General features: G+C 47.5%; 2 protein-coding genes across 2 annotated transcripts; both read left to right on the forward strand.

The window, feature by feature from the left end:
* The first annotated feature begins 66,596 nt into the window (after positions 1 to 66,596).
* LOC140428903 (sodium- and chloride-dependent neutral and basic amino acid transporter B(0+)-like) lies at positions 66,597 to 136,977 on the forward strand. The gene is made up of 5 exons (XM_072515551.1): positions 66,597 to 66,746; positions 124,743 to 124,896; positions 125,712 to 125,843; positions 134,793 to 134,960; positions 136,856 to 136,977. The coding sequence occupies exons 1-5, from the start codon at positions 66,597 to 66,599 to the stop codon at positions 136,975 to 136,977; spliced, it is 726 nt and encodes a 241-aa protein (XP_072371652.1).
* Positions 136,978 to 139,083: 2,106 nt separating this feature from the next.
* Positions 139,084 to 228,705, forward strand: LOC140428904 (sodium- and chloride-dependent neutral and basic amino acid transporter B(0+)-like). Its single transcript, XM_072515552.1, has 7 exons — positions 139,084 to 139,141; positions 167,310 to 167,450; positions 175,131 to 175,359; positions 187,552 to 187,677; positions 208,773 to 208,891; positions 224,271 to 224,370; positions 228,584 to 228,705. The coding sequence occupies exons 2-7, from the start codon at positions 167,352 to 167,354 to the stop codon at positions 228,703 to 228,705; spliced, it is 795 nt and encodes a 264-aa protein (XP_072371653.1). The 5' UTR covers positions 139,084 to 139,141; positions 167,310 to 167,351.
* The last annotated feature ends 59,653 nt before the right edge of the window (positions 228,706 to 288,358 follow it).

Consider the following 288,358-nt stretch of genomic DNA (forward strand, 5'->3'; position numbering starts at 1 on the left):
TAACTTTAGGAAGAGCCCACCAGGTCAGGGAAACGAATGGCTTGTCCAATCAAATCTGGCCCGTGGGATTCAAAAGGCTGCTACAGGTCGGTGGCTAGGTGTCTCTACCGGATAGCGATCGTTGGATTCACACTTACAGTTGCCGGTGGCTGGTCTTGCGAAGGTCTCGAGCAGGCGAAGATGAGAGAGAGAGAGATCTGAACTTGGACCTTCACTTTTATAGAGCCCAGGGGCTTTCCGCCTCCCGGGGCAGCCCTTGACCCTGAGTCCCAAGTGATTGGATTCTGTCCCCAATCTCTGGGGTCGATGTGTCCAATGGTGAGGCGATTCCTCGATCGGGGGGTGGTCGCTCACCTGTCTTTGTTTCGGCCACTGCAGGCGCCGACAGGTCTGGCCCGGTATTCAATTGCTAATATGTTGCAATTGTCCCCGGGGATAGCCGATTTAACTGTGGATGTCTGAATAGATTGGCTGCAAACAGTCCTGAATGCAACTGCGAATACCTGGGTTGATGGGCTGTTGATAGCCCTGAGTATCGATCTGGGCTACCTTCCCAGAGCCGAATATGCAAAACTGTCTGCAGCTGCCTGCTTGTGTCTTCTTGGCTGCTTTTCCCAGCAGTCTTTCGGGTTAGCCGTTTTAAACTGGGTTTTGGCCAGATTAATCGGAACGCAGCCATTTTACATGGCTACATTATGCAACTCTTAATGTTGTGACAGCATGTAACTCTACTTTATTGACATTATAGGCAGCTTTTAAGAACATTCCTTTTCGCTATATTTGCTGTATTTGCGTAGTCTGTGAGTTGAATTGAGGATTACTGCTTTATTTAATTTAGGAATTTTGTCAGCAATTAGAGGGACAAGAGCTCCTTGTACTTATTTGGTATGAAGTTGAACAGAAACCCGGAAGTAAAAATTATATGATGCTTTGTCCAAAATTTCCCTTGGTGTTGGGTGGAGGTGTTGGGTTTGGGTGGGGTGCTCTTTCCAGGAGCCGGTGCAGGCTCAGGGGGCCGAATGGCCTCCTTCTGCACTGTAAATTCAATGATAATCTATGATTAATCTAGGACAAACGTTCGGCACAACATCGTGGGCTGAAGGGCCTGTTCTGTGCTGTATTTTCTATGTTCTATGTTCACTGCTCTATTTAATCTTCTTCAGTTTTAAAACTCCCGAACAACTCCCTTGGTGAGCCAATTGTTCAATAAGAACTCATAAGACTGGATTAGTTAATTGTTGCCACTTGCCTTATTTTGGAATCGAGGGCGGCATGGTAGTTTGCACTGCTGCCTCAAAGCAACAGGGATCCAGGATCGATTCTGACATTGGGGGCGTCATTCTCCGACCCCCCAGAGGGTCGGAGAATGGCCGTTGGCCGCCGTAAATCCCGCCCCCGCCGGTTGCCGAAGTCTCCGAAGGGAGAAAAGTCGGCGGGGCGTTAATGTCGCCGCTGCCGTCGGAGAATGTCACGGGTCTGCGCAAGGCAGCCGATTTTCGGCCTGCCGATATTCTCCCTTCCGGATGGGCCGAAGTCCCGTCGACGTGATGACCGTTCACGTCGACGTAAATTAAACCTCCTTTTCATCGGCGTGACCCTGTGCTCCAGGTTCACGCCGACCAGCGTGGAGGTGAGTGACGGCCTGGGGGGTTGGCTCTGGGCAGGCGATGGCGTGGCCGCAGTCTGAATGCGTGAGGAGAGGTGTGTCTCGGGTTGTGTGTGTGTGTGTGCAGCGGGAGGGGGGGGTGGTTAGAGTAGGCTGGGCTCCGGGGAAGTGCCGGGAGGGGAGTCCGTGCCGGGAAGGAGGTTGGGGGGGGGGGTCCGTGCCGGGGAGGGGGATGGGGGGTCCGTGCCGGGGTGGAGGTTGGGGGGGGGGTCCGTGCCGTGGTGGAGGTTGGGGAGGGGTCCGTGCCGGGGTGGAGGTTGGGGGGGGGTCTGTGCCGTGGTGGAGGTTGGGGGGGGGGGTCCGTGCCGGGGTGGAGGTTGGGGGGGGGTCCGTGCCGGGGTGGAGGGTGAGGGGGGTCCGTGCCGGGGTGGAGGTTGGGGGGGGGGTCCGTGCCGGGGTGGAGGTTGGGGGGAGGGTCCGTGCTGGGGAGGGGGATGGGGGGTCCGTGCCGGGGTGGAGGTTGGGGGGGGGGTCCGTGCCGGGGAGGGGGATGGGGGGTCCGTGCCGGGGTGGAGGTTGGGGGGTGTCCGTGCCGGGGTGGAGGTTGGGGCGGGGTCCGTGCCGGGGTGGAGGTTGGGGGGGGGGGTCCGTGCCGGGGTGGAGGTTGGGGGGGGTCCGTGCCGGGGAGGGGGATGGGGGGTCCGTGCCGGGGTGGAGGTTTGGGGGGGGTCCGTGCCGGGGAGGGGGATGCGGGGGCAATGAGTTGGTCCACCTGGCCAGGTGCCAGCCTCCAAAAGTTGGACCCATGCGGTCCATGCCACCTGGCTGGGGGGAGGAGGGGATATGGGCAATGATGACATGTCGTCGTTCCCCTCCCCTCCACCAGGCCGTCATGTTTTCCGATCATCCAGCGATGTTGGCCGCCGTGGCGGCAGCCGCTCATGTCTATGTTGCCCTGGATGAGGAGGTGGAGGAGGAGGAGGAGGAGCGTGCCAGAGAGGCGGCGCAGGCTGCCGCAGAGGGACAGGCGGCAGCCGCCCAGGCTGGAGGGACACCTGACCGACAGGACGAGGAGGGGGAGGAGGACGTCGCGGCCCCACGGCAACGGAGGCACCCGAGGGCGCCCCGTGTGTACTGGCCCCGGCAGTCATACCAGGACCTCACGGACCGGGAATGCAGGAGGAGACTCCGGATGAGGCGGGAAACCGTGGCACACATCTGCCACCTGCTGGCACACCTGTCACCGTGTGGCACTGGCGGGGACACCCTCTCCCCGTGTCCGTCAAGGTTACGGTGGCCCTGAACTTTTATGCAACGGGGTCATTCCAGGGATCTGACCGGCATATCGCAGACATCGGTGCATCCGGGCAGTGACAGATGCCCTATATGCCATGGCGCACCGCTACATCCGCTTCCCCGTGGACCGGGCCAGCCAAGATGCCCGGGCCGTGGGCTTCTCTGCCGTGGCCAGGATCCCATGGTCCAGGGCGCGATCGATGGGATGCACGTCGCCGTGCGGCCACCTGCAGATAACAGGGCCGTGTTCACCAATAGGAAGGGGACCTATTCGATGAACGTACAGGTGGTCTGCGACCACCGCATGATGATCCTGCACGTCTGCGCCCGTTACCCAGGCAGTGTACACGACTCATACATGTTGTCGCGGTCATCCATCCCCGGCATGTACGAGGGACGCCATCCCCGGCTGAGGGGCTGGTTGCTGGGCGACAGGGGCTACCCATTGCGATCGTGGCTGATGACGCCTATACGGAGATGACGCAATGAGGCAGAGAACCGCTACAATGATGCCCATGTAGCGACAAGGGGAGTGATAGAGAGGTGCTTTGGCGTGCTGAAGATGCGTTTCAGGTGCCTGGACCTCTCTGGGGGCGCCCTCCAGTATCGGTCAGATAGGGTCGGCCGCATCATTGTGGTGTGCTGCGTCCTGCACAACATAGCCCAGCAGAGGGGTGATGTGCCGCAGGCAGAGGAGGGCGGAGTGGATGAGCAGCAGGAAGAGGCGCAGTCCTCCCCAGATGAGGGGGATGGGGGCAATGGTCAGGGCAGACGGGGTAGACACAGGCGGGTGGCTGTCTACCGTTACCGGCTGGCCCAGCGGGCACGGGACAGACTGATAGCCGCCCGCTTCACTGACTAGATGGGCGTGGGAATCGGGTAGTATAGCCACAGACCGCACACCATGGCAACAGCCGACCACCCACACCCCCCACCCATCCACCCACCCACACCCCCCACCCATCCACCCACCCAGCACCCTCACCCCCCTCCCCAACCCCACCCACCCCACCCGCATGCACACCACCACCCCCCCCCCATTGCCGATCCACCTGCGGCACAACGGGCCGGGCTCACACAGTTGCGGGTGGACGCGTGTCTATTGCAGGCCATGGAGGATGATGACAACCCGCCCTGCGGTGAGCTCCTGGCGGGTTGGACTATGTCTGACCCATGGCCACAGTACCACCATCCACCCGGACCATCCCTGCATGCGGCTGTGACACTGCAGCGCACGGTCCCGTCCTCTGCCCGGGGGATGTTGATGGCGGCCCAGGGGGAAGGGGGCAGACTCACCTGGGGCTGAGGTAAGACCACCCCTCACACACACACTTGCGCTCAATGTACATGACACCCCCGCACGCTTTGGACAGAGCACAAAGGCAGCTTCTGTAGGTGTAACATTGACTTTAATAACCAAAGGAGTTCATGCACGTGCCCTAGCCCCTAAAACTCATCTGTGCCCTGCACCCGTGCCAACTTACTCAGTGTCTAATTGTTTGGCCTTACGGGCCCTTTGACTACGTCTACGTGGTTCCCCAGACGGTACAGCAGAACTGGAGGTGGACACCTGTGATTCCTGCCCTCTGACGCTGGATCCCTTTGGCGGCCGTTTCCTGGGGCGTCCTGGCCTAGATGGGCCAGGCTGCGGCCCGGGCGACTGGGATGGCGAGCTGCCAGCCTGTCCTGCCCGTTGCCCACCCGATGCACCTGGGACGGAAGGGGGGGAGTCCGAGGTGTCGCGGTGTACCGGGACCTCCCCTACAGGGGGAGCCGGGACCGACCACACCACCTCCTCCTCCCTCGGGGTGCCCGATGGCCCCCAGGCCTCTACATGGGACTGGCCATCCGACGCCCCCCCGACATCTGGCGCTGCCAGTCCTGGAGGCCCGTGCTGGTATCGACAGGGGTCTGCAGGTTTGCAGCCATGGAGCCCAGGGGGTTGGCAAACCCTGTCTGTGACAGTGCGACGCCGGCTCGCACATGGCCACTGGCGCCGATGCCCTCAGCGATGGCCTGCAGAGACTGGGCCATGGCCTGCTGAGACTGGGCCATGGCCTGCTGAGACTGGGCCATGGCCTGCAGAGACTGGGCTATGGTGTTGAGCGCCTCTGCCATCTGGCGCTGGCACTGGCTCATGGCCTCCTGTGAGAGGGCAGCCATTTCCTGGGCCACAGACGCCGCCTGCACGGAAAGCCCCAGGCCTCGCAAACCGTTCCCCATGTCTGACACCGTCGCACCCATTGCCTCCACCGCGGACGCCACCCGTGCGGTGTCAGCTTGGGTGGCACGCATGACCGGCACCACTCCCAGCTCCTGGACGCGGGTGGACTCCTCCACCTGCGACTGCAGCCGCCGCAAGCCACCCGTCACCCTCATCGCTCGTCTCCGGGTCGGTGGTTGCATCGGATCTATGTGTGGGTGTGGTAACTCCAGGAACCCGGGATCCATCTGGGCGGCAGATGTTCGCTTGGGCTGGGCTGCCCTCCAACCGCCCGGCCCCTCTGCTGCTCCTACCTCCACCTGCTGTACCGGGACGGCTGTGTTGTGCGCACCAGTGAGTATACCAGACACCTCATCACTAAAGTGCCCAACCGAGGTGAGTGTTTCTGCGATGGTGGAGGGTGTTGGTGACAGCAGTGGCGTTGTGTCGTGCTCTTCGTCCCACTCTGAGTCCATGGCACTTTGGGGTGGGGGTTCGTCTCCACCCATCCACTCTGAGTCACTGTCCGGTATTTCGTCTTCCTGGGTAGTGCTGTCCCGGGTAGGGGTGTCCTGGGTAGTGCTGTCCCGGGTAGTGGTGTCCCGGGTAGTGGTGTCCCGGGTAGTGGTGTCCTGGGTAGTGGTGTCCTGGGTAGTGGTGTCCTGGGTAGTGGTGTCCTGGCTCGGATGTGACGGGGGCCTGTGGCTGCCCCCCTCGTCGCTGGGTGGTCGCTCCCGCACGTGACGGGGGTGTCGTCTCCCTGTTGCTCCAGGTCTCTCCGTCTCCCGTGGCCTCCGAGGGGCATTCTGCGGGCGTCGGATGCTGGAGGGTGCGGGTCTCTCCGTCTCCCGTGGTGTGCGAGGGGCATCCTGCGGGCGTCGCATGCTGGAGTGTGCGGGTCTCTCCGTCTCCCGTGGCCTCCGAGGGGCATCCTGCGGGCGTCGCATGCTGGAGGGTCCGGGTCTCTCCGTCTCCCGTGGCCTCCGAGGGGCATCCTGCGGGCGGTCTGCATCTGCGGGGATGGGTGCCTGGACGTTTGGTCCTGCGATACACAATGAAGCATGCATGGTTAGACGTGGCAGTGATCAGGTGATATGGGGGAGGGGGATATAGGGGAGGGGGGATATGGGGACGGGCTGTCGGTGGCTCACTTGCTACTACGCCCCCGACCTCTGCATCAGCAACCTCCCGGTCCTCAGGTCCGCCAGCCAGTTCCAGGGCCCTTTCCTCGTGTTCGGTCAGTGGCCTCTCATCAGCGGGGCCACCTCCAGTCCTCACATGCTCCCTATTGTTGTGTGCGCGCTTATCCTGTGGGGGGGGGGGGGTGGCAGGGGTAAAAGGCAACACTGTTAGGCAGGTATATGAATGCATGCCATCGGTTGCGCGTGCATTGCAGAGGTTAAGGTTAGGGCTGGATTCACTTGGGGATATGGGGGAGGGGGGATATGGGGGATATGGGGGAGGGGGGATATGGGGATATGGGGGAGGGGGGATATGGTGGACATGGGGGAGGGGATATGGGGGAGGGGGGATATGGGGGAGGGAGGATATGGGGGCGGGGGGATATGGGGGAGGGGTGATATGGGGGAGGGGGGATATGGGGAGGGGGATATGGGGAGGGGGGATTTGGGGAGGGGGCATATGGGGATATGGGGAGGGGGGATATGGGGAGGGGGGATATGGGGGAGGGGGGATATGGGGGAGGGGGGATATGGGGAGGGGGATATGGGGGAGGTGGGATATGGGGGATATGGGGGAGGGGGGATATGGGGGAGGGGGGATATGGGGGCGGGGGAATATGGGGGAGGGGGGATATGGGGGAGGGGGGATATGGGGAGGGGGATATGGGGAGGGGGGATTTGGGGAGGGGGGATATGGGGGAGGGGGGATATGGGGAGGGGGTATATGGGGAGGTGGGATATGGGGGAGATATGGGGATATGGGGGAGATATGGGGGAGGGGGGATATGGGAGATATGGGGGAGGGGGGATATGGGGGATATGGGGGAGGGGATATGGGGGAGGGGGTATATGAGGGAGGGGGATATGGGGGAGGGGGGATATGGGGTGGGGGGATATGGGGAGGAGGGATATGGGGGAGGGGGGATATGGGGGAGGGGTATTTGGGGGAGGGGGATATGGGGGAGGGGGGATATGGGGTGGGGGGATATGGGGAGGAGGGATATGGGGGAGGGGGGATATGGGGGAGGGGTATATGGGGGAGGGGGGATATGGGGGAGGGGGGATATGGGGGAGGGGGGATATGGGGAGGCTCACCCTGCCTGCTCTGACGAGGTCGTTCACCTTCTTGTGGCACTGGGTGCCTGTCCGTGGTGTCAGGGCGGCAGCGGCGACGGCCTCTGCCACTTCCCTCCACAGACGCCGGCTGTGGCGTGGGGCAACTCTGCGGCCGTGCCTGGGATACAGGGCTTCTCTCCTCTGCTCCACTGCGTCCAGGAGCGCCTCCACATCCCGTGACTCGAACGTCGGGGCTGAGCGGCGGCCAGCCATCCAGTCGGGTGTTCCGGTCGGGTGTTCCGGTCGGGTGGGGGGGAGCAGTGCGGCCTTATGAGCCGTCATGCCGTGCGGCGCGTATGACGCTGCACAGCGTGAACCACTGCGCAAGCGCGGATCCCGTTACGTCGCTGCTAGCCCATTTCGGGCCGGAGACCTCCGACCCATTTTTCCGACGTGACGCAAGTCGGATTTGCGCCGTTTTTTGCGCCGATCGGCGGACTTTCCGCCGATAACGGAGAATTTTGCCCTTGGTGTCTGTGTGGAATTTGCACATTCTCCCACATTCTGCGTGGGTTTCCTCCGGATGCTCCGGTTTCCTCCCACAGTCCAAAGATGTACAGGTTAGGTGGATTGGCTGGACTAAATTGCCCCTTTGTGTCCAAAAGGTTAGTTGGGGTTACAGGGATAGCGGGGGGGGGGGGGGGGGGGGGGGGGGGGGTGCGCGGGCCAAGATAGGGTGCTCTTTCTGAGGGTCGGTACAGACTCGATGGGCCGACTGGCCTCCTTCTGCACTGTAGGAATTCTATAATATTCTTTGGGCAGAGTTTTTTTAGTGGGCTTCCATAACCTAAGGTTAGGTTTGAATGTGGTTCACCCTGGACTATACTTCAGGGACTACAGTCAAGAACTGAGAAAATTTGTTCCCCAAGTATAATTCAGTTGTAGCAATACTCTTTTCATTAGGATGTGCATAGTTTAGATAGATTCATTTTGACAGGTAGTAGTTTATAGTTGATCACGCACCAGAAAAAAAACTGCTCCCATTTTAAAGGGTCACCACGTCATTGCCAATGAGCTCTGGGGAATGTAACATTTTAAACATTCATATTGTTGTGATGCATTTTGTCACGTTAGTAAGAAATTCTGTAACAATGATCTTGCCATCTTCAAAGGCAAGATGCCAAGATGCAATTGAAGAGGATTAATAGCAATTTGCTGCAAAATAAAACAATTAGATAGCCCATATTATCGTTTCAAGAATCAATTTATGATCCACAACTGCCATCTGCTGGGTGAATTTTGTTACAGATTCACTACTGTTGGAGTTGCTTGGGTGCCAGAGTTCATATAGATATATTGCAAGTTGGGTTCTCATTTGGTGAACTCAGTTACCCTACAAAGTGAATCATATACACTGCAAGTGTTTGAAACAACAACTATTAATTGTATATGAATTGTGTTTGATTGAATGCAGGTAGAAAGCATTAATTGGGGTTTCACTTGCATACAGATACTTATTGAAACGGAGTTAGGCTTTGTACGCTTGTAATGTTTAACACAGCAAATAAATGTAAAACTGAGTAAAGGTTGGTTCAATTATTATCTTTCACCAAATGATTATCCGAGTTAGAACAAGATAGCAGAACATAGACTCCGAAAGATGAAGAGCAAAAGCTTTAAATAAAATCAGAAAAAAAGCTGCAATCATAGTCATCAGTCTGAGAAATGATAGAAAGCAAAAGTAAATTGTTGGGATATGATTACCCTCTGTTATTGTCGGAGTCTGAACCATACGACCAGTGGAAGAATGAAGTGGGTATGTATAATATGGGTCACGTCCCTACCAAAGGGGAAACAAGATATGTCCTTGACATTAAAACTTCCTACCAGAAGTAAAATCGGAAATGTGAGCTGGATGCAGTTAGATACTGATGAAGATCTCGGGATCTTCTATTAGAGTTCTTGGATCAAATTTACAAAAAGGATAATCTGTCACCTGTCTTTGAAGCATCGTCAGATTTTGATAGATTTTGAAAAATGGATAGTTATTCAATGGAGGAATATATCATGGACTTTGACAGATTGTTTAAAAGATTGATGGATTTCAGTTTAGAGATTCCTGCATCAGGAATTTAATTTGCTGGATTGTGCTAAGGTGCTGCATGTGGACAGACTCCTGGTTCTGACTGGTGTTCCGTTCTCAGCGAGAGACTCGCTGGCGGATCAGATTGGATTGGATTGGATTTGTTTATTGTCATGTGTACTGAGGTACAGTGAAAAGTATTTTTCTGTGTGCAGCTCAAATAAATTATTTAGTACATGAAAAAAAGTACGTAATAGGGCAACACAAGGTACACAATGTAAATACATATTCACCGGTATCGGGTGATGCATACAGGAGTGAAGTATGAATCAGATCAGTCCATAAGAAGGTTGTTTAGGAGTCTGGTAAGAGCGGGGAAGAAGCTATTTTTGAATCGATTGTGTGTGTTCTCCTGCCCGATGGAAGTAGTTGGAAGAGCTAGTAAGCTGGGTTGGAAGGATCTTTGATTATGCTGCCCACTTTCCAAAGGCAGCGGGGAGGTGTAGATAGAGTCAATGATGGATGGCGGGTTTGTGTGATGGACTGGGCGGTGTTCACGACTCTCTGAAGTGTCTTGCGGTCTTGAGCCGAGCAGTGATGCAGCCAGATAGGATGCTTTCAAATTGCCTTAGTTTCCTGAGGAAGTATAGGTGTTGCTGTGCCTGCTGCCTTGAAATGATTCCTGGGGAAGCTGTCATTTCCTGCAACCTTAGTGGAACAAATGGGATGTTCCACGATGGCGCAAAGGCTTGAAGATTCATGTTTGCCAGATTTTGAAATGGTCCATTTACTGGACTCAGGGATAAATGATCGAGTTATAGACAAGTAAAATGAGAATTGAAAAAACCTTCAGCAGATCTAGCTATTGGCAGCAGAAAACAAAATTGGAACATCAATAATAGGCAAATGTATCCCATGGAGGTCCAAGTAACAGATAATGTATGCTTTAGATTTGATTCAAAGTTTAATTATGATGAACTGCCCAAAGCAGAGGGGCCATGTCCTCAAATGACACATGATACAGAGAATTTGAGGCAGAAGATGAAGATGAATCCAAATGAATTTTCCTGGTGACAAGGAATTTTAGTGCTGTGATGCATGCATTTGCTGTGAACTCATTCCACTGTGCAGTGCTAGATAGTGCTTACACATTGGGAAAGCTGTGGGATAGTGGTATTGTCACTGGACTAATAATCCAGAGTTCCATGGTAATGCTTTGGGGATCCATGTGCGAATCTCACCATAGTAGAATTGAATTCAATAAAAATCGGGTTGAAAAAGTGTAATGATGACCATGAAATCATTGTCGATTATCATAAAAACCCATTTGGTTCGCTAATAGTCTTTACAGATGGAAATCTGCCATCCTTACCTGGTCTGACCTACACGTGACTCCAGATTCATAGCAATGTGGTTGACTCTTGAACAGCTGCAATCCATGTGGTGTAGGTACACCCACAGTGCTGTTAGGGAAGGGGATCGAGCATTTTTGCCTCTTTTTGGATGTCTAAAGTACATTCTGAACAGTTTGATTGCACCCCCTTTTTTTGTTCCTTATTTCAAAGCATATAGCCTCATTTGATGATCCCTCCAACATAGCATCCCTTTTCACCACTGTTAATTTTTCAACATTGCCAACCCACGCCCTCTTATCCCCATATCCTCTGAAAACCCTGTAACTAGGAGAATTAAGTTGCCATTGCTGCCCATATCCAAGCCATGTTTCAGTAATAGCTAAAAATAAAATTGTAATTCCACCTGGCAATCTGTGCTCTCAGCTCATCTATCTTTTTCACTATACTCCTTGCAATTAGATACGTATCATTAATAACAACCAAACTCCTTTTCTTGGCTGTTTTCCAACCTTTGTTTTGCTTTCCAATTGCTAATTTTCTGTCTTCCATTTCCAGCTCTGAGATCTCTGTCCTGAAGCTATGCTCACCTTGCCATCCCCCTGCCTAGCCCAGTTTAAACCTCCTCCAGCGGCACTGCTTTTTAAAATTATTTTACGGACTGTGGGTGTCGCTGGCTAGGCTAACATTTATTGCCCAACCTTACTTGCCCTTGAGAAGGTGGCGGTGAGCTGCCTTCTTCAACTGCTTTAGTCCATGTGGTGTAGGTACACCCACAGTGCTGTTAGGGAGGGAATTCCGGAATCTTGACCCAGTGACATTGAAGGAATGGTGAAATATTTTCAAGTCAAGATGGCGAGTGACTTGGGAACCTCCAGGTGGTACTGCTTCGGTTATCTGCTGCCCTTGTCCTTCTAGACGGTAGCAGTTGTGGGATTGAAAGGTGCTACATAAGGAATCTCGTAGTCCATCTTGGAAATGGCACACACGGCTGTCACTGGTCGTCAGTGGTGGGGGGTTTGAATATTTGTGGAGGGGGTAGCAATCAAGCAGGCTGCTTTATCCTGGGTGGGGTCGAGCTTCTTTTGAGTGTTTTGGAGCTGCACTCATCCAGGAAAATGAAAAGTGTTCTATCACACTCCTGACTTGTGCCTTGCAGAAGCTGGACTGGCTTTGGCCAGTCAGGAGATGAGATTCCCACCGGAGGATTCCTAGCCTGTGATCTGTTGTTGTAGCAACAATATCTAAGTGGCCAGATCTGTTCAGTTTCTGATCAATGGTAACCCCTAGGATGTTGATACTGGGGGATTCAGCAATGGTAATGCCATCCAAAACTACCTTAGTGGTAGGAGGCAGAGGCTGATGGTGGAAGGCTGTTTGTGTGATTGGAGAGTGGTGTCCAGTGGTGTACTATAGGAACCAATGGTAGGTCCCTTATTGTTCATGATATCTCTTAACAATATAGATGAGAATACAGGGGGATGATAAGTAAGCTTGCGGATGACACAAAGATTGGCATGGTGGTTAGTAGTGAGGAAGAAGGTCTTAAGTTGCAGAAAGATATGGACTGGTTGGTCAGATGGACAGATCAGTGGCAAATGGAATTTAACGCTGAAGCTTAGAGGAACAGAGGGATCTTGGGGTGCTGGTCCACAGGGTCTTGAAGGCAGCAGGACAGGTTGATTGATTGATTGATTGATTGTCACATGTACCGAAGTACAGTGAAAAGTATTTTCTGTGGCCAAGGGACAGTTAAGAATAGGGTAGTTAAGAAGGCATACAGGACATTTGCCTTTATTAGTAGTGGCATATATTATAAGAGCAGGGAGGTTATGTTGGAGGTGTTCAATACTTTATTTAGGAAACACCTGCAGTACTGTGTGCAGTCCTGGTTGCCTCACTATAGGAAGGATGTGATTGCACTGGAGAGGGTGCAGAGGAGATTCACCAATATGTTGCCTCAGATGCAGCATTTGAGCTATGAAGAGAGGTTGGATCGGCTCGGGTTATTTTCTTTGGAACAGAAGGCTGAGGGGAGACCTGCTTGTGGTGTATAAAGTTATGAGGGTATGGGCAGGGTGGTTAGGAAGCAAGCTGTTCCTCTTAGCTGAAGGGTCAATAACAAGGGGGCATAATTTTAAGGTGAGGGGCAGGAGGTTTAGAGGGAGTCTGAAGAAAATTCTTTTCATCCAGAGGGTGGTGCGAGTCTGTGATGCACTGTCTGAGGAGGGTAGTAGAGGCGGGTAACCTCACACCCTTTAAAAAGTACGTGGATGAGCACTTGAAATGTCATAACATTCAAGGCTATGGGCCAATTGCCGGAAAGTGAATTACTGTAGATTAAGTGTAGTTTTGTTGGTGCAGACTTGATGGGCCAAATGGCCTCTTCTGTACTGTACAACTCTCTAAGGGGCTGAGTGGTCAATTCCTGTTCCGAGTTCATATGTTTGTAAATTGGCAAATATATCCTTTTTAAACAAAAACCTGTTGGAGTCAAACAAGGAGAGCGCAAAGATGGGAACTGTTTAACCGCTACTCACCTAGACACAACAACTAGTTTTTGAGGTGCTGCTTTTTAATTTCCTTCCTAACTTCTTAAAATGTGCCTGTATGACATCAACCCTTTTTCTATCTATGTTATTGATACTAATTTGGATTATGAAATCTGGCTGTTCACTCTCCTCCTACAGAGTGTTCTACAGCTCTTCGGTGACATCCTTAATCCTGGCACCAAAGAGACAACGCATTATCTGGGAATCATATCTACAATCACAGAAATGCCTCTCCGCTGCTTTCGCTGAGGAATGCCCCTAAATCTTGATCTTTCTTCTTGTAGAGTTCAGTTACCCATATTGCAATGCTCTTAGCTCTGTCTATATGAGAGGAATCCTCTCCCTCACCAGTATTCAAAATTAAGTGCACCAAGGAGTCCCCTGAGCTGCCTGCATTTTCTCTGCTTGTATTTTCTTGTATTTGAGCACATAATCTATTATGCAGTATTTTGCTGCTTTAAAAAATGTTTTTAAATGAAAAATTATGAAAAGTACTCTTATCAAATGAAGCAAACTATCACAAAGACGTCCATGAAAATACTTTCTCCATGGATGCCATAAAACATATTCATTAAAATATTAATTTCCAATTTCGCACATTCCATTTGCACAGAATGTAATCTAATTGGTAAACCACCTGGAATCTGACAACCTCAATCTTGATCAATATTTGAATAGTTAACCATATATTTTTGCTTTGGCTAACCTCGACCAGAACAAGCAACTGAAAACAGTTAATCAGGCTAATAAAAGCAATTAGTCAGAAATGTTAAATCTATTTTAAAAAATGAGAGGCCATCACCACTTCCTCCTGTAGGTTTGCCATTGTCATGTCACTTTAATTATATAGTTGCCATGGATGTAAGTGCATGGAACAAAGACAGAAATATTTTCATTCTACTTTTTGTTGACCTGGCAACCAGATTTATTCTTTGCACAATAATTCTCAGTAAGGAGAAAGGGGTGATTATAGACAAATCACTTGGAGATATGGGTAGAATTTTAAGGAAAGCCCGAGAGTCACCACCTGATGCGGAGCTGCCAACTCTCTGCTCCCACTGCTATTTAACACTCACTTGAGTGCTGGTTCACAGTGAGAGGGGATTCTGAATGTCTTTGGAAGGTAGTCCCACCCGTGACAGCTGTCGGCCAATCTGCTTCAACACAGCCAGCCATAGCGCTACTGTGGCCAGAATGGTACTGCAGCATTGTGCATGGGACTAAGTCCTGGGACCCTGGAGAAGGTAAATCCCGAGGTTGGGAGGGTAGAGGATGCAGGGGGGTGGACGATTAGAGAGGGCGATCAAACTATCAGGCGGTGGTCCAGGGTGGGAGGGGGACCCGGAGCTACATTGTCCCGGGGTGAGGATGCTGCCCAACTTTAAGGGGGCTTTCAGAGTGAGGCACCCCCCCCTTAACATCCAAGATTGGGAAAGGTGGAAATGTCTGTTTCCCACCCTTGCAGCATCCTCTCAGCCGCCAGACTAAAAATTGAGACTAGTCAGGATATGACCCTTGGTGGTCACTTAAGGGCCTTAATAGGTGAGTGGATGGCTTTCCCACCCGAGGCCCTGCCCGGCAAGCATGAAATTGCGTCTATGTGCAAGTTCCTGGGGGGCGGGGGGGAGGAGAAATCCTGTTCTTTCAATGTTACCCTCCACTCTCCCACCACACCTCAGATCCTGCCTTGGGGTGAGTGTAAAATTCTGCCCATAGACTGAATTTTCACTTTGGCTGAAGGAAACAGCCTGGAATTGCCCCCAGGACAGGGAATTATAGTCATACTTTGGGATTTTGGTACGGCAACCCCTTAATTGGCATATAGACTAGTTACCTGACTAAATAAGGCAAGCTCTTGAAATGTGAAGAACAATCATAGGTCGTCCAGCTTGAGAGGACCAGTTGCCTGCAATAAATGGGTAAGTAACTGAGAGGATATGAATGTGAAGTTGCCCTCGCAGAATCATTTTTAAAACAATAATTAAAAAATAAATAAAGCATCATGGACACCACAGTCTTTGGCTGCACCTGTACCCAAGCTGGAAGGCAAGGCCAGTAGGCTTGTGCGGGATGCTGGCACCCTGATGCTGGGTGCCTGCTTCCAGGCAGCCTAACTATTCCTGCTACCACCTCCTACAATTCATTGGGAAACTAAAAGGTCACTTAAATCTTAGTTGGCCTCCACGAGAGCATTTAACAAGGTTGCAACAACAGTACTTTATGCTCCCATCAATCCCTGTGCCTGACCTGAAAACACTGTCCAGGGGTAGGGACCAGTTTTGAGACACCAGCTAAATGTGACTGATAATGGAGGGTATTTGCCAATGACAAATTCAGACACGTGTAAAATCATTGTGGTCAGATCAGCACAGCCAAAAGCTCTTTTAGCTATACCCAATTTTCAATACATTTTTATTGTCCTTGACAGACATTTGCTGCAAGCACAATTGCTAATACATAACCAAAGCAAAAAGAGAGAATTAGATCAGCAATACCACAAGCTATGCCGCTACAGTGCAGTGCCACAACATAACTGGAAAATAAAATAGAGAGGAGTAAAATAGAGAAAGAGTCTTGTGCTCCTTCCCTGTCACAGATATAACCAATGGATACCAATGTGGCTATGCTATTATTCATTCAATGGATCTGGGCTTTGCTGGCTAGGTCAGTATTTCATGCTCATCCCTGACTTGGCCTTGAGAAGGTGGTGCTGAGCTCTCTTCTTGAACTGCTGCAGTCCATGTAGTATTGTTACATCCACAGTGCTGTTAGGGAGGGAATTCCAGGAATTGGACCTAGCGACAGTGAAGGAAAGGGGGTATATTTCCAAGTCACGGTGATGAGTGGCCTGGAGGCAAACTTGCAGGCTGTGGTGTTTCTATATATCTGCTGCCCTTGTCCTTCTAGATGGCAGAGGTTATGGGTTTGTGAGGTGCTGTCTAAGAAGCCTTGGTGAGTTGTTGCAGTGCATCTTGTAAATGGTACAAAACTGATGTGACTGTGTGACCATGATGGATGGAGTGAATGATTGTGGTTGCTAATCAACTTGAGGATAAACAAATAAAAGAGGCAAAACAAAGGGAGCTAGATAGCTAGAGAGAATTTGGAGTTTATTCTGAATGTCCAGATGAACTTCAATGACACCTTTTTTACAAAGGCAGATTTGGATTGAGAAAACACTTGCAGATGGGACTTACAAGATTAAAGCAAAGCTAACTGCTGGGGATTTTGAAAAGTGACTGGGTGATGCAGATGTTCAGGATGGACTCTCCACAACTGGAAAAATAACTTGGAAAATCTTTTAGCTCCTTTTGCCACATACTCATGGGAGAGTTGATTTATCAACATAAAAGTCACATTTCTGCAAGATGATACTTTTCACAAAGCTTTTCTGAAACCACCCAAAGTGGCAGAAAATGTAGTGGAGAAACAATGAAAACCAAACAAAAGCATTTATGGCCAGAATGATGCTTCTAAGGTGGAATATTTTTCAGTGAGATCTGTGCTGCTGAAAATAGTTGTGTTCAACTAAAGCAGATCCTGCAATGATATGTTGGTATCATCAAGGGAAGCTTTCAGGCATATTCTTGATGCACGTTGATGATTTTTCTATGGGGTGGTACTGTGGAAATTGAGAAGTATTATTAATAAAATAAGAGCAGCTTTTAAAATCTGGAGTCAGGCTTGAGGAGCTTTTAAATATATTTGTTTATGTATCAAACTGAATAGATCTGGAATAACCAAATCGACAATCCTATTTGGGGAATGTTACTGCCATCTTTGTTAATCCTCTGAGGTCATCATAGAAAGATTGCAGGATTCTCCAGCCTTCCCAACGGTGGGAGACAGTGCGTCTTTCACCAAAAGCAGGAATTTCTGGTCCCGCTGCTGTCAATTGAAGCCATTCATGCTGCCGGTAAATCCGCAGGAGGTGGTGCGCTGTTGGCTGGACCAGAGAATTCCAGCCGATATCCTATCTAAAGAAGAGACAGAACAATTGTGAAGCTTGCTTATTCATTTGAATTGGTCCAGCACTCAGTCTAGGCCAACGCTATGATGTGTTGGAGTTAAGCACTTGATCGAACACTCTAAAATCGAGAATGTTTTAAGGGCAAATCAAACATTTTTTAAAAACCTTATGAAATGCATACTAAAGTTCCCATACATCAGTGACACAAAGAGGATGAAACATGCTAATCTTCCTGTTGGGAATTCCTTCCTGTTGGGAATTCTAGTGCAACTTATTTCATGGTTTTTCGTATTGGTGAAAATGGGAAATGTTGTCCTTTAACTTGGGAACTTAAGAAAATCAAAAAGTGTTGTTAAAAGTGCTTTAGCTGCTGGGACACTGGCGCTTTTGGAAGCAATGGACATGGAATTCTATTTGCAAAGTATTTTAAGTGAAATTCTATACAAGGCGAGAACTGAAGGTAGCATACCCACAAAATGTTATGTAGATAACTGCTCATTGTGGGATGATAGATGCTGATGAAGAGTGTGGGTGATTAAAAAGGTTACAGATTTACCTTTTTGGCTGGAAAAACTGTTGGAAAGAAAGGAAAGCTCTAAAACTAAATGGATGGATACAAGTCACGAACTGGCTCTTTTACAAAGAGAATAGCTTGTTTAGGGTCCTAGAGGAGAGGTGACTTGCAATATAATGCTTTGTTCAGAATATAGAGGAAATTTGGCATAATTGATACTTGATCAGAAAGGCGGGAATCTGACAATTGTATATTACTTGTATGCCAATGCTGGACATTAACTGAGATTTAACTTGAGCTAATGTAAAGAGACACTTATTGAAACTATGGTGTGGTTGATTTAGGAGGTGTATGCTTGTGATATTTCACTGTAAATAGGAGAAAGAGAATATATACATTTGTGAACCCTTTACATTCTTCTGTATATTAGAATGCTTTATAAGATTACTCACTCTTTGAAGTAAAATAGGGAATACTGAGCAGGATGAATTGTACAACCAACTTTAATGAGAAAAAGGCTAAGGGTGGGATTCTCCCAGCCCGGGGCCGGAGAATCCCCGCAACGGGGCCATGCCGCCCCGACGCCGGCATGCGACTCTCTGTGGAAAGCGGCGCCATTGGCGCCGTCACGTTTGGCGTGCCGCCGGTCGTGGGCCACTGTACATGGCCAGGCCGCCGATTCTCTGGCCCGGATGGGCCGAGAGGCCGCTCCAAAAAGGCAGAGTCCCGCCGGCGCCGTCCACACCTAGTCGCAGCCTGCGGGAACTCTGCGCCCAGGGTCGGGGGCGGCATGTGGTGGGGGGGGGGAGGGCTTCGTCCCCGGGGGGGCCTCTGATGGGGTCTGGCCCGCGATCGGGGCCCACCGATTGGCGGGCCTGCCTCTTGCTCCCCGGGCCTATTTTCCTGCGCGCCGGCCCCTGAACCCCCGCGCCATGTTACGTCGGGGCTGGCGCGTTGAGAGAGGTACCCGCATACGCGGGTTGGTGTTATAGAACATAGAAAATACAGCACAGAACAGGTCCTTCGGCCCACGATGTTGTGCCGAACCCTAGTCCTAGATTAATCATAGATTATCATTGAATTTACAGTGCAGAAGGAGGCCATTCGGCCCCCTGAGTCTGCACCAGCTCTTGGAAAGATCACCCTACCAAAACTCAACACCTCCACCCAACACCAAGGGCAATTCTGGACACTAAGGGCAATTTATCATGGCCAATCCACCTACCCTGCACATCTTTGGACTGTGGGAGGAAACAGGAGCACCCGGAGGAAACCCACGCAGACACGGGGAGGACGTGCAGACTCCGCACAGACAGTGACTCAAGCCGGAATCGAACCTGGGACCCTGGAGCTGTGAAGCAATTGTGCTATCCACAATGCTACCGTGCTGTCCTTAAGAACAAATAAATCTACACTATATCATTTTACCGTAATCCATGTACCTATCCAATAGCTGCTTGAAGGTCCCTAATGTTTCCGACTCAACTACTTCCACAGGCAATGCATTCCATGCCCCCACTACTCTCTGGGTAAAGAACCTACCTCTGATATCCCTCCTATATCTTCCACCTTTCACCTTAAATTTATGTCCCCTTGTAATGGTTTGCTCCACCCGGGGAAAAAGTCCCTGACTGTCTACTCTAACTATTCCCCCGATCATCTTATAAACCTCTATCAAGTCGCCCCTCATCCTTCTCCGTTCTAATGAGAAAAGGCCTAGCACCCTCAACCTTTCCTCGTAAGACCTACTCTCCATTCCAGGCAACATCCTGGTAAATCTCCTTTGCACCTTTTCCAAAGCTTCCACATCCTTCCTAAAATGAGGTGACCAGAACTGTACACAGTACTCCAAATGTGGCCTTACCAAAGTTTTGTACAGCTGCGTCATCACCTCACGGCTCTTAAATTCAATCCCTCTGTTAATGAACGCGAGCACACCATAGGACTTCTTCACAGCTCTATCCACTTGAGTGGCAACTTTCAAAGATGTATGAACATAGACCCCAAGATCTCTCTGCTCCTCCACATTGCCAAGAACTCTACCGTTAACCCTGTATTCCGCATTCATATTTGTCCTTCCAAAATGGACAACCTCACACTTTTCAGGGTTAAACTCCATCTGCCACTTCTCAGCCCAGCTCTGCATCCTATCTATGTCTCTTTGCAGCCGACAACAGCCCTCCTTACTATCCACAACTCCACCAATCTTCGTATCGTCTGCAAATTTACTGACCCACCCTTCAACTCCCTCATCCAAGTCATTAATGAAAATCACAAACAGCAGAGGACCCAGAACTGATCCCTGCGATACGCCACTGGTAACTGGGATCCAGGCTGAATATTTGCCATCCACCACCACTCTCTGACTTCTATCGATTAGCCAGTTCGTTATCCAACTGGCCAGATTTCCCACTATCCCATGCCTCCTTACTTTCTGCATAAGCCTACCATGGGGAACCTTATCAAATGCCTTACTAAAATCCATGTACACTACATCCACTGCTTTACCTTCATCCACATGCTTGGTCACCTCCTCAAAGAATTCAATAAGATTTGTAAGGCAAGACCTACCCCTCACAAATCCGTGCTGACTATCCCTAATCAAGCAGTGTCTTTCCAGATGCTCAGAAATCCTATCCTTCAGTACCTTTTCCATTACTTTGCCTACCACCGAAGTAAGACTAACTGGACTGTAATTCCCAGGGTTATCCCTAGTCCCTTTTTTGAACAGGGGCACGACATTCGCCACTCTCCAATCCCCTGGTACCACCCCTGTTAACAGTGAGGACGAAAAGATCATTGCCAACGGCTCTGCAATTTCATTTCTTGCTTCCCATAGAATCCTTGGATATATCCCGTCAGGCCCGGGGGACTTGTCTATCATCAAGTTTTTCAAAATGCCCAACACATCTTCCTTCCTAACAAGTATTTCCTCGAGCTTACCAGTCTGTTTCACACTTTCCTCTCCAACAATATCGCCCCTCTCATTTGTAAATACAGAAGACAAGTATTCGTTCAAGACCTCTCCTATCTCTTCAGACTCAATACACAATCTCCCGCTACTGTCCTTGATCGGACCTACCCTCGCTCTAGTCATTCTCATATTTCTCACATATGTGTAAAAGGCCTTGGGGTTTTCCTTGATCCTACCCGCCAAAGATTGTTCATGCCCTCTCTTAGCTCTCCTAATCCCTTTCTTCAGTTCCCTCCTGGTATTCTTGTATCCCTCCAATGCCCTGACTGAACCTTGTTTCCTCAGCCTTACATAAGTCTCCTTTTTCCTCTTAACAAGACATTCAACCTCTCTTGTCAACCATGGTTCCCTCACTCGACCATCTCTTCCCTGCCTGACAGGGACATACATATCAAGGACACGTAGTACCTGTTCCTTGAACAAGTTCCACATTTCACTTGTGTCCTTCCCTGACAGCCTATGTTCCCAACTTATGCACTTCAATTCTTGTCTGACAACATCATATTTACCCTTACCCCAATTGTAAACCTTGCCCTGTTGCACGCACCTATCCCTCTCCATTACTAAAGTGAAAGTCACAGAATTATGATCACTATCTCCAAAATGCTCCCCCACTAACAAATCTATCACTTGCCCTGGTTCATTACCAAGTACTAAATCCAATATTGCCCCTACTCTGGTCGGACAATCTGCATACTGTGTTAGAAAAGCTTCCTGGACACACTGCACAAACACCACCCCATCCAAACTATTTGATCTAAAGAGTTTCCACTCAATATTTGGGAAGTTAAAGTCACCCATGACTACTACCCTGTGACTTCTGCACCTTTCCACAATCTGTTTCCCAATCTGTTCCTCCACATCTCTGCTACTATTGGGGGGCCTATAGAAAACTCCTAACAAGGTGACTGCTCCTTTCCTATTTCTGACTTCAACCCATACTACCTCATTAGGGTGATACTCCTTGAACTGCCTTTCTGCAGCTGTTATACTATCTCTAATTAACAATGCCACCCCCCCCACATCTTTTACCACCCTCCCTAATCTTATTGAAACATCTATAACCAGCGACCTCCAACAACCATTTATGCCCCTCTTCTATCTAAGTTTCCGTGATGGCCACCACATCGTAGTCCCAAGTACCGATCCATGCCTTAAGTTCACCCACCTTATTCCTGATGCTTCTTGCGTTGAAGTATACACACTTCAACCCATCTCCGTGCCTGCAAGTACTCTCCTTTGTCAGTGTTCCCTTCCCCACTGCCTCATTACACGCTTTGGCGTCCTGAATATCGGCTACCTTAGTTGCTGGACTACAAATCCGGTTCCCATTCCCCTGCCAAATTAGTTTAAACCCTCCCGAAGAGTACTAGAAAACCTCCCTCCCAGGATATTGGTGCCCCTCTGGTTCAGATGCAACCCATCCTGCTTGTACAGGTCTCACCTTCCCCAGAATGGGCTCCAATTATCCAAATACCTGAAACCCTCCCTCCTACACCATTCCTGCAGCCACGTGTTCAACTGCACTCTCTCCCTATTCCTAGCCTCGCTATCACGTGGCACCGGCAACAAACCAGAGATGACAACTCTGTCTGTCCTGGCTTTTAACTTCCAGCCTAACTCCCTAAACTTGTTTATTACCTCCACACCCCTTTTCCTACCTATGTCGTTGGTACCAATGTGCACCACGACTTCTGGCTGCTCCCCCTCCCCCTTAAGGATCCTGAAGACACGATCCGAGACATCCCTGACCCTGGCACCCGGGAGGCAACATACCTTCCGGGAGTCTCGCTCGCGACCAGAGAATCTCCTATCTGTTCCCCTAATCATTGAATCTCCTACAACTATTGCTTTTCTATTCTCCCCCCCTTCCCTTCTGAGCCCCAGAGCCAGACTCAGTGCCAGAGACCTGGCCGCTAGGGCCTTCCCCCGGTAGGTCAACCCCCCCAACAGCATCCAAAACGGTATACTTGTTTTGAAGGGGAACGGCCACGAGGGATCCCTGCACTGTCTGCCTGTTTGTTTTTTTCCCCCTGACTGTAACCCAGCTATTCTTGTCCTGTACCTTGGGTGTGGTTACCTCCTTGTAACTCTTCTCAATCGCCCCCTCTGCCTCCCGGATGATCCGAAGTTCATCCATCTTCAGCTCCAGTTCCCTAACACGGTCTTTGAGGAGCTGAAGTTGGGTGCACTTCCCGCAGGTATAGTCAGCGGGGACACCGGTGGTATCCCTCACCACCCACATCCTACAGGAGGAGCATGCAACTGGCCTAGCCTCCATCCCCTCTTACCTGACAGAATATAGCTGCCCTGTGGACTAACTAGATCTCCGCCCTCCGACTCTGCTCCCAGTCAGCTACACTTTCTGTAAACTCCTGGCTCTCTTCTCACTCTTTGCGGAAATGTCGGAAACAAAATGAAAGGAGCACCTTACTCCCTCCTCACCTAACTCCCTCGGTCACCAAACTCTTACTATAGCACTCAAAATGCACCAAATTCAGCACTCCCTCGTTCACCAAACTCTTACTATAGCACTCAATATGCACCAAATTCAGCACTCCCTCGGTCACCAAACTCTTACTATAGCACTCAAAATGCACTAAATTCAGCACTCAGTGCAAACAAAGTCTGCACTGTAGGGAATCACTTTTATACTGTGAATCTAGCCTCTGAAAACTGGCCTAATCCAATTAACTAATTAACAAGCTCCAGCTGCAAGTGCCTACAAGTAGAAGCTTATTTAAAGCTGATTGAAAATTCACCTTCTTCTAAACCAAACAGCAACTTTTAAGTTAATTAACTAAGTAAAAGAAAGGCTAAACTTTAGATAAAAATGAAGCCTTATGCTCCCTCGGTCACAAAACTCTTACTATAGCACTCAAAATGCACCAAATTCAGCACCTAGTGCAAACATGTCAGAAAAGTGCTTTGGAACATCCTGGTGTTGGCGCCACTGTGCATGCATGGGTTCCGGGTGCCCAGTTGGTGCCGGGATGGGAGGCTTGAACCGCTCCAGCGCCATGCTGGCCCCTCGGTACTCCCAGCGGCCAGTTCACGACGGCGTGAAACGCGATGGCGTTTCCGACGGCGTGAACACTCTGCCGCTGAATGGGAGAATCCCGCCCTAGATTTATCAGCATTCTTTGAGACGCTGCTTGAAAATGCTTCTTTAAAACTTGCTGAACTAACATGTTTACTTTGCATAGGTCTGTATCGAAATGTAGTTTGAAAAATGAGACATTGATGGAAGAATTTTTGTTGTGTATATAGAATCTGCAATGTATAGGGGCTGGTTTAGCACAGGGCTAAATCGCTGGCTTTTAAAGCAGACCAAGGCAGGCCTGCAGCACGGTTCACTTACCTCCCCGATCAGGCACCAAAATGTGGTGTCTAGGGGCTTTTCACAGTAACTTCATTTGAAGCCTACTTGTGACAATAAGCGATTTTCATTTCATTTCATTTCATTGCGATATCCCAAGGTGCTTCACAGCAGCGTCATAAAACAAAATTTGACATTGAGCCATATAAGATAATATTAGTGCATAAGGCCAAAGGTTTGATCAAGGAAGCAGGTTTTTAAGAGTGCTTTAAAGGAGATGGAGAGGTGAAAAAACCATGGAAGGAATGTCAGAACCCTTACAACCCAGGCAGTTAAGAAGACTGGAGCAATTAAAACTGGTGATCCTCCAGAAGCCAGAATGAAATGAATGCAGGCACGTCAGAGGGTTGTAGAGCTAAAGGGATCAGAGCATAAAAAGGGGAGAGAGAGGTTGGGGGGGGGGAGGAAATGGAAGAATTTGTAAACAAGGATCAGAATTAAAAAAGCCACATTGCTTTCAATGCACCTTTTTTAATTTTAAGCCTTTGAGAACTATACTCTTTGACTTTTGACATGCCATTTCTCCATAAAACAATATAATACTTAAAGAAGCAATATTTTATATAAGAGTGAGAGCGAGCCTCTTTCACAACCTCAGGATGTTCCAAAGCACTTTTCTGACATGTTGTCACCATTCTAACATGGAACAAATTGGCAGCCAATTTGCATGCAGAAAAGTCCCAGAAACAGCAATGAAGTAACTGGTCAGTTAATCGGTTTTAGATGTTGATTGAGGAATAAATAGTGGCCAGGACACAGAAAGCACTCCCCTGCTGTTCTTTGGATTCTTTACATTCGACAAAGAGGTCAGCGAAGCCTTAGTTTAAATATCTCATCCAAAAGACAGTGGCACCAACAATGCAGCACTTCCTCAGAACTGTACTGATGTATTCACCCAGAATAAGTGCTCAAGTCTTGAGAGTGGAACTTGAATCCATCACCTTCTGATTCAGAAACAGAAAGGTTCAACTGAACGACAGTGGAACAGCTTTGATTAAGAAATAGTTAAATTTCTTTCCCAGACCTGGCCTGTTAAAAACAGAAACTATATGATAGAAAAATCAGCACATGTATCTTTTTTAATGCATTATTCATGTTTTATTCGAAAATAGTAATGTCTGGATTTTCCTTTTGGCATTACATTTTGAATGCATGCTAACTGGTGGTACTAGTAGATGCCAAACCCAAAACCATTAACATTTATGAGTGTTCACATTGTAGATAATGGTTGACAGTCAATGTGATAACAGAATAATTAAGGATGTTACCATGTTCTATGGAAACATTAGGGACCTTCAAGCAGCTATTGGATAGGTACATGGATTACGGTAAAATGATATAGTGTAGATTTATTTGTTCTTAAGGTCAGCACGGTAGCATTGTGGATAGCACAATTGCTTCACAGCTCCAGGGTCCCAGGTTCGATTCCGGCTTGGGTCACTGTCTGCGCGGAGTCTGCACATCCTCCCCGTGTCTGCGTGGGTTTCCTCCGAGTGCTCCGGTTTCCTCCCACAGTCCAAAGATGTGCAGGTTAGGTGGATTGGCCATGATAAATTGCCCTTAGTGTCCAAAATTGCCCTTAGTGTTGGGTGGAGGTGTTGACTTTGGGTAGGCTGCTCTTTCGAAGAGCCGGTGCAGACTCAATGGGCCGAATGGCCTCCTTCTGCACTGTAAATTCAATGATAATCTATGATTAATCTAGGACAAAGGTTCGGCACAACATCGTGAGCCGAAGGGCCTGTTCTGTGCTGTATTTTTCTATGTTCTATATCTCCTAATTTTGCATTTTCAATTTTAGTCACCAAATCAACAATATTAACATACTGACCATCTCCAACAGTATTTGCTACTTCACACCGATTACAATCTGAGCCTTGACTTTTGACCCCACATTAGCATAGCTCATGAACTAACTCTAGTTAAGTTAAAGTATCCAGCACTATCTTCTGTCAATCTGAAAGATGAAAAATATCAATATCAATCCTTGACATGAGGAATGATAGTTGTGCACTCTAATGGGCAGATGCACTACAATGGCATGGAAATCAAGAGAAAAAAAAACAATCAAATATAATTTTTTAATTGACACTTTAGGAATATCTATGAATCCAGTGCCTTTATTAATAATAATCTCTTATTGTCACAAGTAGGCTTCAATGAAGTTACTGTGAAAAGCCTTAGCCGCCACATTCCGGCTTCCGCGCTGCTGCCTTGTTCTGCATTACAAGCCAACTGTTTAGCCCACTGTGCTAAACCATACCCTATTATTTGTCGGGATCCAGGAAATCTGTGCAATGCAATCGTTCTGTAAACCATTCTTCAGCACCATGAATTCCATTGCTATAACAGGGGCTACAGGGGAATTTACACCCTCTTCCACATTACAATGGGCAACTGCTCAAGACTTGTAAACTAGCGAAGTTAGGTATTATAGATTGGGTTAGGGTCATTTAGGTACTTTGTTTCTTTTAGCCAAATATTGTCTTACTAAGCTAATTGTATTACGTCTCCATTTTTGGCGATTTCATTTATATTGCTTGCTTCTATTAATGCAGCAAACATTTTTGTTGCTCTCAGTTTTGAATTAGGGGTGGGATTTAGTGGGCCTCTTAGCAGTGGCCGCAAATGGCATTCCACTATGGCTGCAAAATATCATGAGAGGCCGTCTAACATTCCTGAGGCCCGTGCCCTAATGAGTTAACCCTTAACAATGTCAGCTGCACACATTGTCAAAGTAATGGAGAGGGGTGATAACTCATAGTTCAAGGATAAACGCTTGGGATTGAGAGGACTGGTTCTCTGCATAAGTGTCTGGCCCCAGCGCCTGTCATTGAAGATCCATTAGAACCTCAAGGTGGACAAAACCATCCAGTTGACCCTGCCTATGAGGGATGGGTGACCATTGAAACCTCCTGTCAGAACCCCCAATGATGTAAAGATTAAGATAGGGGACAACCAGAGGGGAGGCCAAAGGGAACTCTGAAGGGGTGAGGGCACTGACCAGAGCCGGTCACATAATGCATATGGAAGGGCACCTGAGGTGTGAATGAGTGGTAGCCGCTGGATGGTGTGTAGGACTGGCTGCTTCCAGGATTGGGAGGATAATGGGTGAGGGGAGATACTGATGTTAAGGGGCAGCAACACCAACCTGATTGTCCTTCTCTCTCTCATCCCTTGTGGTTTACTGATCGAGATCCCTATGGAGCCAGTTGAGCTGACAGTTCTGCTAATTACAATGCTGGGGGAGCGCAGACTCCAGCAGCAATGAGCGATGGCACCCAGGTAACACCCAGTGCCAGGAGACCATGGGGTTTCAGAGCAGGCTCAAGGTTCAGAGGCAGCAGCAGCCGAAAAGAGGGCACGAAGGCCAAGAAGGAGAGAGTGTATACAGAGTATACACTGTGTGTCCTTCATGGAGCTGTCAGACAATATGTGCCGCAGGAGACTTCACCTCACAGGGAGACAGTGTGGTCTCTGTGTCACATTCTGTCCAATTTGGGCACCATCAACCTCTGTACGAAAGGTTCGTTCCAGGGCTCCACAAGTGACATGTGTGTACGAGAGGGCTGCAGGATTTGTCACCATAGCTGGTCTGCTCCAGGTGCAGGGGGCAATTGACAACACTCATGTTGTCCTATGAGTCCCATCACACCAAGGAGTCTCTGATGGATGTAGGAATTTCAGATACATTGTATTATAGGTATTTGGTGCAGTAAGGATTATACGCCTGGGGTAGTGTGTGTATGACTGCTACAGTCATGTTTTTAAAAATGTTATTAAAATTCCTGGTTTGAAAGCTTGGGAGCCAGGGGTGCAATTAACCATCACAAAAAGATTGGGCTAATGTAGTTTTATTTGGATTAAGGGGGGGGGGCATTCCCTGTGGAATTAATTATATTTCAGCTTGGTAAGATGATGAGGTTACCGGGTGAAGCTAAGAGCCGGGATTCTCCCTTCTGGGGAATAAGTCACCACGCCGGCGGGAGACGGCGCCAATCACTCCGGCACCAACAGCCCCCAAAAGTGTGGAATTCTCCGCACTATCAGGGGCTAGGTGGACGCCAGAGGGGTTGGCGCCGCACCAGCACATCACGGGATACAGAACCAGCAAGAATGTATCCCCACATACATAACTGGGGATACAGGTTGCCTGAGAAGTCCTTGGCGGGTGTCCTCTGGAGGCCGGGTCCTGGAGGGCCCTGGCCTACTATCTGATGGCACTCATGTTGCTGCATCAAGCTGTTCAGCTGCTGCCCCTGAGGTGTGCCGATATCAGAAATGGAGAATTCGGAAGGACTGGTCACTACAGGCTCTCCTGGGTGAAAGTCTCCAAGAGATGCTCCAGTGGTTCTTCCTCCCTCCGGGTGCTCGTCAGTCCTTGGGTTGCTCCATGGGACGGAGAGGCAGCTGGAATGAGCTCCAGAAGCTTCAACGTCATCTGGCACTGCCAGGCCTGGAGGTTCACCATTGCATGCACCATGGTGTTAAACCCCTCAGCCATGATCCTCAGGGACCGAGCCATGCCTCAGACTTCAGCAGTCATGGACCTGACGTCTTGCCCCAGGCTTTCCACTGTGGTTGCCACGCTTGCAGTTTTGGCCAGGGTGCCACGCATCGCCGGCAACACCAAAAATGACAAAAGGCGATGGTGGATGATGTGGGTGATAGGTGTGGTATTTCATCTGTGTCCTCCCCCAAGATCTCCTCTGAGGTGCTTTTGAGGGTGGACAGTGGGCACAATAGATAGACAATCCAGGCTCTTCATTTAATGTTTCTGCAAGGCAAGTGATATGGTTTTAGTACATGGCCTGGTCAAGGGTTTGGACAACAAAACTTTCACTTGAGAGTGATCATCTGGATGTAGGTGAATAGGCTGCTCACTTTTCTCCCGCAGGTCACTTCACTCTCTGTGCAGGCCCGCCCCTGCTCCTCCCCTGAGAGCTCCATGGCCGTCTCCTTGAATGGAGTCAGGATCCTCAGCTTGGGCATTCCAACACCCATGTTCTCTCTCTCTCCGGTTGTGGACTATCTTCTCCTGCAGAGACACAAAAGGGGATAATGTGAGCTCAACGCCTAGTGGGTCAGTAGTCGATGACAACTGGAATGAGTCAGACATAAACAATAACACTGTGCCTAAGCAGGCTGGTTTAGCTCAGTGGGCTAGACAACTGGTTTGTAATGCTGAACAAGGCCAGCAGTGCGGGTTCAATTTCAGTACCAGCTGATAATTCTGAATTCTCCCTCTCCGTACCCGAACAGGCAGGGAATGTGGCGTGCTAGGGGCTTTCATAGTAACTTCATTGTAGTGTTAATATAAGCCTACTTGTGACAATAAAAGGATTACTTTTATTATACTATTATAAGAAGGGGTTCTGGTGAGGAACGTCAGGGATGTTTGAGGATGATGCTGGGAGGTCGGGTGCTGAAAACCTGTGAGGTGGAGACTTGTGGGTTCCAGGTGACATTCTGAGGTGGAGTGCCAAGAGAAGACACTGACCTTTGCTGATCAAAGTAGATCATTCAGCTTATTCCGACACTGCACTCCCATCCTCTTGATCAGGCTGCTGGCAGTGACCAGTGCTGCCACCGTCTCCCAGGCGGGATTCATGACCGTGCTGCAGCATCTCCTGCCCTTCTCTCCTCTACAACATCCACCATTCTTGTGGGGGCCCCCTCGGTGAATTATAGAGCTGGTGTCTTGGCTGTCATCCTTCTGGCTTGACTGTGAGCGAGTGTTGCGTAGCCGTTTAAATGCAGCGCCTCCTTGATTGATGTGCCCGGATGGCCCCTGGGGTGAGTGAGTCAGACGCTTAGTGCCTCAGACAATACATTTTTCATGTGGATAAAAAATCTTTTTCAAAGTGCCTCAAGATTGCGATTCAGCTCACACCATCAGGGCCGAGGGGTATCCCAGCAATTTTCGTACCAAAAATGACATTGTCCTGGGAAATTCCATCCATTGTGTTTTGCAAGTATTGTGATTGCTACAGATATTATCCTAAACTGGTATAACAATAAAACTTACAATGTTACTTTGGGCCAACCATTAAAAAAATGTGAAAATTAAGGTAGGCAGGGTTAATTATTCTGCGGTGTGATATTTTCTGAAATTATTGGACTGAATCTATGTCTAATTCTGACCATTTAACACCAGAGCATGTTGCTGTACCATAAAATACCACGAGTTAAACATATTAACTTATTCATGGCATAAAAGCTTTCCTTGAAAGCTGAAAAAGGAAATCAACACACAAAATGAATGTTATCTTCAGCAACACAACACAAAGGAGTAGGTTAAATCAAAGTTCAAAAAAGTGACACCACATTTTCATTTTATCATTGAAGGCACATTTTTATGTCTGGAACTAATTAGTCCAAACACCTTGGGACATATTTCTGCATTAGAGTTGTGATATGAATGCAAGGTATGGATGTTATTTATATCTTGACAATTTTCTCTGTTCCTTTCCTCCTAAAAGTATCAACAGCCTTCAACACCATCATTTCTACGAAACTCATCTCCAAGCGCCATGCCCTTGGCCTCGGCTCCTCCCTCTGCGACTGGATCCTGAACTTTCTAACCCACAGACCACAATCAGTAAGGATGGGCAACAACACCTCCTCCATGATCATCCTCAACACCGGTGCCCCACAAGGCTGTGTCCTCAGCCCCCTACTATACTCCTTATACACCGATGACTGTGTGGCCAAATTCCACTCCAACTCGATTTTCAAATTTGCTGATGACACCACCGTAGTGGGTCGGATTTCAAACAATGACGAGACAGAGTACAGGAATGAGATAGAGAATCTGGTGAACTGGTGTGACGACAATAATCTCTCCCTCAACAAAACAAAGGAGATTGTCATCGACTTCAGGAAGCGTAGTGGAGAACATGCCCCTGTCTACATCAATGGAACGAAGTAGAAAGAGTCGAAAGCTTCAAGTTTTTAGGTGTACAGATCACCAACAGCCTGACCTGGTCCCCCCATGCCGACACTATAGTTAAGAAAGCCCACCAACGACTCTACTTTCTCAGAAGACTAAGGAAATTTGGCATATCAGCTATGACCCTCATCAACTTTTACAGATGCACAATTGAAAGCATTCTTTCTGGTTGTATCACAGCCTGGTATGGATCCTGCTCTGCCCAAGACCGCAGGAAACTACAAAAGGTTGTGAATGTAGCCCAGTCCATCACGCAAACCAGCCTCCCATCCATTGACTCTATCTATAATTCCCGCTGCCTCAGAAAGGCAGCCTGCATAATTAAGGACCCCACGCACCCGGACATACTCTCTTCCACCTTCTCCCGTCAGGAAAAAGATACCAAAGTTTGAGGTTATGTACCAACCGACTCAAGAACAGCTTCTTCCCTACTGCCATCAGACTTTTGAATGGACCTACCTCGTATTAAGTTGTTCTTTTCTCTACACCTTGCTATAACTGTAACATTATATTCTGCAGTCTCTCCTTCCTTCCCTATGTACAGTATGCATTGTTTGTACAGCATGCAAGAAACAACACTTTTCACTTTTGTACTAATACATGTGACAATAATAAATCAAATCAAATCAAAAAAGCTCTTGCTGGAGTATCATTCCAAAATTATGAGCAGCCCTCATGTATCTCAGCTACTAGCTGTGTCGATTAATGGTAAGCATTGGGAGGCTGTTTGCCTGTAAGCGACATTAAAACCTAGCTGAATCCTGTCCTCATCTAAGTTCTATATTTTTTTGAAGTTTCTAGCTGAAGTTATTAACTGGCATTTTCCACTTTCACGTTTGGCTCCCTGCATGTGATTTTTCCACCCTGACGAGCACCCATTAATTTTGCTGAAGAGGAAAATCACATGCAGGCAAGAGTACAGCATCAAATCTTTGTATTTGATCAAGAATGGATTCCTTTATTGCCTCTTCTTCTCCTTCTTTGTTCGGGAACATTAAGGCCAATGTTAATAATCCTCATACACTGGAGCAGCACGGTGGCGCAGTGGGTTAGCCCTGTTGCCTCATGCCGCCGAGGTCCCAGGTTAGATCCCGGCTCTGGGTCACTGACCGTGTGGAGTTTGCACATTCTCGTGGGTTTCGCCCCCACAACCCAAAGATGTGCAAGGTAGGTGGATTGAACATGCTAAATTGCTCCTTAATTGGAAAAAAATGAATTGGGTACATTAAATTTATTTTTAAAATTTAAATAACCCTCATACAGAGCTGGGTGAGGTTAGTTTTGTGAAATTAGTTAAATGTGCGAACTTCCTGATTTGTATGACTGAATTCACGGCGGGCGACATAGTTAGCCATTCGGGGAGCCTGGCTATTTTTCAGTTCTGAATCTTACAGCACAGAAGGAGGCCATCTGGCCCATTGAGGCTGTGCTGGCTCTTTGAAAGAACTATGCATTTAGTCCAACTTCCCTGCTCTTTCCCCATCACTCTGTAATTTTCTCCCCTTGAAGAATTAGACAGGAGCTTGCAAGGGTTGATTGGAGTAGCTTCTTTGTGAGCAAAGGGACCTCTGGCAAGTGGGAGGCCTTTAAAAGTGAATTAGCTCGTGTTCAGGGTCTACATGTTCCTATTCAGGTGAAGAGCAAGGCTGGCAGGAGTAGGGAACGCTGGATGACAAAACATACCGAGGTTAATGTAAGCCATCTTGTGACACTAACAAAGACTATTATTATTATTAAAAGCAGCAGGTTAAATTTACATGATAAAATTTAGTAAGCTGACGGCACTGCGAAAAAATCTTTCCTCGGGTACCTTTCAAATTGATGATATAAAGAGTGTGGGGGGTCCCTGATGATGGCTTGAGCTTTCCTGTGCTGTTTAAGGCTGTGTTAACTAGATTCTTGAATGACAAATAGGGTATAAAAGTAAGGAACCAAACAAGGCAGTGGTAAGACCGCACCTGGAGTATTGTGCACAGTTTTGGTCCCTTTATTTGGGGAAAGGTGAAGTGGCATTGGAGGCAGTTCAGAGGAGGTTCACTCGGTTGATTCCAGAGATGAGGGGTTTGTCGTATGAAAAAAGATTGAACAGTTTAGGCCTATGCTCTCTAGAGTTTAGAAGAATGTGGGGAGATCACATTGAGGTATACAAGATGATAAAAGGTATAAATAAAGTAGACGTGGAGCTGATGCTTCCCCTTATGGGGCTTTCTAAACGGGAGATCATAGCCTTAGGATAAGAGGTAGCAAATCTAAAACAAGTTGAGGAGAATTCACTTCTCCCAAGGGTTTGTGAATCTGTGGAATTCGCTACCTCAGAGTGCGTGGATGCTGGGACTGTGAGTAAATTTAAGGAGGAGTTAGACAGATATTTAATTGCTAATGGGTTGAAGGATATGGAGAACGGGCAGGACAGTGGAGTTAAGAATTAGATGAGCCATGATCGAATGGCAGAGCAGATTCAATGAGCCAAATGACCTAATTCTGCTCCTGTATCTTATGAATGTATGAACAAGGAAGTCAATTGAGGATAGACAAGAATGTAGAGGTACGATTAGATCAGCGATCTTATCAAATCGTGGAACAGGCAGGGGGAGGGGTGTGAATGGCCGACTCCTGCTCATAATTCATATATTCGTCTGCATGTACTTCAGATGCAGCTTAAACAGTTTTTAACATTGAACAGTTGGTTGGTGGTGTATCATTTCCTGCGGTGGGTAATATTGATGTGATTGCTATGGCAATTATTGTGCTTTTATTCATGCTTTAAAAATCATTTTAAATAATAATTTTAGCTTTGTAGGTGCCAAAATACATAAATTATTTCCAATGAATAATCATCATAGATGATTAATAATGTAATGGACCATGTGAAATTCAAACTTCACCTGATCCCACCTTTTGTTTTCACATATTAAGATGCAATGTCAAGACGTCCGGTGGCGTTCGTGAGCGGAGCGGTCGCAGCAAAAAGGCTCCCGCAGTTCCACGAAGTCAGGGCTTGTTCAGGGGGCCTCCAGATTTTAAAAAACAAAACATTCTTAGAATTTTTTTAAAAAGTTTTTTAAAGTCTCCCGCGAAATCGGGGAACTGGGCCATCGGGAGAGGAGCGATCCCCCCCCCGCCCCTCCCCAGTAGGAGACTGCAGGGTGCGACGAGCGGCGACCCTGACCGAGCAGCGGGGACAGCAGCGGGGACCGTCCGACCGACCCCCCCCCCCCCCGGGACACCCCGCCCCCGGCAGCAACCACCACGAGGCAGGAACAAAGAGGGACTCCGGACCAGAAGCCTCTCCTCCCCGAACAGGTGCCGGAATAGAACATAGAACATAGAACGATACAGAGCAGTACAGGCCCTTCGGCCCACGATGTTGCACCGAAACAAAAGCCATCTAACCTACACTATGCCATTATCATCCATATGTTTATCCAATAAACTTTTAAATGCCCTCAATGTTGGCGAGTTCACTACTGTAGCAGGTAGGGCATTCCACGGCCTCACTACTCTTTGCGTAAAGAACCTACCTCTGACCTCTGTCTTATATCTATTACCCCTCAGTTTAAAGCTATGTCCCCTCGTGCCAGCCATTTCCATCCGCGGGAGAAGGCTCTCACTGTCCACCCTATCTAACCCCCTGATCATTTTGTATGCCTCTATTAAGTCTCCTCTTAACCTTCTTCTCTCCAACGAAAACAACCTCAAGTCCATCAGCCTTTCCTCATAAGATTTTCCCTCCATACCAGGCAACATCCTGGTAAATCTCCTCTGCACCCGCTCCAAAGCCTCCACGTCCTTCCTATAATGCGGTGACCAGAACTGTACGCAATACTCCAAATGCGGCCGTACCAGTGTTCTGTACAGCTGCAACATGACCTCCTGACTCCGGAACTCAATCCCTCTACCAATAAAGGCCAACACTCCATAGGCCTTCTTCACAACCCTATCAACTGGGTGGCAACTTTCAGGGATCTATGTACATGGACACCTAGATCCCTCTGCTCATCCACACTTCCAAGAACTTTACCATTAGCCAAATATTCCGCATTCCTGTTATTCCTTCCAAAGTGAATCACCTCACACTTCTCTACATTAAACTCCATTTGCCACCTCTCAGCCCAGCTCTGCAGCTTATCTATATCCCTCTGTAACCTGCTACATCCTTCCACTCTATCGACAACACCACCGACTTTAGTATCGTCTGCAAATTTACTCACCCACCCTTCTGCGCCTTCCTCTAGGTCATTGATAAAAATGACAAACAGCAACGGCCCCAGAACAGATCCGTGTGGTACTCCACTTGTAACTGAACTCCATTCTGAACATTTCCCATCAACCACCACCCTCTGTCTTCTTTCAGCTAGCCAATTTCTGATCCAAATCTCTAAATCACCCTCAATCCCCAGCCTCCGTATTTTCTGCAATAGCCTACCGTGGGGAACCTTATCAAACGCTTTGCTGAAATCCATATACACCACATCAACTGCTCTACCCTCGTCTACCTGTTCAGTCACCTTCTCAAAGAACTCAATAAGGTTTGTGAGGCATGACCTACCCTTCACAAAGCCATGCTGACTATCCCTGATCATATTATTCCTATCTAGATGATAAATCTTGTCTCTTATAATCCCCTCAAAGACTTTACCCACTACAGACGTGAGGCTCACCGGTCTATAGTTGCCGGGGTTGTCTCTGCTCCCCTTTTTGAACAAAGGGACCACATTTGCTATCCTCCAGTCCTCTGGCACTATTCCTGTAGCCAATGATGACATAAAAATCAAAGCCAAAGGTCCAGCAATCTCTTCCCTGGCCTCCCAGAGAATCCTAGGATAAATCCCATCAGGATCCGGGGACTTATCTATTTTCAGCCTGTCCAGAATTGCCAACACCTCTTCCCTACGTACCTCAATGCCATCTATTCTATTAGCCTGGGTCTCAGCATTCTCCTCCACAACATTATTTTTTTCCTGAGTGAATACTGACGAAAAATATTCATTTACTATCTCGCCTATTTCTTCAGACTCCACACACAACTTCCCATCCCTGTCCTTGACTGGTCCTACTCTTTCCCTAGTCATTCGCTTATTCCTGACATACCTATAGAAAGCCTTTGGGTTTTCCTTGATCCTACCTGCCAAATACTTCTCATGCCCCCTCCTTGCTCGTCTTAGCTCTCTATTTAGATCCTTCCTCGCTACCTTGTAACTATCCATCGCCCCAACTGAAACTTCACACCTCATCTTCACATAGGCCTCCTTCTTCCTCTTAACAAGAGATTCCACTTCTTTGGTAAACCACGGTTCCCTCGCTCGACGCCTTCCTCCCTGCCTGACCGGTACATACTTATCAAGAACACGCAGTAGCTGATCCTTGAACAAGCTCCACTTATCCAGTGTGCCCAACACTTGCAGCCTACTTCTCCACCTTATCCCCCCCAAGTCACGTCTAATGGCATCATAATTGCCCTTCCCCCAGCTATAACTCTTGCCCTGCGGTGTATACTTATCCCTTTCCATCATTAACGTAAACGTCACCGAATTGTGGTCACTGTCCCCAAAGTGCTCTCCTACCTCCAAATCCAACACCTGGCCTGGTTCATTACCCAAAACCAAATCCAACGTGGCCTCGCCTCTTGTTGGCCTGTCAACATATTGTGTCAGGAAACCCTCCTGCACACACTGTACAAAAAACGACCCATCTAATGTACTCAAACTATATCTTTTCCAGTCAATATTTGGAAAGTTAAAGTCTCCCATAATAACTACCCTGTTACTTTCGCTCTTATCCAGGATCATCCTCGCCATCCTTTCCTCTACATCCCTAGAACTATTTGGAGGCCTATAGAAGACTCCCAACAGGGTGACCTCTCCTTTCATGTTTCTAACCTCAGCCCATACTACCTCGGAAGATGAGTCCCCATCTAGCATCCTCTCCGCCACCGTAATACTGCTCTTGACTAGCAGCGCCACACCTCCCCCTCTTTTGCCTCCTTCTCTGAGCTTATTAAAACACCTAAACCCCGGAACCTGTAACATCCATTCCTGTCCCTGCTCTATCCATGTCTCTGAAATGGCCACAACATCGAAGTCCCAGGTACCAACCCATGCTGCCAGTTCCCCTACCTTATTTCGTATACTCCTGGCATTGAAGTAGACACACTTCAAACCACCTACCTGAACACTGGCCCCCTCCTGCGACGTCAAATCTGTGCTCCTGACCTCTATACTCTCATTCTCCCTTACCCTAAAACTACAATCCAGGTTCCCATGCCCCTGCTGCATTAGTTTAAACCCCCCCAAAGAGCACTAACAAATCTCCCCCCCAGGATATTTGTGCCCCTCAGGTTCAGATGTAGACCATCCTGTCTGTAGAGGTCCCACCTTCCCCAGAAAGAGCCCCAGTTATCCAGAAATCTGAATCCCTCCCGCCTGCACCATCCCTGTAGCCACGTATTTAATTGCTCTCTCTCCCTATTCCTCATCTCACTATCACGTGGCACGGGCAACAACCCAGAGATAACAACTCTGTTTGTTCTAGTTCTGAGCTTCCATCCTAGCTCCCTGAAAGCCTGCCTGACATCCTTGTCCCCTTTCCTACCTATGTCGTTAGTGCCAATGTGGACCATGACTTGGGGCTGCTCCCCCTCCCCCCTAAGGACCCGGAAAACACGATCCGAGACATCACGTACCCTTGCACCTGGGAGGCAACATACCAAACGTGAGTCTCTCACGCTCCCACAAAATCTCCTATCTGTGCCCCTGACTATCGAGTCCCCAATTACTAATGCTCTGCTCCTCTCCCCCCTTCCCTTCTGAGCAACAGGGACAGACTCCGTGCCAGAGGCCCGTACCCCATGGCTTACCCCTGGTAAGTCCCCCCCCCCCCACAAGTATCCAAAGCGGTATACTTGTTTCTCAGGGTGTAGCGCACAAAGACTCACGAGAGACGAATAGAGATGAAGTCGATGAGGCTTTATTAAGCGTGACTTGTTCCCCGCAGTTCAGTAGCAGACTGGCCTGCGGGGGAGAACTCCTGGTTCTTATACTCCGCCTTCAGGGCGGAGCTAGAGGTCAACAGCCAACCATGACCCGGGATCTGTCAGCCAATGACATCATGGCTTCACAGTCCCACATGACCCCTAATGCATACTACCACACAGGGGAACGACCGCAGGGGCTCTCTGCACTGACTGCTTCTTCCCAGTCCCTCTTACAGTTACCCATCTATCTCCAATCTTTGGTGTAACTAATTCCCTGAAGCTGCTATCTATGACCCCCTCTGCCTCCCGAATGATCCGAAGTTCCTCCAACTCCAGCTCCAATTCCCTAACTCGGTCTTGGAGGAGCTGGAGATGGCAGCACTTCCTGCAGGTAAAATCAGCAGGGACACTAACGGCATCCCTCACCTCAAACATCCTGCAGGTGGAACATTGCACTCCCTTCCCTGCCATCCCTCTAACTTTCTACCAAGATCTGGCTAACAACTAAATTAAATTTTAAAAAAAAGTAATAATAATAAAATATGGTACTTACCTCTGTGGCGACTAGGGGCGTTTCACAGTAACTTCATTTGAAGCCTACTGTAAACGATTTTCATTTCATTTCTCTCTCTCTCTCTTAACCTGGGTGAGTGAGGGAAAAGGAAGGAAAAAATAACTTTTGCAAAAACAAAACTCTGGAAAGAAAACTTTTCAACTTTTAAAACTTTTTTTAAAAAATGAATTATTTTTGCACTTTTCTTGTTCTCAAACAAAACACGTTCACCTGAGAAGAATTTTATAAAAGAGGAAAAGTAAAGTGGTAAAGGAGAGAAGGGAGGAGAGGAGAAAGAGGGAAGGGTGGGAGAAAATAAATAAATAAATAAGAGGGGGGAGGGGAAAAAAAGGGGGGAAAAATGCCAGAAGGGAGCCAAAGCAGAGGGAGAAGGGGCACCAAAGGCAGACGGGGCAATGGGCGAGCCCGTTCAGATGAGCCAATTAGCGAGCAAAGCGGCAAAACGGAAGTATCGCCGCATCAAAAAGAGCTGGGCAGACAGGTGCAGTCTCCCCCGGGGCCACGGGGGAGCTGGAACTGGAAGGCAGCCTTTGCCGATGTGCTGAGGGAACATCAGCAGGTAAACAAGGCAGAGGCTAGGGCAGACATAGAGGCCGCAATGCAGGCAGCAATGGCCAAGGCCCTGGCGGAGGTGCAGCAGGCCCTGGGCAGAGCAGAGGAGAAATTGGACGCCCAAGGGAAGAAACTGGAAGCCCAAGAGGGACCATTAAGGAGCTGGAGAAAGCAGCGACTGACGTGAGCGACCGGATCACGGCCCTGGAGAGGGAGGTGGCAAGACTGGGCACAACACACGGGAGCCTGAAGGGCAGAGTGGACGACCGGGAAAACCGCTCGAAAAGCCAAATTGTCAGGATAGTGGGCTTACCAGAGGGGATCGAGGGTGGAAACCCCACGGCATACGTGGCCGAGATGCTGGGTGACTTAGTGGGGAAGAAAACCTTTCCCAGCCCACCAGCAATGGACAGAGCACACCGGCCGCTGCACCGGAAGCCCAAAGCAGGGGAACACCCGAGAGCAGTTATAGCTAAACTGCACCGGTACCAAGATAGGCAAACAATCCTATGCTGGGCCAGGAAAAACAGAACCTGCAAATGGGAAGGACATGCCATTAGAATTTACGAGGACATTGGGGCAGACCTAGCCAGGAGACAGTGTGGTTTGGTATGCTGTACCCAGCGAAACTCTGGGTCACATACCAAGAAAGAGAATACTTCTTTACAGCCCCTGTCGAAGCAAACAAGTTTGTCGAGGAACACGGGCTGGAAAACCACCAGCGAAGGTAGAAATGAGGAGCCCCTGGCAGGGGGCAACAACGCGCCAACGGGGGGGGGCAAAGCCAGGCCCCCCACCCCTGCCATGGCATGCGCACCCTGAACAAAGAACAAACCACTGCCCGAGGGACCGCTTAAGGTGGGAGGCCAGGCCCCAGCACGAGGGAACGAGAGTAGCGGAGAAGGGAGAGCAAGCAAGAGGAGTGCAGGGTAGGATAGGGGAAGAGCGGGCAGAAAACCGCAGAGGCCGGGCAAGGGAGAAGCGAGATAGTAACTCCCGAGAGGGGGGCCACCGTACTAGCAGGAAAGCTAGCGCCGGGGGAATGCAACAAAGCAGGGCCGCAGCGCGCCCCCAACAGGGGGGAAGGCGCCAGGCTGGAGGTGGGGGGGACCATTCAACAGAGACGGGAAAGCAAACTGGGACAGGAACAGGGGAAAGAGGGACAAAGGAGGGGCACAAGGGAGAGGGGGGAAAGGGGAGAGACCGGGTAGGGGGGGACACAGGGAGGGAGAGACCGAGGAGGGGCGACACAGGGAAGGAGGGACAAACAAGGCTAGAAAAGGAATACGGCTACAAAGTGCCACAACCAAGGCCTCGAAACAAGGAATCGCTGCAAGCACCCACCCAGTACAGTCTCTGGGCGAAATGAGACCCCAGAGTTCAGGGGACTACCCGCACGGCGGACGCACAGTGGGCGGCCATGTCGGGTACCCCTGGGACAAAGGGAAACCCTGGAGCAAAGGGACCCGACCGCATGGAGAGAGCAGTGACAGCAGCCATCCTGGACGGCCCCCTAACAAAGGGGAACCCCGGAGGGCAGAGGCGCGTCCACCAGGTAAGAATGGTTAATCCCACAGGAGCGAGGGGGCAGAAGCCCGCCACCAGGATAGTCACCTGGAACATAAGGGGACTCAACGGCCCAGTGAGGAAATCCAGAGTCCTCACCCACCTAGGAAATATGAGGGGCGACATAGTGTTCCTCCAAGAGACACACCTGAGAGAGCAGGACCGACTGCGGGTAAGAAAGGGCTGGGTGGGACAAATCTACCATTCCTGCTATGGAAAAAGGGCAAGGGGGTGGCGATATTGATCGGCAAGAGGATGATGTTTAGGGCGACAAAGACGGTTACGGACCAGGGGGACGGTATGTCATGGTCAGCGGGGCCCTGGATGGAGCACTGGTAGTACTAGTTAATGTGTACGCACCCAACTGGGATGACACGAGCTTCATCAAGAAGACCATGGCAGAAATCCCTGACATAGCAACGCATCGACTAATCATGGGGGGGGGGATTTCAACTGTGTACAGGACCCAAAGACAGACAGATCAAACCCCAAAACCTCAGGCATGGCAAGGGAACTCGGTCACTTTATAGAACAGTTGGGAGCGGTGGACCCCTGGAGGTTCGCCCCCCCGGGGAGAAGGAATTCTCCTTCTTCTCCCCAGGACACAACGTATACACCAGAATTGACTTCTTTGTGGTAAGGAAAACGGTGCTTCCGGGGATAGACAAGGTGGAATACTCCGCAATTGTGATATCAGACCACGCTCCACACTACATGGGCGTGAGGCTGGTGACAGGCAGGGCCCAACGCCCCACATGGAGGTTGGACGTCGTCCTACTAGCGGACAAGGCCTTCAACGAAAGGTTATCACGGGCCATTGCAGAGTACACAGAGAACAACCAGAACGGGGAGGTCTCATCCTCCACGTTCTGGGAAGTACTAAAGGCCGTACTAAGAGGGAAAATCATCGCTTTCAAAGTGCGAAGAGATAGGGAGGAAAGGGTGGCGAGGCAGCAGCTGGTCGACTCCATACTGGAGTAGACCGTAAATATGCCGAGGCCCTGACGGTAGAGCTCCTGGCGGAGAGGAAAGAGCTACAAAGGAACTTTGACCTGCTCTCCACCAGGAAAGCAGTGCACCAACTCCGCCAGGCACGTGGGACCCTATACGAACGCGGAGACAAAGCCAGCCGCCTGTTGGCACACCAGCTGAGAAAGCAGGCAGCCACCAGAGAAATTGCACAAATCAGGGATACCAGAGGCATGCTAGAAACAGAACTAGAAAAGATCAACAAAACTTTCAAGGCCTTCTACCAAGGGCTGTACACCTCAGAGCCCCCAATGGGGGAGTCCTGGATGAAACGGTTCCTTGATGGACTGGACATACCAGTCATGGGGGAGGGCAAAAAACAGGGCTTGGAAGCACCACTAGCACTAGGAGAGATCATGGACAGCATTAGCTCCATGCAGGCGGGGAAGGCGCCGGGACCCGACGGGTTCCCGGTGGACTTCTACAAAATATTTGCGACAGCACTGGCCTCGCACCTGCGGGAGATGTTCACAGACTCGCTAGCGAGGGGCACACTGCCGCCCACGCTGCTAGCACAGGCCTCAATCTCGCTGATACCTAAGAAAGACAAAGATCCAACGGAATGTGGGTCATACAGACCCATCTCACTGCTGAATGCAGACGCCAAAATGCTGGTCAAAATCCTAGCCAAAAGGCTAGAAGACTGTGTACCTGAAGTGGTCGCAGAGGACCAGACGGGCTTTGTCAAAGGTAGACAGCTTACCTCGTACATCAGGCGCCTGCTGAACGTGATAATGACCCCCTCCGGGGAGAGAATACCAGAGGTGATCGTCCCCCCAGATGCAGAAAAGGCCTTTGACAGAGTCGAATGGAAATACCTCATCGAGGTACTGGAGCGGTTTGGGCTTTGAACAGGGTTCACCTCCTGGGTAAGGCTCCTATACAACGCTCCCATGACAAGCGTACGGATCAACAATACCAACTCCCGATACTTCCAGCTGCACAGGGGCACCAGACAAGGATGCCCACTGTCCCGCTGCTGTTCGCTCTAGCGATGGAACCACTAGCAATCGCGCTCAGAGCAGCAAAAAGCTGAAGGGGGATGCAAAGGGGCGGTAGAGAGCACAGTGTCTCACTCTATGCAGATGAGCTGCTCCTCTACATTTCGGATCCACAGAGCAGCATGGACGGAATAATCATGCTCCTGAATGAGTTTGACGCCTTCTCGGGCTACAAATTCACCATGAGCAAAAGCGAGATCTTCCCGGTACACCCACAAGTAGGTGGGGCAGCCCTAACGGGACTGCCGCTTAAACAAGCCCGACTCAAATTCCGCTACCTGGGGATCCAAATAGCCCATGACTGGAAAGGGATCCACAAATGGAACCTCACCAGTCTGACAGAGGAAGTAAAAAAGGACCTACAAAGATGGAACACACTCCCACTCTCCCTCGCGGGGAGAGTCCAGACGATCAAAATGAACGTGCTGCCCAGGCACCTCTTCCTATTCAGATCCATCGCGATTTACATCCCCATGGCCTTTTTCAAAGCACTAGACAAACTAATCATGGCGTTCGTATAGGGGGGGGGGGGGGGGAAGAATGCTAGGATCCCAAAGAAGGTCTTACACAAAACAAAATCCAGAGGGGGGGGCTTGCCGTCCCAAACCTACAACTTTACCACTGGGCGGCAATGGCCGAGCGAATAAGGGGATGGATCAAGGAGCCAGCCGAGTGGGTGTGCGCAGAAGAGGCCTCCTGCATGGGGACCTCCCTCCGGGCCCTCGCCACGGTGGTGCTCCCATCCCCACCCAAAAAACACTCCAGCAGCCCGGTGGTAATAGCCACCTCCAGTCCTGGAACCAACTACGGCAACAATTTGGCCTGACCAGAATGTCGGGTAAAGCTCCCATCTGCAACAACCATAGGTTCACGCCAGCGCTGACTGACACCACCTTCAAAAGGTGGGGACAGGACAGAAGGACACTGACAGTCAGGGATCTATACATGGATGGCAGGATCGCAACACTGGGCGAACTGACAGAGAAATTCCAGCTAGCCAGGGGGAACGAGCAAAGGTACCTGCAACTAAAAAACTTCCTAAAAAAAGGAGACAGGGACACACCCACAACCACGACGACAGACACTACTGGAAGAGTTACTGGACGCAAGCATACTCGATAAAGGAAACTGTAGTGACATGTATGACCGACTGGTAGAAGGGGCCGACACCGTACTGGACGCAACAAGAATGAAGTGGGAGGAGGACCTGGGGATCGAAATAGGGTGGGGACTCTGGAGCGAAGCACTGTTTAGGGTCAACTCCACCTCCACGTGCGCAAGGCTCAGCCTGACGCAACTAAAAGTGGTACATAGAGCCCACTTAACAAGAACCCGTATGAGTAGGTTCTTCCCGGAGGTGGAGGACAGATGTGAGCGGTGCCAAGGAGGCCCAGCCAACCACGGCCACATGTTATGGTCCTGCCCCAGACTTGTGGCGTACTGGACAGCCTTCTTCGAGGCAATGTCCAAGGTGGTGGGGGTGAGGGTGGAGCCATGCCCGAAAGTGGCGGTCTTCGGGGTTTCAGACCAGCCAGATCTATTCCTGGGGAGGAGGGCGGACGCCCTTGCCTTTGTCTCCCTGATCGCCCGCCATAGAATCCTGTTCGACTGGCGGTCAGCAGCACCGCCCAAAACTGGCTGTCCGACCTCTCAAAATCTCTCCAAATGGAGAAAATCAAATTTGCCATCCGAGGGTCAGACGACAGCTTCCACAGAAAGTGGGAGCCATTCACCCAATTGTTCCGGGACCTGTTTGTGGCCAACGAACAAGCAGAAGAATAGCCAGGTAGCCAAGAAACAGGGGAGAGTAGCCAAAGCATGAAAGGGAGAGATAGACCGGGAAAGGCGGGGGGGGGGGGGGTGACAGCTAAATCTAAGAGGAAGGAAAGGCGAGCCACGGTGGGGGTGGGGTGGGGGGGGGGTGGTGGTGGCAGGAGCGGGGAGAGGGGGGGGAGAGGGTAGAGACGGGGAACAATAGAGGAGAGCCAGGGAGGGGGGAGGCAGGGAAACGTTAACAAACTTAACGTCCAAAGGAACAGAGAAAATGGGGAAGACGGGAGGGCCGCAGAAGCGGAGGTGTGCAGAAGCGGAACGAGACGACAATGGCAGCGAACTCTGTCTGGGAGAAGCAAGGGACGACAACACCACGAACAGGTGCGTGGAAATAATTTACACTTATGTGTGTAAATAATTTTGCCAAGTGTACAGAGCTGCTGCTGTTGAGCGGGGGCAAAATACCGTCCGATGGCTTCTCAGGGAAAATTAAAACGTCAGCAGCAGCGACCCATAGGGGAGTGGGGGTGAGTGCTCCATTGGGAGGGTGTGGGAAGACTGAGGCGCGTGGGGTCACGTCTAGTCAATTGCTATTGTATATTCTCTTTTTGCACTATGTTAATGTTCACTCTATTTTGCTGTGTTAGGATTATTACTATTTATAATGAAAAACTTTGCAAAACTTTAATTAAAAAAAATTTTTTTTAAAAAAGATACAATGACAATATTTAATTATTTGGGGTATCAGCCGTCTATGAGAACAATTAATTTTCATACTTTTTATATCCATTGCAGAAAATAAAAAGTAAAAATTGTGTACTATAAGTTATATAACAAAAACAATGAGGATTTGTATGTTTCCTGTGAGGTTGTGAACTAGCCTAAAACAGCGAGAGGCACAGAGATGCTGTGAAACCTGGGATGTCTTAACTTTGATGAGTTGTTATAGGATTTACTCGAAGAGAGAGGGGAAAGAAAACCTCATTAGCATTTGTAATTGCTTTCTCTTATCTCAAATATGTCTGCAAGGAATATTTTCAGAAGACTAGTACTGTTTCACCCTAAGCCTTCCCAGTTAATAAAAAATCTGTCATTTTAACCAATGCATTCAAATAATGCCTTGAAGGTCCAGCTGACAATGATGGATAGTATTGCAACATTTGCTGCCTATTCCAACTACTTTGTGTAAATATTGCATTTTGCAGTTGAATCCTGATAAAACATGTTGCTGCTTTGCCAAGGCATTTCAAGCTTGCCCCACGATTTCTGAAAACTGTAGATAAACACACTCCATTAGTCAATCCGTGCACTCCAGCTCGTTTAATCCTCCATTCGGCGTTTCAATTTAATCAACAGTGGCAGAAGATTTGACAAAAGAACACAAATTTTAGACAATGGTGACTTCTGAAATATGCTGCTGTGTCTGGGTCAAATGTATTACACAGAATTACATACAATTTACGGCACAGAAACAGGCCATTCAACTCAACTGGTATATGATGGTGTTTTTGCTCGGCATGAGCTTCCCTCCACACTACTTTATCTACCCCTGTCAGCATATTATTCTATTCTTCTCTCTGTCGCGTAGTAGCTTCCCCTAAACTCATCCAAGCTATTCACATCATTACCTCCACATGGCAGCGAGTTCCACATTCTAACCATTTCCTAAGGAAAGGAAGTTCTCCTGAATTCCTATTTCGATTGATTGTGACCATTTTATATTTACGAGCCCTACTTCTCCATTCCCCGCAAAATGGCAATGTTCTCTTCACAACTACCCTATTAAACCACTTTATACTTTTAAAGACCTCTATTCGCAGTTGATTGGCTATTACAACTTGTCTGCATTTCCCATACTGGCCATTAAAAATTGAGAAAAGCAAATTACTGTGGATGCTGGAATCTGAAACCAAAGAGAAAATGCTGGAAAATCAGAGTTTTGGCAAAGGGTCATCTGGACTCGAAACGTTGGCTCTTTTCCCTTCCTACTGATGCTGCCAGGCCTGCTGAGATTTTCCAGCATTTTCTCTTTGGATTAAAAATTGATAACAGGGTACTGTAATATTTTCAACACAGTTAAACGATAACTTACTTTCATGTGGAATTCTCCACGGCAAGATATCACTTCAGCATACTGTCCAGAGTGTATAAGAATAACTACTGAAGAGCTGATAAGAAACAGTTCTTTAAGTTGGGTTTTGAAAGATGGACCATGTAGAGTAAATGGTTAAGATTAGAAGCATACGTGTTGTGGATGTATCAATGGCGTCAGATCACATCCCTGAGAAGTAAGAGAGACCTAGAAGGAGAAGAAGCTCCAATTTTGCATAGTGGCCCAAATGTGTAATTATTTACCCAAAATAAATAGCCTGGGATCCGGATTCGATTCCGACTTTCAGTGACTGTGTGGAGTTTGCACTGTCACCCCGTGTGTGCGTGGGTTTCCTCCGGATGCTCCGGTTTCCTCCCACAGTCCAAAGATGTGCAGGTTAGATGGATTGGCCAAGCTAAATTACCCCTGATTGGGTTATGGGTCTAGGTCGGGTGATCTTTTGAAGGGTTATTGCAGATTCGATGGGCCGAATGGTCTCCTTCTGCACTGTAGGGATTCTATGAGCATACTTTGGGAGAATAGATAATCCCTAAAACTTCCCATCTAGACACTGACCACAACATGAACAATGGTGGCAGCAAATAAAAAACAGCAAAACCTCAACTTCTTATGAAGAAGTACTGCCAGCTTTTATCTCTTATTTCAACATCCATCAAAACTTAACAATAGAGGCTAAATTTGATAAAGGACAACAAACACCAGGCAAATGCATGGATTGTACATCAACGGACACTTTGTGCTGGCTGGGAACTGCGATTATGGAATCTTAAAGGTGAGGGGCTGGATTCACCATTTTGGAGGCTAAGTGCCGACGACGGCGTGGGAACTGTGGCATTTTACGATGGCAAATTCGGTGCCGAACCCTCACCGATCCTGCGACCTGTGAGGAGCTAGCAACAGCGCTGAATAAAACTTCCGACTCCCACGATACAGACGGCTGGAGAATAGCCGGGTCCGTGGTCGTGCATGCGCACTGCGACGACATGCAGCGGTCACGCCGTAAAACATAACTCCAGCTGTGCGCGGACTCGACCTGCCAAATAGTGCCCCCCGGCCACCCCTTGGCTACCCCCACCAGTCCCCCCAGCCCTTGCGGAAGCCCCCCCCCCCCCCCGGCCAGCACCACGGCTCCCAGCCAACTGCTGGACACAGTCCGCAGCCGCCATGCCGGGTTCTCGACCACTGAGACCGCACGGCCCCACATGGCTGGGAACCCGGTCATCGGGGGTGGAACATCAGGGGAGGGCCTTCAGGTGACATGCCAACGTCGTTCCAATGGCATGCGCGCGCAACACAATGACAGTATTTCGGAGAGGGCGGAGGATAGAAAACCGGTGTCAAACCGGCACAGCCCCCAATTTTGGCATCGGAAGAGATTCTCCGCCCAATCGGCCATTACAATATTGGCGTTGGGGATCGTCCCTGGGCTGGGAGGTGCGGGGCCCAGCGCCCGTGTGTCCAACATGCCACCCCTCGGATCATGTATACCCATAACAGAGGTGACATCAGCAGCTGCCTGTCCGTCCCATCGAACACCCCCAGGACAGAGCCCTGTCCATGGCAATATGCTGCATCCCACGTGATGTCAATCCCACCCGAGCTGTTTCGCGACAGAATTGGACTCACAATCCAAGTTGAAGCATTATCAAATCTCCTACGGTGATAGGAGGATATAACACTACTTAAAGTGATTGCGAAGCAAACAGAACTCAGGAAACAGAACTGTTTGTCACTCAATAATGCTTGAAAGGTGTGAAAACATGAAGAACATGTTAAACCAGAACCACAACGAAATCAGGAACCTCTACAGGTGCCGATCGATTTCCGATCTAACCGGCCAGTGGCAAGAAACTAGTAATCACCAATTAATGTAAATCTCCACCTCATTAACAGGAAGGTTCCACTATGTAATGGCCTCCCGGAATCTAACCACCTCTCCAGTGAGCGGACATGTAGGCACCCTTTAGGACACTTATTTAAAAACGTGATGTCAACGCAATGGCTGCTGTGTGGATCAGAGCAGATTAATAGCCATCTTGGAAATTGGGCAACCAACCCGTGGGCTCTGGAGCTGCCTCAGAATTCGGGGCGGCTGGGGGTGCACCCAAGGGGGCGCCATGGTCAGCGGGGGGGGGGGGTCGGCTGCCATTGTTGGGGATCGTCCCTGGGCTGGGAGGTGCAGGGCTCAGCGCCCGTGTGTCCAACATGCCACCCCTCGGATTGTGTATACCCATAACAGAGGTGATATCAGCTGCTGCCTGTCCGTCCCATCGAACACCCCCAGGACAGAGCCCTGTCCATGGCAATATGCTGCAGGTCACTTTAAATCCCACTGATCGTGGTGGCCTCTGGCTGCAGAGTTGAAGGCTATTGCTCATAGAGAATTGGCAATATTAGTAATGTGAGCACTCCACAGTTCCTCAGTGCATTCCCGTGGGTCGACATGTCATGTCGCAGACAAGTGTTACTGCCTGACATTCCAATCAGACAGTGAGACATGGATACTCCACATGAATACTGGAGGCATCATCACCACAGAGGCAGCAGCCAACAAACAAACACCCAAGAGCTGGGCCTCAGCACTGAGGACATCCCAGCGACCAGAAAGTGGGTGTGTGGATCAGGGAGGAGACTTGCGTCCGGTCCAAGTCATGTTCCCAGTGGGTGTCTGAGGTCCGGTGCCCAGAGGCCCGTGCGGTGGCCAGGGGTGCATGTGCAGAGCAGGGTCCCCCAGCACAACCGTCTTGATGGATGGCATCCTGAGAGAAGGCGGGAAGTGTAAGGGTGGGGTGGCTTGGGGGATTTGAGGGTCATGTGGTGGAAGACACAGACGATTGTCGGATTCTCACCCTTTCAAATTACTTCCAGATGTCACATTATTGATAATATTGTAGACCCCACAACAGCTCCCTCAAGTCCAGGCAGCCAAACGCTGGATAAGGCAGCAGCAGCAGTGTCGACAGAGGCTTGAGGTGACAGCCCATGTGCAGAGGCCCGCCCCACACCCTGAGGACCCAGTCACCCATCAGCCCATGAAGAGCCCAGAGGGGGAGGCGGCAGTGGCCCAAGGTGGTTAAGGTGACGCTGGTATTCTGAGGAGATGTCGGACAGCATGTGCCGCAAGAGGTTCCGCCTCAACAAGGCGACGATGCGACACTTGCACCATGCCCTTGCGGGCTTGGCATCACGTGAAGGAGGAGGATACCTGCTCTCGGTCGCTGTCAAGGTCACTGCAGCCCTGAACTTCAATGCTTCATATTCATTACAGGGTTAGAGAGGGGACTTGTGTGGTGTACCCAACCAACTGCCCACAAGTGCATCCGTGAAGTCAAGCATACCCTCATTGCCCGGGCAGCTGACTATATAAACTTTGACCTGTACAAGGCCCATCAAGATGCCCGGGAAGCAAGATTCTCTGCCATTGCCGCGTAACCCAGGTCCAGGGAGTCATAGATGGCTTGCATGTCGCCTTTCGTGCACCGTGCTGTTCGGGAGTGCCCTTCATTAGCAGGAAGGGGTTCCACTCCCTGAACGTTCAACTTGTGTTCGACCACCACCTCAAGATCATGCACGTGTGTGCCCGCTTTCCAGGAGGTATGCACGACAGCTACATCCTAGGGCAGTCAGAGATCCTCAGTGTCGTCGAAGAACAACTCAGGATGACCAATTTACTCTGGAGCATAAGGGATACCCACTGAGGTCCTGGCTGATGACGCCAGTGCAGAGACTGGAAACCTATGCGGAGACCCAATCTCACGAGGCCCATGTGGCCACCCGGGCTGTTATTGAGCAGTGCATTGGATTGCTTAAACTGCATTTCCGATGACTGGACCGCTCTGGTGGTGCACTGAAGCACATCCCCCGGCGGGCCGCCTGCTTTTTGGCAATCTGCTGTGCCTTCCACAACCTGGCACAGCAGCGGGTCGACATCCTGGAGGTGGAGGAGGAGGAACAAGCAGCCTCATCAGAGGAGGAGGAAGTGGAGGAGGTAGACCAGGAGGGGCTGGAGGGCGAGCTCGCGAGGATCCAGGGCAGCTGGGGGGGTTGAGGGGGGGGGTAGGCCAGCCTGCAATGCAGAATAACATGACAGAGGCTTCACGTATCTCAGGTGTAATGTGTTTAACGGTGTACAATCGTGACACCAACTGTTCCTAGCTAGCAATGATGCTACCCCTTCCCCCACAGTGCCTTCTCAGTGATCTTGTATCTGCTTAGCCCTCCGTACTTTGCCGTTATGTCTGGGTGCGTCCCCAGAATGCAACCTTCTGCTCACTGCGCCCAGTGGCATTTGATGTCCCTGGCCGGGTCCTCTGGAGGACCTGGGGCCAGAGAGCCCCGGCCAACATGCTACTGGCACATGTCTCTCCAAGCTACCTTGTTCCACTCGCTCACCCCGAGAGGCGCCGTTGTCAGGAGGCGGAGACTCGGGAGAGCTGGTGACCACCATCATCTCCTTGCAGGGAGGCTCCGAGTTGGCCTCTTTCCGGTCGGTGCCCGTAGGGCATTGGAGGTCACCTTGGGATGTAGAGATCGGTGATGTGAGCTTCAGAGGCCCCTGCATCATCTGGCTCTGCCAGCCTTGGTGGCTCCCTATTGTCTGCATATGGTGCCAACGCCCTCAGTGATGCCCCTCTATGACTGGGTCACTCTCTGTAGTGCCTCGCCAATGTCCACCTGCATCTTGGATATGCTCCTCAGAGACAGGGTCATGCTCTGCAGCACCTTGGCAATGCCCACCTGAGACTGAGACATGCTCCACAGTGTTTTGGCAAGGTCCACTTGAGACTGGGACATGGTCCTCAGCAATTGGGACATGGAATCATAGAATTTACAGTGCAGAAGGAGGCCATTCCACCCATCGAGTCTGCACTGACCCTTGGAAAGATCACCCCACTTAAGCCCACACCTCCACCCCATCCCAGCAACTTAGTAACCCCACCCAACCCATTTGGACAGCGAGGGCAATTTATTATGGCCAATCCACCTAACCTGTACATCTTTGGACTGTGGGAGGAAACCGGAGCACCCGGAGGAAACCCATGCAGACACGGGGACAACGTGCAGACTCCACAAAGACAGCGACCCAAGCCGGGAATCCAACCTGGAACTCTGGAGCTGTGAAGCGACAGTGCTAACCACTATGCTACCATGCCACGCACTGCCATTGTGCCGCCCACATGCACTGGAGTACGTCAGCAATGCCCACCTGAGACTGGGACATGCTCTGCAGCACTTCGGCAAGGTCCACCTGTATCAGGAACATGTCCCCCAGTGACTGGTCGAGGCCCTCAGTCATGGCCATCACTGATTGAGCAACACCTTAGACACCACCACTCAAGCTGTCCCAGACTCCCCATGACAGTTGTCGCTCTTGCAGTGTCCTCGGTGTCATGAATTGCTGGCATTATCTCCTGTGCCCGTAGCCTTTAAGACTCCTCCAATCGGTTAAGGGCCACTGACATTCCCTCGAATTTCATGGTCACACTCTAGCACCTGCATTAGCTCGGGGATAACCTGGTCCAGAGGCTCAGCAACTGACTGGGACCCAGCTGGGCCCTGGGATGCAGCAGACCTCCGACTGCTATCCCCTTGTTCCTACCTCCTACCTTATGTGCATCAGCAACATTGCAGTAGTCGCCAGGTTGTGTCCCAGCCACCTGTCCACTACTTTCACCCATCGATGTGTGTTTCTGCACTGGTGGAGGCTGGGGATCATCAGGTGGAGGGTTGGGTTGGCGGGGGTGGCAGGCAGAATCAGTACCAGGGGCCGATGCCAACTCACCCATGTGGCCCAGTGGAGGTTATTTAGCTTCCTGTGGCATCGGGTTGTGTTACTCGTGATACCCTCCACACTGAAGGCCGCTGACGCTGCCTCCCAGGCAGCACTGACTGCCCTGTGGCTGACCCTCAGACCCCCTCGGGTATCCCGTCTGGTGTCCACCGCGTCCAACAGTCTGGCCAGGTCGGCATCTCCGAATTATGGAGCGGCTCTGGGTGATGTCATGGCTACTTGCTGTCTGGGGTTTGTGCTGCGTGATCGGTTTAAGTGCTGTTCCCCCTCGTTAGCAGGGAGCTGTCAGATGCGGTCCAGGCAAATCAGCTGGCGTGACAGTAATTTCCGGCATGAAGCCTGTGGGACATCACTCCTGGCCCTAATTGGCGACAGATACCACTGACGGTCTCGCCGGGTGGCCGTCGGGAAGCACCCAGCAATTCTGGCTCGCTACCACGCTTCGGAACTTCTCTGTTAGATCACAACCAAAGTAACTACCTTTACTGGGGGAGATAAATCATACTGAGAACAAGAATTGGAGTGTTAAACTCAAAGTGAATGGACAGCCCACAGAGCTTAAAACTAGACATAGTAGTAGGGTTTTCTGATTTTTCAGATGAAGTCATAGAATCACAGAATTTACAGTGCATAAGCAGGCCATTCAAACCATCGGGTCTGCACCGGCTCTTGGAAAGAGCAACCTACCCAAGCCCACACCTCCACCCTATCCCTGTAACCCACTAAACCCACCCACCCTTTTTCGACACTAAGGGCAATTTTGAACACTAAGGGCAATTTAGCATGGCCAATCCACCTAACCTGCACATCTTTGGGCTGTGGGAGGAAACCGGAGCACACGGAGGAAACACACGCAGACACGGGGAGAATGTGTAGACTCTGCACAGACAGTGACCCAAGCCGGGAATCGAACCTGGGACCCTGGAGCTGTGCTAATCACTGTGCTACCGTGCCGCCCAGTCAAATGGCTCAAACAAATAATATTGCAACCTTAACTGTTAAATTGCAAAACCCTGTTGGGACAAATTTAAAAGTGACAACGCTGAAACATAAACCCTTGGAAATCCTTGAACTGCTCGATGTCATTAAAAATCAAGAGTGCCACCTGCTGAGCAGAATTGCTTATCTAAAACTGCAATGAATCCATAAAATGGATGAAGCTGCCAATGGGAAATACAGCAGTACATTTCAAAATTAATTCCCAATATCGTTTACAAGGCTCCGACCGAGTGCCATAACACCCTACAAGCTGATGCTAAACCAATTTGCCTCTATACAAGGAGAAAAGTCCTTCACCCACTCTTGGATAGAATAAAGGGGGAAATTGCAAAAGAGCATCAGCAAGGAGTTATTTTATTGACTGCCATTCCATAAAAATGTTGATCAGAAATGGTTACAGTACCAAAGCCAAATAGCTCTCCAAGAATCTGCATGGATTTAACTCAACTTTGGATTTTTTTCTATTGTCATGTGTACCGAGGGACAGTGGTGTTATGGGCGAGGCTTTTTCAGAACCCCAAAATGTATCATGGAATTCAACCCTTTAATGTATTTGTTGCTTTTCCTAGCACACGGCTTTTTCCCCAGGTGTGATATTACAATTATGGACACGTGGGGCGAAATTCTCCATTATCGGCGCAAAGTCCGCCGAACGGCGCAGAAAATGGCGCAAAGCCGACTTGCGTCACGCCGGAAAAATGGTTGAAAAGTCTCCGGCCCGAAATGGGCTAGCAGCGACGTGACGGGATCCGCGCTTGTGCACGTGGTTCACGCCGTGCAGCGTCATACACTCGCCGCACGGCGTGACGGCTCATAAGGACGCGCTGCTCCCCCCCACCCGACCGGAACACCCGACCGGAACACCCGACTGGATGGCTGGCCGCCGTTCAGCCCCGAGGTTCCAGTCACGGGATGTGGAGGCGCTCCTGGACGCAGTGGAGCAGAGGAGGGAGGCCCTGTATCCCGGGCACGGCGGCAGAATTGTCCCACGCCACAGCTGGCATCTGTGGAGGGAGGTGGCAGAGGCCGTCACCGCTGCGGCCCTGAGGTGAACGACCTCGTCAGAGCAGGCAGGGTGAGCCTCCGCCCCCTGCCCGATATCCATATCCCCCCTCCCCATATCACCCCCTCCCCCATATCCCCCCTCCCTCATATCCCCTCCTCCCCCATATCCCCCCTCCCCCATATCCCCCTCCCCATATCACCCCTCGCCCATATCCCCCCTCCCCATATCCCTCCCTCCCCATATCCCCCCTCCCCCATATCCCCCCTCCACCATATCCCACCTCCCCCATATCCTCCCCTCCCCCATATCCCTCCCTCCACCATACCCGCCCTCCCCCATATCCCCCTCCCCATTTCCCCCCTCCCCATACCCCCCTCCCCCATATCCCCCTCCCCTATATCCCCCTCCCCCATATCCCCCCTCCCCCATATCCCCCCTACCCCATATCCCCCCTCTCCCATATCCCCCTCCCCCATACCCCCCTCCCCATCCCCCATATCCCCCCTCCCCATATCCCACCTCCCCCATATCACCCCCTCCCCCATATTCCCCCCCTCCCCCATATACCCCCTCCCCATAACCCCCTCCCCCATATCCTCCTCCCCATATCCCCCTCCCCATATCCCCCGCTCCCCATATCCCCCCTCCCCCATATCCCCCCTCCCCCATATCCCCCCCTCCCCCATATCCCCCCTCCCCCATATCCCCCATATCACCAAGTGAATCCAGCCCTAACCTTAACCTCTGCAATACACGTGCAACCGATGGCGTGCATTCATATACCTGCCTAACACTGTTGCCTTTTACCCCTGCCACCACCCCCACCTCCCCCCCCCCCCCCCCGCCACAGGAGAAGGGAGCACACAACAATAGGGAGCATGTGAGAACTGGAGGAGGCCCCGCTGATGAGAGGCCACTGACCGAACACGAGGAAAGGGCCCTGGAACTGGCTGGCGGACCTGAGGACCGCGAGGTTGCTGATGCAGAGGTCGGGGGCGTACTAGCAAATGAGTCACCGACAGCCCGTCCCCATATCCCGCCCATCCCCATATCCCCCCTCCCCCATGTCCCCCCTCCCCCATACCACCTGATCACTGCCTGCGTGTCTAACCATGCATGCTTCATTGTGTATCGCAGGAGCAAACGTCGAGGCACCCATCCCCGCAGATGCAGACCGCCTGCAGGATGCCCCTCAGAGGCCACGGGAGACGGAGAGACCCGGACCCTCTGGCATGCGAAGCCCGCAGGATGCCCCTCGCACACCACGGGAGACGGAGAGACCCGGACCCTCCGGCATGCGACGCCCGCAGGATGCCCCTCGTACACCACGGGAGACGGAGAGACCCGGACCCTCCGGCATGCGACACCTGCAGGATGCCCCTCGCACACCACAGGAGACGGAGAGACCCGGACCCTCCGACATGCGACGCCCGCAGGATGTCCCTTGGAGACCACGGGAGAAGGAGAGGCCTGGAGCAACAGGGAGTCAACGCCCCCGTCACGTGCGGGTACGACGACGCAGGCGTGTGCCACCCAGCGACGAACGGGGCAGCCACAGGCCCCCGTCACAGCCGAGCCAGGACACCACTACCCAGGACACCACTACCCAGGTCACCACTACCCAGGACACCACTACCCAGGACACCACTACCCAGGACACCCCTACCCGGGACAGCACTACCCAGGACACCCCTACCCGGGACAGCACTACCCAGGAAGACGAAATACCAGACAGTGACTCAGAGTGGATGGGTGGAGACGAACCCCCACCCCAAAGTACCATGGACTCAGAGTGGGACGAAGAGCACGACACAACGCCACTGCTGTCACCAACACCCTCCACCATCGCAGAAACACTCACCTCGGTTGGGCACTTTAGTGATGAGGCGTCTGGTACACTCACTGGTGCGCACAACACAGCCGTCCCAGTACAGCAGGTGGAGGTAGGAGCAGCAGAGGGGCCGGGCGGTCGGAGTGCAGCCCAGCCCAAGCGAACATCAGCCGCCCAGATGGATCCCGGGTTCCTGGAGTTACCACACCCACACATAGATCCAATGCAACCACCAACCCGGAGACGAGCGAAGAGGGTGACGGCCGGCTTGCGGCGGCTGCAGTAGCAGGTGGAGGAGTCCACCCGCGTCCAGGAGCTGGGAGTGGTGCCGGTCATGCGTGCCACCCAGGCCGACACCGCACGGGTGGCGTCCGCGGTGGAGGCAATGGGTGCGACGGTGTCAGACATGGGGAACGGTTTGCGAGGCCTGGGGCTTTCCGTGCAGGCGGAGTCTGTGGCCCAAGACATGGCTGCCCTCTCACAGGAGGCCATGAGCCAGTGCCAGCGCCAGATGACAGAGGCGCTCAACGCCATAGCCCAGTCTCTGCAGGCCATGGCCCAGTCTCAGCAGGCCATGGCCCAGTCTCAGCAGGCCATGGCCCAGTCTCTGCAGGCCATCGCTGAGGGCATCGGCGCCAGTGGCCATGTGCGAGCCGGCGTCGCACTGTCACAGACAGGGTTTGCCAACCCCCTGGACTCCATGGCTGCAAACCTGCAGACCCCTGGCGATACCAGCACGGGCCTCCAGGACTGGCAGCGCCAGATGTTGGGGGGGGGGTCAGATGGCCAGTCCGTTCGCATCCCCCACCCATGTAGAGGCCTGGGGGCCATCGGGCACCCCGAGGGAGGAGGAGGTGGTGTGGTCCGTCCTGGGTCCCCCTGTATAGGAGGTCCCGGAACACCGCGACAGCTCGGACTCCCCCCCTTCCGCCCCAGGTGCATCGGGTGGGCAACGGGCAGGACAGGCTGGCAGCTCGCCATCACAGTCGCCCGGGCCGCAGCCTGGCCCATCTAGGCCAGGACGCCCCAGGAAACGGCCGCCAAAGGGATCCAGTGTCAGAGCGCAGGAATCACAGGAGTCCACCTCCAGGTCTGCTGTACCGTCTGGGGAACCACGTAGACGTAGTCAAAGGGCCCGTAAGGTCAAACAATTAGACACTGAGTAAGTTGGCACGGGTGCAGGGCACAGATGAGTTTTAGGGGCTAGGGCACGTGCATGAACTCCTTTGGTTATTAAAGTCAATGTTACACCGACAGAAGCTGCCTTTATGCTCTGTCCAAAGCGTGCGGGGGTGTCATGTACGTTGAGCGCAAGTGTGTGTGTGAGGGGTGGTCTTACCTCAGCCCCAGGTAAGTCTGCCCCCTTCACCCTGGGCCGCCATCAACATCCCCCCGGGCAGAGGACGGGACCGTGCGCTGCAGTGTCACAGCCGCATGCAGGGATAGTCCGGGTGGATGGTGGTACTGTGGCCATGGGTCAGACATAGTCCAACGATGTGGAGCCAGGAGCTCACCGCAGGGCGGGTTGTCATCATCCTCCATGGCCTGCAATAGACACGCGTCCACCCGCAACTGTGTGAGCCCGGCCGTTGTGCCGCAGGTGGATCGGCAATGGGGGGGGTGGTGTGCATGCGGGTGGGGTGGGTGGGGTTGGGGAGGGGGGTGAGGGTGCTGGGTGGGTGGATGGGTGGGTGGTGTGGGTGGTCGGCTGTTGCCATGGTGTGCGGTCTGTGGCCATACTACCCGATTCCCACGCCCATCTAGTCAGTGAAGCGGGCGGCTATCAGCCTGTCCCGTGCCCGCTGGGCCAGCCGGTAACGGTGGAGAGCCACCCGCCTGTGTCTAGCCCTGACCATTGCCCCCATCCCCCTCATCTGGGGAGGACTGCGCCTCTTTCTGCTGCTCCTCCACTCCGCCCTCCTCTGCCTGCGGCACATCGCCCCTCTGTTGGGCTATGTTGTGCAGGACGCAGCACACCACAATGATGCGGCCGACCCTATCTGACCGATACTGGAGGGCGCCCCCAGAGAGGTCCAGGCACCTGAAACGCATCTTCAGCACGCCAAAGCACCTCTCTATCACTCCCCTTGTCGCTACATGGGCATCATTGTAGCGGTTCTCCGCCTCATTGCGTGGCCTCCGTATAGGCGTCATCAGCCACGATCGCAATGGGTAGCCCCTGTCGCTCAGCAACCAGCCCCTCAGCCGGGGATGGCGTCCCTCGTACATGCCGGGGATGGATGAGCGTGACATCACGTATAAGTCGTGTACACTGCCTGGGTAACGGGCACAGACGTGCAGGATCATCATGTGGTGGTCGCAGACCACCCGTATGTTCATCGAATAGGTCCCCTTCCGATTGGTGAACACGGCCTTGTTATCTGCAGGTGGCCGCACGGCGACGTGCATCCCATCAATCGCGCCCTGGACCATGGGGAACCCGGCCACGGCAGAGAAGCCCACGGCCTGGGCATCTTGGCTGGCCCGGTCCACAGGGAAGCGGATGTAGCGGTGCGCCATGGCATATAGGGCATCTGTCACTGCCCGGATGCACCGATGCACCGATGTCTGCGATATGCCGGACAGGTCCCCACTCCGTGCCTGGGATGACCCCGTTGCATAAAAGTTCAGGGCCACCGTAACCTTGACGGACACGGGGAGAGGGTGTCCCCCGCCAGTGCCACGCGGTGACAGGTGTGCCAGCAGGTGGCAGATGTGTGCCACGGGTTCCCGCCTCATCCGGAGTCTCCTCCTGCATTCCCGGTCTGTGAGGTCCTGGTATGACTGCCGGGTGGGTGCCGGTACACACGGGGCGCCCTCGGGTGCCTCCGTTGCCGTGGGGCCGCGACGTCCTCCTCCCCCTCCTCGTCCTGTCGGTCAGGTGTCCCTCCAGCCTGGGCGGCTGCCTCCTGCCCCTATGCGGCAGCCTGCGCCGCCTCTCTGGCACGCTCCTCCTCCTCATCCAGGGCAACATGGACATTAGCGGCTGCCGCCACGGCGGCCAACATCGCTGGATGATCGGAAAACATGACGGCCTGGTGGGGGGGGGGGGTGGGAACGACGACATGTCATCATTGCCCATATCCCCTCCTTCCCCCCAGCCAGGTGGCATGGACCGCATGGGTCCAACTGTTGGAGGCTCGCACCTGGCCAGGTGGACCAACTCATTTGACCCCCCATCACCCTCCCCGGCACGGACCCCCCCCCCATCCCCCTCCCCGGCACGGACCCCCAATCCCCCTCCCCGGCACGGACTTCCCATCCTCCTCCCCGGCACGGACCCCCCCCCATCCTCCTCCCCGGCACGGACACCCCCCCCATCCTCCTCCCCGGCACGGACCCCCCATCCCCCTCCCCGGCACGGACCTCCCATCCTCCTCCCCGGCACGGACCCCCCCCATCCCCCTCCCCGGCACGGACCTCCCATCCTCCTCCCCGGCACGGACCCCCCCCCCATCCTCCTCCCCAGCACGGACCCCCCACCCCCATCCCCCACCCCGGCACGGACCTCCCATCCTCCTCCCCGGCACGGACCCCCCCCTCATCCTCCTGCCCGGCACGGACCCCCCCCCATCCTCCTCCCCGGCACAGACCCCCCATCCTCCTCCCCGGCACGGACCCCCCTCCCGGCACTCGCCCGGAGCCCAGCCCACTCTAACCACCCCCCCCCCCCCCCCGCCGCACACACACACACACACACACACAACCCGAGACACACCTCTCCCCCACACATTCAGACTGCGGCCACGCCATCGCCTGCCCAGCGGCCAACCCCCCAGGCCGTCACTCACCTCCACGCTGGTCGGCGTGAACCTGGAGCACAGGTTCACGCCGATGAAAAGGAGGTTTGATTTACGTCGACGTGACCGGTCATCACGTCGACGGGACTTCGGCCCATCCGGAAGGGAGAATATCGGCACGCCCAAAATCGGCTGCCTTGCGCACACCCGTGCCATTCTCCGATGTCTGCGGCGCCATTAACGCCCCGCAGACTTTTCTCCCTTCAAACATCCAAAAGGCTTCAAACCTTCAAAACTGTAACACCCCAGGTCACAGTTAATATATATTTTCTGTTTTATGGCAGAGATATATCAGCTTGGTTGACTTCAGCTCCAGCACCCTGCTTTCTTCCTGCAGCTCTTTGGAAACACACAGACACACCCAAGCTGCTTTCTCAAACCTGGCTTTCTCCCTTCAAGCAGATCACAGCAAACCAGAACTTCTCAAGCTGCTGTCTCAAACTGGCTTTCTCCTTTTAAGCAGCTCACAGCAAAAACAGCCAGGCACTTTTAAACTGCTCTCAGCAAAACCAGCCAGGCACTTTTTTTAGCTGCTCTCAGCAAAACTGAAACCAAAAGCAGAAGTGAGCTCAGCTCCCCCCTGTGACATCACTTCAGTAATATGATCATCTCCATTCCTTAAAGGTACATTGCTTAAACATCCATTTCTAAAAGGCACTCTCGCATGACACCTCCCCCCCCAAAAAAAAACCCATCAACTTCAAGATGGTTTAATTTTTCACTTTTGCACCATCCACTGAGAAATGCACACAGTAAATATAAATTTTCATTTAAAGAAAACAACACATTCAAACAGGTATAATAATATAGTCCATTTTTCTTTGTTCTTCTTCCTCCAACCGAAAACCTTCTCAATTGATCACATTCGTGACAAAGCATCGGCTATCACATTTTCTCATCCTGCCACATGTACTATTTTTAAATGAAATGGCTGTAACAATAAACTCCAGCGAAACAGCCTTGCATTTTTAAACTGCTCTCAGCAAAACCAGCCAGGCACATTTTTAGTTGCTCTCAGCAAAACTGAAACCAAAAGCAGAAGTGAGCTCAGCTCCCCCCCCACCCCCCACCCACCCACCCCGGTGACATCACTTCAGTAATATGATCATCTCCATTCCTTAAAGGTACATTGCTTAAACATCCATTTCTTAAAGGCACTCTCGCATGACAGTGGTGAAAAGTATTGTTCTGCATACAGCTCAGACAGAGCATTCCGTACATGAAAATGTAGAGGGCAAATATAAAATACACAATGTAAAAACATTGACACAGGCATCTGGTGCAGCATACAGGACGGTAGTACTATTCAGTAGAAAAGATGAGTGAAGAGATCAGATCAGGCCATAAGAGGGTCGTTTAGGAGCCTGGTAACAGTGTGGAAGAAGCTGTTTTTGAATCTATTCGTGCGTGTTCTCAGACTTTTGTATCTCATGCCCGATGGAAGAAGTTGGAAGAGTGAATACGCTGGGTGGGAGGGGTCTTTGATTATGCTGCCCGCTTTCCCCAGGCAGCGGGCGGTGTAGACAGAGTCAATGGATGGCAGGCGGGTTCGTGTGATGAACTGGGCGGTATTCATGACTTTCTGTAGTTTCTTACTGTGTTGGGCCGAGCAGTTGCCATACCAGGTTGTGATGCAGCCAGGTAGGATGCTTTCTATGGTGCATCTGTAAAAGTTGGTAAGAGTCAATTTCAACATGCTGAATTTCCTTAGTTTCCTAAGAAAGTACAGGCGCTGTTGTGCTTTCTTGGTCGTAGTGTCAATGTGGGTGGACCAGGACTGATTGTTGGTGATGTGCACACCTAGGAATTTGAAGCTGCCAACCATCTCCACCTCGGGTTGCCAGAAACTTGGAGGTATTATATTGTGTTCCCTCATCCAAATCATTGATATATATTGTGAGTAGCTGGTGCCCAAGCACTGATCCCTGTAGTACCCCACTAGTCATGACCTACCACTCTGATAAACCCCATTTATTCCTGCTTCCTTTTTTCCTGTCTGCTAACCAGTTCACAATCTATGCCAATATATTACTCCCAATGCCATGTGCTTTAATTTTGCACACTTACCTCTTATGTGGGACTTTAATCAAAAGCTTTATCATAAGGAGAAACTGCAGCACTTTAATATCCTTGGAGACAAAGACACTAAGCTTACTACTCAGGTCCCAAGGAAAGAGCAAAAAGGCTAACTACAAGTTCTACAGCTACCTAGGTCAAGATTGCTCACACAAACAGAAGGGAATACGGAATGTCCTCGACCTCGAAAGGAGATCAGAACGAGATCAGAGAGATTGGTCAAGGCAACTCAGAGATTAACTCTGGAGGAAGATATAGCGGGATGTAAATACGATAGGGATAAGGACATGAGGGTAGGTGTAGAGTAAAGGGTTAACATCAGAATCACACTTGACTGGGAAAACAGACAATCCCCCAAACCCCCATCTGGACCCTGATCTCACAACAAAACAAGTCAAGGCTATTTTCAGGATCAAATTCACCAAGAGATGTGATTGGTTGCTGCTCTTCAATCCATAGAGCTATTTAAATGTTATGCATGAATGAAGAATATTATGCAGAAGTGAATGAGATTTTATTTTGGATATCAGAATTTTATTTTCAAGTCTGTATAAATTGGATATAGGGAGAATTTCCTCTGAGATTTTACTGCTCGCCCACTGTAACTTAGCCACAAGAAATCCGGGAGAACACAAGAAATCCGGGAGAACATTGGAATAGTTAAGTCTAGAGGTGGACAGATCCTGCGAGAGTCTCAGGGTGACAGCACAGAGGTGGGAAGTGAACCCATTTTGGGAGGTTTAATGGCTAGGCTCGGATAGGTAATGTGAAATGCAGCAAATATATAATTAAATTATTTTTTTAAACATTGTGCTGGCTTTTGGCACCCAACATTCGATTGTGATTGGGTCAGCAAATTAAATCTTTGAACCTCAACCCACATCCAACCTGCCCATTTCAAGGTTTAAGGGATGGACAAGTGGTGGGCAAGCACCTGCTCCCATCCGGCAAGTTAGCAATACAAGTGCTGGAAGCCTCTGATTTAACTTAATTTATAGTTTTAACTGCAGCCCATCAGGTTTTTACAGTACGGCTTGTAGGCCAGGAGGAGCAACAGTACTTTACTCTGGGCCCCAAGGTCTCCCAACCTCAGACACACCATCTAAGTCCAGTCTCCCTGTCGGGATTGGAAAATACCACTAAGATCAGACCTCTAGGATTTGCATACTCTCCCCACCTCCCTCCCATGAAGATTGGACACCCTCCCAGGTTTGTGGATTAACCCAAACCCAACATGCCCATGGATCAGACCTGTTTGGTTCCACCATCTGCACCAGAGTCCTCCCAGTCCTACTGGAAGCCAAGTCTTGTCGATTAAGTTGATTTCCAGGTGGAGCCCCATGGAATTACAACTCCACAGGATATGGGGAAACATGCATTTCTGTGTTTCCCGTCTGAAACACTAACAATGCAACATGTCACTGTTAACATCCAGGCCACCTTGTTTGTTTACTTTTAAAATCCAATACTACTTAACATCCATTACATGATGTAATGTAAAATGTATCACTGTTTTTCAAAGCCTGGTTTTCTGGGTGAATGCAGCAAAAGTAATGATAGAATAATGGTTGCCAGGTCCATACATTATGATGAAGTGATAAGTACAAAGTGGAACTTTACACAGCAGCTCACATTTTTATTGACACTAGCACTGCTTCAGTCCCCAGAGAATGCAGTGAAAATCCATTAGAAAGGTGACAAACTTATATGGATTTCTGCTGCACTGTGCCAGAACTGAGGTGCTGATAATGTCAGTTATAAAAGCAAGGTGCTATTTAATTATTGATGCCCAGTTTTGCAGAATGTTTGCCATTTAAATGTATTTTTTGGCACAACACACATAGTTTCTACTCATCCATTGATCCTGAAATTCTTTAGCTTGCAATCTCAGCATTTACACCTGGATAGCATCTCCAGTGTTGACCCGACAGAAGATTGTGGGGGTCAGTAGGAGATTAGCTCATTTTTGTGGGCTTGGCACCCTGAAGTACTACTAAGCATATCCCTTGGAATGTATTGCCCATATCAGTAAAAACCACTGATACCTGTCTCTCAGAGAGCTACTAGGCTACTCCCTCGACCCAAGCCATCATTCCTGGAACAAAGAAGACGAAACTTACAAAGAAAATGTTCTGATTTGGGGGTAAGAAGGCTTTTTAGCTGTCCTGAACACCTCAAGTAATGCAAACATCTGTCCTTGTTTCTCTTCTACTCAGTTGCTGCTATATATCGAATACCATTGATACACTAAGAGCAGAATTCACCCAGGGCACGTTTAGCGGGATGTTTCTCCAAGGCTATCCATCCGCTATCCAACTGCACTTTGCCATTTTTATGGGCCTTGGGGAGTTTCTCCCTGTCGAGGCCGCACTTAGAGGGATATCCTACTGGCGAGCTCAAGGGGTGCAACCCCTGGCACTGCCACCCAGGGACCCTGGAGCTGCCACGAAGACACTACCCAGTGGCACTGCCAGGGTCCTGGGACACTGCCAGGGTGACAGACTGGCAGTTCCAAGGTGCTCAGGTGCCAGGAAGAGTACGAGGGTGCCACCCTGACTTCTCTCCGACCATCCAGGAGTCTCCAATGGCCTGGGAACCACCCTCCAGGTGCCATTACAACCAATCCATGTTTGAGTGGGTCAGTACTAAACTGGTAACGCCCAGTGAGGGCGCCGTAGATCGGGTGACTGATGCATGGTTCAGTGCCCGGCGCAAAGCCCATTTTTGGTCTCTCTTGCAATGCTCCCAGCACGGTAGCATTGTGGATAGCACAATTGCGTCACAACCCCAGGGTCCCAGGTTCGATTTCGGCTTGGATCACTGTCTGTGCGGAGTCTGCACATCCTCCCCGTGTGTGCGTGGGTTTCCTCCGGGTGCTCCGGTTTCCTCCCACAGTCCAAAGATCTGCAGGTTAGGTGGAATGGCCATGATAAATTGCCCTTAGTGTCCAAAATTGCCCTTAGTGTTGGGTGGGGTTGCTGGGTTGTGGGGATAGGGTGGAGGTGTTGACCTTGGGTGGGGTGCTCTTTCCAAGAGCCGGTGCAGATTCGATGGGCCGAATGGCCTCCTTCTGCACTGTAAATTCTATGATTGAACAACAGGATTGGCACCAGGCGCAACTGGTTGGAAAGATTGCACCCCAGGTCTTACTGAAACTTTAGGAAAGATTTGTCTGTCGCACGCAACTCCCAGGAATATCAGATGTCTCGTTACGGTTCGAAGCTGATGGAATCTGAGAAATTGTAGTCTCTCATAATTACCCAGCTGCATTCAAACCAGCATTTGGCAAGTTAAATCACGTGAAGGATTAAAAAAGATGAACTGAGAGTGTTGGTTAACTAATCCTATCAATGCACCAGTGCAACTGTAACATGTGTCATGTGAATGTCCCTTTAAACTTTCATTTTGTGCTGAAAGCTTTTGGCTCTGTGTTTAGTTTCGCTTTCAGTTGGAGAGCTGCATTCAAAGCAAGCAGATGTGTGTATTGATCTCTCTCTCTCTCTGCAATCTAAAGAATGTCTCCAGATCACTTGTTGATTTCAAAGTAATACCTGTTTCTGTAATGAATGCAAACCTACTGTCTTTGTTAAAAGGGTTTTTTGACTGATGGATATTGTTTGTAAAGTTATTAAGGGTTATCTATAGAGTACTGTATCTTTTGGGGGGTTATCAGGGTTGGTAGTGGATAGACTGTTTACTGCGTGTTTAGAAAATGTTAAATGGATTTATAGAATAAACATTATTTTTGTTTAAAAATACTTTTAGTTCTCTGTTGAATCACACCTGTAAAGTGGGCCCTTGTGCTCCCCATAACCAAAATCTATTCAAAGTTGTGGGTCAGGTGAACTCCATAATATACTTTGGTGTTCTCTGAACCCTGGCCCATAACACATGTTTTGCTCACTCGTGTAAAAAGTAGTTTTTGCTAATATCAGTTCAAAACCTGTCTTTTACCATTTGAATGTATCAATGTATCTCTTTATCCTACTTACACTTCAGTTTGAATTAAAGACTTTCCTTTCTCATACTGTTCGGTACCTTTAAGAATATCTCACAATTTGTGCCTTTCGAGGCTGATTCTCTAACATTTCTTTACTGCCATCAATTCCCCTCTCACTGCTACATATTCTTCACCTTCCCACTCCTCTTTCAATCTTGCAATGCATTGTCCCTCTCTCTCTTACTAACCATTTTCCTAAGCCCTTCACTTACAAACACTTCTCTGACTTTACACTTCTCGCACCAAGCTTGGAGCACATGCTTTCTAGAAGCGATGATAGTGAAGTCCATGGCAGGACTTGCAGGCCCAGCCATGATGTGCTGCCATTGCAGCACAAACTGAAACCACAGACCATCTGAGTGCAGCAGTGGAAGCACAGACTGAGATCAGGAGAGAGATGCCTGTTGAGCAGCTTGGTGCAAGGCAGGCTCAGACTCCTGCCAACATGGCCGCAGGGACCAGTGCTCAAAGGGGCTTGCAGGATCTAACTGCAGTCCAGCAATCTGTGCTCGTGCTGATTACTAGGATTGCTGAGGCACTGCCACAGGTAAGTACCAATGATTAGATGATGTTTCCTGCTGTTCCCTCAGTATGACACCATTCATGTGCCCATCACTGCCACTGCATTTGTCTGTCAGCCAGCCAATCAAGACGAGTATCATCCATGCCAATGTGTTGCTGTTCAAAACTGGACCCTCAAAGCCCAGAGCTGCTCGAAGGTCTGCAGCATCCCACACAAAATCCAGCAGCCTTCCACCAACCATGTTTCAGGCACTAACATATCGTATATGGGGGCACTAGGAGAGGCAAAGTCTCCAGCAGGCCAGGCAGGGAGTGCACAAGGGTGATTAATTGCAGATTGTATGTTGTTTTGGAAGTTGTTACGATCCCAGTTGATGTTGCTACTGGTCTGGAAGATCCCAGAATGGAACCCTGGCTCAAAAGACGCAACTTTACTTGGTAAAAATAAAACATGGAGGAGTAAAGTCACATGGCAACTAATTAGTTTTGAGAACAGGAAAAAAACATTTATTAAATATGAAAAGTTAGATTATTATACAACTCCTTTCTCCCCCCATATTTGAAAATGAAATGAAAATGAACGGAAATGAAATTAAAATTACTTATTGTCACAAGTAGGCTTCAAATGAAGTTACTGTGAAAAGCCCCTAGTCGCCACATTCCGGCGCTTGTTCGGGGAGGCTGATACGGGAATTGAACCATGCTGCTGGCTGCCTTGGTCTGCTTTAAAAGCCAGCTATTTAGCCCTGTGCTAAACCAGCCCCTGGTTTTAACAATTTCACACAGATTTTAAGATTAACACAGATTACAAAGCTACAATGGTCACATAAACTTACAAAGTTCCTTTTGAGCACACAAGATGACAAGTGAGACAAGTTCTTCTCCGAACCCAAATGAATGTCAGTGTATTTCTCCTCAAAATCGTCTCAAATGACTTTTATTAGTGAGCCACCTTCTCTCACTGAACTCTGGCTTCCACATGAGTGATTTCAAATTCCACTTTCAAAAGTTACATTTTCAAATCTTTTAAACTATGCTTTCCCTCCGCTGCTTCCATCAAGGTTTCACTCTCAGGTTTTACACCTCTCCCTTCAAGTTTCCTTTGTCTTTAAGACTTTTACACAAACTCTGAGGACCAGCCACAGATTTCCATAATTATTTCAAATAAGGTTTTCCAAACTGTAGTAAATTCTCACAAACCTTGGCACTGCTACAGATATCTCTCTGGCCTCTTACGATTGTTCAGCATATACCTCTGTAATACAAACTGGAAAGCAAGTCTTGACTTACTCTGCTCCAATTTTATCGTGTTCTGTAATCACTTCTCCAAATTCACAGTGCCACCTGTATCCCTTTTGTATAAATGTGCATTCTTTCAAACAATAAGTGTCGGCTATTAAATAAATATAGCTCCAATACTAACCTAAGCATTGGGGAATATTAACATGAACTCCTTCCTAACAGATTCCCCTCTGAAAGAAAAAATAATCATCTTTATGGTTGACATAAATTACCTTGATACAAATATATATATATTCTTTTCTACAATAAATATACCCTATTTGCCCTTCTTAAAATATATACCATTATATTTTATCCACCTTCACATTCTCTTCCTTGTAGGAATAGACACTCCCCTTTAACAATTTCTCATGACTTATTTGAGCTAGCCCATTTTTTCATCACAGTTGTCAACACACTTGATTGTGTGAAGCTCCCTGTTGTCTAGCACTGTTTTAGGCTCACTATGTCAATCCATAGTCTCTTTTATTTGATGCATTTTGTAGAGTGGATATTCTCCCAAAGGGACCTATTGTCTATGTGACACTCTAGGTACTGTTCCTGGATACCCTGTTCCATTTAAAATTTCAGTCAGGATCCTGGATAATAAAATGCCATCTCTACTGCCTCCACTAGGGCAAGTATCTCCACTACCAATGTACATGTTATCACTCTTTTTATCTTTTTAGTTTCCCATGCTAAAGGGCAACATTTAACTTTCTCCCCCAGGAGAAAATTTATAAATCCTCCCACACTCAAAAAACCATCACAAAGATTAGCATAAGATGTGTCACTATAAACAATCGGTTTCAGTTGTCTAATATCACATAAAGATGGGCATTTCAAAACACCAATTTAAATTTCACCAATGTTTTGTTTGCTCGAACAATTTCTTCAACTTTGGTTGTTCATTTCAGTGCTTAGTTCTAAAACATCAAAACTGGCATCCAGACTGGTTTTGTCCAGCTCACCAATTCAGCTGCCCAATTTAACTTCAGAGTCCCTCTTCTTCTACTTCAGAAGCCGCCATTTCCTTTTTTGAGCCCCTACCCTGAGTAATTTCTATGAGGTTAATATTCTCCAAGTAAAGCTGCCTCACAGCTCCAGTGCCCCAGGTTCAATTCCAGTCCCAGGTGACTGACTGTGTGGAGATTGCACTTTCTCCCTGTGTCTGCGTGGGTTTCCTCCGGGTGCTCCGGTTTCACAGAGATGTGCAGGTTAGGTGGATTGGCCACGCTAAATTGCTCTTTAGTGTCCAAAAGGTTAGGTTGGGTTACTGGGATAGGGTGGAGGCCTGGGCTTGAGTGGGGTGCTCTTTCTAAGGGTCAGTGCAGACTCGATGTGCCGAATAGCCTCCATCTGCACTGCAAATTCTATGATGTAGAGTGACTTGTGAGATACTCTGCCTGATTTCTAACCCAATGTATTTGAATGCACCAGAGGACTGACTTCCAATTCAAGTTTTCTTCAAAACCTTGTGTCACCAGCCTAGCTTTGGCCTTATAGGTTCCATCAGGAAGCACCTTTTCCATGCATATCCATCTATGAGATATAAAACTTGCTTCCCTATCTGGGACCACCTTGTACACCCAATTTTTTTCCAACTTTGCAGTTCTTGTTATTTTACATCTTTTATTAACTTATCCTCTAATTTGTTGGAAACCACCAAGGCATCTAGATCATATGGGCTTCTGTTTCTTATAACATTCCTAGTCTGTATCATATTTCTTGACCTTTTTAAGCTACTCCCTTGTATCTTGCCTTGTGTCGTGCCTTGTGTCTCGTTCCAGACTGAGGCGGCTTGATTTGCCCCTTCCATTATCAGACCTTCTTTCAACAATTCTTGATCTGTTCTAATGGGCATGTTCACTGCCAGATATACTGTCCAAATTGACACTACATTTCTGTGCTCTCCATTTTTGTACTTCATGTTCCCAACCCATGGGCCTAAACTGCTTCCCTTTATCTTATACATTCAACCAGTTTTTATATTTTCTGGTGGCCTTACCTGCTCTGCCAATTATAGTTGCATCCTTCCACTGACTGTCCCCTTCTGGCAAGTATGTCACTTTAGTGCCATTTTTTGGCAGTTGTCCTTTTTGACAAATAGCCTCATCCGGTTCATCAGAATTACTATGTACCTCTTCAGATAACCTGTCAATTTCCACGAACTGATCCTCATAATTCTGTAAGATATGTGTATGAGAAGTACCTGGCTCCTCAGCACTTTCCACTAACCCCTTTTATATCTGCAAACTTGTAATCTGTGCCCACTAATCTTGATGAGTGTAACTGAACAATCTAGTTTCCATGCTGCAAAATGATTATTTTTCCATCTGTACAGGTAACCTTTCCTGGATCGTTCCATTCATCTATTTTTGCATGTTCTCCTCGTATCTGTGTGGATTTCCTCCTGGTGCTCTGGTTTCCTCCCACAGTCTAAAGATGTGCAGATTAGATGGATTGGCCATGCTTATTTACCCTTTGGTGTCCAAAGATGTACAGGTTAGTTGGTGTTATGGGGTTATAGGGATAGATTGTTATGGGGTTATCAGGATCGGGTGTTCTTTTGGAGGGTCGGTGCAGACTTAATGAGCCGAATGGCATCTTTCTGTATTGTAGCGATTCTATGGGTTCTATACTAAAACTTAGTTAATTTACATCTTGGGACTTCCGGGTGCGGCGATGACCAGCTGAGTCGCACGTTTCGGCAGCTCCCTGTGAAACGGACTTTTGGGCTCTTGATAGGAGCCCCAACGGCAAATTTGACGGCTAAAAACACTGTGCGGTAAACCAGAAGGGAATCCCCCCTGGATACGGATGGAAAAAGGAGGAGAGAGTGACCAGATTGCAGTGGATCCTTTAGAACAGCGGCAAGGAAGGCAAGCAAAAACCAAGATGGCGTCGGAAGGTGGCAGTTTAACATGGGGCCCTGAACAACAAGAGTTCTTGAAATGCTGTGTGGAAGAGATCAAAAAGGAAATGAAGAAAGAGCTGTTGGCCCCGATACTACAGGCGATCGAAGGGCTAAAGGAGGAACAAAAGACCCAGGAGCGGGAGCTTCGGGTCGTGAAGGCAAAGGCAGCCGAGAATGAGGACGATATACAGGGACTGGTGGTGAAGACGGAGACGCAGGAGGCACATCAGAAACGATGTGTGGAAAGGTTGGAGGCACTGGAAAACAACGCAAGGAGGAACAACCTGAGGATTCTTGGTCTTCCTGAAGGTGTGGAGGGAGTGGACGTCGGGGCATATGTGAGCACGATGCTGCACTCGTTAATGGGAGCGGAGGCCCCGGCGGGTCCGTTGGAGGTGGAGGGAGCATACCGAGTGATGGCGCGAGGACCGAGAGCAGGAGAAATTCCCAGAGCCATAGTGGTGAGATTCCTCCGTTTTAAGGATAGAGAAATGGTCCTTAGATGGGCGAAGAAAACTCGGAGCAGTAAATGGGAGAACGCGGTGATCCGCGTTTATCAAGACTGGAGTGCGGAGGTGGCGAGAAGGAGGGCGAGCTTGAATCGGGCCAAGGCGGTGCTTCATAAAAAGAAGATAAAATTTGGAATGCTGCAACCGGCAAGACTGTGGGTCACATATCGAGGGAGGCACCACTACTTTGAGACGGCGGATGAAGCGTGGACTTTTATTGTGGAAGAAAAACTGGAATGAGCGGGTTATTAAAAAGAACGTTCGAACAAAGTGGTGGGGCGAATGTGGGGGGCAAAGAGGGGTTTTATGTACTAATCCTGCGATGTGGTAACTTTTCTCTCTCCCACAGGTGGTGATGGGGGGAGGAGGGGAGGTGGAGGAGATGGGGCGTTGGCCATTGGGGGCGGGGTCAAGGGAGAAGCGCGGGCTTGGTTCCCGCGCTATGATAATCATGGCGGGAATAGAGAAGCAGGAAGGAGGGGGCGTCGCACGGTGCGAGCCGAGGTCACGGGGGGAAGCCGAGGTCAGCCAGAGTTTGCTGACTTCTGGGAGCAACATGGGGGGAGTAATTACGCTAGCGGGGGATCTAGCGGAAGGGGTGGGAGGGGGGAATTACTGGGTTGCTGCTGCTGGGGAGAGGGGGGAGCTGGTATGGGAGAGGATGGGCGGGGGGGCACCGCCTGGGGGAGATACAGCTGCGTGGGAACCGGGTGAGGAGCTGGAAAAAGGTGATGGCTAATCGACAAGGGGGGGGGGTAGGAAGCCCCCCAACTCGGCTGATCACGTGGAACGTGAGAGGGCTGAACGGGCCGATAAAGAGGGCACGGGTACTCGCACACCTTAAGAAACTTAAGGCAGATGTGGTTATGTTACAGGAAACGCACCTGAAACTGATAGACCAGGTTAGGCTACGCAAGGTGGGGCAGGTGTTCCATTCGGGGCTAGATGCGAAAAACAGGGGGGTGGCTATATTAGTGGGGAAGCGGGTAATGTTCGAGGCAAAGACTATAGTGGCGGATAACGGGGGCAGATACGTGATGGTGAGTGGCAAACTACAGGGGGAGACGGTGGTTTTGGTAAACGTATATGCCCCGAACTGGGATGATGCCAATTTTATGAGGCGGATGCGAGGACGCATTCCGGACCTAGAGATGGGAAAGCTGATAATGGGGGGAGATTTTAATACGGTGTTGGAACCAGGGCTGGATAGGTCGAAGTCCAGGACTGGAAGGAGGCCGGCAGCAGCCAAGGTACTTAAAGATTTTATGGAGCAGATGGGAGGTGGAGACCCGTGGAGATTTAGCAGACCTAGGAGTAAGGAGTTCTCATTTTTCTCCTATGTCCATAAAGTCTACTTGCGAATAGACTTTTTTGTGCTGGGTAGGGCATTGATCCCGAAGGTGAGGGGAACGGAGTATACGGCTATAGCCATTTCGGATCACGCTCCACACTGGGTGGACTTGGAGATAGGGGAGGAAACAGGAGGGCGCCCACCCTGGAGAATGGACATGGGACTAATGGCAGATGAGGGGGTGTGTCTAAGGGTGAGGGGGTGCATTGAAAAGTACTTGGAACTCAATGATAATGGGGAGGTCCAGGTGGGAGTGGTCTGGGAGGCGTTGAAGGCGGTGGTTAGAGGGGAGCTGATATCAATAAGGGCACATAAAGGGAAGCAGGAGAGTAAGGAACGGGAGCGGTTGCTGCAAGAACTTTTGAGGGTGGACAGACAATATGCGGAAGCACCGGAGGAGGGACTGTACAGGGAAAGGCAAAGGCTACATGTAGAATTTGACTTGCTGACTACAGGCACTGCAGAGGCACAATGGAGGAAGGCACAGGGTGTACAGTACGAATATGGGGAGAAGGCGAGCAGGTTGCTGGCACACCAATTGAGGAAAAGGGGAGCAGCGAGGGAAATAGGGGGAGTGAGGGATGAGGAAGGAGAGATGGAGCGGGGAGCGGAGAGAGTGAATGGAGTGTTCAAGACATTTTATAAAAAATTATATGAAGCTCAACCCCCGGATGGGAGGGAGAGAATGATGGGCTTCTTGGATCGGCTGGAATTTCCCAAGGTGGAAGAGCAGGAAAGGGTGGGACTGGGAGCACAGATCGAGGTAGAAGAAGTGGTGAAAGGAATTAGGAGCATGCAGGCGGGAAAGGCCCCGGGACCGGATGGATTCCCAGTCGAATTCTATAGAAAATATGTGGACTTGCTCGCCCCGGTACTGACGAGGACCTTTAATGAGGCAAAGGAAAGGGGACAACTGCCCCCGACTATGTCTGAAGCAACGATATCGCTTCTCTTAAAGAAGGAAAAGGACCCGCTACAATGCGGGTCCTATAGACCTATTTCCCTCCGAAATGTAGATGCCAAGGTCCTGGCCAAGGTAATGGCAATGAGAATAGAGGAATGTGTCCCGGGGGTGGTCCACGAGGACCAAACTGGGTTTGTGAAGGGGAGACAGCTGAACACGAATATACGGAGGTTGTTAGGGGTAATGATGATGGCCCCACCAGAGGGAGAAACGGAGATAGTAGTGGCGATGGATGCCGAGAAAGCATTTGATAGAGTGGAGTGGGATTATTTGTGGGAGGTGTTGAGGAGATTTGGTTTTGGAGAGGGGTATGTTAGATGGGTGCAGCTGTTGTATAGGGCCCCAGTGGCGAGCGTGGTCACGAATGGACGGGGATCTGCATATTTTCGGCTCCATAGAGGGACAAGGCAGGGATGCCCTCTGTCCCCATTATTGTTTGCACTGGCGATTGAGCCCCTGGCGATAGCGTTGAGGGGTTCCAAGAAGTGGAGGGGAGTACTTAGGGGAGGAGAAGAGCACCGGGTATCTTTGTATGCGGACGATTTGCTACTATACGTGGCGGACCCGGCGGAGGGGATGCCAGAAATAATGCGGATACTTGGGGAGTTTGGGGATTTTTCAGGGTATAAATTGAACATGGGGAAAAGTGAGTTGTTTGTGGTGCATCCAGGGGAGCAGAGTAGAGAAATAGAGGACCTACCGTTGAGGAAGGTAACAAGGGACTTTCGTTACCTGGGGATCCAGATAGCTAAGAATTGGGGCACATTGCATAGGTTAAATTTAACGCGGTTGGTGGAACAGATGGAGGAGGATTTCAAGAGATGGGATATGGTATCCCTGTCAATGGCAGGGAGGGTGCAGGCGGTTAAGATGGTGGTCCTCCCGAGATTCCTCTTTGTGTTTCAGTGCCTGCCGGTGGTGATCACGAAGGCTTTTTTTAAAAGGATTGAAAAGAGCATCATGGGTTTTGTGTGGGCCGGGAAGACCCCGAGAGTGAGGAAGGGATTCTTACAGCGTAGCAGGGATAGGGGGGGGCTGGCACTACCGAGCCGAAGTGAGTATTATTGGGCCGCTAATATTTCAATGGTGAGTAATTGGATGGGAGAGGAGGAGGGAGCAGCGTGGAAGAGATTAGAGAGGGCGTCCTGTAGGGGGACTAGCCTGCAGGCTATGGTGACAGCCCCATTGCCGTTCTCACCGAGGAACTACACCACAAGCCCGGTGGTGGTGGCTACACTGAAGATTTGGGGACAGTGGAGACGGCATAGGGGAAAGACTGGAGCCTTGGGGGGGTCCCCGATAAGAAACAACCATAGGTTTGCCCCGGGGGGAATGGATGGGGGATATGGAATGTGGCAAAGGGCAGGAATAACGCAACTGAAAGATCTGTTTGTGGATGGGAAGTTCGCGAGTCTGGGAGCGCTGACCGAGAAATATGGGTTGCCCCAAGGGAATGCATTCAGGTATATGCAACTGAGGGCTTTTGCGAGGCAACAGGTGAGGGAATTCCCGCAGCTCCCGACACAAGAGGTGCAGGACAGAGTGATCTCAAAGACATGGGTGGGGGATGGTAAGGTGTCAGATATATATAGGGAAATGAGGGACGAAGGGGAGACTATGGTAGATGAACTAAAAGGGAAATGGGAAGAAGAGCTGGGGGAGGAGATCGAGGAGGGGCTGTGGGCAGATGCCCTAAGCAGGGTAAACTCGTCATCCTCGTGTGCCAGGCTAAGCCTGATTCAGTTTAAGGTATTACACAGGGCGCATATGACTGGAGCACGGCTCAGTAAATTTTTTGGGGTGGAGGATAGGTGTGCGAGGTGCTCGAGAAGCCCAGCGAATCATACCCATATGTTTTGGTCATGCCCGGCACTACAGGGGTTTTGGATGGGGGTGACAAAGGTGCTTTCAAAAGTAGTAGGAGTCCGGGTCGAACCAAGCTGGGGGTTGGCTATATTTGGGGTTGCACAAGAGCCGGGAGTGCAGGAGGCGAGAGAGGCCGATGTTTTGGCCTTTGCGTCCCTAGTAGCCCGGCGCAGGATATTGCTAATGTGGAAAGAAGCCAAGCCCCCGGGGGTGGAGACCTGGATAAATGACATGGCGGGGTTTATAAAGCTAGAGCGGATTAAGTTCGTCCTAAGGGGGTCGGCTCAAGGGTTCACCAGGCGGTGGCAACCGTTCGTCGAATACCTCGCAGAAAGATAGACGGAATGGGAAAAAGAAGGCAGCAGCAGCAGCCCAGGATCGGGGAGGGGGGGGGGGGATGAGAGGAACCAGAAGGACTCTCAGGGTTGTTAATATATACTGTATAGTATGTATAGGTCGTTGCTACAGATAATTATATATTGGACTGTTAAATTATATTTTTGGAGAGTGTTACTTGTGACAAGGCAGTTGCCAATTAGGGCTAGTTTTCATTTTTGTTATTTATTATTTATTCATTTTTTGTTTATAAAATAGGTCATTGTTATTTGTGTTGTTATAATATTGTGTAAAGGATGCACAATGTACTGTGTTGGTTGACCAAAAATTTTCAATAAAATATTTAATAAAAAAAAAAATTTACATCTTGGCCTATCTGCCAAACTTTTACGAAGCATTTCTTTTATCACAGCATGATTGATCTCGCACACCCAGTGCTAAATGTGCTTTCTGCAGCTGCACTCATAACTATTATGTTCATGTTCTCAGGCATATTCAAAAATTCATCGTTAGCAAATCCCCCCCCCACCCCCAATATCAGTGAGGAACTTTGGCGGTGGCCCAGTCTGGTTTCTATCCATTTTTCCATTATGTGTTGTTTTCCATGTCGTTTCATATGTGCTTTATTCAGTGATGACTGGCTCAATAGTAAAAGGTATTTCACTGGATACGACATCCGTTCTAATAAAATGATTCCTTCCGGTGATTTTACAAAGTATCACTACTCTTTTCAGCGATTTAAGGGTATTATCATCCCCAAATCTGAAACCTGTGGAACTTCCAAATTCCTTAACCTTGTTCCGATCTTTGTCACTTAAAGAGTCCAGGTAACATTTCAACCAGTCTATTCCATCTACTGTAGATGTACATCCGCTGTCTAATACGGCACAATTGAAGGACTTTGCGACCAGCACATTCATCACTGGACTGAAACTTCTCGTTACCAAGACAATGCCTTCACTGCGTATAATAGTCAGCTGTCTAAACCTAGTTACCAAGTCTACAGAGTGTAAAATGAAAATGTTCTTTTCTTTATCCCACACCTGAAGCTCCATAACTACAAGTTCATTAAAATTTCTCACTCAGAACATATTGACTATGGGTCGTGATGATGTTCTTCTACATGTCTTATATATATTACATCCGTCGCTTATCTGTTTTATAAGTTTGGTATATTCTCCATCTGTTATCCCCGCATTCCTGAGCAAACTTTTTAATCCTTGGGAAGACGGATGGGTAAATTGTCATTGCAGCTTTAACACAATCAACGTTTTGTCTTCTAGACCCCTGCTCTCTGATGTTAACAGCACTTCCTTAATTTTATTACAAGAAAAATTAGGGTTCATTGACGGAATACAATAGTGTCCAGAATGTGTAAATTGTAAGTTCACAGTTTTTCCAAATATGATGGTGTTGTTTTCCATGTCAAGTTTCATATGTGCTTTATTAAGTAATGACTGGCTCAATAGTAAAAGGTATTTCACTGGATACGACGTCTGTTCTAATAAAATGATTCCTTCCGGTGATTTTACAAAGTATCACTACTCTTTTCAGTGATTTAAGGGTATTATCATCCCCAAATCTGAAACCCGTGGAACTTCCAAATTCCTTAACCTTGTTCCGATCTTTGTCACTTAAAGAGTCCAGGTAACATTTCAACCAGTCTATTCCATCTACTGTAGATGTACATCCGCTGTCTAATACGGCACAATTGAAGGACTTTGCGACCAGCACATTCATCACTGGACTGAAACTTCTCGTTACCAAGACAATGCCTTCTCTGGTCAATATCTCCCTCTCATTCTTCAGAGTCTTTCGTCTCATGTTTGGAGCACTCTATTATATTTCTTAGGACAGTTTATTGCATAATGGAATTGCGAATTATACCTAAAACACCGTCTCTGGGGTATATTTTTCTGAAATTTCCCAATCCATTCCTCCTGCCATAATTGCTAAAGTTGTTTCTGTCCCCACTTCTTTTTAGTTTGAAATGTCTTTTTGCATCGATTTTGCAGCCTGTTTCTAGACCACCTCGCCATTTTGTTAACATTGTGTCTTCCAAAGTCTGTCATATCGCCGATCAGCCAATTTGTGTCATGAATGTTGTCAGGAAGGAATGTTTTCCCAGGAACCTTTTTGGAGCATCTGACATTTGTTCTAACAGGGCGTGTCTTTCTGCAAATTTAACTCTCGTCAAAGAAGCCTATCCATATTTCTAACTTTGAACAGTCCAATAATTTAAAAGCCAATACTTACTGAGAAATTTCTAGACAGAATCTTTGCAGCCTAGTATATAGTCGTCTGAATTCCATTATATACTCTTCTAAGGAGGTATCCTCAGACTTTCTAAATCATTAAAAATCTGATCAGGTCTCATAAGCACTTAATAAATCATCCTTTTGGAAAATATTATTCATGAAAGTTTGAACATTCATCTGAGTCGAACTGATCCGAATCCAATGGCAAGAATACTTTGCATCTTGTTTTGCTTCTGTATGGTCGCGAAAGTGCCAAGGCCATTCCTTGTTTTTTCTTGGGCAATGACGTAACCCATGTCCACGTTCTTCCAATGTTCATAGGATTGACACTCATCAAACAATGGTGGGTAATCACACCCCGACACTCTACACTTGGATTAAGCCATTTGTTTTCCAGGTTTACCTAAATCACTCTTCTGGTTACAATTCAGAATACAGTATTTCGTCCAAAAAAATTTCAGTTTGCAATCCTTTTTACTTACTATCAGAAACCATTCTCTACTACCACTGAAAGCTCTGATAGTATCTCTGTAACAAGAACTAGAAAGCAAGTCTTGACTTCTTCAACTCCAATTTTATTGCGCTCTAAAATCACTTCTCTTCCAATTCCACGGTGCACCTGTGTCCCCTTTACATCTATGTGCAATATATCAAACAATGACTGTGGTCTATTATACAATTACAGGTCCAATTCTAAGTTTAGCACGAGGGAACATTAACTCTTTCCTAATAATAATCCAATGCCTTTTTAACTTTCTGTGACTTTACTGAACAGTAATTTGTTCTGGTTCCCAATTTCCTCTGTTCCTTTAACTCCAGGCATCTTGGAAACTTCTCGTCATTTCCCTAGTTTCCTTAACTAGCTTGACTTTGTGTCCAGCATCTGTTTTCTTAACTATTAGTCCATAGAATGGATTTTATTCTAGTTAGGCTGAGAGAGGTGATCCTTTTGTAGCTTTCTAAAACCAATTGCTTCTAGCGGAGCAGTGAGAGCTGCTTTCTCTCTTACTACCTATCTCCAAATGCAATCAAATTAATTAAACTAAAACTTAAAAGCTTTTCTACCTTACAAGGCCCCAGTTTCTAAGCAGCAACTGCTAGTTTATTTACTCTTCATATTGTAGCCCTTTCTAAGCACAACAGAGACAAATTGAACTGAACCAACCCTCAGACATACAAACAGCTTTGTCCAACATGAATCTAAATCTTATTTAGCCATAATTAAACCCACTTAAAGCTAAACCTAATTTTTCATGTTTACCAGTACAAATATAAATCCTGAAAACCACCTTTATTTTCTGAATTATGTATGTTGGGTAAAGTTCAAATTGAACGATTCTTTTTTTATGCTGTCTTTTATTTCAGGGTGCGCACGAACAGCCCATCTGAAGTGATGATGTCCTGGATTCTTCCTCCCCCTTACTGAAGGCCTGGTGACAAGGGCTGTGTGCTCAGGATGGTAAGGAGTGGAGGAAGCAGCAGACCACAGCTAACTGAGAGACATGCTTTGATGCATACTGGACATCTCCTCCCGAGCTGAGAATTCCAATGGTTGACGCCACGATGTTTCTGGTTGCATCTTGGCTCTAATTGCAGCAGTGCTGCTCATGTGTGGTAAGGTGATGGAAGGGAGTCATGAGACATGTGTAGAACAGGTGTCCTTGTCACAAGACAGCCACCCTCTGGCTTTATGTGGAGGCTCAAGGATAGTTGGCGCATGATGGATGAAAACAGATCAGCTGGTCTCACACTAGGTCACACACCAGCTATATGTTCAGGGAGTGGACCCTTTGCAGTTTTGGTTCAGTTCCCCATTGACACCCACAGAGCCACGTGCACGCATTTGATATATTCCTGCACCATTGAGAATCCTGCTACCCTGGTAAAAAAAACATGTCCCTGGCACATGTGTTCCCAGATATCTTCAACCTTTCCCTACTCCGTCCTTAGGTCCCCACCTGCTTCAAGAAGACCACCATCATACCAGTGCCAAAGAAGAACCAGACAATGTGCCTCAATGACTACCATCCGGTGGCTCTGACATCGATCGCTTCAAGAGGCTGGTCATTAGGTACATCAGCTCCATACTCCCAGAATGCCTAGATCCACTACAATTCGCATACCACCGCAACTGGTCCACAGCAGACGCCATCTACCTGGTCCTACATGTATCCCTGGAGCATCTCGACAACAAGGACTCCTACAACAGACCACCATTTATTGATTACAGCTCCACCTTCAACACCATAATCCCAGCCAAGCTCATATCAATGCTCCAGAACCTAGGTCTTGGCTCTTCACTCTGCCACATGATCCTCGACTTTCTGACCCATAGACCATAATCTGTAAGAATAAACAACAACATCTCCTCCACGATCGTCCTCAATATCAGGGCCCCGCAAGGCTGCATACTTAGCACCCTACTGTACTCCCTATACACGCACGACTGTGTGACTAAATCTGGCTCCAACTTCATCTACAAGTTTGCTGACAACACGATTGTAGTGGGTCGGATCGTGAACAACGACAAGTCAGAATATAGGAGGAAGATAAAGAACCTAGTGGAGTGGTGTAACGATAACAACCTCTCCCTCAATGCCAGCAAAACTAAAGAGTGGGTCACTGACTTCAGGAAGCAAATTACACACACCCCTGTCTACATCAACAGCACCGAGGTGGAGATGGTTGACTGCTTCAAATTCCTAGGTGTGCATATCACCAAAACAGTTCTCTAAAAGGACTCTCTCAGCTGAAAGGGAGAGAACCATAGCGCGACCCCAGCTGAAAAGGGGGTCTGCGGCTCGGCAGCCTTAATTACTGGCCAGTGACTCATGCTAGGAGAGCTATCTTAGTTAATAAATTAATGATAGCTGCATGGGAAGAACAAAGGTGCCTTAGAGACTGAAAAACTAAAACATACTGGACAATCAGCAAACTTCGAGATTCGCAAAAGGACTAACACCGGTGTGCGCTCCCAAAATCATTTGTAAATGATTTCCGATTTCCGCGGTTGTTGTTATTGTTATACATATGTTCTAAAGTATTTTGCAGAAGGAACGATGAGCACTAAACTCGCCGCTTCCTTACAGGTCGTCCCGAAGCCTCGGTAAAGATAACCGCAGCGAGAAAGAAGGTGAACTCCTTAAAGAGGACAGATAAGAGAGTCAAAATGAGTAAGAAAATGAAAAGAAACAATCGTAAAGCAACGGAATGAGGTAGGAAAACCTATATGTCCCGCATAGGAATCTAATGAAGCTGACCCCCTTTCGGAAAAAAAAACAGGGGAGTAAAAGTAAATAGAAGATTAAGGTAAAAGCATCACAGATGAGTTCCTGGAGAGAAAGGGAATTCAGATTTTCTGTAGCCGTGAGATAAGGCTAACGGTTAACTGTGATATTTGTGAGCTGTGAGAATCTGTGTGTTTTGTTTAACCAATTAATTTTAGTTAAAGCATGAAGTGCGTTGTATTTTTTATCGTCTGTCTTTGTGAGTCAGAGATTATAACTTAAGTGATTTTTCTCTCATGAACGGAAACATTGGAAATTACGATCAGTTTAAAAGAAAGAAAGTGCCTTTACGAATAAAAGTAATTGAATATGAATAAGTTTTTAGATTACATGAAAAAGCGTAAATGGCATCATGCCAAGTTCTCCGCCCCTTAGATTCTGCAGGAAACATTAACCATTTCAGCAGACAGTTGATCTTTTCTGAATTGACAAAGAAAAAATATTTGTCTCTAAGAATAGCTAATGCCTATAAAATCAATCATTGGAAATTGACTTAAATGTGTGCTATTTATAGCCTCCTCCCAGGAGATGTTTTGCTGCTTTTAAAATGCTCTTATGATGCATCTTGGCCTGATTTAAAAGACGGAATCGCGGTCCCACCTGGTATAAACGGGGACTGGGCTTACAATGATGCTCATTTAAATTAAGGAAATGAGTCCCTTGAACACTGGGTAGCAAATAGGGGGAAGAGAGGCTATCATGCAAGGGGCAAAGGAGCATTTAACCCCCAGGAAGGTGCAGACATTATTGAATTGCATGCTACCAGAGCATGCACAAAGTTACAAATTGATTAATCTCACCTGGCAAACACAGCCATGGACGACAGTGGTTACCTCCTTGGTGAACATGGACCGGGAAGAACTGTTCATGGCCCCCAAAGATCAAAAGCCTAGAATCACAGGGCAATTCTACCAAGGAAAGGGTGGGCACGGTCGTGGTCAGCAGGCCAGCAGGGGGCAGAGAGGTAGGGGTAGAAGCAGAGGACAGTGGCAAGGAAGAGATAGATCCCAGGATCAATGTAGGCGATGTGGGGCAAAGGGACATTGGGCTCGTGATTGTAACTTTAATCTCCAGGAAGGATGCGCCCCACTCGGAGACATGCCCCCTCCCCCACCTCCATTTACGTACACTGACCCGAACCCTAACCAAAACCAATAGGGGTGCCACGGAGAAAAGGTGATACAGGCGGCTATGGTCAGACTGTCCAACTCAGTAAGAGACGAACCCATGACAACGGTTAAAATAGGAGATCATTATGTGGACCTTCTGGTCGATACCGGTGCTACTATGTCGTCTGTGCCCCCTTCTGTGGAATTAACCCCCGGTGAGTCCTTTATTGTCACTGTGGGAGTAGCCGGCATTCCCATGACTGAGCCATTACCACGCCCGACTAACCTGGAAATTGACGATATCCCCTTGGTCGATACTATGATTATTTCAAAAACTACACCTCTCCCTCTGCTTGGCAGGCAGACCCTCTGCAAATTAGGGGCAATAATTCATTGCACTAACAAAGGCATGTTTATGAAACTGCCTCAGATACGCTCTCAGCAGTTGTTGAATGTAATAGCTTTTGACCAAGAGCCAGATCGCTCTGTGTGTGTGTTATATTGCTGGCAGCTGGACTTTAACCCTTACAGCACAATTCTTAAACAACTGCAGGAAGCATTGCAAAAGATTACTGACCCTTGGGCGCAGTTATTAAAACACCTGATAGAGATCAGCCGAGAGAGCATAGTGACCCACTGCACGGCGTGGTATGCTCGTGAAGACGAGCAGTCATACAATTTACAAGCGCAATATCACCTAGGGAAGCAGACAACATTGCATGTCACCCCATTTTTATTTTTCGGTGTTGTGGGATTTGGAATATTAGTACAGTTGCCCTATAGTCAGAGGGACCTTTTTAGGATGGGTTTAACTTCAGAACCCCATTTAACATTGGCCGTAAGACATCCCGCTAAGGCAAAGCAAATAGGAGAAGTGATCAAAGAGGCCAAAGGAAAAAAGTAATACATGGGATTTATATTGAAATGGGTGGACAAAATTGCCTGATAGAATTTTATGGCAAACAGGAGGGCAAAGTGACCTGGAAAGAGGAGCAATGGCCTGCTACATTTGAAAGACAACAACCTCCCCGAGAGAGCCATCATTTACTCCCTTCAATCCTGGCTCAGGTACCGGCAGATCTATGGGCACAGCATAAAAATCATGTTGGAAAGGTACATTCTGCCCCAGTGCACAGGGTACAGTTACAGAAGAACGTTGCCCTGCCATGCTTGAAACAATACCGATTGGCGTCAGACGCAGAGAAAGGAATAGAGGAAGTGATCAGTGCACTATTACAGCAAAGGGTGCTGAAGAGGACACAAAGCCCCTGTAATACCCCTATACTCCCCATTCCAAATGTGGGAAGACCCAACGAGTGGCGATTTGTACAGGATCTCAGAGCCGTCAATAAAATTGTTATCCCTATTGCTCCATTGGTGCCGGACACAAATGTTATTTTGTCTTCTATACCAGCAGCAGACACTTTCTCTGTCATAGATTTATGCTCAGCCTTTTTCTCCATACCATTGCACCTGGAAAGTCAACATCTATTTGCTTTACATATCGGAATTAACAGTATTAAAAGAGACTTGGACGAGTGCCAGTTGTCTGCAGGTTCAACATTCCCTCAATATGATGACAATTTATTGATAGCCTCAGAGGGAGGGCTAGTTTGTCAACAAAATACCCTTTTGTTATTGACACATCTGGCAAAAAGAGGGCATAGGGCCTCAATGGACAAGCTGCAATTCTGTCAGGAGACAGTTCAGTATTTAGGATTTCAGCTTCAGCAAGGGCAGCGGAGGCTTGGGTCTGAAAGAATACAGGCTATAGCAAGGGTTCCAACTCCGCGTACAAAAAGGAGACGCTCAGCTTCCTCGGCATGGTGGGCTATTGCAGGCAGTGGATCCCGGACTTTAGGGAGATGGACGCGGTACTGCGCATGGCTACCCTACAGGATGCCCCTTCAGTTGTTGCCTGGACCCCAGAGAGGGAGCAAGCATTTCGGAATTTGAAGTGGTCTGGTAGTGTGGCGACCAGAATTGAACACTATACTCCAAGTGTGGCCTAACTAAGGTTCTATACAGATGCAACATGACTTGCCAATTCTTATACTCAATGCCCCGGCCAATGAAGGCAAGCATGCCGTATGCTTTCTTGACTATCCTCTCCACCTGTGTTGCCCCTTTTAGTGACCTGTGGACCTGTACTCCTAGATCTCTTTGACTTTCAATACTCTTGAGGGTTCTACCATTCACTGTATATTCCCTACCTGCATTAGACCTTCCAAAATGCATTACCTCACATTTGTCCGGATTAAACTCCATCTGCCATCTCTCCGCCCAAGTCTCCAAACAATCTAAATCCTGCTGTATCCTCTGACAGTCCTCATCGCTATCTGCAATTCCACCAACCTTTGTGTCGTCTGCAAACTTACTAATCAGACCAGTTACATTTTCCTCCAAATCATTTATATATACTACAAACAGCAAAGGTCCCAGCACTGATCCCTGTGGAACACCACTGGTCACAGCCCTCCAATTAGAAAAGCATCCTTCCATTGCTACTCTCTGCCTTCTATGACCTAGCCAGTTCTGTATCCACCTTGCCAGCTCACCCCTGATCCCGTGTGACTTCACCTTTTGTACTAGTCTACCATGAGGGACCTTGTCAAAGGCCTTACTGAAGTCCATATAGACAACATCCACTGCCCTACCTGCATCAATCATCTTAGTGACCGCCTCAAAAAACTCTATCAAGTTTGTGAGACACGACCTCCCCTTCACAAAACCGTGCTGCCGCGTTCTCCAAGGCGGCCTTCAGGACCCGCGACAACGAAGAATCGCCGAGCAGAAACTTATAGCCAAGTTCCGCACACATGAGTGCGGCCTCAACCGGGACCTGGGATTCATGTCACATTACATTCATCCCCCACCATCTGGCCTGCGAAATCCTACCAACTGTCCTGGCTTGATACAATTCACACCTCTTTAACCTGGGGTTACCCCATCTCTGGATCTGTAAAGATTTAATCACCTTTGCCCAATCTCCAGAACTGCCATCAAATACCTCCACTCTACTTGGTCAAACGCCTTCTCGGCGTCCAATGCCACAACTACCTCTCTCCCTCCCCTCTGCCGGTGCCATAACCATATTCAACACCCTCGTAATGTTTGAAAAGAGCTGCCTCCACTTCACAAACGCCGTGTGATCTTCGCCTATCATCTTCGGGAGGGACTCCTCCAACCTACCCGCCAATATCTTTGGCAACATCTTTGCGTCCACATTCAAAAGTGATATGGGCCTGTCGGATCCTTATTTTTCCTGAGCAACAGGAAGATCGATGCCTACCCCAAAGTCTGTGGCACCACACCCTTCCCTCTCGCCTCCTCAAACATCCCCACTGTCAGCGCCACCAACTTATCTTTAAATTTCTTGTAATACTCCACTGGAAACCCATCTAGTCTTGCATCCTTCCCCGACTGCATCCTTCCAATTGCATCTTTTTTCTCCTGCTCCGCTATCGCCCCATCCAATATGTCCCTATCCCCCTCCCCAAACTTCGGGTCTTTCAAACCATCCAGGAATTCCTGCATCTCCTGGTTCTCTCCCCCCCCCCCCCCCCCACCAGGTGGCTTCGACCTATACAATCTCTCGTAAAACTCCTCAAACACCCTTTTAATCTGATCTGGAGCCACCACTAACTTCCCTGCCCTATCCCACACCTGAACAATTTCCCTCACACCTGCCTCCCTCTGAAGTTGGCCTGCCAACATGTGCTCTGCCTTCTCTCTATATTCGTAAACCGCTCCCCTTGCCTGCCTCAATTGGCGCACCGCCTTCCTTGTGGACAGCCGGTCAAAACTCGCATGTAACTCCTTCCTTTTTTCCAACTTCACTGGATCCCCGTCTTCTGCATAACTCCTATCTTCCTCCAACATCTCATCTATTACCCTTTGATGCTCCACCCTCTCATCCTTATCTACCTTTGCCTTAAACGAGATCACCTTCCCCCTCACCATCACCTTTAGAGCTTCCCAAACCACCGCCTGCAAAACCTCCCCCGTACAATTGAACCTCACATATTCCTCTATTACTTTCCCAATCTTATCACAGAACCCTCGGTCCCCCAACAGCCCCACATCTAATCACCACCCTGACTTATGCACTGCCCCCCTCTCCAACACCATATCCACTCAATGCGGCGCATGATCCGATATCGCAGTTGCCGAGAATTCCGACCCCTTAACCCCAGGCAACAGCGCCTTCCCCACCACAAAGAAGTCAATTTGTGAATAAACCTTGTGGACCGAGGGGGAAAATGAATACTCCCACTCCCCTGGGTGCAGAAACCTCCAAGGTCCATTCCTCCCATTTCCACCATTAGTCCAGCCAGTGCCTTCGCCCCCCCCTGACGGGACAAGCGAGCGCGGCCGTGACCTGTCCAATTTCGGCTTGTGCACCAGGTTCCAGTCCTCGCCCACTATCAATTTGTGTGAATCCAAGTCGGGTATGGTCCCACATACCTTCTTCACAAATCCTATATCATCCCAGTTGGGACCATACCCGCTTACCAGCACCACCAGCCTCTCCCTCAATGCCGCTGTCACTATCACATACCTGCCTCCCTGGTCTGCAACCACTTTCTCCATCTGGAACCGTACTCTTTTGCAAACCAGGAGCGCTACCTCTTGAGCACTACCATCAAATCCCAAATGAAACACCTCGCTGACCCAGCCCTTTCTAAGCCTCACCTGGTCCTTCACCCTCAAGTGAGTCTCCTGCAGCATCGTCATATCGGCCTTCAAACCTTCCAGATGCATCAGCATCCTTGATCTCGTGATTGGGCCACCCAATCCCCTCACGTTCCACGTAACTATTCTAATCAGGGGTCTCTCACCCCCCGCCCCCCTTTTTATTCACCATCATCGTAACATCAGGCCCTGCCCCATGAGCCTGACCCGCCCCTATCCATAGTTAACGTTGAACCCCCTCCCAGAATCCCCCCTGCACTTACTCTTGAAAAACCCTTACCCAGTATCGATCTCCCCGTCCCCTTTCACACCTCTCCGGCCCATCGAAACCTGCTCGCAAGGTTCCAACGTCTGAAGCCCCTCACCTCCGTTCACTAGAAGACTTAAGTTAGCTAGCGCGGGGGCCCCCACCTGAGGCTTTCCCTCACTTCCCCTCCTGCCCCGACCCAGGAAAAAAAATACCAAACCCAAACATCGCAATAAAATAACATAAAACCGTCGCAACAAAGAACGACAATCAAAAATCTTAAACTCTATAACAGCGTGAAGTAAATGAAGAACAATGTAGATCAAAAAAAACCTCCAAAAAATGTAAAATACTTATACACTCTCCCAACTTCCCATTCGCAGTCCACAGCCCCTCTTCAGTCCTAGTCTTCATATCTGCTCCAGGCCTTCTGCCCTCCCAAACGTCTCCGCCATCTCACTGTCTCGAAGTATAAACCTCTGGCGTTATAGGTTACCCTCAGCTTCGCTGGATAAACCACACCGAACCGCACCCAACTGTTGCATAATGCCGTCGTAACGGCAAAAGCCGCTCGCCTCTTTGCCAGCTCCACTATCAATTCCTGGTATATGTGAACTCCAGCACCAGCCCACTACACCTCTCGCTTCTGCTTCACCCAGTTCAACATGTGGTACTTGTGGAAGCAGATGATCACTGCCCTTGGCAGCTCATTTAATTTTGGCTTCGGCCCCAGCGACCGATGTGTTTGGTCCAGTTCATACTGGGAGGGCTCTTCATCCTCCCCCATCAATTCCGGCAACATCAGGCAGCACGGTGGCACAGTGGGTTAGCCCTGCTGGCTCACGGCGCCAAGGTCCCAGGTTCGATTCTGGCTCTGGGTCACTGTCCGTGTGGAGTTTGCACATTCTCCCCGTGTTTGCATGGGTATCACCCCCAGAACCCAAAGATGTGCAGGGTAGGTGGATTAGCCATGCTAAATTGCCCCTTAATTGGAAAAAATGAATTGGGTACCCTAAATTTATTTGAAAAAAAAAAATTCCGGCAACATCTTGGCGAAGTACTCCGTCGGCCTCGGGTCCTCTACCCCTTCGGGCAAGCCCGCAATCCTCAAATTTTGCCGCCTCGGGCGGTTCTCCAGGTCCTCCAGCTTTGTTCGAAGCCCCTTATTGGCCTTGACCACCCTCTGCAGCTCATCCCCCATCGAGATGAGCTGATCGCTGTGCTGTGACATGGCCTCCTCCACTCCCTTCACCTTCTCGCTCTGCTCCCTCAGTTCAGTCGATATCTTCGCCACAGCTACTCTCACCGTGGCAACTGCCTCCTCCACCAACATCTTCAAAGTCACCACCATCTCCTTCCTCAACGCCTCCATATGCTTCGCAAACTGCTTCCCCAGCTCAAAAGACATCATCTCAGTCATCCTCTCTGTTGTGAACAGTGCGGCCCCACCCGGTAGCCCAGCCTCCGCGACCTTGCTAGCTCCCTGGCTGGTCCTCTCACTCGACGGTGAATACTCACTCCCTCCCTTCTTCACGGCTGTTTTTCTGAATCCTTTTGTCATCCTTTGCCTTCCTTGTATATTCCTTCATTCAATCATTCGCAAATTGCCCCAGGACCGGACTTTAAAACTTCTAAAAGCACGCCTCAAGCAGGAGCCGCCTAACATGCAACTTCTCCTCTACATGCCGCCACCGGAAGTCGTAATAGCACAATGATAAATGACACAATTACCCCGATAAATGTTTTTCGAAAATAAGAACAAAAAACTGCTAGAAAACGCAGCAGGCATGGGAGAATCTGTGGAGAGTGAAACAGAGTTAATTGGGTGGGATTTTCCAGCCGCGCCCACCCGGTGACCGGAAATTTCCGCACGAGGTCAATGGACCTTTACATGGTCCGCGTCCCGCCCGTGCCAATCTTGCGGCAGGCAGGGCAGAAGAATCCAACCCAACGTTTCAAGTGCAATATGACTCTTTGGAACTGGATATAGGTAGAAATGCGATGAATTTTGTGTTGTTGAAAAAGGAGGAAGGTAAAGGTGGAGCAAAATAGAAGGTCAGAGATAGGTGAGAGGGTGGGAGGGCAGAATTAAGTGGTAAAGATGTCATAGAATGCAAGGCAAAGGGAGTGTGAATGATAGTATTGAATACTAAAGCATTGGGCCAGAGTAGATGTTAATAGCAGAACAAAGATCATCACTCTCTTAAAGCAAAATAGCAGGGAATACTAGTAGTAGAAAAAGGGTCAGCACTCTGCAAAAACATGAGGACAAGATACAGACTGGCACTTTGGGGGGGGGGGGGGGGACAAAATGGAGGACAGAGTTCATGGTCTGAAGTTGGTTAACTCAATGGTGAATTTAGAAGCCTGTAAGGTGCCTAATCAGAAGATGAGGTGCTGCCTCTTCCAGCTTGCACAAGAAGAAACATCCTCTCCACATGCACCTTGTCAAGACACCTCAGGATTTTATCTCTTTCAATCAAGTCACCTCTTACTCCTCTAAACTCTAATGGATACAAGCCTAGCCTGTCCAAACTTTCCTCATAAGGCAATCTGCTCAATCCAGGTATTAGTGAAGTAAACCTTCTCTGAACTGCTTTTAATGCATTTACGCCTTTCTTTTAATAAGGAGATGAATATTGTACACAATACTCTAGATCTGGTCTTATCAGTGTCCTGTACAACTGAAGCATAACCTTCCTACTTTTATATTCAATTCACCTGGCAAGAAGTAACAACATTCCATTAGCTTTCCTAATTACTCGCTGTACCTGCATACTAGCCTTTTATGGTTCATGTACTAGGGCATCCAGATCCCTCTATATGTCAAAGTTCTGCAATCGGTCACCATTTAGATAATAAGCTTCTTTTTTATTCTTCCTGCAAAAAAATAGACGGTTTCACATTTGTTCACATTATGCTCCATTTGTTAGATCTTTGCCCACTCACTCAGCTATTGTTAACAAAATTCTTGTCAATAAAATTATTTTCTCCAAAGTTTGCCAGGTTCTGGCAAGTGGAGCACATCAGTGCAGAAAATGGGGCTAAATGTGGCCTCATCGGGGAGTTGCCCGCTGAGGTCCCCAATCTACCCAGATGGGAGTTAGATAGCAGGATGTTTCTTGGCTCTCCGACCGCCAGGAAACACCCGGCTAATCTTGCGCTACGGGACTCTGTCCCTATTCGAGTAGATCGCACCCACAATCTGTATCTGGGGCTGGTTTAGCACAGTGGGCTAAACAGCTGACTTGTAATGCAGAACAAGGCAGCAGCGCGGGTTCAATTCCCGTACCGGCCTCCCCAAACAGCTGCCGGAATGTGGCGACTAGGGGCTTTTCACAGTTACTTCACTGAAGCCTCCTTGTGACAATAAGCGATTATTATTATTTTGTTCATTGCTCTATCAGAGAAGGCATGGCTATCAATTGTATGACTTCCTTTTATATCTCTTTCCAATACATCCATAGCTAGCTCTACTTATACTGGTTACTCCTGTACAGCCTCCTGGATATCTGGCTCTCGACCCATTACATTTCTTATCTCTTCCCAGAACTGTTGGGCAGATATGACGTCCATTATACTTACAGTGTGTGGTAGTATGCATTAGGGGTCATGTGGGACTGTGAAGCCATGATGTCATTGGCTGACAGATCCCGGGTCCTGGTTGGACGTTGACCTCTAGCTCCGCCCCGAAGGCGGAGTATAAGTACCTGGAGCCCTCCCCCGCAGGTAGTCTACTACTGAACTGCGGGGGAAACAGTCACGCTTAATAAAGCCTCATCGACTTCACTCTATTAGTCTCTCGGAGTCTTTGTGCGCTACAATTTATTAAGTGTGGCTAAAAAGGACTATGGAGCTCAGGATCATCCCGGAATGCCTGAGGATCAGCCCCCACGCAGTGAACGCGGCAGCAGCTTTCAGGCACTGGCAGACTTGTTTCGAGGCCTACCTCAGAACGGCCACCGGCCGGGTCACAGAAGACCAAAAACTACAGGTCCTGCACTCGAGGTTAAGCACGGAGATTTTCTCTTTCATCGAAGACGCAGAGGATTTCCAGACGGCGTTCGCAGCACTGAAAAGTCTCTACGTCCGCCCAGTAAACCAGATCTACGCTCGCTATCAACTCGCAACGAGACGGCAAAGTCCCGGAGAATCGATAGATGAATTCTACGCCGCGCTACTAATTTTGGGACGAGCCTGCAGCTGCCCGTCGGTGAACGCAATTAAACACATGGACATGTTAATGCGCGGTGCTTTTGTGGCAGGTATGAACTCCTCCCAAATCCGCCAAAGACTTCTAGAAAAAGAGTCGCTAGGACTCTCAGAGGCACGGGCCCTAGCAGCCTCCCTAGACGTGGCCGCGCGCAAACGCCTCATGAGCGCCTCCTTGTCTTCCCCAGGAAGTCCTCCTCTGGAACGTCGCTGCCGACCTGGCTGGCGGCCCCAGGACCCATCTTGCTCCGAAAGCACGTGCGGGCGCTCAAGTCGGACCCGTTGGTCGAAAGGGTTCACCTCCTTCACGCGAACCCGCAGTACGCCTACGTGGAGTACCCCGACGGCCGACAGGACACGGTCTCTCTGCGAGATCTGGCGCCCGCCGGCAACACACACACCACCCCGACACCAATCACCCAACCCCCCCCTTCCTGCCACCGCCGCACCCCGCGACCGCCCCCTTCCCAGGAGGATCAGTCCTCCTCCCAGGCCCGACCAGGAATAAAGCCCAAGCTGAAACCGTAAGGCTCCCGGAGAAGACAACACCGGAACAAGCACCACCACCACCGGGACTGAGGCGATCGACACGGACGACCAGACCGCCTGACCGACTCGTGGCGTCGATCTAACAGTACAATGTGGACTTTTAACAAGAACATTTTGTCTTTTCCTGACGATTACTGTAAATAGTTTGAAACAAAAAAAAAACCTTGTACATACTGTTATAACATGTGAAAGTTTTCCTCCCAGGACCAGCCTTGTAAACCCTTACGACCATGCGAAGCATCACCCCGCCGGGTTCATTTTTAACAAGGGGTGAATGTGGTAGTATGCATTAGGGGTCATGTGGGACTGTGAAGCCATGATGTCATTGGCTGACAGATCCCGGGTCCTGGTTGGACGTTGACCTCTAGCTCCGCCCCGAAGGCGGAGTATAAGTACCTGGAGCCCTCCCCCGCAGGTAGTCTACTACTGAACTGCGGGGAAAACAGTCACGCTTAATAAAGCCTCATCGACTTCACTCTATTCGTCTCTCGGAGTCTTTGTGCGCTACACAGTGCAACCATGTACTTAACAATGTTGCATGATGCGATGGAAAATAAACATATAAATATTGTGTACAAAAAGTTAGCTCTTCAACTTTGCTTTATTTATCAATACTAATTACATTGAGCAGGTTGATGGAACATGCAGTGTAATATTATTTTGCATTCTTGATACAGTTTTTGCGTTAATTGTACAGTGTAATGAAAGCACAGCCACAGAAGAGCATCCTTTATTCATAAACCAATTTTCTAAATTACATCTCCTTGAGATCTTTCCAAGCCTGCTGAATTTGTATCAATTATGCTGAACTTGAAAACACTTTGCGATGCAGCTTTGCATCCATTTGGCAGTGCAGTGAGGGTGCCCTCATTTATTTCACAAGGTCACTTAATTGCTATCAGGGAGAAGAAACTTATCATGTCTTTCTCGATGGGATTCCATGCCAACAGGTACAAGGGCAGGATTCTAACAGTAAATAAACAGCTAATCAATAAAAAAACTCTTGTTATAGGAAAAACCATAAAAGTTAATTAACTAGAAAGTCTTTGCAGAATTCAAATATCCACAAACTATGGGGCCAATAACTGTCTTTCTGACACTTAGTTTGTTGCTGAAAGTTAACGTTCTGCAGCAGTTGATAATTTTACACTTTTAAACTGACGTGTTTGAGCAGTTACATATAATTATTGATGTGAACTTTGGTAGGAAAAATAGAAAGCCAGAATATTTTTCTAAATGGTGAGAGATCGAAAAATGTTGACATTCAGAGGATCCTGGATTTTTTAACATTCATTTTACATGTTGTGGGCATTGCTGGCGAGGCCAGCATTTATTACCCATCTCGGCTTGCTCTTGAGAAGATGGTGGGGAGCTGCCTTCTTGAACCCCTGAAAACCTTCAGGTGTACGTACACACACAGTGTTGTTAGGTATCTGCTGCTCTCGTCCTTCGAGATGGTACTGGTCATGGATTTGGAAGGTGCTGTCTAAGGAACCTTGGTGAGTTACTGCAGTGCATCCTGTAGATGGTACTCACTGTGACTAGTTTGTCAGTGATGGAGGGTTTGAATTTCTTTGGAAGGGGTAGGAGTCAAGCAGGCTGCTTTGCCCTAGAGGTGTCGAGCTTCTTGAGTATTGTTGGAGCTGCACTACCAGGCTCGAAGATCAAGAGAATAGATTTAGAAGTTGTAACTATGGTTTCAGAAATGCACATTGGCTTCATTGAATTAATTTCTCTAACAAGCCACGTAATATTGCACTGTCACTGATGTTCCAAAATTTATTAAAGCTTCATAGGGAGATAGCCCCAGTAAGATCCAGTAATTCAGTACACATTCATGATGGGCTTGGGATGTATTAGCTCGTTATGCGATACATTTAGCAATTTAACCACTGGGAACCTGTAATTATTTAGCAGTCATTGTAATATTTTATCATATTTCTGCTGCAATCAGTGAATCAGTAAATTATCCACAGAATATCAAAGGTCATGGATTAGAATCATAGAATGATGCAGCGGAGAATGAGGCTACTCAATCCATTGTTTCTGTGCTTGTTCTTTCTCCGTAGATATTCTTTCTTCAATATTTACCCAATTGTCTTTTGGGATGTTACTGTTGAATATGCTTCCACCACTCTTTCAGACGGTGCATTCCAGGTCGTGGCAACTCCCTGCTTCAAAACCATTGTTTGTTTGTGTCACTTCTGGTTCTTTTCCGATTTGTAAAGAGTGATTATGTGCTCGGCACATAACTTTTATATTTTTAAAAACAGGTTTGGTTCAAATTTAAGTCCTGCTGTAATCAGAAACTAAATGTAGAATGTGCTTTTTTAAATTCTTCAAAACTTGTCAATGGGTGAAAGTTGACATTGCACTGTGTTTAATTAGTTAGCAGAACATTAAAAAGAAGACTATTGGGAACCATGATATATATATATATTTTTAATTTAGAGTACTCAATTCATTTTTTCCAATTAAGGGGCAATTTAGCTTGGCCAATCCAGCTACCATGCACATCTTGGGTTGTGGGGAGAATGTGCAAACTCCACACGGACAGTGACCCAGAGCCGGGATCGAACCCGGGACCTTGTCACCACGAGGCAGCAGTGCTATAATCACTGCGCCACCATGCTGCCCAAGGAACCATGTTATGTTTGGATGAGGATTTTACATTAAATGCTGAGCTTGAATCAGGTAACTATCTATGGTTGAAAACACAGTGATTGATCTTTTATGTCCTTGGCTCATCTAATGAATGTTTCACTTTGTTGTGAGTTATCTGTTTGTGCAATCAATGAATAGTTTAATTTGTACTAATGTATGGGGTTTAATGTGGGAGTGATGGCCAGTTCTTATTTCAAACTGAAACAGGAGTGCTAATTTAATGACGACTCTTTGTTAAATTAACTTTACATGAACTTTTGTTGAACTGAAGATTCATCACGACTGATGAGGCAGATCTCAGCAGTTTGTTCTTAACTGTAGAAATCTCAGTAAATTGTTTGAACCGTCTAGTGATTAATTTTAGCTTTGAAAGATGTAACAGCAATGTCTGTAAAGAAGAGAGATAATCAAGAGTGATTATGAAAATTGTTACACTTCCTGGTGAATTCAACAGGACCAAAATCTGATGCAATTAAGAATTAATTTGTATTAAACAAACATGTTTATTTTTTTTTTAAATCTGCAAACACTCTTTAGAGCTGGGAAAAGATCTAGAGGCGACATGAACAAACATGATTTTGAAGCATCAAGTCGCCATGATCTGGAATAGACTATCTGAAAGAGTGATGGAAGCAGATTCAGTAGCAATATATATATTTTCAAATATTCCACATTAATCATACTTATTTTGTAGTTTGTTTAATTTTTACACCAGATTTTAGAGGTTTGTACCACAGATGCGTGATAGTTTCGACCACCTGCCATTCTCCAGGTCAATAATGGGAGGGGGAAGTGGGATTGTATGTTTGGGGAGGTCGTGAGTTTAATTCTGAGACCTGGAGGAATACTCTTATTCCCAGCTGGTCCTGCAAAAGAAAGTTTCAGAGTTATGGGGTGGAATTTTGGCATGTTTTGCCAAAGTGTCATCTTAGGTGGGGAAAGTGGCTGGCAGCCGGCTAGCTTTTCCCACCGTGGCAAAAAAAATGAAAGGGGTGGGTCCCATGATATCATGATGGGATCAATCAGATCGGGATGTCTCCGATGTAAATGAATAAAAAGTGAAGGACCACCACTCCCATAGAACCCCATCCCCATGCAACACCCCCACCCAGGCACCGCCCCCTCCAGTGCTGGGGAAATGCCAGGTTACTGCCCCAGGATGACCCTCTGCCTTTGGGGCTATGCTCACTGTGCAGGTTTTACTCGCCAATTGCACGTTGTGAGGGCACACTGGCATGAATGGACAATTTAACCTGGGGGGGGGGGGGGGGACTATCAGAACTTAAAGTCCTGATAATATTTAAATTGATGCAAATGTCGGGAGTCCCATTCCGCCAATGGCGGGGAATAGGCACAATCACAACTTGAAATCCTGCCGGAGTAAAAAACGGTTTGGGACTACCCCTGAAAACAGAGTGGAAATCTCCCGCACAGAAGGCCTTTCTGTCATCAGACGATCTGCATACCTGCCTCTGTCTTGTGGGAAGGCCGCAACACCTTCTTTGTCCAGGCTCCAGTTAAACCAGCATTGGAGTTCTGTTGATATAGTAAGAATCAGATTTATGCGGTCTGCACTAGCCAAGTGTCTCATTCGCTGTAACATGTCCAAAACAGGTTGGAAATAGTCAGGATCTGAGGGACGGTGAAATTCTTTAATTGCTCAGCCAGCAGATTTCCACTGGACAGGGGGTTATAATTAATCTCTTGGACTTCTTTAAGATGTTTTCCTGTTCTCGGATGTAAATGTGTTGGATTCCACAGGTGCAGCAACGAGAAGAAAGCTTGGTAGGGAGGATCACACGGCCATAAAGGAACAATCCTTGTTTTCTGTGCATCATATGCTTTGTTCATGGGATACAATACACCATGCGCAGGAGCAAAAAAATCTATTCCAATGTATGTTAAACTGAGTATTGATTCGATCACATAACCTCTTTCTAATCGCAATCCAATCACGCTTACAAATTTCACAGAATAGATTTCCAGCAAGAGGAGTTGAAACAGTCCAACGATTTGTATCAGAATGCAGTTAAATATATCTCTAATAACATAGAAACATAGGGCTGGGTTTTGCTCGAGTGACACAGGCTCCCCCCACTCTATTCTATCCCCCCCCCCCCCCCACCGTGTTCCCCCCACTCCCAACCCCATCCACTAGTTGGTGAACCAGGAAGAACCCACATTGCAACTGAGTAGGACAAGATCTAATGCAAATAAATGACCCCGCTCCTTCCAAATGCCAGTCTATTGATTGGGCATAAAGTGCCAATGAACAAGAGCCCCTTCGGTAGTTTAGTATGTACTGGCCTTCCAAACATGAGCTCTGCCATTGATGGAAGTTACACTTAAAGGTGTTACTTTCAGTTGTAATATTCCAATCTGTAGATCATACTTGCTCTGCCTACATTTGAGATTTCACTGTGCAAATCATTTGTTCAGTTAGGCCATTAGATCGAGGGTAATGAGGAGAAGAAATTGTGTGATTGCTATTCCATTTCTCACACATATCCTGAAATAGCTTCCAAATAAATTGCACACTGTTGTACATAACAATGTCATTGACACAGCAAACTAACTGAAAATAACACTAAGAATGTGTGTGACAGTGATACTTAAAGTATTGTGCAATTGTTGAATAACGGGGTACTTGGTAAAGTAGTCGATGATGACAATGAGTTTAGTGCCATGGACAATAAAGAGGTGACTTGGCATATGCTCTTGACATGTCTCACACATCTTGAGGATGATGTCAAAATCATTGCTCATTTCCATCAAATAGTATGTCTTTCTTGTGAGTTTTCTGATCTGATTGATGAATAAGTGATGAAGTTGTTGAAGAATATCAGGTCACGAAGATTCCAGTATGATGACAGATCTACCATTAGAAATAACTTCTTGGGAGGTGCCTAGCTTGCCCTGATAAGGCCAAAATGAACTCACATGTTCCAGAATATGCTGAATTGAATCAGACCATCCTTTGGTAATGGTTTTCCACAGTTTCCGTCATATGGAATCTTTCCCTGTTTATTCTTGTATCATCTGGCACTTTTGTTGTGCAAAATGTATCAGCCCAATTTGGAGAAAGTCTACAAGTTCAACATCAATGAAGTCAACTTTTAGATAGAAAGACACATAGGCCAGGAATAAAAACCTCCACATGAGGTCCCGGTTGAATTGATACCGGTCGTCTGCAAGAGCACTCAACTGAACACATAAACTCATTATTGCTATATGGACTTTGTGATTACCCACTCGTGTTTACACAGAAGTACAAGACCATGCTATAAATATATAATGAATTTCCAGACATAGGTGATCAACTTTGCAGCAGGACGAAGGACAGACAAAAGAAGCCATCAGACTCTATAATTAGCTGATGGTTGGTCAGACTAGGGTGTTTCAGAGGACAATCAGCTTGATTGAATAGCCCTGATAAACAGGAGTATCCTGTTTTTCCGATTAATGAGTTCAGGTCTGGATGGGACAATGGAACTCCGGCCAGTTGTGGGCGTGTACCTGTAACTCAATGCTAGCAGACCAGTATAATGGAAGGAACATTTGGAACAGATCTTCAGCTATAACCTGGGAGTTCCCCAGGCACAACCATTGCAAGAAGAAGGGCCCTTGGTTTCAAAGCCCAGGGAAGATATCTACAATGAGTGATTGTAGTGTTGCCCTGTTTATCTGGTTATAAATATGGCGGTCAATATGGTCACCTTTCTTAATCCTAATTATGTTTCTACTTTCAGAGTCGTCAGGTATCTCTCGATACCGCCACAAGGTTCAACCTGAATACCGATCAAAGAGCCAATACACGAGTTAGGCAGTTCAAAGTCAATACTATTTATTTACACACATAGTAAGACCTACTCATGCACAAAAGTACTACAAACTAAACTATCTCTAATGCTAACGCCTATACCTAACTTCGGGTGCCCACTTAGTCAGAGGAATAATGGCTGTGGTTCGGATCTGAGGCTGTTGGGTTCGAAGAGAAACAGGAGAACAGCTAAGGTCGTCAGACTGGTAGCGAGCGTTGACCTTGAACTTACTTGCTTCTGGTGATCCTGGTGGATGTGTCTCTCCGCTTTGAGAGCCATGTCCAAGAGAGCAAATCTCTTGTGGGGATTCCTTCTTTCCTTCTTATACTTGGAGGGGCTTCGCGCACTTTTAGGCGGGCCTTAAACTTGGTCCCAATTAATTGGGCAGCTTCTCGATTATTGTTATCAATCTTGACCAATAAAGGGGTGGGTGCCCTGATGGCTGGGCGTGTCCTAGGTGGTCGTTGGCCTTGCTTTGTGTCTTTCAGGATGTCTGTAACTGTCTGAGTGTTAGTCCTTTGTTTCTTGGAGATGGGCCATCAATATGCTAATCGACCCAGAGTTTCGATTCCGTCTGGTAACTGCTTCCCAAATATATATTCAGGCACTGTGCCTGCTTGCTGTCTACTATTGCCCACATTTCCCTACATTCTTTGTGAGTGTCCATTTTGTGCTCTGGAAGTGGCCATCCCAGATGGCTACACTCCCTCCTTGTGATCCTCAACGCGAAGCGTGAAGGATCATATTACTGAATCTTCTTTGTTCTCTGCCCAAGTCGAGCACCCGCAATCAAGGACAGGCTCTACTCTACTCTGTCCTATGGATTGGAACTTTACCTAAATTGTTTTATATACACACAATATTATAAAATTCTACGGGGCGCTATGACATTCAAGCATGCATTACAATTAAACACGGGAAACTCTAACTATTCTTATCTAAACTATCCTTAGTCACTTAAAAGAATTTACAACAGTATAAACTATACAACAGCAGCAATACATGTCTCTGTAGGTTGGCAGTCAAGCACAGAGTTTTACATCTTTTTAATAGAACAAACAAAACAAAAAATCGATGCACTTTAATTCACTTAAAGAGAGTGGGGGGGTTTGCTGAAGTCCGAAAATAGGGGGTCTGAATGTATATACCGGAATGCGGGAGGCTTTCCTTCGCCATTTCCTAAGTCTCAGTGTCTGGATGACACTACAGAGTATTGCCATGGCTAACAGAGCTTCTACAATGTAGGACAGGGAATACCAGGTGATAAACTTGTCACACCAGGTTGGTGTATCAGTTGCTGTCTCTGGATGTAGTGTATGGCAGGGATGGGAAACATTCACGGCCTGTGAGATAGGGGTCAGGGGGGCCGCGGCTGCGCGCAACTGTAGGGATCCCGCGAAGATCCAAATGTAGACATGATGTCTGTCCTCATGTTCTCTTCTTCCTTCCATGGTCTTCCTGTGGCTTCTGTGGTTCTGGATTTCTGTGGACACACGCATTTCTGTTATTATCTTGCTTAAGATCTCGTGTGTTTGTCTGTTTTTCCTTTTATTACCAATTACCCATTATAATTGGTCACCATCTGTGACTCCCTCATTTTTTTTTAAACCAAATATTTTGGGACAAGACATCCGAGAAAAAAATACTGTCACAGTGCGAGCAGTCTCGCAGCCTGTACGATCGATGCAGTGAGTGTACCATCCCAGTGTTTGAGAGTGTAAATAACATACGGAGAGCAACCAAAGTGTCGCTGGAAAAAAAACAAAAGAGTTTTGAACCAAAAGTTCCGAATGGGGTGCGTATGGGCCACGGCGGGTAAGAATGGGTGGAATCCCCGGGTAGGACGGTGACTAGTGCCGTATGTGCACTAGCCGTGCGTAGCTGACCAGATGGGGGTCCTCAGGCAGGGCGTGGACCAGTGCCGTTTCTCCACTGCCTGAGCGACCGGACAAGAACTGATAGAATTTGTGTTCATCGTGGATACTGTCTCTTATGATTACCTGCGAATCAGAAGAGTAGTTACGATTGGGTGTCTGCCGATAAACTTGTTCCTTTAACTGCCTGTGGGCGTTAAAAGAGTGGTGGTGTGGGGCCATGAATAAACTTTAAGTGAACAAACAACATTCAACATGTACAGTAACAAACTTTGAACGTAACACAACAAATTTGTGCAGGTTCCATCAGAAAGGACATCGTAAATCTCCATCGGTTCCTTTTTACCATCATCTGGACACCTCATTGCTCTATAGCGAGCAGAGTCGCAAAAGGGCTCGTCTGATGGGAGTCAGACTCCAAGTCAACATCTTCTCCCGGTTGCCATACTCGTGACTGGAGTAGCTGTGCCAAAGCTGCTTGGGGCGAATTGGGGTCAATCTCATCATTCCGGATGAGTCTGTACGAATTGTCTCGGTGCCAGTGTTTCGTGTCGAGGTTGGAGGTAGTAGGGGGCAATCCATAATCATCAGGCGGTGGGTCTGGATCAGGGGCTTTAATGTATGTGGTCTCAAAGGGGTCGCTGGAATCTTGTTTGTAGTCGCTGGGAGTGGGTCTGGTGCAGGGGTGTAATCGTGTCGCGGTGCTATGGGGCTGTCGCTATCGCTGTTGATGATGCTATCGCTGCTGGTTGAATGAAGGGAGAGGCAGAGTCATGCCTCTGGGGGTGGAGTCGAAGTAGTGTCTGAGGATGGGCTGGACTGGTTGGGGGAGGGTAGGAATAGGTCGTCCGTGGGCAGGGCGTGTTCATCTGCTGCTGCAAGTGAGATGTGGTGTGAATGGTTGTTCTGTGTGCCATAAGCCTTAAGCTGGTTTATGTGAAACCATGCAGACTTGCTATTGGGAGAAGTAATTTTATATACGGAGGGGCTGACTTTATCAGAAATGGAGTACAGTCCTGCAAATTTGGGGAAGAGGAATGAGCTGGGGTTGTATAGGGATAGCATGATCTGCTGCCCTACTACAAATTCTGTGGCGTGTACTGTTTTGTCGAAGCAAACTTTACTTTGCTTCTTCCGTGTCCCAAGCCTAACAGCTACTGCAAGCTGGGCTGCTTTTACATTCTCGACAATCTGCTAAACTGCTTTCTCATGGCTGAGGGCAGTGACTGTGGGGCTGGCCAAATCGCGTCCTGACAAATATTCTGTCCCCTTCATGGTCGTCCGGTCATGAGGGTGTGGGGGGGTGTATCCTGTCGATGTGGATACCGTGTTCCTTATGAACATTAGTGCAAGGGGGAGAACTGTGTCCCAGGTGCTATTGTGCTGTTGCACCGTTTTTCTTAGGGTTGCTTTGAGAGTCCTATTCATTCTCTCAACTATTTCACTTGATTGGGGTTGATATGCAATGTGGAATTCTTGTTTGATTCCGAAAATTGTGAGGACGTTTTTCATCACTCGTCCTGTAAAATGTGAGCCTTGGTCGGACTCGATACTGCGGGGAAGATCCCATCTTAGATCACAGAATTTACAGTGCAGAAGGAGGCCATTCGGCCCATTGAGTCTGCACCGGCTCTTGGAAAGAGCACCCTACCCAAGCCCACACCTCCACCCTATCCCCATAAGCCAGTTACCCCACCCAACACTAAGGGCAAATTTGGACACTAAGGGCAATTTAGCATGTCCAGTTCACCTAACCTGCACATCTTTGGACTGTGGGAGGAAACCGGAGCACCCGGAGGAAACCCACGCAGACACGGGGAGAATGTGCAGACTCCGCACAGACAGCGACCCAAGCCGGGAACCGAACCTAGGTCCCTGGAGCTGTGAAGCAATTGTGCTAACCACTATGCTACCGTGCTGCCCTTGTAAAGATGTGCTGAGTGAGGATCTTGGCTGTCGCTTTAGTCGTGTTTGTTCTGGTTGGAAAAGCTTCCACCCATTTTGTGAAGGTGTCGATGCCCACCAACACATACTTAAAGCCATTCTTGCAGGGGGGTAGGGGTCCTATATAATCAATCTGCAAATTCGTCCAGGGGCCATTAACGGGGCGGGTGTGACTAAGCTGACCTTTCCTTGCATATCTGTCCGGATTGTTCTGGGCGCAGATTGAACAGTTTTCAATGTAGTGCGTTATATTGGATTTTAAATCGGGCCACCAGCACAGAGGTCTGAGGTAGGTGAGGCTTCTATGCCTTGATGTCCATGGTTGTCATGGAATTGACAAATAATTTGGTTTCTATCCTGAGTGGGGACCACATAAATACCTTCTTTTAAAATTAAAACTTCATATGTCGTCAACGTGTTCTTGTATTTATCGTAAGGGGCTGGGAAGTTGCCTTTTAAAACTTCCCTGAGCTGTCCATCTTCTTTTTGGGCCTGCGCTAAATCCTGAATGTTGGTCTGTGAGACCTGAACCGCGTGTACTGGAGCACTCTCGGGAAGGATTCCAAAAGTGACTGTGTCTGGAACCTGCCTTTGCTCGGGCGTCTGCCTTAACGTTACCAGGGGGGGAAGAACGATGATGGCTACGAACTTTAACAATACCATATTTCCGATCTTTAGCTGTCCTATGCTGGAGTAATGGGGCTGAGGGTAGGGGTTTTCCATCTGTGGAAACGAAACCTCTAGATTCCCACAGGGGTATGAATTCTGTTAAACTATGACAGACATAGAGACTGTCGGAATATATGTCGGCTGGGGTCGGGAATGAGTCGGGTGCTCTACAATATACACTACGGCTGCTAGTTCTGCTGCCTGTGAGACTAAATGTCCGGGCAATTTCAAAGGTATCTCCTCTAACGCGCGTCCTCTACATATATACCGCAACCGGTAATCCTTTTACCGTTCAAAACTGTGGAGGAGCCATCCACATAAATCTTTCGGGGTGCGCCTATGTCTGTGGGCTTGGGTCACTGGGGTGTAGTGCCTGGTTTCTGGGGAGCTGACTTTGGTACAAAGGATCCTGTGTTTGTTTGGTGGAGATGATTTCACATTCATGTGGGGTGCTGGCATAGTGTAAATTGTCTGCGAGGAAAGTGTGTGTTTTTGTCCTCTTCACTGTTATGTCCCGTCCCTGTAAGAGAAGGGTCCATCGGGCGGCGCAAATTTGGCTGACTGTGCCGTCCTTTAGTCTACCATCCAGGAGAAGTTGTGTTGGGGTGTGCTCAGTTAAAATGGTGATGGGGTTGAGTCCTCTTATGTAGGCGAATTATTGAACTGCCCAAAAAACTGCAAGCAGGTGTCTTTCATAGGCAGAAAATCCTTGCTCAACTGGATCAAGTACTCGTGAGGCATATGCTACGGGGCCTAAACGATCGTGTCTTTCTTGGAGCAGCACGGCCGAAAGGGTTCAGTCAGTGGTTGCAACCTCAATTGCATATGGGGAGAGTGGATCTGGGACCTGTAATGCGGGAGCTGTGCTAAGGGGTCGTTTTAATGCATCCACGGCATCCGTGTGCTTTGGAAGCCATTCCCATGGTGCTTGCTTCTTTAGGAGTTCGGAGAGGGGTGCTCCCTTTGTGGCAAAACCGTCGATGTGATTCCTACAGTAGCCAACCAGTCCTAGAAATGACAGGAGGGCTGTGACATTATGGGGCAGGAGCAATTTGACAATGGAGTCGATGCGTTTCTGCTCGATCTCGCGTTTGCCATGGGTGATCACTGTTCCTAAATAAATTACCTTTTCTTGTAGAATTTGGGCCTTTTTGGGGTTTACTTTACATCCAATTTGTTTAAGGAGGCCTAATAGTTCGACGAGAAGCAAAATGTGCTCTCCCTTAGTGTCCCTCTGCAGTAGCAAGTCGTCTACATACTGGACAAGGCAATTGGGTCGGGAAAATTTGGCTAAACCATTCGCCAGCTGTCGGTGAAAAATGGAGGGGGCGTTGTGGAAGCCTTGTGTATTGCTGACCCTGGAAAGTGAAAGCAAATTTATATTGGCACGCTTTATCCAATGGAAGGACAAAAAGCCATTGCTAATGTCCAAAACCGAAATTTTTTTGACTGGAGTCCCTGTTTTAGCATTGTCTCAGGACTCGTGGCTACAGTGGGGGCTGCTACTGGGGTTACTTTGTTTAGTTCCTGGTAATCGATGGTCAGTCGCCATGAACCATCGGGTTTCCTGACAGGCCAAATTGGGGCATTGTTCGTTGAGGCTACTGAACGGAGTACGCCTTGGTCAAGCAGACTCTGGATAACATTTGAGATTTCTCCCTCTGCATCCTGGGGAAAACCATACTGCTTTTGGGGTTTGGGGTCAGGACCTGTAATGTTCACTAAGCCAGCAATCTTGCCACAGTCGTGCTTGTGCTGGGAAAAAGCTGCTTTGTGTCACTGCAAAACGTCTCTAACGTCTCTGTCTTGACTAATGGATCGAGGGTCGAACCAGAAGTCTCCTACTGCTCTAATTCGGTGTGCGTAGTCTCCCAACTGTGAGCGTGGCAGGGGCTCATGCTGCCTTTGCCATTCTCCACACACATTTGTTTACGGGGTTGAATAGTAGATTGTGGGAGCTCATAAAATCTATACCTAAAATGTGTTTGGCTGTCTGGGGTAGATCAACTAGAACTACGGGGTGTTTAATTTTAATGTTCCCTATCTGAATCGCTACAGGGGCTCTGATGTGTCCCTGCTGCAAATGCCCTGCAAAACCCATGAGAGTAATGGTGTCTGTGGTGGGCCATGTGTCTCGTTGAAACATTGTGGAGGAGTTGAGCGTGGTGCGGGACCCTCCTGTGTCCCAAAGAAATTCTACGGGGTGTCCCCGGACTGAGCCTGCCACTACCGGTCTTCCGGACTTGTCCCAAAGGGTGCCGCAGACCCAAGTTGGGGAGTCCGAACACCGTCAATCGGTGCCGTTCATATCTGCGTTCTCGGAACGGGCGCTAATACTATGGATTGGCTTGGCCCTATTATTATTCAGAGTGCCTGCCTGCTGGTTGCGCTGCTGCTTCTGGGGGGCTTGACATTCTCGTGTGTAATGTCCTAATTGTCTGCAATTGTAACATTCTTGGGATTTAGGCTGCTGTGGGCTGTTTCTTCCCTCATTTACCCATGCGGGGTTCTGGTGTGTCCTAACTGGATGCATGTTAGAATCTGCCTGCTCTTCCTCTGCTTTACCGTCAGCTGATTTTCGCTGAACGGACTGTTCCCAAGCTTGGGACAATCTCTTTAGTACCCATTTCTCATTGTGGGCCTCATCTGAAGGGTCGTAATTTGCGCAAGCTCTCTGTCCTGGTTCGGTCGCGTGAGAGACTAAGATTCAAGTCCATTTGGCCATATTTTCTGGGGTCAAATGGGCGCGGACTAACTCTCCGAATACCGCTGTGAAATGAATCCACAGGCTTCCAGCAAATGCTGTGGGGTGCTCTGTCTTTTTCTGTCTACATTTGTTTAGGCCTTCTACGGGGTCTCCTTTGTTGTAGCTGATCGCATCTAGGATCGCTGCATGCATTTCTTGGAGGGTGCCTCCTCCTACATTTTGTGGGTCGGGAAGGGCTGCCACGACTGAGGGGTCGAGGCTCAAAACTGTGAGCTTCACTTGCTCTTTTTCATCCAGGCTGTATATGGTCGCCTGTTGTTTAACTCTTGCGAAATAATGGTGTGGGTCCGATGTGGGTAGGAACGGTGTTATTTTATCGCACGCATCCCTTAATTGAGTGACGGTTAATGGGGTGGATTACAGAAAGTCTGGGTCTCCGTTTGTTGTGGCCCTGCGCTGTGTGGTGACAGGGTTCATAGGGTTGTGCTCTGCCTGTGCAGTCGGGGGTGGGGGTGCTTTTCTTTTCTGTGGTTTGTCCTGTGTACATGTTCCATGTACATATCTATGGGCAGTCTCATTTAACTCCTGCCAATCAGGGCCATTTTCTTGGTCTAATTGGGGTCCAAATGTGTCCTGGAATACATTTTGTACAGAAAGCAGAGATTTCTGTAATCTGCAATTTGCTTTCGGCATTTGGCGTGATATACCGAGCTCTGCCTTTGATCCATCGTGAAACTGTGGAGTGCTCGTAGGGCTGCTTTTAAATCGTTACATTGTTTCTGTAACTGCTCGACTTGGTGTTCTGTTTCTTCTCTTATCAACACCGCGCGTTGCATGTCTTGGTAGGCCTTATCATATTGCGACTGAAAGCTGCTTAAATGGGCGAGACAAGATTGGTGTGCCCGTTTGACATCCGCCAACTCCTTGTCCTTCGCCGCTAACTGCTCTCTCAGTTCCCTGTTAACTTTCTTGTACTCACTCACGTCTCCCTCACTATTCTTATTTCTCTCTTCAATCTCTCTGCGGAGCATCCTCACGACCTCCTCTGTGCCTCGCAATTGTGCCAAGCAGGACACGATTGCCATCGGCTTACGGGCTTTCCCTAAGCTCTTATTATGGATCTCTGTCAGGTTCTCCCACCAAGTATGTCCTATACTTCCGGGACCTGTTTCGTCGTTTGCACAAAATTCACTCCAAGGGGCCATCCTTTCCCTTTGAGATATTTTCTGATTTCCTCTTCCCTTACGGGACACTGTCCTATTCTACTGGTCACTGCGACCTCAAATTCCTGGGGGTTCATAAGGCGTTCCATTGCCTTCATTGCCATTTCTATCGCTATCTCTGGGGTTTCTACCGAATTTGGAACAGGGGGGAATAAAGTGGTGATGTAAACACGGGTACGGCTTACGCTATTTTCCAGCCTACAAAACTCCCGACAGTGTTATGCAACAAAATCTCTCAGGTTTACCTTATATACCTGTCAGTACGCATGCAAATAACACACTTCTGAATCTTGGAGGTTTGCTCGGTATTGGTCTTACGCTTGTGGTTTTTCTTTTCCCAATTGGATTCTAATTCAAATTTGGGTTCTCTCGGAGTGACAAAGCCACTTCTAGGTCGAGTCCCATCAGATGTCGCCAGTAATGTTGCCCTGTTTATCTGGTTATAAATATGACGGTCAATATGGTCGCCTTTCTTAATCCTAATTATGATTCTACTTTCAGAGTCGCCAGGTGTCTCTCGATACCGCCACAAGGTTCAACCCGAATACCGATCAAAGAGCCAATACACCAGTTAGTCAGTTCAAAGTCAATACTATTTATTTACACACACAGTAAGATCTACTCATGCACAACAGTACTACAAACTAAACTATCTCTAACGCTAACGCCTATACTTAACTTTGGGTGCCCACTTAGTCAGAGAAACAATGGCCATTGTTCGGATCTGGGGCTGTTGGGTTCGAAGAGAAACAGAACAGCTAAGGTCGTCCGTCTGGTAGCGAGCGTTGACCTCGAACTTACTTGCTTCTGGTGATGCTGGTGGATGGGTCTCTCCGCTTTGAGAGCCAAGTCCAAGAGAGCGAATCTCTCGTGGGGGTTCCTTCTTGTACTTGGAGGGGCTTTGAGCGCTTTTAGGCGGGCCTTAAACTTGATCCCAATTAATTGGGCAGCTTCTCGATCATTGTTATCGATCTTGACCAATAAAGGGGTGGGTGCCCTGATGGCTGGGCTTGTCCTAGGTGCTGTTGGCCTTGCTTTGTTTGTGTCTTTCTGGCGCCGGGATGTCTGTAACAGTATCAATTATCTGAGTGTTAGTCCTTTGTTTCTCGGAGATGGGCCATCAATATGCTAATCGACCCAGAGTTTCGATTCCGTCTGGTAACTGCTTCCCAAATATACATTCAGACACTATGCCTGCTTGCTGTCTAGTATTGTCCACATTTCCCTACATTCTTTGTGAGCGTCCATTTTGTGTTCTGGAAGTGGCCATCCCAGATGTCTACAGTAGCCTGGCCAGTCTTCTTCATTAAGTGCGGGTAAAACCTAAAGCTCAGCTCTGAGTCATACTTTGTTGAGTGAGAGAATTGTGAATAAAATCGCGTTAAACCGTGAACTTGTTTTTCATTTGTTCAGCTCGCAAATAAGGGCATCTGGGTAAAAATGTTGATGAATACACTAGTCGAAATATCAGATTTTACACATACAACAAATCAGAAAAGATTTATGGCGTAGAAAGAGGCCACTTGATCCCTTGTGTCTCTGCCTTCCGAAACATCCAGCCTGATCCCACTTTCCAGTATTTGGCCCATAGCCCTGGTTTCATATCCAAAACCCTTTTCACTGAATTGAGGGTTTGGGCCTTTGATAACTTTTCAGACAGTGAGTTCCACACCCCACACCCTCTGGATGAGGTGTTTTTGCTCACCTCCCCTCTAATCATTCTGCCAATCACTTTAAATTTATGCTTCCTAGTCACTGATCTCTCTTCTATGGTAAATAGGCTCTTCCCATCAACTCTCTCCAGGTCTCTCACAATTTTGTACATCTCAATCAAATCTCCTTTCAGCCTCCTCTGTGCAAAGGAGGACCCCTGCCTATGCAATCTTTCCTCATAGCTACATGTTGCCAGTCCTGGCAACATCCTCATGAATCTCCTCTGTAACCTTTCTAGTGTAATTATATCCTTTCTCTAATGAAGTCACAAGAAGTGCACACAGTATTCAGGTTGTGGCTTCACAAATTATTTATACAGCTCTAACATAAATCTCCCTGCTCTTATATTCCATACTTCAACTAATAAAGAAAAGGGTTCCATATGCATTCTTAAGATCTGAAGATATATCTTCTGTTTTTGCGTGGTTAGACAATCTGCTAAGTGTATCCAATGTGATTATCACATTATCTGGCTGGTACCCAATCTCACAGTCATAACCTTGAAACTTTATGAAAAGATATTCCAATCTTGGTAGTGCACTGGTCAATGGTTTATGCCAAATCATCTCCACTGGCAGTTTCTACCACATGTTAAGAACCTCACTAATGTTAATGTATCGTAAAACCCAGAAAGGTAACTTGGAACACCAGTTCTCAGTGGTGTATATTTTCAATGTGATATAAGGTGGGAAAGATATCCAAATGAGGGAGGAATAGTCCAGTCATTTTGTGATCAACTAATAAAGAATATTTATTAACTGAAAAAAGAAAAAACACACATGAAGAAGGACTATAATACACTACAACAGCACACTTAACTACACTGATGGCTATACACACACAATAGTACATGAAGTTATCCCTTTGCTCCCAAGTACTTACGTTTGCTGAACTTTGTGAGCCTTTGTTCCCAAACATCAAATATTATATTACTCTATGCACTAAATCCAGATAATTACCACATACAGGTTATTTGCCCATGTTGGAAAGACCGTCTTCATTTTCAGCAGAGGGGTAATTTTCTCGCTTCGAGCTTTTCACTTTAACCGGCAGTCATTTTAACAATAACTTGTTTTCGGGGGAGACTGTTTCTGCAGCTGGATATAGCTATGATGATAACTACCTCTACTATGCCCCTTTCTTCAGTTACTGTGCTACGGATATATTATTCTTTCACTTTGATGTTATCTACCCTGTGGACCTGGATTAGTGCCAGTTCCCTGATCTCTCCACTTTGAAGTTACCTCTTTCATTTATACCCCATTGTTTTACCCTAGTCATATGGGTAAACACTTGATTTTCTCATTGGTAATTTGCATATCAAAACCCCCCTCAGACAGCTGTCTTTATCTATTCCCCTTTTCATTTTCTCCCAATTTCATTTTTAATCTTAATTTTCCCCAATTCTTAACACACAAAACGTTTCCAAAATAGATAGATTTGAAAATACATGACACCAAACAACAAAGTTAATGGGCGGGATTCTCCGGGTCAGAGCGTCCACGCCGTCGTGAACGCCGTCGCATTTCACGATGGCGCGAACGGGCCGCCGGCAGCATCGGTTCAGGTTCCGAAAAGGGGCCAGCAGCGGCTACGCGAGAAACGCATTGGGTGTGGCGCCAGAGCATCGCCGTCAGCACGTGACACACAGGCCCTGACACAGGGGGGATGGCCGCGCCCCACCGTGCCACCCCCAGGTTCCCGGACCATGACCTGGAGACGCTGCTGGACACAGTGGAAGAACGGAGGGCGGTCCTGTGCCCAAGACGTGGCCAGCGGCACCCGGCCAGCGCAGTCAGGCGCAACTGGCGTGATGTGTGCATCGCCGTTAGCGCTGTGAGGCACACCCCACGTACTGGAGAGCAGTGCTGCAAGAAGCTCCACGACCTGACGAGGGAAGCCAGGGTAAGTACCCCGAGAGTTACCCCCTGGGGGGGGGGTGTGTCCCTCAAACATGTCGCGGGGATGAAAGATTGTGCCAGTATAAAGGCATCATGAACACTGCTGGAGTACTGGGCTCACACGTGCATGATCTTCATGCGGTGGTCGCAGACCACCTGAATGTTCATGGAGTAGGTCCCCTCTCTGTTCATGAACACGTCCCTGTTCTCCGCTGGTGGACACATGGCAACGTGCATTCCATCAATCGTGCCCGGCACCATTGGTATCCTGGCCACGGAGGCGAATCCTGCTGCCCGGGCACCCTGGTGGGCACGGTCCTCTGGGAACTGGATGAACCGGTCAGCGATGGCATGCAGGGCGTCGGTGACTGCTCGGATGCACCGATGCCTGGGAGATACCGGACAGGTCCCCGCTCGGCGCCTGGAACGACCTTGTCGCGTAGAAGTTGAGGGCAAACATCACCTTCATGGCCACCGGGATAGCATGTCCTCCTCCCGTTCCACGTGGTGCCAGGTGTGCTGTGAGGTGGCAGATATGGGCGACGATTTCCCAACTCATCCTGAGTCTCCTCCTGCATGCCCTATCCGGCAGGTCCTCGGAGGACATGCGGTGACGGTACACTCGAGGTCTCATGGGGTGTCTCCAGCGCCTTGGCACCACCACCTACTCCTCCTCCTCCTCCTGCGCCCCATCAAGATCGGTATCCTCCTACTGTGCATTCCCATCGATGTGGTGGTCATTGTCCCCCTCCTGTCGGGCGGGCGGGTCTGAAGCCTGAGCGGGTGGCACGGGGCTCTCTGCAGCCCGTCCCTCTGCTGCAGTCGCCGCTGCCGCATCTCCTCTGAGCCGCCTGCGGCGGCGCTGCCAAAAGGCACCTACAGGGCAGCGACTTCCACCATAACGGCAAACATCGCTGGCTGGTGCCCAAACATTAGGATCTGCGGGGGGGGGGGGGTAAACACGTTTAAGGATGGTGCATCTGCGGGGGGGGGGGGGGGGGGGGGGGGTAAACACGTTTAAGGATGGTGCATTGACATCTCAACAGCCAGGTGCCATGGGATACATGGGTGCCCCGGTTCGCTGGTGTCGCGACAGACACACAGGCAACCTGACCACTGCCCACAGTATCCGTCCACTGCCCAGTTTTGCCCATCCCTCCTCATTGCGCCACTGTGGGCTGGCCATGCCCTCACGGGGGCTGGCATGTTTGTCACCTTGACCCTTCCCAGAGATGGTCTCCGTCAGCTGGGTGTTGCGGCAACTGGGGGGGGGCTGAGCACACCCAATGTCAAGGCTTGTGGCTGTGCGGGATGGCAGTGCCAGTGACCTTTGACCATCAGCATGACCTCAACTTGCAGGCGCGGCTTCGCCACCGCCCTGCTATGGCAGGCCGGCAGGCATGTCGCTCCTGCGGAAAACCCTCCCAACCCTCCCCGGAACATGGAGGCCCCCTGCCCCAAGTGATGCCCCTTCCCCACCTCACCATCCCCCGAGTATGGCGGCACACTTCCACCCACCCCCCTCCACCCCAGCCCCCGAGCATGGCGGCACACTCCCCCCCCCGAGCATGGCTGCACCCTTCCCCTCCCAGCCCCCCCGAGCATGGTTGCACCCTTCCCCACCCCCCCCCGAGCATACTGCACCCTTCCCCCCCCCCCCGAGCATGGTTGCACCCTTCCCCACTCCCCTCGTCGTCGTCCCCAAGCATGGCTGCACCCTTCCCCCCCCCGAGCATGGCGGCACCCTTCCCCACCCCCCAAGCATGGCTGCACCCTTCCCCACCCCCCTCAACCCCCCCCCGAGCATGGCAGCACCCTTCCCCACCCCCCTCGACCCCCCCAGAGCATGGCTGCACCCTTCCCCACCCCCCTCGTCCCCATCCCCGAGCATGGCTGCACCCTTCCCCACCTCCCTCCCGAGCATGGCTGCACCCTTCCCCACCCCCCTCCCGAGCATGGCTGCAACCTTCCCCACCCCTCATCCCCTGCCCCCCAAGCATGGCTGCACCCTTCCCCATCCCCCTCGTCCCCCCCAGAGCATGGCTGCACCCTTCCCCACCCCCCTTGTCCCCACCCCTGAACATGGCTGCACCCTTTCCCACCCCCCTCATCCCCCGCCTCCGAGCATGGCTGCACCCTTCCCCACCCCCCTCGTTCCCCCCCCACCAAGCATGGCTGCACCCTTCCCCACCCCCCTCGTCCCCCCCCAGAGCATGGCTGCACCCTTCCCCACCCCCCTCATCCCCCCCCCCTCCCGAGCATGGCGGCACACTTCCCCACCCCCCTCGTCCCCACCCCTGAGCATGGCTGCACCCTTCCCCACCCCCCTCATCCCCCGCCCCCCAAGCATGGCTGCACCCTTCCCCACCCCCCTCATTTCCCCCCCTTCCAAGCATGGCTGCACCCTTCCCCACCCCTATCGCCCCCCCTCCCGATCATGGCTGCACACTCCCCCCCCCCCCCCGAGCATGGCGGCACCCTTCCCCCCCCCCCCCTCGTCGCTCCCCGCCCCCCCCCCCCCCCCCGGAGCATGGCTGTACCCTTCCATGCACCCCCCCTCCTCCCCGAGCATGCTGGCACCCTTCCCCAAACGCCCCCCGCTGTCGCGACTTCGGCCCATCCGGGCCGCTGAATACCAGGGGGCCCGGAGAATCACCAAACTTAACCCCTCAGGCGATTCTCCGGGCGGCATGCGCCGAACTCGATGACGCCATTCTCGCCGGTTGGGAGAATGGCGGAACAGTGTCGGACCAGCGTCACACAAAAATCCGGCGGGAATGGCGATTCTCCCAAACAGCGCGGCATGGGAGAATCCCGCCCAATGTTTCCCTTTCGATATTGGTTTGGTTGGATTGCGTTAGTGCCAGAATTTCAAACAAATGCAAATCGGTTTGTCTTTTTGTTGTATGCATGCTCTCAGCCTGGACCTGGCCACACCCTGACTTACTTGTGCATCTGTCTCCATGGCTCCTCTGTGTTTGGGACTACTTGCAGTTCCAACAGTGTCATTGCTCTTGATGGCACTTTTGGGTTGACATCTGCAAGTTCTCTGATTGGCTGTCAGCTATCAGAGGCAGGCCCTCCTCAGAGATGGGAGTGGAATTCCTCTCCAACTCAACGAACCGCCCACTGGCCGCAAAATCGGTAACGAAGTCAGGTGGAGATGGGCCCACACACTCTAAATAGCAACCAGACTTTCTACCAATGCATCACCCTTTCTAATACTGTCTCCATGTGGATGCTTCTAGATCAGACCACATCTTCAACCCCATATTAAAACATCTATCATCTCCTTCAGGGCATTATTTAGTAATATTCTCTGCTGTTTGTTCATTACAAGTTTCTCCTTACCTCTTTCAAACTGTTGGATACAATTCTCCACAATGGATAAGTTTCCATGTTGCTCATCTTCACCATACTGCCCCCCCCCCCCCCCTTGCTCTTGATCCTTGACATCCTTTCCTCACCCCCTTCCTCCAGCCAGAGCTACACGAGATCCACAACTTGTTTATCCAGAGTGACCCCTACACAGAATCCGAGCGAAGGATCGAGGGGCAAAGAGTGAAGCTGAAGGATGGGGCGGACTGAATAAAAGGAAGTGAACAGGCATGACTGAAAGCAAAGAGAAATATGTCAGTAGGAGAAGAGCATTAAGAAGAGTAAAAAGGTAGTCCTCCAGCTCAGAGACTGCACTGAAACCACCTCTATGGCGAATGCTCGATAAACTTCACCCAATGACTGTCAAACTATTATAAGGTAATTTTTTTGGGGGGGGGCGGATCCTGTTTTGCGGTTTGTTTTTAAAATTTAAAATGGACACTTTTGAGGAGTTGGCGGTTTTAAATAGTCTAAAAATGCAGCTGACGCAGCGGTTAAACGGCCGTTTGGTGGAACGAGCAGCGGCCATAGGAGAGTTCGCCAGCAACCTTCTCCCCCTCAACACACACCTTAGAAACCTTTCCAGCTGAAGAATTTATTCTCCCCCCCCCCCCCCCCCCCCCCACCACACCGAATCTCAGGATCATCAGGAAAACCCAGCTTCCGCACCCAACTCTCGACATTAACAGACCTTTCAGTCAGAGTCACGGAAAATGTTTAAGAAGTTGCTCTCATCTTTGCCACACCGTGAAGAAATTGTACATCCAGAAAAAGTGAGTACTGTATTTCGAAATTCATGGCTGCTGGACTCCTGGGTGGTGCATGTTTATAAATACAGCCTCATCATCTGTTGCACAATTAAGTCCTGTTCTTAAATAATTGCAAAACAATACTAAAACATGAACAGTTATCGGCTTGAGACATCAACTATGGGCGCGATCTGACGGAAAGGTTTCTAAGTGTGGTATCGAGCGGGAATTGCCAGGTGCTTCCTGATGTGCGACCAGGCGAAACCGCTACCGGTATCGAACACCAATTAGGGCTGGTAATGATGCCCCATGGGCTTCATGTTGGAAATGAATGAACCGCCAGCTGATGTGCGTGGACCGTGCCCGACAGCTCCCCGCTAACTAGGGGGAGCAGCACTTAAACCGATCCTGTAGATTGTGGTGGTATGTATTAGGGGTAATGTGGTACCTGTGAAGCCGAGAGGCTATTGGCTGACAGGTCCCGGGTCCTGGTTGGATCTGCCGACTTCTGGCTCCGCCCTGAAGGTGGAGTATGAGAGCTCGAGCTACTCCCCGCAGCCTCATTCTGTTGCTGAGCTGCTGGGGACAAGTCTCGCTTAATAAAGCCTAGATTGACTTCATCGCTTCTCGTCTCGTGTAAGTCATTGTGCGCTACATAGATCAAACCCCAGACTGCACGCAGCTGGCCAGGCCAGCTCCACGATTCGGAGATGTCAACCTGGCCAGACTGTTAGACGCGGTGGAGTCCAGATAGGATACTCTGATCCCCCGAGGGGGCCAGAGGGTCAGCCACAGTGCAGCCAGCGTCACCTGGAGGCAGTGGCAGCAGCCATCCGCGGGGAGTGTCACCCTGTGCCAGAAGAAGCTAAATGACCCCCCCCCCCCAGCACAATACCACACCAGTGCCCCAGCAGACCCTGGCATCCACCTGTGCCCAGAAACGATGCCCACTCCTGTCCCTCACCATAGCACCCCCCCATGATGAATGAAGCGTGTGGCTCACCATGCTCTCTCTTTGTCCCCACAGGAGAAGTTGGCCCATAACAAAATGGAGTTGCTCCAGATGGGCAGTAGGGTGCCGGTCATCAGAGTCCTCGCCCCCTACGAGGAATGGGCCTCGGAGCCTGCGGGGATGACTGAGGACAAAGCAGCCAATCACATTGAGCTTGGCTAGTGCTGCAGAGGTGAGGAGCCACCGGCCCCCATTCAGATGACATGTCACACGTGTGCTGTTCATGTCAGAATAATGATCATTCCCTCCCTTTGACCACATGTCCATTCTCCCGCAGGATCACCACCCGATGGTGCCAGCCCATCTGGGGTGGCCTCCACCCTGCCTCCCGAAAAACCTCGGAGGAGAGTTCCAAGGATGCCACCACTGAGACGTCACAGCTGTCATCCCCACCCTTCACCAGTGCTGACACACATCTTGTTGGGCGTAAGTGGACAGGCTTCTGAGGCACAATCTGGTGAGTACTATGCGGTTGCGGATGAATATCAGGTAGAGGCAGGAACATCCTGGGGGATCCCAGGACCCAGCTGGGTCCCTGTCAGATGTTGAGCCTCTGGACCAGGTTATCCCAGAGCTGATACAGGTGCTAGGATGTGATCGTGAGAATCAGAGGGGGTGTCAGCAACACTGCAGTGGGTCCATATCTGATTGGAGGAGTCCCAAAGACTACTGGCGCAGGAGATGGCATTGGCCAGGGTGGCGACTGCAGTGGGCGAGCCTGGGGCACGGTGTCAGCAGCATGAGTGGTGGTGTCCAACGTGTTGCTCAGTCAGTGACGGCCATGGCTGAGGGCCTCGGCTGCATGTCCCGATCACTGGATGACGTTTACCTGACATAGATGGACCTTGCCAAGATGCTGTGGAGCATGTTCCAGTCACTGAGGACTGTGTCCCAGTCTCAGGTGGACCTAGCCGAGGCACTGCAGAACATGTCCCATCCTCAGGTGGACCTCACCGAGGTGTTGCAGAGCATGTCCCAATCTTAGGTGGGCATTGCTGAACCACTCCAGACCATGTCTCAGTCACTGCGGGAAGTGTCCCAGATTCAGATGGACATTGGCGCGGCACTGCAGAGCATGGCCTGGTCACAGAGGGACATTGCTGAGGTCGTCGTCACCATGGTGCAGAGAATGGGGCAGAGCCAGATGATGTAGAGGCTTCTGGTGCTCAATCCAGCTGCCCCTCCATCCCACAGTGACCCCCAGGGCCGTATGGGTGCCGACCGGGATGAGGGAACGCTGAAGGCCAACCCGGAGGCACCCTACAGGGAAACTATGGCGGTCACTAGCTCTCCTGAGCCCCCCCCTTCTGACATGTCTAGGTATCAGCCGGCGGAACAGGGTGGCACAGCGAGTCATGTGCCACAGGTAAGTCGGCCGGGGCCTTTCGATCTCCGGGCCATCCAGAGGATGCCTGCCAGGGGCATCAAAGGCCACAGGGTGCGTTAAGCAGCAGGCTGCCTCCGCCTCAGGTGCATCCTTGGGACACACCTAGGTGTAAAGGCAGAGCACGGAGGGCTAAGCCAATACAGGATCACTGAGGGGGTACTGGGGGCGAGGGAGGTTCTCACAATTGGTGCTAGGGTCAGTTAGGATCGCAATTGTTCACCATTAAAACACATTACACCCGAGACATGTGAAGTCTTGTTATTCCGTACTGCGGGCCAGCCTATACCCTCCTCCTCCAGTCCCAGACTCCCAGGCATGGTGGTCCTGGGTCTGCGCTCCCATCCCCCAGGCACAGCACATGCAGGTGATGGATGTGAGCACACTGTCAGTAGACAGACAGGAGTCAGACTATGGCATAGATTGAGGAGCACCAGAGCTCAGCTCACAGTGGGTTATCATCACCTTCCTGCCTTGTATATTGTCCGACAGAAAGCACCGACCATGGCCCATCACCCTGAAGGCAGCTCCTGCTGGTCCTCGCCGAGCTCGTTCTCCATCCTTTCCTGGTCTTGCTCCTCCTCTTACAAGGCTGCATGTTCCTCTTCCTCCATCACTAGCACGTCGCCTGCTGCCGTGCCAGGTTGTGGAGGGCACAGCAGACCAAGGTGGGTATTTCTTCACCCCCGAGAGTCAACTGGTTAACCTGGGTGTCTGTCGAAGACATCAGGGATCTCGAGTGTTCCAGGATGTAGTTGTTATAGAATCATAGCATTTACAGTGCAGAAGGATGCCTTTTGGCCCATCAGGTCTGCACCGACCCTTGGAAAGAGCAACATACTTAAGCCCACGCCTCCACCCTATCCCTGTAACCTCACCTAACCTTTTGGACAATGAGGCAATTTATCATGGCCGATCCACGTAACCTGGGGACTGTGGGAGGAAACCAGAGCACCCGGAGGAAATCCATGCAGATACGGGGAGAAAGTGCAAACTCCACACAGACAGTCACGTGAGGCTGGAATTGAACCCTGGAGCTGTTAGGCAGCAGTGCTAACCACTGGGCCACCGCCTGCTTCCCTGGGAAGCTTACACACATGTGCATGATCTTCAGGTGATGGCCGCACACAAGTTGGACGTTTAGGGAGTTGAACCCTTTCCTGTTAATGAAGGGTGCTCCCGCACCTTCCGGTACTTGCAAGGCGTGCCATCTATTACATGCATGCTATCTATTACACCCTGGATCTGGGGCATCCATGATGGCAGACAATCCTGCTGCCTGGGCATCTTGATGGGCCTGGTCCAATTCAAAGTATATATTGTCAGCTGCCGGGCACACACGACATCCTGACTTCACACATGTCACACAAGTCTACGCTTGATCCCTGGAAATGAACCCGAGGTGTAACTGTTCTGGTATAACATATTGGCATGGATAAAAGATTGTCTGGCTAACAGGAAGCACAGAGTAGGCATAAATGGATCTATTTCAGGTTACTGAGATGTAACAAGTGGTGTGCCACAGGGATCAGTGCTGGGACTTCAACTGTTTACATTTCATGTAAATGATTTGAATGAAAGGACGGTTACCAAATTTGCTGATGACATATGGACCTACTCAGTTAATAGAGGTCTAGAAAATAATGAGGGGCAGAGATAGTCAACATCGTTTCCAAAAGGTAGGGGAGTCTAAAACGAGAGGGAATAGGTTTAAGGTGAAGGGGTAACGATACAAAAGGGTCCAGAGGGGCACTTTTTTCACACAGGGTGGTGAGTGTCTGGAACTTGGGCAGCACGGTAGCATAAGTGTCTAGCACTGTGGCTTCATAGCGCCATGGTCCCAGGTTCGATTCCCCGCTGGGTCACTGTCTGTAAGGAGTCTGTACGGTCTCCCGTGTCTGTGTGGGTTTCCTCGGGGTGCTCCGGTTTCCTCCCACAGTCCAAAGGCGTGCAGGTTAGGTGGATTGGCCATGCTAAATTGCCCTTATTGTCCAAAAAGATTAGGTGGGGTTATTGGGTTACGGGGATAGGGTGGAAGTGGGTCGGTGCAGACTCGATGGGCCGAATAGCCTCCTTCTGCACTGTATGTTCTATGTTCGATGTAACAAGCTGCCAGAGGCAGTAGTACAGGCGGGTACAATTTTATCTTTTAAAACACATTTGGACAGTTACATGGGTATAGAGGGACATGAGCCAAATGCAGGCAATTGGGACTAGCTTAGTGGTAACTGGCCGGCATGGACAAGTTGGGCCGAAGAGCTTGTTTCCATGCTGCAAATCTCTATGACTCTCTGTAGGGAAAGTAAGTTGTGAAGAGGATAAAGAGGTTATAAAGAGATATAGATTTGTTAAGTGAGTGCGTAAAGATTATGGCAAATGGAGTATAATATGGGAAAATGTCCACTTTGACAGGAACAATAAAAAGCATATTATTTAAATTGTGAGAGATTGCAAAGCTCTGAGGTTCAGAGGGATCTTGGTGCCCTAATGCATGGATCACGAAAGGCTAGTATACAGGTACAGCAAATTATTAGGGAAGCTAATAGAATGTTACCTTTTTTGCAAGGGAAATTGAATGCAAATATTGGGAGATATATTTTATTATATTATTATTATTTTTTATAAAAATTTAATTTAGTTGTTAGCCAGATCTTGGTAGAAAGTTAGAGGAATGGCAGGGAAGGGAGTGCAATGTTCCTCCTGCAGGATGTTTGAGGTGAGGGATGCAGTTAGTGTCCCTGCTGATTTTACCTGCAGGAAGTGCTGCCATCTCCAGCTCCTCCAAGACCGAGTTAGGGAACTGGAGCTGGAGTTGGAAGAACTTCGGATCATTCGGGAGGCAGAAGGGGTCATAGATAGAAGCTTCAGGGAATTAGTTACACCAAAGATTGGAGATAGGTGGGTAACTGTAAGAGGGACTGGGAAAAAGCAGTCAGTGCAGGGATCCCCTGCGGTCGTTCCCCTGAGAAACAAGTATACCGCTTTGGATACTTGTGGGGGGGACGACTTACCAGGGGTAAGCCATGGGGTACGGGCCTCTGGCACGGAGTCTGTCCCTGTTGCTCAGAAGGGAAGGGGGGAGAGGAGCAGAGCATTAGTAATTGGGGACTCTATAGTCAGGGGCACAGATAGGAGATTTTGTGGGAGCGTGAGAGACTCACGTTTGGTATGTTGCTTCCCAGGTGCAAGGGTACGTGATGTCTCGGATCGTGTTTTCCGGGTCCTTAGGGGGGAGGGGGAGCAGCCCCAAGTCGTGGTCCACATTGGCACTAACGACATAGGTAGGAAAGGGGACAAGGATGTCAGGCAGGCTTTCAGGGAGCTAGGATGGAAGCTCAGAACTAGAACAAACAGAGTTGTTATCTCTGGGGAAGGTGGGACCTCTACAGACAGGATGGTCTACACCTGAACCTGAGGGGCACAAATATCCTGGGGGGGAGATTTGTTAGTGCTCTTTGGGGGGGTTTAAACTAATGCAGCAGGGGCATGGGAACCTGGATTGTAGTTTTAGGGTAAGGGAGAATGAGAGTATAGAGGTCAGGAGCACAGATTTGACGTCGCAGGAGGGGGCCAGTGTTCAGGTAGGTGGTTTGAAGTGTGTCTACTTCAATGCCAGGAGTATACGAAACAAGGTAGGGGAACTGGCAGCATGGGTTGGTACCTGGGACTTCGATGTTGTGGCCATTTCGGAGACATGGATAGAGCAGGGACAGGAATGGATGTTGCAGGTTCCGGGGTTTAGGTGTTTTAGTAAGCTCAGAGAAGGAGGCAAAAGAGGGGGAGGTGTGGCGCTGCTAGTCAAGAGCAGTATTACGGTGGCGGAGAGGATGCTAGATGGGGACTCTTCTTCCGAGGTAGTATGGGCTGAAGTTGGAAACAGGAAAGGAGAGGTCACCCTGTTGGGAGTTTTTTATAGGCCTCCTAATAGTTCTAGGGATGTAGAGGAAAGGATGGCGAAGATGATTCTGGATATGAGCGAAAGTAACAGGGTAGTTATTATGGGAGACTTTAACTTTCCAAATATTGACTGGAAAAGATATAGTTCGAGTACAATAGATGGGTCGTTTTTTGTACAGTGTGTGCAGGAGGGTTTCCTGAAACAATATGTTGACAGGCCAACAAGAGGCGAGGCCACGTTGGATTTGGTTTTGGGTAATGAACCAGGCCAGGTGTTGGATTTGGAGGTAGGAGAGCACTTTGGGGACAGTGACCACAATTCGGTGACGTTTACGTTAATGATGGAAAGGGATAAGTATACACCGCAGGGCAAGAGTTATAGCTGGGGGAAGGGCAATTATGATGCCATTAGACGTGACTTGGGGGGGATAAGGTGGAGAAGTAGGCTGCAAGTGTTGGGCACACTGGATAAGTGGGGCTTGTTCAAGGATCAGCTACTGCGTGTTCTTGATAAGTATGTACCGGTCAGACAGGGAGAAAGGCGTCGAGCGAGGGAACCGTGGTTGACCAAGGAAGTGGAATCTCTTGTTAAGAGGAAGAAGGAGGCCTATGTGAAGATGAAGTGTGAAGTTTCGGTTGGGGCGATGGATAGTTACAAGGTAGCGAGGAAGGATCTAAAGAGAGAGCTAAGACGAGCAAGGAGGGGACATGAGAAGTATTTGGCAGGAAGGATCAAGGAAAACCCAAAAGCTTTCTATAGGTATGTCAGGAATAAGCGAATGACTAGGGAAAGAGTAGGACCAGTCAAGGACAGGGATGGGAAATTGTGTGTGGAGTCTGAAGAGATAGGCGAGATACCAAATGAATATTTTTCGTCAGTATTCACTCAGGAAAAAGATAATGTTGTGGAGGAGAATGCTGAGCCCCAGGCTAATAGAATAGATGGCATTCAGGTACGTCGGGAAGAGGTGTTGGCAATTCTGGACAGGCTGAAAATAGATAAGTCCCCGGGACCTGATGGGATTTATCCTAGGATTCTCTGGGAGGCCAGGGAAGAGATTGCTGGACCTTTGGCTTTGATTTTTATGTCATCATTGGCTACAGGAATAGTGCCAGAGGACTGGAGGACAGCAAATGTGGTCCCTTTGTTCAAAAAGGGGAGCAGAGACAACCCCGGCAACTATAGACCGGTGAGCCTCACGTCTGTAGTGGGTAAAGTCTTGGAGGGGATTATAAGAGACAAGATTTATAATCATCTAGATAGGAATAATATGATCAGGGATAGTCAGCATGGCTTTGTGAAGGGTAGGTCATGCCTCACAAACCTTATTGAGTTCTTTGAGAAGGTGACTGAACAGGTAGACGAGGGTAGAGCAGTTGATGTGGTGTATATGGATTTCAGCAAAGCGTTTGATAAGGTTCCCCACGGTAGGCTAATGCAAAAAATACGGAGGCTGGGGATTGAGGGTGATTTAGAGATGTGGATCAGAAATTGGCTAGCTGAAAGAAGACAGAGGGTGGTGGTTGATGGGAAATGTTCAGAATGGAGTACAGTCACAAGTGGAGTACCACAAGGATCTGTTCTGGGGCCGTTGCTGTTTGTCATTTTTATCAATGACCTAGAGGAAGGCGCAGAAGGGTGGGTGAGTAAATTTGCAGACGATACTAAAGTCGGTGGTGTTGTCGATAGTGTGGAAGGATGTAGCAGGTTACAGAGGGATATAGATAAGCTGCAGAACTGGGCTGAGAGGTGGCAAATGGAGTTTAATGTAGAGAAGTGTGAGGTGATTCACTTTGGAAGGAATAACAGGAATGCGGAATATTTGGCTAATGGTAAAGTTCTTGAAAGTGTGGATGAGCAGAGGGATCTAGGTGTCCATGTACATAGATCCCTGAAAGTTGCCACCCAGGTTGATAGGGTTGTGAAGAAGGCCTATGGAGTGTTGGCCTTTATTGGTAGAGGGATTGAGTTCCGGAGTCGGGAGGTCATGTTGCAGCTGTACAGAACTCTGGTACGGCCGCATTTGGAGTATTGCGTACAGTTCTGGTCACCGCATTATAGGAAGGACGTGGAGGCTTTGGAGCGGGTGCAGAGGAGATTTACCAGGATGTTGCCTGGTATGGAGGGAAAATCTTATGAGGAAAGGCTGATGGACTTGAGGTTGTTTTCGTTGGAGAGAAGAAGGTTAAGAGGCGACTTAATAGAGGCATACAAAATGATCAGGGGGTTGGATAGGGTGGACAGTGAGAGCCTTCTCCCGCGGATGGATATGGCTGGCACGAGGGGACATAACTTTAAACTGAGGGGTAATAGATATAGGACAGAGGTCAGAGGTAGGTTCTTTATGCAAAGAGTAGTGAGGCCGTGGAATGCCCTACCTGCTACAGTAGTGAACTCGCCAACTTTGAGGGCATTTAAAAGTTTATTGGATAAACATATGGATGATAATGGCATAGTGTAGGTTAGATGGCTTTTGTTTCGGTGCAACATCGTGGGCCGAAGGGCCTGTACTGCGCTGTATTGTTCTATGTTCTATATATGCTTCAGTTGTACAAGACATTGGTGAGACCACATGTGTAGTATTGTGTACAGTGTTTGTCAACTTATTTAAGGAAGTAAATGCATTGGAAGCAATTCAGTGAAGGTTTACCAGTCTTAAACCTGAAATGGGTGAGTTGTCTTGTGAGGAAAGGTTGGAGAGGCTAAGCTTGTATCAGCTGAAGTTGAGAAGACTAAGAAGTGACTTCATTGAAACATACAAGATCCTGAGTGCACTTGATAGGGTGGATCTGGAGAGGATGTTTCCTCTTGTGGGAGAATGTGGGACTGTTTCTGTTTAAAAATGAGGGGTCACCCATATAAGACAGAGATGAGGAAAATATGTTTCTGAGGATTGTGAGACTTTGGAACGTTTCCTGAGAAGGCGTTGGAAGCAAAGTCTTTGAATATTTTTATTAAAAGGTGGATAGCTTTTTTTGTAAGTAAGGGGGTGATAGATTATTGGGATTGGCAGGATGCAGATTTGAGGTTATTATCAGATCAACCATGATCTGATAAAATGGCAGAGCAGGCATGAAGAGCTGAATAGCCGACCCCTGCACCTTGTTCATGTGTTCGTAATAAGGGACAGGCCATTTAAGACTGAGATGAGGTGGTGAATATTTATAATTCTCTGCCTTAGAGAGTTGTGGGGTCTGTCGTTGAGTATGTTCAAGACTGAAATTGATTGATAGATTTCTACATATTTAAAAACATCAAGCGAGATGGAGCAGGAAAATAGTGTTGAAGTAAGGTCAGCCATGATCTCGGTGAATGGTGTTGCAGGTTTGAAGGACTGAATGGCCTACTCTAGCTCGTGTTCCTATGCTCTGGCAACATCTGTCGTGAACAAAAGAGTTTAATGTTTCAAGTTGTGACCTTTCATCAGAATGATAATAATTGTTTCAGATATCGTGGAGAAAAACCTTGCTAAGTCTGATTTTTCTTTTACACTTTTTCTCCAGAATTCCAGTGATTCATCTGAGCTTAATAATGTTTCAGTTACGATGCGAGATGTCTGGAACTCTCAAACTGACTACTTGATGTCGATGATAGGCTACGCTGTGGGATTGGGCAACATCTGGCGGTTCCCTTATCTGGCTTACAAAAATGGAGGAGGTACTGTAATAAAACTGATAAGAGGAGATCGTAGAGAATTATGTTCAAATTAAATATGGAGGGAAAAATTTATTTCTAAAGGACAAACAAGTATAAAATATTCTGGCACTTTCTTCTTACCCTTCTGAGCCTGTCCAAATGATATTGAGTCCCTTTTGCATCTTCAAGAGCCAATTTTAATTAAATTCTTAAATTCCCACAGAAAGACGGGGTAAAAATGGATGGCATTAGTTTTAATTTTATTACTGTTGTTATTTTTAACTTGCCATTGTATTGTACAAATTACCTGGGTTTTGAAAATGTTGTAGAGTGTAACTGAAGTAATGGTCCTTCTTATTATGAAAGGAAAACATAATTGTGAACTGTGAGCTTAGTTTCAGCATTACTGACTGTTCAGAGCTATTTCTGAGTTGGGAACACATCCTTGTCTAGCAACAGCAACCAAGTAATTAATTCTATGTAAGTTACTTGGCTTTGGTGAAATTGATCAATTTATTGGTTATGGCAGCTCTTTAAGCACCAGGCAGAGTAAAGGTGTTGTGCAAAACTTGAAAACTTGGTTGTTTAATAATTTTTAGAATTAGCAACAATACAGGATGACTGAATTACAGGCATCTGGCTTATTATGGCTGGTGGGCGGATGGGACATCATCTTGATGTTGAATAAATTATCACAATGCATACTGTTGTGATCGTAGGAATATATTCCTGTTGGAAATGGCAATGGTATTTCTAATTTATATTCTAAATGTTCAATGGCAAACCATTTTCACATTATTTGTCTGATTCGCTTCATATTTTTATTGATTGTGTAGGTGGTTTCGTTCTTCCTTACATAGCCATGCTGACACTAACAGGATTGCCAATGTTTTTCTTGGAATGTTCACTTGGGCAGTTTTCCAGCTCGGGACCTATTTTAATATGGAAAGCTGTGCCAATCCTACAAGGTTGGTATTTATAAAGCAGCATGGCATATTTTGTATTTTTAGAAGCATGGGTGTTGAAGTTTGCAATTTTTGGTTTATTTCAATGAGAACAACTAGCATTGCTGATTCAATTTCTTGCTGAGTACATATGGAATTTATTTAATCAGATTTTTGCCAATAAAGCTAGTCAGGATTTATGAGCCACAATTCTCATTTTGCCTGTTCAAGTGGATTAACAAGCCCATAGCAAGTTCAGCAGTAGATAAGGACAGAGATACAGCTCTGGATTGCAGCAAACTGCAGGAAATTTACATTCAGTAATGAATGTGTACATTCATGTTTAAAACCATTACTGTTTCATTATTTTGGAAGACCGACTTTTGGATTCATGCTTCTAGTGCTTGGTTAGTTCTTTGCGTAATGCACTTATGTATTTAAACATTCAACGTAGGGTCCATTTTGTTTACTATGCTGTTAAGTAGCAACAGGTTTTTTGAATAATTTACTGCTCATTTATTTGAAGTGCTCTTAAAGCCAACAATTGGGTGTGATTTTCCCACCGCATTGCGCCTGGCGCTGATTCGGATGCGCCGGGGTAATTGCGGGAAAGGCCCAATTTGAGATTCTCACCAGGTGTGAACCATTTTGCAATTCACCGGGCCGCTTCCAATTCGAGTCCCAGATCTTGGCCAAAAATGCCGGGGTCACTCTGCCTAATTTGCATTCATTTCAATCTCATTAATAATAATAATCTTTTATTGTCACATGTATGAAGTTACTGTGAAAAGCCTCTAGTCGCCACATTCCGCTGCCTGTTCGGGTAAGCTGGTATGGGAATTGAACCCGCAATGCTGGTCTTGTTCTGCATTGCAAACTAACTGTCTAGCCCACTGAGCTAAACCAGCCTTTTACATTAGCGAGATTGTAGTCGAATGCAGACTGCATTCTCCCCGACCCCTCCCCAGAGAGAAGTCCAAGTGGGTGTCGTTTAGTGCACCTCTACAAAAATTGGGAAGTGGGTGCAGTGGCTGTCAAGAGGAAGTGAGAAGGTGAGTAGCCCTTCCCATTGGGGGGGGGGGGGGGGTGTTGGAGAAGTCCAGGTTGGGGGGGTCTCCCATGGTGGGTGTGAGAAGTTTTGCGTCTTGAAGCCATATTTAAATATTGCAGAGACCCATAACGGGGGCAACCAGAACTGAAGCTTGCCAGTCCTACCAAACTCTCCAGGAGAGCGCTGCTGTGGCTTCCTCCCCTTTGACTGTGAGCAGCCTCCAGGTTCACAGCTGAAGGCTATTTCAAATGAAGAATTAGTCTTGTTAGTTTTGTGAGCACTTCATACTCTCAGGTGCCTCCTCGAAGGAACAAGTGCCATGCCTGGTAGAACGATTAGTGCACTAGATGTCCTGTAACCTTTGATGTCTGAACAGTGTGCCCGTACTCTAGGCGCATCAGCACTATAGAGGCAGCTGCAAACAATCAAACACTAAAGAGCAGGACTTCAACACTGACAACCCTCTTTGGGCCCAAGGATAAGTGTCTGCATGGGCAAAGGACAGCAAAGCACTGGCTCTCTAATGTTGTTGGAAGAAGTCTGAGGTCTGGGGGCACCTGATCTGGCCAGGGGGAAGCGCAGAGTGAGGTTTTCCAGTACAACTGGCTTACTGGATGGCACTCTTGAGAGAAGGAGGGTCAGTCACGGTAAGCGTGGGGGAGGCCTGGGGGATTTTAGGCTCCTGGGCTGGAAATCCAAACTGATTGTTAGTCTCTCTCCCTCTCCAATTTACATTCATGCCACACAACTGCCAGGCAATGGCCATCTCCAAAAAGTGAGGATTGAACCATTGCTCCATAACATTCAATGGCATTATCATCGCTGAATCCCCCACAATAATCATCTTGGGGGATACCATTGATCAGAAACTGAACAGGTCTAGCCATATTAATACTGTGGCTATCAGAGCAGGTCAAAGGCTAGGAATCCTATGGCGAAAAACTCACCTCCTGACTCCCCAAAGCCTGACCACCAACTACAAGTCAGGGGTGTAATGGAATACTCTCCACTTGCCTGGATGAGTGTAGTTCCAATAACACTGAAGAAGCTCAACACTATCCAGGACAAAGCAGCCTACTTGATTGCTACCCCTTCCACAAACATTCAATCCCTCCATCACAGAAAAACAGTGGCACTTCACTGTCATATTCACTCCCCCACCCCAAACCTCAACAAACTATACTAATTGGGAGTTTTCTGTGAGCTGGAAGAATATACTCACCTCTCCAGGAACAGGATAGCTAAAAAAAACATTGGCACAGATTTCTTTAGATCTTCTTCCAAGCTGGCCGGTCCTTGCAGCTGTTGTTCCTCCGGTTCGCGTGGTCTGTCTTCAGCAAGGCGAAGAGTGTGTCAGGCAGGAGAGTAGAGTCCCAAAACAGTTCCTCAGACTTGTCATTTTAAGGGCAAAACCCTGAATGGGTCAAATACTGACCCACAGGTGAGTTCCAGGACAAAGGAAGCCTTTCTGATTGTTGACAGGATGGAAGTGATTAAGTTCCCCAACCAAAAGGTGTCATAATATAATTTGATTTTAATCAGTGCCCTTACAAAAGTTTGCAATATCTCTGGTTTCTGCTGGTCTCTTGACAATGGTCGCTGGAGACAACTTTAATTGTTATCCCATTAAGGTATTGTGGTTCCGTCTGGCCAGGGCAACAAATGATTGGTATTTCAACTGCCCCTCTTTGAATGAGATCGGGCCGTTTCATGACTCATGGCCTGCTTGTCTTGAAAAATGCATATTCAGTTGTCTGCCTGCAGACATGGATTGTACAGCAATCTGTCCTTTTTTAAAGGGAATGTTCTTTTCCAACATGTCCAGTTCATTTTTGGTCCTTTGATGAGTTTGCTACACCTTACACAGGCTAACATCTCCAAAAGGAGGAGCAGGTCTCAACGTTGCCATTCTCGTGTCTTGACTGGGATAGAGTGCTGAGTTGTTAGCTGCGCGAAGCTAAGGCATGAGTCAGACGAACCAGACAGCGAGAGAAACAGGCATGGTGAGATTCACACGGTAGCAAACTTTTGGGATTAAGTGTGTGTGAATACAGGCCTCGATCTCAACACGGCAGCCAACGAGAAACAGCCTGCCCAAATCACACAAGATGTCTGTTGGAAATTTTTTGGCCCACAATGTTTAGTTCTGCTATTATTTTTAAATAATTTGGTGACATATTGCCCATAAATCAAAGTGCAAAACAATAACAAACCTGTTTTAATGCTGGACCTTTCAAGACTTTGTTCAAAACCATTTTTATGAATGGTCTTAGTTCAGTTTTAGCTACTGTTACTAATCTGAATTGTGCATGAATCTGATACTGTTGTCGCAAGTGTCATACATTCTCTAAAAATCAGTTGCTATTTAAAATTTCTGCTGTGCCAGGCGGGAACTGAGTAGAACTGTACTTTTCATCCCATCTATTGACTGTCTGTCAGATTTCTTACCTAGTTGGTCCACAGCCTTGATAGTAAAAGATCAGGGGCGAGATTCTCCGACCCCCCACCGGGTCGGAGAATCGCCGGGGGCTGGCGTGAATCCCGCCGCCGCCGGATGCCGAATTCTCCGGCACCGGATATTCGGCGGGGGCGGGAATCGCGCCGTGCCGTTTGGCGGGCCCGCCCACCCCCCCCGGCGATTCTCCAGCCCGGATGGGTCGAAGTCCCGCTGCTGGAATGCAAGTCCCGCCGGCGTGGATTAAACCACCTCCCACCTCTCTTACCGGCGGGACAAGGCGCGGGCGGGCTCCGGGGTCCTGGGGGGGGCGCGGGGCTATCTGGCCCCGGGGGGTGCCCCCACGGTGGCCTGGCCCGCGATCGGAGCCCACCGATCCGCGGGCGGGCCTGTGCCATGGGGGCACTCTTTTCCTTCCACCTTCGCCACGGTCTCCACCATGGCGGAGGCGGAAGAGACCCCCTCCACTGTGCATGCGCGGGGATGCCGTGAGCGGCCGCTGATGCTCCCGCGCATGTGGGGCCCGGCAAAGTCAGTTTCGCGCCAGCTGGTGGGGCACCAAAGGCCTTTCCCGTCAGCTGGCGGGCCGGAAATCAGTCTGGCGCGGGCCTAGCCCCTCAAGGTTAGGGCTCGGCCGCTCAAGATGCGGAGGATTCCGCACCTTTGGGGCGGCGCGATGCCGGACTGATTCGCGCCGTTTTTGGCGCCGGTCGGCGGACATCGCGCCGATTGCGGAGAATTCCGCCCAGAAAGTGGCTGGGATTCCATGGTATATGTTTGTCAAAAGCCTTACAAATGAAACACGACCAATCAAAAAAGGTATTGTTAATGTGATGCATGTCTGCCGATAGTCATGTACTTCCTATGGATTAATTAGTTTGCCACAAAACTAGAAAAAAATATGTTTTTTTAAAATATATTTTATTTACATATGCACACCGATATCTATTTCACAATTTTAAAATATCCCCGAATGCTTCATTCACTGAGGGGAAAGCAGTATGTTCATTTACCATTTTGACCCCCATCCCCAGTAAAGCATTTTGGAACATCAAGCATTTGTTATGATCAGATAATAAAAGATACAGCCTGCAGAGAGGCTATTCAGCTTTGTCTGTGCTGGGATTTCGAAAGCACCATCCAATTAGTCAAAACCCCCTGATCTTCCCTGTGGTCTTGTAAATTTTCATTTTTTCAAGTACTTGTCCAATTCCCTTTTGAGACTATTTTGGGGAGACTATTTTGGGCAGTGCATTCCAGATCATCATAACTTGTTGTGTAAGAATTTTTTTCTTCCTGTCATCCCTTTTTCTTTTGCCAATGACCTTAAATCAGTGTCCTCTGGTTATACATCTATTGGAACCAGGGGCGGGATTCTCCGCAATCGGCGCGATGTCCGCCGACCGGCACCAAAAACGGCGCAAATCAGTCCGGCATCGTGCCGCCCCAAAGGTGCGGAATCCTCCGCATCTTGAGGGGCCGAGCCCTAACCTTGAGGGGCTAGGCCCGCGCCGGACTGATTTCCGCCCCGCCAGCTGGCGGGAAAGGCCTTTGGTGCCCCGCCAGCTGGCGTGAAACTGACTTTGCCGTGCGGCGCATGCGCGGGGATGCCGTGAGCGGCCGCTGACGCTCCCGCGCATGCGCAGTGGAGGTGGTCTCTTCCGCCTCCGCCATAGTGGAGACCATGGCGAAGGCGGAAGGAAAAGAGTGCCCCACGGCACAGGCCCGCCCGCGGATCGGTGGGACCGATCGCGGGCCAGGCCACAGTGGGGGCACCCCCTGGGGCCAGATCGCCCCGCAACCCCCCCCAGGACCCCGGAGCCCGCCCGCGCCGCCTTGTCCCGCCGGTAAGAGAGGTGGTTTGATTCTCGCCGGCGGGACAGGCATTCCAGCAGCGGCCGAAGAATCGCCGGGGGGGGGGCCCGCCAACCGGCGTGGCGCGATCCCCACCCCCGCCGAATATCCGGTGCCGGAGAATTCGGCAACCGGCGGGGGCAGGATTCACGCCAGCCCCCAGCGATTCGCCGACCCGGCGGGGGATCGGAGAATCCCGCCCCAGGTCTTTATTTGCTCTTATCAAGAATCTCTACTCCTCTTTGTCTCCTCTCCTTTGCCCGACCTCCCCGTTAAATGTCTTTGAGAAGGAGGTAAAAGGTTTCTCTAGCCATTCCATGGAAATTAAATTTGATTTCTTCACACACTGTGATACTGGAGGGCGTAAAGACTGTTTGATTCCCCACACACAACTGGCTCCCTGGAACCATTCTCGTAAATGGCTTCTCCGTTCTCTTAAGGCCATGACATCTTTCCTAGCACAGCCTGGAATTAGACACATTCCAGCAGGAGCCTGATCAGTGTTTTATAGCAGTCATTTTTGTCATGATATTCAGGTAAACATCATGGTACAAACATACATACATACTGATGGGCAGATCAACGGACCAATCAACACACACACACAACCCCACAGCCAATCACAGGCAAGAGCATACACACTACAAAACAGGGAACACGACACTTCCCGGGCATTCCAGCAGGAGACAGCTCAGGGCACAGAGCTCACAGCAAACCACTCAGACATCCACCATGTGCTGAGTGCCACTCCAAGATAGTATTAGGAATAGGTCCACAGATTCTAGGGTTATGATCGAACCTCAGTAACCAGTTTACCACTGTAAATAAATGTTAGTAATACAACTGAGTTGTACCATTCGCAACCGTGTTGGTTCGTCTGTGTAGCAGAGCACCCAACACATCAATTTTTAAACTCGGGGTCGCGACCCACGGGAGGGTCATGGGTGGGTGTCAGTACGGCCACGGAGTGATCGGTCGCGCCTTTCCCAATCTCGGGAAGAAGTGTCCAATGGCCACGACCGGCTTTCAGGAATGGCTTCATGGTCATCGTTAGTCATTTATTTCCAGATTTTTATTGAATTCAAATTCCACCAATTGCCCAAGTGGGATTTGAACTCAAGTCCCCAGAACATTACCCTGGATTAAGAGCCCAGTGATAATACCACTAAGTCACTGCCTCCCCTTGTATGTACACCCCTCATGTCCTTCTGATCCTGCACTCCCTTTAAAATTTGCCCCATTCAGTTTGCATTGCCTCTTCACCAGATCAAAATGATTCACTTCATGTTGTCTATTTCACCAATCCTTGTACCCTGGGCATCTGTTTCTAGTTTCCTCCGTAATTAATACATTTCTGAATTTTGTGTCATTCACAAACATTGAAATTCTACCTGGTGAGCCGAAGCCTAGATCATATCAAAAAGAACAGTGAGCCAAAGCCAATCCCTAGAACTCAACAGAGCACACTTCCCTCCTCATTGGGAAGCAACCATTCACCACATTCTACTTCCTGTTTCATTGTCAGTTATGTCTCCAGGTGATCACTGGCCCTTCATTCTCATTGGCATCAATTTTGCTGTTGAGTCTCTTGTGTAATCATTCATCAGATGCCTCGATAATTTCTGTATATACAACCAACCATACACTCTCATTGATTCTATCCAATGCTGCATCAAAGAGCTCAATTAAGTTAGTCAAACGTTACTGCCTTTAACAAATTTCTGCTAACATTGTTTTCATTCATGAACTCAATTTTCCCAAGAGCAAATTATTTTTTTATTATGGGACTGGTGTCTCCAATTAGTCTGGTAGATCTGTAGTTGTTGGGTTCATTTTGAACATTTGAAGCCTTTATTCTTCTGACACCATGAGTAAGATTATTCAGATGGTGGCGTTTTCTACCCCACCAAATGGAGAGTTGGGGGGGGGGGGGACACATCTCCGCCCATCACAACAGCCGCACAGCCATTTAATACTCCAAGGAGTGTTAATTAGCTGCAGACAGGATTATCTCAGTTGGGTGGATGTCCCGCCTTGGAGAGCTGTTGGACAGTCAGATCGGCCAGCAGGTCTGTTGCCCTGGCAGCGCTAGTGGCAGCAGTAGACAGGACTGCGGCTATAGTCCCCTCAGGACCAGGTAAAATCTGGGGTCTCATGGCAGTGATGGTAGGTGAGACAAAAGGAGTGTGGATTTTGATGGAGAGACCAGGGGAGGGAGGGTCCACATGCAGGTGAAAGACCTTGGGAAAATAAGTGCCTGCTGTGGAAAGGGTTCCTTGAGGGTGGCATCACACCCTGAGGTATGAGAGGGATGACATGTTAGATTTCCACCCTGCTCCTGACCACCTACCACCAGTTTTGGTCACTTAGGGGTTTCAAATGGGGTGAAGGGTGGGCTCAGGTTGCTCAACTCTCAGAGAAAATGAAGAGAGACTGTGGCATGGGGGAAACATACCAGCGGAAGTGGTTGATATCAAATGTGAGTGGGAGGGCTGTGTTGCTGACGAACTGTCAGATTGAGCAGCTGGGAGAAGTGCAGACATACATTGCATAGTGTACATGCTGAAATACAAACTGAACAGCATCCTGGCAACATACAACCCGGCAACTTGTTGACTCGAGACTTGCTTCAATTAGGGGACAATCCTGTAAAATTTGTGAGGGTTGGCCACCCTTGGTGGGCTGACTGCCTGAGGTCTTGTCCTCCCCATGTAAAATTGACATAGATAGCTGGTGAGTGGAAAAACAGTGGAAAGGCCACCTGGGAAATTTGACAGAACCTCTCCAACTGCTCTCCAACTGAAACATACTCCACTTTCCCCACTTCATTCCCAGGTCAACAGCTAGCACAGCTCCCCCCCCCCCCCCCCTTCATTATGCTGGAAACGTACTGATTAAGGAAATTCTCTCATGCACATTTTGTGAATTGTTTCCCCTTCTTATGGTTCATGCTTCCTTTATTTTCACAGCCTATAGTAGGATACTTGGACCCCTTTATCGTTGCACTAAACTCCTTTCAACCTTAATGAAATTTACCTGCACATTTATTCCTCTCTTCCCACTGTTGGTGGTTTACAGATTACGCTCCGCTTCCATATTCTTAATTTCAATAACTTAAACCATTGCCAGAGTTAACCTGTTACTTTAATTGCCTATTGTTCCCCATGTTTGAGGTCAGGTGTTTGTTAACATCACTCTGGCTATTTGTACCCACAGCTCATCAAACTGTTTTGACATACTCTAAATGTTCTAAATATATTTCAGTAAAATTGGTATTTATTCAAACTCCAAAACAATTTCAGAAATAGAGTTTTTGAAGTTTGTACACTCTGCCTGTGCCTGCATGGGATTCCCAAAAAAAACTACTTAAATTTGGTTCAAAGAATATTTAATTGAATGAACTGTGCTCTTTTGGAGGGTCAGTGCAGGCTCAATGAGCCGAATGGCCATCTTCTGCACTGTAGAGATTCTTTGGATTTGAGTAAAAACTAAATGGTGGGACCCGTCATTGAACAAAATCATTGATTTGTCTAACCAGGTAAAAGTGAAACGATTTTCTGCAGTCAAATAAATTATTTCTAACCTGAGTTCCTTTTTCTCCTTTCATTTGAAGGTGTAGGTGTCACTATGGTCTTTGTGTCAGCATTTGTGGCCCTCTACTACAACTGCATCATAGGCTACTCTGTGTACTATTTCTTTGCTTCCTTCCAATACCCCTTGCCGTGGTCGGAGTGCTTTGATTGGTGGGGCGCAGATGAAACATGCAGTGGAAAAGTGAAAGGTATTCTGTCAGCAATTTTAGTTTGAATTTACCAGTTTGATTAACAAAGATACAGTAGTTCTAATGATCAGAATTTGTGTAGGTAAGCCATAAATGTTTTGGTGATTTATAAGTTGAAAGTAAACAAGTTAGTCAATTATCTTTGATTGGCAATATTTCTTCTATGCGGATGGGGAAGGTGGAGGGAGATGGACATTGCAGAAAAAAATGTGAAGAATTAACTTTTCATTTCCTGTGCTTTTGTACTGATGTAATTTAGTTTTAGAAACAGGGAATCCCAGCGACCAGCGCGAATCGCGCCACGCCGGCACGCGATTCTCCGCAGAGAATCCAGCGTGGTTCGCGGCGCCGGTCGGGGGCCGCTCTACGTGGCCAGCCTGCCGATTCTCGGCCCGGGAATTGCTGATCCTGAGGCCGTGTTGATGCCGTCGAGAAATGCGACAGCGTTTCCGACGGCGTCAATACTTAGCTTCAGGATCATAGATCCCGCTCAGGGTCTTACGGACCTTTTTATCCAAAACCTTACTGTGGGCTACTGGAAGTACTAACTTGAAAGCTCGTTGAACCATTTATGCTCTGAAATATTGCGGGGGAAAATGAATTCCAATCTTAGTCCAGTAGTGCAGAAAAGTTGTTCATCTGATGGTTAGCAACGTTGAGTGAAACGCCACTTTTATTCTCGTCGCCAGTTTAGTGGCCACAGACTAGTCTGAGGCAGGTGGATAAAGATAAACTAGTCTTCTTGCAAAGTAATAACTTGTACAATAATCTTCAGATCACAGCTGGGTCTGAGGTGCCGGTTCGAAGTCTGGCCGACTTTTATATCAAAGTCTATTAACCTGTCCATGGGCTCCCCACCCCTCAGTGAGGGAGTTTGTACTCAACGAGGCTCATGGGGAGACTAATTGCTCCGACCCCGTAGGTCTCATGCAGGTTATAACATGTAATATGTTCCATTCTACAAAAGTGGCAAATTTAAACTGCACATGCCTGGATACCCACATTTTTTTCATTCCAGTGGCAGAACAAATGGGGTATATAGTCAATCATAATCATCAAATCAGGGGATCAACCTGAGTTCAGTGTAATATAGGAGATCATGCCAGGAGCAGTAGGCATTCCTACAAATGAGGTGCCAACCTGGTAAAGCTACAACAGGAATGCATGTTCTAAACAGCAGAAGCAGCAGGCTATATACAGGGCTGAGCAATTTCCCCAACGGGTGAATCTGATCAAACTTTAGCAGGCCTAAATGGTGGTGGCAATTAGGCTGATGTTAATGGTCATTTAATTCAGCCAGGAAAACAAGCAATTGCAAATTGGAAGAGTTTTTTACATTGTGTATAAATCATTCAGCAGATGTTGCAGTTCTACCATTAAAATTAGATTAAAGCATTTGAGCATAATATCCTTTAAATGAGCCATCATGATTAACAATTCTAAATGTAAACGTCCGGTAACCACAGAATGCTCAGTTGAATTTTAGTTATTTGTTGGAATATCTAATAATCCACCCTTAATGTCTCTCAAAATATATATTTTTTGTATCCTGTTATACTGGTGACGAGCACAATGTTCACCCAAGAGAACATGTGGCTTTGAATTGAAACAACAACCAAAGGCACATTTGGGCCTGATGATATTCCAATTTCTCAGGCATTGTCTGTCTTATCCCTCAGTGATTCTCGATAAATCCAGATTATCCGTCCCATAAATAATTTCAAATTGCTTGTCTTTTACATTCCTAAGATTGAATGATTAGATTTTGTTTATTCTTATCGGATGACCTGTTGAATAGGCAAAGTTAGACACCAGTATATGGGTTTAATTAAAGTCCCCGTAGTTATAATTTGGCAAACTAGATTAATAGCTATTAATACTATTACAATTTACAGATATTTCCTGCAATTTTACACTGGCTGGCAGGAGTGTTCAAGGAGAAAGTGATGAAATTTGCAGAAATGGAACTCTGGCCTATGTAACTCAACAAAGCCCAAGTGAGCATTACTGGGTGTAAGTAGAATGGCTGAATAGCTACATTGAGAGATTTTATCTTTTGTGAAATTATCAAAATGGATATGCTGCTTGACATTTTTAAATTTTGATTTTGATATACCTAATGTATAACAATGAGGTTAACCTAATTTATTTTTTAATAAATTTATGGGACGTGGGGTGTTGCTGGCTTGGCCAGCATTTAATTGTGTCACCCCATTTGAACCTCTCATGACAAAATGATTAAAATAATGGATAATGTAGTTTTGCTTCAGTAATGCATTGTGTGCAGTCAAAATTTGATTACATTTTAGATTTTTAACTTGTTCTGAAGAAGTCTCACACTGAGCACAACATTTGAAAATTAAATGACAAAAATTAACCTTTGCTTAATTTCCTCCTTGCCATTTTAATTAATTGTACTGATGACAGAATTGCTGGTTATGGGGGGGAAGGGTGTGTGGGGCTTGATAGAAGTGCCATATCCATCAATGTGACAGATGTGAATTAGCAGATAGATTGATATTTTTGCAATTTTCACCATACTTGATAATTCTATCAAAGACATGCTTTGAAATAGCTTTCACCCGTAACGAGTGCCAAATTTTGGGTTAATTGAAAACTTTAAAAGGAATAAAACTAAAATCTGGTGGAGGTTAAGAATTCTGTAGATATTAATAGATCTGTTTGATTCACATAGAGGTCAGTAAATTATTTATAAACTAGTGAGTGGGGGATTGAGTGATGAAGATATTCATGCAGAGAGTACAGAAGGAGTAGTCTTAACATCCTAAGTCCAAGTTATATTTAAAAATAAAACAGGAATCAAACACATTGGGCGAAATTCTCCAGAAACGGCGCGATGTCCGCCGACTGGCGCCCAAAACGACGCAAAACGGGGCTAGGCCCGCGCCGGACGAATTTCCGCCCCGCCAGCTGGCGGAAAAGACCTTTGGTGCCCCGCCAGCTGGCGCGGAAATGACACCTCCGGGCGGCGCATGCGCGGGAGCGTCAGCGGCCGCTGACGGCATTCCCACGCATGTGCAGTGGAGGGAGTCTCTTCAGCCTCCGCCATGGTGGAGACCGTGGCAAAGGCGGAAGGGAAAGAGTGCCCACGGCACAGGCCAGCCCGCGGATCGGTGGGCCCCGATCGCGGGCCAGGCCACCGTGGGGACACCCCCCGGGGCCAGATCCCCCCCCCCCCCCCCCCCAGGACCCCGGAGCCCGCCCGCGCTGCCTTGTCCCGCCGGTAAGGTAGGTGGTTTAATCTACGCCGGCGGGACAGGCATTTTAGCGGCGGGACTTCGGCCCATCCGGGCCGGAGAATCGCGGGGGGGGGGGGCGCCAACCGGCGCGGCGCGATTCCCGCCCCCACCGAATATCCGGTGGTGGAGAATTCGGCAACCGGCGGGGGCAGGATTCACGCCAGCCCCCGGCGATTCTCCGACCTGGCGGGGGGGTCGGAGAATCTCGCCCATTGAATTTAATTTCGATTTTGTAATTCTAAATACATTGAACAGTTACGTTACATTAAAGAGGAAGTGATGACATAGTAGATATGTCACAGGCCCAGACGAATAATCTGGAGCCATGGATTCAAAATCTCACCATGCTAGTGAAATTTGAATTCATAAATTTAGAACATAAAACTAGTCTCACGGTGATAAAACCCATATGATTTACTAGTGTTAAATATAAGAACATGTTCACTAATGCTGACTAAGGAAACCTGCCATCCTTGCCTACATGTGACTCCAGACCCACAGCAATGTGGTTGACTGTCTTCTGAAATGGCCTAACAAGCTGCTCAGTTTTAGGGCAATTAGGGATGGGCAATAGCTGCTGGCTTTCCCACAACTTCCACATCCCATAAAGAATAAACGTAGGGGGGGAAAGGGGGGTGGAGGAGAGAATCTAAAACGATTACCAATGACCTGGACATTTTTCAAACACATTTGGATCTGGGGTAAAATCTTACAATATGTAATTACCATTGCAATTTGCTAGAAAATGTTTAACGAATAGTATAATCATCAAACGTTATTTTATTCAGTAAAGCAGTTTTGCGTCGTACACATTCGATCGACGAGACTGGTGAGCTGGTCTGGTATTTAGCCCTCTGCTTGCTTCTGGCATGGCTGATAACTGCGCTGGCCCTATTTCATGGAATCCGATCTTCAGGAAAGGTAAAAGGGTTTAGGAAAATAGAATTGTGATTATACTAAGAAATGTAGGTTCTTACACCAATGTATCTAATTTATTGATAAAGTAATTTTCTTTGTATTTTCTGTCTCACAGTCTCATATTCTCTCATCTTTATTTCTGTTAGATTTCCTACCCTTCTGTCTATCGGTTGTTGTTTCTGATGTCTACAACTCTCTTCTCACTTTTCTCCTATATTTTCCTATAAATTTCTCATTCCCTGATGCTGATCAGTTAGACCTGGGGGGTATTGGAGCAATTGAGGTAAAGCTTTGTGGGGAAAAGTGATGGCAATGACTGCAGACACAAAATTCTACATTAGGTAGCTTAACTTAAGCTATAGTATACAATAATGTGGTGCAGTAGAGTTCTGCAAATTACAGCTCCATGAATAATGTGTGCTCATACATTCCAAGGAGGAAATCCAGGGATGAGGGACTCAGTTACGAGGATAGATTGGGGAACCTGGGTCTTCTCCCTTTTGGAGAAACAAAGGTTGAGAAGAAATTAGATAGAACATAGAACATAGAATGATACAGCGCAGTACAGGCCCTTCGGCCCACGATGTTGCACCGAAACAAAAGCCATCTAACCTACACTATGCCATTATCATCCATATGTTTATCCAGTAAACTTTTAAATGCCCTCAATGTTGGCGAGTTCACTACTGTAGCAGGTAGGGCATTCCACGGCCTCACTACTCTTTGCGTAAAGAACCTACCTCTGACCTCTGTCCTATATCTATTACCCCTCAGTTTAAAGCTATGTCCCCTCGTGCCAGCCATTTCCATCCTCGGGAGAAGGCTCTCACTGTCCACCCTATCTAACCCCCTGATCATTTTGTATGCCTCTATTAAGTCTCCTCTTAACCTTCTTCTCTCTAACGAAAACAACCTCAAGTCCATCAGCCTTTCCTCATAAGATTTTCCCTCCGTACCAGGCAACATCCTGGTAAATCTCCTCTGCACCCGCTCCAAAGCCTCCACGTCCTTCCTATAATGCGGTGACCAGAACTGTACGCAATACTCCAAATGCAGCCGTACCAGAGTTTTGTACAGCTGCAACATGACCTCCTGACTCTGGAATTCAATCCCTCTACCAATAAAGGCCAACACTCCATAGGCCTTCTTCACAACCCTATCAACCTGGGTGGCAACTTTCAGGGATCTATGTACATGGACACCTAGATCCCTCTGCTCATCCACACTTCCAAGAACTTTACCATTAGCCAAATATTCCGCATTCCAAATGAGATAGAGGTGCTCAAAATCATAAGTCTGGACAGAGTAAATAGGAGGAAATCTTTCCAATTGGCAGAAGTGTCAAGAACCAGAGGACATTGATTTTATTCTAGGCAACTGTCAAAGAATCACAGGCAACATCTTCAATGAAGATACTGAGGAAAAGTTCTATTTTGACTTTGATGAATCCTCACTGCTACCTCAAAAAACAGAACATAATTATCTCCTGGGGGACTTTATGCCAGGCTTGGCCATGACTCAAGTCTGGAGCAGAGCCATTGGAAAACATGATCGAAAGGCCAATGCAAATAGAGTCCGACTGAAAACATGTTCTCAACTTGGCCTCATTATTATAAACATTGTCTTCGCCAGAAGGATAAATAAAAACTATATGGAGGCATCCTAGGCCAAAGCATTGGCACCTCCTGGGTCAAAGATCTAAGTGTCTGTTTTTTAAAAGTCCTTTCATGGGACGTGGGTGTTCCTGACTAGGCCAGCAGTGATGGCCCATCCCAAATTGCCCTTGAAAAGGTGATGGTGGGCTGCCTCCTTGAACCGCTGCAGTCCATGTGGTGTAGATACACCCACAGTGCTATTCGAGAGGGAGTTCCAGGATTATGATACAGTGACGGTGAAGGAACAGGGATTATAGTTTCAAGTCAGGATGGTGTGTGACTTGGAGGGGATCTTGCAGTTCGTAGTGTTTCCATGCATTTGCTGCTATATTTTTTGAGGTTTTTGAGGTTGCAGCTTTGGAAGATGCTATTGAATGAGCCTTGGTGAGTTGCTGCAGTGTATCTTGCAGATGGGACACACAGCTACCACTGTGTGTTGGTAGTGGACAGAGCGAATGTTTATTGTGATGGATGGATGCTAATCAAGCAGGCTACTTTGCCGTGGACAGTAAGTTTTGAGTGTTGTTGGAGCTATATTTATCCAACCAAGAGTATTCCATCATACTCTGGATTTGTGTCTTCTAGATGGTGGACAGGCTTTGGGAAGTCTGGAAGTGAATTACTCTCTGCAGATTTCCTAGCTTCTGATTTGCTCTGTTAAGCACAGTATTGATATGACTGGTCAGTTTAGTTTCTGGTCAATGATAATGGCCAGGAGGTTGATAGTGGCGGATTCCTCAATGGTAATGTCATTGAATGTCAAGGAGAGATAGTTGTATTCTGCCTTGTCGTAAATGGTCATTGCCTGGCACTTGTATGGCACTAATGTTACTTGCCATTTATTAGCCCAATGTGGAATGTTGTCCAAGTCTTGATAATTATGGGCACTGGCTGCTTCACTCATTCCATGTGAGGGACTGATCATCAACTTCTTTACTTGGTGAAGAACATTCCACTGGCACAAAGACATCACTACTTGCATAAGCCTTAAAGCAACTGACCAAAGACAGAATTTCTATGTACAGCTCATGGCCCCCGTTTCACGGATGAGTCCATGCCTGTTCATGCTGGTGCAAGAGGCCAGTGCCAGATAGAACAACCTGATGCCCAGAGACAGGTCCAGAAAGCTGCCCCACCTGACAAGGCCTGTACCTGGCTGCAGTGCTGCAAAAGGTTCACCGACCTTCTGCAGCCGGCACGGGTAAGTGCAGGGTTGCATGGGCCTTCCAGCGAAGTCGGAAATGAGGACACCGATACCAGAAATATTGAGGAACACAGGTTTAATGAGAGGGAGGTGATCAATATGAGTAGAGAAATGGTGTTAGGGAAATTGATGGGATCGAAGGCTGATAAATCCCCAGGGCATGATAATCTACATCTCAGAGTACTTGAGGAAGTGGCTCTAGAAATAATGGATGCATTTGTGGTCATCTTCCAGAATTCTATAGACTCTGAAACAGTTCCTACAGATTGGAGGGTAGTAATGTAACTATGTAAAAAGGGAGGTAGAGAGAAAACGGAATTATAGAACAGTAAACCTGAAGTTGGTAGTAGGGAAGAATCTAGAATCCATTATCAAGATCTTACAACAGAGTACTTAGAAAACAGGATCGGACAGAGTCAGCATGGATTTTGAAGAAGTGTTGAATCCCAAATTTCTTTATCCGTCAGTCTGGCCTCAATAAAAGTCGAGATGGATTTGCAGGTATAACATTAGTTATTTTATTCAGCTTGCAAGCTACCTAGTCCACAGTGATACAGATAACATGTTGCTCTCTGCAGCCCCGGGAACTAAGTGAATGTCCCAGACAAAGAGCTCCGTACTAATACATTCAAATGGCATCAAGTTTCACATACTCGACGCCCATAGGTCATCCTATGTCCCTCCTGACTTGTTTGATCTATTCTGATTGGCTCACTTCCAATCCCTTTCTCCAGCCCCTATCAATTCAGCATCACTCTCATAGACACACCTCTTCCTGCTTTTTCCATGCGGTCTAAAATCCTTTGTCTCTACTTGCCAGAATCAAAGTGGCTTATTTCTACATTACATTAACTAATATCTCTAAAGTAACTATTTTATATCACATTCGTCATTCCCTCCTTTTATCATTCCATGATAACCGAACTATCCAATCCATAGCTACGGTTCCTCATCTAAAAAGATCCGTCGCTGCATTTCCAATTCCTGTCTTAGCCCCCCTTCATCTGCTTCACCCTCATGGATTTTAACAGTTAAATATTTTTGGGCTTTGATCTGATCCAGTGCACCCCGCATTCTACCCATCACACATTTAAGGATGGCCAGGCCCACAAAGATGTAGCCGATAGCTACCACTAGATACATGGCCATATTTATCAACCAGTCCTTCCAACCTCCAAATCCCCAGTTACCCCAAGAGCCAGGATCCTGCATCCCGTCCAAGTGATCCCGTATGCGATCCATAAATTTAGTGATGTTAGCGGTCAAGTCTTGAACTCCCATGATACACTTGCCCTGCACTATGGCGCATACCCCACCCTCACGGGCCAGAAGATAGTCAACAGCATACCGGTTCTGCATTGCAAACAACCGTAGCTGAGACAACTCCTTGGTTATTGCCCCGAGGGCTCCCAAGGTTTCATTTCCCAAGATGGTAAGGCCGCAAATAAAATAATTCCGATCACTGACAGCCAAGGAACCCCCCACACCTCCCAGTGTCAATACGCTCAGAATCCCCACCTGGCTGAGTGGCCCCGGTTGGGTGCAAGAACCTGAGGTTTTTTCCAGTTCTCGCAAAATTCAGCAGAGACTGCCCGGCGTGCTAACTGATTATGCAGGTTCCACGCCGAAGGGCAGGGGACTGTGGTAGGGACTAGAGTCCCTATAGCAATTCGGCGGGGAAATGGGGGTGACAAAACGTTGGTCGCTGTACCATTAAATAAAAAGTAGTATCCTTGCTCCGTGTGCAGGCTAGCATCACAATCAGCATATCGGTTGCGTAAGGACCCCCCCGTAGCCCAGTTTATCCAACTTTGAAATGCCCATTCGGGCCGCCCAGCAATGCGGAAAGCCCTAGTCCCAACAGTGATATGAGAGACATTCGCCCAGCCACAAAGGAGCTGGAGACCGACGTTCAATGGAACGCAAGTGGTGTTGTAACAAACGCATTGGCCAGACGCCTGGGTGATATGGCACCTCCTGTCCGTACAGGTGGGGAACAGACATGTTATATTTGTGTCCACCTCTACCAGCAAACAGCCGTATCCTTCACTGCTGAAGCAATTCTCGTAGGACCGGGAATCCCTATTGGGAGTGAAGTGGCTAGGTATGTACGCCCTCCACCGTCGCAGCCTATCGTACTGTGAATGGGAATTATCCCGAGGAAGGGGAAGGCAAATAGCCGGTGGTGCTGAACCTGGATCGTAAGGAACAGTGACCTGCTCGGGCAGTGGCTCGGAATGCTGACAATGAACCACCGTTTGGGGAGTGCCCCAAAGCGGTGAAACAGAAAATAACCTAGACACCGCTGCGGGGTTTGGGTAGCAGACAACCCGTCCCTGGCCATACAAGCGGTGGTAAATCTGGTAGAAGAGATTCATACTACCCGGGTTTTCCTCAGTTTGGCCTTTAAATAACTTAAGTGTATCTCCCGGTAACCTACGTTCTAGCTGTACTTCCCTTCTCATACGCCCCATCCTCTCTCTAGTCCCTTTCACTTTCTCATAGCCTCTTCCTACGCTCTCCTGACAGCCTGATTTTACCTTTATTGCACCACTCTTAACACATCCAAAATCGAATTTACATGTATTCCAAAAACAAGGCAATGTCCATATAATGTTCCCTTCCCATCGCCGGGACCGGTGCAACTGCTTCATGACTCCTGCATTCTCCTTAACTTTGATGACCTTCCATAAGTCGATACCATGTCCTCGTATATGGGGGCAGCGAAGAACATCACCTTTGCATAGGTGATGTATCCTTGTAGATTGGTTTGGGCTACACAGATACATAATATTCCCCTTTTCCATGTCCATCGCCAATAACACGCCAAGCGAAGTGAGGCCAAATATCATACAGACGATGCGTAGCCACTCCATCATGCTCCACACCTGTAAAATAGCACTGGAGAAGGGAGGCAGGTTAGTATCCGACCTTTTACAGTAGTGGAGATGGACTCAATTTACAGTGATGTAGGTGGACCCAAGCACTTCGCCCCTCCACTTTAACTGCTGTGGGGGTGGTAAGGAGAACTTGGAAGGGCCCGTCCCATCGCGGCTCCGACCCCTTCCTAGTCCAATTTTTGACCATGTCATAACTACAGGGCTGGACTGAAAGTTAGCTAGGTACTGGGGGCAATGCTGGTGAGCCGCGCGGACCTGGCCATGGAGTTCCTTGAGCACTTGCGTGAGGGCTAGAACATAGGTGGTCATCTCTTCAGTCATCTGATGAAACTGAACCAGTCTGGGAACCTGCAGGCTCCAGGGAGTTCTAAGAGGCCTGCCATAAAGAATCTCGGCGGGAGAGAGCCGGGCCGGTCCCGCAGGTGTAACCCGCAGCTGGAAGAGGGCAACGGGGAGCAACTTCAGCCATGTCAGTCCTGTGTCTGCTCTTAATTTAGCCAATTTAGTTTTGAGGGTCTGATTGCGTCTCTCAACCAACCCAGCCACCTGCGGTCTGTACGCACAGTGTAACTGCTGGCGTATGCCCAACTGGGAGCAAAACTCCTTGTTAATTTGTCCAATAAAATGAGGCCCATTATCAGAACTTAACTGAGCTGGTATACCGTACCGGGGAATGATTTCCCTCATCAAGACTTTAACCACAGTAGCAGCTTTATTATCGATAGTCGGATACGCCTCGACCCATCTGCTGAACACATCCACAATGACCAAAACATATTTATAACATTGACACCTTTCCAACTCAATGTAATCCATTTGGAGCGTCTCAAAGGGACCACTGGGCAACGGGGTTTGCCCCATCCCACAAGGGATACCTTTTCCGGTGTTATATTGCTGACAAATCAAACACCGATTACTGATACTTTGGGCCAACCCCTGCATTTTAGGGTGCCACCAAGTGTCCAGCAACAAATCAGTAGTCCCTCGAGCCCCACAATGAGTTGCAAAGTGTACACATTCAATGACCCATAAAGCCAGCACATCAGACATACAAGTCTGATGTGCAGGCGTGGTCCATAAAGAGGAAACAGAATCATATGTACAACCTAACCGTTTCCATATTTGTTTATCACTCTCAGGAGCGTCCTCCTGTAATCTTATGACGTCTTGGATGGTTGGCATTGACTTGTCAGAAGCAGACATATTTATAGTAGATCGTTTAGTCTGACTTAACATCTTAGGCACCATCACTTGCTGAATTTGCGCGGCTGTTCGCGCTGCACAATCTGCTCGTTCATTACCAACGTCAACTGGGGTTGTACCATTCGTGTGTGCAGCGCATTTAATAACGGAAATCTGCGCGGGCATAAGGAGGGCCTGCAGTAGGTCATTAACTAAACCCCGGTTGGATATTTCTGTGCCTGCCGAGGTAAGGAATCACCTATTCTTCCAGAGTTGTCCGAAGTCATGAACTACCCCGAAAGCATATCGGGAGTCAGTGTAAATATTTACCCGGTGATCTCTCCCAAGTATACATGCACGGGTGAGGGCAAAAAGTTCGGCTTGTTGTGCTGAGTAAGGGGTCTGGAAAGCTGCCGTTTCTAGAATCAGACCATCCTGATCTATGATTGCATAACCGGACAGTCTCCGGCCAGTGGGGCTTACTAATGCACTGCCATCAACATACATAATCATGTCAGGTTGTTCTAACGGAATATCACTCAGATCGTCCCTTATTGTTGTAGTTTCCTGAATCAAGGCTAAACAGTCGTGACCAGGTGCATCCTCATTGACAGGGGGACCGCTAAGAAAACAGGCTGGATTGATAGTGGTACAGTATTTAAATGTCAGGCGTGGATTGTTCAAAAGGTATATCTCATACCTATTCTGACGAGCTGCGGTAAGATGCTGAGTCTGCAGTTGCCCCAATAGTGCGATTACCGAGTGGGAGCTATACACCGTAATATCCTGTTGGAGAGTGATGTTGGCAGCAGCCTGCAAACTATTGTATATCGCTGCCAAGATCTGGGTGCAAACAGGGTGGCCCAACGCCACTGGGTCGAGTTTGGAAGAGTAATATGCTACGGGCCGGTGCTTGTCCCCATGTTGCTGGGTGAGTACCGCTGTTGAACATCCTTCCAGAACAGTACAGTATATCTGGAATGGTCGGTCGTATAGGGGCCTACCGAGGGCCGGTGCTGGTAGCAAGGCCTGCTTCAGGCAACGGAAGGCCTCGAGTGCCTCGGTGGTGAGAATAAAGTTTCCCTCTTTACTAGTGTAAGGCGTCAGCAGCTTTGTATAGACAGCGATGTTTGGTATCCACTGCCGACAATAATTCATCATACCCAGCCAATGACTAACCTCCTTGGCTATTGTAGGGGTGGGGAATTGGCATATTGGTTCAATCCTACTGGGTTCGAGATTTCTTTCTGTGGCGGTAAGTAAAACTCCTAAGAACTTAACTTTTCTCTGAGCCACCAAGACCTTTGCTTGTGAAACAACATAACCCAACGAGGATAGGTGGTTCAATAATTGGATCACATCATCCCTATTACTGGGCTCGTCAGGACTTGCCACCAATATGTCATCTACATACTGCACCAGAGTGGAACCATGCTCCAATGTCGAGGCCTGGAGTTGGGTCTGCAGACATCTGGAGAAGAGTGTAGGTGAATTGACGAACCCCTGTGGCAGTCGGGTCCAGGTATACTGCTGTCCATTGTAAGTGAAGGCAAACAAATATTGACTTTCAGTCGCAAGTGGGAGGGCAAAGAAGGCATGCTGAAGGTCAATTACGGCGAAGACCCGGGCTTGAGCTGGAATTTGAGCCAGTATGTGGCCAGGGTTAGGGACGAGAGCATGTAACGGCTGTGCGATGGCATTAATTGAACGTAAATCCTGTACTAATCGGTACTGGTCTGGTTTGGCTGGTTTAGGCACAGCAAGTATGGGGGGTGTTATATTCTGATTGGCAAGGGACCAAAATACCCTGTTTCAACAGCTCTTGAATTAATTTATCTATTGATGGAGCAGCTTGAGATTTCAGGGGGTATTGTCGAATGGAAGGTAGCTTTACATGATCTTTAATCATCACCTTAATAGGTGTAACATTTGTCTTTCCCACTTGTGATGGGTATTCCGCCCAGACCTGTGGATTGACATATTCCAACACATCATGTCCCCTGTGATGCTGCAGTCGAGTGTTAATCGTTTCAGGGACCTCAAAATATTTTATGGTTGTGCCGTCCGGCATGACTTGAAGTGCGTAGTCTGTTGGATCCGAATGATCCACTGCCCTCCTGACCATTCGCCCCATATCCCTGGCATGGTACTGGTCATGGACCTGACGTGTAATATGAGGGCTTACCGAAGCTGACTGTGGCCATAAATGTGGTGATCTTGTAACAAAATCGGCTGTACCTTCTTTTCCCGTGACTGTGGCTGTAACCTTGACTGGCCATTCGGTCTCAAGTAATGGCCGGTATTTGTCCTCCAACTCTCTGTTTCGTCCAGTTCTGTCATAGGCCAGGGTAACGTGATGCAGTGACTGTTCAACGTCTAACATCCACCACTGGGGGGTGATAGAAATATAGCACTGTTGTCTCATCCACCATGATGTAACCGTTACCCCCTCATCTCCGCATTCTAGCTGTAGCTGGAAGATACACAGTAAATCTCGGGCCAACAAGTTACAGTCCAATCCAGTAGTCACTACAAACTGATGCTCTGCAGACTTATTCTCGTGACTGTCACAGGTTCAGAAATAGGATACTCACACACCTGTCCTTGGAACCCTGACAATTGCTGCGTGTGGTCGGATAATGGTCATTTAAGTGCTGATTGCACAGAAGACATGGCTGCCCCGGTGTCGATTACAAATGAGTGATGTTGATCTCCTATCTGCAGAGATAATAGGTTCCCTGTCCGATTGGAGAGTCCTTATGGCTAAATTAGCTAGTCAATCCTGTGTTGGGAAAGGGTTTCCCTGGGAGAAGTCAGTGTATCTCGTCTGTCCTCCCCTTGGTGGGTACTCTCTCCTTTGGGTCGGATAATCTCCTTCTACTGCCTGTCTTTTAAAGGGGCATTCCTGTTGCCAGTGATCTACACGGCCGCAATTAAAACATGCATTGCTCCCTCTATTTCTGCCCCGTCCTCTTCTTCCAGTAGACCAATGGCCCCTCAGAGGGGGCTGCGGTTGTAGAGCTGTTGATTCGTTCGGTGGGCCATAAAAAGGGGGTGAGGGTCCCTTTGGGTGGGTTTGGTATCCTCCTCTTCGCTGATCCACCCACCCAAAGTCACTATATTGGGGCTCCTGCTGGTAAACTACCATTTCTGCCGCTTGTTGGGATCGGCAATCATCCTTTTTCATTACATACTCAGTCTTAACCTTTGTAACTGAGCCTCCTTCTTGGCCTACACCCTCCTTCCAATAAAATCTGACTGTCCTTGCCATCTGGGAAGGGTCGTTCTCTGTCCAATTCATGTTATTACATTTCACAGCAGTAACCACAGAAGGTGGTAGGCAATGCATTAACATAGCACAATATTGAGGGGAATTCTGACCATTTTGATACAGCAAGTCGCCTGACTGCCCACGGTAGATTTCATTAAAACGCTCCAGAAATTCCTCTGGCTCTTCAGTCTTCTTAGGTTTTAGGTCTAAGATAACAGAAAGATTTATGGGCCTTTGAAATGTGCTATTCAACGCATTCAGGATTTGTGTCCTTCTATCGTCGTCTAACGCATAGGCCTGCTGAAGTGCGGCATGACTAGCATAATTCAGGTGGTTAAGATAATTGCGGTACTCTGCTGGGGTTAAAATCTGCTGGACTAGGGCCCAGAGGTCCCTTGAATCAGCTTGATAAATTGAGATGGTAGTTCTCAAGGAATCCACGAAGGCAGCAGGAGATTTTTTTCTATCTGGGATTGTAGACATAATAGCCATCATCTCACTGGGTGTCCATGGGAAGTAAACGTCTATCGTGGGGTTCGCTCCCGCAGTCACTGCATCAGGGTTTCGCATCTTCCTAATCGGTAACTGTCTCCGAATGTCACCAGGGGGCATTCTAGCTATTTCCCCTGGTTGTTCCAAGACTTCAACGTCTCTCCCTGTCACTAGGGGGAGTTCTTTCTCTTCAAAAGAAGTTGTTTTAGCTTCCTTTGTTCCCGAATCTTGTGGTTTCTCCTTAGTTTGGAGAGACTTAGGTGATATGCTTAATTGTTTCTGGTGAGGGTCAAGCCCCTGTCTCGCTGTCCGAGATCTTGTCCTAGAGCTAACTGGGCTTGTGGGACAGAGTTCCTTTTGTTCTTCTGGTCGTGAAGTTGGTAAATCAGGACCCACACTATCACCCAAAAGGGCTTGAGTTACTGGCATATTTGGAATCTGGGGAGCGATGACTGGGTATATATTATTGTACTCTGGTGGTTCTGGAATGAGCGCAGACCATGCTACAGGTGCAGACGGAACTTTTAATGACTTTTCCAAATTATTGAATTTTTCTTTTTCTGTCAATTCAAGGCCAGCCATTGAACTACGTAGCTCATCTCTTGTTTGACCCGCGTCTTTCCTGTCTCTACTTGCGCTTTTTTTAAATGCACATTCCTTTTTCAAGATCTGTAATGTTTTTAGGTTACCCTGTTCACTAATTGGAATCCCCATTTTAAGGGCATTGTCCTGCCAGCTAGACAACATAATCTTATCTCTTTCCTCTTGACAATATTGCCTCCATAATCCAATTAATTCTTTAGCTTTCATACTTTGACTTTTTCTCCAAATTTGTCCCTGGATTTTCTTAACCATTTCTAGGTCTTTGGTGCCCCCTAGTGGCCATTCATCTCCCATTTTAGTTCTTAACTGTGCTGCCAATTTTCTAAAATCCTTCGCTTTGTCCGGATACTTATCACATAATATTTGCAGTGGCATGCCTGGATCATTTGTGCTATCCAAGGAATTCCCCATAATCTCAACTAGTCCTCGGAACTGCGTTTTTCGCCACTACAGTCCAAGGAGACAATTTTAGCTTAATCAACTATATTTTTAACACACACACACATGGAGGTGAACCATTTTCAATTTCAAATGTCGCATCGACCTCCCATAACCTAACCCAACCGAATTAACTCACAAATGAAGTTGAACCATTTATAGTTTTAAATGTCCTCATCAACAACATAGCCTACCCCAGCCGAATTAACTCACAAATGAAGTTGAACCATTTATAGTTTTAAATGTCCTCATCAACAACATAGCCTACCCCAGCCGAATTAACAATATGAAATCCCATCAATTAAAATGCTAATCCCCAGACTGACCTGTGATTTCGTCGAGGCGGTCTTTCTGTGCCAACCGCGAATGACCAGACTAATCAGACGATAAGAAGAGGGGAACAATCAATGCGCGGTCATTTTCCAGTTCTACATTGAGGGCCCTTTGTTCCCCATCCTCCTGTTCATAATCAGTCTAATTGTGATTTCGCAGTTGGACCAGGATCGCCCTGAGAAATCCCGGTTTTCGGCACCAAATGTTGAATTCCAAATTTCTTTATCCGTCAGTCTGGCCTCAATAAAAGTCTAGATGGATTTGCAGGTATAACATTAGTTATTTTATTCAGCCTGCAAGCTACCCAGTCCACAGTGATACACATAACATGTTTCTCTCTGCAGCCCCGGGAACTAAGTGAATGTCCCAGACAAAGAGCTCCGTACTGATACATTCAAATGGCATCAAGTTTCACATACTCGACACCCATAGGTCATCCTATGTCCCTCCTGACTTGTTTGATCTATTCTGATTGGCTCACTTCCAATCCCTTTCTCCGGCCCCTATCAATTCAGCATCACTCTCATAGACACACCTCTTCCTGCTTTTTCCATGCGGTCTAAAATCCTTTGTCTCTACTTGCCAGAATCAAAGTGGCTTATTTCTACATTACATTAACTAATATCTCTAAAGTAACTATTTTATATCACATTCGTCAGAAGTACAGGTTAAAGTCCAACAGGTTTGTTTCAAATCACTAGCTTTCGGAGCTCTGCTCCTTCCTTTTTACTGTGCTCACCCCCCGTCCAATGCCGGCATCTCCACATCACAGCATGGATTTATGAAGGGGAAACCATGCTTGTCAAATCTACTGGAATTCTTCAAGGATGTAACTGATAGAGTTGATGTGTAGTGAGCTAGTGGATGTGGTTTATTTGGACTTTCAGAAGGTTTTTGACAAAGTCTCGCATAAGAGATTAGTGTGTAAAATTAAAGCGCATGGGAATAGGGGTAGTGTATTGAGATAGATAGAAAACTGGTTGGCAGATCGGAAATAAAGGAATAGAAATTAACAGGACTTTTTCAAATTGGCAGCCGGTGACTAGTGGGATACTGCAGGGGCCCCAGCTATTCAAATATATATTAATGAATTAGGTGATTTGCAGATGACACAAAGTTGGATGGGAGGGTGAGCTGTGAGGAGGATGCAGAGATCATTAAGTATGATTTGGACAAGTTGAGTGGGCAAATGACAGATGCAGTATAATTTGGATAAATGCAAGATTATCAACTTTGGTAGCAAAAACGAGAAGGCAGACAATAGCCATAGATTTAAAGAGGGGTATGTGCAACAAGACCTGGGTGTTTTCGTACACCAGTTTCTGAAGGTAAGCATGCAGGTGCATGATGTGCCATCAATGACCACAAGACGAGTAGTGAACGTAACTGAGGCTTTAATAAGCTAAACAGAAAGCCTCCTGGCCTCTGATCCCGAACTGGGTCGGAGGCGGAGACCAGCCACCTTTATACCGAGCCCGAGGGGAGGCGGAGTCATTGGTCAGTGAGGAGAGTGAATTGCCTGCCGGCCAGGTAATGCCTCCAGTGTCGCACAGTTTCTACAATGGCTTGGGCGTCCCTTTCGACGGAGGAGTGTCGAATTTCAGAGACATGTAGGTTACGGGAGAAGAAAGCCACGGGCCTGCCCGCTTGGTTGAGGGTAGCGGCCAGAGCAAAGTCCGACACATCGCTCTCTACCTGGAACAGAATGGACTCGTCCACAGCGTGCATCGCGGCTTTGGCAATATCTGCCTTGATGCGGTTGAAGGCCAGGCGGGCCTCAGCTGTCAGGGGAAAAATGGTGGATTTAATAAGTGAACGGGCCTTATCCGCATTATTGGGGACCCACTGGGCATCTCTTCAGGGCAGTGGGGGAGGGCGGGTTCCAGGAGGGGGCGCATGCGGTCGGGGTCGGGCCCTAGTGTGAATTTTCGTTTCCCTTCCATGATCAATCGAACACCAAGTTGCTTCAACAAACGTACGTTTATTCACGGCCGGGACTTAACCACTGTACTTCAAAGAGTCTACAGTAGCAAGCCGAAATTAATACAGCAGACAATTACTTATATATAATTAAATGACAATGTTTCCTTCCTAAGGACAGCCCCCTTAGAGGAGGCCTGAGAATTACAGCATTCTGTTGCTCTCAGCTAAAATATAGTTATCTGTAGAATTAGAAACGATTCCCAAGGCCGTGTCTTGTTACTGCAAACTGTCTAGCGCAAAAGCATAAGCGATTACAAAAAACCTTGACATTCCATTAGACTAAAAGCTCTGTTTGGCATTTCATTTTCACATCAAGCTCTATTCTAGTTTTAGACTAAAAGCTCTGTTTGACATTCTATAGCTTGAGCCATATTCTCATTCCCCCCTTTTATCATTTCATAACTTCTAATCCATAGCCAATCGTCTCAGTCGCTCCCATTCTATCTGTACTTCTATCATGTTCTTATGCTCCTCAGCACTTTCTTTCACATCCATTAACTCTTTAAGGCTCACTTCATGTTGCTGCATTAACTGTTGAGAAATTACTGCTGCACTGACACTTTTACACAAGCATTTCATTAGGAAGCTAAGCATAATTATTACAAGTATTACAACCACCAGGATTATTAATCCATGCACCAGGTAAGACCCCCATGATCCGGCAAATAACCAATCTAACCACCCATCCCTTGATGTTTCATGCAGTTTCTTAACCTCTTTGCGGATATGATCCACGAGGTGGGTGATGTTCTCCGAACTATCGGGGATATAGGTGCAACATTCCGAACCGATAACGGCACAAGTCCCACCTTTGTTTGCAAGGAGGTAATCGAGGGCCATTCGGTTTTGTAGGGCTACGGTTCTTATTGCCACCATTTCATTATTTATCTCAGTCAATGCTTCAGTGGTGTCGTTTACTACCTCCTCCAGGATTTTTGCTATCTTCCTTATTTCCTTCATTGCAAGAGCTACCCCGATAGGGGGAAGCAGAATCCCAAAGTATTGTTGCGTTCGGTTATTGCTCTCTTTTGTCGCTTCATCATTTGGTAATGGTCGCCTAAATTGGCGAGATGGTATATAAAGGGGACTACATACCCCAGATAACAGGATCCTGTCCAATCCTCTGGCAGCCAGGGATATGCCTTGTGGCCACAAATAAAATATGTTCCATTGTACGAAGTGAGTTTGTCCACATCAAACCCTTGAGCCATCAGGGAGTACTTGAAGGTACCTGTCCCATTTGCGTATGGGACGTCCAGTGTACACCCATAAAACTGAGGAGACGTATGTACGGGATAGACCTCGGATATGTTGGCCACCACAAATCTGTGCTCGCATTGACTAGCACCTACAAATATCCCTTTAACCACATTCCTTACTAAACATATTATTCCCAGTGGTCTTCCCCTGTTGGTGGTATTAGTGAGGGTAAGAAACGGAGGCTGGTGGGATTTGTTATAACTTGGTTGGTACCACATTTCAAATGTGTTCATTGGATAGCCCCCATCTTTCCAAGATCCTGGGGATATGGGGAGAAACAATAAACTAGAAGCTACCCCGCCGTTTGGGTGTCTCACCATAGATGCAATTTTTATAGTCCTGGGGGATTGACGAGTACCATTCTGGTAAATATACCATTCTACTGTTTCTGACAGGTTAAGCGGAACAGGTCTGAGGGGGATCCCTCCCTTAGCATGGGTCAGGATATGTGTACATACACAGCAACCAGAAACATTCATGTCCTTTGCGTTCACATATGGCATATACAGATACGTGTTTACATGTAATTCCCTTTTTTTCCGCAGCCTGGTCAACGCATCCCAAGGGTAAAGTCTTATTTTTGTTTCTGCAGCTATAGTCCCATTTACAGTTGACCTGATGACAGGGTAGGTTGCCCTTAGTCACTCCACTAATGAGTATGGTCCGATTGCATCATTGTACGTAGGCCGAACATCCGTCTGCAGGGGTCGCGTTCCAAGGTCCTTCTCCTGGGCCTTGACTGTTGCATTGTAAGGTGTCTCCTCGACAGAGGTGATGAGTCCGTCTTCCCTTGGGGCCACAGGGTCTTCGCTTGGCCTCTCCTCCCGTTTCCAAAAGTCCCAGATAATAAGTGTGTCCTTCATCCTTTAAATGATGCTGAAGTTATTACCTAGGGCTCGAAACAGAGGGTTATTTTCTATTGCATTTTCACAACCTTACAATGGTGGATGTGGATCCAGGCATTTCTGCCTTCCACTTTTACATCAGCGGGAGTAGTGAGTAGGACCTGGTGTGGTCCTTCCCATCGGGGTTCTAATCCTTTCCTAACCCAATTACGAATCAGAACATACTCCCCTGGATTAATAGTACGAAGTCTTACAACACCAGGTTAAAGTCCAACAGGTTTGTTTCGATGTCACTAGCTTTCGGAGCGCTGCTCCTTCCTCAGGTGAATGAAGAGGTCTGTTCCAGAAACACATATATAGACAAATTCAAAGATGCCAAACAATGCTAGGAATGCGAGCATTAGCAGGTGATTAAATATTTACAGATCCAGAGATGGGGTAACCCCAGGTTAAAGAGGTGTGAATTGTATCAAGCCAGGACAGTTGGTAGGATTTTGCAGGCCAGATGGTGGGGGATGAATGTAATGTGACATGAATCCCAGGTCCCGGTTGAGGCCGCACTCATGAGTGCGGACACAACCGACAGAATACCCTTCGTCGTCCAGTACTTCCCCGGAGCGGAGAAACTACGTCATCTTCTTCACAGCCTTCAACACATCATTGATGACGATGAACATCTTGCCAAGGTCATCCCCACACCCCCACTACTTGCCTTCAAACAACCGTGCAACCTCAAACGAACCATTGTTTGCAGCAAACTACCCAGTCTTCAGAACAGTGACCACGACACCACACAACCCTGTCATGGCAATCTCTGCAAGACGTGCCAGATCATCAACATGGATACCACTATTACACGTGAGAACACCACCCACCAGGTACGCGGTACATACTCGTGCGACTCGGCCAACGTTGTCTACCTCATACGCTGCAGGAAAGGATGTCCCGAAGCGTGGTACATTGGCGAGACCATGCAGACGCTGCGACAACGAATGAACGGACATCGCGCAACAATCACCAGGCAGGAATGTTCCCTTCCAGTCGGGGAACACTTCAGCAGTCAAGGGCATTCAGCCTCTGATCTCCGGGTAAGCGTTCTCCAAGGCGGCCTTCAGGACCCGCGACAACGCAGAATCGCCGAGCAGAAACTTATAGCCAAGTTCCGCACACATGAGTGCGGCCTCAACCGGGACCTGGGATTCATGTCACATTACATTCATCCCCCACCATCTGGCCTGCAAAATCCTACCAACTGTCCTGGCTTGATACAATTCACACCTCTTTAAACTGGGGTTACCCCATCTCTGGATCTGTAAAGATTTAATCACCTGCTAATGCTCGCATTCCTAGCATTGTTTGGCATCTTTGAATTTGTCTATATATGTGTTTCTGGAACAGACCTCTTCATTCACCTGAGGAAGGAGCTGCGCTCCGAAAGCTAGTGACATCGAAACAAACCTGTTGGTCTTTAACCTGGTGTTGTAAGACTTCGTACTGTGCTCACCCCAGTCCAACGCCGGCATCTCCACATCATGGATTAATAGTGACAGCACTGGACAAGGGAGGTATCTCCTCATAAGCAGCTCGTACCCGTGAATGGAGGCCTTTTAGTACTTTAGTCAAGGCTATCACATAGTTGGCCATTTCAGTGGTCATATGGTGAAACTGTACTTCCTTATGTTTCCCTTGATCCCAAGGAGTACGCAAGGGTCTTCCGTATAAAATTTTGGCGGGACTCAGTCGTGTCTTTCCAGCTGAGGTTGCACGTATTTGGAAGAGGGCAATAGGCAATAATTTGAGCCAAATGGCTCCAGTCTCTGCCTGTAGTTTTGCCAGTTTTGTTTATAATGTCTGATTAGCCCTTTCTGCCATTCCCGCTGCTTGTGCTCGGTATGCGCAGTGTAATTGATGTTTTATTCCCAGCTGAGTACAAAATTCCTCATTGATCTGTCCCACAAAATGAGGTCCATTATCAGAGCTTAATCGATATGGACTCCCAAATCTAGGAACAATTTCTCACATCAAAACTTTTACTACCGTGGAAGCTTTGTTATCTACAGTGGGGTAAGCTTCTATCCATTTACTAAATACATCAACAATAACCAATACATGTTTATAACATTGGCATCTTTCCAACTCAATGTAATCCATCTGGAGTGTCTCAAAGGGACCTTCCGATAGCGGGGTTTTACCCATTTCACAGGGTATTGCTTTTCCAGGATTATACTGCTGACATACTAGGCAGCGACTGCTAATGTTTTGCGCTATGTCCTGCAGTCTTGGATGCCACCAAGCCTTGAGCAATACATCACCCGTAGCTCGCGCACCACAATGAGTTGCAAAGTGAACACATTCGGTGACCCAGGCTGCTAATGCATCGGGCATACAAGTTTGCCCAGCCGGGGTGACCCACAATTTGTTTACAGGTTCATAACAACATCCCAATTCTTCCCATAGTCTTTTTACACCGGCAGGAGCGTCCTCCTGTAACTGAATGACGTCAGTGATGGTCGGCATTGGCTTTTCAGAGGGAGACTGACCCTTCGAGCTTTTAGTCTGGCTCATCATTTTTGGTACCACCATGTCTTTTAAGCGAGAAGCCTCTTTGGCTTGGTGGTCCGCATGCCGATTACCCGCGTCCACCGGGGTTTTGCCTGTCTTATGAGCAGCGCACTTTATTACGGCTATTTGTTTAGGGAGCATTAAAGCCTGTAGTAATTGTGTAACTAACTGTTTGTGGGATATCTTGAGTGCCTGCAGATGTAAGAAATCCCCTGTTCTTCCATAATTGACCGAAGTCGTGTGTGACTCCAAATGCGTATCTGGAGTCTGTGTAAATGTTTATTTTCTTATTCTCTCCTAACACGCACGCTCGGACAAGTGCAAATAGCTCGGCTTGTTGGGCGGAGAACGGCGTTTCAAATGGTGCTGCTTCCAAGGTTTCTCCCTGCTGATTAACTATAGCGTACCCTGATAATCTATCCCCCCTTTCGCCGACGGAAGCACTGCCGTCGGTGAAAACAGTTAAGTCTACATCAGGCAGGGGAGTGTCAGTGAGATCATCGCGCATGGAGGCTTCCTCTCTGAGGAGCGTCAGGCAATCTTGGCCCGGCTGTGAGCATTTCGAGGGTGGTTCAGAGAGAACTTGCTGGATTGATAGGGGTGCAGTGGCAAAATTGGAGCTTGGGATTATTCAGGAGATAAATCTCGTATTTGTTCTGCCAAGCCATGGTTAAATGTTGGGTTTGGAGCTGTCCAAGCAGTGCCGTGACAGAGTGGGAACTGTAAACCACAATGTCCTGCTGGAGGGTAAGGTTACCCGCCGACTGGAGGCGGTTGTAAATAGAAGCAAGGATCTGAGTGCAGGCGGGATAATCCAGTGCCACAGGGTCAAGCTTAGAGGAATAATAGGCGACGGGACGATGGCGATCTCCGTGTTTCTGGGTGAGCACGTCTGTCGCACAGCCAGAAAGTACGGTACAGTAAAGCTGGAAGGGGCGATCGTACAAGGGCGCCCCAGAGCTGGCGCCTGCATCAGGGCGTGTTTGAGCCTTTTAAAATCCCCTAGAGCCTCTGGGCTTAGCTGAAAGGGTCCCGGGTGGTTCGGGAATGGAGTTAAAAGGGTATCGAGAGCGATATTGGGGATCCACTGGCGACAATAATTGACCATGCCCAGCCATCGGCGAATGTCCTTAGCTTTAGAAGGGTCTGGAAAATGACAAATGGGCTGCACACGGCTAGGCGCCAGTGCTTGTGCGTCTGCAGAAAGGTGGATGCCCAAGAATTTAACTTCTGATTGGGCAATCAATACTTTTGCAGGCGAAACTACGTACCCCAGGGCCGAGAGGTGGTTCAGTAATTGGGCAGTATCTTCTTTACAACTTTGTTCTGATGGACTAGCAACTAATAGGTCGTCAATGTACTGAACTAGCGTGGAGCCGCCCCTTAGTTCCAGCTGCCGGAGTTGTTGCTGGAGGCAGAGGGAGAAGAGGGTAGGTGAATGAACGAACCCCTGTGGCAGACGGGTCCATGTATATTGTTGGTTCTGATAGGTAAAGGCAAAGAGGTACTGGCTAGCAGGGTGAAGGGGGAGCGCGAAAAACGCATGTTGAAGATCTACAAGGGAGAAAAATATGGCATTAACCGGGACCTGAGCCAAGATGTGTGCTGGATTTGCGACCAGGGCATGAAGGGGCTGCACAATGGCATTAATAGATCGGAAGAACTATCAACTTAAGAAAACTGTCATTATTCTGAATATTGCTTTATTAATTTTAAGAAATTAACATATCTTGTTAGTTATGCTTTCTTTAATAGAATCATCGACGAATTCATCTACAGAAAACCAAGGGACAGCATGAGATTGGTTCAGTTATATGTTTAATAAGTTATTGTGTTTGATATTTTAAAATAAATGTTTAGAATTAGCCTGGAAATTAAAACTTCAAACAATGTGGAAGCTGGTTTTAAAAAAAAAAACAGAACAACTCTGAGTAAAAGCAAATCTATATTCCAAAAGAACAGATCGTTCAAAGACATTTGATAACGGGAATTTGGCAGCAATCCAACTTTTACTCCCAGTCCATTTGAGTGACAAATATTTTTTTTTTAAGTTTAGAGATGCGAATGGCATCATTCCCAGCTATACGCCTCTTTTTGTCTCTGCAAGAAAATTAACCCTTTCAACAAGCTTTTGTGTATAATCCAGAAGATGTCAGGGAAATCCACCTCCGGTGCCCCCTCTTTTCCCGGGACTAACCCTTGATTCATCTGTGGGAATTGATTAGCACGGGTTTTAGAACGAGTGCGAGTCGCTGGACCTCCTTGCGACGGTGGAAGTGGCGGTGGGAGCGGTGGATAAAGGGCTTGAATGTAAGGTGGAGGCAGTGTAACGGTCAGTCGTCCCCTATATTGCCAATTTTCAGGGTCATCCTCATCGTCTCCCTCGGTCAAGGCAAGGCCGGCCATTTGACCGCACGGTCCCGGTTTAGAAATGGGGGTTTTTACAGACTTAGGCCTTTTATTCCTTTTTTAAAGTCTCCGCAGTCTGAACAATTCACCCTTCTCCTGTTAATTTAATGCCCAATTTTAAAGCGTTAGCCTGCCAACTAGCCAATAAAGATGTATCTTTTAATTTCTGACAGTACTCACGCCATAACTCAATCAATTTCTTAGCCGTGGAGCTACGGTTATGTCGCCAAATAATCTGCTGTGCCTCCATAACCGTGGGCAAATCTTTTGATCCTCCCAGGGGCCATTTCCCCCGACAACTGCCGCAGCTGCTTAGAATGTTCCGGATACAGTTCGCAAAGAGTCTGAAGCGCGCTCCCACTATCAGGTGCTATCCAGAGTATTACCCATTGTCTCCTATCCGCGGATGATCCTTGTGGTTACCTATTTAATTTTGATAGCGATCCTAAATCGCTTATTCAATCAAGAATTTAAACAGGGTTATCCTGCCCCGTTACCCAATCAGGAGGCTTAGGCAATTGTTCGAAAGTAACTTTTAAAAGGTCAAAGTCTGGAAATGAAACATGAAAATGGAGAGAGAGCTAATCTTCAGCTAAACTCAGTCAAAAACACTACATCACTACAAAGACAGACTGACTTAAACAGACTGACAGACTCAGGGAATCAAAGACAGAACAACAGACAGACAGACTTGACAGACTGACAGACAATTAAAGACAGACAATTAAGGACAGACTAAACAGACAAACAGACTCAGAGAATTAAAGACAGAACTAACAGGCTTAAAGACAGACTAACAGTCTTAAAGACAGACTAAGAAATTGTTCGAGTGTTCCGACAGGGTACGCAACGGTGAAACCCTGTTTATTGTGGAGTTTAAGGCGTCATCCGCACCTGATGGGAAGTACTATAATTTGGACGGAGTTAGCCGTTCTCCGCTGTAGCCAATAGTCAACCCGGAGTGTCGAACAAGTCAAGACACTGGTTGAGACAATCACTTGTTTTAAGGGCAACCTTTTATCGTGAAGGTATCAAGCAACCAGAAGGATCATCAACAGCCAAGCACCTTTCTTCGGCCAAGGGCCTCTAACCCTCGCGCACGGGCCTTTAACCCTAATTCGAAGAGGACTCTAACCTCTTACGGACCTCTAAACTTGATTCGAAGAGGACTCTAACCTCTTACGGGCCTCTAACCCTGATTCGAAGAGGACTCTAACCTCTTACGGGCCTCTAACCCTGATTCGAAGAGGACTCTAACCTCTTACGGGCCTCTAACCCTGTCTCGGGCCTCTAACCCGGACTGTAACGGGTTCGCCGGACTGACCTGATCTCGTAAGAGTCTCTCAAGAAACAGACAGTAGGACTAGGTCGCGCTCGGTACAGCGGAGGGGGAAACCAAAGTGGTAACAAGGGTACTCACATTTGGGGGCCCGATCCCTCTTTCGCCTCCGGACACGATCTGTCAGTTACACCGTCTGGTCCTGGCAAGGCTCCGTGAGAACCATTCCCTGCTACCAAATGTGAATTTTCGTTTCCCTTCAGTCCGGATGAAATGACCAATCGAACACCAAGTTACTTCAACAAACGTACGTTTATTCACAGCCGGGACTTCACCACTGTACTTCAAAGAGTCTACAGTAGCAAGCCGAAATTAATACAGCAGACAATTACTTATATATAATTAAATGACAATGTTTCCTTTCTAAGGACAGCCCCCTTAGAGGAGGCCTGAGAATTACAGCATTCTGTTGCTCTCAGCTAAAATAGTTATCTGTAGAATTAGAAATGATTCCCAAGGCCGTGTCCTGTTACTGCAAACTGTCTAGCGCAAAAACATAAGCGATTACAAAAAACCTTGACATTCCATTAGACTAAAAGCTCTGTTTGACAGTTCATTTTCCCATCAAGCTCTATTCTAGTTTTAGACTAAAAGCTCTGTTTGATATTCTATAGCTTGAGCCATATTCTCACTAGGACTCTGTTTTCCACAACATAGCCAAGGATGGCTAGGCGGGAAAATGCATTTTTCCTTATTGTAGGTAAGGTTCAGGAGTTTAGCGCTGTGGAGGAAGTGCCGGAGGTTTTCGTCATGGTCCTGCTGGTCATGGCCGCAGATGGCTACATTATCTAAGTACGGGAATGTGGCCCGCAGCCCGTACTGGTCAACCATTCGGTCCATTTCTTGTTGGAAGACCGAGACCCCATTGGTGACGCCGAAGGGAACCCTGAGGAAGTGGTAGAGATGGCCATCTGTCTCGAAGGCAGTGTATTGGTGGTCCACCGGGCAGATAGGAAGCTGGTGGTACGGGGACTTCAAGTCAACTGTGGAGAATACTTGATACTGCGCAATCTGGTTGACCATGTCAGATATGCGGGGGAGGGGGTACGCATCGAGCTGCGTGTACTGGTTGATGGTCTGACTGTAGTCGATGACCATCCGGTGCTTCTCCCCAGTCTTGACGACCACCACTTGGGCTCTCCAGGGGCTGGTACTAGCCTCAATGATCCCCTCTCATAGGAGTCGCTGGACCTACGACCTGATAAAGGCCCTGTCCCGGGCACTGTATTGTCTGCTCCTCATAGCAACGGGATTACAGTCCAGGGTGAGGTTAGCGAAGATCGAGGGTGGGGCGACCTTTAGGGTCGCGAGGCTACAGACGGTGGGGGGGGGGGGGGCAGGGGTCCACCGAACTTTAAAGTAAGGCTTTGGAGGTGGCACTGGAAGTCGATCCCCAGTAATAGGGCAGCGCAGAGATCGGGAAGGACGTAGAGCTTAAAGTTAGTGTACTCTACGCCTTGTACGGTAAGGGTCGCGCAACAGTACCCCCAGATTTCTACTGAATGTGATCCGGAAGCCAGGGAGATTTTCTGGGTCGCGGGTAAAATTGGGAGGGAGCAGCACCTTACCGTATCTGGGTGTATGAAGCTGTGCTCCCGAAGTCGAAAAGGTAAGCCGTCTCGTGCCCGTTGATCCGGACGGTCATCGTAGATTTTGTGAGATGATGAGGCCGGGACTTGTCGAGCGTGATGGAGGCGAGCTTCGGAAGGTGATGGGTAGGGCGGTCGGAGGTAGCGGCGGCCAGCGTACGACCGGGTGAGCAGGGCTCCCGTGAGGCTGCGGTGTGGTCCCAAGATGGCGGCCCCCATGGGTCGCGCGTGGTGGGCGAAATCGAAGATGGCGGCACCCACGGGTCGCACATGGCGGGTGGCGGGGCAGCTGGGGGTGGCCCCGACAGGCAGCGCTGCTGGGCCTAGGAGTTTTAGGGAGAGAGCGGGCCTGGCAGGCTTTCGCAAAGTGGCCCCTCCTCCCACACCCGTTGCAAGTCGCGTTCCGGCTGGGTAGCGTTGTCTGGGATGCTTACCCTGGCCGCAAAAGTAGCACTTCGGGCTTCTGCCGTTGGTGGGCTGCTGCGTGGCACAGGCTTGCGCCGCACTCGAGTCGGTGCCCATGAGGGTGCCGCGTGGTCGGAGGAGTAGGCCTTCATGTTCTGGAAGGCCACCTCCAGTGAGTTTGAGAGCTGCACTGTCTCTGGGAAGCCGAGTGTACCCCCTTCTAGCAATCGCTGGCAGATGTAGTTCAATTTCATGCCTGCGATATAGGCGTCCCTGATCAACAGCTCCGTGTGTTGGGTAGCCGATACCGCCTGGCAAGCATAGTTCCGGCCGAGTACCCGCAAGGCATGCAGGAATTCGGTTAGTGATTCCCCAGGGCATTGTCGCCTCGTGGCAAGAAGGTGCCTAGCATACACCTCTTTTACTGACGTTACATATTGTTCCTTTAGCAGCATTATCGTCTCCGTATACGAGGGGGCGTCCCTGATGAGAAGAAAGACTTGCGGGCTCACCCGTGCGTTGAGGATCTGCTGCTTTTGGAGGTCGGTGGAGGATCCGAGGTACGCTTCGAAGCAGCTTAGCCAGTGCTCGAATATTGCAGTGGCATCGACTGCCTGTGGGTCCAGCTCCAGGCGATCAGGCTTGAGCGATGAATTCATCTTAGAAGTTTAGTTTATTAAATTGATGTGCCATCAATGACCACAAGACGAGTAGTGAACGTAACTGAGGCTTTAATAAACTAAACAGAAAGCCTCCTGGCCTCTGATCCCGAACGGGGTCGGAGGCGGAGACCAGCCACCTTTATACCGAGCCCGAAGTGAGGCGGAGCCATCGGGCAGTGGTTTACCACATTACATGTAATACAGTAGCCGTTTACCACAAGACACATATTATATACTTCAGTGGTTTACCGCAGTGCAGCATGCGGTAAATAAGGCAAACGGTATCCTGGCCTTCATTGTGAGAGGATTCAAATACAGGAGGAGGGATGTCTTGCTACAATTATACAGGGCCTTGGTGAGGCCAAAACTAGAATATTATGTGCAGTTTGGTCTCCTTATCTGAGGAAGGGTCTTCTTGCTATAGAGAGAGTGCAGCAAAGATTTACCAGACTGATTATGGAAAGGCAGGACTGACGTTTGAGGAGAGATTTGGCAGTTAGGATTGCATTTGCTGGAGTTCAGAAGAATGAGGGGGGAACTCATAGAAACCTATAAAATTCGAACCCGGGTCCCTGATACTGTGAAGTGCTAACAACTGTGCTAGCGTGCCGCCCACGTGGTGCAGGGTGGGGAGTTCTGCCGCCCTCAGGGTTGGGGGAGGTAAGGTTATGGTGTGGGGCGGGGGTTAGTGCCAGGGGCCTACTCACCCTGGCTGCACTGAGGAGGGTGTACAGTTTTCTTCCGGCACTACAAGCCAGTCCAGACGGTTTTGCCCACGGTGCTCACCGCCTTTGCCATCTGCGCTCAGGCACGGCAAAGGCGGAAGCTGGCAGACCCTTTCCCAGATCGGCATACAGGGTCATCCGCCTCTCCTCTAACTTGTCCAGGCGGGTCTCCAGCTCGGCATCCGTGAAGCGTGGGGCCGAGCGTCTTGCTGCCATATTGTTGGCTGGGATGGTGTGTGTGAGCAGTGAAGTCTGTATATATGGCTGCAGCTTGTCAGCCTCCTGAGTGTTAATTGTGAAATCTACGAATCCCGCACTGTTTCTCATTGGAATCGATGTGTTCCACATGGCACCGGTACCGGTTAGTCCCTCAGCAGCAGCAGAATCGGTCCAGGTGCAGTGCCAGTTTTGCTGTCGTGGAACGCCATAAATTCTGCGCTGTCTTCACACTTAGTCTCAGAAACGGAGAATCCCGCACTGTATGTTTTCAGGAAGGAGTATAACTGTTGGACGAAAGGGATCAAAATATAGGTGTGGTGGGGGGGGGGGGGGGGGGGGGAGGGGTGGAGGCAGGAACAGGCAATTGAATTGGATGATCAGCCATATTCATCATAAATGTCGGAGCAGGCCTGATGGGCCGAATGACCTCCTCCTATTTTCTTTGTTTCTATGTCCTCAAAAAGCTGAAAGCCATGCCTAAAAAGTAAAACAATAATTAGGAAACACAAGCTAATCTCTATACTCACACAGGTATGAAATATTTCACAGAAACTGACCCTGCACTGGGGGTCTTCATCCCACCCTTAGATGAGGAAACGTGAAAATACTGCCCACCTGTTTAGCCCTTGCGACAGGCCAAAAATACCATGGACATCTGCAGATTGGACCTTTCATTTTGGCCCTTTAATTGTCAATGGGCACGAATCCGGTTTGCGCACGTGCCCATCATCTCAATCACGCGTGTGCCCCTGACATCTTAGAACATAGAACATTACAGCGCAGTACAGTCCCTTCGGCCCTCGATGTTGCGCCGACCTGTGAACCCACTCTAAAGCCCATCTACACTATTCCCTTATCGTCGATATGTCTATCCAATGACCATTTGAATGCCCTTAGTGTTGGCGAGTCCACTACTGTTGCAGGCAGGGCATTCCACACCCTTACTACTCTCTGAGTAAAGATCCTACCTCTGACATCTGTCTTATATCTATCTCCCCTCAATTTAAAACTATGTCCCCTCGTGCTAAACATCACCATCCGAGGAAGAAGGCTCTCACTGTTCACCCTATCCAATCCTCTGATCATCTTGTATGCCTCAATTAAGTCACCTCTTAACCTTCTTCTCTCTAAAGAAAACAGCCTCAAGTCTTTCCTCATAAGATCCTCCCTCCATACCAGGCAACATTCTAGTAAATCTCCTCTGCACCCTTTCCAATGCTTCCACATCCTTCCTATAATGCGGCGACCAGTATTGCACACAATACTCCAAATGCGGCCGCACCAGAGTTTTGTACAGCTGCAATATGACCTCATGGCTCCGAAACTCAATCCCTCTACCAATAAAAGCTAACACACCGTAAGCCTTCTTAACAACTCTCTCAACCTGGGTGGCAACTTTCAGGGATCTATGTACATGGACACCGAGATCTCTCTGCTCATCCACACTGCCAAGAATCTTACCATTAGCCCAGTACTCTGTCTACCTTTTATTCCTTCCAAAATGAATCACCGCACACTTTTCTGCATTAAACTCCATTTGCCACCTCTCAGCCCAGCACTGCAGCTCATCTATGTCCCTCTGTAACTTGTAACATCCGTCCGCACTGTCCACAATTCCACCGACTTTAGTGTCACCTGCAAATTTACTCACCCATCCTTCTACGCCCTTCTGGTAGGATTTTACGCACTTCAGAGTCAGTTGCACACCTGGCCCAGACATGTCATTCTGGCCCTGATGTGGGTGGATGGCCTGCCAAAGAGAGTTAAATGGCAGCGATGCAGGCAGGATGCATTCCCCACCGACTCCCGTTGCATGTGGTCCCGTTGCATGTTGTATGTGTGAGAGATGCTTGAGAAGAAAGACAACATTATTGTTTTGTCCGAACTTGATAATTGTTTTTGAGCAATCGTAACCTTTACACTCACCACTCTTTCTTCAGACCAGCTCACATGTTATGATTCAGGAGGTTTTAACGCAAATTGTGTGAGGATGTTGTTGGTAAAAAGGTTTAACTATTTCACCTATGCTGCAGGTGAGGATAATGGGTCACATTTTCTTTTGGCTAGTAATATGGAGCTTGTTTTCCTTGATTAGGTGCTTTATTTCACTGCCACATGTCCTTACCTGCTTATACTTATGCTGTTTATTCGAGGAGCTACTCTGGAAGGAGCCAAGAATGGAATCGAGTACTACATTGGAAGTCAGTCAGATTTCTCAAAATTGGCTCAAGCTGAGGTAAACTACTGCTTTGATCTATAGATTTCATCCATACTTTTCAAAGTATTATACTTCCTTATTTATTTTGCTGTCTCTTTTGTTTCATTTTTAAGCTTTAAACTTGTAAGAGAGATTGAACAGTTTAGGCCTTTACTCTTTAGAGTTCAGAAGAATGTGGGGAGATCAAATTGAGGTATGCAAGATGATAAAAGGTATGGATAAAGTAAACGTGGAGCGGATGCTTCCCCTTATGGGGCATTCTAAACGAGAGATCATAGCCTTAGGATAAGATGTAGCAAAGTTGAGGAGAATTCACTTCCCCCAAAGGGTTGTGAATCTGTGGAATTCGCTACCCCAGAGTGCGGTGGATGCTGGGACAGTGAGTAAATTTAAGGAGGAGTTAGACAGATATTTATTTGCCAACGGGTTGAAGGGTTATGGAGAACAGGCAGGACAGTGGAGTTAAGGCCAGGTTGAGATAATAATAATAATCGCTTATTGTCACGAGAAGGCTTCAATGAAGTTACTGTGAAAAGCCCCTAGTCTCCTGTTCGGGGAGTCCGGTACGGGAATTGAACCCACGCTGCTGGCATTGTTCTGTATTACAAGCCAGATATTTAGCCCACTGTGCTAAACCAGCGCTTATCACCCATGATCGAGTGGCGGAGCAGACTCGATGGGCCAAATGACCTAATTTTGCTCCTATATCTTATGAACTGCATATTTCAGTCAATCTAATTTATCTCAAGTTAAGTTTTAATTTGAAGCTGTTATGTTTTCTAAGGGGTTCTGTTCCTATCAATAAAAGATAAAAATGAAAGGCTGCCAACCGTGGGTTTCTGTACCAAATAGTTAGACTTTATTTCCAGAGGTGTTGCTTGTACACAATCTTGATGGAAGAGAGGGAAAATCTCCCAAGTGCCTCTGATGATGCCACCACATAACCATGTAACATACTAGACAGATAGGCATTGGTTACAATACACAACATCCCTCCTCTATTACTCCTGTAGTGTGACAACTAATATTAATTGTTACTCATGGTGATTATTAAACCAAACATGTATATAATATACATAGATGTCGGTTCCGCTTAGGCAGAATCAGTTGTTCAGGAGTCTTTGTTTTCACACCCTCGGTAATCTGTTCCACACTTGGGACAGGCATATCATCGAATGAAGTTGGTCCTTCTTCAGCTTCTACAGATGCTTTTGGTTTAACTGGTGTAGAATCTGGATTCAACGCAGTCGTAGGATAGGAATGTTCGATGTTGGCCGTTCAGATACCAATTTTGCTATTCTCTTTTTGAAGCAAGGATTTGATTGGTGTGTCTCCTCCAAACTTTCTCATCATTGGTTTGCATAAGAACTGGACCCTGTCTTTACGAGTGTTGAGGCAGGTACCCACTTCTCACTTGAAGAGTAGTTTCTTGCTAAAACTCTTTGTCCTTGGTCAAAACCACTTTGTTTCTACATCTGTTCATGGCAAGTAATTTGGTCTTCTTGTCACTCTACAAGGGTTGTAGTATCATGCGGTAAGAGCAACTCAAACTTGGTTCTCAATTTCCATTTCAAAAACAATATTGCCGGTGGGTTTTGGGTTGTTGCATGGGCAGTATTTCTATTGGAAATGAGAAACGTGCTTACTCTCTTAGCTAACAGTCCTTCGTCCTTTGATATTATTCAGTGACAGTACCAAACTCTCCGCCAATCAATTGGTGGAAGGACGATGAGGTGCAGTTTTTAACATGCTGTATGCCATTGTGCCTAAGGTAGTCCATGAATTCCTTTGACATGAACTGAGTCCTGTTATTGCTAATTAATTATTCCAGCTTACCCAACCATGCAAATACTTCATCCAGTCATTCAATTATCTTTTCAGTAGTCGTCAACTTCATTATCATTATTTTGGGCCATTTGGAATGTGCGTCCACTAGGACAAGAAATTTGTATCCTTCAATTGGTCCCACAAAATCAATATGTACACTTTGCCATGGTTGCTTTGGCCAATCTCAAGGGTGAAATGGTTGGAGAGATGGAGCATTTCATACACTGGCACAAGTCTGAAACTGACATCTCCTTTCTTCAATTTGTGAGTCTAGACCCAGCCACCAAAAATAACTCATGGCGACTTCTTTCATTCGTACGATGCCCTTCATGGAGTTTATCCAGTATATGACTCCACAAGCATGGAGAAATTATGACTTTCATCCCTCATATAAGTACTCTTTACTACCTTTAATTGATATTCCCTTGTTCGGTATGGCTTGAATTCCATATTCCTCCTTTGTTTATCCAGTGGTATGTCTTTCAAAACCATGTCCATTATCTTCCCCATCACCGGTCTGACATAGTGTGTCGTTGCACATGAGCTGCTGAAATAGGTACACTATCAACCTTGGAAAAGTACACATAGTTTACATAGTTTTCCTGTGATTCAGCTTTGTCCTACATTGGTAAACATGATAGTGCATCGGCGTTCGCATGTTACTGAGACATTCTGTATTTAATCTTGGCAATGATGCATTGAAAGATTGAGGCACCATCTCTGCAAATGACTCTGTGGGAGAACGGTATTCTTTTGTATGGACCAATGATTATTTTTAAATGCCTATGGTCCATTAACAAGGTAAAATGTCTTCCATATTAGGAGTGATGAAATCATTTGATGCCAAATATTATACTCCAAGCTTTTCTTTCCAATTGAACATAATTCTGTTCAGTGCTTGTCAATGTTCTCAAAACAAAAGCTATTGATCTTTTATCTCCGTTTGGCATTATAGGAGCGACAACGGGACTCCATTTGACATTATAGGAGCGGCAAAGGTTAGGAGGGGTTACGGGGATAGGATGGCAGTGAGGGCGTAAATTGGTCAGTGCAGACTCGATGGGCCAAATGGCCTCCTTCTACACTGTGTGTTCTATGATCTATAGTTAATTATTCCTAATTGGGGCAGCACGGTAGCATAGTGGTTGGCACAGTTGCTTCACAGCTCCAGGGTCCCAGGTTCGATTTCCGGCTGGGTCACTGTCTGTACGGCATTTGCACATTCTCCCCGTGTCTGCGTGGTTTTCCTCTGGGTGCTCCGGTTTCCTCCCACAGTCAAAAGATGTGTGGGTTAGGTGGATTGGCCATGCTAAATTGCCCTTAGTGTCCAAAAAAAGGCTAAGTGCGGCTTACTGGGTTACGGGGATAGGGTAGATACATGGGCTTGAGTAGGGTGCTTTTTGTAAGGGCCGCTGCAGACCCGACGGGCCGAATGGCCTCCTTCTGCACTGTAAATTCTATGATTCTATGAACTGCACACATCCTATCAGGTGGTGTGTCACATGCGAGTTGTAATTTTAACTTGCGGTCAAAATGCATGAAGACTTCCGATTTCTTGAGCATGTTTTTAACTTCAGTGTGAGCCTCTTTGTAGTCTTTTGTCCAAGTCCATTGTTGGTTCACACATAATAATGTATGAAGTGATTTTAAGATGGTAGCAAGATTTGGTACATTTTCCATTGTAATTGTTGAGTCCTAAACAGACCTCTGTTGTGGTATATTCTGCGGTGTTAGTGCTTCTCCCATCGTTATCAATTACACGGCCAAAATAGCTTATTGATGGCCGAAAAAATTCACATTTCTCTCTCTTGACATGATTATCTTTCAAGTAGCTCCAATGTCTCTTCTAAATTCCCCAGGTGCTCTTGTTCAGTTCTGCTAGTAAGTAAGATGTTGTCCAAATACGATTGAACACCGTTGAGGCCACTAACTAAGAAGTCCATGGACGTTTGGAATATGGCCGATGCTGATGTTATTCTGAAATTGTACCTGAACAGTCCTCTGTGTGTTACAATTGTTAGAAGATGTTGTGACTCAGCTGCTACCTTCACCTGGAGGTATGCTTGGGATAAATTTATCTTACTGTACCGTTGTACACCTGACAATCTAGCAAATAGGTCCTCATTTAATGGTAAAGGATACTGGTCAGCACATACACTAGGTTTGATCGTCATTTTAAAGTCACCACAGATTCTTACTGAGCTATCTGGTTTGATAACTGGGACAATTGGGGTTGCCCAATCACTCATCATCACTGAGTCGATCACTCCATCTTTGACCAATTTTCCAGGTTCCACTTCGACTTTTAGTTTTATTACATATGGCACAGTTCTTGCCTTTAAACATTTGGAGCGCTAGCTAGGTTTTATTTTGAGTATTGCCTACTTTTCTAAGAGTTTCTATAATGTATCTTTCCCATCAATCAATTAGTTCATAGCTTGCCAATTTAGTTTGATTTTGTTCAACCTCGCTCTTCCGGAAAATTTCTTTTTACCACGCACAATGACAATTTTGCAGGTTGACCATTTACTTTGACTTGCTCCATGATATAACCATTCATTGGAACTATCTCTTCTATGTAAGTTCTAAAGATTATGTCAGATGGCTTTAATCGTTCGTCCTTGAGCTTTTGTTGATTTTTCAGAGAAAAGTGATACAACAGCTTCTGTACTTATTTCCATTTTAATTTCATTCCCATTCAGTTTTGGACAGACCCAAAATCTCTGTCTATCACCTTACATTGATAATATGCTGAGCTTTAGTTCTTTGATCTCCATAGACATTGTGTCTTCCTGGGAATTTTCATTGTCTTTGATCATTCTGTAGACTCGGTGGATTTGGGTACGTTCTTGAGTTTACCCACCTTCGAGGTTTGCGAATTCTGTCTGGGCCAGCACGCCTTTGCTATGTGACCTTTCTTCCCACAATTATGACATTTGTTGTCTCAACTCCAAAATTCCTGTGGAGAAACTCACCTGGGCACACCTATGGAATGCTTGCGTTTTAAGAGATCTTTTCTCAGCATCCGTCTTGTGTGATCGGAGCACCAGCGCCAATTTCAGAAGCTTCTTTTGCTGCCAATTCCATAGATAGTGCTATTTCAACAGCTGAGTATCAACAGTTGCCTCTGGATTGTCTAATTTCTCAATCTGCACACATATCTGTCTCATAACGTGTCCTCCAGCGTCAATTCAAACTCTCAATTCTTGGCTAGTCTCCGTTGTACAGCTACAAATTATGGAATACTTTCACCCTCTTCTTGACTACATTGATGAAATCTGAATTTCTGCTTTGATTCGTGGTTTGGTCGAGAAGTCTTCTTCAAGGATCTTATTACTATACTTTGCAGGATGGAGAAAACTTTTTAATAGGGTGAAGGTTTTTCATCTTGCACAAGAAAGTTGCTACTTTAATTTAATTCAGCATCCTGTTTGCAGCAAGGTAGTATTGGAATCTCTTTTATAATCTCTCTTAGAAAATCCATGATTCCACATTCTCATCGAATGTTTCCATGGTGCCTTTTTTTCCCCACCAATTTAAAATGGTAGTACTTTAACTTTTCCTCTTCTCTAATTTCCGTTCTCTTCAAATTTAAGCTGTATTATTTCTTTTGTTGTTTACTTAAAAAAATATCTTTATCGCTGTATTTTTCCCTGTTTGGACAGTTACTTGCCAAAAGCAGGTGTCTCCCTCCTCAAGTTCGAAAGCTCTAACGCTGCAACCCGCCATGTACGAAGGCGTGCAGCTAGAAAAACTCCCCAGCTTGATACCGTTGTGTGAATCGATTGGCACAAGAGTCCTCATTCTGGCTGAAAAACAACCCTCTTCTCTCCTCCGCGCAGTCCTGGGTCGCGGTCACGTAGAAAAAACTTAAGCAACACTCCTGAGTGCTTTCTATCACCTTAAAGTTTAGTATGCACTCCTAGCAAGGCTAAAGACCCATCCCTGATGGCCAGTTTTACCACACATTTATGGACAATGGAGTGGTCGCCCGAAAATGATCCACACCTCGAGGTCCGGGTCTGGGCTATTTCTTTCTCTATTATTTTTGAAAAAACATCCTCTTCACCAGCTTTGTCATTTTACTGTTCACTGTTTATCGAAGGGTTCTGTTCTTTTCAGCAAAAGACAACAAATGAAAGGTTGCCACACCTTGCATTTCTTAATCAAATAGTCAGACTTACAGAGGTGTTGCTGGTTCAGTCTAGATGGAAGAGTGCCTTTGATAATGTCATCACATAATTGGTTACAATACCTAACAGAAGCCGACTCACCTTTAGTCCCAGGTGATGGTTAAGTGTCCTTTTGCAGGTTCTGTTCCCTTCTTTGTCTGCATATGTTGCTCGTAGTTTTATTGCACATTATGTAATACTGCACACTTAATGTTTAAGTTTGATTTTGTTATTTGTTTGACCAAATGCATGCCTTGAGTTAATCCATCTACGGATTATAACTGAATATTTTGGTCCTATTTTACTGCCAGCTGCAAATTTAACCTGTTTGCAATATACGTAGATTTTAAAAAATAATTAAATCTCAACAGATGTCATGGATTAGGATAATGTAGTTCTAATCTCCGGGTGATTATCTGGAAAAGTACATCTCTTAATTAGTATTCAACTTAAGGACATTTTTATAAATATATATCTAGTGGTATTAAGATCTGATTCTTATTTTGATGGAATGATTTATGATCTGTGGTGAGTTTGATGGAACAATGATAGATCCTAGCCTGTAATTGCTTCTCGGCCTTACCACTCTTTAATTTTGTCTCTCTCGCATTCTATTCACCACCTGTGCTCCACTATGCCTCGGTGGTCTAAAGTATCCAAAACCAGGAATTCAAATGCATATGTATACCCCTACTTTTGCATCTCTCTTTGTTACTTTTCCTGAGCATCTCTTTCCTGCTGCTCCTGCTGGCTTTGTTGATATCAATCACTGTGTCAGGCCCTGACATATTTTATTTTTAAAGAATCTTATTTAATTTGTACTTTGTTAAAACCTGGGCATGGAGGAAGATACCAAACGATACATAAATAAGAGGGTGCAGTGGTTTGATCCTGGCCCCCATGTCTACATGGGTCTCACCCCCACAATCCAAAGATGTGCAGGTTAGGTGGATTGGCCACGCTAGATTGCCCCTGAATTGGAAAAACAATAATTGGATACTCAGAAATTTAAACTAAATGATACATAACGTTGAAGGTGAGTTCTGGGGTCTATTGAAATAGATTTGTTTGGTAACTGATGCAACACATAAAGATCGTGCAACTGGAGGAAGTGATAGGCCAGAGGTAAGATGGGAGAAAGGTGATGGGCGAGAGAGTGTGACCTGAGATTTCAGACTGAAGCAGCTAACCTGGGACCTGGGTATGTTCCGGGTGAGAACTTATGTAGTCTGGGGTTTGGCATAGCCTGTGTGTCGAAGCTTGGAAACAGCTGGGGAGAGCTTTGGGAGCAGAAACTAGTGCAAAAATTGATCAAGTAGCATTGGGGGGAGACACAGTGGAGAGAGAAGATCCGAGAACTGGAAGCAGGTACGTGTGTGTCTGACTTTCTTTCTATTTCTCATTATTTTCTTTTTATTAGAATACTGTGCAGCTGCTGCGGTTAAGCAATTGAGCTACATTTAAAAGTATACTGAAAGCAATAATATTTAGACTTTCTGTTTGAAGAATTTGCAACAATGGAAGGCCGCGGAGGAACTATCTTTGATTAGGCGAGAACAATGGTCAGAAGTAGTTTCATTCAGGATGAATGAATTGTAAAAATCTAATTATACATTGTTAAAATAATTTGTCATAATGTACAGGAAAGACTGTGGCTAACTTGTTCCAAATCTAATTTATTATATCCTATATTCATTAGGTTTGGAAAGATGCTGCAACACAAATATTCTATTCTATCGCAGTGGCCCTGGGGACCATATCGGCACTGTCATCATACAACAGATTCCACAACGATTGTTACAGAGATGCCATTGTTGTCTCTGTTGTTAATTGTGGTACAAGTATATTCGCTGGATTTGCCATCTTCGCCATCCTTGGGCACATGGCTCACCTACAGGATAAGTCCGTGCGAGAAATTGTTGAGTCAGGTACATAGAACATAGAAAATACAGCACAGAACAGGCCCCTCGGTCCACGATGTTGTGCCGAACCTTTGTCCTAGATTATAAAAGGTAGCTTTTATACTCCACATAGTGGGAAGGGGGTGAGCTTCTGAAAGGGTTCTCTTATATGACTGTGGCAGAAAAGACGTGAAAATAATTTTGGTAGATTAACTATTAAATTTTAATCTTTGTTTTGTACTGAACCGCCAGATTCTGTAAAGGTTTTTTGTCATGCCTCATTTTCTTTTAAACCTAGTGCTATTGGAGACACTTTTCCCCAGAGTAGCACTCCCAACAGTGCTTGACGTGAAGACCAAGCACAGCAGGAATATGGACAGAGACCGATGAAAGAAGGTCTCCGCTCCAATAGCTCAAAAGTTTTTGATGTGTTCTCTGCAGCACCCCTTAGCGCTGTGTCCGATTAAAACGTTGCAATGCAAATTCATGGCTTTTGCTGTGTTTGCAGCATTAACACAGTCTGCAATGTTATTTGCTGTTCCAGCACCAGACAGGTTCGCTGGCAAACTGCCTGCATAAAAGGAGGAACTATGAATTTTCAGTTTGTGGACTGGGAATACAGAGTCATTTGAGAATTGTAGCCAATGTGTGTCCTTGAAGTTAAGGTTTCTCTAATCAAACTTGCTGGTTTTCTTTGACATGGCACGCATGTTTGATAGGATGTGGTGTGCTTACATGAAAATTCTAATAATTTTTGCTTTCAAGCCTTTGATGCAGCTCCTCTGGGAAAGTTGGTACTCAAAAGTTGGAATCCTGGGAAATATTTTATTATAGATGCATAATTACCTGAGAGATATCAGCCTGCGAGAATTTTTACATGTAGAGTTGGGACCTCTTATTAGCTTTATAAATGATTTGAAGTTTGGAGCTACATAACAGCTACATTTGCAGATGACAAAAAACTACTAGAGATAATAGATTCCAACAGAATTAGCAGGTGAAATAGAAAGTGCTCTACATGGCGACTGTAAGATCCAAGAAGGGAATATTAATTAACGGGAAAGAAAATCATGTGGCTGCACATGAAAGCGACCTTCGGGTTCTGCCTGACAATATTTCGAAGTTGTTATAACAATGCAGAATCACGTTGAGGAAAGCAAATCCAATGTTGGGATATATCAAAGAGTCCTTATTGAGCTTTAGTGAGATAACCCTGCCACTCAGACTACTGTGTGGAGTTCCTCTTACCACAGCACAGAAAGGATATTGTAGCTTTTTTAAGGATACAGAATAGAGCAACCAGTATGAAGGAATGATTGAGGAGCAATTATGTAATTTGAGCATGTTCTCACTGAAAAAGGTAGGGAGGTGATGTGATTGATTTTAGTACTCCAAAGAACTTAGACAATGTAGACCATGGCAAGGTATTTCACCTTGACCAGAGAAATACAACTAAAGGACACTGTCTCCATTTGAATGGGAGTAAAGTAAACTGGAAAAAGATTCTGGGAGTTGGAAGACAAGGGGGAGAGATGTACTGTCGGTTTTCAGCACACCTGTTTGTAGTATTTTAACATGGCTAATAAATTATAATAATACATTTGAGTATGGTGTTGAATGCATAACTGCAGAAATGGTGTACCTGATCCCACCTCTGATGTGCATCCTGCAGACACACCTAGACGTAGCAGAAGATCAAGAAGATTGAGGATCATTCAGTGGGCACTGGGGGGAGTGGTGTCACAATCTGTAGCTGGGGGGAATGAAATGTCCAATGTTCCTATCAAAACATGTTGCACCTGATACATGTGAATCCTCTGTCACGTTAATCTACACAGCCTCCCTGAATCTCTGGGCATGTTGGACCCTTGCCTCCGCCTGTAGTCCGACTCCTCCCCGGGTTCATCCCCCATCCCCTCCTGGTTCGCTGCCTCCTCCTGAGATGAAGCCCCACGTCCTTCCTCTTCCAGCATGTTGCCCCATTGCTTTGCCAGGTTGTGGAGGGCACAGCAAACCCCCACAAAGCGGAAGACCTTTTGACCCTACTCTGCAGGGTACCACCAGAGCGCTTCAGGCATTGGAACCGCATTTTGAGCAGTCCAATGCACCGCTCAATGTCAGCACGGGTGCCAACATGGACCTCGTCATATCGGGTCTCCACCTCGGTCTCCGCACTGGTGTAATCAGTCAGGACCTCAGCGGGAACCCCTAATCCCCCCCCCCAAGAGACAACCCCGTCATCCTGGGGTGGTTCTCGAAGACACCGGGGACGTCTGAGTGTCCCAGAATGTAGCTGTCATACATGCTCCCTGGTAAGCGTGCACACAAATGCATGATCCGGTGGTGATGGTCGCACACAAGTGAATATTCAGGTGAGTAGAACGCCTTCTTGTTAATGAAGAGCACTCGCTGATGCCCTAGTGTGCACAAGGCAACATGCATGCCACCAATTACCTTCTGGACCCAGGGCATCCTGGCAAAGCGGATAATCCTGCATTCCGGGCATTTTGGTGGCCTTAGTCCAGCTCAAAATTGATATAGTCAGCTGCCTGGGCGCACAGGGTATCCGTAACCTCACGGATGCACTTATAGGCTGTAACTTGTGAAATGCCACACAAGTCCCCACTTAACCCCTGGAGTGAACTTGTGGCATAGACGTTCAGGGCTGTGGTGACCTTCACGGCCACCGGGAGCGGGTGCGTCCTCTATGGGGTGCCATGTGTTGAGACGGAGTCTTCTGCGGCACATGATGTCTGTCATCTGCTTGAAAGACCAGCGATGCCTGTACACCTTGGCCCGTCGCTGGCATCCCCCTCTGGGTTCCTCTTCGGCCTGATTGGCGGCCACGTTGTGAATGTGCATTGGCCTCCTGCACATGGGGTGCTGCCTCCAGCCTACGCTAATGTTGCTACCTTATGTGGCGTCAGGCCGCCTGGGCTGCCATCAGCACTGAGAGGGCATTCGTTGTGGGACCGACACCACCATCCATTTTGGTATCTGTAAGGAATTGGAGAAGGAGATAGGCTGGCAATCAGTTAGGGCTTCCATTCCCCGGCCACAGCAGGAGCCCTGAGACCCCAGACCCTTGCCAGGAACATTAGGGACACCATGATCAGGTGCTCTTCCCTGATCCACACATTTGGTCATGAGGATATCCCCCGTGCTGAAGCCCAGCTTGAAGTTTGATTGTTGGCTGCTGCCTCTCTGGTACAGATGCTTCTAGAGGTCAGGCAAACGGAGGTCATTGAAATGTGACGCAATAATCATCGTCTGAGACATGTCCCGTGTACCCACCAGAATATTTTGTTTATTAAATGGTCAATAGTAACAAAGATTTGAAAATTAACTGCATAGCATTCCATATATCACATTAAACAACAAGGAAAGGTCACCGTTCCATATTGGCATCAATACAAAGCTATATCGGCTCATTTTCACAAAAACAAACAAACTCACGGCATTACCCCTCGCAGGTTCCTCAACAGAATCGGAGGGAGCAGCATAGTGGCACAGTGGTTAGCATTGCTGCCTCACAGCGCCAGGAACCCAGATTCAATTCAGGCCTTGGGTCACTGTCTGTGTGTAGTTTACACTTTCTCCCGTGTCTGCGTGGGCTTCCTCTGGTGCTCCGGTTTCCTCCCACAGTCCAAAGATGTGTAGAATAGGTGGATTGGTCATGCTAAATTGCCCCTTAGTGTCCAAATGATAAGGTGGGTTTACTGGGTTATCAGAATAGGGATGGGGTGTGGGCCTAGGTAGTGTGCCCTTTCCAAGGGTCGGTGCAGACTCTATGGGCCGAATGGCCGCCTTCTGCACTGTAGAGGTTCTATGATTCTATGATAAGGCTGAGAATGTTTTATCATGCCAGAACTTTATCGTAGAAATGATCTGCCCATCAATGTGTTACTTGTTCCATGTATCAGTGCCATTCTCTATCCCGGAGCCGCAGCTGTGCAGGCCTCCCACACGGCCCAATCTCACCAGAATCAAATCCTGGATCCACATATTCCACTGGAACTCAAGGTGCAGTTGAACACCCTTGACTTCCAGTGTATTTAACCTGCGGTGACATGCCAGTTACATGGAGCACACACCACACCAGCAACAAAAGCATCAGTAATCTGCGCAAGCATTTCTTCAATGGCATCATCAGGTGGCCCATTTGAATCAATGTCACGCACCAGGTCCCGCAGCATCTCCTTGTTTCAAACCGGATTGCTTTCCACATTCATACGTCTCTCCGAGTCCGGTGTTCCAGGACCCAGGTACGTTGGAAAAAATTGTCCTTCTTTCTGGCTACAGAAAAGGAAGGAAACAGCAACAGCAGCCTCCAGGCACTTGCAGCCACCAGCAGAAGCAAGCAGCAAACACAACCAGCAGCTGTGGAGTGCTCTCACAACTAACAAGGCCAATTCCTTATTAGCAATAGCCTTCAGCTGTGAAGCCAGAGGTAGCTCACAGTCAACAGGAATTAAAGTGATCTTCACCATATAACCAAGAACCGGGCTCTGTCCTGGAAGTGTTTGGTAGGACAGACAGGCAACAACTGTAGTTGCCCCTGTTATGGGTATCCACAATATTTAAAGATCACTTGAAGGCCTCACGCATGAAAAGCCATTCAACGCGCCCCCATCAAGCACTGGGCCAGCAGCTCCAGTGCCCTTGAGCTGCATGGAAATGGCTACTCAACTCCACAGTTCCCCTCAGCAGCTATTGTGCCCGATTCGGGTTTTTTGAAAGGAGTACGGTTCATTCCCTGGAGGCCATTGCATTCTATTCAATCTCGCTAATGCGATGGAAATTGGTGCAAATTGGGGTTAATGATATGCCAGCCATATTTGGTTATGATCTGCAACTCGTCATCGGGAGCGGGCCGATTAGACACCAAACTGGTTCGCTCACGCCCAGCACAAATCTCGATTTTGGCCTTGTCCTTGATTTAACAGATGCGTTCAGATCTACTCTGGATGCAACACAGCGGTTAAATCGCATCCTGATCTTTTTCCATTGCAGCAAGTGTAGAACACTAGGAAGATGGAAAGAGGCAGAGTTGGTCCTCGACACATTTCCCAGTTAACAATTACATAGGAAGCAGTGTTGGAAATTAGAGGGATTTCATAACCCCAGTAATTGAAAGTGATGTACCTCAAGCTTACCTGATCAGCCAATTAAATATCAGCAATTCACATGCCTTAGCGCACTGTCGTATTGACTTGATTTCATCAATGAGTGACATATGGGGTAGAATAATGGAGCTGGGGTGGATGCCCCCCACCCCCTCAGAAACCAAGTTGGCTTGGAGCCAACCTAATCCACACTGGCCCGTCCTGCATCCATAAAACACAGGGCCGGCTGAATGGAGGCAGAATGAGACTTCTGTGCCTCACTGGGCAGGGGTTCCTGAGCAGCCGGCCAATCTGGGAGCTCCATCAGTCCTGGCAGCAGTAAAGGCACATTAGGACCCCTAGGAATGGGTGAGTTCAGGGTTTTGGGCAGGGAGGGTTTGGTCAGGTTAGGAACAAAGGTTTGGAAGGGGGGTGGTTTAAGGCTACGGGCAGATAGGAAGAAAGTGGTTCTACCTTGGTGGGGAGAGGTGCCCCGATCCGCAAAGGGGAGCCCCCAAAGATGGAACTGTTATGTTTTGTAACCAAGGAATTAATGCAGTGTATTCCTTGATTACATGGTAACATCATCAGAGGCACTTTGGAGGTTTTCGTTCTCTTCCATCTTGGGACTGTGAGCAAGAAACACCTCTGCAATAAACTCTGATGACTGGTTAAGTAGCTTGCAGTGTGGCAACCTGGCTATCCTTCGTGCTGTGAAGAAAACTCCCAAAAACATAACAGGAACATCCACTTCCTTCCCATTGTTTGAAGAATTGCTTTTTAAATTGGGCTGCCCTCTCCTGTCCACTGCCCATGCAACCTGTTTATGGTGTGGACAGTGTACTATTAGAATCAATTGGCTTGGCAAAAACATAATTGACTCTTGATTATTTAAATATGGTGGGCACACTGCTAATTTTGGAACCTCCTCAGTGCCCGTATTATGGACCTAAGACTGGGTGGGTTGGAAAGTGGTGGGGAGGGCACCCGCCCGACTTCACATTACCCAACCTGCCGAAAACATGTCAATGAGGTATGTAAAATGCAGCCCATGTGAGACCTCCGAGGAGATGACCCATGCTTAACCATGCCCCAGCTCAGATACACTCACACCCATTAAATTGATAATTTGGATTTTCACTTGGTGACTCACCATCAAAAGGAACCAATACAGACAGTGGTGGCAGTGGCAGTTGGGGAGTGTCTGTGTCAGAGGGCAAAGCATTCTCCAAGTTTTGCCCAGCTGGACATAGTAAGGATGCATCAATATAAAAAGTAATCATTGAGGTGCAATAGAAAATCTGTAATGTAGTGGCAGGCCTTCCATGCACATAGCCTACAATTGCAGAGAGAATGGAGGAGTCCACATTGAGCAGGAGTGAATTGACATTGCAGGGCAAGGCAAGGATGTATTGGTTCCATGGATAGAGTGACAACCTCATAGAAGATCAATCAACTATCAAATGGTTCAATGCATGTCTTAATCATGGCTGTCCAGAAAAGTGTGAAGTTTTCTTCGGTTGAAGAAAAAAAAAGGGCAGCACGATAGCACTATGGATAGCACAATTGCTTCACAGCTCCAGGGTCCCAGGTTCGATTCTGGCTTGGGTCACTGTCTGTGCGGAGTCTGCACATCCTCCCCGTGTGTGCGTGGGTTTCCTCCGGGTGCTCCGGTTTCCTCCCACAGTCCAAAGATGTGCAGGTTAGGTGGATTGGTCATGATAAATTGCCCTTAGTGTCCAAAATTGCCCTTAGTGTTGGGTGGGGTTACTGGGTTATGGGGATAGGGTGGAGGTGTTGACCTTGGGCAGGGTGCTCTTTCCAAGAGCCGGTGCAGACTCGATGGGCTGAATAGCCTCCTTCTGCACTGTAAATTCTATTAAATCAGACTCTGGATATCAACATGTCTGGCATCATAAATTGGATGACAGACTACTTAGCCTAGGCCTTACAGCATGTCACTGATTTGCACCAAGCTGTTTTCCACGACAGTGGTGGGAATAAAGTCTCATGAGAGTAATAATGGCAATAGGAGGTCTAGAAGTGGGACCACCACTTAAAGCTCTACCACTTCTGACCTGTTTCAACAACCCCAACCCTCAATTTGCACGCATCCTACTCGCCTATTGGCCAAGTCTTCTCCTGCATATGTGTAGGTGGAGCTGTCTTTGGTAGGGCTCTTCTGGGCTCTAACACAAGTCTTTGACCAAAAGCATTTCAACAGTCAGAGCAGAGCTTTGAACAGTGCCTCTGTTCAAATCACAGGAGTTGCACCATGCAGAACTGGTAGGACATGAAAGAGTAAAGCTTTGTAGTTGTACAAAGAAATGCATGTATGTATGTATGAGAAAGTGTTATGCTGTATCATTTCCAGTAGAATCTCATAGAATGCATTACTTTGCACCACTTTTGAATGCAGTCTATTCTTGGTTACTATATAGCAACTCACCTTTTCAGTTGTTTGTTAATGAATTAACAGGGACCAGTGGGGGTATGTATAGTCAGTGGTTGGTTGCTTTGTGTCAGGGAATTGGAGGTGCAGGGCAGGAGAGAGGACATTGTGTGTAATTGCCTCATTGGTCCAGTGGTGGCAACAATAGAACTATGCATAAAAATTATGTGGCTTCGATATGATCAGCTGGTGTTGTGTTTGTGGGCACCATTTTCCACATTTTTCCTCTTCCTCCTCTGTGTTCAGCACCTTGCTTCTCTCTGCTGCTGCACTATTCTTGTTTTTCACTACTGTCTTAAGCCAAGTTTTAAGTAGGTATGTTTTGCCTCCTTGTAGCCCCCACCTTTAAGTTTACTTGCTGGTCCAGACAATTCAGAGAACATGGACTGCTTCAAGATGCAAGCATTATGGCAACTCACAAAGAATTTTCTGCACACCTAAATTAACATTTTCTCGGAGTTGCACATCAACTGCGCTCTGATGGAATGGAATCCTTTGTAGTTTGCAAATACAAAAGCAACATACAGCACATTCTGGACTACTCAATAGATCAAACAGCATTTCTTGGAGAGATTCTGATGCAATATCTTCACTCGCTTCACGCTGAAATGTTTATTTTATTTCTCTCTCCACAAATGCTCCCTGATCCGAATATTTCCATCATTTTCTATTTATCTTCTGGTTTAAGATCCCACCAGGTTGATCTGGAGATGCGCAGATTGCAACATGTCTGCAGTTGATAACATCCTGCACCTGTGGGAAGCCAGCCACAAACACAAGCACACGCTCATTCAGACTAAATCTGACATGAACAACTCACTTGTGGCAGATCATCTTGGTCAGAGGGTGGTGGATCCGCACCTCTGCAGCACAGGCCAACCTCAACTTTGGTGTCCAAAGCGTTCAGTCAGTGACGGCCGTGGCTGAACGGCTTAACATCATGTCCCAGTCACTGGGGGTCGTGTCCCAGATGCATGTGGACCTCACTGTCGGTGACTACTCTATCCTCGGTCACCCCCGTGACCGCCAGGACTCATTCCTTCCAGGGGGTGAGGACTTTGATATCCGGCACTCTGCCGCATCTCTGGGCCCTTTCCTTTTTGTTATGGGCCAACCTCTCCTGCGGGGACAAAGAGAGCCACATGCTTTGTGCATTGGATGGGTGAATGGCAGGAGACCGTACTGGGCACAGCTGCTGTGCATGTGTAGGTTGTGCTTGTAGGTGCCAGGGTATGCTGGGACACAGACTTGGTATTATGCTGGGGGGGGAGGGGATAGTGCTAGCCACCGCCCGTTCGTTGGGGGGGGGGGGGGGGGGGAGGTGATGTTTGGGGTGGTATGTGGGACCAGTGCCAGAAAGCCGATGCCAACTCACCCTTGCTACCTGTTGGAGGTTGTTGAGCTTCTTACAACACTGAACTGCGGTCCTCCCCACAACACTTCCTGAACTGACTGCCATTGCATTGCAGGTGGCACTGACTGACTTGCGGTTGACCCTCCAACCCCCTAGGGGGAACAGGGTGTCCCAGCCCGACTCCATCACGTCCAATAATCTGGCCAGTGGGTCATGAATGCATTAGAAGGCACATGATTTATGAGATTACAATTGCAGGCAGATATTCAGTTGGTGCTGCAAATTGAAGAGAGATACATCAGCAATAATGCGCAATGCAAAAATGGCTCATCGCTATCATTTCACCAGTATTTAATCACGGAAAAACTGGTAAGATAATAGCTGAAATTAACTACCATTGAACTTTTTCAATTTCCACCAATTTTCTTTATGCCCCTTTTCTGAAACTATTGACTTCTCAACAGGGTATATTTATTTGTTATCAGAACCCATGAAGTCTTGCTGAACTCATCTTTCGCTAGACTAGTCTGTGACTGTTGGCATAGCTATTCAAATAGCATATTGCAACCAACTCTGATCCTGTTAATCGTCCATCATCCACTCAGTCAAATTGCTAACAGATGTAACTGAGTTACATTTACGAACTACCATTGCATTGATCGATGATCAAACGTGGGGTTTTCCTGGTATGTATGGCCTGTCTCATTAGATAATCTTGATTAACTGTCAGGAAAGCAAGAACACTTATACTTTTCTAATACAGCGGCTGGAATTCTCCAGTCGTCGGAATTCACTTTTTTCCAACTGGCAGCTCATCCCCAGCCAGTGGGTTTCGCAGCGGCGTTCGGTGGTTTCAATGGGAAATCCCATTGACAAATGTGACAAATGCAGGCGTTTAGATATATTGGATTGTAAACATTTGGCAATTAAGAGTTAACAGCCTGGTTTAGAGTGTGTTTGACTGCAGTAGTCATGATTTTAAAAGAATCTTGTTTTGCAACACCAGAAAGCTTTTAGGAGTCATAGGTGAAATTGACCCGAGTACATATCCTGGGCTAGTGCACTGTTGTTTGACATGGGGAAGTCCCTGGGGAGTTGATGTGTTTTCAGCCTGGGGAACTAATTTGTTTTCAGATGAGGGAGACTATGCCATTTACCGGATGGAGCTAAGACATTCAGATATTTGATTTTGAGTTGAGTTCTGATCTGGCTACCATTTAGACCAGAAATAATTAGTTTTCTCTCACAGTAAATAGTTTTAAAAGATTATTAGTATTTACAGCAGTGCAGACTTGTCTGAGGTCAAAGGAAGCAACTGAAACAATCCAGTTGAAACAGCTTATTGAAGACATCCAGCCAGACTCTGCAGAAATTCTAACAGGAACCAAATCTGTTCTGGAAAGCAAGAATTGCTCTGTGTCATTGTGATGTAGGGTGGATTGAGAGCTGTATTTTGTTTCTTTCTTGTTTGGATTTGTATTTGGGTTTCATTTGTTTGTTGTCACGTATACTGAGGTACAGTGAAAAGCATTGTTCTGCATACAGTTCAGACAGATCATTCCATCCATGAAAAAATATATAGGGCAAATCAAATACACAATGTAAATACATATAAACAGGCATCAGATGAAGCATACAGGAGTGTAGTACTACTCCGTAAAAGAAGATGTGTGAAGAACATGGAACATACAGTGCAGAAGGAGGCCATTCGGCCCATCGAGTCTGCACCAACCCACCTAAGCCACCATTTCTACCCTATCCCCATAACCCAACAACCCCTCCTGACCTTTTTGGTCACTAAGGGCAATTTATCATGGCCAATCCACCTAACCTGCACATCTTTGGACTGTGGGAGGAAATCGGAGCACCTGGAGGAAACCCATGCAGATACGGGGAGACCGTGCAGACCCCACACAGACCGTGACCCAGCGGGGAATCGAATCTGGGACCCTGGTGCTGTGAAGCCACAGTGCTATTCACTTATGCTACCGTGATGCCCTAAATCAGATCAGTTCCTAAGAGGGTCTTTAAGGAGTTTGGTAACAGCGGGGAAGAAGCTGCTTTTGAATCTTGTTAGTGCGTGTTTTCAGACTTTTGTATCTCCTGCCAGATGGAAGAAGCTGGAAGAGTGAATAAGCCAGGTGGGAGGGGTCTTTAATTATGCTGCCCGCTTTCCCAAGGCAGCGGGAGGTGTAGACAGAGTCAATGGATGGGAGGTGGGTTTGTATGATGGACTGGGCGGTGTTCACAACTCTCGGTAGTTTCTTATAGTCTTGGGTCGAACAGTTACCATAGCAGGGTGTAATGCAGCCAGATAGGATGCTTTCTATGGTGCATCTGTAAAAGTTGGTAAGAGTCAATGTAGACATGCCGAATTTCCTTAGTTTCCTGAGGAAGTATAGGTGCTGTTGTGCTTTCTTGGTCCTACCGTCGATATGGGTGGACCAGGACAAATTTTTGGTGATGTACACACCTAGGAACTTAAAGCTTTCAACCATCTCCTCCTCGGTCCCATTGATGCTGACAGAGGTGTGTACGATACTTTGCTTCCTGAAGTCAGTTCTTTAGTTATACTGACATTGAGGGAGAGATTGTTGTCGTTACACCACTCCACGAGGTTCTATATCTCCCTCCTGTATTCTGACTCATCATTGTTCGAAATCCGACCCACTATGGTCATGTCATTAGCAAACTTGTAGGTGGAGTTGGAGCCAGATTTTGCCACACAGTCGTATGTGTATAGGGAGTATAGTAGGGGGCTAAGTATGTTGTTTGATTGGGAATAGAGATACTCATTAATGGTATTGTATTTACTGTATTGTGTAGTATTGCTTATGGGGTAATTGTAAGCTATTTTCAGGTGTGATGTTAAAAAGATATTGTGTTAATAATAAAGTTTTGTTTTAAATACCAAATCCCTATTTTTTACTGCAAACAAACCTGGAGCATAGTATTCTTTCCGTACAATCTTCCAAAATAAATTAAAATATTAAGGTTTTGGTCCAGTATCCTAGCCACTGTCTGGTCTGGTCTGGTGTTGTAATACAAGGGGCGGGAAGAACCCGCTGCCAGCGAACGGCACGCGGCTAAGGGGCCAGAGAATCCTATCCAGAGTAAAGTAACATTTTTCTAATGTTTATTTATTGTTGATGTTCCCTGAAATTGTTTTGCACAGTATAAATACTACAAAACAATATTTCATAGATTTCTGATGAGCTGATTTCTGTTTTAAGTAAATAACAAACATTTACAATATCTCTGTTTTAAGAATTGTTAATACTTTTTTATCAATTTTATCCATGGTTTAGGTGTTGGTTTAGTTTTTATTGCCTACCCAGATGCCCTCGGACTCCTGCCAGTATCATCATTTTGGTCCGTAATGTTTTTCTTAATGCTTATCACTCTGGGAATTGACAGTCAGTTTGCAATGATGGGTAAGAAAAATAATATTTCATCTTTATGAAAGAACACTATAATCAATTTTTCCATAGTAATTTTACTTAATTTAACTATTTATTACTGCATGTATTGTCTTTAAATGTTCTTTGCTAAAATGCATGTTCCACCTATTAACGCCACTGTAATTATGAAATTGGGAATTGAATAGACTTATCTTTGCATTTAAAATTGGATTGGATTTGTTTGTTGTCACATGTACCGAGGCACAGAGAAACAAATTTTTCTGAGAGCAGCTCAAACTCATCATTTAGTGTATGAAAATAAAATAAAAAGAAAGTACAAAAGAGGGCAACACAAGGTACATAATGTAAATACATAGTCCCCAGCATCAGGTGAAGCATACAGGGGTGTAGCATTAGCAGATCAGTCCATAAGAACGGTCATTTAGGAGCCTGGTAACAGTTGGGAAGAAGCTGTTTTTGAATCTGTTCGTGCGTGTTCTCAGACTTTTGCATCTCCTGCCCTATGGAAGAAGCTGGAAGAGTGAGTAAGCCAGGTGGGAGGGGTCTTTGAGATATATTGTTCGATCTTGAAAGCCAGAAGAACAGTTACTTAGCAAATACTGGAGAACTAGTCAATTCTAGCATTAATGTAACCGACCATAACATTAAATTTTCAGAAAGTCGTCAATTAAAGAGAATGGCAATTAATAGTGAGAAGGGAGCAGGGGGAAAATGGAGAAGGTTGGATTTGAGACACAAAGTCATGATGAATTAAGGATTCTTTGAAAATGGAGGAGAATTAGGCAATACAATTTCAGAGAACCGGGAGCGCACTCCTGCACCTTGTTGGTCTCCAAAACGGGCCTTTTATGTATTGTAGCCACCTGGGTTGGCCACTTCCCGACTTTAAAATGGAGATCCGCTAAGAATGCAGGGAAATTCAGTCAAACGCAGGAAAAACAAGCAGGTACAAAGTTTCCTGTGTATCAGAACTTGCAGGAACCCAGACAGCACTGAAACTAACAACCATCTACATATTGATGAGCGATCCCCGGGAACAATTGGTAACAGTTAAGATAAACCAGGCCAAGCCAGACTCCTCGGTGCCAGCAGGAGCCAAGACAAAGGAAGGCCAACGGACACTTAGGAACCGCCCAGCGATCAGGGAACAGCTCCTGTATTGGAGAAATCGATCCAAGTGATCAGAACTTAGTCCAATCACTTGGAACCAGGTACGGGGTCCGCCCAAAAGGACGCAAAGCCCTTGGGGACTATAAAATAGAGTCCCCAAGTTCAATTTGTCCTTCTTGGAAGGGCCTCTCAGCAGCTCGAAACAACCCTTGACCGTGACCTACCTAGCAGCTGCACCAACCAAGTAAGTCTCCAGTCAACGCACCCTACGAGATAGGTGCTCCTAGCTACCAGTCTATACCAGCTTTGAAGCCTGCGGACTCGGAATCGAACGAAAGGCCATTTGTTCCCCTGACCTGGTGGGCCAGTTCCAAAGCTAAGTATAGGCCTCTTAGTGTTAGAGATAGTCTAGTAAGTAGAGCTTTATACATGAGTAGTGATTGACTGTGTATAATAAATGTGTTCTGATTTGAAACTTACTAACTGGTATATTGAGTTATTGATCAGCACTTGAACTTGAACCTCATGGTGGTATCATAAAGATACCTGGCGACTCTAGAGCAAAGGTTATAAAACAGAGCAAATTAAGTAAAGACACAACGAGCAACAGTATCCAGTGCTGCTTTTTCACCATAATGATGGTGGAATCTTAAGCTGCCTCAATTCTACCCTTTGAAATTTCCCCTCCCTAATTTATGAATGGTTGATTTTACTCCGCTCATCCTTTTGACCAAACTTCTTCACCTTTCACATCATGGCTCTGAATTAATTCCCGTATCTATTTATCTTCTTCCCTGTCGCATGCAGTTTGTACCTGAAAGTACAACACTAAATAAAACTACTGTTTTTGAAGGGGTCATGGTTTACCCAGAAGACGGTTGCGGGGGGCAGGAAGAACATTTTATGGATATTACACATCGGCAATGTTTCTTGATCCAGTGATGTTGAAGGAGATGCTGTAAAATCATTCCAAAATGAACACTGGATTCCAGATGTGCCAGTTTGGGATCTTGATTTTTCTGGTGAAACTTCTTCAACTGGCAGTTACATTCGGCATCAACAATGCGATGGATCTCACAGTAGGGAGTACATTTTTTTATGGCTGGTTTTCCCCAAGTTTCCTTTTCCTTTACGCAAACCTTTTCTGCGCATCATTAAATCATAATGCAGCATATGAGATAATGAAGAATTCGTTGATCAGACATTCACCACATGGCTTGACCATCATAGCCATGTCTTCATGATCAAATACATCAATGCTTGGCATGCCAGATTTTTTTTTTAAAAAGGAACTTTAGTGTTGGCGATCTTGCGTTGCCAACTAATTAATAGTCATCTCATACAACTTAACTGTTTCTTAACATGGCATACATGTATTGCCCAATCGTCACAGACAAAAAGCAGGGTCATCATAACAGCAACTCTGTAGTCTTTGAAGGTGATCTACCAGCTGATGCTTTTCTTGTCCCAAATGCCCACGCACAAGAATTGTCAAAAGCTACACTAAGATAAGCCTGAAGTGTGTGATCTTTGATAATGATGACACATGGAGTTTAATCTTTGTTTGGGAGTAGTTCGAAGTGTGCCTCCTTTTTAAGATGGATTACCATGTCAAATTGCAGGCAAAATGTTGTAAGACAGTGCATGATTGTTGCAAATCATCCTGGGACCGGATCACAAACACAGTAATCAACAAATTATAGTTCACACAAATATTCTTCCAGAAACTTTTGCCTAGCTTGTAATCTTCTGAGATTGAAGAGCTACTCAGCAGTCATGGGTGCAATTTAACCAGCCGCATTCCTCCAAAATTGGGACGGGACATGGCTGGTAAATCCATGAGCGGCCTCTTCCGGGATTACTGATGCTCGTTACCCCCCGCTGGATCTAACGAGATCTCGCGAGATGTTGCGACCTGGATTTGGGTATTTAACTGTGCAGTTAGGCACACTTAACTACGTCGACGCCAGAACTAACCAGCCCCCCGGGATCTATCAGCCTCACCGAGGATACCCCAGCCGAGCCGCCATTTCGCACTGGTTTCCACAAACTGTGACCAGGCAGAACGGCACTTTTTTGGGGGGGAGTGTCTCTAAGGCAACCATCGGCGCCGCGATGTTCCTGCATTGGCGAGCGAACCCCTGAGTGCAGGATATGACACTTTGTGTGGCCTCGGGTGGGGGGGGGGGGGGGGGGGGGGGGGGCTGTGGGATAAAGAGAGAGAGAGTATGTGTACCCCCGAGGCCAAAAATATAACAGCGCCAGGAGCGATACTCATTGGAGTTTAGCAGAATAGAGGTCACCTTATTGAAATATATAGGCTTCTGTTGAGATGCTGAGAGGACGCTTCCTCTCGAGGGTGAATCTAGAACTAGAGGCACTGTTTAAAAATAAGGGGAGCCATTCAAGACCAATGTTGAGGAATTTTTCTCTGGTATTTGTCTTTGGAATTCTCTTTCACAGTCAGCAATGGAGGCTGGGTCATTAAATATATTGAGGCTGAGTTAGATTTTGGCATTATATGGGGCAGACCGAGTGGAGTAAAGCTGCAACCAAATCAACAGTGACCTTTTGAATGGCAGAGTAGATTCAGGGGGTCAAATGACCTACTTCAATCACTATTTTATGTTGTGCTGTGAATCTAGAAAGATGCTGTAGCAAAAATAGTTAGTTATTGCTGTTTTAAACCAGAGTTATTGGATGCCTTTTAAATATGAAACTCACATTTTGCAAACCTTTGCCTCGTACGATAATTTAAATGTCCTAAATCACTGTTATTTTCATAATACCAAGTATTCAATATGACATATTTTGCCTTCCCTGTGTTCTAGTTCCACATTGGAGAAAAAAAATCAAGGCACTTTGAGAATGGCTAGAAATGTTGCACTTATTCTGGATGTCGCAATACAATCTGATTTTATTGCACCATAGAGGACCCCTGATGTAAGATTGAAAGTAAAGCTTTTTTTATATTCTTTCATGGGATGTGAGCAGCACTGACAAGGACTGTATTTGTTGCTCATCCCTAATTTCCCTTGAGAAGATGCTGGCAAGCTGCTTTCTTGAACTACTGCAGCCCATTGGATATAGGTACACCTACTGTGCTGTTCGGGAAGAAGTTTCAGAATTTTAACCCAGCACCAATGAAGCAACAGTGATTGTCGTTCCAAGTCAGAATGGTGTGTGGCTCCGAGGGGAACCTGCAGATAGATGGTGGTGTTCCCAGTTGTTTGCTGCCCAGGCTGCTGTCAAGGAAGCCTTGGTGAGTCGCTATAGCACATCTTGTCTATGGTATGCCCTGCTGTCACTGTGTGTCAGTAGTGAAGAGAGTGAATATTTAAGGTGATGGATGTGGTACCGGTCGAGTGGGCTGTTTTATCCTAGCTTATTGAGTGTTCTTGGAATCGCACTTACCCAGATGAATGTAAAGTATTCCAGATGGCCGAGAACTCTGGGGAGTCAGGAGGTGAGTTACTTTCCACAGAATTCCCACAGCATTTATATGGCTGGTCTAGTTAGTGACCTCCTGGATATTGATAAAGGACGATTCAGTGATGGTAAAGCCATTGAATGTTCAGGCGAGATTGTTAGATTGGATCTTTTTAGGGTGGTAAGTAACATTCATGTCCCACAAATGACCAACCATAACCATGTATCGGTCCAAACCTGAATGTTGCCTAGGTCATGCTGCACATGCACATGTACATGAACTGCTTCAGTACCTGAGGAGTTGCAAATGGTACTGAACATTGTGAAATCATCAAAGAACATCTCCACTTCTGAACTTCAGATGGGAGGGAAGGTCACTGATGCAGCTGGAGACAGTTAGGCCTAAGCATTGTCTCACGGCATCCAGTGTAGTAACATAAATGATCCCAGAGTCGCCAGCGAGATCCCTAGGAAGAGCTTTCTTTGTGCAGGGGAGAATGCCCTGAAATTGATTTGCTTCTAGAGAGGGTCCTTGGAAAGTGTCATGGTTCCAGTGGCATCTGTTGAGCTCTGGCGAGCCCCTGAAAATCCTGGTGATGGTGTAAAAATTCGAGACAGGAAGAGATCGTTCTAGCATTCCTATCATAAGATTCAACTGTATTTTGAATAATCCTATAATGCAAACTATTTCAATATTTAGTTTGCATTTTTTGCTGCCTATTTTCTATTTCCTAATTTGTCTTATTTGAATTCCATTGGTGTAAATATTTGTATAGATCTGTTCTTAATTCCTCTGCATCCTTAAGCAGGAAATTGCTGGAAAAGAAATGGCATATGGGCAGCACAGTTGTTAGCACTGTTGTTTTGCAGCTCCATGGTCCCAGGTTCAATTCCCGGCTTGGGTCACTGTTTGTGCGGAGTCTGCACGTTCTCCACGTGTCTGCGTGGGTTTCTGCCGGGTGCTCTGGTTTCCTCCCACAGTCCAAAGATGTGCAGGTTAGGTGGATTGACCATGCTAAATTGGCTCTTCGTATCCAAAAAGATTAGGTGGGGTTATTGGGTTACAGGGATAAGGTGGAGGTGTGGGCTTGGGTAGGGTGCTCTTCCACGGGCCAGTGCAGACTCAAAAGGGCCAAATGGCCTCCTTCTGCACTGTAAATTCTAATAAAAAATGTGAAAGTCGCAAGTCGTTATTGTCCAAATAGACCATTAAATTCAAGGGATTAGAAGATACCATGAGTTGAGTACCTTCTGAATTTTCTGTCAATTTACATCATTCCACCACTTGCTGCACACACGCAGTGTCTCAGCCTTAGCCTTATATTATATTTATCTCCACATCATTATATTTAAAGACTTTGTTAGATTTTTACATGTCTATTAATGCATATTTGCATGCTTATGAAGCTGTATATTTATCAGGTGATGTCAATCTGATTTGGGTTTTGTCCACACCAGAACTTGCTGAAACAGGGACTCGGCAAGTCTGAGAACTAGTGTGCGTACGTTTGTAACAATGTGATCATTGACCATGCTGCACCAATCAAGCTCTCTGACCCAAAACTGAACAATTTAAATTGCAGCTTCTCATTCCTTCAGTTATTGTTAGAAATGTTTTAAATTTCCATTTTTGTTTCTTTATCTTTTTCTTCTCCCATTCCAATCTAACACTCGCTTTCTTTCTAGGATTGATTTGACTCTAATTCACCCACACTTATTCACATTCCTTCTCAGTCCTTCGCCTGTTTATTTCCCAGTTGTTAACTCTCGTTGGTTAAGGAGGTACACCACTGACGGGGGTTTCAGACCATGGTCATATCATCCCAAACATCCAGCAAGTTACGACACAAACATTTTGTGTATGGGGGATGCCCCCAGATCCAACAAGTTCTGGTGCATTTGTGGATAAAACATGCATTGATTCGCGGCATCTGTTAGTATATGCAGCTTCATATGCATGCAAATTCATTTCAAAAAATGATTTTAACTATTATGGGCAGAATTTTAATGACACCAACCCACTCCTAGTGGAAAGTCTGCAGCAGGTCAGGAACCTGATTTTTACTGAAACAGACTTTGTCATGACTGTTCAACTTGACCACTGCATTAGCATCCTACTTCAAACTTTCTTAACCAATCAGAGTGCAGGTGTGATGATGGCTCCCATCTGTCAGTTGAAGGATTTAGAGTTAAAGTATCAGAATGGCTGCATTCTCTTCGGGTTTTAGAAGCCACAGGAATGGTAGTGCGATGTGGGAAAGATGAGAGGTTCTCTGACTATTCTCTGGAGTGAAGTGTTGTTTCCTGCGATTAGGAAGAGGCAATTCTCTGAAACCAAACCGGAATGGTTGGAAGTGGCCAAGGATGTGATCGGCAGGACAATGGTGCCTCAAACCAGGATTCATGTCCACAACAGATTCGGTGACAGCCCGCTTCCAAGTATCAAATCTCACTTTCTGACTTCCCCAGCATTCTCCTGCACAACACTCTACGGACCAATACATTTTGCAGCTGCACTCAATCCTTTCTCTCTCGAGGTATCCCCTCACAACTCCATCTGAACAGCCAGCACTGTCAATCACCCTCACCTTTGTGCCATTTCACACTCATTCCTCAGTCATCCTCCACAAATATTGTAATTCACTCCTCTCCACGCAGTCCATTTCTTATACTCCTAATTCACTGCTTTCTGTCCTTGCAGGAACAAAAATTGCACAGGTCCAGGGGGAGACATCTGGGGTGGCCTTCCAGTTAGATCTTCCTTGAACACTTTGAAAATTGGCAGGGTGCATGTCCATTGAGAGATGGAGATCTACCAGAAACCTGGGGGCAGAATTCGCAATCACACAACATTTGCTGCAGAACAATCACTGATGTTGATTTGACGTCACCACTTCCTGAAATGTGAACAGCTACACAATCCTGACTTTTTACCTAATTCCCATGCCAGTTCTAATTTGAGTCTTTTATTTCCTACAGGTTGGTTAAGCATGAGACAGGAACTAGAGCAGGTGGAGGCCAAAGGGTCCTCATAGGTGATTGTGCACAAGAACTGCCACACGACTCATGCACGCCATCCACCAGCTCAGATACAACCACCTCAGTGGGGATACCAAGGGAAAAAGGTTATTACAAGGTGAAGTACACATTGTGTGATGAGGAACAGATTTAGAGATGGATATTAGTGATGAGTCCCTGTCAGCTGACACAGGGCACTCTTAGCTGCATGCAGCTACTGATTCCCAGAAGTTATTATTATTATTATTATTACATCAGACTCCAGAGTGCCTCCTGCCCTGATGACATCTGCTCCTGCACAGTTGCAGGTTGTGCTGTCTTTTGGAAGACGCTCAACGGTCCCAAAATCCAGAGGACGGATGCCACAAGCTCTTCAGCTGTCAAAGTAGGAGAACAAACGGCCTTCCACAAGTTATGCTGAAGCCACACTTTTCAAATTTCCATTTTCCATTCAACTCAATTATGCCTTCTGACTTCCAAATGAACATCAGCTATCAGGCCAATCATTTGAACAGAGACAGAAATTAGTAAAGGGTTTGTGGTCGTAGGAAGTCTTTGCCTTTAAAAGGCAATGCAGTGGGCTCAAGATTGTTGTGTCCAAAAGCTACATGCACCCAAACTATCTGCACCCCATCTGGATGAGCATGGATTTGGGAGGCGACAGCCACTTTGGAGAGGGAAGGAAGATTGTATTTGGAGTTATAATCTTCGAGTAGGTCAAGGTTTATTTTCAATGAAGGGAGTGATGATGGCAGCTGTGAAATGGAAACATTAACAACAATATTAGCTATTCTTGGGGTTGAATTGGATAGGAGTGTGAAGCAGTTTTTCAAAATGGTTGGCATGGGTACTTGTGGTGTACTTGCGGTTTAACATAAATGTACGAACTGCAAAGGTTAATGAAATGTCCAAATCAACCACTAGGGGGAGCTAGATTTTAAAGTATGTAAGACATTGATGCTAAGCCTCGAGGGGAGTGAAGTGAAGGAGATGGCTAGAGACGAGACTGAAGGAAAGATAGCATAAGTGTGAACAGATCATAGTTAATGTAATAATGTAGAGATTAGTAGTAGGTGAGTGTAGATTATGTTAATTATCAACTATATTGTATAGGAGAAAGTGTTGAATCTAAATAAGTAGTGTTAATAAATTTAAATCTGTTTGTGGCCTTTGTGAACACTATGCCAGCCATCCTTAAAATTAGCAACACAAGGAATACCACAGTGGCAAGATATTCAGATCATTCCAGAATATGAGGTATTCCTACACTTTTTAGAAAACCAGAGGAAAAGGGATATTGATAGATGGGAGAAGAGGCTGAAAATGAAATTCAATATCAGTAAATGAGATGTCCTTTTGTAAAATAATTAACAGCAATAATTATGCTCTGAATGTAAGCAGGCCTGGTCTTCCGCGTTCACGGAACATTAATGGCAGAACCTCGCATTGAAAGCTCGCTGTGCGTGTGTATGTATATATACGTATAAACAAATTATTTCCAGGCTTTTTCTTCAGGTATAGAATACAAAGGTCATGAGATATGTGTGAGCCAACACAAAACTTTAATATGACCTCTGTTAGACTCTGCGAAGTATAGGATTCCACTCTAGTGTGTAGCCATCTGGGATGGCCACTTCCCGATTACAAAATGGATACTTTGCAAAGATTGCAGGGAAACTGGACAATACTGAGAAAACAAGCAGGTTCAGGGTTTGTCTGCATATTGGAACCGCAGCTCCCAGACAAGACCAAAACTGCAAACCCATTAGCATACTAATGGCCCATCTCCAGGGACAAAAGAGCAACATTTAAGTAACCGATGCTAAGGCAGACACCTCGGCGCCAGAGGAGACCAGAACAAAGCAGGCCAACAGCACCTAGGACACGCCCAGCCATCAGGACACCCACCCCTTTATTGGAGGAAATCGCTAGGAACAATTGAGAAACTGCCCAATTAATTGGGGCCAAGTACAAGGCCCGTCCAAACCGCGCGAAGCCTCTTTTGGCTATAAGAAGGATCCCCCAAGAGAGAATCGTTCTCTTGGCTCCAGCTCTCACCGAGGAGAGACCTGCCCAACAGCTGCACCAGAACAAGTAAGTCCAAGGTCAACGCACACTACCAGACAGATGGCCTTAGCTGTTCCCCTTCACCACTTCGACCCCAGCAGCCTCAGAACCGAACAACGTTCATTGTTCCTCTGACTGAGTGGGCACCCGAAGCTAAGTATAGGTTTTAGCAGTAGTGACAGTATAGTCTGTAGTATTTGTGCATGAGTATATTTAACTGTGTGTGTAAATAAATAAGCATTTGACTTTGAACTAACTAACTGGTGTATCGAGTCTTTGATCAGTATTCGATTTGAACCTTGTGGCGGTATCGAAAGATACTTGGCGACTTTAGAGCAAAACGTAATTAGAATTAAGGAAGGCGACCATATTGATCACCATATTCAGAGCCAAATAAAGAGAGAAACACAATTAGTAACAAGTGGAAAAAGACTGAGACTTTAGCCAGGGTGCAACACAGATTCACCATGTACGGGGAAATAAAATACAACGGCTTGATAGACTTTCATTCTTAAAATATGAAATAAAAACAGAAAGCTGGTTTTCCTCAGCAGGTCTGCACTTTCAGTACTGTTTTTATTTCAGATCAACAGCATCTGCAGTATTTTGCTTTTATTTTATTGGATTATTTTTCTCCTATGGACAGTGCAGATAACCGGGTAATATAACAGGAGTGCTTGAAATGATGTAATAATGGGTAGGTATAAATATATGAAAGGTCAGCGATACAAAATTAAAAGCAAGGAGATTTTGGGACTGGAGAAATTGGGAATTTGCGATTTAAGGCAGAATATTTCAACTTTCCGCAGTTGATTGGGTAGATGGGTGAAATAAAATAAGTTAAAGGAATGTAGAAACAGGGTGGGTTGATGTGATGAGAACAATTTATTTGTGCACAGGGTGAACGCTGACACAGACTGTGCCTCTTCTGTAAATCTGTTGCAATCTCTCTTACTCTTAATCTTCTTCTAGTGAACTTTTTCTGGTGTCTCCGAAGAACTAAAGTTTCTCAGCCATAGCATTGTTGTGGTGATTCTCTTTCTTCACCATCTTTGTGGCTTCAATTTGCCCTAAAATAAATCACTCAACCCGTGCCAAACTGCAACCTAATTAATTATTTGTACTAAAGATAAATAGTGCCAAACTTTTGGGCGCGATTCAATGGCCTCATCAGGCCTGACTTGATGACGCGAGTGGTCTCTCGCGAGATTTGCGACATCTTGGGAGATTCATCTGAACCTCGCGAGACATCGCGACCTGGATCTCGCCCGATCTACTTCTCGTCCTCACTGGGCTTTGGGTATACATATTTAAATGGACCATTAGACTCATTTAAATATGTCTGCGCCAGACTCTCCTAGGCCCAGGAACTAACTGCATCATCAGCGATACTGGACCAAGTGCCATTTAGCACTGTTCCACACAAACATGGATCAGGTGTAACGGCACCCGGGGAGTCTCCCAGGCCGAGAAGCCAGGGTGGGAGGGGACAGGGCAGGGTGGCCTACTGGCACTCCCTCTGGCATGCAGCACCTTGGCACTGCCAGGCTGACACAGGAACAGCCAAGTTGCCTGGGTCGCAGTGCCAGAGTGCCCAGGTGTCAATGCCAAGGGTCTTGTCCTGTGGAGGGCAATGCCCATTAAAGGGGGATTGAGGGGGTTATGAAAGGTGGTGGGGAGAAGGGTGGGTATGCAGGGGCCTAATAAAGGTTGGAGGGTGGGGTCCTGAAGGCGGGCCTTGAAAAGGGGGGCCAGGCAGGGGAGGTGGGGAAGTCTGAAAAGGGAGGGGGGCCTCAGCACCCCATAGCAGCGTGCCCTCTCTTGGGAAGGGTGGAGTAATGCCCATGAGTGCAGGGGGTGGACATTTTACATGGGGTGGGATGAGTATGGGGGACCCTCGAGCTCACTTGGGAGATTGGACACCCTTTCAAAATGACAGGCTGATTTCTGAGGAGCCGGTCTCGCTGACAGGTTTAGCTCCGCAGTAATGAAAACATTTCGAAGTGTGGGCTGGATTAGGGAGAAACTCCTGTTACAACCCCTGAGATAGTGCAGGGTCAATTCCAGCCCCACTTGACCCGGAGTTGCAACACAATTGAAATTAATAACTAATTCTTAGAAAAACACCCAATGCCCAATGTCGTTGGCCCCTAGCTGCCTAATAACTACAGTCACCAGATTTGTAAATTTAAACACAATTAAGTTTATTAATTTAGGGCAGCACGGTAGCCTTGTGGATAGCACAATTGCTTCACAGCTCCAGGGTCCCAGGTTCGATTCCGGCTTGGGTCACTGTCTGTGCGGAATCTGCACATCCTCCCCGTGTGTGCGTGGGTTTCCTCCGGGTGCTCCGGTTTCCTCCCACAGTCCAAAGATGTGCAGATTAGGTGGATTGGCCATGATAAATTGCCCTTAGTGTCCAAAATTGCCCTTAGTGTTGGGTGGGGTTACTGGGTTATGGGGATAGGGTGGAGGTGTTGACCTTGGGCAGGTTGCTCTTTCCAAGAGCCGGTGCAGACTCGATGGGCCGAATAGCCTCCTTCTGCACTGTAAATTCTATGATAATAACAGGTACTAATTAATATCCCCTATTTTAACTTACCCCCACCCTCTCTCTCTCTCTCTCATATATATACTCATGCAAGACAAACAAACAAAGAGTAGTGAAAATAATGAGTAGAAGGATAAAGAGTCTTTGTTTCAGATGGTCGTCTTTAAGCACACTTTCCTTCAAACCAGGCTTTCAGGTCGAGATTTTTGCTTTCCTGTCAGAAATGGTTTTCACTGTAGGTTCATTCAGATCTCTGCAGTTTCAGAAATACAGCAGCCTTTCTGGAGAAAAACAAGGGAGAGAGAGAGAGAGAAGGTCATTGCGCCCACTCTGTTTTTCCTGGGTCTCTGGAAATCATCTCACTCAGGCAGGACCCAGTCACCGCCTGTTACCGGCCAACCAATCAAACCAAATCCTGCAATCTCTCTCGGGTGCCACAAAGTCTGAGTTCTGCTATCCAAAGCTACCACAGTGTACTATGTTGTAACTTTCTAGTTCCTCATTTCCCTTGCTTGATTTAAAGATATGTCCATTAAGCATCCATAGGTCAAAATTATTACAGCAAAAATAAAGAAAGGGCAGAAAAAAGGGAACCAACTGGAAGGCCCAAAAAGTGACTGTATGGTTGAATAGCAGTGCGGATCTCGCCCAAAAGGCTGGCGAGCAACATCCCGCCAAACCTGCCCAAAATGACAAAATGTTTTGGTTGAATTCTGTCCCATGTGTTGTGACCATACAAGGGATTAGTATCATAGAATTTACAGTGCAGCAAGGGGCCATTCAGCCCATCATGTATGCACCATCTCTTAGAAAGAGCACCCAACTTAAGCCCACACCTCCACCCTATCCCAGTAACCCTACCTAACATTTTGGACACTAACGGGCAATATAGCATAGCCAATCCACCTAATCTGCACATCTTTGGGCTGCGGGAGGAAACCGGAGCACGCGGGGGAAACCCACGCAGACACGGAGAGAAAGTGCAAACTCTACACAGACAGTCACCCGAGGCCGGAATTGAACACAGGACCCTGGAGCGGTGTGGCCACTTAATACCTGCCCCACCCTTCATATTCTCTTTGCATGGGCATGGCCCCCCCTCAGGCAGTGGCACCTGGCAGTGCCCCTGTCAGCCTGACTGCCACCAAGGCACCTTGCCAGTGCCAGCTTGCCAGAAAGAGCCAGAGGACCACCCTGCCCTGTCCCCTACCACCCTATTGACTCAAAAAGCCTGGGAGCCCTCCCAGTTACCATTGTGTTGTATCTTGTCCACATTTGTGCGGAATGGTACTAAATGGCACCTGGTCCTGGCCTTACTGGGGACACCATGGCCAGGATTCTCTGAGCCTCCGCGGTGAAATCGCGCTCGGCATGGGATGGAGAATGCGGCGTCAGACCCATGATCGGGTCCGACTCCGGGCCGCGAACCTCCAGCGACCGGAAAATCGGTGTAAGTTGCGCACGTGCAGTCGACGCGGTGCCGGTCGGAGGCCGTTGAAGGAGGACCCCGCGCCGATTCTCCGCGGTCGACCGGCCGAGTTCCCGCCAGCGTGGTTCACATGGTTCCACCCGGCGGGAGCTCGGCTTCGCGGCTGACGTGGCCGTCCTGGTGATGGGTGGGGGATCAGTCTCCCGAGGGGCCTCCACGGCGGCCAGGCCCACGATTGGGGGCCACCAATCAGCGGGTGCGCATGATCTTGAGGGGGGCCTACCTTCTTCCACGCCAGCCCACTGTGTGGGTCCACCATGTCGCGCAGGGCCGGTGTGGAAGCAGCCGACCAGCAGTGCAGGGCCGCGTATAGGCAGCCAGAGCTGCGTGGATCACTCCGCCGCCATGCTGGCCCCCTGTGGGCCACGGAATCGCTGGGCCAAGTGGCCTGTTGACACCGGCGTGAAACACTCCGGTGTTTACTCTGGCGTCAACACTTAGCCGCGTTTTGGGAGAATCCCGGCCCATTATTTTATCAGCTCCGGGAGAATCCGCAGATATATTTAAATAAACCTAATGACTCAATTAAAGATACCCAGCAAGGACGAGATCCAGGTTGTGACATCTCGCGAGGTTCGGATGAATCTCGAGAGACTTCAACAATCCTCTCGCGAGACTCAACTGCCTCGGTGCGACACCAAGTCAGATGTGATGAGGCCAATGAATCACGATGGTCTTAACAACCCAATTTATTTTCTGCACTGAATATGCAAAATTCTGATACAAGTCAGACTGCATATCATATTTGGGAGGGATTTTGCACACGTGCATGGCGCACCTGCCAGAGGTATGCAGAGTAGTGAGATCATAACATCAATCAGAGTGTAACACTGATCCAGTACTGCCATTTTGGAGCTTGGTGCTCCAGCTAACATAACCTCCTAATGGTACTGCTGAATTGAGATTCAGACACCCCCACCAGCATAAGGGATCAACAACTATCAGGTTCATTGTTGATTTGTTTCTGTTAGCTATTTGCAAATTCTAGGTAGTTGAGGTTTTTAGAGAGTAGCATGACATGTGCTGAAGGACTTGGTCCAGATTTCAAAGCTTCGGCATGACCCAATTGTTCTCAGACATTGATGTCGTAATGACTCAAAGAATAAACAAGTAAAATGCCATGCAGAGCGAGATAAGCTGCCAGAGGAGGTGGGGAAAGAGGGGTGAGAAAGGTTCTCAGCATGAGGCCATACCTACCCAGGGTGTTTCCAGGAGCAATTCTCCTACATGAACTGCAGCATGGCACAGGGTGTCTGATGGCTGCATTTCACTAAGGATTGTGTATTGAAATTTGCTGCAGCGGTAACTGCAACCTCAAACCAAGACAAAGGTCACGTGCCCTGTGGTTGTGAAAGTGACCAGGGCTATAAGCTTTGTGCCGGGCTCCTTGTAGGCTAGCGACGAAGAACGTAAATATTTGGAATATGCCAGTTTTCATCCACTGTTACACTCTATTCAAAGAGGTCTGGCTGTATTCCACTCTCTTGCCTGAAAGCATCAAGAATCATGCGACTGTGGCTTTGCTGGGACTGAAGACTTCCTTATGGTCCAGAGCACCATTGGTTGTAGCCAAGTACCTTTGGAGACACTATTTCAACTGTAAGATGTACCACAGCCAAATGGGATTCCACTCCCTCAACACCCAGCTGGTTTATAACCATATGCAGCAAATCATGCAGGTCAGTGCCTGGTATCCTGGTAGTAATTATGATGCCTTAATTCTGGAGTGGTCTGCAGTGCCCTTTGCATTTAAGCCACTCTGACAAACCAAAGGCTAGTCTGAGTGTTACAGGTCTGATGACTCCAGTGTGTAACCCATGTATACAATGAAAGCCATGCTACCACACAGAGCGATAGACCAGACCAGCAGGATGCTGAAACAATGCTTCTGCTGCCTGGACGGTTTTGGAGGAACACTGCAGGACTCTATGCACACAGAAATAAAGCTCATGAAGGTCTCTTTGCCATCATGAAAGCACAACGCTTTCCACCAGCTTTACAGTGAACAGGAGCAGAAAGGGAAGGAGGAGGCAACCAAGACTGTTCCTTTCTGGCTGGTGATTATCTACTCATCCAATTACAATACTAGTAAATGCAACAACAGTTCCCCATTTATCAAGAACCTCACACCTTCATGTTGTTACTAACATGCAGGCGCAATGAAAAAATAAAAGTCAACAAAAATAAACATTCCAAAATGGATTCCTAAATAAAAAGTAGATATATTGCATTCAAATTTCACCTAATTTCCCTTTTGCATTTCTTGACCTACCTTCCAGGTGTCTTTGTGCTTCTAGGCAGCACTACTCCAAAGGCTACAGCACAGCTGGTGAAAGGCTACTGATTTTCAGTTGAGAAGACTGGTCTGGAAATGGCCATGGAGATGACTTCAAGCTCTGGAACTTAAAGGCCTGGCTTTGGAATGTATTACATTGATATGGGGCAGCAGTCTGGACTGACGAGGATCAGCATAGCTGCTGGTGAGGGTGGGGTGGACAACTACAGTCATCTTGAAAGAAGACAACAGATTTGTGCTCCACAGCCATCTTTACTTCCTGGGGCAGTACCTCAGCAAACCTGGTAGTCTATTACAGGACAGATTGCTGGACTACTCTTGACAGTCTGAAAACTCCTTTGAATAGAGGTATCTGAAACCACGATGGCAGCAAGGGGTGACTACATGACAGTAGTCCTTTGGTATTTGAAACAAGAAAGGTAGGTTTAAAAAGGATACGGAGAGTCCACACCGAGTAAAATACGAACAAAGTTTTATTTACACAAACAATATGTACACTACTTGATAGATCCCTACCGGGTTCCTCTCTACGGTTGGTGCCTTACTGACCAACCGTATATACAATGGTTAATTGAGATACCCCACCCCTAGTTTGTACTCCGCAAGGGGCATGGGAAACACAAACATTTCCACCCCATAGGTCGCATGTGGAATATTACAGTAGGGTTGTGGTGAGGGGAAGGGGGAAAAGTAAGGTTCATGCTAACATCATCTGCAACTTCTTGGATCAAAAGATATTGTGGATGAGGGTTGAGGTGAGATGTGTGAAGGAGGATTAAGTGTCATCTTTCATAATTTCAGCTATACCATTAATAGCCACTCCAATGATGTTGAACACCATCCTCTCCATGTGGGTTAGGACATGCAGTTGTCCCTTTCTCCATACTGGTTCACACCCACTGCTTCCGGCACAATTGATGTCATGGTTGGGTAATTTACAACTGATATGCTGCCTGCAAAGGAGACACTGGTTTATCACACATCATGATTCCCAACCTTGTTTTCTGGCATAATCAAATTTTGCAACCAGCACATTTAGAAGTGTATTAAATAAGTGGCTACCTTAAGTTTTATAAAATTACTTCTTGATGCTTTGCATTATCAACTCAATGAAAACAAACGTGATTGTACAGGGGAAAAAATTGCTAATGCTGGAAACCTGAAATAGAAACAAAATTTGTGCAACAAACATGAAGCACTCGGGCAGTATCTGTAGAGAAACAAATGTAGTGTGAATGTTTCTGGTCAATTGGCTTTTGTGAGAACTACTGTGCTTCTCCAGCATTTTCTGTTTGGAAGCTGTAACTGGGCAGGCTGCAAAAGTGCTGTTTTTCCATATCACTGTACATGTGGAAACAACTGAAGTAAGTACAGAGATTCTTTCATAAATATTGCTCTGATAATGGGTGCATGTGCAATTATATTAGCGTGTATGAAATAGGCATGCTGCAAATTCCCACGTACCCTGATACATTTCCCAGCAATAAAAACAAAATGTGCTGGAAATACACAGCTGGCCTTGCAGCATCTGTGGGGAGAGAGAAACAGTTAACATTTGGGGTCACATATGATTCTTAAGAGCTGAACAAGAGTAGAAGTTTGATGGGTTATGTGCTGTTAAAAGGGGGGAGGGGAAGGAAGAATGCCAGAATGATGAACAGTTCTGTCAGCAAAAAGATGAAAAACAAGATTCAAATTGACAAACGTGGCCAAAACAAAAAGAATCAAAATGGGGGACAGTGTTCAAGGTCTGCAATATTAGAGTTGTGTCCAGAAGGCTGTAAAATACCTAATTGAGAAATGAGGTGCTGCACCTCAAACTTGCACTGGAACACGAGAATACTACAGCAGCCCAAAGGCAGGAGTGAGATCATTCTCCAGTAACACTGGTTCATAAAGTTCACTTTCAATTTCTACATACGAAGTTGTAAAAAGTGGAAATTTTAAAGACAAAGTTCATAGTCCTACTTTATTATTTGTGCACATACTCGAATCAGAGTTAATTGAAATCTGCCTTAATAAAAACTGGGCATCCTTGAGGTGCTGTGGGCCATCAGCAGCAGCAGAATTGTATTTAATGACAATCTGTGACCTGATGATTGGTATATCGCTCATGCTACCATTACCATCAGGACAGGGAAACAACCCTGGTTCAATAAGCAGTGTAGGGGAGCATGCCAGGAGCAGGGCGAGGCATTCTTCAAAGTGGAGTGAACTCCAATCTGGGAGCGTTTTCATGCTAATCAATGGAAGCAGCATGCTGTGAACAGCACTCAGCAATACCACAACCAACAAATCAGGTCAAATCCCTGCAGTCCTGCCACATCCAATCATGAATGGTGGTGGACAATTAAACTAACAGCATAAGGAGGTTTCAGAACATATGTGCAAAAGACAAGGCTGAAGCTATTTGCAACCACCTTGAGGCAGAAGTGCCATGTGAATAAAGCTGCCCTGAACTGGTACCACTGATGTCAGTCTTGCGTTAATTTGATTAATACCACATGATAAAGCCCCCATAATGCAACTTTTCTTTCTGCAAAATTAAGGCATATTGAGCTTTTTAAAATTAATTTTGTTTTTTTTATGTGCAACTTGTTGCTAGTGCTGGGCACTAGATGAGGGCGGTAGTGATGTGTTGCAACTTCAAGCCTTCTAGAATCAGTGTGAGCAAAGAAGCTGAATCGAATGGTCACGGTCCTCTAGTGCAGGTTTAAAGATTCATGAGCGACAGATGTCACAGGATTGTGCAAAGTCTGCATTCTTCTTTACTCCCTTCCTTTCCGGCACACTCCTTGAATTCTCATGGACTCCTAGGTATACAGGGATCCTGATCATCAATCACCCGATGCCTTCGGCCACACAACTCCTCAAATTTACCATTTTGATTCTTGTGGTACTCGCCACCTCCCTATCTCTGTAAAGTTATCCAGCTATATAACTCGCCAAACACTTTCTGTTCCTTCAACCTCTGGCCTCTTAAGCACCGTTGCTCCCTTCACCCCACTACTTACAGAAATGGGGGTAGGAACAATAATGGAATGGGGTGAAGTTTTGGGGGCAGTTTGGTGCATGTGAATACAGTGATTGAAAAATGAGGATGAGAATTTTAAGCACCTTGTCTGGGAGATTAGGAGCCAATGTAAATCAGTGAGGACAGAGGGCAATGAATGAATAAGACTTGGTGTGGCAATTATACAGACTGCCGTACAGTTTGTAAATGCATGAAAAAAAGCTAAGACAGGGAGTGGGATTCTCCATCCCCGGGATGCCCAGAATGCACTCTCCAATGCAACGGAGTATCAGACGTCGGCGCACAATGGGCACCAACCCGAATGCCATGCTCCGACGCTTCACCGACGGTATGAACGCATTCCACGCTGCACGCCAGCGGGAGCATGAAAATAAATGCAAATGAGTCATAATGACCCATTTGCATCTATTTAGCGGACCCGGTGCCCTATGCTCTGCCCTCCCATGATTCTCTGATCCCCACGGCCGGGAGTCACATTGGCGTGGTTAACCTGTGTCTGTACAATCGTGGACTTCACAGTGGGCCGAGGGGGAATCCATTGCCCCCTTGGTCAACGATGCCAGGGCCGTGGTTGCAGAGACAAACCAAGACCATCCCCCCTCTGCACTGCAAATCAGCCAGACCCACCCACCCTCCCGCCCCAGCAGCCCCTAAACCCGGAATTGCCTGGACACCCCATGGGGGTGACCCATCCCACTGCCCGAGGACCCCTGTAATCGGGGTAACCCCCTCCCCCCCCCCACAGGGACCTCTGTAGTAGGGGAAACCCCACCCAAAAGCGAGCACTGTAATAGGGGGGCTCCCCACATGGAATGCTATAATAGGGGGACCCCCACAGGGACCCCTGCCTAAAGGAACCCCCTCCACAGACCCACACACAAAAATCCCCCCACACTCCAACACCCTCCTATACAAAGACTCCCTCCCCAGAAAAGAGCCCCCTGTCTGGAAGCTAGAGAGCAATCCAAGCAGGAGCTGTGGGAAGCATTAAAGCTGTAATACTTACCTTGCAGCTCCACGTGACGATTCTTTGAAGGTGAGCAGCTGTGCCTGCCTCTGGTTCCCACAGATTCATTATCTGCAATCCATTCATGGTTTTTGAGTAGTGATTGACTGCTCATAAAAAACATCTTCCGCTTTGATCCATTCATATCCCTTCTCGCTTCAGTGGCCTAAGTGGTGAAACCCAAATGCTTGTAAGCATTGCCCACATCAAAGAAATGTAAGTTGCACTAAGTGCATTCCAATCACTCAAGTATGGGATTTCACTGCATTTAGCCTGGCCCATGCCCAGATTTTGTTTCAGCAAACCTAAAGAGCCCTTTTCATTTATGACAAAGTTGCAATGGGGGGCAGAGTTGAAATCCTGATGTCGAAACACAGGAAGAAGGGGCAGCCTCCAGAAATGTGGTGACACAACTAACACTAGGTTACGAAGGAAGAAAATGAAAGCAACAAAATATAAACAAAGATGAGAGGCCTTAAGGATCCCGAGCTACGTGGATGAATGAAACATTTGAGAGAGAATTGGAAGCTGCTGGCCAGTCCCCCTCAAGCACACACCCACAGTTCATTCTTTCGCCTTGATCTTCTTGTGATCTAACTCCTCACCTGCTGCACACACTAGCCCTGTGCATCACATCTTCAGCCTCTTTTGGTTATTCATCTCCATTGCCATTCCTTTCAGTGAATCCTCTGGAGGACATGTGAAATGTATTTTCATGAACCAAACACACATATGAAGGGAAATGCCTTCTCAATTAATTGTCTTGAACATTATGACCAGGAAGTTTGACAAGTAGGTGAACAAACTTAAAAATCTAAGAACATTTCAAAAATCTAAATTGGAAAATATAATTTTGAAAGTACAAGTTGTGCACTCTCCCCTTTGGTTATTTTTGACAGATCCCATGAAACCTTGTGGCCCCTTGTTGAGGATGTCTGTTGTAAAGAGTGCTTTCCAGTGCTGGAAGGAACGAATTCTAGTCTCAGGGAGACATCTCATTCTGTCTCCCAGTCTGCAATGTTTTAGATTATATAGACTCAGAAAGAACAGTAATGTAGACAGTATCTAGAAAAGGAATTGATTACTGATTTATTTTGTTTTTACCAGAAACAATTATAACATGTTTAACAGATACATGGCCTGATTTTATGCAATCAAAATTCATTTATGTGGTAATCATCCTTTGTCTATCATTCTATACCCTTGGTCTCATATTTGCAACACAGGTATGTAATCCAATCATTTTTACTATGTCTTTATAGTATTGTTATAAACAAAAATGTCAGGGCAGCACGGTGGCCTAGTGGTTAGCATCGCTGCTTCATGGCGCTGAGGTCCCAGGTTCGATCCAGGCTCTGGGTCACTGTCCTTGTGGAGTTTGCACATTCGCCCCGTGGGTTTCGCCCCCACAACCCAAAAATGTGCAGAGTAGGTGAATTGGCCACACTAAATTGCCCCTTAATTGGAAAAAATAATTGGGTAATCTAAATTTAAAAAAAAAACATAAACAAAAATGGTAATACCATGATATACAGTATGCATTACAAAATATTGGTAACAGTGGGTCTGCTATTTCACTTTTATTGAAAATGGGGAAATGCATGGTTTTATAATGTACAATTCAGAATATAATTTTATCCCTTTTCAAGCAGCTAATAACGCACTATGCTCATATATGTAGCAATATATTCATGTAATTGTAACATTCACTTTTCTGCTTAAAATTACGTGATGACATGTAAAGGCTGATTTAACAATCCCACTGACCAGTAATGAGAACCTCTAATGATGCAACACGTTTTATGCTGAAGAAAGACAACTAAGGCGGTATGTCACTCACAAAGGGAACTATGCCTCATTGGAATGTACATTTGATTATGCAACCAAAGCCCTGGTATTCCCAACTTAACACCATCACGGGGCCATCATCAGCACAGACACAGCAATGGGTCACCAGAAAGCTCACAATCACCTCCGAGCAACCAGAAAGGGGAATAAAAATTGCCCGGCATCATATTCATCCAGAGATCAAATTTAAAAAAACATAAAATGGAAAGGTGGGCAAAGACAAGCATTCTTACAAATGCATGCATTGCCTATTAAATGTAGTTATCCATCCTTAAACCGTAAGTGGCAACTACTAGTAATGTTTACTCCCAATTTCAAGAAAACTGAGGAGCACTGTGGTTGGAACTCTTAAAATGTAGGACACTTAAGGAAACCACAGCACAAAATACTGTAACTGTAAGACTCCTGTTTGTTACCATCCATTCCCTTTCTTTATTTTTTGCAATTACCATTTTGATTCACGGATGATTAATGAACCTGTGACTCTAAGGCAAAGCAGCTTGTATGTGGTCTGTGCCTTTAGTTCAAGCAGAAGATTGTAGCAGCAGGAGAGATCAGTGATGACTCGCTTTGACTGACTTGTCTGCCAGACAATGAACTGGCTTGAAATGCAGTGCATTGCCTGGTAACCAGCGGTGATTGGTTCTGATCTCACTGAGATATTTTTCAGAGACGAGGCGGGGTTTCTAGTTTGACTTTTGGTTCTGAAGCTTGGATAGAGCAGCTCTATATCTCCCTGAACAGATGTATTCTCCTAAAAATCCAGTGTAAGAGCTCTTCTCTCTCCCCAGTAAGACTGTGTAGAAGTCAAAGGGCTGTTTAGCACAGGGCTAATTCGCTGGCTTTGAAAGCAGACCAAGGCAGGGAAGCAGCACGGTTCAATTCCCGTACCAGCCTCCCCGAACAGGCGCCAGAATGTGGCGACTAGGGGCTTTTCACAGTAACTTCATTTGAAGCCTACTTGTGACAATAAGCGATTTTCATTTTCATATTTTCCTGTTTCTTTGACTGTGGTAAAGACTCAACAATAGATTGTTATGATAAAATAACAAGGCTTTATTTACGAAACGACCGCATGCAGTTTTGGCTGAAAGTTGAGGTCGGAGAGCAGTTACTACCACTGCTGATTCCTACTCACGTCTGCGCCTTTACAGAAAATCAGTAGTATTTATACATTATCATTATCAAGATTGCGTGACTACAGCTTAGTCAGGAATTCGATCGGAAGTCGAAACATAAGCAATGTCATGAAACAGGCAGGACCTGTTGATCTTCGCGGAGCCAGCCTTATTGGTCTTACAAAGGGGTCTGGTACATTGAAATGGCTAGGTCAGCTTTTCTTACATTGTACCGAATAGTTGACCAGTTTTCCCATCATGCCATCACTTAATTTGTACAACATCACATTCCCTCCTTTTGTCATATCATGACAACTAGTTAAATAGGGATATCCATGACTCGATTGAAAATGCATTTACACAAGCAACCTAGCAATCCTATCCCTAGTAGCATTAGTAGTAGTAGAATGAAGGCCTTAAAGATCCAATCAAATAATCCGTGACCCAACCATCCTAGCCAACCCAGTGGGTTATAGTCATGAAATTCACTGCCAATCTCTTGAATTTGATCAGCCTGTCTCTTAATGTGGTCAGTCAGGCTGGTGATATTTTCAGAGCCATCTGGAATATACGTACAGCACTCCTGACCTATAATAGCACGTTTCTCCCTGCGAGGCTCACAGATAATCCAAAGCCGGTCGATTTTGTAATGCCACGGTCCGGACAGCCACTAGCTCAGCTTAGACCTCGGCCAGTGCCTGTCCAGTTTCCCTGGCTTCTGCTGACGTTACGTTCGCCAGTTGTTCTAATGCTGAGGGCATGTGGATCAGTTCTTTGGCTGCCTTGCCTGTTCCATACAATGGAAAGGCCATCATGAAAAACTGTTCCGTTTTAGTAAAAGTCCTTTTGACTCGCGAGGGGTAATGCTTAAGGGAGGGTAGGTGACATTTGGGGTACGACATATCCCAGAAAGCAGGATCCTGTCCAATCAATAGGGAGCCACGGGTATGCTTTAGTGTCGCATATGAAATAGGTTCCATTATAGGCCGTAAAATCATCAGCCAACATCATCCAGGGGATTGGGGATGTCTGGTCCCATGAGCTATTAGAGGTTATATTCCATACCCTGGACCAATCACAGTTAAACATGCCCTTGTTGGATATGCCTGGTACCGGTCCTTGACAGTCAACTGTAAGGTTGCACCTACTTTGCCCCATCAACTTTCCTTTTCCTGATTTATTAAAACACGTAGAACCTTGAATATTATTCAAATGGACGGTGAGGGAGGGTGGAGTCAAAGCATGATACGAAGCCGAACATTTAGTCATGTCATAGCCAGCAGGTCTCCATATTTCCATATCTCCCCTGATCCCTGTTTGATTTTGTTGTAAAATCCATTCAACTGTGTTTGCGATATGAAAGGGGAGGGATTGGAGAGGTATTCCCTCGAATGGACAGGGGTGTGGGTACAAACCCAATACTTGCTTACATTCAATTTTTCAGCATAAAGATATGACATAGATAAATAGGTATTCGCATGCAGTTCCCGGGTAGTTCGTTTTTTTTTACTATCGAGTGGCCATTAAGGCTAAATAGTCCAGAGAGTCCAAAAATTATAATGAAGATCTTCATCCTGTGTCCTCGTCTGGGTTGCAGACTATCTTCTTGCAATCGGATAGATGTATCCAACTTGAATGTCCTTCAAGCTTGACAGAAGTCGGTGAAGTCAGTAGTACTAGGAAAGGTCCACTCCAATGTTGTCCTAGTTTCTTTCTGTCCCAGTTCTTTACCAATATGTAGTCTCTGGGTTCGATCACTGGATATCAAGGGACGGCTGTCCCTGCTGCCACTGGGAGATGTGCCTGTTTCACCTGTGAGTGGAGAAACTTCAGAGAAAGTTTTAATTGCTTCAAATAGTTCTGCATCTGTTCCCCCATCACATGGAAGGCTACTCCCTCCAGGGTTTTTTCATGGGCATTCCAGTGAGTGCTCATTAGCCGACCATAGACTATCTCTGCAGCTGACAGTCCGGTCCACGAATGTGGAGTCACCCGCATGTGAAACAGTGCCAAGGGTAATACCTTTAGCCAATTTAACCCAGTTTCTTCAGTTAATTTAATAATTTTTCTTTTAAAGTCCCGTTGGCTCTTTCCACAATTCCTGCTGCCTGCGGGTGATACGCGCAGTGCAGTTGCTGTTTAATTACGAGTGCTTCACACAATTCAGTATTGATCCGAGCCACAAAATGTGGTCCATTGTCTGAGCTCACCATTTTAGGTACCGCAAAACGAGGAATGACTTCTGTTAACAACAACTTCACCACCGTATGTGCAGTACAATTCGCGGTAGGGAAGGCTTCAATCCATTTACTAAACACATCAATTATTACTAAACAATATTTATAGCACTGTACTTTTGGTAATTCAATAAAATAAAGCTGTATACAGGCAAAAGGGCCATCTGGCAAGGGAGTGGTTCCTGGAGGGCATTTAATGTCTTTACCTTTATTATGTTTCATGCAAATGAGGCAGCGATCCAGCCGCGTTTGTGCTGCTGTATTCTAATCTGGGTGCCACCAAGTTTTCAGGAGTAGCTGTACCATTCCCTCCTTGCCAAGATGGGTACAAGAATGCAAATAATCAATAAGTACCGGCAATAAAAGAATTCGGAATACAAACGAGTAAGCCAGAGGTCCCGTGTCAAGGAGTGCAAACACCCCACTGACTTCCATAGTGCGCGCTCAGAATCAGAGACGTCCCTCTGTAAATTTTGAACCTCAGTTATCTCTGGCATGTCCTTCGTTCCAAATGCAGGTACCTGAGTTAGAGCCTGATTAGCCCCACTGGGAACAATCAAAGCGGCTGATATAGCCGCAGCCTTAGCAGCTGAATCAGCATGGGCATTCCCTAATTGAACAGGATTGTCCCCCTTTGTGTGCGCAGCACATTTAATAATTGCCAATTGATGAGGATGCTGAATAGCATCGAGGAGATTTTTAACACAAAGAGCGTTTTGAATTGGAGCTCCCGCAGAGGTGAGAAAGCCTCATTGTTGCCAGAGGCGGCCAAAATCGTGGGTCATGCCAAAGGCATACCTAGAATCGGTGTAAACGTTTGCACTTTTATCTGCGGCCAAAATACATGCTCGAGTAAGGGCGAATAGCTCGGCTTTTTCTGCAGAGACAGGGGTCTGGAAGGCTGCTGCTTCCCGAACATCAGTGTCTGTTACAACGGCATATCCCGACTGTGGGATACCAGTGAGAGAAATGGAGGAACTGCCATCAACATAAAAAAATGAGATCTGGATTTTCAATAGGCCGATCCGTTAAATCTGGGCGAGACGCGGTAAGGAAGTGATTCCTCAGCAAATAATCGTGCGGTGAGTCAGCAAGGTTATTGGGGGGCTGTTCGAGGAACACCAGGATTTAAGGTTGAACAGTAATGAAAAGAGAGGTAGGGGTTCTGCAATAGTGAAACCTCATAACAGCTCATGCGAGCTTGAGTCAGATGATGGGTTTGCTGAGACGTTAAGAGAGCCACAATAGAGTGCGAGGTATGCACTTGTACTGGCTGGTGAAGGGTCAGATTAGAGGCTGCCTGCGCTAATAAATGGACAGCCGTAAGAATTTGAGTGCAGGGAGGTAGACCGCAAGCTACAGGATCTAATTTAGTAGAATAGTAGGCGACCGGGCAACGCCGGTCACCGTGCTCTTGTGTCAGAACCACCAGTGGCACATTCATCAAGAACATTAACGTACAACTGAAAGGGTCTGTCATACATAGGTCGTCCTAGCGCTGGGGCGGTAGCCAGGGCGTTTTTGAGAGTAACAAATGATTGCTTTGCCGAATCGGGTAGTTCAAACTTAAGAGGAGCATTTTGAGAGGAGTACGGAGTTCATTCTTTAGTATGGACAGTAACATTCGGAATCCATTGTCTGCAAAAGTTCACCAATCCTAAAAAGGCTCGCACCTGCTTGGGCGAGGTAGGAAATGGGGTCTGCAATAGAGGATTAATACGTTTCTGAGTAAGGGAGCGATCAGTTGCACTTATTAAGACACCCAAAAATTTGACCTGTCGTTGGCCTTTATGAACTTTAGCGGGCGGGATCACATATCCCCACGAATGGAGACGGATGAGCAGGTAAACGGTGTCACGCTGGTGACACTGTCAGGGCTGGCAAGGAGTAAATCATCAACATATTGGATGATGGTGGACCCACCATGGGGTGCTAATGTCGCTAACTGGGAGTGCAGTGCCTGTGAAAAAAGGGTTGGAGCATGAATGAAGCTCTGTGGGAGCCTAGTCCAAGTGTACTGGTTGCCCTTAAATGTAAAGGCAAACAAATACTGTGATTCAGGGGCGGGGGGTATCGCAAAAAAGGCATGTTGTAAATCCACAAGGGTAAAAACAGTCACTTCAGGTGGAACATTACTAAGGATTGTAGCTGGGTTTGGGACAATAGGATGTAATGGTTCCACTATCTGATTAATACGTCGGAAAACTTGGACCAAACGCCATTCGGATGGTCTTCCTATCTTAGGAACTGGAAGAATCGGGGTGGTACAGGGCGATTGACATGGTATCAAAATTCCCTGTTGAAGGAAAGATTGAATCATGACCGAGACTCCTTCTTCAGCCTCGGGGCATAAAGGGTACTGTGAAATGGAGGGCAAGGGCATCTCAGGTTTGACTTTAATAACGACGGGAGGTACATTAGTGAGACCAACCTCGTGGTTGGAAGCCGCCCATAAATCTGCGGGGACTCCCGAAATCAGAGACTGGACTGATCGATGGTGGTGCAATGTTCCAGTTAGACAAAATGGTTGGGGAAAATATTCTAAAGTGCCTTCGGGGAAGGTTTGCCGTCCAGTAAAGGAAGGAGCAGCTTGTCCTCGTAGTGAAGTTGCCAGAAATCCCAAGGATTTGGCACTGTAGCCTTCGTTGACAATAAGGGTCACGTGGGGTGACACGAGTCCCGACTGTTGCCAGAGCCCGTGGGGTACCTCAACAAGAAAGACAGAACCTTCTTTTCCCTTAGCGAGGCCAACAAAGGAAACGCATTGTAGAGAACAGAGGGCCTCTTGGTAAATGCTCTCCAATTCAGTCGAGTATCCCGTGTGATCGTGGCAAAGAGTCACATGTGGATCAGGAATACCTAAGGGAGGTGAAAAGTGGGAGGAATCAAAATCAACCGATCACCACTGTGGAGTAGTGAAAAGGGGAAAATTTCGAAGCTGGGCTTGCGGGATAGCTGATATTGTAATGCTGTTATCAAGGCAAACAATTTCCACCTGCAAGGGACACAGCAAATCACGTCCGGCCAGGTTGACACCGAGGACGCGGGTAACCGTGAAAGGAATGCAACATTCCCGGCCCTCAAATTGAACTGAGAGCGGCTTCGTAAGCGGATAAACAGCAACTTCCCCCATGAAACCCGCAAGTTCCACATGCTTATCAGAGAGGGGAAATCTATGCTTCTGAATTAATGTCCAGTCTAACGTAGAATTAGTCGCGCCGGTGTCGATCAAGAAGGGGATAGGCACGCCTTCTATGTAAATCGTAGCCGTGGGCTCGTCAGAGTGGTCCGCTGAAAGGACCAGAAAGTTCGATCGGGCTAGTCAATCGGGGTTAGAGACAGTGAAGGGTGTCTGCCGACGGGGTTGATATCTACCTTGTCGTCAGGGTGCTGGACAATCCCTAGCATAGTGCCCTGTCCGTTGACAGTTGAAGCAAGTGACATTATATTTGGCAGGAGGACGACACGGAGGAGCGCTGTCGAAATCCTCCGTGTGCGGAGTGCAGGGGTCGGGAGCGTGTGAACGGTAACCAAATTCAGGAGGGTCCGTGCAATCTGGGCGATAGTAACGTGAATCTGTCTGAGGGTTTTGACCTTTAGGAGGTTTTCTTTGAGAGGGACGTTGGACAAATTCGGACTTAATTCTAGGCATAGTGTCTTTATAATAGGTCTCACGGTTGCAGCCATTGCTCCAATAATACGACACAGCTCGTTTCATTTGAGATTTGGAATTGTCAGACCAATCCATGTTGTTAGTTTTAATCCTGGATGCTACGTGGTCAGGCAATACCTGCATTAATAGTGCATTAAATTGGGGAGACTGTGTTCCTTCATTGAAAGCAATGTCCCTGGAGTAAAGAGTGTACACGCCACAAAAGCGGTCAAAAAATTCTGGACCATCTGCCTTAGAAGCGGGGGTACAGTCAAGGAGTTTGGAGATGTCCACGGGCTTACGGAGAGCCCGTTTTAGTGCGGGGAACATTAAAGTGCACTGATCGTCCTCCATTCGGTGTGCGGCGCTGAAGGCCGTCCATGTGTCCCCATGAAGTCCCAATTCATGTTTCCACCTTTCCCCTATCTCTGGGGGAAGTGATGAATAAATCAGTGAATATTGATCCCGTGCGGTAGCACCGTACATGGTCGCAGTTCATCTCAAAAATTCAGTGAACTCTTCTGGGTCGTCTTTACAGGAAGGACATTGGGCCATGATCAAACATAGTTCCTGAGGTTTAAATGCCTGCCACACCTCAATGAATGGTTTGTCAATATCACCAGCGTGGGGGTTGATAACACTCCTAATGGGATAATTTGCGGGGGGAAGTGGTGGCAGAAAGGCTTCCTCCTCCTTAGGTTGGAGTGATAAATCAAGAAGAGCCTGATTGACAGAGGTGAAGGGTTGTTCCATATTCAGGGGTTGCGTTTGTGATCGGGTACGTGATACTACGGGAGAAGCGGAAGCGGGAATTTCATTGGTAGCGGGACCATAAGGGGGAGGTTGGACTTGGGACAGTGGCAAAGAAGCAGCGGGGAGTGCTGGATAAAGGGAGGGTTTAGGGGTCGATTCCTCCTCTTCCTCCGTATCGCCTGAGAAGAGAAACATCGGCATGCCAGGGCAACTGGGCGGATCCTCCTTTTGTTTAATCTGATGGGCTAGCCTTACTTGCCTATTACTTGGTGATTTCTTATTGCTGCCTTGTCGTTTTGTCTCATGATGCTTCCTATCCCAAAGTTCACATTCCAATTTTAAAGTTTCCCAATTTTTTGATTTACCATCCACATACTCATCAATCCCTCTTTTACGGGCGTTATCCCTCCAACTCATTAATAGTGATTGTTCGTGGCACCTAGTCGACTCTTTGTTCCATTCCGAGATTAAAGTTTTCCACTTGGAACATGCATTCTTTGTCCAAATAGCTTTTTCTGCCGCAGTGCAATTTTCCAAGTTCCATGTGCCGCCTAGTGGCCAAATATCTTTACCTAATTTAATGTTCAGTGCAGCAGATAATCTTCCGAAATTACGTTCTTGAGAAGGGGTCTCAGAACACATAAAAAGCAAAGGAGAATTGCCCCCTGTTTTGTCTAAACTCTGTCCCATAACGTCAGTATGAGTTTTGCCCCTGGCAAAAAATGTGAAAACAATTCCTCATACCAAAATCAAATCACCGGGTCCCTGACCCAAACTTAAGCCTGTATAAACCTGATCCGGATTGAAAACGAGATCAAGAGGTCCCTGACCTGAGACTAACCACAATCGGTCCCTGACCCTAAACACTCTACTCACAGTCCAATTTAGATTTGAGTACCGTCACCTGTTAGTTTCCTCTGTCAGGGATGAGGGGTCGAACCACCGATCCGAGAGAGAGAGAGACCAAGGTGAATCTTACCTTGTGCAGGGCTTCTGTCTCTTCCCTCTGGGTCGTGGCTCGACCACTTCTTCAGTCCCCCACGGAATTCATTCAGGGTATTGGTATCTGCTCGCTTGCGCTAAATGTAGAAGCTAATATTTTCCTGACTGTGGTAAAGACTCAACAATAGATTGTTATGGTAAAATAACAAGGCTTTATTTACGAAACGATCGCATGCAGGTTTGGCTGAAAGTTGAGGTCGGAGAGCAGTTACTACCACTGCTGATTCCTACTCAAGTCTGCGCTTTTACAGAAAATCAGTTCAGTATTTATATATTATTATTATCAAGATTGCGTCACTACAGCTTAGTCAAGAATTCAATCGGAAGTAGAAACGTAAGCAATGTCATGAAACAAGCATGACCTGTTGACCTCCTCGGACTCTTTGTCTCATCCCTCATACCATTATCTTGTCCTTTGATAGAACCTTAAAAGGTCGGAGGAGACTTATCCATTCCTTATCTTGTCTTATTCATACCGCCCTGGTTTATGACGAGTTAGCCTTATCTGAAATTACAGAGGTCAGGCATTTTGGAATAGCTTGACCTTCTCTGATCTTATTCATGCTTTAGGTTATGCGGAGTCAGCCTTATTGGTCTTACCAAGGGGTCTGGTACATTGAAATGGCTAGGTCAGCTTTTCTTACATTGTACCGAATAGTTGACCAGTTTTCCCATCATGCCATTACTTAATTGGTACAACATCACAACTGGATGTCATTCTCTTGAGACTGAAAAGGATTGAGGTCAACCCATGGGTTTGGTATGAGACAACGGATCTCAAGAAACAAACAGGCTTGAAAGTGAACCTTTGAGTTGAAGGCCTAGTTTATAAAAGCTAAACTGTCTCTCCAGAAGAAAGCTAACTGCTTACGAATACTGAACCAATTACACTGCAAGGAGACCATCTCCAACTGTAAACCCAAAGCTTCAATCAGCCAGCATGTTGGGAGGAAAGCCTGCTGCAAAAAACTCATCATCTGAAGCAAGGACTCTTTATTTCTTTACCCTTATGCCTTATTATTTTTACCCCTTTCCACCACTCTGTGTTTGCCTGTCCTGTGTGTGGGTAGAGGATGGGACAATTAAAAGGGAAGATGTAGTAGATTAGCTTGCTTGTAATTCATATGAAATTACTGCATATTTCATCTTTATTTCTGTTATAACTAAACAGTTTCAACTTACATACCTGTTGACTGTAATTATTGGGCAGCCAAGGGCCAAAGATTTCGGGACTTTTATGCAAATGATTGGTTAATTCACTTGTGTTGGGACGCCGGAGTATGTGGGGCTGGAATTGACCGCGCACTAGCCCGGGGTGTCGTAACATAAATTGGAGGCTCGTCCAGGAGTTTTGGAATAGTAGATGGCGAATTTGGGTTCCAGTATAAATTAAAATGAGGCACCAGGTTTGTAGTGATATAACAGGATGGCTCTGGAAACTGATAAACATTTTCTTCATGTGGACAACTGAACTCTGGCTTATTTAAAAGAGCTTCGCAAAGACAAGCTAGTCGAACTGGTAGGTGAAGAGGTACCAACTAGAGCGAGGAAGGTGGAGATAATTGAATCATTTGCTCAATATTTAAATTTGAAAGAGATGCTAGGAACACAGATGAGTCCACAAGGTAGTGTAGCATCAGGGATTTTTTCTGGTGGGGGTGCTGTGCTGGAGAGAGTTTGATTGCAGTTAGAGCATGAAAGGGAATTAAAAAGAATAGAAATGAAGAAGCAGCAAATAGAAAGAGAGCTGAAGCAAAAAGAGAGCAAAGGAGATGGGGCTGAGGCAAAAAGCACAATAAAAATAAATGGAGATGAAGCAAAGAGAAATGGAAATGAAGCAAAAATAAATGGAGATGGAAATGAGAAGAGAGGAAAAGAAGAGAAAGAGAGAGAGACTTTCAGCTTAATGAGTGGGGAGCTGCAAGAAAGTAGAGGGGTGCTTAATCCTAGAACAGACTCAGTTGTGATATGTTTAAATTTATACAGATCCTCCCAAAATTCAAAAAGAAGGAAGGAGAAACATTTTTAGCGCTTCTGAAAAATAGCAACCCAAGTAAAGTGGACATTGCCCTTGCAGAGTAAACTAGTGGGCGGGCACAGAAAGGTTATGCTTCCTTGTCAGAGCAGGAGTCTAAGGATTATGAAATGGTTAAAAAAGGCTATTCTGGATGCGTATGAATTGGTTCCTGAAGCAGACAGACCGAAGTTTCAAAATTTAAGGAGACAGCCGAGACAGATTTATGCTGAATTTGAAAAGTTGAAGCAGAACAATTTTAATAGGTGGGTACGAGCATTGGGAGTTGATAAATCTCTATCTTCTATAATAAGAACCCATGGTGAAGATCAGAGGGTGAAAAAACTGCTCAGCAAGCAGCAATTATGACTGACAATTATGAGCTAATCCATAAATGTAAACCTTTGATCTATCACCCCCACAATTTTGAAAAGGTAGGAAGTGAGAGAGTGAAACGAAGGCAGGTAGCTAAGGTAGAGAATGGATATCTGGGAACTCCCTGCGATCTCGTTCTACAACAGGAAGGAAGGTACTGAGTGTGGAGGTGAGACATGGAAGCGTTGTGTTACCATTGTAACAAGGTGGGACATGTTCATTCAGCATGTTGGGAGTTGCAAGGAAAGCCCATGGGACTTGTGGGAGTTCATAAGGAGGATTCTGAAAAGAGAACACAAGTGGAGAATACTACAGGGCAGACTGTAGCTTTAACTGGACTTAGGAGAATGAGGTAAACACTGCTGGGGGAGGAAATGTGAAGAATGAGGTAGATGATAGATATGTTGGATATTTGTCCAAGGGGAAGGTCACTCCATTTTCCTCAATCTATGTAGCCAAACCCATAACAATTTTAAGGGACACGGACTACTCAAACTCTCGTTTTGGAGAAGAATTTGGTTCTTTCTACAGAGAGCTCAATGAAACATAAGGTACAAGTTAATGGTATAGGTAGGGGTTGCACCCAGTTCCATTGTATAAAGTACAATTGGAGTGTGATTTAATAATCCTAGTCAGGCCCAGTTGTTGTTGGAGTAGTTAAGAAATTCCCAGTGGAAGGAGTAGACTTACTTCCGGGGAACAATTTGGCAGGAGTGAAGGTTGTAACTTCACCCATGATTGCAGAGAGTTAAAGGGAAGTACTACAGATAGCACATGAGATGCCAATTGTAGAGCATGTGAGAGTTGGGGAAAACCATTCGGCAGGAAATGACTCAAATAAACAAATGTTGACAGATGTTGCTCACATATCAAAGGACAGTGGTAGTTAACCAATTTCTGGGAATTCTAATACTGAAGGTGACCATAAGAAAGAGGAGTCCACATGTAAGAGTGATAGGGATAAAGAGCCAGACAAGCATTTTGACTCCATTTCGGTTCTGATTGTGAAGTAATGATCAATAGCTGTTACCGAATAGACCTCTCACTAATTGATCTTGAACAAATGGTGAGTAATTCTTCCAAAGCTAGTAAAGAAGAAAACTCAGATGAAGAGGTTACAATTGTCACACAAAGAAGGGTGCATATAAAGCCAGTCAAATCTAAGAGGATTGAACTCTCAGCTGTATTTGTTGCTGAAGGTAGCCATATGAAGGACAGGAGAGAACAGAACATAAAACATACAGTGCAGAAGCAGGTCATTCGGCCCATCGAGTCTGCACCGACCCACTTAAGCCCTCACTTCCACCCTATCCCCGTAACCCAATACCCCCTCCTAACCTTTTTGGACACTAGGGGCAATTTAGCATGGCCAATCCACCTAACCTGCACATCTTTGGACTGTGGGAGGAAACCGGAGCACCCAGAGGAAACCCATGCAGACACGGGGAGAAAGTGCAGACTCCGCACAGTGACCCAGCAGGGAACTGAACCTGGGACCCTGGCGCTGTGAAGCCACAGTTCTATCCACTTGTGCTACTGTGCTGCCCGTAAAATGTAAAGCTAATGGGGCTGAAGAGTGTTGGTTAAACATGAACCTAATACTTCTTTCAGCATTGACAATCCTACTTGCAGTTTAGTTGCAGGAAAACCTCAAAATCTGATTGTCATTAGACATTCAGAAAAGACTGACTGCCTTCAAATGGCTTTAAAGTTTTGACGGTTTTAAACTTTACTTTACCAGTATGTCCCTGCATATAACACACATGGGCTTTGCATACTGATTTGAATTGGCACAATCAAAGCCATACCTCAAGAAATCATCTTTATACTGCTTTGTTCCAAATTTCAGTTTCTTTTTAATGGATTGTTCACCAGAAGCCATGGAACTCTGTTCAGAGCTAACATTGCTCTATCCTGCCGTGGACTCTCCTAAGCTGCTCTCTCCAGCAGATTCAGTTGTGAGATCCTGGCCTGTTTGTGTCTCTGGCCCTCGCTTCCTTATTACAAAATAATCTATCTTCAGTTCTTCACACAGTCGCATTGCTTGCTTGCTGGGAGCTACAAAATGGAGGAATCTCTCCTCCATGATTTCATATCCAAAGCATGGATGTGCAGGGAGCGTGACCTCTTTGCCGCTGCTTCTGGCAAAAATGCTCCATCGTTTGTATTTTAAGGCTGGTCACGGTCGGCATTCTCAACTTAAAAGGACTTTACTTTGAAACTTTACCAAGATCTGATTTTTCCAAAATTGTGACATTTTGCTCCTGAAAATTAAAGCAATTTCAGTTGAACATGCGCACCATTACATTTACACACAAGGTTTGTTTTAAATTTATTCCCATTTCTTTAGAAATTTAAACAAGTATAAAAATAACTACACTCTTGTTCTTACTTTACAAACTGTAGCTTTAGATGAGATGAAGTAACTTGTCAAAAACACACAATGTCACAACATTTCTTTGTGGTTCTACTACATTGCACTAACCAAACATCTAAGTCATCTCCTTCTCCATTCTCAACAAAAGCACTAACTTCCTGGTTTCCAGAGAGTGGTGACACAAAATGATAACTGTGTAGGTCTCTTCCAGTGTTGACATGTGTCAGCTGTATTGAATGGCCTCATTTCACCGGTATTCCTCGCCTACAAACCTAGCCTAACTTCCCTCTCACTGTCCTGTAGCTGTTACTGCCGTCAGATACATCCACCCCAGTCACAGACTGCTGACCACTTCCCGACCTGCAGTTCACCTCGTGGGAGTGCAAACAGATGTTGTGCTGGCCGGTGAGCATCTAAACCACACACCCGCATCGATGGGGGGGGGGAACGGGCCAAGTAGCACGCAGAGGGCAAGCTGGAGCCACCATTGTTAGCGTTGCGTCCTCACCTGGCTGCCCATCAGCCCCCCCGCCCCCCCCCCAACGCACGGTGACAAACACGCAACCCATCCCCTCGCTGCCCCACCCCTTGAATGCCACAGAGACTGCCCGCAGCCAGCATTCTTAAAAGCTAGTCGATGGCCGTTGGGCACTTCTTCCTGCGATTAGGAACACCACAAGCAATCGCTCCGCAACCCTCCTGCCACCTGCCCGTGACCCACTTGTGGATCGTGACCCTGAGTTTGAATAACCAGTAGTCCAATGCTGCCTTTATTGTTCCTTTAGGACCGCTAGGACAAAAGTGTAGATAAATAGTGTATAATTAAAACCTACCTGATAATGAATCATTCAGTCATCCAGACTAATGGAATGCATAAACTGTCTCAAATGTTAACAGTTTTCCATCAGTTTATGACAATTTCACAGCTTTTCTGTATATTTTGACATATGTGCAGTTGGATTTAGCTGTTGAGCTTGACACAAGAGGAAATGGTCCATGTTATTGATAAGCATGGATATAATGAGGTAATCTAGTTAAATGTTTGGGCTTTTATCATTGCTGCTGTATTTCAAAGGAGAATGACAGCAAAATAATTTGAAACTATAATGAAGACATGAGATTATTGTTAAGTATGTGTCAAAAATGAAGACTAACATTTATGGTTTAGTAAAGTACAAATTTTGAGCAGAGTAATTTCCTTAGTATTTTTGCCAATATTATCTGTCTAGGCAGGAATTTACTGGGTGCATTTGCTTGACCATTTCTCTACTGGTTTGACTCTACTTATAACTGCTGTGTTGGAGCTCTTTGGTATAATCTTCATCTATGGTAAGTATGATGCAATGCCATTAAAATAATAGCATCCTTAAATGCAAAGAGCCTTTTTTTACCTCTTTAGGGATGGATAGGATAAATGACATCAGTGACTGACATTTTACTTATTCCATTTGAAATTATGGACCATATTTTTCTGGAACGGACCACCTCACAACATGACCCATTGGTTAGACTCGCTTGTGCAAATTTAGTTTTTTTTTAAATTGCCCACAACGTTGCTGTTGGTTGGTGCAAGGTGATAAGTGTAGCAAAGGCAATAGGGAATTTGGGACCATGTTGAACAACAACTTAGTGGGCGGGACCTTCCAGCCTAGGCCGATGCAGAGATCATCCATTCCCACCGAAAGTCAATTGACTTTTGGCTGGGCCATTGAAGATCCCACGACGGGTCCCGTCATGATTAAGAACAAAGAACAAAGAAATGTACAGCACAGGAACAGGCCCTTCAGCCCTCCAAGCCGTGCCGACCATGCTGCCCGACTAAACTACAATCTTCTACACTTCCTGGGTCCATATCCCTCTATTCCCATCCTATTCATGTATTTGTCAAGATGCCCCTTAAACATCACTATCGTCCCTGCTTCCACCACCTCCTCCGGTAGCGAGTTCCAGGCACCCACTACCCTCTGTGTAAAAAACTTGCCTCGTACATCTACTCTAAACCTTGCCCCTCTCACCTTAAACCTATGCCCCCTAGTAATTGACCCCTCTACCCTGGGGAAAAGCCTCTGACTATCCACTCTGTCTATGCCCCTCATAATTTTGTAAACCTCTATCAGGTCGCCCCTCAACCTCTGTCGTTCCAGTGAGAACAAACCAAGTTTATTCAACCGCTCCTCATCGCTAATGCCCTCCATACCAGGCAACATTCTGGTAAATCTCTTCTGCACCCTCTCTAAAGCCTCCACATCCTTCTGGTAGTGTGGCGACCAGAATTGAACACTATACAAGTGTGGCCTAACTAAGGTTCCATACAGCTGCAACATGACTTGCCAATTCTTATACTCAATGCCCCGGCCAATGAAGGCAAGCATGCCGTATGCCTTCTTGACTACCTTCGCCACCTGTGTTCCCCTTTCAGTGACCTGTGGACCTGTACTCCTAGATCTCTCTGACTTTCAATACTCTTGAGGGTTCTACAATTCACTGTATGTTCCCTTCCTGCATTAGACCTTCCAAAATGCATTACCTCACATTTGTCCGGATTAAACTCCATCTGCCATCTCTCCGCCCAAGTCTCCAAACAATCTAAATCCTGCTGTATCCTCTGACAGGCCTCATCGCTATCCGCAATTCCACCAACCTTTGCGTCGTCTGCAAACTTACTAATCAGACCAGTTACATTTTCCTCCAAATCATTTATATATACTACAAACAGTAAATGTCCCAGCACTGATCCCTGCAGAACACCACTGGTCACAGCCCTCCAATTAGAAAAGCTACTCTCTGCCTTCGATGACCTAGCCAGTTCTGTATCCACCTTGCCAGCTCACTCCTGATCCCGTGTGACTTCACCTTTTGTACTAGTCTACCATGAGGGACCTTGTCAAAGGCCTTACTGAAGTCCATATAGCCAACATCCACTGCCCTACCTGCATCAATCATCTTTGTGACTTCCTCGAAAAACTCTATCAAGTTAGTGAGACACGACCTCCCCTTCACAAAACCATGCTGCCTCTCACTAATACGTCCATTTGCTTCCAAATGGGAGTAGATCCTGGCTCGAAGAATTCTCTCCAGTAATTTCCCTACCACTGAAGTAAGGCTCACCGGCCTGTAGTTCCCTGGATTATCCTTGCTACCTTTCTTAAACAGAGGAACAACATTGGCTATTCTCCAGTCCTCCGGGACATCACCTGAAGACAGTGAGGAGCCAAAGATTTCTGTCAAGGCCTGAGCAATTTCCTCTCCAGCCTCCTTCAGTATTCTGGGGTAGATCCCATCAGGCCCTGGGGACTTATCTACCTTAATATTTTTTAAGACGCCCAACACCTCATCTTTTTGGATCTCAATGTGACCCAGGCTATCTACACACCCTTCTCCAGACTCAACATCTACCAATTCCTTCTCTTTGGTGAATACTGATGCAAAAGTATTCATTTAGTACCTCGCCCATTTCCTCTGGCTCCACACATAGATTCCCTTGCCTATCCTTCAGTGGGCCAACCATTTTCCCTGGCTACCCTCTTGCATTTTATGTACGTGTAAAAAGCCTTGGGATTTTCCTTAACCCTATTTGCCAATGACTTTTCGTGACCCCTTCTAGCCCTCCTGACTCCTTGCTTAAGTTCCTTCCTACTTTCCTTATATTCCACACAGGCTTCGTCTGTTCCCAGCCTTTCAGGCCTGACAAATGCCTCCTTTTTCGTTTTGACGAGGCCTACAATATCTCTCGTTATCCAAGCTTCACAAAAATTGCCGTATTTATCCTTCTTCCTCACAGGAACATGCCGGTCCTGAATTCCTTTCAACTGACACTTGAAAGCCTCCCACATGTCAGATGTTGATTTGCCCTCAAACATCCGCCCCCAATCTAGGTTCTTCAGTTCCCGCCTAATATTGTTATAATTAGCCTGCCCCCAATTTAGCACATTCATCCTAGGACCACTCTTATCCTTGTCCACCAGCACTTTAAAACTTACTGAATTGTGGTCACTGTTCCTGAAATGCTCCCCTACTGAAACTTCTACCACCTGGCCGGGCTCATTCCCCAATACCAGGTCCAGTACCGCCCCTTCCCTAGTTGGACTGTCTACATATTGTTTTAAGAAGCCCTCCTGGATGCTCCTTACAAACTCTGCCCCGTCTAAGCCCCTGGCATTAAGTGAGTCCCAGTCAATATTGGGGAAGTTGAAGTCTCCCATCACCACAACCCTGTTGTTTTTACTCTTTTCCAAAATCTGTCTACCTATCTGCTCCCCTATCTCCCGCTGGCTGTTGGGAGGCCTGTAGAAAACCCCCAACATTGTGACTGCACCCTTCTTATTCTTGATCTCTACCCATATAGCCCCACTGCCCTCTGAGGTGTCCTCCCGTTGTACAGCTGTGATATTCTCCCTAACCAGTAGCGCAACTCCGCCACCCCTTTTACATCCCCCTCTATCCCGCCTGAAACATCTAAATCCTGGAACGTTTAGCTGCCAATCCTGCCCTTCCCTCAACCAGGTCTCTGTAATGGCAACAACATCATAGTTCCAAGTACTAATCCAAGCTCTAAGTTCATCTGCCTTACCCGTAATACTCCTTGCATTAAAACATATGCACTTCAGGCCACCAGACCCGCTGTGTTCAGCAACTTCTCCCTGCCTGCTCTGCCTCAGAGCCACACTGTCCCTATTCCCTAGTTCTCCCTCAATGCTCTCACCTTATGACCTATTGCTCCCGTGCCCACCCCCCTGCCATACTAGATTGGGCCAGAAAATTCTGGTCAGTGCTTGTAACATAGTAAAATATCCTCAAGTTCTTCAGAGGAGCATTATCAAACACCCAGCCTTATAATGCGATATTCGGAAGTTATAAGGAGTATTTTAGAGGAAGAAAGGGCGGTAGAGAGTTTTAAAGAAGAAATTCCACAGTCTAGGATCTTGGCCCCAATGGCGGGGCAATTAAAAACAAATAAACTCGAGAGGCCTGAATTGGAGGACCATGTATAACTCAGAAAGTTGTAAAGCTGGAAGAGATGATAGAAATAAGGTGAGGCAAGGCCATGAAAGGATTTGAAAATCAGGATGAGAATTTTAAAATCAAGGCTGTGCTATCTGTGCATGTATATCAACGATCATAGGGATGATAGGTGAACAGGGCTTGGTTTGGGTTAGGATACGGGGAGAAGATTTTTAGCTGCCCTCAAGTTTAAACTGAATAAATTGCTCTGGGTCCATTGGAATAGTCAAGTTTAGATGTAACAAAGGAATGGATGAGGGTTTTGACAGCAGGTGAGATGAGGCAGGAGTGGAGTCAGGCAAAGTTAAGGCGGATTTAGTGGTGGCGTGGATATGTGTTTGGAAGGCCTCTCAGGTCAAACATGACACCAAGGTTCCGGAACAGTCTGGTTCAACCTGAGACAGTTGCGAGGGAGCAAAATTATCAAGATTTGGTAGGTAGGGATTAGAGCTGATGGCTCGTTTTGACACTTTGGTATTTCCGATATTTAGTTGGAGGAAATTCCTGCGGATCCAGTGCTCAATATTGATCTGCAATACAGGGGATAGTACAACGCCTGAGAAAGGTGGTGGTGAGCTAAAGCTGGATGCCATCAGTGTGCAAATGGAACCTGATATATTCTTGGATAGTGCCGTTAAGGGACATCATATAGATAAGAAATAGGAGGCACACAAGGATAGATCCTTGGATGTCACCAGAGGTAACAGTATAAGAGCAGCTATGGAAGCTGTTGTAGGTGTTTAACTGATTATGGCTGGATAAATAAGAATGGATCCGACTAAGCATAGTTCACCCATCTGAATCATGGTGGGGACGGATTGGAGGAGTATAGTGTGCCCAGTGGTGTTAAAGTCTACAGACAAGTTAAGAAAGATAAGGAGAGATAGTTTTTCTTTGTCACTGTCACAACATCATTTGTGACTTTGGTGGGAATCGTTTTGGTACTATGGCAAGGGAGGAAACCTGAAAAACAGAGCAAACTGTTTATTTCCTTGTTCAAAATTAAATGTAGAGCAATAAACGGGAATATCTGAGAAGAAGGATTGGCAAATTGACTGTCAAATCAGGTACAACCAGAGAAATGACAAGAGGGGAGTAAAAGGGGGGATTAATAACAAGAAAAAAGAGAAAAAGTAGGACAAAAATTGTAGGATTTGACATTTTTCACATCTCCTAAAACAATTCACAATGTGAAAAATTGAGACTCCCACTGATAATTGTTTACTTTCTGGGCAAGAAACATTGGTAATCTTTAGAAATTATATATTAAATGGTTACTTATGCTGTTAATTAAACACTTAGTTCTCTATCACATATTCAATGTGCAAGTACGCTTCATGGAAATCAGAGGGTGGTTAAGTATGAGTTGCAAGTTTCACAAAGCTAACTGAGCATTGCAATTCAGCCAGCAACTTATGGACATTTGTACTTTTCAGAGTATCTCTTCCTTGTGTTATGATCAAGTGAGGAGGAGTGAATTGTCTCCCCTTTATTCAGTCCACTCGGTGGCAATAAAAGTTTTTTTTAAAATATTTTCCCTGTAAATGCCTTTTCCAATCCAAATGTACTTGCTTATCAATGAGGAGCAATCAAGCCAGATTTTCTTGAGACAAAATAAGAATAAGTTTATTTGAAATTAAACCAGAGAAAAATTAAGAAACAATGCAATGACACACAAATCGCAGAAGTAAGAAGTTAGAGTTCAAATAAAAGTTAAAAAGAATAAATGATAAAGACATTTGCTTGTACTTGAGTCTTAGATTGCACTTTCTCCCCTTGTCTGCGTGAGTTTCCCCTGGGTGCTCCAGTTTTCTCTCACAGTCCAAAAATGTGCAGGTTAGGTGGATTGACCATGCTAAATTGCCCCTAAGTATTAAAAAGGTTAGGTGGGTTTTGTAAGGGCCACGAACAATCCAGCACGAGTTTTAAGGATACAAAGTAATAACATTTATTTACGAAAACATATATACATAACAGTAGCAGTAACTTCCCTTGCTACATACTCCTTCCTGCTGGTTCCTGAACTGGCCAGCTTTATTTATACTAGGAGTTTACTAGTGGTTTCTCCGCCCCCCTCATTGGGGAAGCTCATACTCCCACAGGATTGTGGGATAGTCATTAGTCCCCAGCCAATGGTAAGTAGGCAGGTTATAACATCCCTCCCCCCCAAAGCCCAAGGAATCCACCGAAGACCCTGGCAAAGGAGGGCGTCGGATTCGTTTGGCCGCAGGCCGGACACCATTTGCACGCGGCGCTGGATCAGGCGGCGTGTAACGAGATGGAGACCGGCGCTTCCGTGATGAACGGCGCAACGGTTGTACATCCACGGCCCGTGGACCCGAGGATTCCCCCTCTGATGCATCCTGTGTCTCCATCTCGGAGTCAGAGTCTGCTGCTTCCGTCATGTCAGCGTCTCTATCTCCATTCGGTCCCGTAACGACCTGCGCAGGCTTCGAGTGAGGCACCAGTGGAAGATTGTGAGGACTACCTTCCCTTGTCTCTGGTCTCTGCGGCTGTTGAAATGAGCCCCAGGGGCGGGGAATCTTTTGAGGGGATGGTCTTCTGGACCGAACGTGGTCTACATGTTTTCGCTGGAGACGACCCTGGCCTTGCACTTGGTAAGATATAGGGCCCGTTTGGCTAAAGATTACACCAGGAACCCATTGGGCACCACCAGCAAAATTCCGAACAAACACTGGGTCACCGGGCGCAAAATGCCGAATCGGCCGATGCCGAAAAAATCCCTGTCCCTGCCGTTCTTGTGTGCGGTGTACTTTTGCGCCAATGTCCGGGAAAACCATACTAAGGCGGGTGCGAAGTCTCCGGCCCATTAGGAGTTCTGCGGGAGCTACCCCAGTCACTGCATGGGGGTGGTCCTGTACGTAAACAAAAAGCGAGCCAGTCTCGTGTCCATTGATCCGGAAGACTGCTTCTTTAGGCCTCTTTTGAATGTCTGCACTGCGCGCTCTTCCAACCCATTTGAAGCCAGGTGGTAAGGGGCAGTGCGGATATGGCGGATGCCGTTCATCTTTGTGAACCTCGCAAACTCCTCACTCGTGAATGGAGTGCCGTTATCCGTGACCAGCACCTCGGGGAGGCCATGCGTACTAAACGATAAACGCATCTTTTCAATTGTTGCGCAGGACGTTGTCCCCTGCATCTTATGCACCTCTAGCCATTTGGACTGGGCGTCAATTAGTAGAAGGAACATGGATCCTTGAAAAGGGCCTGCGAAATCTGCATGCAAGCGTGCCCAAGGCCGCCCTGGCCATTCCCAGTGATGTAGGGGCGTGGCCGGCGGAAGCTTCTGATGCTCCTGGCAAATGGAGCAGTTTTGGGCCACCTTCTCAATGTCGGTGTCGAGGCCTGGCCACCAGACATAACTCCGGGCCAACATTTTCATTTTGGTCACGCCTGGATGCCCATTGTGCAAGTCTGATAGTATCAGCTCCTGGCCTTTTTCCGGGACAATCACATGTGTCCCCCACAAGAGGATGCCACGGATCTTCCACGCTGAATTCTGACAGCTTGGAGGAAAATGCCCGCAACTCGCCTGGGAGCTGTCTATGCTGCCCACCATACAGGACTATGTGCCGAACCTTTGACAGGACTGGCTCCGTCTGGGTCCACTCACGGATCTGTGATGCCGTGACAGGCAAGGTGTCCATAAAATTTAGGGTTGCAACCACCTCACCGGTCGTGGGGGTCGACATGGGGCCGGTCGATAAAAGGCAATCGGCTCAGTGCGTCGGCATTTGCTATCTGCGTACCTGGTTTGTGCTCCAGAGAATACTCGTATGCAGCGAGCAACAAAGCCCAGTGCTGGATCCGTGCGGAAGCAATGGGCGGTATTGGCTTACCTCTCTGAAAAGTCCCAGCAGGGGCTTATGATCAGTCACGATAGTGAAATGGTGGCCGTACACGTACTGGTGGAAGCGTTTCACCGCAGAAACCACTGCCAGGCCCTCCTTCTCGATCTGCGCGTACTTTTTCTCCGCTGCAGTCAATGTGCGGGAGGCGAAAGCTATCGGTTATTCGGCCCCGTTCTCCATCTTGTGGGACAGGACGGCCCCAATACCATACGGGGATGCATCACATGTGACGAGCAAAGGCTTTCCAGGATCATAGTGGGTTAGTAACCCAGACGACGACAATTGTTGCTTTACCCGTCGGAAAGCGGTTTCTTGCGGCTGACCCCAAACCCAGGTGTGATTTTTCTTTAGCAGAAGGTGCAAAGGGGCCAGCGTAGTTGCCAGATTGGGGAGGAACTTCCCGTAATAGTTTACGAGACCGAGAAAAGAATGAAGATGCGAAGTGTCAGTCGGGGCGGGGGCATGGTGAATTGCACGCACCTTCTCTCCGACGGGGTGCAGACCTTCGCGGTCCACCCGCTAACCTAGGTAGACTACTTCCTTTGCCTGAAATACGCACTTTGTGCGACGTAAACGGACTCCAGCCTCCGAAAGGCGTCTAAGGACAGCCTCCAGATTTTCCAAATGTTCCTGCTCCGACGTCCCTGTAATCAAAACGTCATCTAGGTAGACAGCCACACGTGGTAAACCTCTCAAAATGCCCTCCATAACACGTTGAAAAATTGCGCAGGCAGAGGATACTCCAAAGGGCAACCATGTATATTCATACAGGCCCCGATGTGTGTTAATCGTTACATATGGTCGGGAGGCAGGGTCCAGCTCCAACTGCAGGTAGGCGTGACTCATATCTAATTTTGTGAACGAGAGTCCACCTGCAAGTTTCGCGTGGAGATCCTCTATGTGAGGCATAGGATATCGGTCGAGTCGGGAAACCGTATTCACTGTAAGTTTATAGTCGCCACACAAGCGAACTGTGGCATCTGGCTTCATTACAAGTACAATTGGTGCTGCCCAGTCAGCAAAACGGACAGGCCTGATAATACCCAAACTCTCCAAACGAGTGAGCTCCCCTTCTACCTTCTCGAGCAAGGCGTAAGGCACTGGGCGCGCCTGGAAATAGCGCGGCGTGACTCCTGGTTCAACTTGGATACGGGCTACGGCCCCTTTGATTTTCCCCAAACCAGGCTGGAATACATCTGGGTATCGTCCTAGCACCTCAGTCAACCCTTCAGAAACTGTTTGGAGGATGTGCTGCCATTGCAACCGCAAATGGCGCAACCAGTCCCGACCCAACAGGCTGGGCCCATGGCCGCGCACCACGATAAGTGGGAAACGCCCCTCCTGGCGTCCATAGACAACAGGGGTCATTGTAGTTCCTGCAATGTCCAGTGGTTCCCCCGTGTAGGTGGCCAACCTGGCCTGTGAGTCGGTTAATGTAAGGGTCTGTATACCCTGCTTGATGCGGTCGAATGTCCTCTGGGCGATCACGGAGACCGCTGTGCCAGTATCCAACTCCATCTCAAGCGGGTGGCCATTGACCCGTACTGTCACCTTAATGGGGGCCACACGGGGAGCTGCCACACAATGCAACTGCAGGCAGTCGTCCTCCATCTCCACGTCCTCAGGAGAGTCGCCGCAGGTTCATCCACATGGAAGGTACGGCCTCTGGGCTGGGCCCAGTTACGGCCCCTGGGCTGGTCCCAGTTTCCTCACCCAAGTTACCGCAGGAGTGCGGGGGGACGCTTTCGGACGGAAGGGGTTGCGCCCCAAGGCATGCACTTCCATTCCCTGTAGGTCCTGTACTCCTCGCTCTGCGCTTTCTCGGGACAATACTATTTGAATGGCCTGTTGAAAAGTCAATGTTGGCTCCGCTAACAACTTTCTCTGGATGGCCACATTGTTAATACCGCAAACCAAACGGTTGCGTAACATTTCTGACAAGGTCTCACCATAGTCACAGTACTCCGCAATCCTGCGTAGCCTGGATAGAAAATCGGCAAGGGATTCTCCAGGGGTCCTCTCAGCAGTATTAAACCGGTAACGCTGGACTATCGTGGACAGGGTTGGGTTAAAATGTTGCCCCACTATATTCATAAGTTCATCAAACGTTTTGGTGTCCGGCGCAGCTGGGTACGTAAGGCTCCTAATCACCCCAAACGTATGCGGCCGCAGGCGGTGAGCAATATGACCACCTGGCGCTCATTTTCGGTGATATTGTTTGCCCAGAAATAGTAACGCATCCGTTGTGTGTACTGGTTCCAGCTTTCCAGCACAGCATCAAAAACATCCAAACGTCCGTACAGAGGCATGGTGTAATAGAAAACAACTTCCAACCTGTATCCAACAAAAATCCAGGGAGGTGGCTTCAGCAGTGTAGACGGCTATTCACTTTAACCTTTGTCCCCAGTTTTGTAAGGGCCACAAAGAATCCAGCACGAGTTTTAAGGATACAAAGTAATAACATTTATTTACGAAAACATATATACATAACAGTAGCAGTAACTTCCCTTGCTACATACTCCTTCCTGCTGGTTCCTGAACTGGCCAGCTTTATTTATACTAGGGGTTTACTGGTGGTTTCTCCGCCCCCCTCAATGGGGAAGCTCATACTCCCACAGGATTGTGGGATAGTCATTAGTCCCCAGACAATGGTAAGTAGGCAAGTTATAACAGTGGGCTTACTGGGTTATGGAGATAGGGAGAGGGCGTGAGCCGAGGTAGGGTGCTCGTTCCAAGGGGCGGTGCAGACGCGATGGATCAAAATGGCCTACTTCTGCACTGTGGGGATTCTGTGTTTCTATGATTGTTGAATCTTACGGTCATTTGAAGTTAGCTGATTTTCTTTAAAATCCTGGAGTTGAATTAAATTGCACTTTTCTGGAGACAACTTTGACTTCAGAGAGAGAAAAAATCCTTACTGCTTCTTTCAGCCATGTTTCCAGATTACTTTGATGACTCTCTCTGTATCTGGCTTGGCAAAACCAATATATAAACCTCCTGTTTGTTTATTCCAAGAAGAAATTTGATTAATATATGTTACAGTCATTGTTTTTGAACAAGTAAGCCCATTTCTGATCTTACATTTCAGAAACTTTTGACACATTCCATGATAGTAGAAAACAACAGGAGCTGGGGTTCTTCTGTCCTTCACAAAGGGTTTTGATTGTTGGATATCTGGCTGGTTAGCAGTTTCCATTGTTTTGACGGAATTACAATTAAAGTCCAGCGCTTTGCATTTTTAATGCCATCTTTTCAAGCAGTTTTTGAAGTGAATCTTGACAGCTCCAGGTGTGGCATTCCAAATGCAACATATCAGCAATGCAATCCATATAGTAACTGTCCAGAAAAGGCCAACATACAATCACAGACATAAGGTGGCAGCCATTTTTGGTGAGTGTCTTTTCTTGTTTTTTTTTTTAAAAACAGATAGTCTTTAAAAGGTTCAATGTGTTTTTGAAGTTATAGGTAGACCTCACTCAATCACAATTTCCCATTGTTATGACACTATGAGTTTCTGGATGATCTGTACATTAATGGCAGCATGTGTCGTGCAGGTACTTATTTTTACAACAAAGGCTGCTAAGTTAGGTAACTATTTTGTTGCATGTATGTTTGATAAAATGCAAAACTAGAGCAAACAGGCTACCTGGAAAAATGTTTAAAGAGTGATTTATTTGTCTTCTTCTCATTCACAGGGGGTAACAGATTCATTCTGGACATTGAGATGATGATTGGTAAAAAGAGCCGGTTCTTCTGGCTGTGGTGGAGAATGTGTTGGTTTTTTATTTCTCCTTGCCTAATATTAGTAAGGAAATGTTATATCTTTTAGTGATTTAAGCTTAAAAAAACAAATTCACAAATGCTATCTCTATGTCTAATCTTTGTGGAATAATTTCAAACAGGGAATCTTGATCTGGTCATCAGCCACATTTGTCCCACCACAATATGGAAAGTTTGAATACCCAATTTGGGCGATAGTGTTTGGTTGGGGTATATTTTTCTTCTGTATTATTTGGATCCCCATTCTGGCAATTACGAAAATTGTACAAGCCCAGGGCTCCAACTTGTATGAGGTAAGGAAACAACTATATTCGTATTAAATCATAAAAATTAATGGCACAGGAGAAGTAAACCATTTGGCCCATTCTGCCTGCAGCAATTAACAAAAGTACTATAACAAGAACAAAAATACTAGCCAGCCTAAATTCACTTTATGGGTGGCGAGGGAGATACAACTCCGGATGGCCCTAGTGGCGCAGTGGTTAGCACGGCTGCGTCACAGCGCTGAGGACCCGGGTTCGATACTGGCCTCCGGTCACTGTCCATGTGGAGTTTGAACATTCTCCCGAGGCTGCATGGGTCTCACCTCGACAACCCAAAGATGTGCAGGGTAGGTGAATTGGCCACATTAAATTGCCCATTAAATGGAAAAAGAAATTGGGTACTTTAAATCTATAAAAAGTAAATTCCGGATGGCCCTGCCTCAACAGATGGAGATCCTGCAATACAATGGGCATGGGGTCACTGAGAGGGAAGGGTCATTTGGTCAGACATGAACAACTCACTTAAGACAGGTCTGGATGAAGGGGCAGTGAATCTTCACCTCTCTGGAGCAGACCAACTTCACTGTTGGTGACTGCATTCTCCTCTGGCAGGCCTGTGATTTCCAGGTCCGTTCCTCATAGGGGCTGAGGACTTGGATCTCCAGGATTCCTCCTTTCATGGCTGATAGGGTTGCCGAATGCCCCATGTCAGAACCCGCATTTGCATAGATGACCATTAAAAACCTAACTCGCTGGAATCGCACTCTAAAATCGCCAAATAAAATCCCAAAGCCTTTTATTCGTATATAAGGAGCAAGAGGGTAACTAGAGAAAGGATTGGCCCACTCAAAGACAAAAAGGGAATTTATGCGTGGAGTCAGAGGAAATGGGTGAGATTCTTAATGAGTACTTTGCATCGGTATTCACCAAGGAGAGGGACATGACAGATGTTGAGGCTAGGGATGGATGTTTAAATACTCTAGGTCAAGTTGGCATAAGGAAGAGGGAAGTTTGGGGTATTCTAAAAGGCATTAAAGTGGACAAGTCCCCAGGTCCGGATGGGATCTATCCCAGGTTACTGAGGGAAGCGAGGGTGAAATAGCTGGGGCCTTAACAGATATCTTTGCAACATCCTTGAGCACAGGTGAGGTCCCAGAGGACTGGAGAATTGCTAATGTTGTCCCTTTGTTTAAGAAGGGTAGCAGGGATAATCCAGGGAATTATAGACCTGTGAGCTTGATGTCAGTGGTAGGCAAACTGTTGGTGAAGATACTGAGGGATAGGATCTATTCACATTTGGAAGAAAATAGACTTATCAGTGATAGGCAGCATGGTTTTGTGCAGGAAAGGTCAGGTCTTACAAACCAATAGAATTCTTTGAGGAAGTGACAAAATTAATTGATGAGGGAAGGGCTGTAAATGACATATACATGGACTTCAGTAAGGCGTTTGATAAAGTTTCCCATGGCAGGTTGATGGAAAAAGTGAAGTCGTATGGGGTTCAGCGTGTACTAGCTAGATGGATAAAGAACTGGCTGGGCAACAGGAGACAGAGAGTAGTGGTGGAAGGGAGTGTCTCAAAATGGAGAAAGGTGACTAGTGGTCTTCCACAGGGACCCGTGCTCGGACCACTGTTGTTTGTGATATCCATAAATGATGTGGACGAAGGTATAGGTGGTCTGATTAGCAAGTTTGCAGATGATACTATGATTGGTGGAGCTGAAGATAGTGAGGAGGGCTGTCAGAGAATACAGCAAAATATAGATAGATTGGAGAGTTGGGCAGAGAAATGACAGATGGAGTTCAATCCAGGCAAATGCGAGGTGATGCATTTTGGAAGATCTAATTCAAGAGCGGACTGTACGGTCAATGGAAGAGTCCCGGGGAAAATTGATGTTCAGAGAGATCTGGGAGTTCAGGTCCATTGTACCCTGAAGGTGACAACGCAGGTCGATAGAGTGGTCAGGAAGGCATACAGCAAGCTTGCATTCATCGGACGGGGTATTGAGTACAAGAGTCAGCAGGTCATGTTACAGTTGTATAGGACTTTGGTTAGGCCACATTTGGAATACTGCGTGCAGTTCTGGTCACCACATTACAAGAATGATGTAGATGCTTTAGAGAGGGTGCAGAGGAGGTTCACCAGGATGTTGCCTGGTTTGGAGGATGCTAGCTATGAAGAAAGGTTGAGTAGATTGGGATTGTTTTCGTCGGAAAGACGAAGGTTGAGGGGGGACCTGATTTAGGTCTACAAAATTATGAGCGGTATGGACAGGGTGGATAGCAACAAGCTTTTTCGAAGAGTGGGGGTGTCAATTACGAGGGGTCACGATTTCAAGGTGAGAGGGGGAAAACTTAAGGGAGATGTGCGTGGAAAGATTTTTACGCAGAGGGTGGTGGGTGCCTGGAACGCTTTGCCAGTGGAGGTGGTAGAGATGGGCACGATAGCATAATTCAAGATGCATCTAGACAGATATATGAACGGGCGGGGTACAGAGGGAAGTAGCTCTTTGGAAAATAGGCGACAGGTTTAGATAAAGGATCTGGATCGGTGCAGGCTGCGAGGGCCAAAGGGTCTGTTCCTGTGCTGTAATTTTCTTTGTTCTTTGTTCTAACCCAAACAACATCCTGGTGATTCTCCACTGCATCCTTTCTCGTGCAATCACATCCTTCCTACAGTGTGGAGACCTGAACTGCGCATAATACTCTAGCTGTTGCCTAACAAGCAGTTTATGCAGCTCCAACATAACATCTCTACTCGTACATTATCTGCCTCACCTAATAAATGTACGTATCCCATATGTCTTCTTAACCATCTTGTCTACCTGTCCTGCTGCCTTCAGGGATCTTTAGACATGCACTTCAAGATCCCTCAGGTCCTCTGTGCTTCCTAGTGCCATATCATTCATTATGTATTCCCTTGCCTTGTCAGTCCTCACAAAATGCATCACCTCACACTTTTCAGGGTTAAATTCCATTTGCCACAGTTCTGCCCATCCGACCAGCCTATCTATATTGTTCTGTATTCTAAAGCATTCCTCTTCACTAAATATGACACCAGTCTAGATCATTAATGTACACTACAAACAGCAAATCTAGCATCAATCCCTGTGATACACCACGGGACACGACCTTCAGTCACAAAAACAACCTTCGAACATCAAGTCTAGATCATTAATGTACACTACAAACAGCAAGAGATCTAGAATAATGGTCAGGATTCTCCGGCCGCGTTCGCCCGGCGACGGGTGAATCCTGCCCGGGGTCAATGAATTTTTCCATTCTACACGGCTTGCCCGTGGCGTTCTTGGTGCAGGTTGGGTGGGAAAACCCAGCCCTGTACCTCAAGAAGTATTATACATTGTATTATACGTTTTTAAAGTGGGAATTTATGTAACAATAGCACTGAATAGAAAACTATACTGAATTGTAAGAAGAGAAACAGGCCTGTCTCAAGAAAGGTTCCATTAATTTCCATATTACAAGCCTAGATATATTTAACAGTAAGAATAAAGTTAGATTTGATTGTTGAGAGGCCTTTGAGAAATCAATTGAAATAAAGGACATTATAATCTGATCATGACTTTTTTAGGTGCTATGTTGAAAGGAAATCAAGCACACGTTATCAAGCATTTTCTTACTCTTTTTCACAGAAATTTATCGCATCTTGCAGACCTGCTCCTGACTGGGGTCCACTCTTGAAAGTGAACAGGGGAGAAAGGTACAAAAATCAGATCGAATAAAAGGTGCATTCTTCTGTTAACTGTGTAATAAAAATCAGAATTTAAGGATTTTATGTTTAATCTGCATCAATTTTGTAATCAATTATTTTGAAGGCTGATAATTTGTAAAGAAAATGTATTGTAACAAATTGCCTCAAAAGACTGATTATAAATATTTTTGTTTAGTGAAATAGTTCAAAGTCAACACTGCAATATATTTCTACTCAAAATCATATTTGTGATACAATTAAAGATGTAGAATTTTGAATGTCAATGCAAAAAGAGCAGTTTCAGTAGTTTATTTGGTTCAGAAGACTTGATCTTCAATAATGTTTGTGATTCTTTAATCTGTCTCAATTGTCAGGCAAATTTTATGTTGGTTATATCAAATCAGGAGCTCTTCATGCAGAATAACATGTTGATAATTAGTTGGTACTTAAGGAGTATAATGTGAATAAAAATGGATTCCAATGCTGAAACTTGCAATGAAACTGATGTGATGACCTGCAAGGCTACAAAATAACTGCATCGCATTGACCTTTTATTCTTGTTTGCTCAAAATGAATGATGCTACAAACCTTCAGCCATCTTTTAACCACATGTAGTTGCAACTGCATTTTTGGTCAATATTTATGATGCCTTTTCTCAATCTTGGTAAGTGAAAATGTCTCGCTCAAGGGACAACCACTTGTACACGACTGGAAACAGTATAAACATGCATGTTTTGGGAAAGCAAACGTCACTGTTTGCAATAAACTGAACAGCTAAAGAAATGAAGAATTATTTTATCTACATATATGATCAAAGCTTCCTTTATGTAAGGCAAGTTCCCAGTGCATTCAATATTTAATAATCAAATATGGTTATCTTATTTTCAACAGGCCCCAGTCTGACCTAACATACAATGCACAACATTTTAAGTATACACTTGGACTGTTTTGAAAATCTCCTCTTTTTGAATGCAATAGTCAGGATTTGCTGCTTCGGTTCTCCCTACTTCAGACAGATGTGGGACAGTCAGTGATGGAGTGGACAGGGAGCTGTTCTGACAGCTTACAACCAATTGCATTGGCCCTCGAGATAGCTAGCTGAAAATTGATCTTTAGATACGGGAAGATATATTTGAAGTAGGTGGTAGTATTGTAGTTAAAATACTGATAATTTGTGGGATGGCTGGAAAGCTTCTAGATTGCTGTAAAAATTCAAATGGCTTCACTTACGCCCTTCAAGGAAGGAAATGTGCCATTCCTACCCTCTGCTGTACAAGTAACTTCAGTTCCACACTAAATTTTAATGCCTTCTCATACGGTTGAGCAAGCCACACAGGCTGTACAAAATCAGCAACGAGGTAACCTCTCCTTATCTCCTCTACAATTTATTTCGAGCGAATAGCTGGGAGCTAGTGCCTAATTTGGAAAAGCTGTCATGCAAACTACTCGATAACAAACAGTGTGCAGGAATAATACTGAGAATCATATCTATCTGTCAACATTTTAGCTTCCTCCTGCCCCTCATTACATATCAGTCCCTTTGAGTTGCCAAATATGTACTTTTTCCTTTGAGCATCATTTGAAGGAAGCTCTCGGAGTAGCAAAGGCTCATATATACTGAATGGTAGATTTCAGTGACTCAGTAATAATAACAAGCATTGAGCTGTTTGACTCGAAAACAAAAGCCAGCCAAACTAGATTGGCACCAAGTAGACAAAGAGTCATAGAATGGTACAGCAGAGAAAGAAGCTATGAAGTGTTCACTGTACGTGCGGAGTAGGACGCATTTGCGCCACTGTCGAGGCTGCTGACACCCATTCGAGGCCACAGACTGATGTGGAGACCCGCTACAACAACGTCCATACAGTGACCAGGGGCGTGATCAAGCGGTGCTTCGGCATCCTGAAGATGTGCTTCAAATGCCTGGACCGCTCTGGAGGAGCCCTCCAGTATGATGCTGAGAGGATCGCCCGCATCATGGCAGCCTGCTGCTTCCTCCACAACATCGTGCAGCAGAGGGGCGATGTGCTGGAGGAGGAACGCTAAGCCTGGTCCGACAAGGAGGATGCAGAGGAGGGCGAGCATGGGCAGAACATGGAGCCCAGGCAGGCACGGGAGGTCACACAACATGTGTGCCTGGTCCAATGCGCATGGGCCGCTCTGATCGCCTCCAGGTTCACCGACTAGGGGGGGGGTGCTGGCCAGGGGCACAGACACCGTATCCCAACCCCACACCCCCCACTGGCCACCCCCCCTCACCGCCTACAACCCCCTCCATGATACATACCTGCCGCACTATGGGGTGGGTGCCCTGGAGTGACATAACACTGGGTCTGGTCCAAGAGATGGAGGATGAAGACAACCCGTCTTGCAATGAGCTCTGGTGCTCCGCACCTTATTCCTGCCTATGATAGGTAGCACTTTCCACCATCCACCTGGGTGATCCCTGCATGCAGGCTGGCCATCACATGGTCCCATCGGATCCCTGGAGTGGCGGTGGTGAGGACAGTCAGGAGGGGGGGGGGGGCAGCACGGGCCACCCATTCCTCTTCCCCAACGACTGCCCATTTCCCCTCCCCCACGGCCAGCCCAGACTACCCCATCCCTCACACCCATCAGACAGAACACCAAGGCAGTTTGTAACAGTGCTAACAGATATTTATTGTGAACAATAATATGCAAGTTTGTGCACTAACCCCTATAACTAAACTGTGCCCTGCACCGGTGCTAACTTAACTGCTGTCTACTTTTCTGGCCTTATGGGCCCTAGCGCTAGATCCCCAGACGGTACAGCAGGAGTGGAGGCGGCCTGCTGTGATTCCCATCCTGCGACAAGGGTCCCCATTGGCGGGCGTCTTCTGGGGCGACCAGGCCTGGATGGACCTGGCTGCTGCTCGGCTGTCTCAGGTGGCACAGGACCCGTCACCTCCTCCTCCCTCGGGATGCCCAATGGCCCCCGGGATATACTATGGGTGTGAGCAGAGCCATCCCCTGAGGCCCCCCACCACCTAGCACTACCAGTCCCGCTCTGGTCTCGACCAGGGTCTGCAATCTCTGAGGAGCGGGACTTGTCAGGGAGATTGGGCTCCCCTCCCCCCCTCAGATCTAGCGAATCCTCTTCAAAACATTTACTATGTGTCTTGGAGGGCACGAAAAGTCCAATCTTCATTAAAATAAACTTCTAAGTGCCATTGTATGACACGTCAGGTTCGGTCCTCGTGCCAGTGGTAATCATGCTACCTTTCCTGCTGATGGGAGAACTTATTCTTCATTCAGAAAAATCATATCCCTGATGTTCCCCATCTGTCTCAGGCTCCGCCAGCAGTGGCAGAGAATCCCGGGAGCCGGGAGACTCCGGCTTCGAACAGGCTGAGCATATTTAAATCTGTTCTGTTATGGGCCAGGGTTTAGAGAGCCCCAAAGTGTATCATGGAGTTCACCTACCCACAACTTTGAATAGATTGTGGTTATGGGGAGCACATGGTCCACTCTACAGATGTGATGCAACAGAAATCTACAGTACTTTTAAATTAAAATGCTGTTTATTTCTGAAACCAATTAACACTTTATAAACCTACAGTAAACATCTTAACAACTATCAACACCAATAAATCCCCCAAAGAATACAGTACTCTCTAAGTAACTCTTAATCTTTCCTTGCAACATCTATAAGACAAAAAGAACCCTCTTTACAGAAAGACATCGGGCGCGATTCTCCGAGCCCCATGCCGGGCCGGAGAATCGCCGCAATCGCGCCACACCGCCCCGACGGCGGCGCCCAATTCTCTGAGGTACGGAGAATCAGCGGCATTTGCACCGGCGCGTTTGGCATGGCGCCAGTCGTGGGCCGATGCACGAGGCCGGGCCGCCGATTCTCCGGCCCGAATGGGCCGAGCGCCCGCGCGGAAATAGCAGAGTCCCGCCGGCGCCGTTCACCCCTGGTCGCTGCCGGCAGGAACTCTGTGCAAAGGGTCGGGTGGCAGCCTGTGGGGCGGGGAAAAGCACTCCTTCACCCGCGATTGGGGCTCACCGATCGGGCCTACTTTCTTCCGCTTCCGGCTCCAGAACCCCCGCACCATGTTGCGTTGGGGCCGGAGCATTGAAGAAGTCCCCCGCATGCGCGGGTTGGCACGGCCCAACTGCTCATGCGCGGGTTGATGCGGCGCCTGTTTGGTGCCGGGAAGGGAGGCTGGAGCAGCGTGAACCGCTCCAGCGCCGTGCCCGTTTCACACTGTCCTGAAACGCGACGGCGTTCACGATGGCGCGAACACTTAGTCTCAATTTTGGAGAATTGTCCCCATCAGGTTTAACTTCACTACTGAGAACAGTTACCACTTCGAAATCATCAAATGAACATTCATAAGCTTGCAGAGATTCATACCCATCTTGCTGTGATTGCAGCTTTTCCAAATCTAAAACGAAACTCACCAATCCCTGTAGCTACAAACCCAACGTGAAAGTAAAAGCAGACAGAAGGTCCAGCTCCACACACACTCTGACATCATTGATAAACACCCATTTCTTAAAGGTACATCCACTACAGATATTTTTATAAACACCCATTTCTTAAAGATACTCTCACATAACAGTTCAAAAACTCATTTAAATATGCAAATCTAGACCACGCCATGTGTCGCAGGCCACTCGGCACCCAGCGCAAAATCTCTTTAGGGCTCTCTCGCTATTCTCCGGGAACAGCAATGGTGCATCGGGTGCAATGTGGCTGTACAATTTCCCCCCAGGTACTTTTTTCAAAAAGTTATAAATGTGTTTTTTCTAAGCAATTTAACACATGCCACGGTTAACTATTGGTCTGTTCATCGTGTAGACTTGATTATTGGGCATGGAGGATATGAGGGGCCATGAGGTGCAAAATGTGAGGACAATACATGTTGACTGAAAACCATGGAACACTGCTCTGATCCATATCCTGACCTCGTTCAACATTTAATGTTTTGTAATATTTGTGACTTGATATAGTCTCATAGAGACTGGAAGATTCTTCTATAACGTTTATGTGAAAAATCTTTTTCCAAACTTATAAAGGAGGGCAAATGCACATAATTAAAATGAACACTGCATAATAGAAATAAATAATCTTAAAAACATTATGGGAATAGTTTAATAGCAACAAGCCTGTTTGCCTATTTATTAGTTTTATGTTCATCACAGATCGATGGATCAAGAATGGATTATGATTTGCACCCATCAGTTTCCAAGCTTTATTCACCCACAACCTGATTGCAAATTCTAAGCTAGTAGCGCTAGTCTCTAAAATAATTTACCAATACTGAACATTTTCAGCTCAGGAAACCTATAGTACTAATAAAAGTGATTTGATACAAATTTACTTTACTGCAACTCGCTGCCTTCTGACCTCTGTACCCCACACTGTGCTTGTGTGTTGAGTCAGGGCTCTAGATGCTCTCTCAGCTATTTAAATGTAAAGAGAGGTGAGATGCTTACATATTATACAATATAAAGCCTGCTGTTTTTATGCAGTGCGTGATCTTTTGCTACTTAGTGAGAGAGAGGATAATAATGAGCCAACAATGCAAGCATACCCGTGTGGCAACATGCATTCAAGCTCACCCTGCCCAATTCTTCCTCCAGCTTTCTGGCAAAACTCACATAGTACTATATCCTCTATTGTGAACAATTTCTGTTGGCAGGGCACATTCCAATGTGAAGTGTGCCCACTCATATTATTTGGGAGATGCACAAAAAAGACACCCAGGCGTTAGAAATCAAACACCACACAAAATGCGTTTCAGGTATTTGGCAGAAAAAGAATATGTGCAAAAGAAGAGAAGATTGTCTTGTTTGCTGCACTTCAAGTAGAACCCTAAAGATAACGTGCAGGATTCTCCATTTGGGAGACTCTGCTCTCCTGCTGGAGCTGAATTGCACCTGATTTGCGCTCACACTGAGAGCAAATTGGTAGACCCCAATCGCGGGCCAGGCCACCGTGCCCCCCCCCCGGGGTCAGATCCCCCTGCACCCACTCCAGGAGGGCCCCCCAAACACACCTTCCAGGTCCCGCCGTGTGGGACCTGAGTAACACACGCCGGCGGGACTCGGCCGAACTCGCCGGCCATTCAGCCCTTCGGGGCCCGGAGAACCGCCTGGGGGGGTTGGGGGGCACTTTCAACGGCCCCCAACCCCCGCAGCGGGAATCCCATCCCGCAGGCGGCCGAGAATCGGCAGGGAAGAATCAGTAAGCCGGCGGATATTCTCCGACCCGACGCGGGGTTTGACCTCAAGCCTTTGCAGTTCCAAGAGATTGGCACTCAAATCTACCAGAGAGAGGGGGAGTTCTCACAGTGGCCTTCTGGAAAGGGTTTAGCTGGATTTTCTGGGAGAGAAATAGTTGGAATCTTCCACCCAGACTGCAGAACCAAAAGTGAAACTCAAATGGAATCTCATGGCTCTGAGAATATTCCAGAGAGATAATATCCAATCACCACATGTTACCGTGCAGAGCACTGCCTTCTGGACCCATTTATTGGCCCTCAGTCACATCAATCAATTTGGGTTATAACTGATGTCACCCGAAAACAGGCCTTCTGCTTGAATTAAAGGCACACGCCACCTTCCTTTACGACACATGTCCATAAATCATCCATGGATAAAAAATGTAACAGAAAAAATAAGAGAAAGGGGAAAGAAGGGAAGAATCAGGATAAAACAGAAGGACCCTTACAATGTGCCTCCACCATTATTTCAGACAGTGCACTGCAGATCTTCATGTCAACATTGCTTCTTTTGCCAAACACCTTAAATTGGTGTCCTCTGCGCCTTGTCTTTCCGCCACATATAACATAAGGGCCGGAATTCTCTGATCATTCACGTTGGTGGGACACTCTGGTCCCACCGGCAACGTACCCTCTCCCACGGGTTTCCCAGCAGCATGGGGTGGCCTCAATGGGTTGACAGTGGCGGGAGCAGTGAATCCAGCCAGCAGTGAACGGCACACCGCCTCCCGCTGCCGAGAAACACGTGGCTGGGAGGCGAGAGAATCCCACCTCTGATCTCCCTTCACAGGTTGGTGGGAGATCAGCAGCAAACTGGAGAAATAGTTATTGCACTTTTTCCATGATATATTTTTATCATATGTACTTAGTTATTTTTCAAACTTATTTGAAAAATAGTCACACTTTAAATTCTAAAAGATTTATTGAAATAAAGTTTATTCAGTGTGATTTTAAAACAGAGTTTGCTTCTGTGATTATTAACAGAAGAGAGGCATAATGCTATTGCAGCCATCCCTAGTTCAGCACTCTGAACGGGCTTCTAAAAATGGTATGCTCAACAAAAACATATTAACTGAAAACCACATTCCCGTCAGAAAGCATGTAATAAGGGCAGGTCATGTCCCTGAGGTGAGGGAATCGGACATTGGGAGTGCTGGGGATCGGAATTTGGGGGGGGTGCGTTGAACATCAGGAGCGGGTAGGATATTTGAGAGGGGTGGTGGGAGTTGGAAATTCAAGGAGTTGTGGGGATCAAACATCGGGGATGGTGGGGCGCATCGGAACTCAGGGAGGGGTCAGCATGGGGGTGGCAGAAACCCTGATGGGTCAGGGTGGGATTGGGTATGGAGGGGTGTCCAGCCCAGGTGTGGGGCCCAGTCGAGGATTGAGAGTTCAGTAGGGCCCCCAGGGGAGGTATCCAGCCGGGTTGGGGATATGGGCCCGGTGGTGTGGTGTGGTGCTCAGCCGAGTCAGGGAGTTGGGCCGGGTCGGTGGGGGGTAACCAATTGGGTCAGGGGATCAGTTCAGGTCTGTGGGGATGGGGGTGGTAGTGCCAACTAGCTCGGGAGTTTTGGTCAACTCAGGGTTGAGAGTTCAGTCAGCGGGTTGGTGGGAGGTGCTGTGTCTGTGAGGGTGGGGGGGGCCACTAGGGGCGGGGATGTTGTGTGGGTGGGGGGTTGTCTTGTTCAGGGATCAGTTTGGCTGTTTAAAATAATTATGCAGAAGTTTGAAGAAGTCTTGGGCGGAATTCTCCGACCCCCCGCCGGGTCGGAGAATCGCCGGCGGGCCGCGTGAATCGCGCCACGCCGCCCTGATGCCGAGACGCAATTCTCCGCAGAGCCGAGAATTGGCGCCACTGGGGCCGGCGTGGCACCAGTCAGGGTATGCGCCGACTCTCCGGCACAGGCCGGCGCGCTGATTCTCCGGCCCAAATGGGCCGAGTAGCCGTCAACAAAAGGCCGAGTCACGCTGGCGCCATTCTAACATCCTCTGAGCCGGCGGGACCTCGGCCTTGAAAAGTCCGGGGGCGGCCTGTGGGGGGGGAGGGGGTTGTCCGACTCCAGGGGGGCCTCCGTAGTGGCCTGGCCCACGATCGGGGCCCACCGATCGGCAGGCCAGCCTACCTGGCGGGGGGCCTCCTTTGCTCCACGCCGGCTCCTGTAGCCCTGCGCCATTTGGCGTCGGGGCCGGTGCAGGGAAGAAGGCCACTGCGCATGCGCCAGTTGGCGCACGGGCCAATTGCGAATGCATGGACCCCGCGGTGCCATTTTCAGGCAGGGATCGGCAGCTGGAGCAGCGTGGACCGCTCCAACGCCATGCTACCCCACTGTGGCTTAGAACATAAGAACATAAGAACTAGGAGCAGGAGTAGGCCATCTGGCCCCTCGAGCCTGCTCCACCATTCAATGAGATCATGGCTGATCTTTTGTGGACTCAGCTCCACTTTCCGGCCCGAACACCATAACCCTTAATCCCTTTATTCTTCAAAAAACTATCTATCTTTATCTTAAAAACATTTAATGAAGGAGCCTCTACTGCTTCACTGGGCAAGGAATTCCATAGATTCACAACCCTTTGGGTGAAGAAGTTCCTCCTAAACTCAGTCCTAAATCTACTTCCCCTTATTTTGAGGCTATGCCCCCTAGTTCTGCTTTTACCCGCCAGTGGAAACAACCTGCCCGCATCTATCCTATCTATTCCCTTCATAATCTTATATGTTTCTATAAGATCCCCCCTCATCCGTCTAAATTCCAACGAGTACAGTCCCAGTCTACTCAACCTCTCCTCGTAATCCAACCCCTTCAGCTCTAGGATTAACCTAGTGAATCTCTTCTGCACACCCTCCAGTGCCAGTACGTCCTTTCTCAAGTAAGGAGACCAAAACTGAACACAATACTCCAGGTGTGGCCTCACTAACACCTTATACAATTGCAGCATAACCTCCCTAGTCTTAAACTCCATCCCTCTAGCAATGAAGGACAAAATTCCATTTGCCTTCTTAATCACCTGTTGCACCTGAAAACCAACTTTCTGCGACTCATGCACTAGCACACCCAGGTCTCTCTGCACAGCAGCATGTTTTAATATTTTATCATTTAAATAATAATCCCTTTTGCTGTTATTCCTACCAAAATGGATAACCTCACATTTATCAACATTGTATTCCATCTGCCAGACCCTAGCCCATTCACTTAGCCTATCCAAATCCCTCTGCAGACTTCCAGTATCCTTTGCACTTTTTGCTTTACCACTTATCTTAGTGTCGTCTGCAAACTTGGACACATTGCCCTTGGTCCCCAACTCCAAATCATCTATGTAAATTGTGAACAGTTGTGGGCCCAACACTGATCCCTGAGGGACACCACTAGCTACTGATTGCCAACCAGAGAAACACCCATTAATCCCCACTCTTTGCTTTCTATTAATTAACCAATCCTCGATCCATGCTACTACTTTCCCCTTAATTCCATGCATCTTTATCTTATGCAACAACCTTTTGTGTGGCACCTTGTCAAAGGCTTTCTGGAAATCCAGATATACCACATCCATTGGCTCCCCGTTATCTACCGCACTGTTAATGTCCTCAAAAAATTCCACTAAATTAGTTAGGCACGACCTGCCCTTTATGAACCCATGCTGCGTCTGTCCAATGGGACAATTTCCATCCAGATGCCTCGCTATTTCATCCTTGAAGACAGATTCCAGCATCTTCCCTACTACCGAAGTTAAGCTCACTGGCCTATAATTACCCACTTTCTGCCTACCTCCTTTTTTAAACAGTGGTGTCACGTTTGCTAATTTCCAATCTGCCGGGACCACCCCAGAGTCTAGTGAATTTTGGTAAATTATCACTAGTGCATTTGCAATTTCCCTAGCCATCTCTTTTAGCACTCTGGGATGCATTCCATCAGGGCCAGGAGACTTGTCTACCTTTAGCCCCATTAGCTTGCCCATCACTACCTCCTTGGTGATATCAATCCTCTCAAGGTCCTCACCTGTCATAGCCTCATTTCCATCAGTCACTGGCATGTTATTTGTGTCTTCCACTGTGAAGACCGACCCAAAAAACCTGTTCAGTTCCTCAGCCATTTCCTCATCTCCCATTATTAAATCTCCCTTCTTATCCTCTAAAGGACCAATATTTACCTTAGCCACTCTTTTTTGTTTTATGTATTTGTAGAAACTTTTACTATCTGTTTTTATATTCTGAGCAAGTTTACTCTCATAATCTATCTTACTCTTCTTTATAGCTTTTTTAGTAGCTTTCTGTTGCCCCCTAAAGATTTCCCAGTCCTCTAGTCTCCCACTGATCTTTGCTACTTTGTATGTTTTTTCCTTCAATTTGATACTCTCCCTTATTTCCTTAGATATCCACGGTCGATTTTCCCTCTTTTTACCGTCCTTCCTTTTTGTTGGTATAAACCTTTGCTGGGCACTGTGAAAAATCACTTGGAAGGTTCTCCCCTGTTCCTCAACTGTTTCACCATAAAGTCTTTGCTCTTAGTCTACCTTAGCTAGTTCTTCTCTCATCCCATTGTAATCTCCTTTGTTTAAGCACAAAACACTCGTGCTTGATTTTACCTTCTCACCCTCCATCTGTATTTTAAATTCCACCATATTGTGATCGCTCCTTCCGAGAGGATCCCTAACTATGAGATCCTGAATCAATCCTGTCTCATTACACAGGATCAGATCTAGGACCGCTTGTTCCCTCGTAGGTTCCATTACATACTGTTCGAGGAAACTATCGCGGATACATTCTATAAACTCCTCCTCAAGGCTGCCTTGACCGACCTGGTTAAACCAATCAACATGTAGATTAAAATCCCCCATGATAACTGCTGTACCATTTCTACATGCATCTGTTATTTCTTTGTTTATTGACTGCCCCACCATAATGTTACTATTTGGTGGCCTATAGATTACTCCTATCAGTGACTTTTTCGCCTTACTATTCCTGATTTCCACCCAAATGGATTCAACCTTATCCTCCATAGCACCGCTGTCATCCCTTACTGTTGCCCGGATGTCATCCTTAAATAACAGAGCTACACCACCTCCCTTACCATCCACTCTGTCCTTCCAAAAAGTTTGATACCCTCGGATATTTAACTCCCAGTCGTGACCATCCTTTAACCATGTTTCAGTAATGGCCACTAAATCATAGTCATTCACGATGATTTGCGCCATCAACTCATTTACCTTATTCCGAATACTACGAGCATTCAGGTAAAGTACACTTATGTTGGCTTTTTTACCTCTGTTCTTAATCTTAACACCTCGATCAGTAACCTCTCCTAAGTTATATTTCCTCTTAACCTTTCTCCTAATTTTCCTTGTCGTCGAACCCATATCTTCCTGTAACAACCTGCTGCGTCGCTTACCATTAATGTTTTCACTTCCCGTTTTATTTATTTTAGTATTCCTGGTCCTATTCACTGAGCTCCCCTCAGTCACTGTACCTTGTACTGTCGCCCTTTTTGATTTTTGACTATGGCTTCTCTGCCTTACACTTTCCCCCTTACTGCCTTTTATTTCTGTCCCTGTTTTACTACCTTCCAACTTCCTGCATTGGTTCCCATCCCCCTGCCACATTAGTTTAAACTCTCCCCAACAGCTCTAGCAAACACCCCCCCTAGGACATCGGTTCCAGTCCTGCCCAGGTGCAGACCGTCCGGTTTGTACTGGTCCCACCTCCCCCAGAATCGGTTCCAATGTCCCAGGAATTTGAATCCCTCCCTCTTGCACCATCTCTCGAGCCACGTAGTCATCCTCTCTATCCTGACATTCCTACTCTGACTAGCTCGTGGCACTGGTAGCAATCCTGAGATTACTACCTTTGAGGTCCTACTTTTTAGTTGAACTCCAAGCTCCCTAAATTCAGCTTGTCGGACCTCGTCCCGTTTTTTACCTATATCGTTGGTTCCTATGTGCACCACGACAGCTGGCTGTTCACCCTCCCCCCCCAAGAATGTCCTGCAGCCGCTCCGAGACATCCTTGACCCTTGCACCAGGGAGGCAACATACCATCCTGGAGTCTCGATTGCGTCCGCAGAACCGCCTGTCTATTCCCCTTACAATTGAGTCCCCTATCACTATAGCCCTGCCATTCTTCTTCCTGCCCAGCTGCGCAGCAGAGCCAGCCACGGTGCCATGAACCTGGCTGCTGCTGCCTTCCCCTGGTGAGCCATCTCCCTCAACAGTATCCAAAGCGGTATATCTGTTTTGCAGGGAGATGACTGCAGAGGACACCTGCACTGCCTTCCTACTCTTGCTCTGTCTTTTGGTCACCCATTTACTATCTCCCTCAGTACCTTTCACCTGCGGTGTGACCAACTCGCTAAACGTGCTATCCACGACGTCCTTAGCATCGCGGACGCTCCAAAGTGAGTCCATCCGCAGCTCCAGAGCCGTCAAGCGGTCTAACAGGAGCTGCAACTGGACACACTTCATGCACATGAAGGAGCCAGGTACAGTGCACGTGTCCCTGAGCTCCCACATCGCACACGAGGAGCATGACACGGGTCTGAGATCTCCTGCCATGTCTTAAACCTTTGGTTAACTTCAACAATTTCAATTTCCCCAGAAAAAATTTAAATAAATAAATAAACAATGAAGAAAAAAATAAATAAATATACCAATGAAAAGAAACAGAAAAACTGAAACACTACTTACCAGTCACAAAAAGCACCTCCTCCCCACCCAGCTTTGAATTCCCACCTCGATTCAAATTCCCAAACTCACTCTTTGCTGCCTCACTCTGGCTGTCTCTTGTCTGGCTCACTGGGAGAACTCACTAGAGAATAGGGTCTCGGAACAGGCGCCGACGCCGGAGTAAAACACTCCCGTTTTTACGCCGGCGTCGGGACTTAGCTGCCCGAAGGAAGAATCCCGCCCCTTATTTCTTCAAACATTTTTGGAGTAACTATTAGCATAGCGCTGGCGAAACCACCCGAAGTTAGTGATTTAAATTGCTTTGTTGCACAGTTACAATTACCCAGTCGAAGTTAGCGCCTCTGGATAATAGCCATGTAAATGCTTACCTGGGAAGTTCTGAGAGGGATTGCCTAGCGCATCTTTGGGGACCACGCAAATCCGACAGCCCAGAAGTTATGCCGATTATTGTTTCCTGGCCATAAGCTAAATCTGTCAATTCCCCTTTAGATCCAGCATATACATCTATCGTTTAATAATTAAATAGCAATTAACTGGTCCTTGTTGGTGAATGTGGTGTCAGTATCCCCTCTCAGCAAGATGCAGAAACCACTGGGCAAATCTAACATTTCTTAAGTCCCAGAGGTACACACATCCGAGGTAATGAGATGAAGGCCAGCCTCAGACATTATTTTAAAAAAGAAATATTTGCATTATTAAGTGCCTACTATAAGACAACCGAACAGACAATGCTAGTGAAATGAAAGTGATCTATTTCCTTGTTATTAACATATTGCACAAGTTCTTAACCCGTAATAACACTGAAAGAGAAGCAGATGCCAGGTTCCTCATCCTTTTGAGTGTTTAGATACATTCTAGATGGGCTGGAATAGAATGCAGGAAATTTCCACTTAATATTAAATTGATACCAAAGAGATGTAACTATGCCTCCAGTGTAATTTATTCAACATGTTGCTGCTGTTTATTCATGATCCAACAAAGCAAAAACGTTCTCCATATCCATTGCCAGTGTTGCACATTATACACTGGCTAAGTCACAGATAGTAACACGCCCACTAGGAGGGAATGCCATGAATCCTCTTTGACAAAGCTTTTGGCCAACTGAACTAATCTTATGTGGCATAATGTCAATTTTTGTTTGATCACACTCCTATAAAGTATCTTTGGACATTTTACCACAGAAAAGGTGAAATATAAATGCAATGTGCTGTTATTTATGTATCATACTAACTAAATCTCGCCTCTCTATAATGGTTAGCCAGTACTGCTCTGTTGTGAGGCTGGCAAGAGGATTCATTCATCCGTCTTTAAACAATTTCCTTGTGTTTTGTTGTTACTGTTTCTTTTTTTAACCACATGGACTTCAGTTCTCATGAGTGTTTGTAGCAACTGGGGTAAATCAAATGTCCCTTCACAATTACTGCCACTCTGTTTCCGAGCATTTCCAATTTTTTAACTTCTATCTGGAATGTTTCATAGAATTTCATAGAATTTACAGTGCAGAAGGAGGCCATTTGGCCCATCGAGTCTGCACCGGCTCTTGGAAAGAGCACCCTACCCAAGCCCACACCACCCTATTCCCATAACCCAGTAACCCCACCCAACACTAAGGGCAATTTTTGGACACTAAGGGCAATTTTGGACACTAAGGGCAATTTAGCATGGCCAATCCACCTAACCCGCACATCTTTGGACTGTGGGAGGAAACCGGAGCACCCGGAGGAAACCCACGCACACACGGGGAGAACGTGCAGACTCCACACAGACAGTGACCCAGCCGGGAATCGAACCCTGGAGCTGTGAAGCAATTGCGCTAACCACTATGCTACCGTGCTGACGTTTGGAAGAAGAGGGTTTATGAATCGATCATGCTGTACAAATGGTCAGGATCATCTACAGGCCAATGACCAGTGAAGGTTTCTATTCAAAAAGGAAATGCCTGTTATCCTACCCCAATTATCAACTGCTCCCTCTTCCTACATCTAATATCCTCAGAATTACCATTATTGACTTTGCTTGCCATGCTCATTTCCTTATGAAACAGAATTGAGGTGTTTTTGACTTTGAGTGATAGTGCAAAATGGGTAATATTTCATCAGCAACTTCCATACCTCCTGATTTTGATAATAGGTTGCTGACCCAATAGTACCTATTTTACATTATTGCCAATGTCAAAAACATCTCCACGAACCGTAACCTCCTGTTAGCAACACAAGTGGCACGCTAACTGCATGTTAAAAGTCTTGCAACTTTAACAAAATTTAAAAACTTTACTCAGTTTAAAGCTTTTACCTCACCGATTAATTCTATTTTTCATCATCCATACATGTTCATAGAATTTACAGTGCAGAAGGAGGCCATTCGGCTCATCAAGTCTGCACCGGCCCTTGGAAAGAGTTCCCTACTTAAGCCCACACCTCCCCCGCAACCCCACCTAGTCATTTTTTGGACACTAAGGGCAATTTAGCATGGCCAATCCACCTAACCTGCACACCTTTGGACTGTGAGCTGTGAAGCAACAGTGCTAACCACTGTGCTACCGTGCCACCCGAAAATTCCAGGTATTTGTTGGATTTTATTCCCACCATCTGCAGTGGTGGGATTTGAACGCCGGTCCCCAGCGCATTAAACTGAGAGTCTGGATCGCTTGTCCATTGACAATACCCCTACACCACCGCCTCCCCCTAATGTTGATCTCCTCTTGTCTACACTCTGCTGTCTCAACCTCTGGTCTTTTTAAAAATTAGTTTATGGGATGTGGGTGTCACTGGTTAGGCCAGCAATTATTGCCCATCCCTAGTTGCCCTTCAGAAGGTGGTGGGGAGTTGCCTTCTTGAACTGCTGCAGTCCTTGAGGCATAGGTATACCCACTGTGCTGTTAGGGAGGGAGTTCCAGAATGTTACCCCAATGACAGCAAAGGAACGCAATATATTTCAAAGTCAGGGTGGTGAGTGACTTGGAGCGGAACCTCCAGGTGGTGGGGTTCCCAGGTATCTGCTGCTTTTGTCCTTCTAGATGGTAGTGGTTATGGGTTTGGAAGGTGCTGTCTAAGGAACCTTGGCGAGCGACTGCCGCGCACCTTGTAGATGGTACACACGGCTGCCACTGTTCATTGGTGATGGAGCGTTTGAATGTTTTGTCCTGGATTCTTTGTCCTGGATGGTGTCAAGCTTCTTGAGTGTCTTTGAAACTACATTCATCCAGGCAATTGGAGAGTATTCCATTACACTCCTGACTTGTGCCTTGTAGATGGTGGACAGGCTTTAGGGCTTCAGGAGTTCAGTTACTCGCTGTAGGATTCCGAGCCTTTGATCTGCCATGGTAGCCACAGTATTAATATGGCTAGTCCAGTTCAGTTTCTGATCAGTGGTAACCCCCAGGATGTTGATTGTGGGGGATTCAGCGATGGTAATGCCATTGAATGTCAAAGGATGGTAGTTGGATCCTCTCTTGTAGAAGATGGTCATTGCCTGGCACTTGTGTGACGTGAATGTCTGATGCCTTCTACATTGACATTGCCCCAGACGCTTCTGTATGCCACACCCATCTGAATGTTCACAATTGCCTTAAAGCTTGGAACTCAGACATTTATTTCTTTATTTCGTCATTCATAGCCTGTGAATCTCAAACCTGAATATTGCTCATACTCACCTTCCTATCTCTGTCTCCCAACATTCCCATTTGTGTTGTTCTTTCTATTCACTTGCTTCCTAATTCAACTGTGAAGCTGTCAGTTTTCTTTCCTAAAGGATGCTGAGAATATAGATAGTAGTGGGAAGGAGTTGTAAGGGAGAGAATGAGTCAAATGAGTAGTGACGCAGGAGACAGGACATAAAGCTGGGGGAAGACTTCCAACCCCTTCTTGTTGATTCATGAGCTGTCTTGCCCAGCCCAATCTCTCTTCGGACCTATAATCCAAAATGATCCTGAACACCCCGGGAAGTGGGCACACACGTGCATTATCTTCATCTGGTGGTCGCTTGTGTTAGATTCTTTCCTCCATCTGCTTTTCAGAAACTCTGCTCCTGTGACCAAAGCAGGCCTGCATCCCTGGCCAAATCTCTCCCTCCACCACAACATATATACCATCCTGTGTGCGAGGTACTTATCACCAAAAGGTATGGACTTCAGCCAACTGCAGCTTCCGTCACTGACATGGCACATCGGCCGCTTACTTCTAACTCAAAAACAGAGAAATATGAAAAAAGAGAAGCAAAGAAGACAAAAAGAGCAGTAAGGAAAGAGAGAAAAGTAGAGAAGCAGAGTTGAAGAGAAAGTGAATGAAAAGCAGAAAAGAAGCATTGAAGCAATGATTTGGGGATTTCAGGGAGGTAACAGAACCAAATAATAATAATCTTTATTGTCACAAGTAGGCTCACATTAACACTGCAATGAAGTTCTGTGAAAAGCCCCTAGTCACCACATTCCGGTTCCTGGGCGTCTTTCTCCGACTCCCCGCCGGGTCGGAGAATGGCCGTTGGCCGCCGTGAATCCCGCCCCCGCCCCCGCCGAAGTCTCCGCTCCCGGAGATTGGGCGGGGGCGGGAATCCGGCCGCGCCGGTTGGCGGGACCCCCCGCTGGATTCTCCGGCCCGGATGGGCCGAAGTCCCGCCCAGGAATTGCCTGTCCCGCCGACGTAAATCAAACCTGGTATTTACCGGCGGGACCAGGCGGCGTGGGCGGGCTCCGGGGTCCTGGGGGGGGGCGCGGGGCGATCTGACCCCGGGGGGTGCCCCCACGGTGGCCTGGCCCGCGATCGGGGCCCACCGATCCGCGGGCGGGCCTGTGCCGTGGGGGCACTCTTTCCCTTCCGCCTCCACTACGGCCTCCACCATGGCGGAGGCGGAAGAGACTCTCCCCACTGCGCATGCGCGGGAAACTGACAGCGGCCGCTGACGCTCCCGCGCATGCGCTGGGAAACTGACAGCGGCCGCTGACGCTCCCGCGCATGCGCCACATTTCCGCGCCAGCTGGCGGGGAAACAAACGCCATTTCCACCAGCTGGCGGGGCGGAAATCCCTCCGGCGTCGACCTAGCCCCTCAATGTTGGGGCTAGGCCGCCAAAGATGCGGAGCCTTCCACACCTTTGGGCCGGCGCGATGCCCGTCTGATTGGCGCCGGCTTTGGCGCCAGTCGGCGGACATCCCGCCGTTGGGGGAGAATTTCGCCCCCTGTTCGAGTTCACAGAGGGAGAATTCATAATGTCCAAATTACCTAACGGCACATCTTTCAGGACTTTTGGGAGGAAATTGGAGTACCCGGAGGAAACGCACGTAGACACGGGGAGAACGTGCAGCCTCCACACACAGTGACCCAAGCCGGGAATCAAACCTGGGACCCTGCCACTATGAAGCAACAGTGCTAACCACCGTTCAACTTGCTGTGTGCAAAATCCTGGAAAATCCACTCCTGAGCATCACTTGCAACACGTATTCTCCTTATTCACCTAATATTGGTTATGCCTTTTTCCAACGTTTCCATTGCTCTTCCGACCAAGTTATAGCAGGCAAGTTGGAGAAGCCTTGCAAATGTTCTCCAATACGTAAATTTAAATCAGGGCAATATATATAAATGAAAGCCAGTTAGCTAGTGGCCTACAAACATATATTTTGTTCTATCAGGAGATGGCACTGTTGGCTATAGAACCAAATGAAAATGTAGCGCGGTAATGTTTATTGCAGTCCATCTAATAGGTCCGTTAGTGGAACATATTTAATGTTTCTCTCATTGCCATGTTGATGAGATGTAACTGGTGGTTTAACACAATAATCAGAGAAGACATGCAAATCTGAAATGAAAGTAGAAAATACTGAAATAGCTCAGTAGGTTGGATATCTGTAAAGAGAAAGATGGGGGTTGACTTTCCAGCTCATTAACTCGTCTCAATCCACATATGCTGCCTGACAGCTGGATTGGATTCTTCTCCTGTTTACTTGCTGTGGGCTGTCAATGTGAAACGGCATCTAACTCACTGCGCTTTCTTTGTGGAACCTGCATTCGTCATCGAAGGTAACGTGGAAAACAGAAAACACACTTTTTTGGCTGATTACTATTAGGAGGGAGATGCATAACATTTTGACACACCTTTAAAACTGTTAAAAGACTGCAGCACTTTTTTTGCGACATGGCAGAAGTCTGGAGGATGTCAGCAGAAGGTCAGATTCTTTTGATGCATCAGCCAACTTGCTGATGGCAGATAGAACTGCCAGCTGGCAGTCTGGTGGGCACTGAGGGCATAAGAAAGGTTTTCTCAGGAGATATGTAATGGAAAATGCTTGGAAGAAGGCAAGTAGGTGAATACCCTACTGTGTGGTAAAGTTCTGGAGATGCTCTCACTGCAGAGTAGCTCTTTCTGGAACTTGTGCCGCCCTTGTGGCGCTCCTCAGTAATACCATGCAAGTAGCGGTTCTGGTAAACTGACATAATTCTGCTCAGCGAAGCAGCTCTACACAAAACAAATTTCTCCCCTATATGTTAAATATGACTCCATTTACCCCGGACCATCCATGAACACCTTATAAGAATTTCAAAGTCTGCTCTCCGCAGACTGGAATTCTTGGAAATTAGAGCTTAACAATTTATCGAATCTTCTACTGAGAATTGCACATATTATTTAATTAAATATAGGGGGCGATTCTCCGATATTGAGGCCAAGTGTTCGCGCCGCCGTGAACGCCGTCGCGTTTCACAATGGCGCAAACAGGGCCCGGACACGACCTATTCTGGCCCCCACAGGGTGCCAGCATGGCGCTGGAGTGGTTCACGCCGCTCCAGCGTCCTTACGTGGCTCCAAATGGGTGCCGCGCCAACCTGCGCATGCAAAGTTGGGGCAACCCAATCCTGTGCATGCGCGGGGAATGTCTTACGCACGCCGGCCCCTCACCAACATGGAGCCGGTGTTCTGGGGCCGCGCGCAGAAGGAGGTAGGCCTGGGGGGTGGGGGGGGGGGGGGGAAGAGGCCGGCCTGCCAATCGGTGGGCCCCGATCGCGGGCCAGACCCCATCGGAGGCCACCCCGGTGAAGGAGCCCCCCGCCCCACAGGCCGCCCCCCCCCAGCGTTCCCGCAGAGTTCCCGCCGGCAGCGACCAGGAGTGGACGGCGCCGGCGGGAACCTGTCATGTCGTAGCGCCGCTTGGCCCATCCGGGCCGGAGAATCGACGAGGTTCTCCGAGCGGCCTGGTGCGAATCGCGCGGCACTGGTTTCCGAGGGGTGGGAGAATCGCGTGCGGGGGTCAGGGCGGCGTGGCGCGATTCGCGCGGCGCCCCGGCGATTCTCCCATCTGGCGTGGGGGGGGGGGGAAGAATAGCGCCCATAGCCTTTGCGTATATCTATGTCTTTGTGGCATTCATAATGTTGAACATCTGGTTTTATTCACATAAAATGTCCTCGGTGTGCATGTTGAATGGAGTAGTTGGTGGAATAAAAATCTGTGTTAGGAGTACTCCCTTTGCAAATTACCCAAATATATGAAAAACCATGCTTTCTTACAATCAGCCAGGTAACACTGGCTCTGGTAGTTGTGGCTCAATTGTTCCAGCCAAAGTTTTAATGAGGAAATATCAGCATTGAATTTGTGTGAGTTCTCGCTTCCTGTAAGTTTGACGGAAAATTAATGGATACCCTATAAAACGGCCTTTATTGGGTTTTTTGCAGCTGTTTTGTCAAAATTCTGGCAGGTGAGCAGGAAAATCCCTGTGGAAGCTCGCCGACCGAATGTTTGATTGGATGGTCTACCAGACTCGATGGTCCAAATGGCCTCCTTCTGCGCTGTAAATTCTATTATTCTGTGATCCACCCAGTAACAAAATCATCTTACCAAGCTGGAATCTAATTAACTCCACAAGGAATCACCTTAATCCATAAAAAACTGCATTAATCCAAGCTTTTTACGATGGTTTAATTGCACCACTGGCTTCAAAATCTTTGTTGTCTTTCAAACTGGTTTCTTTTAAAATATGGACTCCCGTAGGCGAATTCGGACTCTCGCCGTAGCATAACGAAAAACCAATTATCACCACTTAAGACCAATTTCCATACAATTAACAAGAGCCATCCGTTATCCAACGGCCTCCTGCCATTCCCCGGCCTTCCCAGCAAGTGTTCACGCTGGCGCCGATTAGCCCTCCTTTTTAAAAACGTGAGCCTGATGGAAGGGCTTCTGTGGGGAGCCAAGGAGGTGAGGAGCCATCTCTCCGCAAAGAGCCTGGGGATGCTGGGCTTGCTGCCTCTGTGCTCGGTGTGAGATGGGGGATCCTTGGCTGAGGGTGGGGGTACCCTCCGCAGGGGTGGATCTCCATGAGAGGGTGGGGTGGAGCACTGGGGAAGGCAACCGTGGGGCAACCGCTTGCCTTCCATGGATCCTTCCTGGATCATGTGTACCCATTCAGAGGGTGACCCTTGTCCCTTACCATCTGCCCCCGGACCGCCTATAACCCCCACCGGCTGCCGAGGCCTCTGGCCGTGCAGCTGAACGCTATTGTTAATGGTGAATTGGCAATTGTGGTTACCTGAGCACTTCACACAACCCAAGTGTATTATTGAGGGTTGGCAGGCCATGTAGCATACTGGAGTCATTGTCTGGCATCCCAAACAGACTGTGATGCCTGGACAGTATACCTGAACACTGCACATGGCAATACCACACATGCAGCAGCCAACATCCGAATAGCCAGGGGATGGGGCACAGCTCCAGTGACATGTCCACGGCCAGAGGGCGGGTGTGTGCCACGGGGAGGGGGCCAACACCCAGTCCAGGTGGTGTTGTAAGCGGGTGTCTGGGGTACAGTATCTAGGGGCTGGTGAGTGGGGCCTGTTGGGGCCTGGGTACATGGGGTGGATGTTCAGAGTTGGGTGGTAGGCAGGAAATCAATGGGGGAATGGAAGGTCCTGGGGTGGGAACCCGATGCACCGCTGTTTGTCAGTTTAACACGCCCTGTTGGACGCAGAATTTGCCCTAGTGATGCTGGTGCTACGCGATGCAACCAGATGCCGGAGAAGGCAGCAGAAGCAGCTGCAGATACTCGAGGCAGCGGCCATATGCCGGACCCCACCCCGCACCTTGAGGGCCCAGCCGCCCATCAGGCCAGGGAAAGACCAGAGGGGGAGTCCCACGAGGGCCCAGGGTGCACAGGCACCGCTGGTCATTCGAACAAATGTTGGATAGCGTGTGCTGCAGGAGGCTCCGCCTCAACAAGGAGACAGTGCAACACCTGTGCCATACCCACCGGATACCCGCCAGAATGAGGCCCATGAAGCCACCCCGACTGGCATTGAGCAGTGCATCAGACTGCTCAAAACGTGGTTCCGATGCCTCGACCGCTCCACAGGTGCTCTCCACTAAACCGCCAGAGAGTCGCCCGCTTTGTTGTGGTCTGCTGTATCCTCCACAACCTCACACAGCAGTGGGGCGACGAGCTGGAGGTTGAAAATGAGGAACATGTGGCCACCTCGGAGGAGGACGAGGGCGATGGGGATGAGGAGGTGCAGGACCAACAGGGGCTGGAGGACAAGGCCAGGGAGGAACCTGAAGCCCAACCGAAGGCTGCAGAACAGGACAGGTGGTGAGGGCCCGGCATGCCCATAGGGGGTAGGGAGGCCTCATACTGTCCCGATTCACCTAGGACGTGGCCTGGTTCATCATCGTGTTCTTACCCACCTGCCACCCCCATTTCCCACCCTCTATAACATCACTCCGGGGTGCTAGAAGTGTCGGCCCTCTCAGCGGGTCACTGTCATGGGCAGGGGGTTGATGATAACACGCAGAGAGCTGAGCACTGGTGCTCCTCAATCTATGCCATAATCTGACCCCTGCCTGTCTGCTGAGTGCTCGCTCACACCATCATCTGCACGCAGCAATGCATTGCGGAAGAAAGTGACAGAGGCTTCCTACTGGTTGTGCACAAGTGTGTTTTTTGTTCAATATATGCCCTCACTCCCCCAATGGTGCATCCCCCATCCCACCACCTCTTCACCCACCCCCCACCCTTCCTCACCCCCTATCTACCCCGTTCTCCTTCCTCCGGTGCCCTCAGTGATCCTCAATGTGCTTTGCCCTCCTAGCTACATCTTGTTGTATCCCCAGGATGCACATCAGAGTTGGAGACAGCCAGCTGCCTACCTCATTCCAGGCAGCACTGGCTGCCTTGTGACTCACCCTCCGGGACCCTCGGGGGAAGAGAACCTCCCTCCTGGCCTCCACCGTGCCCAGGAGCCTCCCCAGGTCAGCATCCCAGAATCTTGGGGCCGGTCGCCTCAGCGCCATTGTTGCAAACTGGCTGGGATTGGTGGAGCAAGTGCAGCCTAAGTGCTGCTCGGCATTGTTTGCAGGCGGGTGGGGGGGTGGAAGAATGGTCCTGTTGAATCAACTGACGAGCCTGCATTCGGGGCGAGAAGCCCGTGAGGCTTTGTTAAGTGGATCAATTAACGTTGAATAATGTTACCAGCCTCACTGGGCCGAGCACCGAGAAACTCATGGAAATTCCTGCTCGCTACAGCACTTGGAAATGTTTCTGGAGAATCGCGCCCAATGTCTGATGGCCCATGTCTCGGCTTCCATTGCAATACAAGTAGAATCTACCCGATGTCCATGCACTGCCATTGAAGCTCGAACTAGAGTCCTGCAATCTCAGCTTGCTGGTATGGAAGCAGCTTGTAGGAGCACAAGAACAGACAAAAGCACACAAAAGAAGCATTAGAGGAATGCATAAGGGTGATTACATTATTTTTGTACGCATTACCACAAAGTTTAATTTATGAATTTGGATTAGAATATATATTTGTGTCAGTTTTCTTGACATTGTGGGAAACTGGGCAATTTGATGATCAGCGACAGAGAAAAGTAAAGAATGTTGCACTGTCATGAATGACTAATTGGGGTTAAGCTTTCTTCTATCGCTCATTAATTATTTGTCCTTGAGTCAAGGAGAAATCTTGTGGGTCAGTCGGTAGTGTTCTGGTGTTCCAGAAGCAACTGATAAACCTATTAACTATGGCACCCGCAATCCAAAAGCCCACCACAGTCTTTTTACAAAAGGTTACATTGCCCCTGCAAAAATCAATGATTCTCACCCTTTGTAATCACAGCAAAAATACCAAATTGAAACTTTAATACATGAAAATTTCTCAGATTCGTCACACCTCTCCCCTTAAAACAAAAATGAACCAAAAATGAAACGCTGCCTTAAATTTTCCAAAGCATGTTGAACTTATTTACTAAACACTACTCTTCCATTATAAAATACATAACTTGTCATATTCATTTATGCAAACTTAACCTCAGTATAGTCCATTTCAGTCGTTCTTTCCCAATCTATTTTTTTGGTCCAAAATCATCCGAACATCAGCATTATACTGTTGCTTCAATTTGAGCTTGTCTTCATGAGATTTTGCTTCCAGCATCTTTGTCTTCATCTCTAACTCTTTCTTGTGCATTCAATCCAAAGTGTGCTTTGGCAATCTCTCCGTAGCTCCGACTTATCTCTGACCTCCCATTCACCACCCCCCTTCTCTTTAACAATATAATCTATCATATTTCTAACCCTCTTCAGCTCTGAAGATGTCATGCAGACTCAACTCTAACTCAGTTTCCCTCTCCATAGATGCTGCCAGACCTGCTGAGTTTTTCCAGCATTTTTTTGTTTTTATTCCAGCATAACTTCCCCGCTCTTATAATCGATCCTGTGACCACCAAAGTAAAGTATCCTGTATGCTTTCTTATCAACCTACACTGCTACGTTAAGCGATCTGTAGACATACACTGCAAGGTGTTTCTGTAAAATGTGATTGCCTATGTAACAACAGTGGATACATTTTTTTAAAAAGTATTGAATTAGCTGTAAAGGGCTTTGGGTCATCCTGAGTATTTAAACAGTGTTATATAAATGCAAATTATTTCTACCCACCTTGCTTTCTCCACTCCAGGACTTGGGCCATTTAATTGTAACAGCCAAAGCCCTGGCATGGACCTTAAAATCATAACCTTCAGTTGCTCAGTGAAATTAACTTTGGGACTCCTGAAATGTTATCACTTTTCCTTTTCTAGTTAACCACAATGTTTGGATTGCCCATCCACTTTCCATTGAAGCTCAGGAGGCAAAGCTAAACTGTATTTGTTCACAATAATGATCCCGGGAACAAAGGGCTTGTCATATGAGGAGCGTTTGAAGACTCTGGGGTGGTAGTCAATGGAGTTTGGAAGGATGAGAGGAGATCTCATTGAAACTTACACAACACTGAGAGGCCTAGATAGAGTGGACTTGCAGAAGATGTTTACACCAGTAGGAGAGACTAGAATCCGAGGGCACAGCCTCAGACTGAAGGGACAATCATTTAAAACTGAGAAGAGGAGGAATTTCTTCAGCCAGAGGGTCGTGAATCTGTGTAACTCATTACTACAGAAGACTGTGGATGCCAAGTCACTGAGTATCTTTAAGAACAGAGATAGATAGGTTCTTGATTACTAAGGGGACCAGGGATTATGGAGAGAAGGTAGGACAATGGGTATGAGAAACAAATCAGCCATGATCGAATGGTGGAGCAGACTTGATAGGCCGAATAGCCTAATTCTGCCCCTATGTCTTATGGTCTTATAGTATCCATGCATCTGAGTCAGAAGCTTTGAGTTCAAGGTCCACTCCTGGCCTTGATGGCCAAGAAGATGCATTAATTACACTGTCAAACTGGCATCAACTTGTAAACCCCTCCAACATACGTCAATGGCAGGTAGTAAGAGTGGGAGACATTGATGGTCGGACATGTGATGGAAAGAAATTTGGGCTTCTACCATCACTATCCATAGCTCCAGGTTACAATATACATATAAAGCTGGATGTTGCCACAGCAATTCAGACTCCTTTGGGAAGCTGGTTGGCACAGTTGGCTGGATGGATGGTTTGGATCAGATTGGTGCAAAGGAATGGGATTTGTTGCTCGTTTTAGCCTTAGTTTACTTATTCTTATTCTGTCACCTTTGCTCATGAGTCGCCAGGTATCTTTCTGATACCGCCACGTGGTTCAAGTCCAAGTAATGATTAATAATGCAACACACCGCTTAGTAAGAGTTAAATCAATGCTCATTTATTATATACAGCAATTAATACTTATACAATAATCCTACTTCTAGACTATCACTAAAGGCCAAAACTTAACTTTTGGAAATGGCCCACCAGGTCAGGGAAACGAATGGTCTTTCGAATTGGTTCTGAGCCTGCGGGATTCAAACGCTGGTACAAGTCGATAGTCAGGAGCGCCTATCTGGTAGCGATCGCTGGAGTAACACTTACAGTTTCTTGTAGAAGGGTCTCGAAGGTTGCGAGCAGGACGAGAAGGGTCGAGTTGAACTTGGCCCCTATTGTTATCGTCCCCAGGGGCTTCCCGCCTCTCGGGGTGGACCTCGTACCTGGTTCCAAGTGAGTGGACTTGGTCCCAATCACTTGGTTCGATATGCTCCAATAATGGGGCGATTCCTTGATCGGCGGGTTGTCATTTACCTTTCTTTGTGTCAGCCCCTGCTGGCGCCGAAAGGTCTGGGTCGGCTTTCAATTGCTAATTTGTAGCAATTGTTCCCGGGGATGGCTGATTAAAATGCAGATGGCTGGGTTGTTGTGATGTTGATGGCTGCAGGTATCGGTCTGGACTGACTTCCCCAGAGGCGAATACACTGTTTTACCTGCAGCTGTCTGTTTGAGTCCTGTTGGCTGATTTTCCCATCAGCCTCTTTCGTTCGCCATTTTAAATCGGGGTTTGACCATTCCAATCGGGAATCAGCCATTTTACGTGGCTACATTCCCTCCTTGTAATCCTAACGCGAAGCGTGAAGGATCACATCACTTTGTTCCTTTCCAGTCCCTGACAGGGGGGGACACCTCCTACATGGCCTCTGCTCTGACCCTAGCTATGCACAAAAAATTTTACCTAACAATTCTAAGGGCGCTATGTCAGACAGGGACATGCATTACAAAATAACAAACTTGGAACCTCTAATTTATCCTTATTACACTATACTCGCTAAACATTGCATTATCCTAACTTCCTAAAACATACAACAAACTCACATTATTCCATATAATCTTTCCTGGCTTGGCAGTCAAGCTCAGGATCATACAAGGTTTTTTTTCATGAAAAGTTTTGTACATCTTTTTATTTACAGCAATAACGCAAGTGAATGCAATTTATTGTTTTTATTATAGATCGCGGGGGTCGGGGGTCTGGTCGTAACCGAATATAGGGGATCGGATCCGATATACCGGGGTTCGAGCACGGTACGCTCTCCTTCTCCATTTACGTAGGCGTATAGTCTGCACTACACAGCAGAGTATCGCCAACGCTAACAGTGCTTCAATCATGTAGGACAGGGAGTGCCAGGTTATGAACCTGGCACACCAGGAAGATGCAGTGTCGCTGGTGACTGGGCTCTGGGTACTGCGGGGCAGTGAAACATTAACGGCTGGGAGGTTTGAAGTAATGGGGTTCGCGTTCCCGCGCAACCAAATGTCCAATTAAAAAATGTTGAGCACGATAAAGGAAGTCCTCATGGCTGTCCTCTTTCCTTTTCTTTCTTTTGTTCTTTGTTTTCTCCGGTCCTGGAGCTTCTGGAGTTCTGTAAAAACAGGCATAGTATCTGTAACTATCTTTGTTTAATATCTAGTATGCTAGTGTGTCTGTCCTTTGGTGCCAATTATTCCCTTATAATTGGTCACTATGTGTGACTTCCTCATTTTTTTTTTCAAAAACAAATTTTAGGACACGGCACACTTCCCAATGACGGACCAGTGCTGATTTACCATCCAAATGTTCCTGGATGTAAATAGCAGATGGCAGCAACCTAAATGTCGCCTAAACAAATGAAAACTTTTTGAAATGAAAAATGTCAAATGAGGTGCGTATGGGCCGCGACGGGTAAGATTTGGATGGAGTCCCCGGGTAGGATGGCTACCAATGCCGTATCTCCCCTACCCGAGCGTGTTTGACCAACGGGGGGTGTCCCCAGGCAGGGCGGGTCTCACGCCGTTTCTCCACTGCCTGAGCAACCGACAAGAACGGGCAAAATGTAGTCATCGTGGTGGGGCTGCCATAGTAGTTCTATCCCTTGAACCAGAAGAGCAGTTACGATCGGGCGTCTGATACCCGAACCAGTATCAGCTGAAAAGCTAGTTCCACTGAACAAGCATGTGGTCTCTTGACCAGTGTCTGTAGACAAGCTAGTTCCGCTGAACAAGCGTGTGGTCTGTTGACCAGGTATCTGCAGATAAGTTGGTACCGCGGAACAAGCGGCTGGGAAAAAAATTCTCCTGTCAGACGAACAACACGAAACAAACGTACGAACAACATAAAACATCCTGCATGTTCCATCAGGAAGGACAACACTTTCCCCAAGCGTTACATTTAAACATCATGTGGACACCTCAGTTCTCTGTTGCGAACAGGGTTGCAAAGGGGTTGGCGGTTTGGGAGTCAGGCTCGAGGTCGTCCCCTTCTCCCGGGAGCCAAACTCTGGAGTGGATTAGGGCTGAAAGGGCTGCTTTGTGTGAGTTGGGGTTGCTCTCATCGTTGCGGGCGAGTCTGTAGGAATTATCACAGTGCCAATAACTTGTGTCGAGTTGTGTGGGGACAAAATCGGGGTTGTCCATGTGGTTCGGTGGTCGGTGGTGGGATTTATTGAGAAAAGTGATCAGGAAGGGATCACTTGGATCGAATTCGGAGTCGCTGGGTGTGGGTCCTGTTGCATGGGGATAGTAGGGAGGCGTGCTGTGGCTATCGTCCGAGTCACAGTCACTGTCTCTGCTGCTGCAGTCTGTGGGCGTTCTGGGGCGGAGTGTGTATTTCAGGGGTGGAGTCGAGGTCGAGTCCGTGGCTGGGCTGGACGTGGTGGGGGTTGGTCGGGTTACGTTGGCTGTGGGCGGGGTGTGGTCTGCTGCATCAAGCATGACGTGGTGTACGTGGTTCGACTGTGTTCCATAAGCCTTTACCTGGTTTATATGAAACCACGCAGTCTTACAATTCGGGTACTTTATTTTGTAAACGGATGGGCTTACTTTATCCGCAATGGAATACGGACCCGAGTACTTAGGTGACAGGAATGTGCTGGGGTTATATACAACCAACATCACTTGCTGTCCGATATCGTACTCCGTTACATGCACTGCCTTATCGAAACAAGCCTTGCTCTGTTCCTTTTTGGTGCCCAATTTTACTGCGGCTGCTAACTGAGCTGTTTTTACATTAGCAACTAATTGCTCCACGGCTTTCTCATGGGTGAGGGCCGTTACTTTGGGGCTGGTCAGGTCTAAACCTAACAAGTATTCTGTCCCTTTCATGGGGCGTCCGGTCATGAGAGTGTGTGGGGTGTAACCTGTGGAGGTGGAAACAGTGTTACACAAAAACATCAGCGCAAAAGGGAGGACTGAGTCCCAAGTAGTGTTGTTCTGCTGGACCATTTTTCTGAGGGTGGTTTTTAGGGTCCGATTCATGCGCTCCACAATACCACTCGACTGTGGGTGGTACGCAATGTGGAATTTTTGGGTGATGCCAAATATCGTGAGGACGTTCTGCATGACCCGTCCCGTAAAGTGAGAACGTTGGTCCGATTCAATGCTGCGGGGGAGTCCCCATCTTGTAAAGATGTGGTGGGTTGGGATCTTGGCTGTGGTTTTCGCGGTGTTGGTGCGGGCTGGAAATGCTTCCACCCATTTTGTAAAGGTGTCTATGACCACCAGTACATATTTATAGCCATTCCTGCAAGGGGGCAAAGGACCTATAAAATCAATCTGGAGGTTAGTCCAGCGGCCGTTAACGGGTCGGGTGTGGCTGAGTTGGGCCTTTTTGGCATATCTGTCGGGGTTGTTCTGCGCACAGATAAGGCAATTCTCAATGTAATGGCTTACATCTTCCATGAGATTTGGCCACCAACAAAGCTGTTTGAGGTGGGCTGTAGTGGGATCGATTCCCTGGTGTCCATGACCATCATGGAACAAACAAATCAATTGGTTCCTGTCCTGTTCAGGAACTACGTAAAGGGTGTTCTTTAACACCACACCGTCATGTGTGGTCAGTGTATTTCTGAATCTCTCGTAGGAGGCTGGAAACTTTCCTTTCACAATCTCCGCGAGATTGCTGTCCTGCTTCTGGGCCTCTATTAGATCTTCTATTCTAGTCTGTGTGACCTGAACTGCACTCACTGGCGCACTCACTGGCGCGCTTTCAGGGGGTTTCCAAAAATACCCATGTCTGGAACCTGCTTTAGCCAGTGCGTCGGCTTTTACATTTCCAGGGGGAAGGAACGATGGTGGCTGTGGACTTTTACGATGCCAAAAGTCCTGTTCTGGGCTTTATCTAAAATATGGCGGAGTAATACACTTGGAGTATAGTGTTCAATTCTGGTCGCCACACTACCAGAAGGATGTGGAGGCTTTAGAGAGGGTGCAGAAGAGATTTACCAGAATGTTGCCTGGTATGGAGGGCATTAGCTATGAGGAGCGGTTGAATAAACTCGGTTTGTTCTCACTGAAACGAAGGATGTTGAGGGGCGACCTGATAGAGGTCTACAAAAGTATGAGGGGCATAGACAGAGTGGATAGTCAGAGGCTTTTCCCCGGGGTAGAGGGGTCAATTACTAGGGGGCATAGGTTTAAGGTGAGAGGGGCAAGGTTTAGAGTAGATGTACGAGGCAAATATTTTACACAGAGGGTAGTGGGTGCCTGGAACTCGCTACCGGAGGAGGTGGTGGAAGCAGAGACAATAGTGACATTTAAGGGGCATCTTGACAAATACATGAAAAGGATGGGAATACAGGGATCCAGACCCAGGAAGTGTAGAAGATTGTAGTTTAGTCGGGCAGCATGGTCGGCACGGGCTTGGAGGGCCTGTGCTGTACATTTCTTTGTTCTTTGTTTGTTCTTTGTAATGGGGCTGAGGGGAGGGGTTTCCCATCTGCGGAAACAAATCCTCTTGCTTCCCACAGGGGCAGAAATTCTGTAAGGCTGTTACAGACATAGAGGCTGTCCGAGTAGATGTCTGCTGGGCTGGGGAAGGAATCTGGGTGCTCTACTATATATGCAATGGCCGCAAGCTCTGCTGCCTGCGCGCCTAAGTGTCTGGGTAGTTTCAATGCTATTTCCTCGAGGGCGCGTCCCTGCGCGTCCTCAACATTGATCCCGCAACCTGTTATGCGTTGCCCATCTAAGACTGTGGAAGATCCATCCACATAAATCTTAATGGGTTCACACGTGTCCGTGTGCGGGGGGCTCTGAGATGAATTTCCTATCTTTCTGGGGGGTGTTTTTGCTATAAAGGGGCCTGTGTTATGGTGTGGAGAGATGATCTCACATTCATGGGGGGTTCTGGGGTACTGCAAATTGTCCGCTAAGTATGTGTGTGTCTTTGTCCGTTTTACTGTGATGTCCCGTCCCTGCAAGAGAAGGGTCCATCTAGCTGCGCGTATTTGGCTGATGGTACCATCCTTGAGCCGTCCGTCCAGTAAAAGTTGGGTGGGGGTGTGTTCGGTCAGAATGGTGATGGGGTTCAGTCCGGTAATATAGGAAAAGTACTGGACTGCCCAGAAAACTGCGAGCAGGTGCCTCTCACAGGCTGAAAATCCCTGCTCCACAGCATCTAAAAGTCGGGAGGCGTAAGCTACGGGCCTTAGCTGGTCCTGCCGTTCCTGCAGGAGCACGTCTGAAAGGGTGCGGTCTGTGGTCGCTACCTCTATGGCGTAAGGGGAAAGCAGGTCTGGAACTTGTAGTGCGGGGGCGGCTATGAGTGCCTGTTTTAACGAATCCACAGCATCCGTTTGCTGCGGAAGCCATTCCCAGGGGGCTCCCTTCTTTAGGAGGTCTGAGAGGGGTGCTGCCTTGCTGGCGAAACCGTCAATGTGGTTTCGGCAGTAGCCAACCAGTCCTAAAAATGACCGGAGGGCTGAAACGTTCTGGGGAAGGGGCAATTTGGCGATCAAGTCAATTCTTTTATGCTCGATCTCGCGTTTACCATGCGTGATAATTGTTCCCAAATATACCAATGTAAAGGGCAGCACGGTAGCATTGTGGATAGCACAATTGCTTCACAGCTCCAGGGTCCCAGGTTCGATTCTGGCTTGGGTCACTGTCTGTGCGGAGTCTGCACATCCTCCCCGTGTGTGCGTGGGTTTCCTCCGGGTGCTCCGGTTTCCTCCCACAGTCCAAAGATGTGCGCAGGTTAGGTGGATTGGCCATGATAAATTGCTCTTAGTGTCCAAAATTGCCCTTAGTGTTGGGTGGGGTTACTGGGTTATGGGGATAGGGTGGAGGTGTTGACCTTGGGTAGGGTGCTCTTTCCAAGAGCCGGTGCAGACTCGATGGGCCGAATGGCCTCCTTCTGCACTGTAAATTCTATGATTCTATGATACCACTTTTTCTTCCAAAATGTGGGCCTTTTTGGGGTTGACTTTACAACCAATTGAATGTAACAATTCCAGGAGTTCGGACAGAAGCTCAATGTGCTCTTCCTTAGTGTCTGTCTGCAGTAGTAGATCTTCTACATACTGTACCAGACATTCGGGGCGAGAAAATTTTGCTAATCCATTTGCCAGCTGTCGGTGGAAAATGGAGGGGGAGTTGTGGAATCCTTGTGGCAACCACGTCCACGTGTACTGCTGTGCTTTAAAGGTGAAGGCAAATTTGTACTGGCACGCCTTTGCCAATGGAATGGACCAGAATCCATTATTGATGTCCAAAACCGTGAAGTAGCAGGAATTGAGTCCCTGCTTGAGCATGGTCTCGGGACTTGTTGCTACGGTGGGGGCTGCTGCGGGGGTGACTTTATTGAGTTCCCGATAATCAATGGTCAGGCGCGATGATCCGTCGGGCTTTCTTACTGGCCAAATCGGGGCATTATTAGTAGAGGCTACTGATCTTAGTACGCCCTGCTCTAATAAGCTCTCTATAACTTTTAGGATTTCTCTCTCTGCTTCTCGGGGGAATCCGTACTGTTTTTGGGGTCTAGGGTCAGGTCCTGTTACGTGTACGGAGCCAGTCATCCGTCCACAGTCGTGCTTGTGGGTCGCGAATGCTGCCCTGTTCTTTTGCAGGACTGCCCTAACCTGTTTGTCCGTGCTAAGCATGGTCAGGTTGAACCAAAATCCGCCTACTGCGCTAATTTTGTTCATGTAGTCCCCTATGTTGAGCGTTGCGGGGGCTCTAGCGGATTTTGCCATCTTCCAGACACAATGGTTGACTGGATCTGTGGCATGGGAGATAAGGGTGCGGGTCCATTTGGCCATATTGTCTGGGGACAAATGGGCACGGTCTACATCTCCAAAAACTGCTGCGAAATGAATCCACCGGCGTCCTGCGAACGCTGTGGGGTTGTGGGGTGTTCAGACTTCTTCTGCCTACACTTATTTAGGCCATCTACAGGGTCACCCCGGTTATACCCGATCGCATTCAGGATCGCGGTATGCATTTCTGCAAGGGTGCCTCCTCCTACGTTCTGTGGGTCGGGAAGGGCTGCTGCTACCGATGGATCCAAACTTAGAACCATGAGCTTTACATGCTCTCTCTCATCCAGGCCGTACATGTTCGCCTGATGTTTGACGGTGGCAAAGAAATGGTGAGGGTCTGCGGCGGGGAGGAAGGGTGAGATCTTTGCACATGCGTCCCGTAATTGGGTCACTGTTAGGGGGGTGGAATATAGAAATTCCGCCTCGTCGGATGTGGCTGTGCGGTGGGTGGTTACAGGGTTCATTGGAGCCTGAACTACCTGCTGTGTGGGGGATTGGGGTGCTTTTCTCCTTTGGGGCTTTCCCTGCACACATGTTCCCTGAACATATCTCTGCGCTGTTTCTTGTAACTCTTGCCAATCAGGGCCGTCTTCCTGGTCTGATTTTTCCCCAAAGGTTTCTTGAAATCCTTTCTGGACAGAAAGCAGTGATTGCAGGTCTGCAATCTGCTTCCGGCACTTTGCATGGTCTATGGTGCTCCGTCTTTGTTCTGTGGTTGCAGCGTGGAGCGCTCTCAAGGCTGCCTTGAGATCACTACATTGTTTCTGTAGCGTCTCCACCTGCTTTTCTGTTTCTTTCCTTACCAGGACTGCATGCTGCGTGTCCTGATAGGCCTTTTCGTATTGCGATTGGAAGCTGCTTAAATGCGGCAGACAAGACTGGTGACCCCGTTTGGCGTCAGCCACCTCTTCATCCTTTGCTGCCAATTTCCTTCTTAACTCTAAATTTTCTTTCTCAACCTCGCATACATCGACTTTACTCATCCGATGTATGCCCTCTAATTCTTTGCGGAGCGTCTTGACGACCTCCTCTGTGCCTCGCAATTGTGCCAAACAGGACACGATTGCCATCGGCTTGCGAGCTTTCGCTAAGCTCTTTTTATGTATCTCACTCATGTTCTCCCACCAAGTATGCCCTATACCTCTGGGACCTGATTCGTTATTATCGCAGAAATCATTCCACATGGGCCATCCTTTGCCCTTGAGATATTTCCGGATTTCCTCTTCCCAAATGGGACACTGTCCCACTCTACTGCTGCTGGTCGCTGCGACCGCAAATTCCTCAGGGTTCATGAGGCGTTGCATTGCCTGCATGGCCATCTTTCCTATCCGCTTGCTTCGTTTAAATTTGGAACAGGGGGCTAAGGCGGTGTCGTAGATGCGGGTACGGCTTGCGCTAATTTCCGAAAATACAGACTTCTGACAGTTTTGACGCAACAAAAATCTATCAGTTTTACCTTATAGCCCTGTTAGTTACGCATGCATACACACACTTCCGAATTATGACTATTAATCAGAACTGCTTGATCACTTGTGGTTTTCTGTTTCCAATTGGATTCTAATTCAAATTTTTGGGTTCTCCCGGAGTGGTTTTCCACTTCTAGATCGGGTCCCGTCAGGATGTCGCCAAAATGTTGCTCGTGTTAGCCTTAGTTTACTTATTCTTATTCTGTCATCTTTGCTCATGAGTCGCCAGGTATCTTTCTGATACCGCCATGTGGTTCAAGTCCAAGTAATGATTAATAATGCAACACACCGCTTAGTAAGAGTTAAATCAACGCTCATTTATTATATACAGCAATTAATACTTATACAATAATCCTACTTCTAGACGACTACCATCCACTAAAGGCCAATACTTAACTTTTGGAAATGGCCCACCAGGTCAGGGAAACGAATGGTCTTTCGAATTGGTTCTGAGCCTGCGGGATTCAAATGCTGTACAAGTCGATAGTCAGGAGCGCCTATCTGGTAGCGATCGCTGGAGTAACACTTACAGTTTCTTGTAGAAGGGTCTTGAAGGTTGCGAGCAGGAAGAGAAGGGTCGAGTTGAACTTGGCCCCTATTCTTATAGTCCCCAGGGGCTTCTCGCCTCTCGGGGCAGACCTCGTACCTGGTTCCAAGTGATTGGACTTGGTCCCAATCATTTGGTTCGATATGCTCCAATAATGGGGCGATTCCTTGATCGGGGGGTGGTCGTTTACCTTTCTTTGTGTCAGCCCCTGCTGGCGCCGAAAGGTCTGGATCGGCTTTCAATTGCTAATTTGTAGCAATTGTTCCCGGGGATGGCTGATTAAAATGCAGATGGCTGGGTTGTTGTGATGTTGATGGCTGCAGGTATCGGTCTGGACTGACTTCCCCAGAGGCGAATACACTGTTTTACCTGCAGCTGTCCGTTTGAGTCCTGTTGGCGGATTTTCCCATCAGCCTCTTTCGTTCGCCATTTTAAATCGGGGTTTGACCATTCTAATCGGGAATCAGACATTTTACGTGGCTACAGATTCAATCTCTGTTACTAGCTAGTGTGGATTCGGGGCCTGCCTTCCTGCTCTACCCCTGGTGAAGGTTGTGGTGCTATGGGTCAGACTTCCCTTCAGGCAGTGAACATGTGAAGAGCCATAGCAGAAATAGGGGGGTTTAGTTTAAGTCCTCCCTCGCTCTTCCTCTTCCGCTGCCTCCTCTTACACCTTCTCTTCATCAATCCTCTTCTCCTCCTCCTTGTGGTTCTGCTTCTCAGCATCTTGCCTTATACATTTTGTCAAGGGCTGTTCCTTTATGATCACGAGAAGCATGACAAATCATGATAAACCTTGAAATTATTCATCTCAGCATTGCAGGGTTTGCCCAGAGCAGTCCAGGCACCAACCAGTGCTTCAGGCTGCCAGTAATCTGCTGTATCACATTTATGAGACATCATGGGTCTCATTATACGCCTGATGTGCATGTGCATTTGTGTGTGTGTTGTTGACTGGAGTCATGAGTTATGTTGTCAGCAGTTAACCTTGTACCTCACAGCCATCTTTTGGTTTTCCATGGTGGTTTAAATACAGCTGCAAAATGAGTGAACTGCGATTCCTGCTTTGAATCCGAGTGCTGGCCTGCATGATACATGACCTGTGGTCACACACCAGTTATAGAAGTGGAATCCTATTTGATTCAGATACAGGGCAGAGTTGATGTGAGGCACACTCAAAGCAATATGTTGCAATCAATGGTAACATTGCACCGAGGGAAAAGCTTACCATCCTGGTAAGCTCTTTTGCTCACTCCACCTGTTTCTCTCTGGCAAGATGGAAAGAGTTGAGGTAGACCTTGAGAGTCTCAGTGACATGCCTTGTGCAACAGTGCAGTGCAAACTGAGGGATGTTCCTTATATCTCCAGCAGGAGCCTGGAAGAAGCAAATCATATAGGATGACAGTGGCTCTGATGTTCTAACAGTTACTGGCAATATGATCCTTGCCCTAACCTTAGGTTAGCAGCATTGGCATTAAATCAGCATTACATGGGCGTGCAAGGATGGATCTCCATTTCTGCATTGTTGTAACACTGTTCTGCGAGATATCATCACCTCATTAAAAGTATTCCATCCGACATGCATGTACAAGTGAAAAAGGATTGGTCTAAGGATAGGTGTTTAGGAGTGCGGGGGGTGGGGCGGGGGGGAGGGGGGGTGCTGGTGTTGCAAAGTTAATGGGAGGGCTGTTTAGACTTCACAACATCTTCTCTCCATGACAAACTGCGGCTAGGATCAAAGAGTGTGAAATCATTGTGAATTATATTTTTTCCTCAGGCATCAATCAACCTGAAGTACTACTCTTCAGCTGTGAGAGGGGCAGCCGTTTGACAGGTAATGATGTTACCCCAAGTGAGTGATATGCAATTCTCACCACCGTATATCATGAATCCTGACAGTTAAATTATTACCATTGAGAAAATATGTCCATAGCAGTTGAAAACAAATTACAGGTGAACGTCAAACATTTTTAACTGGAATTTACAATATTTTAAGGCCTGTAGGCCATTCCGCTGTGTTCCACAGTTCCCTTCAGAATCTCCATTATCACTTGTGAGCAGGAACCTTGCCATCACCAGCTGAAATGGCCTTAAACAAAGACACAAATTATGTCCTTTGTGATTGAAATCTCTCCCCACTATTATCAATCTGTCATCAGACTTTCGCTTGGTTGAACCATTCTCCTCATCCTTCATTGTTCCTGTATGCCAGTGGAGGTTAAAATTCCCCTACCATTCCTTAAAATATTTTCCTGCTTATTGTTAGCCAAAATGTGACTTCAAACAAGTTATTAGGGATTTTACCATTTCTGCTTTCTAACATGGACCTTGAGCAAAGTTACATGGAATTCCATTTATTGCAGTTTGGAGCAGATTTTCGCAACAGGACAGGTGTGCAGAGTTGGGAGAACTCCCATCTCGGTGAACCCAGACTTTAAAATTACCTGCCCGCAGTTATTTTTGTTCCAGATTGATCGGGCAGGATTAGATGTCGGGCCTGCCCACTCCGGGAGCTGTCAGTTGCCGATGTGCGCTGGGTGGACAGCCTGTTAAAGTGCTCTGGCACTGTGTTGAATTTAATTTCAATAATTATTAAAACAAAAATCTGCTTCCCAACTCTCACTCCCCTCATCCCCCCCCATGCACTCTCCATGCCCCATCTGTGCCAACCAATGCTACCTCCTGCACACCACCCACCTCCATGGCTGCTCACATCGCTTATGCCGATCCACGTCCCTCTACTTACCCCACGCCAGGTGTGGGACTTCGGATTTCCAGGCCTACCCATCATTTTCAACCTGATAGAGAGCTTCTCCATCATGGTGAAAAGCTGGGCGTTTGTGTCTAAAATGTCAAATAATGCTGATATTTACTCATTATTACAAATTCTTCGACTGAACTTTTCAGATAGTTGCAGCAATTAGAACTCCAGTATGAGTGAGAAGTTCTCCCTAGCAGCCAAGCCCCTGAGTAAATACTCATGGGACTGGTGTCAGGCACTGACTGACTAATTCAGTGGAACCACTGTTTCAAGGTACAGTCCATTGCAGCTACTTAGAAATATTACGATCTGTGAGCTGGTATTCATAGAATCCTTACAGTGCAGAAGGAGGATTCAGTCATCAAGTCTGCATTGACCCTCTGAAAGGACACCCTACCTAGGCTCTCTCGCTGCAACCCCATAACCCGCCTGACATTTGAACACTAAAGGGCAATTAACATGGTCACTCCACCTAATCTGCACATCTTTCGACTGTCAGGGGAAACTGGAGCACCCAGAGGAAATTCACTCCAACACAAGGGGCAGGATTCTACAACCCCCCGCAGGGCCGGAGAATCGCCGGAGAATCACCGGGGGGCGGCATGAATCACGCCCCGACGCCGGCTGCCGGATTATCCAGCGCCGGTTTTTCGGCGGAAGTGGGAATCGCGCCGTGCCGTTCGGGGGCCGTTGGCAGCAGCCGCCCCCCCCGCCGATTCTCTGGCCCGCGATGGGCCGGGTAGCTGCCCGTTTTCGGTGGGTCCCGCCAGCGTGAAATACACCAGGTCCTTAACGCCAGGACCTGGCTCTGCGGGCGGCCTGCAGAGACCTCGGGGGGGGGCACGGAGGGATCTGGCCCTGGGGGGGGGCCCACGGTGGCCTGGCCTGCGATCAGGGCCCACTGATCTGCGGGCGGGCTTGTGCCGAGGGGGCATTCTTTCCCTCCGCTCTGGCCACTGTAATGGTCTACCATGGCCGGTGCGGAGAAGAATCCCCCTGCGCATGCACTGGAATCACGGCAGCACATGCTGGCGCTCCTGCGCTTGCGGCAACTCGCGCCGGCCGGCAGAGGCCCTGAAGGTGTGGAGGATTCAGCACCTTCCGGGCGGATCGAAGCCGGAGTGGCTCATGCCACTCCTCGGCGCCAGTACGGCCCGCCCCGCCGGATAGGGGAGAATCTCGGCCAAGGACTGGGATTCTCAGTTTGGGAGGTGAATTGGAACTGATTTGCGCAATTCAGTAACCCTAGACATGCAAATTTACCCATGGTGAGGAATACGATGGATTCCTGAGCTGGTCCGCTATCAAGCTGCCATTTTGAGTGGGCAGGTCTATAGCGAGGTCCCGTGGCCAGCCACGCACCAACCCCAGCATCACAAAGCGCCCATCACTCATGTATTGCAGATACGTCTTCCCCCACCCCCGCATCACAAGGCAGCGCCCCAAGAACCCACCCCTGCATTGAGATTCAGGCCCCCAACCCCAGATCTTCTGGGTCCACCCCTTCTCCCAAGGATGGGGGTGACCTAACCCATCCACCCCTCAGAGCTCGCCTGAATAGGGGGACTCCCTGAGACCACCTCAATACGGGACATCCCGGAGAGCCCTTCTAAATAGGGGGACAACTCACAGAGACCCCCCAATTAAAGGGACCACCTCCAGAGACTCCCTAACTAAAAGAATCCCCTCAGATACCTCTAACTATTGGGACCCCCACAGAGGCCACCTAACCAAAGGAACACCCACAAATCTCTCAACTAAAGGAAACCCCCAAAGTGATCCCCTAACTAAAGAAACTCATCCCAGAAAAAAGACCCCTGTCTGGAAGGTAGAGCAGACCAAACAGTGGCATTGTAAAAAATGCTGTTGTAACAGTCACCTGGGCATACACGTGCTCGCTCAGACAGAGGAAGTGTCATGTGCCCATACCTGGAAAGAGAAAAACAATGAGCTGTGTTTAAACCGCTCAGATCCTTTAGCTGCAAGCCATTCATTCATTTCTCTTAGTGCACTGTGAGTGACAGTTTCCACAAACACAGCTGATATCTTGCTTCATTCATCTTCCTTCATGGATGACTAACTCCAAGCGTTCTGTCCATATTGTTTACAAACAGCAACCACATCGAAGTGAGCTAAGTGCTGTCACTTAGCGGGGGGGGGGGGGGGGGGGGGGTCAATATAATTCCAAAAACAAGTAGCAGGGCAGAGGGTAAAGAAAAAAATCAGGAACCCAACTTCAGGAACTGCAGTTAATGGTAAAACTACAAGAAGTATACTGGTTAAACCAAAAAAGAAAAATAATAAAGTAGGAAATAAAGCATCAGTACTGAGGGACAGGTCAGGCAGTATAGCCCAATTCAGAGTTCTATATACCAATGCATGGAGTGTAAGAAATAAACTAGATGAGCTGCAGGCGCAAATGCAAATTTAAAATTATGATGTAGTAGCTATGTAGTAGAGACATGGCTGCAGGATGATCAGGCCTGGGAATTATACCTGGTTATAAAGGTGGGACAGGGAAGATGGCAAAAGACGTGAAGTAGCCTTATTGATTAGAAATACTATCACCTCAATGGTGAGGGAGGATATAATAAGGAGAAAGCATTCAGTGGAAACCATATAGAGGGAATTGAGGAACAAAAAATAATGTAAAACTGTAATGGGTGTTGTGTATCAATCCTCTGGTAGCGTTTTTTGAGGTGTTAGATTGTATAAATGCAGAAATTAGGCAAATGTAGAACAGCATAAAACTAAAAGAAAGGGCTTTCAAAAATGAAAGACATAGCACAGATCCAGACGAATGGAATAGATACAAAGACCAACAGTGGGTCATAAAGTAGTTTATAAGAGCTACAAAAAGGGATTATGAAAGGAAACTTGCACTGTCAATAAAGGGGCGGCTCTGTGGCAAAGTGGTTAGCGCTGCTGCCTCACAGCATCAGCGACCCGGGTTTGATTCCGACCTCAGGTGACTGTGTGGAGTTGGCACTTTCTTCCTGTGTCTGTGTGAGTTTTCTCCAGGTGCTCCGGCTACCTCCCATAGTCCAAAGATGTTCAGGTTAGGTGGACTGGCTGTGCTAAATTGTCCCTAGATGGGTTACAGGGATAGGGTGGGGGGTTGGGTACGGTGCTCTTTTATTGTCACAGTTAGGCTTACATTAACACTGCAATGTAGTTACTGTGAAAATCCCCTAGTCGCCACACTCCGGCGCCTGTTTGGGTACACACGGAGAATTCAGAATGTCCAATTCACCTAACAATACATCTTTCGGGACTTATGGGAGGAAACTGGAGCACCCGAAGGAAACCCACGCAGACACAGGGAGAACGTGCAGTCTCCGAACAGACAGTGACCGAAGCCGGGAATCAAAGCCAGGTCCCTGGCTCTGTGAAGCAACAGTGCTAACTACTGTGCTAGATGCAGGGGTCTGTGTTGTGGTATTCCTTTAATTAGGAATTTTTTGTGGTGTCCCTTTAGTTAGGGGCTTTTGTAGGGGGTTCCTTTAGTTAATGTGTCTCTGTGGTGGTCACTTTAGTTAGGAGGTCTCTGGGGGGTCCCCCTATCCAGGGGAGTCTCTATGGGGGGTATCCCTATCTTTCCAGTGAACCTTTTAGGGGGGTCTCGCGGGGGGGGGGGGGGGGTTTGCGGTGGGGGGATCTGGCAGAAGAGCAGAGGTCAGATCGTGCTTTGTTGGGGTGGGGTGGGGTGGGGAGAGGGTGGCCCACAGTTGGACGTTTGGGGCAACTCCCTTAAGGGGTTACCCTTATGGCCCATGGCAAGGTCCACCATGTCAAGGCCATGCTGGTAAATACCAAAAGTGATCATGTGACCCCTGACCTGGAGGAACAGAGAATTGTGAGGACCTGGAGACTCTGGTGGTGGATGTAAATGGGTCTTAATGACTCATTTGCATCCATTAGCATGCTCCCGCTGCTGCATGGGCGCAAACTCCAATCTCGTTGCCTGTGGAGGGGGCGGTACATACCGGTCCCTTTGGCGCCCAGCGCAAGCCTCGATTTCGGCCGGACGCCTGATTCTCTGCCCGATCGCGATCTGCATTGCCGGGGTCGAGGGACAGCGATTCCAGCCCAGGGAAAAAGTGCAGTTCCACACAGAGAGCTACTCGGGATCATAATCAAACCCAGGTCCCTGGCGCTGTGAGGCAGGAGTGCTAACCATTGTGCCATCGGGATGCCCTACTATTCATAGAAATCCAATGAATTTTTGAACTTGGAGATTATTTATTTCTTTTTATTTTGCCTTTGCCGGATTGATTTTTCATTTCATTTTTGCAACTATTACTTTTACGGTCGAATGCTTGGAGAAAGAGAAGCAGGAAGCAGGTTGATCAGCTGTTGGGTCAATGTGAAAACTGTAGGTGAGAGGGGCTGTTCCTAAATGACAAGGCTTGGTCACGGGATTTATAGACCAAGAGTCACATGCATGGATAAGAGAGAAGATCACTGCATTAGAAGACTACATCACCAGCATGATTGTTACTGATGTCTGCACCGCCTGCAACAGAGCCTGCAGTCTGCTGCCCCACATGAATATTATCTGCCGGTGGTTGTCAAAGCCACTGCATCCTTTATTCTTTTTAGCCTAATGTTCTTTTTATATATACTGGGGACCTCACCTGTATCTCTCAGCCAGCTGTATGTAGCTACATCAAGCTGGCTGCCAGGCCCTATTTTCAGAGTTAATTTCTTATTGGGACCAATCCCATGGGTGCCAACATTCAAAATGAGGGAGTTCTAGACTTGGAGCAGATATTGGTTTTCTTCATGTTCAGGTTATTTATAAATGGCATTCATGCAGATATCAAGGGACCAGAATTCAAATTAGCAGCATTTGCCAGCAGGAAAAACCATCACTTCATTAATATACAACTGGCATGTGATCACAGCAGATGGATCATGTAAGCCTGTGCTGGTATCACTGGCAGCTGTGATAACGCCTTCACTCTGCCACATGTTAGCTTTCTACTGCTATTCCATGCTTTTCAGAACTTATGAGGCTGGCTGCTTGAAGACAAAGACACAAGGACAATGACACCTCTATATTACCTGGGGGTTACCATTGATCAGAAACTGAACTGGGCTAGCCATATTAATACTGTGGCTACCAGGGCAGGTCAAAGGCTAGGAATCCTATGGCGAGTAACTCACCTCCTGACCCTCCAAAGCCTGTCCACCATCTACAAGGCACAAGTCAGGAGTGCGATGGAATATTCTCCACTTGCCTGGATGAGTGCAGCTCCAACAACACTCAAGAAGCTCGACACCATCCAGGACAAAGCAGCCCCGCTTGATTGCTCCTCCTTCAAGCCCTCCACCACCGACGAACAGTGGCAGCAGTGTGTACCATATACAATATGCACTGCTGTAACTAGCCAAGGTTCCTTAGACAGCGCCTTCCAAACCCACAACCATATCATCCAGAAGGACAAGAGCAGCATATGCCTGGAAACCCCACCTGCTGGAGGTTCCTCTCCAAATCACTCATAGAATCATAAAATTTACAGTGCAGAAGGAGGCCATTCGGCCCATCGGATCTGCACCAGCCCTTGGAAAGCGCACCCTACCCAAGCCCACACTTCCACCCTATCCCAGTAACCCCACTTAATCTTTTCTTTTGAACACTAAGGGCAATTTAGAATGGCCAATCCACCTAACCTGCACATCTTTGGACTGTGAGAGGAAATCGGAGCACCCGGAGGAACCCTACGCAGACACGGGGAGACCGTGACATTCAGTGGCATTAACATAAAACAAAGTAAGATGGTTGTGGTTGTTGGAGGTCAGTCATTTACAAACATTCACTCCCACCACCACCAACACCCAGTGGCAGCAGTGCAGCTGAGTAACTGCTGCTTGATAGCACTGTTGATGACTCCTTCCATCACTTTGCTGATGATTGAGTGTAAACAGATAGGATGATAACTGACCAGGCTACAATTACAATTAGTTACAATTACATTTACAACTTCCTACGTTACATTTGTGTACTGGACATAACTGGGCAATTTTCCGCATTGCTGCAGGTGCGAGTATTGCAGCTGTACTGGAATAGTTTGGCTATGGGTGCAGTTAAATCTGGAGCACAAGTATTCAGTACTACCAGAATATTGTAAGGACCCATAGCCCTGTTACAGTCATATTGATAACATGGAGCTTGCTGAGTACAGAGGCTTTTATATGGTTTGTATTCTGGTACCTATTTTATTTGTATGGCTAGGGGAGCAGTTATAGTTCGTAGTTGAGCTTCACAAGCTATTCAATACCTCCAGCTGACACAGTGTGAATGGTTGCGATGCCACCAGGAATGAATTTCTCTGGGTAGAAGTCCAGCATGTGGGTGATGGGCTGCATTGAATGACCACAGTCACAATATTCACCTTGCAACGTCTCGCGAGATTGTGTCGAATCTGGTGAGGCGTTGCAAGCAGGGTCGATCCCGGGAGCGGGGTCTCCCGGCTTTCAAAGGCTACGCTGTGCCGCGACGAACTGCTTTTCCAGCGCAGCGTTGCCGGAGGATTGCGCCCAATGTGTACAATTCACCAACAATCTAAAAAAGTAATAAATTAAAGGCATAATCACCACAAATTATATTCTGATGCTGCTTAACACTAATGTTTGACAGAATTTGATTTAAATTATTAAATTATGTTTTTTTTGTTATACATTTAGTGTACCCAATTATGGGGCAATTTAGCGTGACCAATCCACCTACCCTGCACATCTTTGGGATGTGGGGGTGAAACCCACGCAGACACAGGGAGAATGTGCAAACTCCACGCGGACAGTGACCCAGAGCTGGGGTCGAACCTGGGGCCTCGGTGCCGTGAGGCAGCAGTGCTAACCACTGCGCCACCGGTCTGCCCAAAATTATGATTATTAATGCACTTATTAATGCACTTTAGCAGATTGGGAAAAATATTTGCAAATTTACTGCAGTACATTATGGAGTTCCAAGTATCTGGTCAATTTGGAAACTGCTTTGAAGGTTTGAAAGAGCCTGCTTGTTCGTCGGAAATGTATGTTTTCTAGATTTTTAAAAATGTGACTGGGTGGTATGTAATGGGGGAGAGGGTCTCGCCCTCCGGCTGGAGAGCTGGCAAGTGCTCTGCGCCTCCTTTATTTGAAAAGGCCTTCTGTATTGGGCATTAGCGAGCTATTCCTGAGATCGAGGATTCGGGGGACAGAAATCGCACCCCCCAAAAGTTGCCGGCCAATCAGGGGTTGGCAGCTGTCACTGCAGGCAGCTCCGCAGGCAGAGCAGTGGTTGCTTCTGGTAATGTGCTCACTTGAGGCACTGGATTCCCAAGGGATCTAGATCAAAGATATTCAAATCCTCGAGTGGGATTTGAACCCAGAACCTTGCAACTCAGAAGTGAGAGTGCTGCAAGCTTAGCCATGGCTGACATTTGAGTCGACACTAATGATGGATACACAACTCTGATGAAGTGTTAAACTCTGAAAGTGTTAACGAATGCTTCTCTTTCAGATGTTGACTGATATGCAACACATTTTCAGCATTTTCTGGGTTTATTTGCAATTCTCCAACATTTTCATTTTCTTTGCATTTATATACATTTCCTTCTTATTTAGTAATATGTGCATAAGGTGGGGGGGGGGGGGAGGAAGGAAGGAATCAATTAAGTACTTTTTAAAGTATAGTCATTGTAGTAATGTAGGAAATGTCATGGGCATGTATTCCAGAGGTCTAAAGTAATGATTCAGTGACATGGGTTCAAAACCCATCATGGCATCTGGGGAACTGTAATCAAGTTTTATTTAATTAACTAAAATCTGGAACCAGGAATGCTGGCTGCAAAACTCCCAGAAGGTTCTGCAGCTAATCTGGTTCACTGGTGTCCTTTGCAAAAGGAAATCTGCCAACTTTGCTGTTCTGGCCTATGTGGTTGACTTTTCACTGCCCTTTGAAATGGCCTTGAAAGTCATTCTCAAGAAGATGGCTCACCACCACTTTCTCAATTAGAGATGAGCAACAAATGTTGGCCTTGTCAACAATGCTTATATCCTGTGAATAAATAACATTAAAAATTATGTTTGGAAACAGAAATGATTGAATAAATTGAATCTGGCATGACCTGTGTCAAACCAATGAAGCTGAAATCAAAGGGAATCATTGGCAGTGAGAGGCACCATCACACACTATCTGTATTGAAGTATTTTTGCCAATTGCAAACTCATTCTGAAATTTTTATATCAATATCTACTTGTATTTTGTAACAATCCTCCTGTTTGGTAACTGCAGATTTTGAAAACGTACCTTTGACTCCTGAGTCTGAAAAAGTTTAGTAAATGGCCCCTTACTAACTGATTTACTGTGTGTAAGAGCTGGTCGGAGCACCTAATAAATTTATTATTCTAAGTCCTTGGCCAGCAGTCATTGGAACCCAGCGCTTCTATATGGTGTTAGGAGTTGACAGTATGGCACAGAGACTTCACTGCATTCACACGCTTGTGTACAACGAAAACATTGCAGATAACTGGGCCAATTTTGAAAAGGAGTGGCACATTTATTGCGGTGCTGGATTATCTGATGAATCAAAAAAGGTACAAGCCTCTAGCAGGTCCCAAAGCTGTCGAGAAGTTTGAATTGTTTGTCTTTCAAATGGAGGAGAAAGACGATTCCACAATAATCTTTAAAAAGTTTGAAAACATTTGCCTGCCAGTGACGAACATAATACTCAACAGGCACACGTTCAACTCTTAAAAACCAAACATATGATGAATCAGTATGATCATATACAGCAACCTTGAAAATCTTAGCAAAGAAATGTGAGTTTGGCACCCTTACCAATGAGTTAGTCAGGAGTCGAATAGTATGTGGGGCTGCAGTGATCTTGTCTACAAGCAGCTGCTAGAAGAGAAAAAATTAACACTGCAAACAGCCATTAGCATTTGCATGCGAAACAAACATCTGAAAAAAGCAACAAGGAGTAAGTGGGAAACAGCAGTTTTCATGGTACAGGGAACACCCTGCCCCAAATGCAGTGGCCATCACCTTCAGAACAGAGCAGCATATTCGGCGTATGGCAAACACTGTCCTAAATAGGGAGGTGGGGGCTCTGTGGATGTGGATTGAGCGGGGCTCTTGTAGGGGGTCGGGGTTGCAGGAGCCTGCAACGCTGCTGCTCCCGATGGTCCCAGGGAAGTATTCGGTGAGTCCAGTGGTGGTGGCCATGCTGAGGATCTGGAGGCAAATTAGGCAGCATTTTAGGTTGGAAGCTGAGTCAGGGGGGATGACGTTTAGGGGGAATCATGGGTTTGAGCCAACGAGGATGGACACAAGGTTCCGGGGATGGAAAGAGAGGGGATCAAGGAAATGAAGGTTCTGCATCTGGGAGGGCGATTTGCAAGTCTGGGGGAGCTGGGCGAGAAGTTTGGGCAGGGACGAAGGTTTTGGGTATATGCAGGTGCGTTACTTCGCGAGGAAATATCTTCCCGATAGCACCCACCTCCTCGTTGCAGGAGGTGGTGCTGTCAGTGGGAGGGGATTGGAGAGGGGGGCCCCTCTCAGCAATTTACGGGAGGACTTTGGAGGCGGATGGGGTGCCCATGGAGGGGGTTAAGTCAAAGTAGGAAGAAGAGTTGGGGGTGGCATTGGAGGAGGGACTGTGGTGAGAGGTGCTGCGGAGGGTAAATGCCTTGACTTCGTGCGCGAGGCTGGGATTGACACAGCTGAAGGTCGTGTACCTCACAAAATCTAAGATGAGCCGGCTATTCAAAGGTGTAGAAGATGTCTGTGAGTGATGTGGGAGGGGCCCTGCGAATCATGTGCATATATTTTGGTCCTGCCCGAAAGTGGAGAGGTTTTGGAGGATGGTGTTCAGCACCATTTCGGGGTTATACATGTGGACCTGGAGCCTGGTCCCCGAGAAGCCAAATTTGGCGTATCGGACTGGTGGGTGAGATCTTTACCACCCTGAACATGATTTACAGCAAACCAAAACTGAAGGTAAAGATTGACACTGGAGCAAAGTGTAACATATGCCCAGCCCAATACTACGAGAACTAGAGCCATATGCAGCACCGTACCCAATACACCTCATGGCTTTTGCTGGAAAGACCATTCACATAGAAGGTGTGGCTACTCTCCATTGCACACAGGGCAGCTTCAAGTTTCATATAGTTGACCAGAACGTGAGGTCTTCAGGACAGAATCACACAAAGGCTCATCCAACTTGGTCCAGAGACACATGTTCTGCAATACAGGGGCCCAGATATGAGAGAGTACAAAGACCTTTTAAACTGCAATGTCATTGTTAAGCTACCAGTAACATACCACATGAGACTAGATGGCTCGGTACCACCAGCAGTCTGTGCTCTGAGAAGAATACAAATAACTATAAGGCAAAAAAGTAGTCAATCAGCTGCATCAGATAATGACACTGGGTGTCATAACTCCCATAGATGAGGCTACAGCAATGGTGGCTGCAGTAAAAGAAAGATAGTAAAGTCAGGATTTGCATTGACCCAGTGCACTTGAACAAGCACTGCTCAAACCTCATCACCCTATGAAGACAGTGGAACAGGTGATAGCAGACATGCTGTTGTGCTTTCTTTTCTACTTTGTCTTTTCTGTGGCTCTGTTCCAATTATGGCAATTGGTGAATTTGCCTTTCTTTCTATGTTATCTATGTCCGAATGCTTAGAGTCGCCAGATATCAAATGATACCACCACAAGGTTCAACCGGCTATCGATC

The sequence above is a fragment of the Scyliorhinus torazame genome, chromosome 8 (genome assembly GCF_047496885.1).
Source record: "Scyliorhinus torazame isolate Kashiwa2021f chromosome 8, sScyTor2.1, whole genome shotgun sequence".
Taxonomy (NCBI): Eukaryota; Metazoa; Chordata; class Chondrichthyes; order Carcharhiniformes; family Scyliorhinidae; genus Scyliorhinus; species Scyliorhinus torazame.

Coding starts and splice junctions, on each gene's coding strand:
- LOC140428903 (XM_072515551.1), top strand. CDS start 66,597: ATGCCTGTTGAGCAGCTTGGTGCAAGGCAGGCTCAGACTCCTGCCAAC. Junction 66,747..124,742: donor TTGCTGAGGCACTGCCACAG/GTAAGTACCAAT, acceptor CTTTTTCTCCAG/AATTCCAGTGATTCATCTGA. Junction 134,961..136,855: donor ATGCAGTGGAAAAGTGAAAG/GTATTCTGTCAG, acceptor TACAATTTACAG/ATATTTCCTGCAATTTTACA.
- LOC140428904 (XM_072515552.1), top strand. CDS start 167,352: ATGCTGTTTATTCGAGGAGCTACTCTGGAAGGAGCCAAGAATGGAATC. Junction 208,892..224,270: donor GTCTCATATTTGCAACACAG/GTATGTAATCCA, acceptor TTATCTGTCTAG/GCAGGAATTTACTGGGTGCA. Junction 224,371..228,583: donor TGGTATAATCTTCATCTATG/GTAAGTATGATG, acceptor TCTGCAATACAG/GGGATAGTACAACGCCTGAG.